The sequence below is a fragment of the Panulirus ornatus genome, chromosome 16, assembly GCF_036320965.1.
Source record: "Panulirus ornatus isolate Po-2019 chromosome 16, ASM3632096v1, whole genome shotgun sequence".
Lineage (NCBI taxonomy): Eukaryota > Metazoa > Arthropoda > Malacostraca > Decapoda > Palinuridae > Panulirus > Panulirus ornatus.
Window position 1 is genome coordinate 1,963,720 of NC_092239.1, and position 272,100 is coordinate 2,235,819.

Below are 272,100 nucleotides of genomic sequence, written 5' to 3' on the forward strand. Positions count from 1 at the left end.
TCTTGATGCCAAAGGCTGTCATTCATTTGATTGTGACCTTATCAAGGCAGGAAGAGCAGTTGTGCATAAAACAAGATCATAAACTGTTCCAATTTGCATAGTTAGCACAAGCCAGGAACAGACATGCTGCCCTACCAATTTTTTAAATTCTGTATATAATGTATGCTTAATTCTAAATAAATCATGTTATGAATATCTGAAAGTGGCTATTTTGTATGGTGATATACAATACTGTTATTTTCTAGTAACTTTTGTTTATCCAGGGAAAGATGTTCATGTTTTACATGTGTAAACATGACATTCATACAGCCTTTTTGTTAAAATGCTAATAATATAAGTTTTCCTTTCATACTTGTTTGCTGTTTCTGTTTCCTGTATTAGGGTGGTAGCACCAGGAAGAGGTAAAGAAAAGACTTCATTTATTCATATCCATTCTGCAGCCTGCCATGAGTAATGCACCAAAACCACAACTCCCTGTCCACAACCAGGGCCAACAGATCTTTCTGTGGTTTCCCCCAGCTGCACCATATTTCTTAGTCCAGTCCAGTCCATCGACATCTGGTCGCCCTTTGCATACCACATCACTCCAGTTCATTCTGTCCTGTGAATGCCTTTCACCCTCCTGCACGTTCAGGCCTGATCACTTTTAATCTTATTTTGCTCCATCTTTCCATCTCTGATTTGGTCTCTCCCTTCTCCTTTTTCATTAGTTTTCATGAACAAAATAAGACTGTAACATGAGGTTCCATTCACATTAAATTCACAAAAAAAGTCTCGTATTATAACATTTCATAAGTCAAAGATTATTTGTACTATTCCCGGAGAAAGGGGTTAAAAACTACTGTCACCATATTTCCTGCAGGTTGTAGGAGGCGACTTAAGAGGGTCAGGAGCAGGGGTACTGGAAATCAAACCTTTTTCTATCTCCGAATTTTTGAACGGAGCATGGCTAGTTCTTATGTCCCCGACACGAACTCGCAAGGGAAATAGCGAACATGTATGAAAAACTAACGAATCATGGCTTTCATAATATACAGTAATGGCTACATATGCTTAACTCAAAGTTTCAGTAGCTGTAGAGGATATTTGTATATCACAGATAGTACCTTTCACTGTGATTAATCGTAATTCTAGTTATTTCTTATTCATACAGATTATAGAAATACTGTAACCTGAAAGAAAATGAAAGTTCAGTACAGTGCTCAGTTTCTCTAATCTTACCCCATTTCCAAATTTGGTGGGTGTAAAATGTTCGTATAATCTACAACACATAATCTATACGAAAGAAAAAATTAACAGAATTCTATCATATATTATCCTATAAACGGAGAATATAGAGACAAATGTTTGTTTTGTAGTTTAATAATTTTTGGTAAATGAACTAAGCTATCAATAATCAAGAAATTCGATGTTAGCTCTAAATTCGATTGGGCGAGGGGGGGGGGGGCATTTGACTGGAAAATCAAATGACAGAGTCCTGCTATTTATGGAAACGGCCGAAAGGGTATCTGCAATCGATTGCCTAGACAGGGGATGCAACGAGCAGTAGAGTGGGAAACACATCTGCTTCAAGGTTAGAGATGTTGCTAAGTCTGAGTGAGCTGTTGACTTTACTGGCAGCAAATTCGTTAGATATCCAGTAATAAAATTCACACTGATAAAGACCCGGTAACATGCACTCTACACTCCTATTTTTTATTGCAAATATTTCCTAACTTTTTCAGTATTGATATATATATATATATATATATATATATATATATATATATATATATATATATATATATATATATATATATATGGATGTTATTGCAGTGGAATTAATTAAAAAAGAGGGTGACTTAATGTTGACTGGTTGGTGAGGATATTCAATGTATGTATGGTTCATGGTGAAGTGCCTCAGGATTGGCGGAATGCATGTATAGTGCCATTGTACAAAGGCAAAGGGGATAAAGGTGAGTGTTCAAATTACAGAGGTATAAGTCTGTTGAGTATTCCTGGGAAATTATATGGTAGGGCATTGATTGAGAGGGTGAATGTATGTACAGAGCATCAGATTGGGAAGAGCAATGTGGTTGTGATAGAGGGTGTGTGGGGTCAGGTGTTTGCTTTGAAGAATGTATTTGAGAAATACTTAGAAAAACAAATGGGTTTGTATGTAGCATTTATGGATCTGGAGAAGGCATATGATAAGAGTTGATAGAGATACTATGTGGAAGGTATTAAGAGTATATGGTGTGGGAGGCAAGTTGCTGGAAGCAGTGAAAGTTTTTATCGATGATGTAAGGCATGTGTACGAGTAGGAATAGAGGAAAGTGATTGGTTTTCAGTGAATGTAGGTTTACGGCAGGGGTGCGTGGTCAATATGGTTGTTTAATTTGTTTATGGATGGGGTTGTTAGGGAGGTGAATGCAAGAGTTTTGGAAAGAGGGGCAAGTATGCAGTCTGTTGTGAGTGAGAGAGCTTGGGAAGTGTCAGTTGTTGTTCGCTGATGATACAGTGGTGGCTGATTCGTGTGAGAAACTGCAGAAGCTGGTGACTGAGTTTGGTAAAGTGTGTGAAAGAAGAAAGCTGAGAGTAAATGTGAATAAGAGCAAGGTTATTAGGTACAGCAGGGTTGAGGGTCAAGTCAATTGGGAGGTAAGTTTGAATGGAGAAAAACTGGAGGAAGTGAAGTGTTTTAGATATCTGTGAGTGGATTTGGCAGCTGATGGAACCATGGAAGCGGAAGTGAATCATAGGGTGGGGAGGGGGCGAAAGTTCTGGGAGCGTTGAAGAATGTGTGGAAGTCGAGAACATTATCCCGGAAACCAAAAATGGGTATGTTTGAAGGAATAGTGGTTCCAACAACGTCATATGGTTGCGAGGCGTGGGCTATGGATAGCGTTGTGCAGAGGAGGGTGGATGTGCTGGAAATGAGATGTTTGAGGACGATATGTGGTGAGGTGGTTTGATCGAATAAGTAATAATAGGGTAAGAGAGATATGTGGTAATTAAAAGAGTGTGGTTGAGAGAGCAGAAGAGGGTGTTTTGAAATGGTTTGGTCACATGGAGAGAATGAGTGAGGAAAGATTGACAAAGAGGATGTATGTGTCAGAGGTGGAGGGAACGAGAAGTGGGAGACCAAATTGGAGGTGGAAAAATGGAGTGAAAAAGATTTTGAGTGATTGGGGCCTGAACATGCAGGAGGGTGAAAGGTGTGCAAGGAATAGAGTGAACTGGAACGATGTGGTATACCGGGGTCGACGTGCTGTCAGTGGATTGAACCAGGGCACGTGAAGCGTCTGGGGTAAACCATGGAAAGTAAACCCCCCATCCCCCTCCCCCCGCACATATGAGGGGGGAGGGGGATGGTGTTCCATGTGTGGCGAGGTGGCGATGGGAATGAATAAAGGCAGACAGTGTGAATTGTGTGCATGGGTATATATGTATGTGTCTGTGTGTGTATATATATGTGTACATTGAGATGTATAGGTATGTATATTTGCGTGTGTGGACGTGTGTGTGTATATACATGTGTGTGGGGGTGGGTTGGGCCATTTCTTTCGTCTGTTTCCTTGCGCTACCTCGCAAACGCGGGAGACAGCGACAAAGCAATATAAAAAGAATAATATATATATATATATATATATATATATATATATATATATATATTTTTTTTTTTTTTTTTTTTTTTTTTTTCCAAAAGAGGGAACAGAGAAGGGGGCCAGGTGAGGGTATTCCCTCAGGGGCCCAGTCCTCTGTTCTTAACGCTACCTCGCTATCGCGGGAAATGGCGAATAGTATAAAAAAAAAAAAAAAAAAAAAAATATATATATATATATATATATATATATATATATATATATATATATATATATATATATGGGGTTGTGTGTGTGTGTGTAAGATTTATCATAAACTAACTTTCCTCCTGACTTTTCACTTACTATTTTCAAATATTTGATATTTGCGAGTTACCAATAAAGGTATTTCCCTGAGCATCACTAAATATTGCCTTCTTTCCTTGCTACATCCACACAAAGAAGATCAAACACCCTCACTCAAATGAACATTCTAGCTGGTACCCCAGCCGACACACGCATTCAGTCCACCTGACACTGAGATGAATCATCGCACTACCATAAAGGACTAGCCGACCACTCCCACCAAGGTTATCCGCCGTGTCGGCAGCAACAAAAAACAATGAACCATCTTCCAGGTATTTACAGATGCCTTAGATACCTGCTGGCGTTTCGTAACACATATCTGCTGTGTTACGAGATGACACGATATCCACTCTCTTGTAGTATGATATTTAAGAGTTCATGTAATACAATTTTGAGGTATCTTTGCTATGAAAATATGTAACAGGATATCTTCCAGAACTCTTAACATGACCCTGCCATATATCTGGACGGTGGTAAAAGATGCAGACTTTTTAAATATCCACGATATCATGAACACTTACAATACTTGGACAGACGCTGCATGTCTCTTGCATTAAGCTAAAAACTAAATTTCATTTTAGTACATCTAAGGCAGTGGTTATTGTTCCGTGAGTTTTACACGGCACCAACCGGTAAGGGCGATGGGGATATCTTCTGCAACCTGTAACCTCTCAAAAGCTAAACAATCTTAGTTTTATAGAAGAAAATCCTAATCACGTAATTCAGAAAAACAGCAATTTCGAATCGTGCTTGGCATTTTTTCACTGTTCTCAGATATTATTGTTGAGGAAACTGTTTGGAGATAAATTTTCGTTGTTATCATCGTGGATCACCTATTCAGTTAGTTGAGAAGGCGTAGTTTTGGTTCGAAATGAGCATTATGGTTGTGTAACATTATAGAAAAAGCTTCAAAGCTGAAATTAGTCCCAGAGGAAATTTGAAATAGTATTTCCTTATGCAATAAGCTTTCCGGCCTTGTTTACGTAAATCCTCTCAATCTTCAGATATATTTCGGAGAGGCGCTTTCAATATTTCACGAAACAGCTTTCAAATTTTGAATGATGTAAAAAATTGAGCTTTTTGTAGGATTAACCATGCACTGGTTGTTTTGCTGCAGAAAATACGCATAATTAATGGCGATTTATGCCTGACGCATTCTACCAGAAAAACCCTACAGCAGGCCTACAAGCGTATCCAACATGGGAGCAAACATATTTGCACAGGGTGTGTACATGACAAACCAAGTACGGTTGAAAAAGGTGGAGCACTAAGAAATCTCATGGATTTTTAAATCAGGAAATGCAAGCTGTCCTATTCTCTTTAGGATAGCCATCACGTCGCACTTTTTGTCTCGGATTAGGGGAGATGGGGAAGAAAAGGCTAGTATAAGAAAATAATGCGGCGGAATAGGAAATAGTTGTAAGGTGAAAGTATACTGTAAACGAAGATTGAAGAATGTGAGTCCCATCGTTAAAGCTGTCCTACATCCTGCTGGCCTACGTTTTTTTTTTTTTTTCTGTCCGCGTGACACTTGTCGCGTGCATCCACCGCCTTGCAATGGAGGTTATTAATTGCACTTTGTCATCGACAGAGTTTAGTACGTTATGAAAACATATTTGCTATAGTGTACTAAACTCTTTTTCCTAGTACATCCAAATCATCATTGTCGTTGCTCTACAGTTGGCAGTAGACTGTTATTGGAAGCCGCCTACGAAATTAAATTAATTTTGTCATTAGTTTGGAGTGGTTAGCATGTTCCTCCTCAAGTAACTAACTGTACGGTGGTCACGTATAATCGCCCTGCTTCTCAAAGCTATATGAGATACTCCAGTGCTGGAGAACATTTGGAATATTTTTTTCTTGTCTTACTGGTGATTCTCCATTGATTATACTTCTTGTTTGATATTACCACCCTACTTTTTTTTTTTTTATCTTTCAGTAACCGATAGGTGGAGGGCGTAACTAAGGGGTAGTAAGAGTACCAGCCCACCTAATTCAACATATGACGAAATTTTGCCATTACGAAAAGATAAAACGTAGCGCTCTGTGCATGAAGGAGAAGGATGAATCAGTGGGCGGTAGGGAGGATGCAGGAGGGCGCTGGGGAGTCACCGAGGGCCGGGGAAGGGTCGGAGACGAGTTACTGGACGTGGAGGCAGCGTGCTGGGGGCGGTGGCCAGGCCCAAGGTCGGCACATACCAGTCACTAGCTGACAGCACAGTTAGATTAGACTAATGATAAAGAATCAGCCGATAAATACATGTTACAAGGTAACCAGATGGTCTGTTAACAGACAAGTAGGGCGGGGGAGGGAGGAATAACTAACTTAACAGTGTGGGTGAAGCAAGCGGGGGACAAGTAGCAGTTTGTGTGGGTGAGGTGCCGGTGCCCGTGGGGGTGGCCAGGGATGTGCAGCAGCGAACACCCGCAAACTCGGCCTGTTCGCCCTCCATCCGTTTTCATTTACTTCAGCTATTACAGATTAGTGTTTTACAAGGATTTTTGTTTTTATCGACATATAAAGACTTAAATGCTTGAAGTGGACACATTTTAATGGTTTAATTATTCACATGTTCCCTGATTTCATATTCCTTCCTCGACCTTAAGAGTTCTTCCCCTAGCTGCTTTAATACGTGAAACTTTGAAATTAGTACTGCATTTAATGAAAACATATGCAGTCTTAGATCAACGAACAGTACACCAAGGCTCTTGTCCCAGCATTTCTGTGATCATCTGCCAGTTGTATCAAATGATAGTGTTTATTTGTTCCATAGATTTTCAACTCGCATCTCTCCAACCTTTCCATCACTTGTCTATAATTTCTAACTTCCGAATTTTCATGTGCTCTTTCTAACTCGTTTATCCCACTGCACAAAGGCTTGCTAATTAAATTCTGCTACTCATCTGTCTAATCAGCATTGCTCATCCATCTTAATTTTCTAACTAACGACCGCTAATCTTAGCTTTCTGAAGACCCATATATATATATATATATATATATATATATATATATATATATATATATATATATATATAATCCCTAGGGATAGGGGATTAAGAATACTTCCCACGTATTCCCTGCGTGTCGTAGAAGGCGACTAAAAGGGGAGGGAGCGGGGGCTGGAAATCCTCCCCTCTCTCTTTTTTTTTTTTTTTAATTTTCCAAAAGAAGGAACAGAGGGGGCCAGGTGAGGATATTCCAAAAAAGGCCCAGTCCTCTGTTCTTAACGCTTCCTCGCTAACGCTGGATGTGCTGGAAATGAGATGTTTGAGGACAATGTGTGGTGTGAGGTGGTTTGATCGAGTGAGTAACGTAAGGGTAAGAGAGATGTGTGGAAATAAAAAGAGCGTGGTTGAGAGAGCAGAAGAGGGTGTTTTGAAATGGTTTGGTCACATGGAGAGAATGAGTGAGGAAAGATTGACCAAGAGGATATATGTGTCGGAGGTGGAGGGAACGAGGAGAAGAGGGAGACCAAATTGGAGATGGAAAGATGGAGTGAAAAAGATTTTGTGTGATCGGGGCCTGAACATGCAGGAGGGTGAAAGGAGGGCAAGGAATAGAGTGAATTGGAGCGATGTGGTATACCGGGGTTGACGTGCTGTCAGTGGATTGAATCAAGGCATGTGAAGCGTCTGGGGTAAACCATGGAAAGCTGTGTAGGTATGTATATTTGCGTGTGTGGACGTATGTATATACATGTGTATGGGGGTGGGTTGGGCCATTTCTTTCGTCTGTTTCCTTGCGCTACCTCGCAAACGCGGGAGACAGCGACAAAGCAAAAAAAAAAAAAAAATATATATATATATATATATATATATATATATATATATATATATATATATTTTCTTTCTTTCAAACTATTCGCCATTTCCCGCATTAGCGAGGTAGCGTTAAGAACAGAGGACTGGGCCTTTGAGGGAATACCCTCACCTGGCCCAATTCTCTGTTCCTTCTTTTGGAAAATTGGATAGGAAAGAATACTTCCCACATATTCCCTGCGTGTCGTCAAAGGCGACTAAAAGGGAAGGAAGCTGGGGGCTGGAAATCTTCCCCTCTCATTTTGTTTATCTAATTTTCCAAAGGAAGGAACAGAGAAGGGGGCCGGGTGAGGATGTTTCCTCAGAGGCCCAGTCCTCTGTTCTTAACGCTACCTCGCTGAGGCGGGAAATGGCGAATAGTATGAAGGAATGAATATATATATATATATATATATATATATATATATATATATATATATATATATATATATATATATATATACATATATATATATATATATATATATATATATATATATATATATATATATATATATATATATACATATATATATATATATATATATATATATATATATATATATATATATATATATATATATATATATATATATGTAAGATTTCTAACGCTCAGCTTCATAACCTTGGTGGTTCGGTCACTGTGGTCAGTGTTTGCACCCATCACCAACATGACTGGTTTCTCACTTTACCTGATCTTTGTGAGCTGCAGTTTATGCATGACCATTTGTCGAGATCGTGATCGGAGGAGCATACCTTTTCTACATACCACACCGGAAAATTTAAAGATGACCAAAAGTTCTCTGATGAAGGATATACTTAGTTTACCGAGTAAAAAAATTGAAGGTGGCATGATTAGGTTGTGATTAATGACATACAAGTGCTTGTAAAATGGAACGAAAGATAAATAGTACGATCAGTAACACACTCAAGTTCATGTTTGTAAACGAAAATAATGGGATTTTTTTTTTTTACAGTAATCAGAATTAGAGGGTATGGTAACTTTCCTGAAATCAGTGTTCGATATCAAAATCATTCGCTTCATCACTTGTGTTTATTGTTGAAATTGAGATAGTTACCCTCCTTAACAAGTAACTTATCAACTTACTATAAGAATGTGTATTGTTTTTCCGTATAAAGATATATATGTTTGCCTGTCTACATGAAGTCAGCTGGTCTTCTTGTGTTGGTGGCACAGGATGCTCCGTGGGCGTAAAGAATCAACACACCGGAAATCCTGGACTATTATCAGGGACGATGACGTCAGAGTTTGAAGCGTAGCTCTCGCTATCTCTCCGTCCTGGTGCATCCTGCTAGTCTCCTACCCTATCTATCTCCCTTACTCGATATGCAACCTATCCACGCATTACAATCCTATCCCTCACTAGTACAGCTTCAAGATCTTTTCTCATTCCTGATACGTTATGGTCATTATCTGTCAGTTTGGTTAAAAAAAAACAACTTTGACTTGTAATTGTGACCATCGATACGTATAACGGCTGCTTTTTACCATCTCTAGTGAATGTCTGCATTTTGGCGCTGTCCTTCATCTAGGTTGCCTTAATATCCTTGACATTCGATGCATACAGTTACGAAAAAGACAAGAAACGAAAAGGAAGTAATTATGTGGCGTTATATATTCTGCTGAATTTAAGATTAGACAAATCATTCTCCTTAAAGTCATGTCAGCACATTTTAAGGCAAGCTGTCACGTTTGTTTTATACGTTTTTAAGTTAAGCCTTTATATCCTGAAGCAAGCCATCTCATTTTAGTCAGTCTAGTAAAATCAGGTTATCGGGCGAAACCATCATCAGGAAGATAAACTGGTGAGATATCAATACAGTGTAATTTTGCCCAGCTGTAAGTTCGGAGGTAATCTACGACACATGTATCATTTCCCTTCAGTCATTTACCTGTGTTACTCGCTCCACATCCAAAAAATTGTAGCATTTTCTCTTGGATATGAATCTGTCCTTCCAGCCTGAACTCTCAGTCGTGTGTGTCAGAAATTAACTCTGTGGAATTTGAGCTTGGTCCCCGGGTTGGACTGATTTCTCGAAAGCGAACCTTGTCACTCGTTCTGAAACCTGAATTTCTCCTCTCTCTCTCTCTCTCTCTCTCTCTCTCTCTCTCTCTCTCTCTCTCTCTCTCTCTCTCTCTCTCTCTCTCTCTCTCTCTCTCTCTCTCTCTCTCGGCTTTAAAGTATCACCCTCTTGACCCAAGCTGGCTTTCGGTCCTCAAACACACACAATCTCCTTTTCGCGCATGGCATTTGACAACACGTAACTTGCACAATTCATTCGTAACTCCAAATTTTTCTGCGGTGAGCGATACACAGTTGTCTTGCCTTTTGGTAAAATGTAATTACTCGTAAGTACTCCCTTTCAAGCAACGGCCCTTAAAGCAATATTACAAGAAACCCGTCTGTCTGCCAGAATGATTTGTGAAAGTTGAGGAACTGAGTTGGTATTGGAACCACAAACAACGCTCTTGAGATATAGTTACGATGCGGAGGGAGGAAAGAAGTGAACAAAAGGGTTGCACTGGAGGGTGATGTGTTGCACTAAAGGGTGAAGTGTTACATGAAGGGTGAGGTGTTCCAGTGAAGGGTGAGGTATTGCATCGGAGGGTGAGGTGTTCCACTGGACGGTGATGTGTTGCATGAAGGGTAAGGTGTTGCACTGGAGGGTGAGGTTTTGCATGAAAGTGAGTTGTTGCACAGAAGGATGGTGTTACACTGAAGGGTGGGTGTTGCACTGAAGGGTGAGATGTTGCACTAAAGTGTGGTGTTACATAAAGGGATGAGGTGTTGCACAGAAGAATGGTGTTGCACTGAAGGGTGAATGTTACACTGAAGGGTGAGGTGTTGCACTGGAGAGTGAGGTGTTGCATGAAGGGTGAGGTGTTGCACTGAAATTTCGATGAGGATGTTGCACTGAAGGGTGAGGTGTTGTACTGAAGGATGAGGTGTTACAGTGAAGAGTTAGGTGTTGGGCAGAGGTGAACGATGTGTCCGAGCACAATGATGGATGTAGAGGGGGTCGGGGGTGAGATATTTGAATGATGAAGTTGAGAACTATGAGGAATGATGTTAGAGAAGTGATAAGGAAAAGGCAGTGAAAGGACAGAGTAGGCAATACATACATGCATACATACATACATACATATATATATATTTCATACTATTCGCCATTTCCCGCGATAGCGAGGTAGCGTTAAGAACAGAGGACTGGGCCTTTGAGGGAATACCCTCACCTGGCCCCCATCTCTGTTCCTTCTTTTGGAAAATAAAAAAAAAAAAAAAAAAAACGAGCGAGAGGGGAGGATTTCCAGCCCCCCGCTCCCTCCCCTTTTAGTCGCCTTCTACGACACGCAGGGAATACGTGGGAAGTATTCTTACTCCCCTATCCCCAGGGATAGTATATATATATATATATATATATATATATATATATATATATATATATATATATATATATATATATATATATATATATATTCACTGAGAACCAATCACTTTCCTCTCTTCCTACACGTACACATGCCTTACATCCTCGATAAAAACTTTTCACTGCTTCTAACAACTTTCCTCCCACACCATATATTCTTAATACCTTCCACAGAGCATCTCTATCAACTCTATCATATGCCTTCTCCAGATCCATAAATGCTACATACAAATCCATTTGCTTTTCTAAGTATTTCTCACATACATTCTTCAAAGCAAACACCTGATCCACACATCCTCTACCACTTCTGAAACCACACTGCTCTTCCCCAATCTGATGCTCTGTACATGCCTTCCACCCTCTCAATCAATAGCCTCCCATATAATTTACCAGGAATACTCAACAAACTTATACCTCTGTAATTTGAGCACTCACTCTTATCCCCTTTGCCTTTGTACAATGGCACTATGCACGCATTCCGCCAATCCTCAGGCACCTCACCATGAGTCATACATACATTAAATAACCTTACAAGTCAACAATACAGTCACCCCCTTTTTTAATAAATTCCACTGCAATACCATCCAAACCTGCTGCCTTGCCGGCTTTCATCTTCCGCAAAGCTTTCACTACCTCTTCTCTGTTTACCAAATCATTTCCCCTAACCCTCTCACTTTGCACACCACCTCGACCAAAACACCCTATATCTGCCACTCTATCATCAAACACATTCAACAAACCTTCAAAATACTCACTCCATCTCCTTCTCACATCACCACTACTTGTTATCACCTCCCCATTTGCGCCCTTCACTGAAGTTCCCATTTGCTCCCTTGTCTTACGCACTTTATTTACCTCCTTCCAGAACATCTTTTTATTCTCCCTAAAATTTAATGATACTCTCTCACCCCAACTCTCATTTGCCCTTTTTTTTTCACCTCTTGCACCTTTCTCTTGACCTCCTGTCTCTTTCTTTTATACATCTCCCACTCAATTGCATTTTTTCCCTGCAAAAATCGTCCAAATGCCTCTCTCTTCTCTTTCACTAATACTCTTACTTCTTCATCCCACCACTCACTACCCTTTCTAATCAACCCACCTTCCACTCTTCTCATGCCACAAGCATCTTTTGCGCAATCCATCACTGATTCCCTAAATACATCCCATTCCTCCCCCACTCCCCTTACTTCCATTGTTCTCACCTTTTTCCATTCTGTACTGTCTCTCCTGGTACTTCCTCACACAGGTCTCCTTCCCAAGCTCACTTACTCTCACCACCCTCTTCACCCCAACATTCACTCTTCTTTTCTGAAAACCCATACAAATCTTCACCTTAGCCTCCACAAGATAATGATCAGACATCCCTCCAGTTGCACCTCTCAGCACATTAACATCCAAAAGTCTCTCTTTCGCACGCCTGTCAATTAACACGTAATCCAATAACGCTCTCTGGCCATCTCTCCTACTTACATAAGTATACTTATGTATATCTCGCTTTTTAAACCAGGTATTCCCAATCATCAGTCCTTTTTCAGCACATAAATCTACAAGCTCTTCACCATTTCCATTTACAACACTGAACACCCCATGTATACCAATTATTCCCTCAACTGCCACATTACTCACCTTTGCATTCAAATCACCCATCACTATAACCCGGTCTCGTGCATCAAAACCACTAACACACTCATTCAGCTGCTCCCAAAACACTTGCCTCTCATGATCTTTCTTCTCATGCCCGGGTGCATATGCACCAATAATCACCCACCTCTCTCCATCAACTTTCAGTTTTACCCATATTAATCGAGAATTTACTTTCTTACATTCTATCACATACTCCCACAACTCCTGTTTCAGGAGTATTGCTACTCCTTCCCTTGCTCTTGTCCTCTCACTAACCCCTGACTTTACTCCCCAGACATTCCCAAACCACTCTTCCCCTTTACCCTTGAGCTTCGTTTCACTCAGAGCCAAAACATCCAGGTTCCTTTCCTCAAACATACTACCTATCTCTCCTTTTTTCACATCTTGGTTACATCCACACACATTTAGGCACCCCACTCTGAGCCTTCGAGGAGGATGAGCACTCCCCGCGTGACTCCTTCTTCTGTTTCCCATTTTAGAAAGTTAATACAAGGAGGGGAGGATTTCTGGCCCCCCGCTCCCGTCCCCTCTAGTCGCTTTCTACGACACGCGAGGAATACGTGGGAAGTATTCTTTCACCCCTATCCCCAGGGATAATATACATATATATATACATATACACATACACACACATACACATACATACGCACATATACACACACACACACACATACATATATATACATATGAAAAATGTAAGAAACAATTCAGAAAACTGAAACTTCTAGCTTGAAATGACTGAAAAAATGAATGTCACATAATGGTTCAACCTCTGGCTATGGAAAAAGGAAATGTATAATTTATTTACACAAACGTCAATAGCAGTTCTCATCAATTTAACCACTGTATCAATAAGCTTCAATGTCTAAGCTACATTTTTCTCCAATTTCACTATTTTCTTGTCAAAACACCATGTATGAAAACTATCACTCCAGTAACACAACTATAAACATTTACTTCCCCTTTAAAAAAAGTTCTGGGGAAGTCTGTCTCGATACACTGCGGGAAACTCTACCACCTGGCGAGGTTTGTGTTGCAATGGTTCCCGATTCACAAACGTAGTAGCATCACTGGTGGGCCAAGGTAGTTCCGTTTGCGAAGAGGCGCTTTATATGATGTCTTGACACACGATGATCTTAACGAGGTGATGATAGAAGTCCAGTGGAAGTGTTGTTCAGCGATGGGCAATTTCCTTGCCATGCTGTTTGAAGCCTCTGTATATAAGCTGGATCTCCTTCCTGAGGTGGAGAGTCAGGCGGAGGAGAGAGCGATGGTGAGGAAGGCCAGATATGGACTCCTGTGGGCTGAGGACGTGGCTGACTCCCGCGTTTGCGAGGTAGCGCAAGGAAACAGACGAAAGAAATGGCCCAACCCACCCCCATACACATGTATATACATACGTCCACACACGCAAATACACATACCTACACAGCTTTCCATGGTTTACCCCAGACGCTTCACATGCCTTGATTCCATCCACCGACAGCACGTCAACCCCGGTGTACCACATCGCTCCAGTTCACTCTATTCCTTGCCCTCCTTTCACCCTCCTGCATGTTCAGGCCCCGATCACACAAAATCTTTTTCACTCCATCTTTCCACCTCCAATGTGGTCTCCCTCTTCTCCTCGTTCCCTCCACCTCCGACACATATATCCTCTTGGTCAATCTTTCCTCACTCAATTCTCTCCATGTGCCCAAACTATTTCAAAACACCCTCTTCTGCTCTCTCAAACACGCTCTTTTTATTTCCACACATCTCTCTTACCCTTACGTTACTTACTCGATCAAACCACCTCACACCAAATATTGTCCTCAAACATCTCATTTCCAGCACATCCATCCTCCTGCGCACAACTCTATCCATAGCCCACGCCTCGCAACCATACAACATTGTTGAAACCGCTATTCCTTCAAACATACCCATTTTTGCTTTCCGAGATAATGTTCTCGACTTCCACACATTCTTCAAGGCTCCCAGAATTTTCGCCCCCTCCCCCACCCTATGATTCACTTCCGCTTCCATGGTTCCATCCGCTGCCAGATCCACTCCTAGATATCTAAAACACTTCACTTCCTCCAGTTTTTCTCCATTCAAACTCACCTCCCAATTAACTTGACCCTCAACCCTACTGTACCTAATAACCTTGCTCTTATTCACATTTACTCTTAACTTTCTTCTTTCACACACTTTACCAAACTCAGTCACCAGCTTCTGCAGTTTCTCACATGAATCAGCCACCAGCGCTGTATCATCAGCGAACAACAACTGACTCACTTCCCAAGCTCTCTCATCCACAACAGACTTCATTCTTGCCCCTCTTTCCAAAACTCTTGCATTCACCTCCCTAACAACCCCATCCATAAACAAATTAAACAACCATGGAGAAATCACACACCCCTGCCGCAAACCTACATTTACTGAGAACCAATCCCTTTCCTCTCTTCCTACACGTACACATGCCTTACATCCTCGATAAAAACTTTTCACTGCTTCTAACAACTTGCCACCCACACCATATATTCTTAATACCTTCCACAGAGCATCTCTATCAACTCTATCATATGCCTTCTCCAGATCCATAAATGCTACATACAAATCCATTTGCTTTTCTAAGTATTTCTCACATACATTTTTCAAAGCAAACACCTGATCGACACATCCTCTACCACTTCCGAACCACACTGCTCTTCCCCAATCTGATGCTCTGTACATGCCTTCACCCTTTTGATCAATACCCTCCCATATAATTTACCAGGAATACTCAACAAACTTATACCTCTGTAATTTGAGCACTCACTCTTATCCCCTTTGCCTTTGTACAATGGCACTATGCACGCATTCCGCCAATCCTCAGGCACCTCACCATGAGTCACATACATTAAATAACCTTACCAACCAGTCAACAATACAGTCACCCCCTTTTTTAATAAATTCCACTGCAATACCATCCAAACCTGCTGCCTTGCCGGCTTTCATCTTCCGCAAAGCTTTTACTACCTCTTCTCTGTTTACCAAATCATTTTCCCCAACCCTCTCACTTTGCACACCACCTCGACCAAAACACCCTATATCTGCCACTCTATCATCAAACACATTCAACAAACCTTCAAAATACTCACTCCATCTCCTCACATCACCACTACTTGTTATCACCTCCCCATTTGCGCCCTTCACTGAAGTTCCCATTTGCTCCCTTGTCTTACGTACTTTATTTACCTCCTTCCAGAACATCTTTTTATTCTCCCTAAAATTTAATGATACTCTCTCACCCCAACTCTCATTTGCCCTTTTTTTTCACCTCTTGCACCTTTCTCTTGACCTCCTGTCTCTTTCTTTTATACATCTCCCACTCACTTGCATTTTTTCACTGCAAAAATCGTCCAAATGCCTCTCTCTTCTCTTTCACTAATAATCTTACTTCTTCATCCCACCACTCACTACCCTTTCTAATCAACCCACCTCCCACTCTTCTCATGCCACAAGCATCTTTTGCGCAATCCATCACTGATTCCCTAAATACATCCCATTCCTCCCTTACTTCCATTGTTCTCACCTTTTTCCATTCTGTGTGTATATATATATATATATATATATATATATATATATATATATGTATCTATATCTTTCTTTTCTTTCAAACTATTCGCCATTTCCCGCATTAGCGAGGTAGCGTTAAGAACAGAGGACTGGGCCTTTGAGGGAATACCCTCACCTGGCCCAATTCTCTGTTCCTTCTTTTGGAAAATTGAAAAAAAAAAAAAAAACCGAGAGGGGAGGATTTCCAGCCCCCCGCTCCCTCCCCTTTTAGTCGCCTTCTACGACACGCAGGGAATACGTGGGAAGTATTCTTAATCCCCTATCCCCAGGGATAATATATATATATATATATATATATATATATATATATATATATATATATATATATAACGCCAGGAGAAGGATAATGTAAATTTAAGAAGAGTTCATGTAGCTTGGGGGAAAGACATACCCTGCGGTAACCAAGTGTGGGTAGTGAGAGAGGGAGCAGGACGAAAAGTAGTCATCAAACTACAGTAGGAAAATGCGAAGGTAGAGAGGCATAGCCAGATGTGATACAGCAACGGAATCAGAGATGTTCACAGCGACTGAGTACCCATTCTTTGTAAACAAAGAAGATGGATTTCTCACTGACGGGGAAACATGAGGGAAGATTATCCAGTGCGGAAGCCATAACCAGCCAGTCGTGACTGACGAGCAATATAGGTCATGGTTGCTGAGGTTCGTGTGACAATATCTGTGTACACATGGATATACCCGGGGGAGGGGTTCTGTGTTTCCCCCAAATAACAGTTAATTTCCCTTGCTTAAGGTGAAAAATCTTTGTATAAATTATCTTATATATGCTGTAAAATTCACGATGAATAAGTGCATGGATTACGTACTTTTAAGTATCTATTCGTACGGTAACTGTATACCTCCCCGTTAATTGTTGCAATGCCCTTCCTTTGCTAGAGGAATATTTCTAGTTTTTGCTCTGTACGTTACATAAGGAAAATTATGTTACGAATCAAAATCTAGGGTATAAGTTTCAAAGATACGTTTTCTAATCCTTGTCGAACACAGAAATTTATTAATGTCAAAATGTGTTTGTGGAGAGAGTCAGAAGATTCTTGATAGTTGTGAATCTACTTCGATGACCTTTGGAGTAAAAAATTTGGATTTCGGAATTGAAAATGGTAGCTCTAGAGACAAATTTAGCTGCGTTACTAAATGAAGTCAAGCAAGTGTTGGGAAGGTACTATTAGTCTTGAGGACTGAGAGTAGCTGCGACTTGCCTCGTGACTAGGCCAGACACGCTGGTTATCATTGACGGAGGGAAGGACCATTCATATGGTCCACATGCATAGGTAGCAAAGTGGAGATGTATGGCACGAAACCGGTCACCTAACTGGACTCTCCACGTGGTTTACGTTGGGTTAGAGAATATCCCTGGAAGATACAGCTGGACGACGCCATGACCCCACGACAAAATACTGGTCTTACAAAAGTGGAAACTGCTTACAAAGATAATACTGTTGGCAGGAGAATTTATTTACTTCTTTGATGGGGTTAAATCAGTGGGCTTGAATATGATAATTCTAGTAAACTGTGGTTTGAAGATAATACTTTCTTTTTTGGCTAAATTTTTGCGTCCGCAGGTCAATCATATTGGTACGAAGCAGAGAAAATGGCGGGTTATTAAGAAAGATTATAGACCCTAGAGCTGAAAAGCCTTTGTAGTGAAGTTACTCCGAAATATATTAGTGTGAGTGAAGGGGATAAATAGCCAACGTTTCTGATGATTTTTCCTAAGATGTAGGAGAAATAGGAGGGAAAATGTGTGGGTTCGGCAGGAAAATTGCAACAAAAGAATTCATGTAGAAAATATATGACTTTGGCCAACTGTATGTATTTGCCCGGGAACCAGTGACCTTGTTAACAATAAATGTAATATTTCGCTACTCTAAGAAGCTCAGATAATCTTCAATTTTTTTTTTTTTAATGTTTGTTAAACTTATTTCGTGAGTCTACCCTCCCAACACCCTTTCAGTCCCTCAAACTGTACACAACCAACTCCAACACTCCATCAACCACTCCTAAACCCTCCCATCTGGCCAGTACCCTGCCGGCCCCAACAACGTCGTTATCTAGAACAGAAGAAATGCCGGGGTCAAGCAACCCACATTGTTTTCTTTTTGTATGGTTACGATGTCGTGCTCACCAGAAGGGGGTCTTTGCACCTGTAGTGCTTCATTTCTTAAGCCTCCTCTCCCATTATATCCGACAACCTTTTAACACTGTCAACCCAGTGTTCCCCGGAGATCTTATTCCAATTCCTCCACCTCTCTCTAAGTATACTAGGACTTTTCTGCATTATTTCGAACCTTTTTATTACATCAGTGTTCGCGAGGAGGACGTTAAAAAGTAATGGAATTTGCAAATCAGTGCCAGTCAACCATTGTCACTTGTCAAGTAGCTTCTTAAATGTCTGTGAAACTTGTTTCATGTAGCGATAAGTTATAGTGAAATATATCAAATATGAAGAAAATGGAAAGAGTATCATTCGAAATTAGGCAACAGGTAAAATGATGTGGAAATCCTTGAGGTTATAATATATGAAATTTAGGAAAAGGATATTGCGGATGTTTAGTAAAAATACCGAAATAAAGTTAATTGAAGTGGAAATTCTATATGACTGAAGAAAAAGTTCATAATTGAAATAAGTTCAAACGCTCACCATAAAGACAAGAGACGATGAGAAGTTAGATAAAGAATGCCATGAACTAACTATCCGCCATCACGTAATAAAAATGAACCTTATTATGAAAAGGTTGGCTAATGAGGTAGGGTAGAATATTAGCGGAAATACAACGGATCATTTGAGTTTACAGTATAACCCGTTAAGTGCGTGTTTATCTTTTAATGTTGTACCTAATATCTTCACAGAAACTCCTGCTGTCCAACTAACATTGATATATATTTAGGCTGATATGAATGTCTGTGAAATGGTGAAATCGAAAATCTAGTTCGTCAATGCATTATAAAGCAACCTCATCTTGAAAACAGGCAACACAAAGAGGAATCAGACCACAATGGTTACGGCCGGTGTTCACGTGTCATGGTATGAAAACGGCTCAAATTAGTTTCCGGTCCCTCGCCCGCGCCGCGCCAACTGGGAATTAAGGCCACCGGCACCGTTATGGTGGTCATGGGACCAGTGACAGCTGACTTCCCACGCCCCGACCCCTGACCTCGGGGCAGGTCACACTGGTAAATCACAGAGAGAACCATCTGTTCTTAATTCTTTATTTTTAAGGTTTGTTCTTGAGCAGTTAAGGCGGATCATTACTGTTATCATGATTATCATTATTAATGTTATCATTATTATCAAGTCACACTGAATGCTTTAAGTTTGATTTAAGTTTTCTTATCAGTTGATTGAATATGTTTTATCTATATACAGATTTACAGTATAGTTATCTTTTCATATGACGTGTAATCGCTAGTGACATTCCTCTTGGCTACGGTGACTCTCAGCACAGACATAAATATATATGACAGCAAATGATGTATACAAAGAAAAGTTTTACAGGTCACGTTCAAAGTGTACGGCAGTATAGAATCCCGTGTGTGTGTGTGTGTGTGTGTGTGTGTGTGTGTGTCAGAAAATTAATTATTAATGAAACAGGACGTGCGGTAAACGTTACGCGTTATCCCTGCTTTTGGCAAGACCTTGTCGATTTCTCCATCATGTGTATACCACTACTCTGAAATGTCGATCTATTTGTCTGTGTTTGTATGTTCAAGTATCATTGGAATAAATGAATGAAGTATACGTGTAGTACAAAATTGTGTAGAATGCGTGAGTGGAATATGAGTGTAAGAAGAAAAATATATTGTACGTAAACATTAAGTGTGGACAACATCGCTCTGTTGAAAGCACGTACGTTAGGGAACAAAATGTGCATATTAACGTTTATACTTTGAAACAGTCGTCCTGTACTATAGTTATTCTCTTTCAGCTGTGTGTATAATCTTATGAAAAAATTTTTGGTGTCAAACACTTGTTATAAAGTTTTACGCGTATAACTGACATTAGCCCGTGTTAACTTCATCATTCAGAGTCGTGCAATGTGATCTACAGATAAAAATCCAACTCAAGTTATCATATATGAAGATAAATGTATGTAATCCGGACTGTGAAATGAAGGAACCCGTAGAGTAGAAAGCCGCCTCGGGGGAGGGGGGACACCGGGCAAGCGTGTTCTTATATTTAAAAGAAAACTGAGTCTTATGATAGAGTGTGGTAGGAGCGAGGTTGGTGTGCGAGACGCCCCATCACCTTGCTCTTTGCTCGACCCAAAACATTCAGACAAGGGTTGCCAACCTCTTCGAATATTAATCATTTCATTCATAATGGGAGAGTCAAACATAAATATATTATCCTCTAATTAGACTTATTTCTTGAACAGCAAATGTAAAAGCTCAGCACACAAGTAAATCCTGCTCATATCATCCATGTTATCAATCTCTGGTTTAACAGGAAACTGCGGTTCTCGTCGCAGTCCAACGCAGTATGTATCGCGGCTTCAGTGTGTGTGCGTTTCTTTCATCGGAGACCGACTAATTAAGTCATATTTCACTCAGCCTGAAAGTGAAGTGTTATTTCTGACACTATTCGGAAGAGTTCATTCATAACTCTGGTGTGGGTGTCACCACGGCACGGTTGGCGAGCCTGGCCATCGCTAGTGCTATCAAGATGGCTACTAGTGGAAAGACTCGGAACGGACAGCCAAAAAATATTTCATCTCTTATCTCACGGTTGCACGGTGCCTTCACAGATGCCATGGCTCCACCGAAATTAGTAATAGACAGACGAACTTTAGAAAAGACGTGGAAACTAATGGACAAAGTGGTGAAGCAGTGTCAGCAATCCAAAATGAACTTGAAAAACTCCCCTCCATTCATTCTCGACATTTTACCGGACACTTACCAACATCTTAGACTTATCTACACAAAATATGAGAATAACCTTGCCGCTCTTAATATAATTGAGTATTTCAAGGTAAGACAGAGTTCAGTGACGTAAGGTTTGGCCAGTGAAGCAGCGGCCTGGTAGAGCCTTGGGAAGGTGCGTCTGCTCCAATGTTATGGTCTGTTGCAATGATCTGACCTGGTCACAGTGCCTCTGACCTAGTGGCAGTGACCTGACCTGTTCGTAGTTCCTCCGACCATTTGCTTCTGGCATCACGGGCTCAGTGCTGTCCTTATGGTGGTCATAAAGACGTAAGGAGTGCCTCGTGGTGATGTTTAGGTCAGGTTTAATGTTTTCAATTGATGTTAGTCCTGTTATGTCTCTTACCTGGAAGGGAAGATACAAATAAATGCCTGTCAGTTAAATTTTTTTGAGGTGAGTGTCTTTTCTTCACAGTATCAACTGGTTACCATTGCAGTTGAAAATGAAATGGCTTTATTGAGAACTGATGGTGAGATATTGATAATTATATGGATTGATTGATATAGATGTGTAGGTGTTTTAATGTTTACCAGTTCCATAACACAAGTGTAACTTACCTTTATTCAAAAGCAGTCACCTTCGTATATTTATATTTTGTTGGATGTTGTGATTATCGTGTTGGTAAAGCTGCTGCTGAAGATAGCCTGTAGCTACAGCCATAGACTTATAATGTTTGAGAAATTACTTTTAACAGTAGCAGGCCTAGATTAAAGTCTTTTGATTATAATAGTTTTCACTATTATGATTTGATATCAGTGTGTTAACCTTACATTGAAATGTACATTGGTAATTGTCCTAGTGCAGCCTTTCACTGCATTACTACATATGGTTTGAGTATTTTTACCTGTTTTGTCAGTGCAGCATGCAAGTAGTTCAAAATATTCACCTCCCTTACTAAACCTAATGATCTAATTTCACTTGGGCTATCCTGATGATTTAACCTACGATATCATGGTGGATTTTGATGATATGACTGTTGTGTATCATTACTAGCAATTGTTAGTGACATAAATGAAGCTCAGGGAAAATATGGAGCTAATTAATGTACAAATTTGAGATTTTTTAAAAAAATCAACAAGTGAAATTCATTTGTGGTAGTATTTGGTGTGTGCCACTATATGGTTAAGAATGTGTGCTGGAATACATTTGTTCCGTGGGCATATTTATATTCACAGACATACTGCACAAACTTTCCAGCAACTTCTTGTAAACTTGAGACATAACAATTACATGATTTAGAATATCCAAAACAAGTGGATAGTGAGTAATGTTCCCATGTGCTCCGTTGATTTGAAGGAGTGTTTCATCTTCTTTTATAGTAATTAGCATCACATTTTCTTCAGACTGAACTGCAACTGTCAGTTGCCTATCTATATGTGGAGGGCATGTAGATAGCTGTTGACATGTATGAATCATATGACAAGTGTTGCATATAAATCTGCAACTATCCACAACATTTTAAAAAGAATTGTTTTAGTATATTATAAGGTACATCTGTATTTATGGCTAAACTTCATTCCCATGTGATTTGAAATCTTTTTCAACAAATTTCTCTGGTGATCAGAGAAATTGTGTACTGTATTCCTAAAGGGAATGAGTTGCTTTATACTGTATTCCTAAAGGGAACAAGTTGCTTTATACTGTATTCCTAAACTGTATGAGATGTAGTATATGTCTAAATTGTATGGTTCAGGTTGCTGGATATGAGAAAAGCTAGAAATTTGGAGATGATTGTATTTCAAAAAGATATTTAAGAGAAACTTGGGGAAAATTGTATTTTTTTTTAGATTGATCTAGAGAAGTTCAAAGTTGGGCTATCCATGTTTCCTGGAAGAATTGCATAGGGCATTGATGTTTACTAGGAAAATAGCGAGGGCCAACTGGGTTAATATAAGTTTTTGATAGGGCTGCAAAGGCTTTGTAGAAATATATGCATATAGTATTGTTGCAGGAAAAGGTATTGGAATACATAAAAGAATTACATCAGACTTATACACATTACATGCTCTTGTTTGATCAAAGTATTTTTCCCTAATACTTGTGATTATTACTTACAGTCCCTCTTATTCACTTAGGAGGAAAATACTCATTTTCCTCCTTTTGGGTCGCTGTTGATACAAATTTGGGTCACATATTGGATACGAAGTGAATACCTCTGGCTTAGGGAGTATTGTGAGATTGTATTAGTGCTTGTGGGAGTGATTATTGCTGGTGATTTTGAAACAAAAGGTGTTTATTCAGGGGTTTTCAATATGGTAGTGCTGAATCTATTTCATGTATTCCATAATACCCAAGATATTTAGTGCATGGAGCTCACCACAGAAAAATCTAATGTTTTGAAGAATGAGTTGTGTGAGTTAAGTGTTGTCATGTGTTATGTATGACAGGGAGAGATTGTAAATTTGTGGACAATGCCAGTAGTCCACATGTGGGTGAGGCAGAAATATATAAAACAGCTAAATGGGTCAGAGGAGTGCAACTTAACCATCACTGAAATGCTGGCTTACTGTACACGCGTCATTAACCCTCCCGATACCCAAGCAGGTTGTACCGATAATATATCTCCCTGATTGTTGGCTGCCAACTAACTGCTACAGACCAGTTTTATTTTAATAAACCTATAAGGATGTATAATGTCCTGTCATATGTATTGTGTATGTTGTACACTGTCTCAACGACAGTTTCAGTTAGAGTTAGGGAAAGTGAAATGTTCCACTTCAGAACTGTAAATCGAAGCAATCATCTAAGGATGTGACAGGCCTTCCTGACATGTTAATAAAAGTGACTTTAGATCAACTTTTTAAGTGGCTAATCAAATTGTAGCCTCTTCATCAAATGCTAAAGGTGTGAACAAGTGGCTACAATGGACAGGTTGGATTTACGGTGGAACACTCATTGTTTGCAAACTTAGGCCTCAGATTGAGGTGAATCACCTGTGTAGTAAACGTGACCATTGTTTTTACTGAAGTGCATGGCTTTATGTAGAGGTGATGAACTTTTATAACCTATGTAACTGTTAACACAGAACTGGTGGCTGTTACTTCATTTCCTTGATTTTGATAATAGCACAGCCTTAGAACTGCAGGAGCCCCATGAAAAGGGTTTTGGGTTTACTGTATATATAATATTAAACCTGTAAACTAGGATATATCCATCCCTACACAAGCTGATCCAACTTGTGATTTGGGCTCATTTAAAGTTGGTTGGACCAATTAGAGTTGGTAGAGCCCTGCCTTGAGATGGTTTTAAATTGCCAATTGTATCACAGCATATATCCTTCTTTGGATTTAGAGGGATGTCTGTCTCCAGTGCATGCCTAGATCACAATGCAGTATTGCTAATTTGATCAGTCTGGTTGTCTGAAGCTGTGGTTAATTGATCTATATATCCTTCACGCTAATGCTGGACAGGCATTTCTGGTGAAAGAAGGGAGTTGGTTCTTCAGTGGTGTGAGGGAAAATGAAGGTACAACAGTGAGTGTGGTATTTATCCTGGTATTCTACACACTCATCATAGTATACTTGATGTTTTTTATTTTTCTTAGGTGAAGGGTAGTATAAGTAAGAGTTAAATAAAATTAGTGGAGTGGACAGGGAGTTTGAGGTATTTGGGGAAGCATTGCTTACATATGCAATTGAAGTTTAAGGTGGGTAACAGGTGTGTGAGAAAGGGTGGTGAGTGGTGAGGAAGTTGAGTTGATTGTGAAAGAGATGAGAGGACTCTGGGTGCAGCCTACAGGGGGGGGGTGTCAGTAATTTGGAGATGCACTTAAGAAAAGTGGCAGGAAATCAGGAGAAAGGTGCAGGGGCTGCAAAAGGTGATAGGGTATTTACATACTTCAGGGAAGATAAGAAAATGTTATAGAAATAGGTGAATATTATGAGGAGAACAAGAGAACAAATTCTTCAACTGGGCATTCCAAAGAGCTTTGTTAAATTTTAGGGAGAATAAAATGATGTTTTGGAAGGAGCTAAATAAATGCGTAAGACAAGAGAACAAATGGGAACATCGGTGAAGGGGTCTAATAGGGAGGTGATAACAAGTAGTGGTGATGTAAGAAGGTGATGGAGTGAGTATTTTGAAGGTTTGTTGAATGTGTTAGGTGATAGAGTGGCAGATATAGGGTGTTTTGGTCGGGGTGGTGTCCGAAGTGAGAGGGTCAGGGAGAATGGTTTGGTAAAGAGAGAAGAGGTAGTGAAAGCTTTGCGGAAGATGAAAGCCAGCAAGGTGGCGGGTTTGGATGGTATTGCAGTGGAATTTATTAAAAAAGAGGTGACTGTATTGTTGAGTGGTTGGTGAGGATATTCAAAATATATATGGCTCATGGTGAAGTGCCTGAGGGTTGACAGAATCCATGCATAGTGCCATTGTACAAAGGCAAAGGTGATAAAGGTAGTGCTCAAATTACAGAGGTATAAGTTTGTTGAGTATTCCTGGGAAATTATATATGAGGTTATTGATTGAGAGAGTAAAGGCATCTACAGAACATCAGACTGGGGAAGAGCAGTGTGGTTTCAGAAGTGGTAGAGGATGTGTGGATCAGGTGTTTGCTTTGAAGAATGTATGTGAGAAATACTTAGAAAAGCAAATGGATTTGTATGTAGCATTTATGGATCTGGAGAAGGCATATGATAAGAGTTGATAGATATACTCTGTGGAAGGTACTAAGAATATATGGTGTGGGAGGCAAGTTGTTAGAAGCAGTGAAAAGTTTTTATCGAGGATGTAAGGCACGTGTACATGCAGGAAGAGAGGAAAGTGATTGGTTCTCAGTGAATGTAGGTTTGCGGCAGGGGTGTGTGATGTCTCCATGGTTGTTTAATTTGTTTATGGATGGGGCTGTTAGGGAGGTAATGCAAGAGTTTTGGAAAGAGGGGCAAGTATGCAGTCTGTTGGGGACGAGAGAGCTTGGGAAGTGAGTCAGTTGTTGTTCGCTGATGATACAGCGCTGGTGGCTGATTCATGTGAGAAACTGCAGAAGCTGATGACTGAGTTTGGTAAAGTGTGTGAAAGAAGAAAGTTAAGAGTAAATGTGAATAAGAGCAAGGTTATTAGGTACAGTAGGGTTAAGGGTCAAGTCAATTGGGAGGTAAGTTTGAATGGAGAAAAACTGGAGGAAGTAAAGTGCTTTAGATATCTGGGAGTGGATCTGGCAGCGGATGGAAGCGGAAAATCCTGGGAGCCTTGAAGAATGTGTGGAAGTTGAGAACATTATCTCGGAAAGCAAAAATGGGTATGTTTGAAGGAATAGTGGTTCCAACAATGTTGTATGGTTGCGAGGCGTTTGCTATGGATAGAGTTGTGCGCAGGAGGGTGGATGTGCTGGAAATGAGATGTTTGAGGATAATGTGTGGTGTGAGGTGGTTTGATCGAGTAAGTAATGTAAGGGTAAGAGAGATGTGTGGAAATAAAAAGAGCGTGGTTGAGAGAGCAGAAGAGGATGTTTTGAAATGGTTTAGGCACATGGAGAGAATGAGTGAGGAAAGATTGACCAAGAGGATATATGTTTTGGAGGCGGAGGGAATGAGGAGAAGTGGGAGACCAAATTGGAGGTGGAAAGATGGAGTGAAAAAGATTTTAAGTGATCGGGGCCTGAACATGCAGGAGTGTGAAAGGCGGGCAAGGAATAGAGTGAATTGGATCGATGTGGTATACCGGGGTTGACGTGCTGTCAACGGATTTAATCAGGGCATGTGAAGCGTCTGGGGTAAACCATAGAAAGTTGTGTGGGGCCTGGATGTGGAAAGGGAGCTGTGGTTTCAGGCATTATTGCATTACAGCTGGAGACTGAGTGTGAGCGAATGGGGCCTTTGTTGTCTTTTCCTAGCGCTACCTCGCGCACATGAGGGGGGAGGGGATGTTATTCCGTGTGTGGCGAGGTGGCGAGGTGGCGATGGGGGTGAGTAGGGGCAGACAGTGTGAATTGTGTGTATATGTGTGTGTGTCCGTGTGTGTATATATGTGTGTACGTCGGGATGTATAGGTATGTATATTTGCGTGTGTGGACGTGTGTGTATATACATGTGTATGGGGGTGGGTTGGGCCATTTCTTTTGTCTGTTTCCTTGCGCTACCTCGCAAATGCGGGAGACAGCGACAAATAAAATAAATAAATATAATAACGTTGGGATGTGTGCATGTGTATGTTTGCGTGTGTGGATGTGTGTGTGTATGCATTTGTATGGGGGTGGGTTGGGCCATTTCTTTCGTCTGTTTCCTTGCGCTACCTTGCAGGCGCGGGAGACAGAGACAAAGCAAAATAGAAATAAATAGATATGTAAGTATATGTTGTGTATATGGGTGTTTATTTATATATGCATGTATGTGAATGGATGGGCCATTCTTCATCTGTTTCCTGGCAGTACCTCGCTGTAGCTGGAAACTGATTATTTATGGTAATAATGATAATAATGAAAATGATAATACAAGGTAGCGCAAGGAAACAGATGAAAGAAATGGCCCAACCCACCCCCATACACATGTATATACATACACGTCCACATATGCAAATATACATACCCATACATCTCAATGTACACATATATATGTGTACATATATATAGTTTTAAGGTTAGTCCTTATGGATGAAGAGCTTTTCATGCACCCGTCTATGAAGTTCTGGCTAGACCAAGGGCTTGCCTAAAGAAGGCCAGCACTAGTGAAAACATTGGGATGTGTCTCTGGTTTTCACCAAGCCAATCAACCATGTTCACTTGAATATTACTAGCCCACTGCCTGCTGGGATATGTAAGCTACAGTTAATACAGTTGTCTCATCACCATTGTTAACTGAATGTATTGCATAAGAACTTTGTGTAGGTTATTGGTCTAGCCAATTCTAGTTGATTATGTTGTGTGTATTTTGTCATTGTTGGATTGAGCTCTGCAGGCTGTCATTGTTTTCAGGCACTGTGTGAGCCACTGGTGATGCTTAGCATTGTCTGAATCATGGATGATATGACTGTTTTATGGGATACTTAATGATGCTGTGATTACGGTATGAATCACTGAAGGTGTTGAAATATTTGTGTTTTGAGAGGACAGCGTTGATATCTGATGGATTGTGAACTCCAAACAAGTGTTGCAAGCATTACCTGAGCCACTGGAAGTAGGAGTAATGTGTGGTCCACTTATGGATTTGTAATTCCTGTTAGTATTTGGTAGTGTTGTGAACCAAGTGTGAATCACCAGTAGCACTTTAAAGTCTCTCTGAACCTTTGGTAATATCGGAATTGTGCAAGCCTGTGTATAATATTTGGATATATTTTGAGTGCTGATCCACTGGAATGCTTTGATTATAGTGTGTGTCATCTGAGGTTTTGTAAGAGGTCATGCACAGATTGTGTTCTCAGAGTGGGGGAATGGAAGGGTTGCTAGCAAGTGAAATGCTTGGGAACCAGGGACGAGGGATCAAGTTCCATGAGAATGTTCCCAGGGTAGAGCAGAAAGCTGGCAACTCTTTTTTATTTTTACAGACATATTTGCTGTGTGTGAAGATATGTAGATGTTGATTTATTGGTATTCAAATATTTTGTTTTTCCTCATTTTATTTTTCTTTTGTTGACAGTAAATATCAAGAAAACAGGAATGAAAGAGTGTAAAACATTGATGGTTTTCAACACATTATTATCAGTCTTGAGCTCTGTTTAGATTTTTTATAACAAGTGATTAACTTTGAGATGTTACCAAAACTTCATTACAGTTAGTTGACAAGCATTCATGTTAGAACATGGTTGTATTTTTTTTTTAGCTTTATTGTAGTTGATGGTGAATAGTACTTATGATGTGACAAATTTTATTTTAATGTGAATATACATAGGGTGGGAGATGAAGTAATTACTGCCATTATCTATCTAAGGTTGTTTCAGTACTTTCTTGAGCCTGTTTTATCAAGTTTCTGTTTTAAAGGTATCAGTGCAAATGAAGTTTGTATCTCTGGGTAGAACATTGAAAAATTCTTTCAGATTTCTTGCAGGGCTTTGATATTATTTTGGTTATTGTCTTTTCAGGGTGATTGAGAGTGCACAAAATGCAAATATGAAAAACTGGAAAAGATTGAGAAATGTGGTTAAAGTACAGCCTCAGAGCAGGGTTTAAGTGGGTGACAATTTGATAAAACAGTGTGATAACTAACAAAATAGTGAGAATTATACAAGTGATTGATGATGGAAACAGTGTTTGCCATTAGATGTATTGAACACTTTTCTATCTGCAAGTAATATGAGTAATGTGGGAGCCACTCTTTTTGAGAGCAATGCATTCAGCACTAGAGATGGATTTGTTCCTAGACAAACTACTAGTGGTGTTTTGAGCATAGTCTGCCATCTTTGGTGTGAGCTTTGTTAGTCATTTATAGTGGTCTTAGTACCGTGTGAAGCATAGATTATGTTCTGAGCATTATGTGAGCCATAGATAGTCACATGAGCAAACTGGACTGTGCTGTTTCAAGCACTTTGGTAATGTTTGTATTGGGAGGATTGTGTTTCCATTGTCTGTGTTATTACTTCGCTAGTGAAAGTCCAGTTATCTAATCACATTAGGACTGCAGCAAATTAAAAGAATTTGAGGTTGGGAATCTGGGTTTTTTATTTTATTTTATAAAGGAGAACTTTATTAAAGAATTTAAAAACAAAATTAAGTTAATACAGTATGTAGTACTGTTTAGTTTAGGTAATTGCAAATGAAAATGCGTAAGTCCTTTTTATGGTCATGCCACAGGTGTAGGTGATGTGGAGCTTCCACTAAAGTTGTCTGAAGTTGTTTGATACTCTTGCAATGTTTTAACTGTGGTAATGACATGTTGGCATACTCTTTTTGTAAAGTCCAATACTGACAAGTGCAGCCAGGGACAAAAATGGTGTAAACAAATGAACCATAAATGCGTGAAGGGTAGTTTGTAGTGGTCAGTGTATGAAAGACTTAAAATTCTGTTAGGGGTTTATAAGTCAGGTAACTGGATTATTGATGGATAATTGGTAGATATCAGGAGGATATGAACCCCGAAGGATATCTGGTGAATATCTAGTGAAGTCTTCAGGGGTCTTCTACCCTCACATCCTGGGCTAGGCTCGGGCTGACTGGTTAAGTTGTGAGTTGCCCAAGTTGTTGGAAGCCGTATCCTGCAGGCCCACATAGCCCCCAAAACCTAGGTGGTCTGGTACTCTTTTTGGGTACTTTCCCAGGTCACTCTTAGACTTCTTTTCTGTGCATCCCATGATGTTTCCAATGATAGTAGGCAAGGTGGTGAAGACTCTTAGGCCCTAAATGTCTAAGGTGTTTTCTCTTTTTGTGGTTATCTCACCTTTGGATTCCAAAGGTGGCATTTTACAAAGCCTTCCATGCCTGTTGTGCCGGTAGGAAGTTATTGCTGAGTGTCATTTGGGAACCATCCTTGTAGCATTTTCTAGATGTAGAGGATGATATTCTCCTTGCATCGGCTGCATTCCAGGGAGTATAGCCTCAGAGATTTCACCCATTCCCAGTAATATTTAGTTCCTTTGATAATATGGGCTGTATAAGATCTCTGAAAACAGGGTATGTGGAACATTCATTTGTCTAGAAGTCAGATACACTAATTGGACTTTTACTGCATGTCTACCACTAGTGATGGTTTAAGTATTTTTAAGCCACTGGTATTATAGGAAGTGTCTTAGTCATTCATGGTTTTGTAAATACTGTGTTCACCACTGTTGGTGTTGTGAGCATGGTTTAAACTGTGAGTAGTGTTTTGAATATTGTGAGATGTCCTGATGGCTATATAATATGTATGTAATGTGGAAGCAATTGACAGCATTGTGAACACTTTATAAATCAGTACTTCTATTATAAGCTGTGTAATTAGCTATCTGTGCAGAACAGGGAGACAATCCTAATCCTGTAGGAACCCTTGTTATGTTGAGTGCTGAATGAGGGGCAGATGGTGATTTCAGCATGAAGAAAACTACTGCTAATGTTAAGAGCTCTCTGTGAGCCTCTAATGGTGATATCATGATGAATGGTGGTTTCAGGCACTTCGGCAGCCACTTATGATATGAGTTTGTCTCTCTATGGTTATATATTGTGGTGTTATGAGCATTATATTTGCTTTTTAGAATGTTGTATATGCTTTATGAGCCATTGATTGTGTGGTGAGATCTCTGTGAGCCATAGGAGGGGTTTTAGTCATTATGAGATCTGTCTTGACTACAACTCACATTGTGCTCATGTGTATGAGTAATGAAAACATCCTCCAAGTATTTATAAATGAATTGGTAGCTGGACCTTTAATATGGTCCTCTTATCTTTTATTTTACATTACTAAGATGAAAAACAGCATTTTTGTCATCTCTGCATTGCTGTAGAATGTCTGACACTTGAAATGCTGTTTCAGAATTATTATTGAGTATTTTGAAAAATTAAAGAAATTTATGTTTTTTTTTTCCCGCTGTCTCCTGCGTTTGCAAGGTAGCGCAAGGAAACAGACGAAAGAAATGGCCCAACCCACCCCCATACACATGTATATACATACATCCACACATGCAAATATACATACCTACACAGCTTTCCATGGTTTACCCCAGATGCTTCACATGCCCTGATTCAATCCACTGACAGCACGTCAACCCCGGTATACCACATCGATCCAATTCACTCTATTCCTTGCCCTCCTTTCACCCTCCTGCATGTTCAGGCCCCAATCACACAAAATCTTTTTCACTCCATCTTTCCACCTCCAATTTGGTCTCCCACTTCTCCTCGTTCCCTCCACCTCCAACACATATATCCTCTTGGTCAATGTTTCCTCACTCATTCTCTCCATGTGCCCAAACCATTTCAAAACACCCTCTTCTGCTCTCTCAACCACGCTCTTTTTATTTCCACACATCTCTCTTACCCTTACGTTACTTACTCGATCAAACCACCTCACACCACACATTGTCCTCAAACATCTCATTTCCAGCACATCCATCCTCCTGCGCACAACTCTATCCATAGCCCACACCTCTCAACCATACAACATTGTTGGAACCACTATTCCTTCAAACATACCCATTTTTGCTTTCCGAGATAATGTTCTCGACTTCCACACATTCTTCAAGGCTCCCAGGATTTTCACCCCCTCTCCCACCCTATGATCCACTTCCGCTTCCATGGTTCCATCCGCTGCCAGATCCACTCCCAGATATCTAAAACACTTTACTTCCTCCAGTTTTGCTCCATTCAAACTTACCTCCCAATTGACTTGACCCGCAACCCTACTGTACCTAATAACCTTGCTCTTATTCACATTTTCTCTTAACTTTCTTCTTCCACACACTACCAAACTCAGTCACCAGCTTCTGCAGTTTCTCACATGAATCAGCCACCAGCGCTGTATCATCAGCGAACAACAACTGACTCACTTCCCAAGCTCTCTCATCCCCAACAGACTTCATACTTGCCCCTCTTTCCAAAACTCTTGCATTCACCTCCTTAACAACCCCATCCATAAACAAATTAAACAACCATGGAGACATCACACACCCCTGCCGCAAACCCACATTCACTGAGAACCAATCACTTTCCTCTCTTCCTACACGTACACATGCCTTACATCCTCGATAAAAACTTTTCACTGCTTCTAACAACTTGCCTCCCACACCATATATTCTTAATACCTTCCACAGAGCATCTCTATCAACTCTATCATATGCCTTCTCCAGATCCATAAATGCTACATACAAATCCATTTGCTTTTCTAAGTATTTCTCACATACAATCTTCAAAGCAAACACCTGATCCACACATCCTCTACCACTTCTGAAACCACACTGCTCTTCCCCAATCTGATGCTCTGTACATGCCTTCACCCTTTTGATCAATACCCTCCCATATAATTTACCAGGAATACTCAACAAACTTATACCTCTGTAATTTGAGCACTCACTCTTATCCCCTTTGCCTTTGTACAATGGCACTATGCACGCATTCCGCCAATCCTCAGGCACCTCACCATGAGTCATACAAACATTAAATAACCTTACCAACCAGTCAATAATACAGTCACCCCCTATTTTAATAAATTCCACTGCAATACCATCCAAACCTGCTGCCTTGCCGGCTTTCATCTTTCGCAAAGCTTTTACTACCTCTTCTCTGTTTACCAAATCATTTTCCCTAACCCTCTCACTTTGCACACCACCTCGACCAAAACACCCTATATCTGCCACTCTATCATCAAACACATTTAACAAACCTTCAAAATACTCACTCCATCTCCTTCTCACATCACCACTACTTGTTATCACCTCCCCATTTGCGCCATTCACTGAAGTTCCCATTTGCTCCCTTGTCTTACGCACTTTATTTACCTCCTTCCAGAACATCTTTTTATTCTCCCTAAAATTTAATGATACTCTCTCACCCCAACTCTCATTTGCCCTCTTTTTCACCTCTTGCACCTTTCTCTTGACCTCCTGTCTCTTTCTTTTATACATCTCCCACTCAATTGCATTTTTTCCCTGCAAAAATCGTCCAAATGCCTCTCTCTTCTCTTTCACTAATAATCTTACTTCTTCATCCCACCACTCACTGCCCTTTCTAATCAACCCACCTCTCACTCTTCTCATGCCACAAGCATCTCTTGCGCAATCCATCACTGATTCCCTAAATACAGTGCTTTCTTGGCATTGCATTAAAGTATATTGCAGTCAATATTATATTTACTGTTTGCTTGCATTTTGGAAAAAAAGTGAATAGGTTGATAGGCAGCCAACAACCAGAGGTATATTATCAGTACTACCCGCCTAGGTATCAGGAGGGTTAGTGACATCTGCTTCGTGAGCCAGCACTTTAGTGGTTGTCAAGTTGCACTCCTCTGACCCAGGTAGCTGTCATTTCTTTATGCCTCACTAGTATGTGGACTACTGGCATTCAGTCCACAAACATACAATCTCTTCTTATCATTGTAGCACTTGACAACACTTAAATCACGTAGCTCATTCTTCATAACTCTTGATTTTCCTGCGATGAACACCATGCGCTAACCCTGTCTTTTGGCAAAATGGTAGGAGCAGTAGATAGAAGTACTAGTTTGGAGCATTTAGGCTGGAGCATTAGTTAGAAACATTATGTAGAAGTAGTAGGTATGAGCATTAGATAGAGGTAGTCATCAGGAACATTAGGTTGAAGCCTCTGCAAACACTGCACTAGACATGCCCTCTACCAGTGGCCCGTTAAGGGCATTAAGGGCTAGGAAGTGGCATGAGTTCTTTAGTTATGAGGACTCTGTTGTCATGGCCATCCCTTTGAGGGAGTTCTTATTGGAACAAGTGTCAGAGATATAGATAAATAGGAAGATAGTGAATATTTTTGAAGATTAACCCATCGACTACATCTGTTTTAAATATTGTGTGCCAGTGCTGTGGCTTTTGTAATAAATTTTTTTTTGTGTGTATTTATAGTATTTAGCCTAGTATATTGCTCAGGGTAGTTCCAGTCAATCACTTAATAGTCCAAAAATGATTGCTTTATTTTGGGAAAACTTCTGGGAGCTACAGTGGTCAGTTTTAGTTACATTTTGTAAACTTGAGCCATAAAGAAGAGCATTCATTCCTATAAAGTTATGACATCCTTTTCCCCCCTTAAATTTGAGACTAATGATATAAAATGTGTTTACTGTCATTTGTACCTTATTTAATATCAAGAAAATTACTAACTCATCGCTGAATTACAGAAATAGAATAATTTTAATAGTACAAACAAGATACAAATTTTTGAAATTATACATTAGTACAGTAAAATAACTTGTTCTGTTGCATTTTCATTGTATTACATACAGTATTTTACTCCTTGATATTACTGTCATATTTTACAAATCGAATCTCAGGTATATTTATGACTTCCTGACCTTGTTTCAATTTTCATTGGGTTTCCTGAAGGAACCATACAGGTTGAACTTGCTTCAGGTCTCTACCTGCATATGTCAGACTCACTTTGGCTTAGAAAACTGAAGTTACCCCTCTCTTTGATCTTCAAGTGTTCTATCAGGTTCCCAAATTTCAACTTGCCTAGAAAACTCATGTGTCCTGTAGCCTGCTGTGTGTCACTCATGTAATTCCCAACCCACTCCTCTTTGATTACTTCCCTCAGAGCTCCCTGCTTTGTCAACTTTACACTTCTAAATCTCATTTGATTAACTTGTCTCCTGACAACTGTTATCACCCAGTTCTGTCTTATATGGGAGGTGTCCAGTTACCTTTGTTACAACTCCTGGTACCCAACGAGCTCCCCTAGCACTATGATTCTTCACAAACATTTCTTTATTTACCCTAAATTCTCTCGAGGGTCTGCCCTTATCACGATATTATTTTTGTTCTTGTTTCCTTTTCATCCCTTTTTTTTTTAAGTTTGGTCTTGGTAGGTCAAGCAATCTCTAGATTTCTGCCGTTTAGCAACTCTCCCAGTTACAGACTGTGGTGAACGTCTATATCTGAATAAGAACCCAGACAACTCTACTTTGATTCCTGCTTTTCTCATTTTCTTTAACCCATTTTTGAATGTATGAACAGCTTTTTCAGCAATTTTGTTTGAGTTAGGGTGAAAAGGAGCACAGGTAATATGGTCAGTCCCATTTTTTTCTGCAAAAATTGGCCAAATTCATAACTAGTGAACTGGCCTCCATTACCACTAACTAATATTGAGGGCAGCCCATGAGTAGTGAAAATAACCCTTGACTCAGCAATGGTTGTGAGTGCTAATGCATTATTCATAATTCTTACCTCTGACCATTTTGAATAGGTATCAATGAGGACCACATACATATGCCCCATAAATGGTCCTGTGAAATATACAAGGACTCTCCCATGGCTTATTGGGGTATGGCCACCCATGAAGAGGTGCAACACATGGTTTATTTCTTTTTATTTGACAAATCTCAAGTTTCTACCATTTGTTCACTATCGCTATCTAAATTAGGCCACCAAACATATGATCTAGCAATCCCCTTCATTGTGGAGATATGTGGATGAGCCTCGTGCAGTTCTCATAATACACTTTGCTGCTCTGTTGGAAGAACCAATGCCCTTTTCCCCTGCATTATGCAACTGTCATTTGTACTAAGTTCATCTCTGTGCACATAAAACGACTTTAAATTCTAGAACCATTCATGGTAGAAGACAAAACTTTAGCATATACAGGGTCATGCACTGTCAATCTCCTGATGTGTTTAGCTGCAACTGGTGAATCTTCAGTGTTCTCTAACAACCATATGGTATCTGTGGGGAATGGTACTGATACTGGTTTCTCTGCCAATGGAAACCTACTCAATAGGTCTACAAATGCATTGTCATGACCATTTTTTAATTTCAACTGATAATCATAAGCAGCAAGTGAGATGGCCTAAGGTTGCATTCTTGCACTAGCCATACTGGGCAATGCCTTGTGTTTCTTGTAAAAATTAAATTATGGGCTTGTGGTCTGTGACTAATGTGAATGATCTTCGATACACATAGTTATGAAAATGGCGCACCCAAACACACTTGCCAAACTGCCTGTCAATTTTTGCAAAGTTTTTCTCAGCCTTAAGCAGTGTGTGTGAAGCAAAAGCTATATGTTGTTCTGATGTTTCTTCATTTTGGTGTGCTAGCACTGCCCCTACACCATACTGTGATGCATCGCATGACAAAACAAAATGCCTTTCTGACTCATGATGTCCCAAAACCTCTCTAGAGAATAACATCTGCTCTGCTTTTCTAAATGCAGCTGCTTGTAGGTGCCATCAACCCCCTTCCTTAACAACATATACAATGGCACAAGCACTAAGAGAGGTTCCTGAGAAATTTGTCTCATAAATTTATACCTTTTAAGAATGATAGCAATGTTTGCATATTTATTGGCCTAGTTGCAATCCACAATTGCTTTTACTTAACTCTCTAGTACATGAATGCCCTGTGCATCAATTTTGTGTCCCAAATAACTCATAATATTTTGGAAAAACTCACATGTCAATATGCTGCTTTAGACCTTTTCATTTAATCTCTCAGTCACCTTGATCAGGTTTGCTCTGTGTTCACTTTACTGTTTCCAGTGATATGAATATCTGAATATACAGCAGTTTGGGGATTTCTCTCAGTGATTGTATATTTCTCTGGAAAATTTCTGGTGCTCTAATAGTCCCTTAGGGTGATCTGTTATACCTGAGCAACCCCGTGTGTGTGTTTATCCCAAAACTTCTCTAACTTTTCATCCAGTAACATCTGGTGATAAGTGTGACTGAAGTCCAGTTTTGAGAATGGCTTACCTCCTACCAAACTAGTCAATATGTCATTTATTTTTTGGAACTGGGAAATTGTCCTTCCCAGCCACTGGGTTTACCATCACTTTAGTCTCCACAAAATCTATTTTCTGAGGATGGCTTGGACACAATCACTATCATTGTGACCCATTCTGAGATATCCACTGGTGTGAGTGTTCCATTTGCCACCAGCCTGTCCAATTCTATGTTTGTGGCCTCTCTCAAAGAGAAAGGCAGTGGGCGAGCTTTCAAAAATTTTGGCTTTACATTTGCACCCACATAAATTTTGGCCTTCCCTCCAGTGTATGTGCCCAAATGTTCCTCAAATACACCAGCATACTTCATTTATAAATCCTTTACAAACCTTTCATTGCTATCTAACTGTTTCTGTACACTAACACTGAATTCTTCCAGTCAATCTAGTGTTTGTAACCAGTTCCTATTGGACTGTTTTGTCCATCACCCTCTACTACTACGAACAGCATTTCTATACAAGATCACGGTGTGTGACATAAGCTTTCATAACACCTTTAACTCTCAGTCTTTCTCCTGTATATTACTTCAATATCACATTATCATCATCCATTAGTTTTGTAATATGGGTACCTTGTCACATAAACGTTGATTGATTATGTTAAACTTGCATCGGTGTCCATCTCCAAATCTTCCTCTTTCCCTTCGGTATTTAGTCTACACATAAATGGTTGAATGCTTCCTAGTTTTACCTCACTCTTGTTTCCACTACTATAATATAGTCAAAATAGTCCTCTTTACCTTTCTCAGCACCATTATTATTTTCTAATCCATCTTCCTGGTTCTCTATGTTTTCCACATGATACATTTTACCTCCTGTTGGTGGTCTGCTTCTCCCTCTTAGTGGTCGTCCTCCCCCTCTTGGCACTGTCTTCTTTCCTCTCAGTGAAGGCACATTCTTGATTTTGTTATTTGGAGAAGGCTTGAAACCGCTACTACTTGGGAATGCCCAAGCATCCCTTTTTTCTTTCGGTCCAGTCCTTTTGCTGAGGTTGCTGACATTTACAGAAATGACCTACTTGTCGGCAGTTGTAGCACCTCTTAGTCTCTGGCCCAGCAACTGTCTGAATGATGAACCTAACTGCATCTCCAACAGGGTGTGCCTTGTGTCACTACATGCAGGGATTTAGGCCGTATCATGTCTGACACATCCTTCTGTGTTGCTTTTATTGCCACCGCCAAATTGTAGATTTTCTTGCACAACAAAATCTCATCAGTCTATGGCTCCAGTGTCAGTAGTTTTGCTTGAATCTGCTCATCATTGATACGTACAGTCAACTGGTTGTGCAACATTTGATCTTGCAGGTCTGTCGTCAAAGAGCTGAAATTGTAGTGCTCTGCTAGATCTTTTAAGGCAGTCATACACTGAGCAACACTGTCTGTTACTGGTCACCTGGGTCTTTCATGCAATTTTAATCTTGCTGCTGTGTAAGACAGCTTTGGCTTGTGATGTTAAGATAACTCTTCACAGAGTTCTTCAAATGTCAGTTCTTCAAGAATTTTTCAGTAACTTGTATGCCTTAGATCCTACAATTGTTATCAACACATTTTATTTCTTGACTGCATCATCTATATCATTCACTAATAAATGATGCTTCTTGTACTTAGTTTAGGGTTCATTGTCTTGATCATGTTCACTTATGTGCCCAATTAGAGACATTGTTACTGTTCATAGTAAACCAACTGTAGAAATTGCTTGAAAACTCCGACTAGTGATCTTTGTGGACACCCTTTTTTCCACTTTTAAATAACTTCCATGGGTTTTCTGCACTAATTTCAAAGTTTAATAGTCCAAAAATTATTGCTTTACTCTTCTGGGAAAACTTCTGGTAGTTACAGCAGTTGTTTATTAAGTTACATTTTGTAAGCAGAACCCAGTTGGGCCATAAAGAAAAGCATTCATTCCCTATATATGGATATCATGTTAGCCATATGTGCCACCATGGCATGTGATACCTAGACTGTAGGAGCAGTGCTTGGTGATAATGACAGTTCAAAGTAGATTCCATTAGATATGCATTTATTTTATAATATTTCTCTCTGTAGTACATATCTCACATATCTCACTAAATACATTGGGTTTATTTCCCCACTGCCAGAAAGAATTTTTTTTTGCTGTATCTGATTTGCATGGATTTAGTAATTGTAAGTGCCACATTCTTTAGTATGACTCTGGTAGAAGAGTTGTAATTCTGTACCTGTACCTGTGAATTGTGCATTACTATCCATTACCAGTTCTGCAATGTGAATGTAGCCACTATGAGTAGGAACATAGTTGATTATAATGAGATGAGTAGGCTGCTGAGTCTTTGGGAATTTTTTTTTCCAAACTCATTAAAGTATTAGAAGTCCCTGGACATGAATCTAAAACCAAAAGTTATGTGTACTTTTTCTGTAAGATTTAAATTACAGTATTTACCTACCAGACACATTTAGGAACTGGGAGATTCAGCAGGAATAGGCAATATATTTATAGTAATAATTGAAGTTGGTTTTCCCAACTAAGTGTGTCAGAGAAAAGGCAGCATGATACATTACAGCTTTTAAGAGAATTTGTATGGATTCAGAATTTGAAAAGTAGAAATAGTGAAGCATGGACAAGTAGAGGTAGTTAGATGTCTTAAGGTATATATGATGGAAAAATGGGAGATAGGAACCTTTGAAGGGTAATATTGTTTTCAGAATATGTTGTTCACTGTTAATTAGGGTTAATGTGAATGTGTTCATGGAAATACATCAAAAGTCTTTACCTTTTCATTTTCTTAACAACTCTATATTTTTTCCTAACAGGTATTTGTGGAGAACATGATGCGTAAATGTAAGCAAGCTCTACTGCTCTTTAAAGAAGGAAAGGAGCAGATGTTTGATGAAAGCTCCCACTACCGCCGTAACCTCACAAAACTCTCACTAGTGTTTTCACATATGCTGTCAGAGCTCAAAGCCACATTTCCTCAGGGTTCCTTTGCTGGGGACCAATTCCGGATAACGAAAGGAGATGCTGCTGACTTTTGGAAGAAATGTTTTGGTGAAAGGTAAGTTGAAACTAACATTCTAATATTCATTTATTTAGGGGATATAGCAACAATATTATACCTAAGTGTGCATCCACTTGTGATTGAATGCATTATCTAACATTTTCTTCCGCACAATTACAGCTTTAGATATAACCAGTCTTCATGAAACTTTGAAGTTGAATGTGTTTGGGTAGGAAAGATAACCTGTTGGTTTTGGATTCAGATGGTGAAAGATATGTAAGTTTGTGTTGAATTACAATTTTTGGAATTTCATAGATGGTTGTTTGTTGTTCTGGAGATTAAGGAGTCAGAGTTTGGGATTTTTTTCTAAACCTAGTAGCGGAAGTGAGTCACACGGTGAGGAAGGGGGCGAAGGTTCTGGGAGCATTGAAGCAGAATGTGTGGAAGGCATGGGCTATAGATAGGGTTGTGCAGAGGAGGGTGGATGTGTTGGAAATGAACTGTTTGAGGACAATATGTGGCGTGAGGTGGTTTAATCGAGTAAGTAATGAAAGGGTAAGAGGGATTTGTGGTAATAAAAAGAGTGTGGTGTGTGAAAGGGTAAGAGGGATTTGTGGTAATAAAAAGAGTGTGGTTGGGAGAGCAGAAGAGGGTGTGTTGAAATGGCTTGGACACTTGGAGAGAATGAGTGAGGAAAGATTGACAAAGAGGATATTTGTGTCAGAGGTAGAAGGAATGAGGAGAAGCAGGAGACCAACTTGGAGGTGGAAGGATGGAGTGAAAAAGATTTTGAGCGATTGGGGACTGAACATATAGGAGGGTGAAAGGCGTGCATGGAATAGAGTGAATTGGAACGATGTGGGATACCGGGATGGATGTGCTGTCAGTGGATTGAACCAGGGCATGTGAAGCATCTGGGGTAAATCATGGAAAGTTTTGTGGGGCCTGGATGTGGAAAGGGAGCTGTGGTTTTGGTGCATTACACATGACAGCTAGAGACTGAGTATGAATGAATGTGGCCTTTTTTGTCTTTTCCAAGTGCTACCTTGCCGGGGGTTGGGGGGGGGGTGCTAGGTTGCTATTTCACATGTGGTGGAGTGGTGACAGGAATGGAAGGCGGCAAGTATTAATATGTACATGTGTATATATGTATATGTTTGTGTATGTATATGTATGTGTACATTGAAATGTATAGGTATGTATATGTGTGTGTGTGTGGGCATTTATGTATATACATATGTATGTTGGTGGGTTTGGGCCATTCTTTCATCTGTTTCCTTGCACAACCTTGATAACGCAGGAGATGGCGATTAGGTATAATGAAAAAGGAAAAATAGTAGGGTACTAAAGTGAAGCTCAGATTAAACCTGCCTGGTTTTATTTGTTAGTGAGGTGTTTTATTTTCTGTAGATTAGGGAGTTAGAATGTTAGAAATCATGTTCATAGGATTACTTGTTGATAATAGGATGTTAATTCTTATACCATAATTCATGTTTGTTTGGATCAGTTTAGTGAAAGTTATGAATATTTCCCTTAAGTGGAGGAAATGCTAACTTTTGAGATTACAAGGTCTGTTTAGGGTTCACTGTAATGTTTTGATGTTTATTCTTTCAAAATTAATGATGGCTCTTTTTAGTCTTTTTTAGACCAAGCTATGGCTAGGATATTTGCAAAGATGCTGTTTGATGTATCTAGTTATGAAAATGTGCTCAGCTGGTACAAAATATCTAAAATTCAATGTCTGTTCAGTCTTATGATATTTGGTTGTATTGTGGTGTGTTTTGCTTTTGTGGAAATTTCTACATTTTGTTATTATTCACTTCAAGTGTAACATCACATTGACTTGCTGCTCGATGGGCTGAACTGCTCTTATTGAATCTTTTTTTTTTTTCGTATCTAAAGATGAATTTATGCACCTGGGTGGTAGAGCAGACTCATTTGCCTTAAATGGCACTTGTCATTGTTAAGTGACATACACTAATTTCTGTGGGTGCTAAAATCTACACACGCTGTCTTCTTTACGCTGTACTAGGCCATCCAAGCCATCATATTCTCGCTGATTTACATCTTGGTGTATCTTTAAACTTTTTGTGTCCTCTATCTTGCATAGGTACATGGACAATTTTGTTATTCATCATTGTGTGTTGCCGAGAAGCACACTTTAACGTTCTACTTAACGAAGGTTGTAACTTGAAAAGTTATAAAATTCAAATTAGAAAGTTATGAAACTTTATATGTTACAGTTTTTCCCAGCATTTAAAGAATTTACTGACATTAAACTTATTACTAGTTTAGTTTCTGCCTGAGTTAGGCCTGTAATGAGTTGGTGTAACCTACAATTTAACCAGACTGTTGTTAACATGAAGAAAATCCCACCTTTGGTCATTGAACTTAATACATATGTTTTTATTATTTTCCAACCATTCCTTCCTCACTGCTGTGTAGAACTGCAGGTGACACAAGTGTTCCATGGAACACCCATATCATTTAAGTGTTTTAACCTTGCTTGTCTTTGCTTTCAATATGTTCATCTTCTATTCAGTATTGCCAACCAAATGTTCAGTGTTGTTTCCATGTGATGCTCCCTTGATTATCAACACTTAGTATGTGCCATCTTAGAATTTTTTATAGACTTATTGTCCAAGCACTCTTCACATTTACATGAACTGGATTAGGCATAGAAAGCCCCCTTTTCATTTATGCATGTCCTTAACTCCAGTGTGTTGAAGTAATAAACATGGATGTCCATGATGATATAGTCACCTCTTATTTTAGATTTTTTACACTTATGTTGGTTTGTCAGCTGACACAAATGATGGCTCTGTTTTACCTTGAAAAAGACTATTACTTTGGTATATGCATGTGAAATTTAGCAAATTTAAGTCCACAAAGGAAAATTTCTCTTTTATCTAGAACTTTTCCTGTTTAGAAAGGATGGCTCAAATAAATACAGATGGATTTTTTGTCTTGGAATTAATTTTGCTGAATTGTGGTTCCCATACCATCCAGCAGACTGGTAAAGGTAAAGGGTGCTCACTTGCCTGTGGTAAAGTTACTACCTTTCCTAATGTTTAGTAATATGCAGTGGGTAGAAATGAAACAAAAAATATCTGATAAAGTGGGAGATCCTCTTAAGTGGCTAAACTGTAAAAGAATGTTTTGAAAGGGTTATGGGTAACCACAGTAGCACTTCAAAAATGCACCAGATATGATCTAGTATATGACATACAGATAGTCCTGACTCAGATTCAGGTAGTATTCTCTCAGTGGATGAAAGGAGCAAGTAGCAGACCTTAAAAGCTTCAGCTTATCTTAGAAAGGAGGACATGGGGATGGCTATGGAGAGGCCTGTTGGAAGGCTGTATAGAGGACTTGGGGGGAGGGATGTAAAAAGGACTTAGGGAGGGTTGTGTAGAGGACTGGGGGAGAGATATAAAGAGAACTGGAGGAGGGATGTAGGGAGAACTGGGAGATGGATGTAGAGGGGACTTGAGGATGGATGTAGATAGTAATGAGGGAGGGTTGTAAAGGGGAGTGAGGGTGGAATGTGGAGGTATTTAAGGATGTGATGTAGAGAGGACTGGAGGAGTTCTGTTGTGAGGACTGAGGGAAGGTTATAGAGAAGACTCAGGAAGGGCTGCAGGGGACAGAAAGAGGGTTTTAGAGAGGAGTCTGGGAAGGATATAGGGAAGACTAAAGGAGGGTTTTAGAGAGGATAGAAGGAGGGCTGTAAAATGGACATGAGGAGGGATGTGGAGAGGACTGAGGGATGGCTATAAAGAGAGCTGTGTGATGGCTCTGGAGAGAACTGAAGGATGGGTATAGAGAGAACGGGGGTGGGGATGTAGAGAAGACTATATGAAGGCTGTAGAGAGGACTAAGGGAGGGTTTTAGACATGAGTGGGGAGTGCAGTAGACAGGAGAGCAGATGGACGTGGGAAAAGATTGTAGTCATAACTGAGGCCTTTAGGCAGGAATGAGGAAGTGCTATAGATAGGGTTGGGGAGAATTGTAGACAGGACTAGGGATAGCATGTTTTCATTTGCTTTATACTCCACCTTGACTTTGTTAAAAAAGGCATTTTTCAAACTTTTAAGGGGAGCATTTTATAGAATAAAGATGGAAAATAACATTGTCAAGATTTTTGTGAGACTTATTTAGAAAGTGTGGTAGAAACGTGGTTGTAGAGCTTAAACATGCTCCATGGTCATATTAGTCATGTAAATGTGAAGGCCCCAAAATTCTTATGTATAAGAAAAATATTTTGCAGATGAGGTGATTGAGTTCCCTGTCTTATTAGGTCCATTAGGGTGAGCATTTTGAAATGTAATTTCCTCTATTCTTATTTTTTCAGCTATGTATTTCCCATGGATACCATAAATTAAATTTGTCATTATTCAATTTTATTGATAAACAGGAGCACGTACCTGATAAAACATATTTGTACATACATGCTCATATTATCAAATTTTTATATACTATCTAAGGTAATGGTGGTTTTTCAATAAAAAGTTCAGGTAATTCTATAATTTTCTCGTGGCACTTTGTTTTTGGATTGATTAACACAAGCCATAGATAAAGAAGTGGCAGTCATCAAAATTCTTACAGACATTTATTCTGTGCGAAAGAGAATTTTTTAGATATCTCATGCGACGGAAATCTGTTGGAAGTCTTTACGTCACAGAAAGATTATTTGTAATTTTCGTACAGAGGAACGTAGGGATCTGCATAAGTGTTACATCTTTTCTTCCGTAGGATAGGTTGAGTAATCCATAAAAGAAGTAACAAGAAGTGAGGAGGGCTGAGGGCATTGAAGTGCAAGGTAAGTGCTGGGATAAAACAGGGTTACAAGTCATCCATATCTAACTCTCACCTTGGATCTCTACCCTCTGGCATTTGCAGTCCTCACTGTAACCCAGAGATAGATGATATCTTAAAAATATTGTTTGAGATTGGACATTGGCTATAGGTTTCTTGAAAGATGTTGCTTGAGTCTGAGTATGCTTTAAAGGTGGTTTCTGTTAGTATGGTACAAATGCTATGCAATAAGTATTACACTTTGATATTGAAAAGATGTATGGATGTGATTAGATATAGTCACTCATCATTTGTTTCCTGGTGCTATCTTGCTCATGTGGGTGGCTGCGATCATGTTTGGGGGAGAAAGGAATGTATATATTATCATTTTTCATTGCCTTTATGCATTTGTGCTGTTTCTTTTGGTGGTGGTGGTGGGGGGCAGGAATGGACAAAGATAAGCAAGTACAAATATGTACATGTGTATATATGTGTATTTATGTGAATGTATACGCATGTAGCACCAGGAAAACAAACAAAAAAAAAGGCCACATTTGTTCACACTCAGTCTCTGGATGTCATGTGTAATGCACTGAAACCACAGCTCCCTATCCACATCCAGGCCCCAAAGACCTTTCCATGGTTTACCCCAGACATTTAACATGCCCTGGTTCCATCCATTTGACAGCACATTGACCTGGTATACCACATCATTCGAGTTCCATAAGAGGGTGTGTTGAAATGGTTTGGTCACATGGAGAGAATGCGTGAGGAAAGGTTGACAAAGAGGATGTATGTGTCAGAGGTGGAGGGAACGAGGAGAAGTGGGAGAGCAAATTGGAGGTGGAAGGATGGAGTGAAAAAGATTTTGAGCGATCAGAGCCAGAACATATAGGAGGGTGAAAAGCGTGTAAGGAATAGAGTGAATTGGAACGTTGTGGTATACCGGGGTGGATTTGCTGTCAGTGGATTGAACTAGGGCATGTGAAGTGTCTGGGGTATACCATGGAAAGTTTTATGGGGCCTGGATGTGGAAAGGGAGCTGTGGTTTCAGTGCATTACACATGACAGCTAGAGACTAAGTGTGAACGAATGTGGCCTTTGTTTTCTTTTCCTAGTGCTACCTTGCATGTACGTGGGGGGAGGGTTCCCATTTCATGTGTGGGGGTAGCGATGGGAATGGATGAAGGCAGCAAGTATGAATATGTACATGTGGATATATTTATTTATTTATTTTATTTATTATACTTTGTCGCTGTCTCCCGCGTTTGCGAGGTAGCGCAAGGAAACAGACGAAAGAAATGGCCCAACCCCCCCATACACATGTATATACATACGTCCACACACGCAAATATGCATACCTACACAGCTTTCCATGGCTTACCCCAGACGCTTCACATGCCTTGATTCAATCCACTGACAGCACGTCAACCCCGGTATACCACATCGCTCCAATTCACTCTATTCCTTGCCCTTCTTTCACCCTCCTGCATGTTCAGGCCCCGATCACACAAAATCTTTTTCACTCCATCTTTCCACCTCCAATTTGGTCTCCCTCTTCTCCTCGTTCCCTCCACCTCCGACACATATATCCTCTTGGTCAATGTTTCCTCACTCATTCTCTCCATGTGCCCAAACCACTTCAGAACACCCTCTTCTGCTTTCTCAACCACGCTCTTTTTATTTCCACACATCTCTCTTACCCTTACGTTACTCACTTGATCAAACCACCTCACACCACACATTGTCCTCAAACATCTCATTTCCAGCACATCCATCCTCCTGCGCACAACTCTATCCATAGCCCACGCCTCGCAACCATACAACATTGTTGGAACCACTATTCCTTCAAACATACCCAAACATATACATCTCAATGTATACATATATATACACACACAGACATATACATACATACACATGTACATAATTCATACTGTCTGCCTTTATTCATTCCCACTGCCACCCCGCCACGCATGAAATAACAACCCCCTCCCTCCTCATGTGTGTGAGGTAGCGCTAGGAAAAGACAACAAAGGCCCTATTCGTTAACACTCAGTCTCTAGCTGTCATGTAATAATGCACTGAAACCACAGTTCCCTTTCCACATCCAGGCCCCTCAGAACTTTCCATGGTTTACCTCAGACGCTTCACATGCCCTGGTTTAATCCATTGACAGCACGTCGACCCCGATATACCACATCGTTCCAATTCACTCTATTCCTTGCACGCCTTTCACCCTCCTGCATGTTCAGGCCCTGATCACTCAAAATCTTTTTCACTCCATTTTTCCACCTCCAATTTGGTCTCCCACTTCTCCTCATTCCCTCCACCTCTGAGACATGTATCCTCTTTTTCAATCTTTCCTCACTCATTCTCTCTATGTGACCAAACCATTTCAAACACCCTCTTCTGCTCTCTCAACCACGCTCTTTTTATTACCACACATCTCCCTTACCCTATTATTACTTACTCGATCAAGCCAACTCACACCACATATTGTCCTCAAACATCTCATTTCCAGCACATCCACCCTCCTCCGCACAACTCTATCCATAGCCCACACCTTGCATCCATACAACATTGTTGGAACCACTATTCCTTCAAACATACCCATTTTTGCTCTCTGAGATAATGTTCTCGACTTCCAAACATTCTTCAAGGCTCCCAGAACTTTCGCCCCCTCCCCCACCCTATGACTCACCTCCACTTCCATGGTTCCATCCGCTGCCAGATCCACTCCCAGATATCTAAAACACTTTACTTCCTCCAGTTTTTCTCCATTCAAACCCACCTCCCAATTGACTTGACCCTCAACCCTACTGTACCTAATAACCCCGCTCCCATTCACATCCACTCACAACTTTCCTCCCTCACACACTTAACCAAACTCAGTCACCAGCTTCTGCAGATTCTCACATGAATCAGCCACCAGCGCTGTATCATCAGCGAACAACAACTGACCCACTTCTCAAGCTCTCCCATCCACAACAGACTTCATACTTGCCCCTCTTTCCAAAACTCTTGCATTCACCTCCCTAACAACCCCATCCATAGACAAATTAAACAATCATGGAGACATCACACACCCCTGCCGTAAACTTACATTCACTGAGAACCAATCACTTTCCTCTAGTCCTACTCGTACACATGCCTTACATCCTTGATAAAAACTTTTCACTGCTTCTAACAACTTGCCTCCCACGCCATATATTCTTAATACCATCCACAGAGCATCTCTATCAACTCTATCATATGCCTTCTCCAGATCCATAAATGCTACATACAAATCCATTTGCTTTTCTATGTGGTAATCACACACATACACCAACATGTCACTGAGCTCACAAGGATGAGAGGGACTGATGCACCTTCATTGCTATATTTAATCTTCACACATAGTAGCATGATATTGAGAATTTTATACATACACCAGATGGAAAAATTGAATTACCACTGATTAACAATGACTAATTCTCTGGTAAATGAGGACATTAAAAAAGCAGAGGTTAAACAAGACATGAAGAAGTATTGTGATTGTGGAAACTACACAAACCTCTACAATTTCTCTGGTAACACAGATTGGGGAATGGAGTTTGTTATCTTGGAACCGGGGCTTTGTGGTGAGAGGTTCTGTGAAATTTGCAATGAAGGATTAGGAATGTTGGTATGTCTTGCCTCAGTGACAGAGGAAATGGAAAGAAAGAGGAAAGAATAGCTTGATAAAAGATGCCAAAAAGCAAAGAAGAGAGAGCTATATATTGGTAAGATGTAGACAGAATTCCAGTAAGTCAGCATTTACAAGGAATAAGAGAGCAGAGAACAAGTATTCCTGGATAAGAAAGGAGGAACAAAGAAACTTTGAAAAGAATTTAATGACAAGGCAAGTCCAAAACTTTTCAATGAATTTATCAGGATTCAGTTTACAGTCAAAGAGCAGCTAATAAGGTTAAAGGGATTCAGGGGGAAGCATTGTGGAGGATTATATGAAGATATTTAAGGAACCGAATGACAAGTTCAAAAGTGTTTTCACAGTGGAAGACACTGAACACCATTACCAGTGAGATAGGATGGGAGAAGATTTTGGAAAATATTGAGATATGTAAAAAAGAGATTGATAGAATACTAAAAGGTCTTGACTCTTATAAGGCTCATAGTCCAATGAAATTTTACCATATGATCTGAAGATATGTTCAGGCATGCTAGCTAAACATCTTGAAGTACTTTTCAAAATGTTAGTGGAGTAAGACAAATTGCTATGGAAATGGTAAGAGGGATAAATATCATACCTATCTATAGAAATGAGACTTAGAACATTTATTAAACTACAAACTGTTCTCACCGACAAGTATGGCAAGTAAGGTTTTGAAAAGAAAATTAGAATAAGTTGGATGACTTTCTGCTGAGGAAAAATTACTAAGTGGCTGAAAACTTTGCTTTAGGGAAAGGTCATGTGTAACAAGCCTCTTAGATTTCTACAAGAGAGTGAGCTTTGTCTTAAATAAAAGGGAAAGCTGGGTGGATTTTTTCTATCTTGACTCCCAGAAAGTATTTTACACTGTACTGCATGGGAGGCTGATAAAAAATCTGGATTACCTTCAATGTTCAATGGGTAGAAGAGTATCTCAGTGATTAGGAACAAAGAATGTGTCACAGGAGCCTTCTCCAAATGGGTCAAGGTGACTGGTGGAGTGCCGCAGTTCTTTTCTGGAACTATCACTCTTCTTGATACCTATAAATGACTTGCCTGAGATATGACCCCTTCCTGAATATATTTACATAAGATGTAAATGTCATAAGGGAAGGGAAAAGTGAGGAGCATTGCAATTGCATCAACTTACAAAACAGATTTCAAAGTTGGACTGATACATGGTTGATGAAGTTCGAATTGAGCAAATGTAAAGTATTGAGGTTGGGACAGAGTGAAAGAAGGCATCAATTTGATAGTTTCACAATTTGATAGTTTCTAGTGGGAAATAAGCTTAAGGGTTCAATGTGTAAGAGAAGGACTTGGGAGTTGACATCATCCTCAAGTTGTCACCAGAGTTCCTCTTTAGGAAAATAAGATAGTTAAGGAGACAAATTGTTTGTTTGCTAATATTAGAATTGCTCTAAAGTATGTGGTTAAGGAATTATTTAGTGAATTGTTCATATCCTAGGTAAGGCCAAAACAAGAGTAAACTTCTTAAGCTTGGTCACCATATCTAAAGAAGCTGAAAGAGCTAGGAGAGAAGGTCTAGAGGAGTGCAGCTGAGATATTACCAGAATTGAGAGCTGAGTTACAGGAAAGGGTTGGAGGCTTTACATTTGCTCATCTTGAGAGAAGAGTATGAGATGACCTAATCACAAGCTTTAAGTTGTTTAAACAGAGTGATGATGCAGAGAGAGAACAGTTCTTTGAGAGATATAGGGATACAGCAACCAAATGACATAACTGAATTACTACGTGAAACTTGTTTGTTGATAAAGATGTAAAAAAGTACTCGTACAGTATAAGAGTGGTGGAAGAATGGAATGGAGTGACTCATCATTTGATAGTGCTATCTTTGTAATATGTTATCTGAAATCTAGTTTCTCATTTTTTGCTCTCATATCTAGTTTTTCATTTTCTTGATAACAGCCAAATCTTTTACATTTGGCCCACTTTCTGTTACATTCCCTGTTGGACATTTATATGGCACTACAATGAATATTTCCTTGATTCATAACTTATTTGCTCAAATTTATCTTCATTGAGTTCATTAGGTTCACTTATGCCCATTTGTAAATTGTGTGAGAGTTAATGCATCCCAACTGGATCAGTTTCTGATCCAATCATTTTACCTACTTTGCTGTCTTCAGCAAGATCCTTACTATGTTTTCCTTTACTTTGCTGTTAATGTATGATATCAGTACTACAAAAATATAAGCCTAACACTGTGTTCCCTATGGTACACTAGTTAGGACATCTTCCTACAAGGACATAGTTCCATTTACTATCACTTTGAACTTTTTCCCATTGAACTTTTCCCCAGTTTGAAACTCTTTAATATATCTTTTTACGTTACTGTTGATGTTTTGTTTAGATACATTCTTCAGCAAATTCCTGTGGTCTGCTTTATCAAATGCTTTCTCAAAATCAAGAAAAACTGTATCTATTCTTTTTCCTTGGATTAAACTTTCATAATTGTCATTGTAATGAGCTGATAATTGGGTTTGCATGCTCTTTCGCAGCACAAATCCATGTTGGCCTTCATTTATGTAACTATTCTTGATTACATAGTTTAATATTTGTCTTTTTATCGCAAGCTAAGTAAGCTGTATTTCTTAAGTATTAGATATTCCTTTGTATAATGGTGTTACCTTTGCCAGTTTGAATGTCTGCAATTTTGCTCTCATTCAGACTTTGCCATAGTAATAACATCATTGGTTTTGCTAGTGCTGTTTTTGTCTTTGTGAGGAATGAAGTCTTGCAGCTAAATTTTCTCAGAGCAGATCATTTGCTTTACTTATAGCATCTTCCAGTATATCAATATCCCTGTGCCCATTATAAACCTATTGGTTAAACAGTTTATCTTCAAATTTCTCAGTACATTTTTAGCTGAATCATGATTTATAATGTTCACTCAATATCCTGCATATTTCCTTGGGAGTGATTTTTGTATCTTTCTCCTGCCTTAATTGGTTCAGTCTTTGTTTTCTTTTTTGCTTTGTTCATGAATGTAAATAGTGAATTTGGATTCCTTTCCATGTTGTATATAGATTTTTCTTTATTAATTTTTTTTTTTAGAGAGAGAGAGAGAGAGAGAGAGAGAGAGAGAGAGAGAGAGAGAGAGAGAGAGAGAGAGAGAGAGAGAGAGAGAGAGAGCTACTATACCTAAGCAGGATGCAGCTTATACAGGGGATTGTGGAACATTAATTACACTTGACACTCAGTTATATAAGCATGTAGTGATTCTTTGATTAGGGTTGTTTATTGTATTACTACCCTTCTGTTTTATCTTCTACCCTTCCATTTCCTACCCTTTTAGATTACCTCATACCTCCCTATTTTATCTTTTATCTCCCTGTTCAATCTTGAACCCATTTGTTCTATCTCCTTATTTCTGTTATGTGTACTGCCTTTCAGTTCCATCTTCTGCCTGTCTGTTCTACATCCTTCCATTTTGTTGTACTTCCTGCCCTTGTGCTCAATTTCCTACTACTCCTGCATTTCTCTCTCCAGCCCCTTTTGTGTCCTACCTTTCTGTTCTGTCTCCTGCCCTTCTTTTATTTTGTGTCCAACCCTTCTGTTTTATTTCCCACCATTCTGTTCTGTCTCCTAGCCTTTTACTTTTAACTTATTGAATCTTACTTCCTGGAAAGTGTGAATCTAGCCTGTGTCCAAACTGATTATATCTTGATCACATTTGTCCACGCTTATTACAGGGGTCACTCATACCTTTATCTGCTAACTCACTTGCTTCTCTTGCACTTTTGCCGGGCTTCAAGATCATATGGCCTGCTTTGTTTATGTTGGCACAAATATACCTTTCTCCTGTGAAGGCCCTGATGAAGTTCAGCTTTCAGAATTGTGCAGAAAATGACATGTTGAGTTGTTTGAGTGGGCCTCTTGGTTCTTAGCTATGTATCACTCATGTTCAAAGTAAATATTGCATTTACTGGATGTATTTTAAGCATCATGTTAAGTTCATTACTGCTGTTGTGACAAGTTGGTAAGGCATATCCACCCTGGCACTTGTCCAGGCTATAGTAAAGCCCTCTCAGAGCTAATTTTAACCACAGTAAAGCTCCTCTAGCATCTGGCACAGGTTTACCAGAAGTAGGAATACTACCTGATGATTCATAACTCACTTTTTACTCTGTCTCCAGTTGGAAGCTTACATAAGGACTGAGGTGGTTAAGTTGATTCATAACTCACTTTTTACTCTGTCTCCAGTTGGAAGCTTACATAAGGACTGAGGTGGTTAAGTTACAGGGATTGCAGTAGATAGGTTGATACCATACGTTGTTGTAGTTCAGTGACTGACAGTTGTGTTTTTTTATGTTTACAGTTTCTTTCTTATGCACATCTTTTATACCCGTGTGTTATCCTTTCATTTTTTCTTCTGCTGTTATCTTATTCCTTCTCTATTTTTTTTTTTTTCTTTTTTTTTTTCTTTGTCGCTGTCTCCCACGTTTGCGAGGTAGCGCAAGGAAACAGACGAAAGAAATGGCCCAACCCACCCCCATACACATGTATATACATACACGTCCACACACGCAAATATACATACCTACACAGCTTTCCATGGTTTACCCCAGATGCTTCACATGCCCTGATTCAATCCACTGACAGCACGTCAACCCCGGTATACCCCATCGATCCAATTCACTCTATTCCTTGCCCGCCTTTCACCCTCCTGCATGTTCAGGCCCCGATCACTCAAGATCTTTTTCACTCCATCTTTCCACCTCCAATTTGGTCTCCCACTTCTCCTCGTTCCCTCCACCTCCGACACATATATCCTCTTGGTCAATCTTTCCTCACTCACTCTCTCCATGTGCCCAAACCATTTCAAAACACCCTCTTCTGCTCTCTCAACCACGCTCTTTTTATTTCCACACATCTCTCTTACCCTTACATTGCTTACTTGATCAAACCACCTCACACCACACATTGTCCTCAAACATCTCATTTCCAGCACATCCACCCTCCTGCGAACAACTCTATCCATAGCCCACGCCTCGCTACCATACAGCATTGTGTATATATATATATATATATATATATATATATATATATATATATATATATATATATATATATATGTATATATATATATATATATATATATATATATATATATATTATTATTATTATTATGCTTTGTCGCTGTCTCCCGCGTTTGCGAGGTAGCGCAAGGAAACAGACGAAAGAAATGGCACAACCCACCCCCATACACAATGTACACACACACACACGCCCACACACGCAAATACACATACCTATGCATCTCAATGTACACATATATATACATACACAGACACATACATATATACCCATGCACACGATTCACACTGTCTGCCCCTATTCATTCCCATCGCCACCTCGCCAAACATGGAATACCATCCGCCTCCCCCCTCATGTGTGCGAGGTAGCACTAGGAAAAGACAACAAAGGCCCCATTCGTTCACACTCAGTCTCCAGCTGTCACGCAATAATGCCCGAAACCACAGCTCCATTTCCACATCCAGGCCCCACACAACTTTCCATGGTTTACCCCAGACGCTTCACATGCCCTGATTCAATCCACTGACATATATATATATATATATATATATATATATATATATATTCTTTGTATTTCTGTTATCCTTTGATTCTGATAATACTAAATTTTTGTAATCCATATGTTCCAGCTCCTAGTTTTGTGGATAGATATCTTTACATACCAAGGTGATGGATTCTAATAGAATTAAAGAACTATCTGATGCAGACACCATTCAAAAATTTTGAAAATTTTTCATTGATTGGCAGTGCTACAAAATATTTCTTATATACTTATAACCTTTATTCAAAACTCCAAATTTTTTAATTGTTACAAATATGATTTTAATATTTTTACCATTAATTCATTATAATCACACTTAGATAAATTAGCTAAATTACTAATTGATGAAGTATGATTTGATGGGGATAAAGCAGTCCTTGCTTTATGGAGGATCACTATACGTGTATGTGATTTTGTTATTATGCGAGGAACCTATTTCTGCCAGTCCCTCTTTTTATTTGGTCAAAATTTGCTGTATGTGGGTGTTTGTGGTAGAAAGTGCACCAGAACTTCAGTGAGGGTTGACAAGTGGAGTAAGCATGGGTCCTGGGTGAAGTGTGCCATGTTTCCTCCAGTGATTCAGTTTCACAGTTACTACCATTGTGTGCAGATCTGTACTATTTGGGCATACCTGCAAATATGGTTTTCCTACATCCCGCTCTTTGTTGATATGACATCCAAACATCCAGCTACCTCTTCTATCCCAGAACCAAGGGTTAAAGGGAAGAGGACCTCTCTGCTCTTAGAAACAAAACTAGAAATCTTACAATGCACTGAAGCTGGCGAGGGAGTGTCAGCATATTAGAAAGTGCGTCAAAATTCAATGGGGGTTGGTGAGTGGATTAAGCAGGGTTCCTGGATGGAGTGCTAGATGTTCCCACTGGCAAATCAGCCTCATAGTTACCAACATTGAGTGCAGATCTGTGGTACTTTTGTGATTTGAATATACCTGCAAATGTAATTTTTCTGCAGCCTACTATGTTTACGTTTGCTAATATGGCATTCAAATGTCCAGCAACATTTACCTTGGAACTGGGAATTAGACAGAAGAGAACCTCTGAACTTAGAAACAGTGCTAGAAATCTTACATGCTGATGCTGGTGAGGGAGTGTTAGCCTTTGGCAAAGCATAAAGAAGAAAGCAGAGAAAATTCAAAGTGCTGTGGTCAATTCTATTCCACTGTATGCCTCGGTAACCACAAGGTTTAGAAATCCTCTCAAGAAGATGGAGAAAATGCTGTCATTATTGTTAGAGTATGAGATGAAGAAGAAAAGCAGCCGTAGGTGTAAAGCTTTGAAGATTTGTGATTGTTTATGTAAAGAAGACGATGTAACTGAACCAGAGCCATTTCAAGCAAGTAAAGGATGGCTAGATAAGTATATTCAATGTTAGAAGCTACATAACATAAAAGTAATGGGAGACTCCTCCACTGCCATCCACAAAGCAGCTGCATACATCCCATTTTTATGGTATGTATATTGGTTTGCTATATGTGAAATCTCTTTTTGTGAGGTTTTCACAGAACATTGCCCTGTCCTTATACAGTGTTAAACATAATAACTTATATTTTATATACACTTACTCTCAATTTTCTCCTTTCACACAAACACTTGGACTCACCAATTTCAGCAGTTTTTCATTCGAATCTGCCACCAGTGCTGTGTCATTGGCAAACAGCAGCTGATTCACTTCCCAGACCCCCTCACCCCCTACAGACTGCATACTTCCCCCCCTCTCCAAGACTCTTGCCGCCCTCACCACCTCTTCCCTAAACAAATTGAACAGCCATGGTGATGTAACACACCTTGGCTCCAGACCAACCTTTGCCTGTAACCTTTCACTCTCTTCTCATCCTACTCCTACACATGTCTTACTTCCTTAATGAAAGCTTCTTACTGCTTGTAGGAGCTTTCCTCTCTCGCCATTGTCAGATCTGCAAGGCATCTCCATCAACCCAGTCATACGCTTTCTCCAGATCTGTAAATGCCACATATGGATCCATCTTTCTAAAACTTTAAGGATTTCTGATACAGATTCTTTAAAGCAAACACCTGATCCACACATCATCAGCTACTTTTGAAACCACATTGTTCAAATACCCAACATCTGCCATCCTATCATCAAATTCATTCAGCAGTCCTTCAAAATGAGCACTTCATCTCCTCACCTTTTCACTTTCTGTTACCACTTCCCTGTTTACCCTCTTTTCTGATGTTCTCTTTTGTTCCAGTGTTTGTCTCACAATACTGATCTTTTTCCAAAAAACATTCTCCTTTAAGATTACATTGATACTCTCTCACCCCATTTCTCATTTACCCTATTTTTGCAGCCTTTGCATCTACCTCCTGACCTCTTGCTGCTTTTTCTTACATAATTCCCAAGCATTTGCACACCTTCCCCATGAGCCATGCCGACACACCTCTCTTTTCTTTTTCACTACCAACTTTACTTTGTTATTACATCACTAACTACCCTTTAGCACTGGCCCACATCCCACCTTATGCATGCCACATGTGTCTGTTCATCAATTTATGTCAATTTGAAGCTGTAGGCCTTTAAGTTCATTTGTAGATTTATTTCCCAGCTTTGTATCATTAGCAAATTTTGATATCTTGCAGTGCATTCCATTATCAGTATCATTATTATATATGAGAAACAGAACTGGTCTTATGATTGATCCTTGTGGCACTCCACTCGTTACATTTAAGCATTTTGAGGCTTGACCATTAATCAATACTCTTTGTTTATGGCCAGTCATTACAAGTTGTTGTTTTTAAGATTGTTGGACCTGTTGGTTCATCATGGGCCTTTGCCTGTTGGTGGCCTGTTCCCTGGTTTCGAATCTTGATTTATTCTCACCTGGGAGGTGGGAATTCCCTTATGGTCTGTAGTAGGTGTTCCATATGGTTTCTTTGAATACTCTGTAGTAGTGAGACTGCTGGTAGTACGTGGTCTTCATTTGTTTGCTACATGTAGTAGGAATACAATAATATTCTTTCTTGTAGATGTTCTGTAACTTCTCTTTGTTATTTTTCAAATACTTAAGTGGCAGTAAGGTAAGCAGGCCAGAATCCTGGAATATGTACTGATTTCCCTGATATTATCTTTAATGCCGTAGCTTTGAATTTGATTTGCTTTGGAGAGTTTGCCATTTCTCTTACTCCTACAAGGCAATTTTTCATTGTTTTATGATGGGGACTGGACTTTCCAGTACTCGCCATTCATGTAGGATGAATTTCTTTTTTAGATTTTCAGTAAGTTTGGTACAATGCAAAGAAATTTGGTATTCTTTTGATTTGATTTGAGATGTGCCTTTGAAGTTTCATTCTTTCATTATTACAAAGTGAAACAACTTTCTACTGTAAAAGCCTGAGAAAACATCTGTTTACGAAATTATGTTGTGATGTGTGTGTTTGGAAATTGTGTGTCGTCCTACTTTCAGAGTTATTCCATTATTGACACCATGACCACTTTTTCTCAGGGCTCTTGCAGAGTTTCAGTGTATCAGATTAGCATTTTTCTTTTATTCTCAAATGCTTTTAGTTTCAAAGTTGTGATTGAGCAACTGAGAAAGATGGGGGTCTTTCCATTTCGAAGATGTGTTTTCATGGGTGTGTATATTGTTTGATTCTTTGAAGTCATGCTTTTACTTCTTAGAACCCTGGAACGAGTAATGATGAATTATGTTAAGTGTTATTGGTTCTTAATTTTTTTGGTACTACATTACTTTCTTCTTTAAGGAATTAGGCCTTGTGATTCAGTGTTTGACTTTATGAAAATGATGTTTAGTATCCTTGCGAATTGAATTTTGCCTTTCTTTTTAAAGACAGAATTCCAAGACTGTGGCTCCTGGGAGGATGCCTGTATATATGGTCTTTGATCATGTTGTAATTTTGATAGAGTGGTGGTGATACCACTTGTGTGCAATGAAGAGATAATTATTTAGGGATTCTTTAGGGTAATATTGAAGGAAGTTAGCTGAAGTTCTCATTCTTTTTTGACTTTCTCTTTAGAAATGACAGAGGCTAGAAAATGAAATCTGAACTTTAGAGCAAAAAGGGGTATGCATATGTAAACAAACTTCATTCATAAATTGATTACTGCTAGATATGGAGGTCTGTGACAGTTCATATCAGCATATTTGTTCTATAGAGTAATGCATGTGTGGAAGTGGGTTAATCTAATTTTTTGTTATATAGTGAAAAAAGGTGTTAGGGATGTGTTAGCTTCCAATGGCTTTACCTCACAAATTTCCATCCCTGTTTGTTCTTTCTTATTCTTCTTTTTGTCATTCTCTACTGAGTCATTTCCTATGTTGGGTAATTTCTCTTCTAATTTCTTGTTACCTTTTTAAGCACAGGCATCAGATATGTACATAGGTAGATCTCTTAAGTATATCAACTCTGTGATCGGTAGTTGGTCTGTCCTCATTTTTTTTTATATCACCATTTTTATACGTTTACTGGGGTAGGTTACTCTATAGTATCATATTTCATAGACTCCAGATTAGCTTCACCATATCTCTTATCTGTCACCTCCATTTTCATAAAATTTTACTGTCTCTGCTTTGATCTTTTACTCTGTGTATTTCATTGAAAAATATCATATATTTGTTGAGACTTCTATTTGATGTAGAAGTAACTTTTCAACTATGATTTATGGTCATTGTTTTTATAAACATCAGCATCTTAGGAATCTTTTATTTTTTCAGAACGGTAGTACCATGGAAATACTTTCGAGATAAGTTGAGTGAAGTACATCCAATTGGTTCAGGGTTAGAAGCCATGGCTCTAAAGTCCACCATAGACTTGACCTGCAATGATTACATTTCCAGTTTTGAGTTTGACGTTTTTACAAGGTATGTTGTTTGCTCAGTGTATGTTATATTGTGTAAGCTGACTGCTTAGAATTTTGTGCCTCGGGGGCAGTTCACCTTAAGCTGTCATTTTTTCTAAAGTAGCCTTTTCTGAATGTGACAGCCATATATGTTTTCTTATCTTACAGCTAAGAAAAAACTAAATAGTCTGAAATTTTCTCTGTTTAGAACAGGTAAAGTAGCTTATATAGCTTGTGTCATCTTCGTAAACCTTTGGTCTTAGAGCTCATACCAGTTTGTTCATGGTCATTAGCTTGAAGTTTGTTTTTATGCTATTGAGCATTCATTCACAATTGAGAACATTTTAATGGCATGCATATCACTGTCATCTTGCATAGCTGGCCAAAGAAGAGGCTAGATTACAGCTTGCATTATGTTTCAGAAAGTTGAATACCCTTTCTGATGATCTTTGAAATTCCTCAGATTATTTCAACCATGGCCTACGTTGTTGCGAAACTGGCAGATTCTTGCAGTCACGCACCCTGGTTATGTAGCCTTCCTCACATATGATGAAGTTAAAGCAAGATTACAAAAATATATCAACAAACCTGGAAGGTAAGATTGATTTATTGTACTCTGATATGGTATATGATAGCCTACTAAAAAAGAGAATTACAGAAATATGATTTGTTGTTTGAAGTATTGATCACTGCATAGAAATTATTTAGTATTGAGTCTTGCTCTAGAAAAGGTTTTAGTGTTTTGATATAAGTGGATTTTGATGATGTATAGTGATACATATTAACTTACTTCTGCCCTAAGAGTCATAAGTTTATGAGGTTCTTGTTATGCTTAGGAAACTTGTCATGTCCACCGGTCAGGTCCATAGGTGATAAAATATTATGATGTTTGTGTATATGTATATATTATTATTTTTTATTATACTTTGTCGCTGTCTCCTGCGTTAGCGAGGTAGCGCAAGGAAACAGACGAAAGAATGGCCCAACCCACCCACATACACATGTATGTACATACACATCCACACACGCACATATACATACCTATACACCTCAACGTATACATATATATACACACACAGACATATACATATATACACATGTACATGATTCATACTGTCTGCCCTTATTCATTCCTGTCGCCACCCCGCCACACATGAAGTAACAACCCCCTCCCCCGCATGTGTGCGAGGTATTGCAAGGAAAAGACAAGAAAGGCCACATTTGTTTACACTCGGTCTCTAGTTGTCATCTATAATGCGCCAAAACCACAGCTCCCTTTCCAAATCCAGGCCCCACAGAACTTTCCATGGTTTACCCCAGACATTTCACATGCCCTGGTTCAATCCATTGACAGCACGTCAACCCCAGTATACCACATCGTTCCAATTGACTCTATTTCTTGCACGCCTTTCACCCTCCTGCATGTTCAGACCCTGATCACTCAAAATCTTTTTCACTCCATTTTTCCACCTCCAATTTGGTCTCCCACTTCTCCTTGTTCCCTCCACCTCTGACACATATATCTTCTTTGTCAATCTTTCCTCACGCATTCTCTCCATGTGACCAAACCATTTCAAAACACCCTCTTCTGCTTTCTCAACCACACTCTTTTTATTGCCACTCATCTCTCTTACCCTATTATTACTTACTCGATCAAACCACCTCACACCACATATTGTCCTCAAACATCTCATTTCCAGCACATCCACCCTCCTCTGCACAACTCTATTTATAGCCCATGCCTTGCAACCATATAACATTGTCGGAACCACTATTCCTTCAAACATACCCATTTTTGCTTTCTGAGATAACGTTCTTGCCTTCCACACATTCTTCAACGCTCCCAGAACTTTCGCCCCCTCCCCCACCCTGTGACTCACTTCCACTTCCATGGTTCCATCCGCTGCCAAATCCACTCCCCAATATCTAAAACACTTCATTTCCTCCAGTTTTTCTCCATTCAAACTTACCTCCCAGTTGATTTGTCCCTCAACCCTACTGTACCTAATAACCTTGCTCTTATTCATATTTACCCTCAGCTTTCTTCTTTCACACACTTTACCAAACTCAGTCACCAGCTTCTGCAGTTCCTCACCTGAATCAGCCACCAGCGCTGTATCATCAGCGAACAACAACTGACTCACTTCCCAAGCTCTCTCATCCACAACAGACTGCATACTTGCCCCTCTCTCCAAAACTCTTGGACTCACCTCCCTAACAACCCCATCCATAAACAAATTAAACAACCATGGATACATCACGCACCCCTGCCGCAAACCAACATTCACTGAGAACCAATCACTTTCTTCTCTTCCTACTCGCACACGTGCCTTACATCCTTGATAAAAACTTTTCACTGCTTCTAACAACTTGCCTCCCACACCATATATTCTTGATACCTTCCACGGAGCATCTGTATCAACTCTATCATATGCCTTCTCCAGATCCATAAATGCTACATACAGATCCATTTGCTTTTCTAAGTATTTCTTGCATACATTCTTCAAAGCAAACACCTGATCCACACATCCTCTACCACTTCTGAAACCACACTGCTCTTCCTCAATCTGATGCTCTGTACATGCCTTTACCCTCTCTATCAATACCCTCCCATATAATTTCCTAGGAATACTCAACAAACTTATACCTCTGTAATTTGAGCACTCACCTTCATCCCCTTTGCTTTTGTGCAGTGGCGCTATGCAAGCTTTCCGCCAATCCTCAGGCACCTCACCATGAATCATACATACATTAAATAACCTTACCAACCAGTCAACAGTACAGTCACCCCTTTTTTCATGAATTCCACTGCAATACCCTCCAAACCCGTTGCCTTGCCGGCTTTCATCTTCCGCAAAGCTTTTACTACCTCTTCTCTGTTTACCAAGTCATTCTCCCGAACCCTCTCACTTTACACACCACCTCGACCAAAACACCTTATGTAAGACAAGGGAACAAATGGGAACATCAGTGAAGGGGGAGGTGATAACAAGTTTTTGAAGTGTTTGATGATATTTTTGAAGTGTTTGATGATATATATATATATATATATTTAGTTTATTCTATTATACTTTGTTGCTGTCTCCCACGTTAGCGAGGTAGAGCAAGGAAACAGACGAAAGAATGGCCCAACCTGCTTACATACACATGTATATTTATATTTATTATATTTTCTTTCTTTCTTTCATACTATTCGCCATTTCCCGCGTTAGCGAGGTAGCGTTAAGAACAAAGGACTGGGCCTTTGAGGGAAAATCCTCACCTGGCCCTCGTCTCTGTTCCTTCTTTTGGAAAATTAAAAAAAAAAAAGAGAGGGGAGGATTTCCAGCCACCCGCTCCCTCCCCTTTTAGTCGCCTTCTACGACACGCAGGGAATACGTGGGAAGTATTCTTTCTCCCCTATCCCCAGGGATAATTATATATATATATCTTTCTTTCTTTCTTTCAAACTATTCGCCATTTCCCGCATTAGCGAGGTAGCGTTAAGAACAGAGGACTGGGCCTTTGAGGGAATACCCTCACCTGGCCCAATTTTCTGTTCCTTCTTTTGGAAAATTATTTATTTATTTTGCTATGTTGCTGTCTCCCGTGTGAGCGAGGTAGCGCAAGGAAACAGACGAAAGAATGGCCCAAACCACCCATATACACATGTATATACATACACGTCCACACACGCAAATATACATACCTATACATTTCAACGTATACATATATATACACGCAGAGACATATACATATATATACACATGTACATAATTCATACTGTCTGCTTTTATTCATTCCCATCGCCACCCCACCACACATGAAAATTACAACCCCCTCCCCCCAAATGGAAGACAACAGCCTTGAAGAATGTTTGGAAGTCGAGAACAGTATCTCGGAAAGCAAAAATGGGTATTTTTGAAGGAATAGTGGTTCCAACAATGTTGTATGGTTGTGAGGCGTGGGCTATGGATAGAGTTGTGCGGAGGAGGGTGGATGTGCTGGAAATGAGATGTTTGAGGACAATATGTGGTGTGAGGTGGTTTGATCGAGTAAGTAATGTAAGGGTAAGAGAGATGTGTGGAAATAAAAAGAGCGTGGTTGAGAGAGCAGAAGAGGGTATTTGAAATGGTTTGGTCACATGAAGAGAATGAGTGAGGAAACATTGACCAACAGGATATATGTGTCAGAGGTGGAGGGAACGAGGAGAAGGGGGAGACCAAATTGGAGGTGGAAAGATGGAGTGAAAAAGATTTTGAGTGATCGGAGCCTGAACATGCAGGAGGGTGAAAGGCGTGCAAGGAATAGAGTGAATTGGATCGATGTGGTATACTGGGGTCGACATGCTATCAATGGATTGAATCAGGGCATGTGAAGCGTCTGGCGTAAACCATGGAAAGTCCTGTGGGGCCTGGATGTGGGAAGGGAGCTGTGGTTTTGGGCATTATTACATGACAGCTAGAGACTGAGTGTGAACGAATGGGGCCTTTGTTGTCTTTTCCTAGCGCTACCTCGCACACGTGAGAGGGGAGGGGGATGTTATTCCATGTGTGGCGAGGTGGCGATGGGAATGAATAAAGGCATACAGTGTGAATTGTGTTCATGTGTATATATGTATGTGTCTGTGTGTGTGTATATATATGTGTACATTGAGATGTATAGGTATGTATATTTGCGTGTGTGGACATGTATGTATATACATGTGTATGGGGGTGGGTTGGGCCATTTATTTAGTCTGTTTCCTTGCACTACCTCGCAAATGCGGGAGACAGCAACAAAGCAAAAAAAAAAAAAGAGAGAAAAAGAGTATATATGTATATGTCTGTGTAAGTATATATATGTGTACATTGAGATGTATAGGTATGTATATTTGCGTGTGTGGACGTGTATGTATATACATGTGTATGTGGGTTGGTTGGGCCATTCTTTCGTCTGTTTCCTTGCGCTACCTTGCTAACGCGGGAGACAGCGGCAAAGCAAAATAAATAAATAAATATATTTAGGGGCTGGAAGTCCCCCACCCCCCCCTCTCTTTTTCCCCAAGGGATGGAGGGGGAGGGGGGGGGCAGGTGAGGATGTTCCCTCAAAGGCCCAGTCCTCTGTTCTTAATGCTACCTTGCTAATGCGGGAAATGGCGAATAGTATGAAAGAAAGAATATATATATGGAGAGTGCTGGGCAATTGATTCCTAAGTGATTGGTGTCTTGATTATGGTAGTTACACCATAGGCATGAAAGGTCTTGTGATATATTGGAAAGTTGTTTGCAATGATATTGGGATGAGTGATGTCCAGAGCATTGATAAGAAAGTATGAAATGTTTTTCTGGGAAGTGTAGCTTCTGAAGGGTTCATTTATGGTGGGAAGGAGCTTAAGACTTACGTTGGGAGAGTGAATGTTTAGTGCTTATCAGGCTATTTCATTGTGTGTGTGTTTTGTTTGTGTTAAGTACTTTAGGAGTTAGGGGATCTGAATAGAGTTTGCTGAAATGTGAAGCAGGGGTAAGCTTTTTATTTCTCCTTCGCATATTCATTTACTTCCTATCCTAGGAGTCATATCTTTATAAGGTTCCTCCAGTGCTCAGGAACCATTGATGTTCACTGGCCAGGCCATGTCATGAAGTTTAGTGTTCTGTGTGTATGTATGTATGGAGAGTGCTGGACAGTTGATTCATAAGTGATTGGTGTCCTCATTACGATAGTTACATTGTTGGCATGGAGGGTCTTGGAATATGTTGAAAGATGTGTATAGTGTTAAAGGGATGGGTGATGTCTAGAGCACAGATAGAAAAGTGTGATGTGTGTGCCAGTGGCCTGTTAAATGTGATTCACAAAAGGCTAAGAAGTGGCACTGGATTTCACTAATTATGGAGACTCAATGCTGTGGCCACCCCCTTAAGGGAGTTCCAGTTGGGAACGTGTTAGAGATATGGATAGATAGATAGTTATTAGATTTACAGACAATGATTGAGTCAGATTACCCATAATGTGATTGAATTATGGAGTATTTATAATAGATAAGTGTTCAAGGACTTATATAGGACATTGTGGTCTGTGGCTGGCCTGTTCTACATGCTGATATTTGGGATACTTGGCAGAGGTTCTGTGTCATCAGGAAATTAAATTTGGGTCACATATGGGCACCATGACATGAGATTAGTTTAATCCCTTTGTCATTCTGATTGCTGTCATTGGTCATGAATATTTCTCACATCATCATGTACTTCTTACATCATCATTATTTACCTTATTAATATTTTCTTCATCTGTTCCTGATGCAACATTGTTAATGTAGGAAGTGGCAAAAGCATGACAAAAAAATGTTTTACTTCTTGGGGTATTTTACTGCTCTTATTTTTTCTTTGATGGTATAAATAGAAAATGGTTTCATACCATTCTCATACATATGAGAAGGAGCATTTATTCAGTTATGTTGGTCTTTTATATATAGTAAATTTCATGTCTTTTCTTACACCAAGGACAGTAGGACACCTCCAATCCTTCCTTGTGGTTACTGTTCTCCCAGCTTGTGCTTTTCCATGACTATCTCTTTGCACATTGCTTCTCATATCTTCAGATATGTTATGCACCTCAAGCCATCTCTCCCAGACTTGAGCCATACTCTTTTGAAACAATTACTTAGCAACAGGCATACAAAATTTTTGCTGAAGATTGTTTTACTTCTTTGTATTTTATTTTGACACAAAATTTGATTGAGGAATCTAGCTAATTTTGAAGGTTGCGCTTTAGATTTTTTTAATAAGATGATAAACATCTGTAACTGAAGCAGTCCAGTTCTTGAGAATATTGATTATTTAGGACTTGGGTAGTTATTCAAAATGGGAAAGACTCAGTCACTCATAATCTTGTATATATATACTATACACGAACACAGATATGTGTATTCTTTGTTTTAGCTGTGATTTATGTGATTTCTGTTTGTAGGTGAGTGGATACTGGCTTAGATATTTTTACTCATGTCAGAAGTTGCTAACATTGCATTTTTCCTTAACAGCTATGTTTTTCGACTATCATGTACACGGCTTGGTCAGTGGGCGATCGGTTATGTGACCAGTGATGGCAGCATCTTACAAACCATTCCTCAAAATAAATCACTTTGTCAAGCCCTCTTGGATGGACACAGAGAAGGATTGTAAGTATTTTTGAGAATTGGAAGGGAGGATTTATATAATTGATTTTAACCCAATATAAACCTTGAACATCTCAGTTAGGTGTCCTTTCCAACCTAATGAATCTTAGGTTTTCGATTTGTATAGAAAAGGTATTTAACCTCACAGTTTCAGATACATTCCTGTGACAGTGAGAAAGATAAACTTCAAAATAATGATTTGTCCACCTCTGATCACTGATAATGTGTAGTAGTTTTGTACATTTGTCAACACAGCATAATTAAAAGTGCAGTATTAAGGCTTGAGTGTCAGTTGCGTTGCCATTTATTTTACCTGCACTGAAAAATTGAGTACTGATTACTATGATATTATACAATAGATCTTGTTATAATCATTGTGGTAGATTGAAATTTTTTTCACACCAGCAAAATTTCTAGCAACACCAGTCATATGGTGTTTTGTTAAAGTCAGGCAGGTGCGGGCAACATTACCTCCATTTGAGCCATCTTGGTCAACTTTTTCTGCTGGAAGAATTCCACTTAATCCAAAGACTGATAATTTTTGTCAGGGCTTTATCGTTGAGAGTAGTGTCTCATCGAAGAACTTTTCATTTTAGAGGACTCCAGTTTCCTTGCTACTGGAAGTAGCACAGCCTTAGGCTACAGAAACTTTGGAACGAGTTCCTGGATAAAACTAGGACTCTTTCTTGGAAAAATGTCCTAGGATGAATATCAGTGATTAAATGAAAACAGTATTCTTTGTGAGATAAGTGCCAGGTATATCCTTTTTTACAGTTATTTGTATCCTGATGGGCGGAATCTCAATCCAGACTTATCCTGGGTTGTACAAGCCACTCCTGAGGACCATATTAAGGTAAATGTGAAATGTTATTAGATTTGAAATGACTGGGAATAATTCGTATGTTTATATTACTGAATGAAGGGAATGGTGCTTGGGACATGGGAAACCCATATCCTTAGGAAGGGTTTATGGTGTGAAAATGGGAATGATGAATGCACATTGTGGGAGTGCATGGAAGGAGGAGTGGTATGTATGGGAGTGAATGAAAATTATCAGGGAAGGGGGAAAGAAGAATGTTCAACTGTGCTGTCACTGAGAGTATGAAATGATGTTACAGAACATGGATGGAATGAATAGTGTGGGAGAAAGCAAAGATTGGAATTATGAAGTATGTATGGGTATGTGTATATACCCCCATGAATATGAAGGCTATGTGAAGTAAGGACGAAATGAAGCATTTCTGGAGAAATGTGGTCTTGAGGAGAGAAAGGTGGTTGTAATGGGTTACATGAATATGAAGGTGGGTGTTATGAAATTGGCGAGGTAGTTGGTAAATGAGGAGTGCATGAAGTAATTGAGAATGGAAATTATATTGTGGATGTTTGTGCTGATAAGGGTACACATGGGTTTACATGGATGATATATGATGGAACAGAACAAAAGGGTTTAATTGACTATGTAGCAGTGGATGGAAGGTTGATAAAGGCTGTGCTGGATGCTGTAGTTGTGAGAGAATTCTCTGGAGACTGACTGTTCTGTAGTTCTTGTTGGGGTAAGGATCAGGGAGAAGTGGAGGTATGGTGTAAGGAAGATTGGAGAAGTAAAAGTGTTGGCATGCATGAAAATGAATCAGAAAGAATTCAAGGAGTATGAAAAAAGGATGACTGAATATTTAAATGGAAGTGCAGTAAATGTAGGAATGCAGTCATGTAAATGAGTGTTAAAAATGTTAAGAGAAAGACTGTTAAAGGTTGTAGAATTAGTAAATGGATACAAGGCCATAAGGTATTAGAATAAAAAGGAAATATATGGGGGATGAAAGAGATTAGACATGCTGTTGTAGAGAAGAAAAAGGTATATGGTAGATTTCTTGATTGCTAGATTGACTGAAAAGTAATTTTGCTTTTTTTTAAGCTAGTTTAGTAACTGGCATTTTTTTGTATATTGATAATAGAGAATAGATACCCCAGAGTGAGAGGCTGGAAATCCCCCCCCCCCTCCAGTTTTTACTTTTCCAAAAGAAGGAACAGAAAAGGGGGCCAAGTGAGGATTTTCCCTCTAAGGCTCAGTCCTTTGTTCTTGGCACTAGAGTGATGTGGGAAATGGCAGATATGTATAAAAGAAAAAAGATACCCCAGAATTACTTATGATCCCCTAGAGATTAAAAAAGATTGATGTGCTCATTGAAGACCTTTTATTTTTATTTCTTATTTTTTAGTGAATTCTTTTATCTTATGGAGTAGTTCCTATGCCTAAGGAACCCCTTAAATGTTCACAAAAATATCACTGCAGAGATGAATTTGTATATCATGCTAAGGGACTGTGGTCCCTTGGTAATCTCTCCCGTATTCACTCAGGGATCACTTCTCATTAGGTAGAAGTAGTAGGTAGGACCATTCAGGTGGGAGCATTAGGTAGAAGTAGTAGGTAGGGCCTCTGGAAACATTATGGTAGATTTGCCCAATGGCATGTTAATGTTGTGGCACTAAAGTCCTAAAAAGCAGTACTGGACTTCACAAGTTATGGAAACTCTTTTGTAAGTTCCCAAGGGGAATGGATAGATAGATAGATAGCTGAAAAGGAGAGGGAAGGATATAAGATGTGTAAGAGGAATGTTTAAGAAAATGATAGAGGAGAGCAAAGAAAGAGCAGGTGCAGATCGTGGAAGAAAGTTAAGTGAAAAGTTTAGGGAAAATATGAAAGTGTATTGGAAGAACTAAAAAATGTAAGAAAGTGGATGTGAGAGTTGAAATGTTAATGTGAAAATTAAGGAAGGGGAGTTGCTAAATCAAAAGAAGGAAGTGAAAGAAAGATGGAAACAGTGTTTTGAAGAACTGATGTATGTGGAAGAAGGTGCAGCAGTAATTGTTATATGCATGGATATAACAACTATATAATTTTTTATCATATTTTTTTGTTTTGTATTGCAAGAAGTCTGATTATTCTACTGAACATATGCCAAGTTGAGATTTGAAATCAAGAGATTACTCCCTCAATGGTTAAGGATTTACCCAGGAAAAATGTTTTCTTGATCTTTTCTCTAATTTTCATTGTAGTACATCACTCATATATTGTGCAGGCTTGACATACTTGCTTGACAAGAGTTGAGCCTAAGTCAGTCTGGTCTCAAAATCTGGTCCACTTGCTCTTTGCTACAGTGTTGGTTCTCTGTCATCTTTCTAACAATCTTACTTTGGTTTCTGCTCCTGATAAGTGGCTATTTGTGTTCCTGCACCATCAGCTAGACCATGTGATTCATGGTAGAATCTGCATCACAAGATTACTGTATGGCTGTCAGCAACTCATGCATGGGCTGTTTTGATGCTTGATTCTTTCCCTGCATCACAAAGCTTTGTTGTTCTTTGCCCTAATGGTGACAACACGACTTTTTTGTAAAGGCAGGCTTCCCCCTCATTGTTTTTTCTTCTCATACTTTTCAATTACTTTTGATTCTTTTTACGTTTCATTGAAGACTTGACTTTGATGAACACTTCTTTCCTTGATGGTAGCCTTAAGTATAAAAGAAAATAGTTCAGTTTAAGCAAATTAGGTGTTAGTTCTCTGGCTTAGATTTACTTCCTTTTTGTCAGTAATTCCAAAAGAATGGGGCTGCTTAGTGAAGTAGACACTGTGTACAGTTGACAGAATTATGTAAAGAAATTCAACAGAACAGTTCAACAGAAGAGTTGCTAACAAGTATTAAAGAAATGTGACATTCTTGAAAATTCGTATGTAAAGGAAAAAAGTGGTGTGTCTTAGAGGAGTGAAATGATATATATTGGGCTGTAAAATTTAAAGAATATTTATTAATCTTTGCTTAGACTTGTAAGTGATCTTTAAAGAAGATAACTTTTAGTTTAGTGTATTCTTCTTGACATTATTTTTTGTTTTCCCTCAGGTAACCCAAGAACAGTATGAACTTTACTGTGAAATGGGCTCCACATTCCAGTTGTGCAAAATATGTGCAGAAAATGATAAGGACATTAGAATAGAACCCTGCGGCCATCTCCTCTGTACTCCGTGTTTGACTCTATGGCAGGTCAGTTTGATATGACTCAGTAGGTCAGTCTTACTTTGATTTTTAGATCAGTCTTCATGTGACTTAAGTCATTCCTAACTTAACTCATAGGTCATATATGATTTGAATCATCGTACATTGTTTACCTAACTTATCAAGTAGGAAGTAATTCCTACTTGTCTCAGTAAGTCATTCATTACCTGATTTAGTCAGTTCTCCCAAACGTTTGCTGAGTAGATCTGTCCACATTTGATACAGCAGGTCAGTCCTCAATTGACTCATCATGTCACCCCATACTTTACTGAGATTATTTCCCACTTCATTCATAAGGTCAGTCCTTACTTGACTTTTCATGTCAGTCCATGCTTAATTTTGCATGTCACTTTTGAAATGACTTATCAGGTGAATTATACATTTCCCTGTGAAGTCATTTCACCTTCTTTAGCAGGTCAAGAAACTTCATTTGGAAGATAATTGCTTTTTAAGCCAACAGGACAGTCTCCACTATACTCATACACAGGTACTTTTTTTTATGCTCAATTGCTTTTTGTTCCTTAGTGAGGTAGCATTAGGAACAAGCAAACAATGGAATCATTTACACACATGCACTCTAAAGCTGTTGTGTATGATGTACTGAAACCTGAGCCTACCATCCACAGCCAAGCTTCACAGACTATTCCATGGTGTATCTTCCACTCTAGTATCCTTGCCACACTTCCTCTAATACAGGGCATTCACCACCTCCTATCTCTTCGCCAGACTACTTGCAATGACTCTCTCACTTCACGTGCCTCAACCTCCAAAACATTCCATGCCTGCCACTTTTATCATGAAACACATTCAACAGTCCTTCAAAAAATTCACAGTCCCATTTTCCCTGCTTTGTCAATTATCACTTTTTGATGTGCCTCATTCACTAATGCTTATTTGTTCTCTTGTTCTCCTCACACTATTTATCTTCAAAACATTTTCTTATTCTCCCTGCAGTGTACAGATACCCTCATACTTCACTATTCATTTGCCCTTTTTTTCAGCCACTGCACTCTCCTCATGTACATCTCTCAATTACATGCACTCCTTCCCTGCAGGTAATGCCCATTCACCTCTCTTATATTTCACTGACAACCTTAATTCTCTCACTGACAACTTAATTCTTTCATCCCACCACTCGCTTCCCTTTTCACATGCCAAACACTTCCTTTGCACATATAAGTACTGTATTACACTTGATTGATGTTTCTTGTGTCAGCGAGGTAGTGCCATTTAACAGAGGAAGAAAGACCCATCCACTCATAAATACACATATGTAAGTATAAACATAGATGCATACACATGTACATATTCATACATTTAGATTTACATATCATCATATACACACGCACATATACATAAATACACATGTACATTTTCATGCTTGCTTTTATCTATTCCTGGCACCATGCTGCCCCACAGGAAACAGCATCACCACCCCCTGCGTCAGCGAGGTAGCACCAGGAAACGGACGAAAAAAGACCACTGTTTCCCTAAATATTACCCATTCCTCACCCATTCTCCCAGTTTTGCCTACTGTCACCTCTTGCAATTCTTCATGTAATCTCACCTTGTTTCTCTTCACAGTCCTCTTTTTAAGCTCATTCTCTTTCACAACACTGGACACTGTACTATACACCCTTTTCAGTTCCTCTTTTACTGTTTCTAAAGCCTCTACAAACTTTATCTTTCCTCTCCACCAAGAAGTGATTAGATATCCCACCTGCTGCCCCTTTTCACCACATTAATATCCATAAGTCTAGCACACCTGCCAGTTAGGATGTAATCCAATAATCCCTGCTTACCATTATCCTCACTTACCCTTATATACCAGTGTATATAAACCAGGTATTCCCAGTTGCCAGTCTTTTTTCAGCATTTTCATTAACAGTGTTTACCCCATGCCCCCCATTTATACCCTTAACAGCGACATCACTCACTCGTTATTCAAATCACCGATTATTGTTACTGAATCACTTGCATCAGAATTACTGACACACTCACTTATCTCCCAAAACACTTGCTTTTCATCCCACTCCTTTCACTTCTAGGTGCATTAGCACTAAACATCCTCCACCTTTATTTATTAACCACTTTCATTTTTATGGAAATCAGTTTGGGGCTCAATTCCATACACTTTTCTACACATTCCCACAACTCCTCCTTCAGCATCAGTGCCACCCCCTCCTTTGCTCCCACCCTCACACTAATCCCATATGTTTTATTTATCCTACCGCCAGGAACAAACGCTATGTATATATATATGTATCCCCGGGAATGGGGGAGAAAGAATACTTCCTTTGTATTCCCTGCGTGTCGTAAAAGGCGACTAAAAGGGGAGGGAGTCGGAGGCTGGAAATCCTCCCGTCTGGTTTTTAGTTTTCCAAAAAAGGAACAGAGAAGGGGGCCAAGTGAGGATTTTCCCTCTTCGGCTCAGTCCTCTATTCTAAACGCTACCTTGCTGATGTGGGAGATGGCAAATGTGTGTGGGAAAAAAAATATATACATATATATATCTCATTTCCAGCACATCCATCCTCCTGCGCACAACTCTATCCATAGCCCACGCCTCGCAACCATACAACATTGTTGGAACCACTATTCCTTCAAACATACCATTTTTGCTTTCTGAGATAATGTTCTCGACTTCTACACATTCTTCAAGGCTCCCAGGATTTTCGCCCCCTCCCCCACCCTATGATCCACTTCCGCTTCCATGGTTCCATCCGCTGCCAGATCCACTCCCAGATATCTAAAACACTTTACTTCCTCCAGGAGGATGGATGTGCTGGAAATGAGATGTTTGAGGACAATGTGTGGTGTGAGGTGGTTTGATCGAGTAAGTAACGTAAGGGTAAGAGAGATGTGTGGAAATAAAAAGAGCGTGGTTGAGAGAGCAGAAGAGGGTGTTTTGAAATGGTTTAGGCACATGGAGAGAATGAGTGTGGAAAGATTGACCAAGAGGATATATGTGTTGGAGGTGGAGGGAACGAGAAGTGGGAGACCAAATTTGAGGTGGAAAGATGGAGTGAAAAAGATTTTGTGTGATTGGGGCCTGAACATGCAGGAGGGTGAAAGGAGGGCAAGGAATAGAGAATTGGATCGATGTGGTATACCGGGGTTGACGTGCTGTCAGTGGATTGAATCAGGGCATGTGAAGCGTCTGGGGTAAACCATGGAAAGCTGTGTAGGTATGTATATTTGAGTGTGTGGACGTATGTATATACATGTGTATGGGGGTGGGTTGGGCCATTTCTTTCGTCTGTTTCCTTGCGCTACCTCGCAAACGCGAGAGACAGCGACAAAGCAAAAAAAAGAAAAAAAAATATATATATATGTTTATGTGGCTTAGATGTGGATAGGAATCTGTGGATTTGGTGCATGACACATGACAGCTCAAGTATGGATGTGAGCAGATGTGTTCTTTCTTTGTCTGTTTCTCGGTGCTGCCTCACATGCAGGGAGCGGCTATCAGGTGTGGGGGAGAAGTAAAAAATATGTGTTATCACTTTTTCTTTTATGCATTTATGCTAGTTTCATGTAGGGTAGGGTGGTGTTAGGAATGGATGACAGCAAACAAGCATGAATATGTATTTGTGTATATATATGTGTGTCTTTATATATATTTTTTCTTTTTTTCATACATATTCGCCTTATCCCGTATGAGCGAGGTATTGTTAAGAACAGAGGAGTGAGCCTTACAGGGTATATCCTCACTTGGCCCACCTCTCTGTTCCTTCTTTTGGAAAATTATAAACGGGAGGGGAGGATTTTCAGCCCCCCGTTCCCTCCCCTTTTAGTCACCTTCTATGAAATGTAGGGAAAAAGTGGGAAGTGGGGAGGGGGCGAAAGTTCTGAGTGCATTGAAAAATGTGGGAAAGCGAGAACATTACCTCGGAAAGCAAAAATGGGTATGTTGGAAGGAATAGTGGTTCCAACAATGTTATATTGTTGCGATGCGTGGGCTATAGAGTTGTGCGTAGGAGGATGGATGTGTTGGAAATGAGATGTTTGAGGACACTATGTGGTGTGAGGTGGTTTGATTGAGTAAGTAATGAAAGGGTAAGAGAGATGTGTGGTAATATAAAGAGTGTGGTAGAGAGAGCAGAAGAGGGTGTTTTGAAATGGTTTGGTCACATGGAGAGAATGAGTGAGGAAAGATTGACTAAGAGGATATATGTGTCAGTGGTGGAGAGAACTAGAAGTGGGAGACCAAATTTTAGGTGGAAAGATTGAGTGAAAAAGATTTTGAGTGATCGGGGCCTGAACATGCAAGAGGGTGAAAGGTGTGCAAGGAATAGAGTGAATTGGAACGATGTGGTATACCGCGGTTGATGTGCTGTCAATGGGTTGAACCACGGCATGTGAGGTGTCTGGGGTAAACCATGGAAAGTTCTGTGGGGCCTGGATTTGGAAAGGGAGCTGTGGTTTTGGTGCATTATACATGACAGCTAGAGACTGAGTTTGAACGAATGTGGCCTTTGTTGTCTTTCCTAGCGCTACCTTGTGCTCATGGGGGGGGAGGGGGTTGCCATTTCATGTTTGGCGGGGTGGCAACGGGAATGAATAAAGGCAGCAAGTATGAATTATGTACATGTGTATACATGTGTGGAAGTCGAGAACATTATCTCGGAAAGCAAAAATGGGTATGTTTGAAGGAATAGTGGTTCCAGCAATGTTGTATGGTTGCGAGGCGTGGGCTATGGATAGAGTTGTGCGCAGGAGGGTGGATGTGCTGGAAATGGGATGTTTGGGGACAATGTGTGGTGTGAGGTGGTTTGATCGAGTAAGTAATGTAAGGGTAAGAGAGATGTGTGGAAATAAAAAGAGCGTGGTTGAGAGAGCAGAAGAGGGTGTTTTGAAATGGTTTGGGCACATGGAGAGAATGAGTGAGGAAAGATTGACCAAGAGGATATATGTGTCGGAGGTGGAGGGAACGAGGAGAAGTGGGAGACCAAATTGGAGGTGGAAAGATGGAGTGAAAAAGATTTTGAGTGATCGGGGCCTGAACATGCAGGAGGGTGAAAGGAGGGCAAGAAATAGAATGAATTGGATCGATGTGGTATACCGGGGTTGACGTGCTGTCAGTGGATTGAATCAGGGCATGTGAAGCGTCTGGGGTAAACCATGGAAAGTTGTGTGGGGCCTGGATGTGGAAAGGGAGCGGTGGTTTTGGGCATTATTGCGTGGCAGCTAGAGAGTGAGTGTGAACGAATGGGGCCTTTGTTGTCTTTTCCTAGTGTTACCTCGCACACATGAGGGGGGAGGGGGAAGGTATTCCATGTGTGGCGAGGTGGCGATGGGAGTGAATGGGGGCAGACAGTGTGAATTGTGTGCATGGGTATATATGTATGTGTCTGTGTGTGTATATATATGTGTACATTGAGATGTATAGGTATGTATATTTGCGTGTGTGGACGTGTGTGTGTATACATTGTGTATGGGGGTGGGTTGGGCCATTTCTTTCGTCTGTTTCCTTGCGCTACATAGCAAGCGGGGGAGACGGCACCAAAGCAAAATAAATAAATAAATAAATAAATGTATATATATTTTTTTTTTTTTTTTTTTTTTTTTGCTCTCTCCCGTGTTTGTGAGGTAGCGCAAGGAAACAGACGAAAGAAATGGCCCAACCCACCCCCATACACATGCCTTGATTCAATCCACTGACAGCACGTCAACCCCGGTATACCACATCGCTCCAATTCACTCTATTCTTTGCCCTCCTTTCACCCTCCTGCATGTTCAGGCCCCAATCACACAAAATCTTTTTCACTCCATCTTTCCACCTCCAATTTGGTCTCCCTCTTCTCCTCGTTCCCTCCACCTCCGACACATATATCCTCTTGGTCAATCTTTCCTCACTCATTCTCTCCATGTGACCAAACCATTTCAAAACACCCTCTTCTGCTCTCTCAACCACGCTCTTTTTATTTCCACACATCTCTCTTACCCTTACGTTACTCACTCGATCAAACCACCTCACACCACACATTGTCCTCAAACATCTCATTTCCAGCACATCCATCCTCCTGCGCACAACTCTATCCATAGCCCACGCCTCGCAACCATACAACATTGTTGGAACCACTATTCCTTCAAACATAGCCATTTTTGCTTTCCGAGATAATGTTCTCGACTTCCACACATTCTTCAAGGCCCCCAGAATTTTCGCCCCCTCCCCCACCCTATGATCCACTTCCGCTTCCATGGTTCCATCCGCTGCCAGATCCACTCCCAGATATCTAAAACACTTCACTTCCTTCAGTTTTTCTCCATTCAAACTCACCTCCCAATTGACTTGACCCTAAACCCTACTGTACCTAATAACCTTGCTCTTATTCACATTTACTCTTAACTTTCTTCTTCCACACACTTTACCAAACTCAGTCACCAGCTTCTGCAGTTTCACACATGAATCAGCCACCAGCGCTGTGTCATCAGCGGACAACAACTGACTCACTTCCCAAGCTCTCTCATCCCCAACAGACTTCATATATATATATATATATATATATATATATATATATATATTTATTTATTTTATTTATTATACTTTGTCGCTGTCTCCCGCGTTTGCGAGGTAGCGCAAGGAAACAGACGAAAGAAATGGCCCAACCCCCCCCATACACGTGTATATACATACGTCCACACACGCGAATATACATCCCTACACAGCTTTCCATGGTTTACCCCAGACGCTTCACATGCCTTGATTCAATCCACTGACAGCATGTCAACCCCGGTATATCACATCGCTCCAATTCACTCTATTCCTTGCCCTCCTTTCACCCTCCTGCATGTTCAGGCCCCGATCATACAAAATCTTTTTCACTCCATCTTTCCACCTCCAATTTGGTCTCCCACTTCTCCTCGTTCCCTCCACCTTGGTCAGTCTTTCCTCACTCATTCTCTCCATGTGCCCAAACCATTTCAAAACACCCTCTTCTGCTCTCCCAACCACGCTCTTTTTATTTCCACACATCTCTCTTACCCTTACGTTACTTACTCGATCAAACCACCTCACACCACACATTGTCCTCAAACATCTCATTTCCAGCACATCCACCCTCTTGCGCACAACTATATCCATAGCCCACGCCTTGCAGCCATACAACATTGTTGGAACCACTATTCCTTCAAACATAGCCATTTTTGCTTTCCGAGATAATGTTCTCGACTTCCACACATTCTTCAAGGCTCCCAGGATTTTCGCCCCCTCCCCCACCCTATGATTCACTTCCGCTTCCATGGTTCCATCCGCTGCCAGATCCACTCCCAGATATATATATATATTTTTTTTTTTTTTTGCTCTCTCCGTGTTTGTGAGGTAGCGCAAGGAAACAGACGAAAGAAATGGCCCAACCCACCCCCATACACATGCCTTGATTCAATCCACTGACAGCATGTCAACCCCGGTATACCACATCGCTCCAATTCACTCTATTCTTTGCCCTCCTTTCACCCTCCTGCATGTTCAGGCCCCAATCACACAAAATCTTTTTCACTCCATCTTTCCACCTCCAATTTGGTCTCCCTCTTCTCCTTGTTCCCTCCACCTCCGACACATATATCCTCTTGGTCAATCTTTCCTCACTCATTCTCTCCATGTGCCCAAACCATTTCAAAACACCCTCTTCTTCTCTCTCAACCACGCTCTTTTTATTTCCACACATCTCTCTTACCCTTACGTTACTTACTCGATCAAACCACCTCACACCACACATTGTCCTCAAACATCTCATTTCCAGCACATCCATCCTCCTGCGCACAACTCTATCCATAGTCCACGCCTTGCAACCATACAACATTGTTGGAACCACTATTCCTTCAAACATACCATTTTTGCTTTCCGAGATAATGTTCTCGACTTCTACACATTCTTCAAGGCTCCCAGGATTTTCGCCCCCTCCCCCACCCTATGATTCACTTCCGCTTCCATGGTTCCATCCGCTGCCAGATCCACTCCAGATATCTAAAACACTTTACTTCCTCCAGGAGGATGGATGTGCTGGAAATGAGATGTTTGAGGACACTATGTGGTGTGAGGTGGTTTGATCGAGTAAGTAATGTAAGGGTAAGAGAGATGTGTGGAAATAAAAAAAGTGTGGTTGAGAGAGCAGAAGAGGGTGTTTTGAAATGGTTTGGGCACATGGAGAGAATGAGTGAGGAAAGATTGACCAAGAGGATATATGTGTCGGAGGTGGAGGGAACGAGGAGAAGTGGGAGACCAAATTGGAGGTGGAAAGATGGAGTGAAAAAGATTTTGAGTGGTCGGGGCCTGAACATGCAGGAGGGTGAAAGGCGTGCAAGGAATAGAGTGAATTGGATCGATGTGGTATACCGGGGTTGACGTGCTGTCAGTGGATTGAATCAGGGCATGTGAAGCGTCTGGGGTAAACCATGGAAAGTTGTGTGGGGCCTGGATGTGGAAAGGGAGCTGTGGTTTCGGGCATTATAGCATGACAGCTGGAGACTGAGTGTGAACGAATGGGGCCTTTTTTGTCTTTTCCTAGCGCTACCTCACACACATGAGGGGGAGGGGGATGGTATTCCATGTGTGGCGAGGTGGCGATGGGAATGAATAAAGGCCGACAGTGTGAATTGTGTGCATGGGTATATATGTATGTGTCTGTGTATGTATATATATGTGTACATTGAGATGTATAGGTATGTATATTTGCGTGTGTGGACGTGTATGTATATACATGTGTATGGGGGTGGGTTGGGCCATTTCTTTTGTCTGTTTCCTTGCGCTACCTCGCAAACGCGGGAGACAGCAACAAAGCAAAAAAAAAAAAAAAAAAAAAAAAAAAACATATATATATATATATATATATATATATATATATATATATATATACTCCTGGGTCCATGGGGGAATGAAACATGATAAGTTCCCAAGTGCACTTTCGTGTAATAATCACATCATCAGGGGGAGACAGGAAATCTAACAGTCAGTTGATGTACCATGAAGAGACATAGCTAGGACGCCATTTGGTAAAAATGTAGTACCCGCCCCACAAGAAATAGAATTGCTACCCTCTGCTTCAGCAAGGTAGTGCTGGGAAAACAGAAAAGAATGGCCACATTTGTTCATACTCAATCTCTATCTGTCATGTGGAATGCATTGAAACCACAACTCTATCCACATCGAGGCCCCACAGACTTTTCCATGGTTCACCCCAGATGTTTCACATGCCCTGGTTCAGTCCATATATTTAGTGAAAGATGTTATGAGGGGTCAGGACCTGAACATTATGACATATTCCCTGTGTTGTTGGAGTCACCTAAAAGGGATGGGAGCAGGGGCTGGAAATCCTCCCCTCCAGTTTGTACTTTTCCAGATTGAACAGAGAAGGGGGCTAGGTGAGAATTTTGTTTCTGTGAGGCTCATTCATCTGTTCTTAATGCTACCTTGCTAATCTGGGAATTGGCGAATATGTATGTATGAATTTTTTTTTATATAATTGCTCTCCATTTCCTGCTTGAGCAAGGTAGTGTCAAGAACAGATGACAGAGCCTTTCAGGGAAAACTCTCTTAGTTCCTCTCTTTGTTCTTTATTTTGGAAAGTAATACAGGAAGGAAGGATTTCCAACCATCCACTCCCAACCCCCATTAGTTGCCTGTTACTGCACGCAGGGAATATGTACGTGTATATATACTTTTTATTTTCTCATACTGTTCCTCATGTCCTGCAATAGTGCCAGGAACAGGTGAAGATGGTCTTCATTTACCCTGGTTCAACCCAATGACAGCACATTGACCCTTGTATGCCAGACTGCTCTACTATGCTATATCCCTTTCATGTCTCATAATGTCATAATGTTCAGGTCCTGACCTCTCATAACATCTTTCACAGATGACAGAGCCTTTCAGGGAAAACTCTCTTAGTTCCTCTCTTTGTTCTTTATTTTGGAAAGTAATACAGGAAGGAAGGATTTCCAACCACCCACTCCCAACCCCCATTAGTTGCCTATTACTGCATGCAGGGAATATGTGCGTGTATATATACTTTTTATTTTCTCATACTGTTCCTCATGTCCTGCAATAGTGCCAGGAACAGGTGAAGATGGTCTTCATTTACCCTGGTTCAACCCAATGACAGCACATTGACCCTTGTATGCCAGACTGCTCTACTATGCTATATCCCTTTCATGTCTCATAATGTCATAATGTTCAGGTCCTGACCTCTCATAACATCTTTCACTAACCTTCCCCTTCCTCCTTGTTTCAGCCTTTTCCTAGTGCCTCCACTTCCAACATGTATACCCTCTTCTTCATCCTATCCGTATATTCAAATTATTTCAGCTCACTTCCTCTCTCATGGATCCATTTGCTTCCATGTCCATTCTGAAGTATGCTAAATTCCCTACCTTCTCCCAATTCTCCCCACTCAAACTCACTCTTAACTGACCTAGTTGTCTCTGCTGGTAAACTCAATAACCTTACTTTTATTCAAATTGACTATGAACTTTATCCTTTCCCACACAACCTTAAACTTAGAAACCAGCTTCTAAAGGTTCTCCTATGAATATGCTACCAATGCTGTGTCAGTAGCAATCAGTAACCGATTCACCTCTCACATATGTATGTGTATGTACAGTGTTCATGCTTGCACGCGATCATACATTCCCCAAGCCACCCTGCTTCCCAGGAAACAACACAAATGCATGAAAAAAAAAATGATACCATATATATTCTCTCCTTCTCCCCCACATCTGATCACTGCCCCCTGCATCAGCAAGGCAGCACCAGGAAACAGACAAAGAAGGGTCACCTCCGCTCACATTCATAACCGAGCTATCATGTGTAATGTTTTTTAGTTATTCTGTCTTTTAATATATATTGCCCTCAGATATTAAAATGCAACATATCCATCTCCACTGTCTGGACTAATATACCTTGAGTCATACCATACCCATTTTTGCCTTAACAGACACTGGTCTCTCCTTCCACACTAGATAACAAGTAAATATACATACTCATGCATGCATACCTGCACACAAAGTCCCCTGAGTTCCTGAGAAAGGATGAACTTTTGGTACTTCATGTTTATGATTTTTCAGCATGTGATTCATATACATCGATTGGTTGTGCAGGTAAGGGGATTGGTTGTGCAGGTAAGGGGAAGGGAGATGGTACATTTGATAACAGTGGAAGTATATATTTCTGGATAGAGACCACTGATGAGATATTTGATAAGATGAATTGATTGTTGGAAAGTATCCATTTTTCGTATTCGTATAGCAGCTGATGCAGCATGGGAAAAAGCATGCTCCAATCATGTGTGTCACATGAAAGGTAAGATTATAGGTATGAGGAAAGAGAATACCTGAAAAATCAATTTGGGCTCCTAAGATGTTCTTAGACCTGATTTTTAAACATGGAAATTTTTATAAGAAGAGGGAAAGAAAGACAAGGGAATTCCACAGCTTTGCTGTATGGAGACAGGAGATATTACAGTGATGATTTCTCTTGTGGCTGGTCCCATACAGAAGCTATGAGAAGTAGCACCCAGACATGTGCTGCAGGTCCAGGTCATAGAAGCTGGGGCACTAGAACATTGGCTTAAATAAAACCTGTAGGACAGGGAAAGGAAGCAGCATAATGATGGATGGCAAAGGATAAGTGATAGCAGAGGTGTTGATAATGTGGAAGGGTTTTAATTCCCCTTTGGTTTATTGAAAAGGGGAAGAAGATTCTCTTGAGATGTATGAGGAGTGCACTCCTTCATACTGGGATGAATAAGGCTTCTGCAGTTGTGGAAAAGCTACTCATAAGAAAGATATTTGCAGCATCTATACAGCTTCCTCAGGTTTTGCAAGCAGATTATGTGATGTTCTTTATGTGGGTTTCAAAGATAAGGCTGAGGATGTGGTTATGCCCAATGTGTTTGTATTACTGCAGAGTTGAATTGTGGTGTTTTGAAATTGAACTATAGGAAGTGAGTGATACATAGAAAGACATATAGGTCGAAAATGCATTTTTGCACTGTTAAATTTAACCAGGTTACTGCTTCACCATTCCGTGATGTTACACCACAGTGATCCCCAAGGCAAATAATCTAACCAAGTCCCCCTTAACTATAGACCAAGTAATTTACTCAAGTTTATCGGGAAAACCTTTGAAGCAGTCATAAACAACAGACTCAGACTACACCTGATGAATAACAACCTCCTCTTACATAAACAGTTCGGCTTTTGACACCATCACTCCACCTAAGATGAAACTAACAGTCTCCACCACCTATATGAATAACCACAACTGCACGTACAAAATGACCACCCTTATTGAAAAAAGATGTAGAAAAGGCCTTTGTCACCGTCTGGCACGAAGGCTTGAGGTACAAATTAAGTACTCAGTTGGAGCTTCCATGACCCATTATAGAATTTATCCAGTTACCTAAGTAACCAAAAGATGCAAATCAAATACAAGAATTCCTACTCTGATTACTTCCCCCTTATTGCTGGTGTACCTCAAGGCTCCGTACTGGTCCCCACTCTTTATATAATCTATCCAAATGATCTATCTGAACTTGTATACGCTGACTCTGACTCTACAATATGCAGATGATGTAATTTAGCTCATAAGATTTATGACCTACATTACTAGAAAAGCTCAGAAAGAAATTGACCTCATTTTATCATGGGATTCAAGATGGAGAATGAAATTAAACCCTCCAAAATCCAACATATCTTACTTCAACTTACTATAGATATACAACCTAGCCAATGTCTACCTACACTCCCATATACACCATATGTCACCCATACCAACACTGTGCTAGGCCTAAAATATGACATTCACCTAAGAATAAGCAAACATATTCAAACAAGGGCAGCTATTGCAAGAGCGGAGCTTGTGGAATTGTACAAATTCAGAGATGCCAATTTTAAAACCAAACTTTATCTCTACAAAGTCCTGATTCGACCACTTATTACCAATGCTCCATCAGCACTAGAGCATGCAGCCAAAACAAACATCCGCTCCCTCCAAGTAATCCAAAATTAAGAATTAAGGTGAATTTACAATACAGAAGGCATGAATTCTGGAGAATACAGAACTTCATGAGAGAGCAAAATTGCCAACCTTAAACATCTACAGGAGACAACTTTGCTATAGGCAGATGGAACGTTTTGATCTTCACCTTGACTCATGGTTACTATTTCTCGGACATAGATGGCCCTAATAATCTGTTCAACACACCCCCTGGAAACTAACCTAATCCCATATATTAAAACAAGAAAATGAAACTCCAAAAGACCTAAAACCACCAAATCCATGCAAGTACTGTGACAGCATGCCCAGTGTCTAGTGTCAAAAGCACAACCTTGTCCTCATATATCTTACCCCTCCTTCCATTGAAAAAAAATATATTGCCCTTCCATAGTTCCCATAAAAAGATCCCCCACCTGCCCTTGCTCTATTGCTCAGTCCTGTTTTATGCAAACCTCATCCATTCAGTGCATGCTAGGTTAAGCCCCCAGCTCTTTTCCTTCTAAATCTCACTTCCTCAAAACTAATTCTTCAACTTTCCCCTCTTTGCTCCCTCTTCTCTGAAGGGTCATACCTATCATCATTCATTCATTCTTTCTTAAGGTGAATTGGGGTGGAGATAGAAGAAAGTTGGTTTGCAATAGGACATGCTGAAGGGTTGGTAGGGTAAGAGGGAGATATTCTCCATTGGCAGCTACCACACTGGAGCTGACTGAAAAGAAACTTTGCATTAGAGAACAGAGAGAAGTGTACAAGCCAGAGGAAGGAAGTTTAATTGGTAAAGATTTGTGCCCCTTTTTATAAACCTTTTTAGAGATTTCATGAATTATGAGAAAAGATTTATCAAAATGCTGAAGAGGGGAGGGCCAGAGGGGAGTTATAGAGGACTTTAGATTATGAAAACCTTGATAGTGATATAAAAGGAAGGGAATGGGATCCTAAATGTTTAAGAATGTGTGAGTTCAGAAAGGTTTTGAAGACTTTGAAGACAGAAGTGAAAGCAATGGAGTAATAGTTAAAAGGGTTAGAATGGTTGGAACTACTATTCCTTCAAACATACCCATTTTTGCTCTCTATGATAACACTCTCTCTTTCCACACATTCTTCATCACTCTCAAAACCTTTGCCCCCTCCCCCAACCCTGTGACTCACTTTTGCTTCCATGGTTCTGTTCACTGCCAAGTCCACTCCCAGATATCTAAAACACTTCTCTTCCTCCAATTTTTCTCTATTCAAACTTACATCCCAGTTTACTTGTCCCTCAACCCTGCAGAACCTTATAACCTTGTTCTTATTCACATTAACTCTCAGCTGTCTCCTTTCACACACTCTTCCAAACTCAGTCACCAGCTTCTGCAGTTTCTCACTAGAATCATCCACCAGTGGTGTATCCTCAGCAGAGGACAACTAACTCACTTCCCAGGCCCTCTCATCCTCCACAGACTGCATACTCGCCCTGCTCTCCAAGACTTGCATTTACCTCCCTCATCACCCTATCCATAAACAAATTACACAACCAATGTGACAGCACACAATCCTGCTGCAGACCAACCTTCTAACTCTCGTCCTACTTTTAGACATGCTATGCATCCTTGATGAAACTTCTCAATCGTTTCTTGCAGTTTAGCTCCTTCACCAGATATTCTTTAGACTTTCCACAGTGCATCTCTATTAGCCCTTAAATATGTCTTTTCCAGACCCATAAATGCCATATACAAATCCATTTGTTTTACTAAGTATATCTCACACATTCTTTAAAGCAATTCCTGATCCCCACATCCTCTAACACTTCTGAAACTACGCTGTTCCTTCCTAGTCTGATGCTCTGTATATGCTTTCACCCTCAATCAGTACCCTTCCATACAACTTAACAGATATATTCAACAGATTTATACATCTCTAGTGTGAACACTCATCTTAATCCCCTTCGCTTTTATATGGTACTGTACATGCATTCGTCCAATCCTCAGGCACATTACTATGATCTATATATGCATTGAATATTCTTACCAACCAATTAACAGCACAGTCATCTCCTTGCTTGATGAATTCAGGTGCAATACCATCCACTCCATCTGCCTTGCTGCATTCCATCCTACAAAAGTGACCATAAAGGGAGCTCAGTACAAATGATAATGTTATGGTATTCAGGATATAGTTGATATATATATATATATATATATTTAACTCGTTACAAAACTAGTTTTATAGTAAATTGCACTTAGTGGCTCATGTAGACAAGATGAATATGAACAACAAAATGGCTGAAGTAGTCTTTTTTTTAAAATGGAAATATTGCTGTTATTAATGAGTCTGTACATGAAACAAGTTAGTGAATAAAGTAAAGAAAATTATCTTGAGGGCTTCCAGAGGAAAAGATCCTAAAATATAGATGATCAAATAAGGAAAGGTGACATTGCAGAGTTTGAATTTTATATTGTGGTTAATGATAAAGTAACTTAGGGAACCACATCCCAGGATAAGGAATGAGAGCTGTATCTATACAGAATAAAGCATATCTGTAGACACATAAAATGGGAATTGTAGTTCATCATTTAGCAATATAGAGGAGTGTTACAGAAGGCTATGGGAACTGTAGTTCATCATTTAGCAATATAGAGGAGTGTTACAGAAGGCTATGTGAAATCTGTAAGGAGGGAGTTAGTTGAATTGTGTCTGCAAGAAAATGAGAGGAGGTCAAAGTAAGGGTAATTCTTTAGCAGATATTAGACGGTTAGAGACAATAGACATATTTATTTTATGAGGCTTCCATAATGCTCTGGAACCGAGCCATATTCGCCAGGCAGACTATTGATCATAAAGTGTAATGTGTGTGTCAGTGTGAGGAGTGTGAAGGGCAGTTGAGCTGTACTTGTTAGATGTCTTCACTTTGGAAGTTGCTTCTTTAGCATGTTGGGAGATGTTTAAATGATGTTTGTAGTGTTGTAGGGATGGATGATGTCCAGTGCATAGTTTGGATAATGACACTCATGTTTGGGGAGCATTGCTTCTGATGAGTGTACATCTGGTGGGATGGTGTTTAAGATTGAATCGGGAGGATGGTTGTGTAGTGCTTGTTGGGTTATTTCAATGTCTGTGTTTTATGTTAGTGTTACAAGTGATTGATGTAAAGAACCTCTGAGTAGAGGTTGCTGAAGTATGAGGCATAGGTTAGCTTTTTATTACTACTTGGAGGTTCATGGTTAGTTATGAAGTGGTCTTGGTGGTGGGATTGTATCAGGAGGACCTTCGGTTCATTGAGTAGGTGTTATGTTTGTTGTTACACAGCCAGTGATTGTTATGAGTGCTCTATTTTGTGTAGCTTGCATCTTTGCTTTATTTGTTTTGAGAGGGTGGAGGACCAGGCCAGTGAGGGTTAGTTTCAAGTGGAGTAGATAAGTTGTTTGTTGAGGATGATATGGGATTCAGTTTCTTATTAAAATCTAGTGCTAGTTAGTTTTGTAAGGGCATTTAGTTTGTGCGTTGCTTTTGTCATGTTGGTTTTGGTGTGAGGAGAGAATGTTGTGTGTGTTACATTTGAAAGGTATGATAGAATGAAGGTGCGCAGTAAAATAGTGGTTAAGGACACAGAAGTTTTCGAGAGATAGAAAACATAAAATGATAATCTTCAACTGTACCATGAATTAACTAGGAGCATACTGTTAATAGAGAACTACTCTCTATCAGACTGAAGTAAAGAACTACTCTCTATCAGACTGAAGGACTTAGAGAAAGAGTCTAAAGTTCCTCTTTGTATTCAAAGTGGAGGACAAATTACCCCACCTATTGAAATTGAATGGGAAGAGATCATGGCAAATATTGAATTTTTTTATTGACAGAAGGCCTCTAAAAGATGACAATCAACATAAAGTACATGGAATTAATGAAATCTTGCTTGAAATGTTTAGAAAAATTATTGGATGCAGGATAACTGCCAAGAGAGTAGAATAGAGTAAATTCTTTTTGTATTTTTAAGCAAAGAAACAGGAAAAAATCCATTGTACTGAAGGTCTTTATCACTGATGAGCATGGTATGGAAAACACTGGAAAAGATATCAAAAAACAAATAGATAGATAATTGCCAAAGAAGAAATTACATAAGTTATAGGCAGCATTGATTAATTGGAAAGAGGTCTTGCTGAAAGAATCTTTTTGACTGTGACAATGTGATCATTAGCTTTAAAAGGAAAGAAAATGAATTGCTGACTTGCATGCTTTTAGTACTTAGAGAGGACATTTGATACTGTGCCTCTGAAGAGGTTATTTTGAAGGAGGTGGCATTATTATGAAATCTGAAATAAACCATAATGTAGTTCCTTTGAAGATTGCAGTACAAGTGAGAGATTAAGCATTAAGAGATTGAGCATTGAGAATAAATATGAAATCTGAAGTTACTTTGTGTTCCTTTCATCTTCCTTAAGGAGAACTTATGCAAACTTGAAGATCTAATGAATGAATTACCATGTCGTTTTCTTCTGCTTGTATTTTACAAGACCCTCTATAGATCAGAGAATGTAATAGCAAGATGTAAGGGAGATTATAAAAGGACTTATCAAACTTTGAAATTGGTATTTTTAATTATGGTAGTTCTGTTTATCATAATGCACTGACTGTAAAATTCCGAGTGACTTTTAAGTTTGATTCAGTCATTTTTTCTATATCTTAATGGGTCTTTTGTTCACAATCTTCATTGTAATGATCACTTTTCAACCCTGCTGATTAGGGAAGAAACTTCTTCAACAAATGGCCCTCCTAGATGGAAGCTAGTGATGTCTAATTGGGATATATATAAAGCTAGGGCTTTAATCACTTGAAGATTGTACAAATACTATGATGTTGAAGAAGCATTATGTAATTATGTTATTATGTGAGCATAATTATAGTATTATGTAATCATGATTATATTATGTAAACTTGATTTTAGAATTTGTTAGAATCATTTTCTTAAAACCAAGAAAAGAAAGCTGTAACCATCAGTTCCATGGTGGATCCAGTCTTTTGATATATATAACAGGATTGTAAGATCTGATTACTGAGGAATGATGGATAATAATTTTTAAGTTGGAAATTAAATGTTTCAGGACAATATGTAGCATGAAGAGGGTGGATTGAGAAAAAGTGATGTACCGATAGTACAAAAGATAGGTTTGGTAGCAAGTGATGTACCTCTAAGTACTTATGATGAGATTTAGCCGTGATAGCAGGGCGAGTGTAAATAGCTGAAGAGGGTTTGCTGAAATAGTTTTGAACATAAAGAGAGGATGAGTAAGGAAAGGATGACTAAGGGGGCGAAGGTTCTGAGAGCGATGAAGAATGTGTGGAAGGAGAGAATGTTATGTCAGAGAGCAAAAATTGGTATGTTTGAAGGAATAGTAGTTCTAACAATATTATATGGTTGTGAGGCATGAGCTATAGGTAGGGTTGTACAGAGGAGGGTGGATGTGTTGGAAATGAAATGTTTGAAGACAATATGTGGTGAGAGGTGGTATGATCGAGTAAGTAATGAAAGGGTAAGAGAGATTTGTGGAAATAAAAAGTGTATGATTGAGAGAGCAGAAGAGGGTGTATTGAAATAGTTTGGACATATGGAGAGAGTGAGTTAGGAAAGATTGACAAAGAGGATATATGTGTCAGAGGTGGAGGGAACAAGAAGTGGGAGACCAAATTGGAGGTGGAAGGATGGAAAGAAAGAGATTTTGAGCAATTGGGGCTTGAACATACAGGAGGGTGAGAGGTGTGCAAGGAATAGAGTGAATTAGAACGATGCGGTATACTGGAGTCGACTTACTGTCAATGGACTGAACCAGGGCATGTGAAATGTTTGGGGTAAACCGTGGAAAGGTCTGTGGAGCCTGTGTGGATAGGGAGCTGTGGTTTTGATGCATTACACATGACAGCTTGAGACTGAGTGTGAATGAATGTAGCCTTTTTGTCTGTTTTCCTAGCGCTCGTCGCTGAAGCAGGGGATAGTGATGCTGTTTCCTGTGGGGCAGGTATCGCTGGGGAATGGATGAAGGCAGGCATGTATGAATATGTACATGTGTATGTATATGTATGTCTTTGTATGTATATGTATGTATATGTTGATATGTATATGTCAGAAATGGAAGGAACAAGGTAAAGGGGGAAACCAGAGAGGAGGTGGAAGGATGGAGAGAAAGATACTTTGAATGCTCAGGGTCTGAACATGCAGGTGGGTGTGAAGCATGCAAGAAATAAAACAAATTGCAGTGATGTGGTTTACAGGGGACGACATGCTATTACTGGGCATATGAAGATAGGAAAACAATGCTGTCACATGATTCATTATGTAGATTGATACTGGACTATGTTGCCAGATACATTCATCAGCTATTGATGACATCCAGATAATAGTTGATATTGTCCATAACTTTGTGGTAGAATATGCACAGGAGCATTCAGATCCTCTAAAGTTGAAAGCTTTTTGTAAAGTCTGGTGAGCTCCCTGTGAATGTATGATGTGAAGATCTTGGCTTTAAATATCTCTCTAGCTTAAACACATAACAGTTAACCCTACATATGAGTATGTTTTTCTGCTGAGAGGACTAAGGTACTTGTTCAACATCCAGAGTTCTATAAACCTTATAATAAAAGAATGAAAAGTGCCATTGATGAGAGTAGCTTGGACATATACTCAATTAAAGAAGTAGATTTTGCTTTGTTCCCTCCCTGGAATGTTCCTGAGATCAATTTTTGCAGGGACTGGATAAAAAAAAGCCAACAGCAACAATGCTTCTGTTATGATTAAGAGTAAATTTATTGACTTGATACTAATCATGGAAACAATATATTTGCTTACTGCTGTTTCATAATGTGATGAAGGTTAAGGCTTTACTATAATTATTGAGGGAGATTGTATGTAACAAAACTTCAAAGAGAATCTTCCATGTTCACTGCTGGTTGCACTGAAATTAACTGAGTAGTATCCAAAAGTGAAATATATTATATACTTGTACTGTACTATGATTCCCAAAGTGCACTCCAAGCCATATTAATCAGTGTTCCAGTGCATCCCATACCCCAACAGGTCCAAATTTGGATATTAAGAATCCACTCAAAGCATGTGAAAGTAGAATTTTGCTGGTGTCTTAGACATACTGGCATCAGTAATAATGAAATAACAGATGTTGAGGCTAAACTGGCTATATCAAGCAATCTATATATGAAAGTTATACCTCTTGATAATTTCATAAGCAAAATAAATGATTATTTTTGACTTAATGGTAAGCTAGATAGGACTTGGAAGCTCAAAAGACCAACAAACTACAGAGGATAAAGAAAGGTGTTGAAGAAGACATTCACCCTTCACCAGGAAATGACTTTTGAGACAATTCTTTTTCTATTGAGGATAGGTCATACAGTACTGTGTTGACCCATGGACACATAACTGAGAGGAATCCTGCCCCAGTATGTGACAACTGCAAGTGCAGTGTTCCCTTGGAACATACACTTATGGAATGTCAACAATATAAGCATCTGAGATTCAAATATGAATTATGGAAGAACAGTTAGAGGATAAAAAAATACTGAAAAAAAGTTTAGACAATAATGTTAATGTAGACTGATGAATTATTTAAAGGAAGACAAAATATTGATTTGATATAAGTATATATGGTGTGGGAGGAAAGTTGTTAGAAGCAGTGAAAAGTTTTTATCGAGGATGTAAGGCATGTGTACGTGTAGGAAGAGAGGAAAGTGATTGGTTCTCAGTGAATGTAGGTTTGCGGCAGGGGTGTGTGATGTCTCCATGGTTGTTTAATTTGTTTATGGATGGGGTTGTTAGGGAGATAAATGCAAGAGTTTTGGAAAGAGGGGCAAGTATGAAGTCTGTTGGGGATGAGAGAGCTTGGGAAGTGAGTCAGTTGTTGTTCGCTGATGATACAGCGCTGGTGGCTGATTCATGTGAGAAACTGCAGAAGCTGGTGACTGAGTTTGGTAAAGTGTGTGGAAGAAGAAAGTTAAGAGTAAATGTGAATAAGAGCAAGGTTATTAGGTACAGTAGGGTTGAGGGTCAAGTCAATTGGGAGGTGAGTTTGAATGGAGAAAAACTGGAGGAAGTGAAGTGTTTTAGATATCTGGGAGTGGATCTGGCAGCGGATGGAACCATGGAAGCGGAAGTGGATCATAGGGTGGGGGAGGGGGCGAAAATTCTGGGGGCCATGAAGAATGTGTGGAAGTCAAGAACATTATCTCGGAAAGCAAAAATGGGTATGTTTGAAGGAATAGTGGTTCCAACAATGTTGTATGGTTGCGAGGCGTGGGCTATGGATAGAGTTGTGCGCAGGAGGATGGATGTGCTGGAAATGAGATGTTTGAGGACAATGTGTGGTGTGAGGTGGTTTGATCGAGTGAGTAACGTAAGGGTAAGAGAGATGTGTGGAAATAAAAAGAGCGTGGTTGAGAGAGCAGAAGAGGGTGTTTTGAAGTGGTTTGGTCACATGGAGAGGATGAGTGAGGAAAGATTGACCAAGAGGATATATGTGTCGGAGGTGGAGGGAGCAAGGAGAAGAGGGAGACCAAATTGGAGGTGGAAAGATGGAGTGAAAAAGATTTTGTGTGATCGGGGCCTGAACATGCAGGAGGGTGAAAGGAGGGCAAGGAATAGAGTGAATTGGAGCGATGTGGTATACCGGGGTTGACGTGCTGTCAGTGGATTGAATCAAGGCATGTGAAGCGTCTGGGGTAAACCATGGAAAGCTGTGTAGGTATGTATATTTGCGTGTGTGGACGTATGTATATACATGTGTATGGGGGGGGGGGTTGGGCCATTTCTTTCGTCTGTTTCCTTGTGCTACCTCGCAAACGCGGGAGACAGCGACAAAGTATAAAAAAAAAAAAAAAAAAAAAATAAGTAGTTTTAAGTCTCGGACCTTGTTTTACAAGAGGCCAAAATATAAAACCCTCTCTAAACAAATTTAAGTTTTTGGCCGTCTTTTTCATGTATGAAATTCTGAGTAACCCTTAGGTTTTGACACAACAAATTCCACAGAATCCAACCAGTTAAGGAAAACTGGTTTTTCGTTATTGTAAGATGTAAACCCCTGTGGGTAATCTAAAACTACCCATGCACTTGGGGAAAAGAAAAAAAACATTTTATCAGTCTTGATTTAGAGTTACCATTGATGTCTTACAGTGCTTGGTATTTTGGGTTATGTTTTTTTTGATGTATGTAGATTACTTACAAGAAGGACATCAGTCATACCTGATTATTGTTTACAGGTGATGCAAAAGTTATGAGAGAAGTTGGAAGTTTACAGGATTGTGAGAAGAGAGAGATCTTCCTGAGCTTCAGCTTCATGTTAAATAGATAATTAAGTTCAACTGGGCCAAATACAAAGTTATCAAGTTAAGAAATAGTAAAAGGAGACAGCTATGTCCATCATCTGTAGATGATTTTGGTTTGGGCATAGTACCCAGTCCATCAGCAGAATATTGGATTAAGAAATTTTTTTTGGAGGGAAATTATTTATTGCTCAATGTAAGATTGCCTTCAAGTACATGGATGGGAAAAATTTCAAAAAGTATTTACAGCATATATCACACTCAGAGTATACAGTGCCAGTTTGGTTCCCCTATGAAATAAGATTTGCTGGAAAAGGTCTAGTGTAGTCAGCAAAGACTGTACCTGAAGAGAGTTATAGCTATGGGGAAAATATGATATCCATAGAGTAACCCAGTCAGGGGATCAACAGGTTAGAGGAGCATTTTAATAACCAAGTTTCCAAATCCATTTTGACAGCATTACTACTGAAAAATATTTAAAGTAGATAGAATTACCTGTGGTTACTAGGTGGTGTGTTCTAGTGCCCAGTCTTAGGACTGCTGCTGCTTTTTATCTATGGAAATGACTGGCCAGAAGGTCCTGGACTCATACCTGAATATGTTTGTGGATGATGCTGAGATTATGAGAGAAATAAGTAGTGCATCATTGTGCAAAGGGACTTTGAAAATCTCTACAGTTGTTCTGCTACATACTTGATAAAGTACAATCCAAGTAATTGCAAAGTAACGAAGACTGGACAGATTGAGTGTATGTCTCATAGTGAATTTCATCTATTAGGCCTTAAGAAGCTACTTGAATCACTAGGTGCAAGGGATTTCAGGGTCAGCATTGTATACAGCCAGTTACCACACCAACTTGTTTAACAAATTTTGAGGCAAACTGTCCTGGTAGAATCCTAAAATTGCATTTAAGTACATGGATTAGGTGTTCAGTAAGCCATTTACAATTTATACTAGATCTAGATTTGAATATGCACCTTAAACCTCTCTGATAGAAATATAAAGAAATACTAGAGATGGTCCAAAGATGGATAACAAAGATGGTATTTGCAATAAGAGAACTGAGTACAGTAAAAGGTTGGAGGCAAAAAATATGCCCACCATGTAAATGGTAAGAATAAGGGTGGACTTTATAAAAACTTTCAAATTTCTAAACCGTTTAGACAATGTTGACAGTGAACAGTTTTTTGAAAGATGCAAAACAGAAGCAACCTAAGGTTATAACAAGAAAGTAAGCAAGAAACTTGCAAGAAAATATGTGTAGAAATACTTTGATAGTACACAGGTATGGATGAATGGAATGAACCAGGTGATGAAAATGTGAATGCTAACAGTACACCAAAGTTTAAAATGTTGTATGATGGAAGAGAACGTTCAAGAGATGGGGCCCGTGAATTTAGAACTCTGTCTGTGTACAATATGAATAGGCAATTACTTATGGTGTAATGCATTGTTTTGTATTAGGTCAAGTCAGGTCAGATCAGATCATACTAGTAGGTCAGGATCCCTTTACTTAGAGATTTTGGCAAAATTATGCACTGTAGTTTCTCTTAGGTTTAGGTAGATCAGCTTAAACATGCTTCTTGCTGAAACAAGTTGCAAAAGTTTTATCAACGGAAGTTTGAGCAAAGATGAAAAAAAAAAAGAGGAGGAACAGAGAAGGGGGCCAATTGAGGATATTCCCTCAAAGGCTTAGTCCTCTGGTCTTAATGCTACCTTGCTAATGCGGGAAATGGCGAATAGTATGAAAAAAAAAAAAAAAAAAAATATATATATATATATATATATATATATATATATATATATATATATATATATATATATATATATATATCTGGCAGCGAATGGAACCATGGAAGCGGAAGTGGATCATAGGGTGGGGGAGGGGGCGAAAATTCTGGGAGCCTTGAAGAATGTGTGGAAGTCGAGAACATTATCTCGGAAAGCAAAAATGGGTATGTTTGAAGGAATAGTGGTTCCAACAATGTTGTATGGTTGCGAGGCGTGGACTATGGATAGAGTTGTGCGCAGGAGGATGGATGTGCTGGAAATGAGATGTTTGAGGACAATGTGTGGTGTGAGGTGGTTTGATCGAGTAAGTAACGTAAGGGTAAGAGAGATGTGTGGAAATAAAAAGAGCGTGGTTGAGAGAGCAGAAGAGGGTGTTTTGAAATGGTTTGGTCACATGGAGAGAATGAGTGAGGAAAGATTGACCAAGAGGATATATGTGTCGGAGGTGGAGGGAACGAGGAGAAGAGGGAGACCAAATTGGAGGTGGAAAGATGGAGTGAAAAAGATTTTGTGTGATCGGGGCCTGAACATGCAGGAGGGTGAAAGGAGGGCAAAGAATAATGTGAATTGGAGCGATGTGGTATACCGGGGTTGACGTGCTGTCAGTGGATTGAATCAAGGCATGTGTATGGGGGTGGGTTGGGCCATTTCTTTCGTCTGTTTCCTTGCGCTACCTCGCAAACGCGGGAGACCGACAAAGCAAAAAAAAATATATATATATATATATATATATATATATATATATATATATATATATATATATATATATATTTTTTTTTTTTTTTTTTTTTTTTTTTTTTCATATTTGTTCAAATTTATGATTTGTTGAAATTCATAAGTTGAAAATTGATGTGCTGAATGCAAATGCTGATGTGGAAAACCTGGATATGATTGTGACATCAGAGTCATGAAAAATGAAAGGTGGAAATATAAATCCTAGGGTATGCGGAACAAGAACAAGATACACAAGAAGGGAAATGTTCTCAAGTATACAAGAAGAGACCTTAACATAGTTAAAATTAACAGTGCAGAAATGAAGCCTATGATTCCTTTTTATCAGGATTATCAGTAAATAATGAAGAAGAATTACTTTTGATTGGGGTGCAGACCTCATCTCTTGAACTTTTTTACTATCATGCAAATTTTTAATGTATTCTGTTTGTGTTCAAACTTTTATCACATAGCTCATTTCAGCCATCCACAACTCTAATACCATAAAAGCACTTTTTTTCTAAAAAGTCTCTTACTTAGACTTCCTTTTGCTCCAAGTTTACATTTATCAAAGAACTGTTCACCTTTGACACTGTCAATTTCATTAAGCAACTTCAAGGTTGTAATCAAATCTCCTCTTATTCTTCTGTCTTCCATGGTGGGCAAATTTATAGCCTCTAAGCTCTCCCTGTAACTCAACTCTCTTATTTCAGGTACCATCTTTGTTGCCTTCCTCTGGACCTTCTCTATTACAGGTGAGGTGATCAAACTTGAAATGCAAATTCTAGTTTAGGTGTAATATAAGCTGTAAATAGTTTCTTGAACATTCTCATATCCCTGTACTTAAATGCAATTTTGATATTAACTAGTAAACAATTTGCCTCAACAGTTCTTCCAACATGACTTCCTGGTGTTAGGTTGGGCACTGTGTGACCCTCTAAGTCCCTTTCACAAACATACTTAGTAGTTTGTTTCCTGCCAGATCACAGTCATATCTAGGCCTTCTTTCACCTAGACTCACTTTCATAACTCTGCATTTGCTTTGGTTAAACTTCAACCATATATCTAACCACCTCTGGAGCTTGTCTAAAGGCTCTTTTAAGTAGATGCAATACACATCCTTCCTTGTTTCTCTCATGACTCTTACTACATCTACACAAACATCGTATTCAAGTATGATTCCAGTCCTGGTAAGTTATTAACATAGGTCAAGAATAACAGTGGTACTAAGACTGAGCCCTACAGCAGACCATGAGTTACCCCAATTTACTTAGAAATGACACCACTGATATGTACTATTTTCTCTCGGACTGAGATAATTTTCAGTTAACTGGAGGAATCTCCTCCATATACCTGCCTGGAAATCTAGCTTTACTAACCTTTTGTGTGAGACAGTGTCAGAAGCCTTCAGATAGCCTAAGAACACACATTTTGTTTATTATTCCAAGATAGCTCACCTTGTCATAGAAATCTAATCATTGGGCTTGTCAAGTGTCTGCACACTTTTTGAGTATATATAGAGAGACTTTATCAGCTTCATGTACTTTATAAGGCTCAGGACCCTTCAGTAGCTACTTCTTCCATATTTGATAATTTCAGTGCATTTCATGTCCTTCTACCCTTCAGATCTCACAGTTGTTGGTATTATAGTGTCCACTATGAATACACTTTGGAACTTGCCATTTAATTCCTTGCATATTTTCATATCTTCCTCAACAACCCTTTCCTCCAAGTCCCTCACTCGTATATGATGCACTTTAACTGACTATATTCACTTGATAAATTTTTAGACCAGTTTTGGATATCCACTTCCCTTGTCACAAGTAGTAGTTATAGGTTGGTAGGCAGCCAATGACCAGGAAGGTATACTACCAGTACCACCTGCCTGGGTATAGGAAGAGTTAGTGACAGCTGTATACTGAGCCAGCACTTCAGTGGTTGTCAAGTTGCACTCCTCTGACCTGGGTACTTGTCCCTTCTTTCTGCGTCACCCACACATGGACTACTAGCATTCTGTCCACAAGCATAGAATCTCTCCTTTTCACACATAACTCATAATAGCACTTAACTCACACAGTTCATTCTTTGATAACTAGATTTTCCTGTGGTGAGCATTATGTGCTAGCCCTGCCTTTTGGCAAAATGATAGGTGCAGTAGGTAGAAGTAGTAGGTAGAGACATTTAGGTAAGAGCATGAGGTAGAAAGATTAGGTAGAAGTAGTGGGTAGGAACATTAGGCAGGAGCATTAGGTAGTAGGAGCCTCCACAAACACTGTGCTAGACTTTCCCTCTGCCAGTGGCTTGTTAAGGGTGAGGCACTAAAGGCTATGAAGCAGGCACTAGTTCACTAGTTTTGGAGACTGATTGCCATGGCTACCCCTTTGAGGGAGTTCTAGAAAGGAACAGGCATCAGAGATATAGATAGGTAGATAGAGTTGTCCACTATATATTTTTCAAAGTTCCTCCATTGCTCCACCCTGATCTTACTGTGCTCGTTTCTTGTTTCCTTATATCTTTCAGTTGTTAGTTGGCTGTTGTACAGCCTATATCTTTCCCACTTTACATTCCATGACTTTTTTTCCTATAATTATCTCCCTTCTAATCCTCTTTTTTTTTTTTCACTGCCAGTGACACCCAAGTAATTAACTCCAGCATTATAGATTTCAAAGGGCAGTATGGAACAATGCTCTTTATTGTGGTTTTGGAATACCATTTCTCAGTTTATTGTCCCATAACATCATTTAGTACTAAATTTGTGTAGTACCACCGTTGCATCTCCTATTTGATTTTTTCTTTGATCTTCATTTTATATGCTCACAAAACATGTAATGAAATTTAAGCACAGCATGATCTTTCTTTCTTAGATGGGTATCATATTTGATATTTTTTATTTCCATGTTGGTATTAGTAAAGATAAGATCTAGTATTGATGGTGTATCAGTCCAGCCTTACTCTAGAGAATTCAGTGACATTTATGCATAAAATTTTCCTGTACACATTCCAAGAATTCGCATCTCCAAGACCATCTGTGTGTATATCTCGAGTAACCCTAATCAATATCTTGGTAGTAAAGATGCTTGTTAGTAGGACTCTGCCATATCTAGGAAGAATTTTTATTTGCTCCCTCCTGCACCATCTTTATTTTGTCATTATTTTTATTATATAACTGGTCTGGCTCATTAAAACTTTTTTAGATATTGTAAATTGTGACTTCTATTATGCAAGATTTTATTGTTGCTTTTCTTTTGAAGTAGTGTTTAGATGGACCATCCACGAGTATTTCCTAAGACTTTAAGATTATTCTTTCCTTCTTTGCTGTCGTGTATCCATGAGGAAAGATTTTATTTTATATCATCTCTTTAGTGAGTTCAGTCTCAACAACGTGTGGTTTCATTTCCCCAGTTCAGTTCTAGAGTCACTTTTTTCATTTTCATGTACCACTACTTCATTGGCATTTGTGTGCATTACTTTCAGCCTTGCTTTACTACTATTTAGTACACTTTCCTGTCTGTGCCTGTGGTGCAGTTGGTCTTCCATTTCTGACAGGTATCCAATATTTTGCTTCTTAGATGTTTACTTTTTACTTGTTCTCCATATGATACGTTTCCTTAAATGAAACATCCTTTGATTTCCTCACATTAGGCAAATTTCTTTGCTTTCTTCGGTACTATCTAGCTAATACACTTCATCTTGAATGTAATCTTCACATTTTTTTTTCTTATTCTATGATTTCCTATTCTTTTCATTTCTCTAATCTTTGAAACTGTAGTCACCAGTTTCACTGTTTTAAAGTAATGAGGTAATCTAAAGTGGAGATGCAGGTCCAAAATTAAATTTGTAAAATGAAATTATGAAATGAGTAATCCCAGAGGCATGTACAAACATGTAAGAAGCAAAATAAGACCACTCGTGCATAATAATGGGCCCTTCATTTTGGGAAAAATAGTATTGGCTTCATTGCTAAATAAAGTCATCCATAGCATATTTCAGATATGTATAACTTTTCATTTGACAAATTGGCAGTATAGTATTAAAGGAAGTGAAGATGAATGAGATTACACTTTAAAGATTAAATACAAACAAATCAAGAGGCTTACATCACTTGTTTCCTCAAATTTTGAAAGTCATTAATATTATTATTATTATTATTATTATTATTATTATTATTATGTATTTATTTGTTTATCTATGTATTTATTCATTTATGTATTTGTATATTTGTGTGTGTGTTTCAGAATTGTTAGGTAAATTATATTTATAAAAGCTGTGTGAAGGCTGGATGTTTTAGAATGATTTTAATGTCCATTAAACTACCCTGCTGTTACCTTCACCTCAGTACTCTTGAAAATGATGGTAACTATTATTAGAGAGAGGCTTTGAGTCTTCTTTGAAGAAAATGAGTTGATAATGAATAGTCAGCTTGAATCCCATTAGATCCTGTCGTAACAATTTGCTAAAAAAAATGTTGAAAAATTTAACAACTAGGCTACAAAAATAGCACCTAATGGTTTTGCAGTCAACACCATATATTGAGAGGGAATGAGATGGGAAGCTAAGAACAACTTTGTAGACCAAGAAAACACTTTTATCTCATCTTAAAATAGGTGTGCAGGATATTTCTTTCAAGGGGTTCCACGAACTTTTGGGGAGTCAGTGTTTTGTTGCTAGGAGTAGGTATTTTGTGGGAGAATAGGTTATAGTTTTGAAGCAGTTTTTATCAGGCTCCTCAGTCAGAAGAAGCCACTTCAAAACAAAGTAACATGAAGAGAACTGAGGGTCATCTTAGAGAAATTGTAAAGTTTTGGAAGATCAGCTTTTAGGCAGTTCAGATTCCAAAAGGGCCTTGATTTGATTGTGGTAAAGCTGTTCATCTCAGTTAGAAAATAGAGCAGTCAGAATCCAACCAAGTTGTAGAAAATTGTTTTGTAGAAATGGTGATTAGAAAAAGATAGAAGTAAACAGAAAACTAGCTTTTTTTTCTTCAGCATGAAAGAGTCAAGAAATGTAAAGAATGATTCTTGACTTTTGCTTTATAAGCAAGTAGATAAAGGTGAAAGTTTAAAGTGACCCTAGTGGAAAGTGTCCAGAAACACTTTCGAAAGCTCTGATTTGAAGCATTCTTTCTGACATTGAAATTTGTTCCTGGATGAGAAAGGTCTTGGCTTTCCAGATAGGCAAGGAAAGTCAGGAGTTCAGGGTATTGTTATTCAGATAATGTAATACCACAGATTTTTGAGTATTGTTATTCAGACAGCGTAATACCAAAGATTTTTGTCAGGTTGATTTTAACCCTCAAATCAAGACTAACATCATTAAAAGCAGCAGTGGTGGTTTGTTTTGATGCCTCTGATTATAGTATGATTATAGTAGAATTGAAGCATGAGTTAGGGAATATTGCTTGATTAGATATGTTTTTCAAGAAGTAGGTTTCACCAGAAATCTGGAAAAGTTTTGGCTTGCTCCAGAACAGTTTACATGGCTTGGGATCAGTGGTGTTGCCTCCAAACAAGTTTGCTTGGCTTACCAGCAGACAAGGCTCTGCCTTGAGCAGAAGCATCTGTAGTCCTTTCATATCTAAGAATGGCATTTTGTCACCAATTAGAGTATTTCTGGGGAAATTCGGTTTTACAAGAGTGTTAAAGATTTAGTGAAGTTGCAAGCCAAAACGTTGGCATTATGGATCAACAAGTTCTTTCAAGGCAGAAATGTTATAAGAGGTAAACCTCAACTTTTCAGTAAACTTTTGAAATGGTGAACCAGCAATGAAAATCACAGAATCTCATGGTATTTAGAGCTGTTGTGCACCTACTGAACATCTGAACAAATGCTTCAGACTCTAGAATGTTCAACTGTTTATTTGAGGGTTACACTGAAATAGGATTATGAACAGTGCCCTGGAAATTACTGTGCAGTCAGCTTAGTGTCGGCAGTTGGAAAACTTGTGGAAACCATCATTCATGATAAGATTTTAAGCCATTTAGAGAACCACCTTTTAATATATGACTCAGCATGGTTTTTGACGAAATCGATCATGTTTTACAAGTCTGCTCGATTTTTTAAATGATGTATAATCAACATGTGTGATAAAAGTAAAGCAGTTAATATCATCTATATAGATTTTCAAAAAGCATTTGATAAAGTTCCACATTAGAGGTTACTAACTAAAAACACATGGCATAGATGGGGCTTGTACTGAGTGGTTAGGAAATTGGTTAACTTGCTGTAAACAAAGAATTGTGATTAATGGTCAAGCCTCAGAATGATTAAATGTAACAAGTGTACCACAAGGATCTGTTTTGGGACCAGTTTTCTTTCTCATATATATTAATTATGTTTTTAATGGGCTGCATTGTAAGATATCAAAATTTGTAGAAGACAGTAGGTAGGGAAAAAAGATGCACAACAGAAATAGAGCATCTTTAGCTTCGAATGGACATAGGCACACTGATGGACTGAGCTCACAGGCAGCAGATAAATTTTAATATCAGTAAGTGCAAAGTTTTATATGTCAAGTAGTGAAAATGTGTAGGCAAGTAAGAGTATATGAATTATTTTGAACTGCAAAAGGTAAATGAGGAAAAAGACCTGAGTGTAATAATCTCTGGTGATTTAAAGCCAAGTAAATAGCACACAGCAGCAGTTAAAAGAGTGGACAAAACTCTTGGATTTATAGGTAGGGCTATTGAATTTAAGTCCAGGAATATTATTCTTACTCTACAAGTCATTCATGTGTCCCCATCTTCAATAATGTGTTCAGGGTTGCTCACCCACCTTGAGGAAAGACAGACATAATGGAGAGTACAGAGAAAATATACCAAGATGATTCCTGGACTGGAAACAAATCCTGTGAAAGGCGACTAATTGAGCTGAATCTGTTTAGTTTAGAAAAGAGATCTGATACAGGCATTCAAAATTATCAACGGCTTCAGTAATCCTGATCTAACAACTTAGGGATATATTCATCTGATTTCACCGGTAGTAATGGTTACAAACTCGAGGGGAAATGTTTTACCCTAAAGGAGGCGAAATACTTTCTCTTTAACAGGGTTGCTAACATATGATTTACCAATTAGAGTGGTTGAAGATAGCACCATAGATATCTTTTAAGAATAGACTTTGTAGATATTTCACTTCAGATCCATGACTGACATCACTTGTGCCTGTTTAGCCACTTTGAAAAGTTTTAATATCTTTTATCTTCAATATGTACATGTGTTTATTGTTACTACACTGATTTATGATTCTTTTATCTCCTCTTCTATCACAAACAGCCTCAAAGGGACCTCATGGGCCAGATGCTGTTTAAATTCCCTTGTATTCCTCTGTGTAACAGAGGTTCTGAGTTATTGGTCTATCAGCAGGAAAGGATTGATGATTCTCTTTCTGAATGATTGATATTGGGTTGGAAAGCCCATTTTATCGTGGATAACACCATAGCTGCTCACTTACTAATGTAGAGAAGTTCATATGATTTTCTTCCACTTGTAGAGAAGATAAGTCTCACTCTTACCTTACCAGCCTTGAAGAATAGTTTATTCATCAAGTATTCCTATGGAGAGTTTGTTGCTTTGAGAAAATGTCTCGTCTAAGTCACAAGCTGTGGTACAGAAAGGAAAGTGGACAGCATTACGAACTATGATGCAGAAAGGATAGTGGAGAGCATTAACTTTCAATAGATTGTTCTCATTAGGGATGAACTCTCCTGTAAATCTCTCTGCCATGAATGTTAATACCCTTTTCCTGAAGTATATTTTTCCAGTTTTTGTGAAATCGGTAAAGGTAATCAGTGACATGACTGTTGAGTGGAAGATTTAGACAAAGAATTATTTTTTTTTTCCTCTGTTGAAGATCTTAGAGAAAATCAATCTTAGACTGGTTTCTAGGTTTTAGTGACTGTCACCATTAAGTTGGTAAAATATCCCAGGTATGAGATACCAGTGCAGAAATGCTATTTGCTAAATGAAATGTTTGGTCCCTTTTGGTCCCTTGAGAGAGTTACCAGGAGCACATGAGAATCAAAACTTCTTGTTTTGAATCTACACGTTTGGGTTTTCTCACTAGATGTATAATAGAAATATATGGAGAATGACTTAACAAGTGATCTCATTCATAATGTTTGCCCTTCCTCTCCGGAGACAGAATTAGTCAGTTTGGAGATCTTCAAAATACTTTTGAGAGAATCAGAAGAGTCATTAGTATCTGAATTAGAGAGCTCTGGATTTTTCTCTGGCCTTTTTTAAGGCAAGAATAAAGCTGGGAACACTAAAGTGCATTATGTACATACGTGACATTATTGTGTCTAGTCTTACACAGAGCAATGCTGGAAATCTATTTTCCAAGGAGTCCAGTATCATTTTTATCTTAACTTGTTTAAAAGCTTTGAATTTCTTTGATCTTTACAGTCTCTTTGTATCTTGTTGAATATGGTTTTGTGACATAAAAACTGGTCCATTAAAATTTGGATCAGAAGGAAGAGTTAAAGGAATATATGCTATTTATAGACACAGAAATCCAATAATATTTCAAGATCAGCTTTTTTGGGTAAAGATTAATTGTTGGGAGTATACTCTTCGGAAAGAACTTCTCACTCAAAAGGAGTCCATCATTTCAGTGCTTCTGGAAGTAGCACAGCTTTGGAGCTCTAGAAACTCCTGGAAAGAGTTCCATGGTAACATACTGACTGTTTCTTAGAAAGAGGTGCTGGGGTAGTTATTAATAAAAATGAACTAGAATAAGTTTTTCTTGTGATTTGTTTCTCTTTACACCTAGACATGTTACATATTTTATAGTTTTCTTCCCATCAGTGATTTTACACATACCATATGTTTTTTATCATTCATGTGTGCCATTTATTGTATTAATGATGTAGCACCAGAAGCAGATGAAGAAGTGGCCTCATTTGATTACATCTACTCTAGCTGTTATGTATAATGCTCCAAAACCGAAGTCCCTTATCCATCACCAGGTCCTACAGCCTTTCTACAGTTTCCCTGATTGCTTCATATGCCCTGATTCAGGCCATTGACAGCATGTTTTCTCCTGTATATTGCAATGCTCCAAGTTGCTGTATGTTTTGCATCCTCCTACATGTTCAAGTCCTGAACCTTTAAAAGCATCTTTCACTCCATTCTCATCCACCTCCTTGGTTTCCTCCTTTTCTTTGTTCCCTCCACTTCTGGCATATATACCTTCTTAGTGATCCTTCACTCTCATCCCCTCCATAAGTCCAAGTCCAGACCATCTTGGCACACCCAGTTTAGCTCTGTCATACATACTCTTATTATCACACCTCTCTCATGCTCTATCATTTCTTATTCAATCAGTTTTCCTCACACCATATATTGTCCTTGAACATTTCATTTCCATCATATCCACCCCTCTTTATATTTTTGTTGAAGACCCACATCGTATGTATCATTTATATATTTTTTGCAAATGCATATTTTTCATGCTCGGCCTGCCATTTCCTGCATTAGCAAGGTAGCATCAGGAACAGAGGAAGAAAGGCTGCATCCACTTGCTACCTATTATGTGGAATGCACCTAAAGGCCACATCTATTCTCATCCATTCTTTAGCTTGTATGTTTAATGCACCTAAAGGCCGCATCCATTCTCATCCATTCTTTAGCTCTTGTGTAATGCACCTGAAGGTTGCATCCACTCTCATCCATTCTCTCGCTGTTATGTGTAATGCACTTAACCCACAACTCTGTATTTACAACTAGGCCCTGTAGACCTTTTCATGGTTTACCTCAGACACTTCAAACGCCCTGGTTCAGCCTACTGACAGCATCATGTCGACCTCTGTATATCACATCATTCCAATTTACTCTGGATTTGTGGACACCTTTTCATCCTCGTACATGTTCAGGCCCCAATTGCTCAAAATCTTTTTCTCTATTTCTAAATTGGTCTCCCCATTCTTGTTGTCTCCACTTTTGACACATGTATCCTTTTGTCAACCTTTCCTCAATCATTCTCGCCATATGTCTAAACTTTTTCAGCACACCCTCTTCAGCTTTTTCAGCCACACTCTTTTATTACCACACCTCACTTTTTTTCTTTCATTACTTAATTGATCAAACCACCTCACACCACATATTGACCTCATACATTTCATTTCCAACTCATTCATGCTCCTCCACACAGCCTTATCGATAATTCATGCATTGTATCCGTATGATGTTGTTAGGACTACTGTACCTTCAAACATACCCATTTTTGCCTTCCCAGATGATAATCTCTTTTTTCTTACATTTTTCAGCACCCCCAGAACCTTTGCCATTTCCCCCACCCAGTGAATCATGTCTGCTTCCATGATTCTTTTCACTACCATATCCACTCCCAGATATCTAAAATGCTTCACTTCCTTCAATTTTTCTCCATTCAGACTCACATCCAAACAAACCTGTCCTACAACCCTGCTAAATCTAATAACCTTGCTTTTATCCACATATTCTCTCAACTTCCCCCTTTCACTCACTCTCCCATACTCGGTCACCAACTTCTGCAATTTCTCTCTCAAATCTGCCACTGTGCTGTATCATCAGCAAACAACAACTGACTCACTTCCCAGGCCCTCTCATCCCCCACAGACTGCATGCTCGCCCTTCTTTCCAAGACTCACATTTACTTCTCTCACCACCTCATCTATAAACAAATTAAACAACCATGGTGACATCAGACACCCTTGCTGCAGACCAGCATTGAGACATTGCCACCAAAGTCTTTGGCAGCCTCCTGGCATATTGCAGCTGTCATAGCAGACTGTTATAATGGCAAGTTGCAACCCAGAGGTTGAATTAGTAATGGAAATATGATACGTGATAAATATTAAGATTAAACTTTTTATTGTTTACGTCAGAGCACAAAATTCCTAATTCATTTAATGTTCAAACAGAATGTGCTGATGCATCACTTGTTATGTTGAAGGCTCATCTTTCTAATATGGAAGTTAGATTGGCATATCTGTATTGTTCTAGAAGTGTAGACATTATAACGTATATCATTTACTGTGGAGGAGTTTCCAAGTTTCTCTGTTCATTTACTTTGTTAAGGATTGCTTAGTATTATCATTGGAAGCTTTTTCTGTTTTTTAACTGAGAGACATTTTCACCAAGATTTTTATGCATACAGTAAATGTTGAATATTAAGTAAGGGATTGTGATAGAAACAATTTAAGTGCCAACTGCATGTACCAATACTCCCAATTTTTGGGGGACCATGGACTTCCCTTTTTTTATCATGATCATATACTTTTAGTAGTACAGAAAATCATCTGGAAGCCAGAACATAATCACTCGACTACACATGACATCCAACCTAGTAGATAGACAACCTTATTAGCCTAGGAAGAGGATGAAGCAATGGGTTTTGCCCTACATATAGAGTGATTTAGAGACATTTTCACCAAGATTTTTATGCATACAGTAAATGTTGAATAAAAAGTAAGGGATTGCGATAGAAACAATTTAAGTGCCAACTGCATGCACCAATACTCCCAATTTTGGGGGACCATGGAGTTCCCTTTTTTTTTTATCATGATCATATACTTTTAGTAATACAGAAAATCATCTGGAAGCCTGAACATAATCACTCTACTACACATGACATCCAACCTAGTAGATTGACAATCCTATTAGCCTAGGAAGAGAATGAAGCAATGGGTTTTGCCCTACATATAGAGTGATTTACTATTTTTTTTTTCTTTGTAGTTTATCATTTGGAATCAGAAAACAGATAGTGAGTCTAAGGTACTTAATTTGTTGAGTTTTAATGGAGTGAGCAAGGGGACATTTACTGTCCCAGCAACACTTAGCTCACTTCACATGGACAATTGTCCTTTGCTTGTTGGCCAAGAGGGCCTGAATTGGAGTGCTGTGATCAGTTGGAGGACCAGCATAACAGAATTTTGATATAATCTTTTAATACCTATTTAGGTACCCCCCAGTTGTATGAATAGGGCACTGCACATAAAGGTCATGGGCTCTTGATGTACGTCCAGAGTAAAACCTAGATAAGGCTTCAAAAGTGTGTAAATTCAGATTGCTTTTTTCTGATATGGGAGAATCTCTTAGATTCAGAAACCATTATTTTATACTTAGACTGTAGATAGCTGTAGAAGTAGTCATTGCATCTACTCCCTGCATACATTGAGTGTGTCTTCATACTGGGACATTCATTTACCTTAGCTTGATAAGATAGAGCTAGGGATAAGATGGTGGATTAGGTAGAATTTTTGTGCCTCTAATTTGCCTGCTTTGTTTATAGTAGTTGTGAATGGTTTAGCTTAGGCAGCTTGATTTCCCTGTTAGCTGAATTTGGGATCATCTCTTGTATAGAAAGGCTGACCATTTTATTTAGTGTGGTATCAAAATGGTATTTTTTGCTTTAAATAATGAAAGTGGTTTTAACAAATGTCTTTGTTGTCGTTTCCCTTTAAGTACGGAAAAAGTCTCTTAATTTAAAGAAAAGAAATCTGATTAGCATCCTTAAGACCTGACTTTTTATTACTGAGATTAGCATGATTAGACAAAGTTGTTAATCTTTTGTTAGTAGTGTGTTGCGTGTTTTCTTCTTAGAATATTATCTTATCATATAATGATAGCATCAGTATGCCTACACTTTAAGGGTATAGTAACAATTTTACTAAAAGGACAGAGTTTCAGCCTTAAGGATGCCAAGCTCAGCCTTAGCAGTATTTTGTATCCTGAGAAAACCATTGGAGTAGCTGTATAGCAAGTCTTTTCAAGGAAATTGTGCATCTCTTTCCTTTGTTAGCCGGTAGAGTTGGGGATTGCTAGGACCTAAGTTCTGCATAATCTATTATTGCATTGCATGCATGTATTCACTTGAGCCAGCCCATATGAATAGGAATGGAACAATTGATGATAGAAAAGTAATGTTTTTCAAATGTTGATAATTGTGGCAGTATTGATAATGATAAATGATGATTATTATTAAATATGAATATCATTTTGATTATGGTGATACTAATGAAAAGGTGATGATGATTTTGACAACAGCAACAACAACAGATGCAGGATTTTGAGGTTGGAAGATTACTCATAGTTTCCTTGCACAGTTGCAGAACTGTTTTCACTAATAGCAAAATAAATATTGTATTGGCCTCAAATATTGTAATGGCCTCAAAATATTCTTGATGTCAATATCATGTACTGCATGCAACCATTGTTTATAAAATGGCTAATTTTATGTGTAGTTATGGTACAGGTTCATAATGTACGTACACACATCATACATAAAACAAAAGCATCTTTCCCTTTAGCGCATGTCAAGTAACAGATATATAACATTTAGTGGAACAAGTATAACTGATCGCATAATATCATCCTCAATAATTACATTTAACTTTGGTCTTTAAGATAATATGATACCAGAACATTATTTCAGGTGATGTGGCCGGGGCCCGTAGGATTGATGATGGGAGTGTGAGTAGATACATGATATTCATAACCAGCCTTTCCTCAGGGAAAATCTGCTTCAACATAATGTTTGTAACTACTGTATGAAGTATGTAAAATTCTTATAATCCAAGATTAGATAATATGGTAGACAGTAGTTCATATAAGATTGAAATTCGTTAATTAGATATTAGGAAATTCATATACACCACAGATAAATGAACTGTGCTTACTGCTTGTCTCCTGCCTCTTGGGGCATATTGATCTTAGGAAACATGGGCTTGAATGGGTAATATTAATGCACAAAGACTGAACAAATTTTGTTGTGCAGGGTTATCAATGATTGTTACTTCCTTAATCTGTAAGCAGTGCCTTGATGCACTTGTTATTTATATGCATGTGCATTAAAGATAAGCCAGGTTATTGAATTGCTCTTCACAGTTCAAGCAGGCATGCCTTAAACTTGATATACAATGCTTATGCAGTACTTCATTGTGCTGGTGCTCAAGCACCTTTTTTTTGTTTCTTTTTCTTTTTTTAGAGTGGGTTTATATATAGCTAGTCACTCAAAGTAAAGCTGGGGCAATTGGACAATTCGTTTTCCAGTTGGAGCATTGTGGAAAATTTATCTTGTGGATTAAACTAGGCTCTCAAAGTAACTTTGAATTTTGTTTTGACTGCTTATTTTCTTTGAATCAATTTAGTGTATATTTGTATGCATTTTTACTCACAGAATTTCAGTGTTAATTCAGATTGTATAGGTCTTGGATCCAAGTACTGTTCAGTTGACTGTTGTCTCCAGATATTTTGTTTTTATCAACATTCCTATACCTAATTATTTAACTGTGATATCCCATATTTATTATACAGTATTAGAAAACATTTAGAGTTCTACTGATATGGCTACACATACTTGTAATGAGTTGATTGTATATGATTATACATTGCTTACCAGTCATTCTTATTAGCCAGTAGGATTAGGCTAACAGCTTGATTTTTAATGTACTGATCATAATATATTCAATGTTTTTATACTACCAGCTCATTCTGAACTTGTGTATATTTCTGTAATCCTTTATTGATTACTTGCCTTTTCATTTTATTTAATCTTATTGGGGCTCATAATAATGCCTTTTTAGGAATATTAAATCTCTTGTGTTTTTACATTCTTGATTAAAACATGAATTTTGTGGCACTTAGTGCAGGTTTAGTTAATGTTATGTATCTTTATTTGTAATTACCTTAGAACCTATTTCTGTGAAAGAATCCTGTTGCTACTCAGGACTTTTTTGAAAGTCTCCTGCAGCCTAAGGCTGCACTACCTCAAGTAACTGGGAAATGAAAACTATGTAGTGAGAAATTCTTTGACAAGACTGTACTTCCAATGATACAGCCTTGCCAAAGTTGACTTTTCACTCATGGTGTAACCTTGAGCAGGTGGAGTCCACTGGCACACTCGCAGGTGCACACCTCACTAATGTGGGAAATGGCAACCAAGTTTAGAAATGTGTATATGTATTTATTATTTTTTATATATGATTACCCAAGGCCCAGTTTCTATGAAAGTCTTGGTGTTCCTTAGGACCTTTTCCAGAGGTTTCTGCACCATAAAGCTGTGCTACTAACAGTAGCAGGGAGATGTAGACTCGTTAATAACAAGTCTTGCAAACAGATTTTTCGAGTGAAACAGCCTTATAAGTGATTTACTCCATGGTGTAACCGTGACATTTATTCAGTAACCACACTGACACATACCAACACAACAATATATACACTACTATATAGATAGCACAAAAATACTTAATATTCTGTGTCGTAGAATGCGATAAAAGGAAGGAGCGGGGGCTAAATCTCCCTTCTTTTTTTTTTTTTTTTTTTTTTTTTTTAAAAAGAAGGACAGAGATCGGGCCAGTTGCGTATCCCTCAAGGCCAGACACGACTAAAGTACAGCTCCCTACCCCCAAATACGAATGTAAAAAAAACAAATATAATATAAATACTATATCATATATCCATAGTTATATACCTAGAACTATAATCCTATTATTATTCACTAATATTGCTTAGTCCCTGTCCCAGTTGATCAATGTAGTCATTACAGCAAATGGCCCAACCCACCCCATACACTGTATTACAACACATCCACACAAATATTTCACCATACTTTCCACTCACAATTTACATTCATATCCCTCACCCACACCATAACACATATACATCTTGTCCATCTCCACGAACTTTCCATGTTGCCCAACCTTTCAAAATACCCTGTTCATCTCTACAACCACGCTCTTTTTTCCCAACACATCTTCCTTCACCCTATTACCTTCGTCAACACCCACACCACACATTTCAAGAGCCCCAGCATCCATCCCTCCACAATCCTATTTCACTCCACTCTCCACCACCAATTTGGACCCCATTCCTCACATACCCATCCTTTCTTCCAATATATCCTCTCTGAATTTGCAAAGTCAAATTAAAGTGCAAAATTGCAATGACCGTCCTACAGGGTCATTGGAGCTATACAAGTGTTGCATCGCTAGAAGGACATCGATACATAATAACGTTTGTTCTGTTTTTCGACATAAGTGCGCAATTGTGTTTATCGTCAGCGGTGCTAACTGTACTAATACTTGGAATATTTGTAAACAATTACATCAGAGTTCTTACAAGCTTTCACAAATAAAGCTGAGGCGGGTTTTATTACATGAATTATCAAAAGGGATCACTGGACTGCTGCACTTCAAGCTCATTCACCCAAAGTATGTATCTCTTGGGTCCATTTGGCGGAATCTTGCATAGTCCTTACAAACCAAAAAAAGGTAAGTAACAACATGTAGCAGAGGTCACAATCTTGCGAATACCTCGGAATTATGGAGCATCATTGATTCTGATGCATGTACAGACACATTGCCTAAGCCGGTGGTAAAAATTTATGATATGTGCTCCAAGCTTTTTTTAAAATTATTGCAGAAAACTTAGAATCAACTGGGTATATGTTGTCCAATCATAAATGCTACATAAAAGCATATGTAGTTGACAGAGATTCTCCTGAAGTATTAAACAATACTATGTTGAGCAAGTTGTTAAAGCATTGAAACTTTTTCGGTTCAAGCTTGTACGTAGAAGCGTAGAAGTGCTTCTCATGAATGCAGTGCCCAGTGCTGAATGTCTCCAGGTAGCTTAAAGTTTATGGATGCTTAAGTTTGACACAAAGTTTTGAAAAGGGCAGTATTGCATTGTGTATAAAGCTAGAGTGAGTCCGCCAAGTCTTCGCACGATCAATGGTCATGACTAATTTACGTTACAACCATCAACTGATACAGTTGTAACATGTGTGAATACTGAAATAAGAGTATCAATGGAATAACAAGTTCATTAGCACAGTGGCTTCGGGACATTCATTCGGAAGTAGCTTAATACACAACTCTGTTTGAATAAGTTTTTCCTAACTCTGAGTTGCATTGCACGCAGAAACCAGATGTATCTGCACTCTGGTGGAGGACACGGTTAAAAACTCTAATAGCTATTATCTCCTTCTCACATCACCGCTACTTGTTATCACCTCCCCATTTACGCCCTTCACTGAAGTTCCCATTTGCTCCCTTGTCTTACGCACCCTATTTACCTCCTTCCAGAACATCTTTTTATTCTCCCTAAAATTTACTGATAGTCTCTCACCCCAACTCTCATTTGCCCTTTTTTTCACCTCTTGCACCTATATATATATATATTATTATATATATATATATATTATTATTATTATTATTATTATTATTTTGCTTTGTCGCTGTCTCCCACGTTAGCGAGGTAGTGCAAGGAAACAGACGAAAGAATGGCCCAACCCACCCACATACACATGTATATACATACACATCCACACATGCAAATATACATACCTATACATCTCAACGTATACATATATATACACACACAGACATATACATATATACACATGTACATCCAGGCCCCACAGAACTTTCCATGGTTTACCCTAGACGCTTCACATGCCCTGGTTCAATCCATTGACAGCACGTCGACCCCGGTATACCACATCGTTCCAATTCACTCTATTCCTTGCACGCCTTTCACCCTCCTGCATGTTCAGGCCCCGATCACTCAAAATCTTTTTTCACTCCATCTTTCCACCTCCAATTTGGTCTCCCACTTCTCCTCATTCCTTCCACCTCTGACACATATATCCTCCTTGTCAATGTTTTGGAAGGAGGTAAATAAAGTGCAAAAGGCAAGGGAACAAATGGGAACGTCAGTAAAGGGGGCTAATTGGGAGATGATAACAAGTAGTGGTGATGTGAGAAGGAGATGGAGTGAGTATTTTGAAGGTTTGTTGAATGTGTTTGACGATAGAGTGGCAGATATAGGGTGTTTTGGTCGAGGTGGTGTGCAAAGTGAGAGGGTTAGGGAGAATGATTTGGTAAACAGAGAAGAGGTAGTAAAGGCTTTGCAGAAGATGAAAGCCGGCAGGGCAGTGGGTTTGGATGGTATTGCAGTGGAATTTATTAAAGAAGGGGATGACTGTGTTGTTGACTGGTTAGTAAGGATATTTGATGTATGTATGACTCATGGTGAGGTGCCTGAGGATTGGCGGAATGCTTGCATAGTGCCATTGTACAAAGGCAAAGGGGATAAAGGTGAGTGCTCAAATTACAGAGGTATAAGTTTGTTGAGTATTCCTGGGAAATTATATGGGAGGGTATTGATTGAGAGGGTGAAGGCATGTACAGAGCATCAGATTGGGGAAGAGCAGTGTGGTTTCAGAAGTGGTAGAGGATGTGTGGATCAGGTGTTTGCTTTGAAGAATGTATGTGAGAAATACTTAGAAAAGCAAATGGGTTTGTATGTAGCATATATGGATCTGGAGAAGGCATATGATAGAGTTGACAGAGATGCTCTGTGGAAGGTATTAAGAATATATGGTGTGGGAGGCAAGTTGTTAGAAGCAGTGAAAAGTTTTTATCGAGGGTGTAAGGCTTGTGTACGAGTAGGAAGGGAGGAAAGGGATTGGTTCTCAGTGAATGCAGGTTTGCGGCAGGGGTGCGTGATGTCTCCATGGTTGTTTAATATGTTTATGGATGGGGTTATTAGTGAGGTGAATGCAAGAGTTTTGGAAAGAGGGGCAAGTATGCAGTCTGTTGTGGATGAGAGCTTAGGAAGTGAGTCAGTTGTTGTTCGCTGATGATACAGCGCTGGTGGCTGATTTGGGTGAGAAACTGCAGAAGCTGGTGACTGAGTTTGGTAAAGTGTGTGAAAGAAGAAAGTTAAGAGTAAATGTGAATAAGAGCAAGGTTATTAGGCACAGTAGGGTTGAGGGACAAGTCAATTGGGAGGTAAGCTTGAATGGAGAAAAACTGTAGGAAGTGAAGTGTTTTAGATATCTGGGAGTGGATTTGGCAGTGGATGGAACCATGGAAGTGGATGTGAGTCATAGGGTGGGGGAGGGGGTGAAAGTTCTGATAGCGTCTAAAAAATGTGTGGAAGGCGAGAACGTTATCTCGGAAAGCGAAAATGGGTATGTTTGAAGGAATAGTGGTTCCAACAATGCTATATGGTTGCAAGGCGTGGGCTATAGATAGAGTTGTTGGAGGAGGGTGGATGTGCTGGAAATGAGATGTTTGAGGACAATATGTGGTGTGAGGTGGTTTGAACGGGTAAGTAATGAAAGGGTAAGAGAGATGTGAGGTAATAAAAAGAGTGTGGTTGAGAGAGCAGAAGAGGGTGTTTTGAAATGGTTTGGTCACATGGAGAGAATGAGTGAGGAAAAATTGACCAAGAGGATATATGTGTCAGAGGTGGAGGGAACGAGGAGAAGTGGGAGACCAAATTGGAGGTAGAAAGATGGAGTGAAAAAGATTTTGAGTGATCGGGGCCTGAACATGCAGGAGGGTGAAAGGCGTGCAAGGAATAGAGTGATTGGAACGATGTGGTATACTGGGGTCTACGTGCTGTCAATGGATTGAACCAGGGCATGTGAAACGTCTGGGGTAAACCATGGAAAGTTATGTGGGGCCTGGATGTGGAAAGGGAGCTGTGGTTTCGGTGCATTATTACATGACAGCTGGAGACTGAGTGTGAACGAATGTGGCCTTTGTTGTCTCTTCCTAGCGCTACCTTGCACACATGAGGGGGGAGGGGGTTGTTATTTCATGTTTGGGGGGGTGGCAATGGGAATGGATAAAGGCAGCAAGTATGTATTATGTACATGTGTATATATGTATATGTCTGTGTGTGTATATATATGTATACGTATGTATATTTGCGTGTGTGGACATGTATGTATATACATGTGTATGTGGGTGGGTTGGGCCATTCTTTCGTCTGTTTCCTTGCACTACCTTGCTAACGCAGGAGACAGCGACAAAGCAAAATAAATAAAATGATAAATATATATGTTTTTTTATATATTTTTTTTTATTATACTTTGTCGCTGTCTCCCGCGTTTGCGAGGTAGCGCAAGGAAACAGACGAAAGAAATGGCCCAACCCCCCCCCATACACATGTATATACATACGTCCACACACGCAAATGTACATACCTACACAGCTTTCCATGGTTTACCCCAGACGCTTCACATGCCTTGATTCAATCCACTGACAGCACGTCAACCCCGGTATACCACATCGCTCCAATTCACTCTATTCCTTGCCCTCCTTTCACCCTCCTGCATGTTCAGGCCCCGATCACACAAAATCTTTTTCACTCCATCTTTCCACCTCCAATTTGGTCTCCCTCTTCTCCTCGTTCCCTCCACCTCCGACACATATATCCTCTTGGTCAATCTTTCCTCACTCATTCTCTCCATGTGCCCAAACCACTTCAAAACACCCTCTTCTGCTCTCTCAACCACGCTCTTTTTATTTCCACACATCTCTCTTACCCTTACGTTACTCACTCGATCAAACCACCTCACACCACACATTTATATATATATATAAATTTGGTGTCCCACTTCTCCTCGTTCCCTCCACCTCCGACACATATATCCTCTTGGTCAATCTTTCCTCACTCTTTCTCTCCATTTGCCCAAACCATTTCAAAACACCCTCTTCTGCTCTCTCAACCACGCTCTTTTTATTTCCACACATCTCTCTTACCCTTACATTACTTACTCGATCAAACCACCTCACACCACACTCTGTCCTCAAATATCTCATTTCCAGCACATCCACCCTCCTGCGCACAACTCTATCCATAGCCCACGTCTCGCAACCATACAACATTGTTGGAACCACTATTCCTTCAAACATAGCCATTTTTGCTTTCCGAGATAATGTTCTCGACTTCCACACATTCTTCAAGGCTCCCAGGATTTTCGCCCCCTCCCCCACCCCATGATTCACTTCCGCTTCCATGGTTCCATCCGCTGCCAGATCCACTCCCAGATATCTAAAACACTTTACTTCCTCCAGTTTTTCTCCATTCAAACTTCCCTCCCAATTGACTTGACCCTCAACCCTACTGTACCTAATAACCTTGCTCTTATTCACATTTACTCTTAACTTTCTTCTTTCACACACTTTACCAAACTCAGTCACCAACTTCTGCAGTTTCTCACATGAATCAGCCACCAGCGCTGTATCATCAGCGAACAACAACTGACTCACTTCCCAAGCTCTCTCATCCACAACAGACTTCATACTTGCCCCTCTTTCCAAAACTCTTGCATTCACCTCCCTAACAACCCCATTCATAAACAAATTAAACAACCATGGAGACATCACGCACCCCTGCCGCAAACCTACATTCACTGAGAACCAATCACTTTCCTCTCTTCCTACACGTACACATGCCTTACATCCTCGATAAAAACTTTTCACTGCTTCTAACAACTTGCCTCCCACACCATATATTCTTAATACCTTCCACAGAGCATCTCTATCAACTCTATCATACGCCTTCTCCAGATCCATAAATGCTACATACAAATCCATTTGCTTTTCTAAGTATTTCTCACATACATTCTTCAAAGCAAACACCTGATCCACACATCCTTTACCACTTCTGAAACCACACTGCTCTTCCCCAATCTGATGCTCTGTACATGCCTTCACCCTCTCAATCAATACCCTCCCATATAATTTCCCAGGAATACTCAACAAACTTATACCTCTGTATTTTGAGCACTCACTCTTATACCCTTTGCCTTTGTACAATGGCACTATGCTCGCATTCCGCCAATCCTCAGGCACCTCACCATGAGTCATACATACATTAAATAACCTTACCAACCAGTCAACAATACAGTCACCCCCTTTTTTAATAAATTCCACTGCAATACCATCCATATACCATCAATATATATATTTACTTATTTATATTTATTTTGCTTTGTCACTGTCTCCCATGTTTGCGAGGTAGCGCAAGGAAACAGATGAAAGAAATGGCACAACCCACCCCCATACACAATGTACACACACACACACCCACACATGCAAATATACATACCTATACATCTCAATGTACACATATATATACACACACAGACACAGACATATATACTCATGCACACAATTCACACTGCCTGCCCCTATTCATTCCCATCGCCACCTCACCACACATGGAATACCATCCCCCTCCCCCCTCATGTGTGCGAGGTAGCACTAGGAAAAGACAACAAAGGCCCCATTCGTTCACACTCAGTCTCCAGCTGTCATGCAATAATGCCTGAAACCACAGCTCCCTTTCCACATCCAGGCCCCACACAACTTTCCATGGTTTACCCCAGACGCTTCACATGCCCTGATTCAATCCACTGACAGCACGTCAACCCCGGTATACCACATCGATCCAATTCACTCTATTCCTTGCCCGCCTTTCACCCTCCTGCATGTTCAGGCCCCGATCACTCAAAATCTTTTTCACTCCATCTTTCCACCTCCAATTTGATCTCCCACTTCTCCTTGTTCCCTCCACCTCCGACACATATATCCTCTTGGTCAATCTTTCCTCACTCATTCTCTCCATGTGCCCAAATCATTTCTAAACACCCTCTTCTGCTCTCTCAACCATGCTCTTTTTTTTTCCACACATCTCTCTTACCCTTACATTACTTACTCGATCAAACCACCTCACACCACACATTGTCCTCAAACATCTCATTTCCAGCACATCCACCCTCCTGTGCACAACTCTATCCATAGCCCACGTCTCGCAACCATACAACATTGTTGGAACCACTATTCCTTCAAACATACCCATTTTTGCTTTCCGAGATAATGTTCTCGACTTCCACACATTCTTCAAGGTTCCCAGGATTTTTGCCCCCTCCCCCACCCTATGATTCACTTCCGCTTCCATGGTTCCATCCACTGCCAGATCCACACACACAGACATATACATATATACACATGTGCGTAATTCATACAGTCTGCCCTTATTCATTCGTGTTGCCACCCGACAGTGTCAAAGTACCTTCTCCCATGGGATTCCAATTTCTGAGATATGAATAGTCATGCAGGTGAGAAATGGCATGACTTTTTACATGCAGGAGAGGAACCTTTCACACGTGTTCATGTCGTCAAAAGTCCATGTCTTGGAGGATACTCTAGTGGGTCACATGACCATTCATAGAGAAGAGAAGCTAACTGAATGTTCTTAGGGGATAAAGACTTTCTCCAGAAGTGTGATCTTCTATGGCAAATAAGTAGTCATACAAGAGAGAAGCCATTTGAATGACTCATATGCTGAAAGTCATCCCAGAAGATTCATTTCATGAGGCACATGAATACTCATGCTGGAGAGAAGCCATATGAATGTTTCCAGTGCCAAAAGACAATTTTCCTGAAGATTTTTAATGCAGCAGGAAAGATACCACATTAATGTTCACATTGTTAGATGGTCTTCTCCCAGAGAAGTACCTTGGTGAAGCACATGGCCATTCACATAGGAAAGTAACATATGAATGTTCACAGTCCTAAAGGCTTTTTCTCTCAGAGGGTTTACATAGTGTAGCACATCTGTGTTTACACAGAAGAGCCATATAAATGCTTACAATGCCAAAAGACCTCCCAAAAGAGTACAACATGATTATCTGTTTATAAGAGAAGCCATTTCTGTGTTCAAATTGCAAAGGACCTTCCAATGAAGTACTTTTGTAGGCGTGATCATACTGGAAAGATACCATATTCTTGTTCTTTCTCAGTGAGTGTTGAAAGACATTCTCTTATTTGAGTAAATCATTTCACATGACTGCTCCTACAGGTGAGAAGCCATGAGAATGTGCCCAGCACGTAATGACCTTTGACTGAAGGAGGTATGTCGTGAAGCACATAACTATTTAGACAGAATTCAAAAGTCAATCACATGACCTTTAGTCACTCAGGTGAAGGCTTTTACTATAAAGCTGGTAAGGTGTGGTATAGTCCAACCTGGGTGAAAATCAGCATGACAAAATGGTGCCTTACTAACAGACACCTAAGGGCCTTTTGATGTTTTGCTGATGGAGAAGTCTGATAGTCTTGTGACACTGAAACTGTTATATGTGGTAATGGTGCAGTATCCATTATCTACAAGAATTACCTTTTTCAAGAACTAGCCAGAATTTTCCCACAACCACATCTTCAGGTTCATATGGATAACATGACAATGTTATGTTTATGAAGCTCATCTCTGCTAAGATTAAAAAAGAAATCCTACCTTTTAAGTCATTTTATGATTTATCATACAGTGAATCAACAACTTATACAACAGCCAGTGAACTTGACCATGGATCTCATAAGTAGATACGATAAATGTGGTGTGTTCAGGGAGAACACTTTGGCATCATAATTTTCCTGTTTAAAGTGGTGAAAAGTTTATTTTCATGCAGTGACTGAGAAAAAGTTACTACATCTAGAGTGACTCTGATGGCAAGTATATGTAATTCTTTTACTACAGTTTTTAATTATATGAAGGAATCAATGAACAGTATACAAGTATACAGATGCATTGATATAAAATCAAAGTGTATATAGTCAGGATAGGTCAGAAATGAGAGCAATAGTGATGATAGCTTGTTTTGTAGAGTTAGAATTAGTAGGATAGATGGAATCAAAATGCAAGAAGGTTGTATGGTTTGGAAAACCATTAGAAAGATGCAGGGATGAAAGTCTCAGGACGTTATAGTCCTGTAGGACATGTGGTTGATGATGGTTTGATCAAGAAGATATATAGTAGTACTGTAGAAGGTACAAGGAGGGGAAGAAGACTGCTGAAGAGATGGGTAGATGGAGTGAGAGAATTGATTATGGTAGTTATATTTCTGGTGAATATGCTAGAGGGTGAATTGGGGTTGGATGCAACAAAAGCATTTTGAGTATGGAGGTGATGTGAATGGAGAAGTTTGCTCCACTTTATGAGTTGACTTTATGTGTAAAGTAGAAAAGTAAGATCTTTAAGCTTGGAAGTTCATGTTTCATGTATGAAAGGATTCTAGCGATGCAGAAAAACTTGAGTTAATTGGCATAACCAAGGCTACCCTGTTATGGAAGACCTCCAAAGAAGATGGACCAAATCCTGAGACCACCCATTGGTATAGATCGCCCACTGACTACTATCATCATTAGTTCCTTGGGTTGTTAGTCCTTCACCTGGAAAGGATCAGCTCTGGGCTTGCTTCAGTGATAGCACTTTCTTCCTGGCAAATCACATACATAGTATCACCTCTACTTGGATCAATGAGTGGAGAAGAAGTAGGTATACTGGATGAGCCTTATGATATATATATATATTAAGGTGACATTGACCTAAGGATATTAGTGTACCTGCTGAAAATGCTACACAAGCGGAAGAATCAGGTTGGACTAACAGAGAAAACCAAGAATGTGAAGGTGGTAGCTTCATTCATCAGTAAAATGCCTGTCTTGTTTAGCAAGGATAGCATCCAAGTGAAGTTATTTTGCAAGATACCAGCGATGTCTTTAATGACAACTTATGTTGTGCCCTTTGGTACCTCAAGACATGATTGCATTCAGCAGTGAGAAAACATGTTTAATAATGTCGCTCTAGCACATAAACACAAACATCGGCTGATCAAGACGAACTGCAGTCCATGGCTGATGTACTGAGTTAAAGTAATGAGGATTGATTGGTTTACTTTGAGAAGCTATGTGTAGATCAACAAGCCGACAGCACATCACACTGGACCACCATCAGATAATGCTATTTAGCCCATATGATATGTGCTCCACAATAAAGGCAGAATTCTGTAGGGCTTTGAAACTGTTGAACTTGCCATGTGCATTTATTTGAATAAACAAAGGCAACTGTTTAATTTGATGTACAGTTGTTGTAATACATAAATATTTTGTGGAGTTGATAATTTCAATTTATATTAAATCTGATGAGCTTCACCCTAAAATGATTCCTGATACTGTGATCTTCATACATCTTGAATAGAAGAGAGATGGTTGCTGGAATTCTTTTCTGTCAATTGGCATCAGTGTAGGACCATCCTAAAATCTGTCCTGTGTGAAAAGTGTCTATGTATACTCCAAAAGGAAGGGGTTTGCAAGAAAAAAGAAAGGCACTAATTCCATGGAATAAGAAAAAAAGAGGATAGCTCGTTCACTGCCTAGTTAGTCTAACCAAATGACTGGATCCCTTCTGAATGGAAAATGTTGCACAACCATTAGTGAAATATGTGGCATGTGGAAAGTCAGTGAGTTGTGGGATGAGGAAGCTAAGTTGTTTGCAAATGAGAGCAGAGGTGTATGAATGGTATCTGCAGAGGAGTGTGAATGATTGGGAAGTGCACGAGAAAATGGCAAAAGGTAAAGTGAAAGGCACTGGTGCTAAAAGGAGAGGGCAAATGATAGCAGGGGTGAGATATTATTGAAAAACTTTAGGAAGAATAAGAAAAAATTTAGGTTAACCCCATAACGTCTCTCTACGGATACTTACATGAGCTGAATGTTGCCTTTACATGGAGATTTACGCATCAGGTTTTGCACCTCAGTTTCAAGGTGGTGGTGGCATTACTTGATAGTTTCTCCCTACCTTTGGTTATCCTCCAGACATGCCAATACAAACCCATTTTCATGAGTTTTCTTGGAAGGAAATTGAATGGCTTTTAACTACATTTAGATTTAGATTACAAGGAGAGTGTCTGTGTGGACATTGGCTCTTCTAGCATTGAATGTGTGTACATTGGCTCTTCCATCATTGAATGTGTGTACATTGGCTCTTCCAGCATTGAAAGTTTACTGAGATTTGGCTGAAGGTGTTTTTAGCAAAAATGGAGTCTGTAATGTCAACATTTGCCTGATCATGAGAATTCTGCATCTGACTGATGTGGCTGGTAATTTTGCAAACTTTTGTAGATATGCTACCATGAAAAAATTATCAATGAATATCATTGATTATAAGAAAAAATTATTGTGTAAGATACAATATAATTATATTGTATAAGATAAACTATAATAATAGTATTAAATCATAAAACATGCTAAACAGTAGCTAACTTGACATGCAAGCCTTGTTCCTGCAATTTTTAGCAGGTTTTTGCTAACACAGCTTTAAAACTTCTATGCATTATCAGAGTGAAAGTAGTGAAGGAAATATACTTCTGTAGGAACTTTTTTTTTTTTTTTTACATTACTTTATGAATATCTTTGAAATGGGAGAGAAAGAATACTTCCCATTTATTCCCTGTGTGTTTTAGAAGGTGACCAAAGCGGGTGGGAGCAGGGAGCTGGAAACCCTCCCTTTCTTGTATTTCAGTTTCTAAAAGAGGAAGCAGAAGGAGTCAAGCGGGGAGTGCTCATCCTCTTTGAAAGCTCAGATTGGGGTGTCTGAATGTGTGTGGATGTAACCATGATGAGAAGAAAGGAGAGACAGGTGGTATGTTTGAGGAAAGAAACCTAGGCATTCTGGCTCTGAGTGAAACGAAGCTGGAGGATACAGGGGAAGAATGGTGTAGAAAAGTCTTGGGAGTAAAGTCAGGGGTTGGTGAGAGGACATGGGCTAAGGAAGGAGTAGCACTAATCCTGAAGTAGGAGTTGTGGGAGTATGTGATAGAGTGTAAGAAAGCAAATTATAGATTGATGTGGGTAAAACTGAGAGTGGATGGAGACAGATGGGTGATTATTGGTGCTTATGCACTTGGTCATGAGAAGAATGATCTTTAGAGGCCAGTGTTTTGGGAGCAGCTGAGTGAGTCAGCAGTTTTGGTGCACGAGGCCAGGTATTAGTGATGGGTGACTTAAATGTGAAGGTGATTAATGTACAAGGTGTACATGGGGTATTCAGTGCTGTGAATGGAAATGGTGAAGAGCTTGTGGATTTGTGTGCTAAAAAGACTAGAGACTGGGAATATCTGGTTAAAGAGGAGAGATATACACAAGTATATGTATGTCAGTAGGAGATATGGGTAAAGGGCATTATTAAAGTACATGTCAATTGATAGACATGTAAAAGAGAGACTTTTGGATGTTAATGTACTGAGAGGAGCAGCTGGTAGGATGTCTGATTACTATTTTGTGGAGGCAAAGGTGAAGATTTGAAGAGGTTTTCAAAAAATAAGAATGTCAGGGAGAAGAGAGTAATGAGAGCAAGTGAGCTTGGAAAGGAGACTTGTGTGAGGAAGTACAAGGAGAGATTGAGTGTAGAACGGCAAAAGGTGAGAGCAAATGATGTGAGGGGAGTGTGTGAGAATGGAATGTGTTTAGGGAAACAGTGGTGGTATATGCAAAAGATGCATGTGGCATGAGAAAGGTGGTAAGTTGGCAGATTAGAAAGGGTAGTGAGCAGTGCAATGAAGTGAAGTTGTTAGTGAAAGATTCCTCTTTCACTAACATTTCTCGCAAGGAAGGAGTGCAAATGACTGGGAGGTGTATAAGAGAAAGCTGCAGGAGGTCAAGAGGAAGGTGCAAGGGTTGATAAAGAGGACAAATGAGAGTTGGAGTAAGAGAGTATCATTAAACTAGGAAGAATAATAAGGTTTGGAAGGAGGTAAATAATGTGCAGAAGACAGGAGAACGAATGGGAATATCGGTGAAGGAGGCAAGTTGGGAAGTGATAACAGGTAGTGATGGAGTGAGTATTTTGATGGTTTGTTGAATGTGTCTGATGACAGAGTGGCAGATATAGGGTGTGTTGGTCAGGTTGGTGTGCAAAGTGAGAGAGTCAGGGAGAGCGGTTTGGTGAAGAGAGAAGAGGTGGTGAAAGCCTTGCAGAAGATGAAATCCGGCAAGACAGCAGGTTTGGAGGGTATTGCAGTTAAATTTATTAAGAAGAGGTGACTGTGTTGTTGATTGGTTGCTAAGGATATTCAATGTATGTATGGATCATGGTGAAGTGCCTGAGGATTGGTAGAATGCATGTATTGTGCCATTGTACAAAGGTAATGGGGATAAAGGTAAGTGTTCAAAATACAGAGGTATAAGTTTGTTGAGTATTCCGGGAATGCTGTATGGGAGGGTATTGATTGAGAGGGTGAAGGGATGTACAGAGCATCAAACTAGGGAAGAGCAGTGTGGTTTCAGAAGTGGTAAAGGATGTGTGGATCAGATGTTTGCTTTGAAGAATGTCTGTGAAAAATACTTAGAAAATTAGATGTATTTGTATGTAGCAATTATGGATCTGAGGAAGGCATATGATAAGGTTGAAGAGATGCTTTGTAGAGAGTCTTAAGAGTATATGGTGTGGAAGGTAAGTTGCTACAAGTAGCGAGAAGTTTTTTATTAAGGGTGTAAGGCATGTGTTCAAGTAGTAAGAGAGGAGAGTGATTGGTTCCCAGTGAAGATTGGTCTGTAGCATGGGTTTGTGATGTCCCCATGGTTGTTTAATTTGTTTATGGATGGGATGGTTAGGGAGGTAAATGCAAGAGTTTTGGAGAGATGGGCAAGTGTGCTGTCTGTTGTGGAGAGGGCCTGGGAAGCGAGTCAGTTGTTGTTTGCCGATGATACAGCTCTGGTGGCTGATTCAAGTGAGAAACTGCAGAAGTTGTGGACTTGAGTTTGGAAAGGTGTGTGAAAGGAGAAAGTTGAATGTAAATAAGAATAAGAGCAAGGTTATTAGGTTCAGCAGGGTTGAGGGACAAGTTTGTTGGGATGTGATTTTGAATGGAGAAAGATTAGAGGAAGTGATGTGTTTTAGATATTATCAAGGGAGTGGACTTGGCAGTGAATGGAACAATGGAAGAGGGAGTGAGTCATAGGGTGGAGGAGGGGAAGGTTCTGGGAGTGATGGAGAATGTGTGGAAAGAGAGAATGTTATCTTGAAGAGCAAAGATGGGTATGTTTGAAGTAATAGCGGTTCCAACAATATTATATGGTTGTAAGGCATGGTCCATAGATAGAGTTGTAAGCTGGAGGGTGGATATGTTGGAAATGAAAAGTTTGAGGACAATATGTGGTGTGAGATGGTTTGATCGGGTAAGTAATGTAAGGGTAAGAGATATTTATTTATTTATTTATTTATTTATATTTTGCTTTGTCGCTGTCTCCCGCGTTAGTGAGGTATCACAAGGAAATGGACGAAAGAAATGGCCCAACCCACCCCCATACACATGTATATACATACACGTCCACACACGCAAATATACATACCTATACATCTCAATGTACACATATATATACACACACAGACATATACATATATACACATGTACATAATTCATACTGTCTGCCTTTATTTATTCCCATTGCCACCTCGCCACACATGGAATAACATCCCCCTCCCCCTCATGTGTGTGAGGTAGCGCTAGGAAAAGACAACAGAGGCCCCATTTGTTCACACTCAGTCTCTAGCTGTCATGTAATAATGCCCGAAACCACAGCTCCCTTTCCACATCCAGGCCCCACAGAACTCTCCATGGTTTACCCCAGACGCTTCACATGCCCTGATTCAATCCATTGACAGCACGTCGACCCCAATATACCACATCGATCCAATTCACTCTGTTCCTTGCCCACCTTTCACCCTCCTGCATGTTCAGGCCCCAATCACTCAAAATCTTTTTCACTCCATCTTTCTACCTCCAATTTGGTCTCTCACTTCTCCTCGTTCCCTCCACCTCTGACACATATATCCTCTTGGTCAATCTTTCCTCACTCATTCTGTCCATGTGACCAAACCATTTCAAAACACTGTTTTGCTCTCTCAACCACACTCTTTCTATTACCACACATTTCTCTTACCCTATTATTACTTACTCGATCAAAGCACCTCACACCACATATTGTCCTCAAACATCTCATTTCCAGCACATCCACCCTCCTCCACACAACTCTGTCCATAGCCCATGCCTCGCAACCATATAACATTGTTGGAACCACTATTCCTTCAAACATAGCCATTTTTGCTTTCTGAGATAATGTTCTCGACTTCCACACATTCTTCAATGCTCCCAGAATTTTCGCCCCCTCCCCCACCCTATGATTCACTTCCGCTTCCATGGTTCCATCTGCTGCCAAATCCATTCCCAGATATCTAAAACACTTCACTTCCTCCAGTTTTTCTCCATTCAAACTTACTTCCCAGTTGACTTGTCCCTCAACCCTACAGTACCTAATAACCTTGCTCTTATTCACATTTACTCTCAGCTTTCTTCCTTCACACACTTTACCAAACTCAGTCACCAGCTTCTGCAGTTTCTCACCCAAATCAGCCACCAGCGCTGTATCACCAGCGCACCACAACTGACTCATTTCCCAAGCTCTTTCATCCTCAACAGACTGCATACTTGCTCCTCTTTCCAAAACTCTTGCATTCACCTCCCTAACAACCCCATCCATAAACAAATTAAACAACCATGGAGACATCACACACCCCTGCCGCAAACCTACATTCACTGAGAACCACTTTCCTCTCTTCCTACATGTACACATGCCTTACATCCTCGATAAAAACTTTTCACTGCTTCTAACAACTTGCCTCCCACACCATATGTTCTTAATACCTTCCACAGAGCATCTCCATCAACTCTATCATACGCCTTCTCCAGATCCATAAATGCTGCATACAAATCCATTTGCTTTTCTAAGTAGTTCTCATATACATTCTTCAAAGCAAACACCTGATCCCCACATCCTCTACCACTTCTGAAACCACACTGCTCCTCCCCAATCTGATGCTCTGTACATGCCTTCACCCTCTCAATCAATACCCTCCCATATGATTTCCCTGGAATACTCAACAAACTTATACCTCTGTAATTTGAGGACTCACTTTTATCTCCTTTGCCTTTGTACAATGGCACTATGCAAGCATTTCGCCAATCCTCAAGCACCTCACCATGAGTCATATTTACTTAAATAAACTTACCAACCAGTCAACAATACAGTCACCCCCTTTTTTAATAAATTCCACTGCATTACCATCCAAACCCGCTGCCTTGCCGGCTTTCATCTTCTGCAAAGCTTTTACTACCTCTTCTCTGTTTACCAAATCATTTTCCCTAACCCTCTCACTTTGCACGCCACCTCGACCAAAACAGCCTATATCTGCCACTCTATCATCACACACATTCAAGAAACCTTCAAAATACTCACTCCATCTCCTTCTCACATCACCACTACTTGTTATCACCTCCCCATTAGCCCCTTCAGTGATGTTCCCATTTGTTCCCTTGTTTTATGCACTTTATTTACCTCCTTCCAAAGCATCTTTTTATTCTCCCTAAAATTTAATGATACTCTCTCACCCCAACTCTCATTTGCCCTCTTTTTCACCTCTTGCACCTTACTCTTGACCTCCTGCCTCTTTCTTTTATACATCTCCCATTCATTTGCATTATTTCCCTGCAAAAATTGTCCAAATGCTTCTCTCTTCTCTTTCACTAATAATCTTACTTCTTCATCCCACCACTCACTACCCTTTCTAATCTGCCCACCTCCCACGCTTCTCATGCCACAAGCATCTTTTGCGCATGCCATCACTGCTTCCCTAAATACATCCCATTCCTCCCCCACTCCCCTTACCTCCTTTGTTCTCACCTTTTTCCATTCTGTACTCAGTCTCTCCTGGTACTTCCTCAAACAAGTCTCCTTCCCAAGCTCACGAACTCTTACCACTCTCTTCACCCTAACATTCTCTCTCCTTCTCTGAAAACCTCTACAAATCTTCACCTTCGCCTCCACAAGATAATGATCAGACATCCCTCCAATTGCACCCCTCAGCACATTAACATCCAAAAGTCTGTCTTTCGCGTGCCTATCAATTAACACGTAATCCAGTAATGCTTTCTGGCCATCTCTCCTACGTACATATGTATATTTATGTATATCTCTCTTTTTAAACCAGGTATTCCCAATCACCAGTCCTTTTTCAGCACATAAATCTACAAGCTCTTCACTATTTCCATTTACAACACTGAACACTCCATGTACACCAATTATTCCCTCAAATGCCACATTACTCACCTTTGCATTCAAATCACCCATCACTATAACCCGGTCTCGTGCATCAAAACTACTAACACACTCACTCAGCTGCTCCCAAAACACTTGCCTCTCATGATCTTTCTTCTCATGCCCAGGTGCATATGCATCAATAATCACCCATCTCTCTCCATCCACTTTCAGTTTTACCCATATCAATCTAGAGTTTACTTTCTTACACTCTATCACATACTCCCACCACTCCTGTTTCAGGAGTAGTGCTACTCCTTCCCTTGCTCTTGTCCTCTCACTAACCCCTGACTTTACTCCCAAGACATTCCCAAACCACTCTTCCCCTTTACCCTTGAGCTTCGTTTCACTCAGAGCCAAAACATCCAGTTTTCTTTCCTCACACATACTACCTTTTTTTTTTTTTTTTTTTTTTTTTTTTTTTATACTTTGTCGCTGTCTCCCGCGTTTGCGAGGTAGCGCAAGGAAACAGACGAAAGAAATGGCCCAACCCCCCCCCCCCATACACATGTACATACACACGTCCACACACGCAAATATACATACCTACACAGCTTTCCATGGTTTACCCCAGACGCTTCACATGCCTTGATTCAATCCACTGACAGCACGTCAACCCCTGTATACCACATCGCTCCAATTCACTCTATTCCTTGCCCTCCTTTCACCCTCCTGCATGTTCAGGCCCCGATCACACAAAATCTTTTTCACTCCATCTTTCCACCTCCAATTTGGTCTCCCTCTTCTCCTCGTTCCCTCCACCTCCGACACATATATCCTCTTGGTCAATCTTTCCTCACTCATTCTCTCCATGTGCCCAAACCATTTCAAAACACCCTCTTCTGCTCTCTCAACCACGCTCTTTTTATTTCCACACATCTCTCTTACCCTTACGTTACTTACTCGATCAAACCACCTCACACCACACATTGTCCTCAAACATCTCATTTCCAGCACATCCATCCTCCTGCGCACAACTCTATCCATAGCCCACGCCTCGCAACCATACAACATTGTTGGAACCACTATTCCTTCAAACATACCCATTTTTGCTTTCCGAGATAATGTTCTCGACTTCCACACATTTTTCAAGGCTCCCAAAATTTTCGCCCCCTCCCCCACCCTATGATCCACTTCCGCTTCCATGGTTCCATCCGCTGACAGATCCACTCCCAGATATCTAAAACACTTCACTTCCTCCAGTTTTTCTCCATTCAAACTCACCTCCCAATTGACTTGACCCTCAACCCTACTGTACCTAATAACCTTGCTCTTATTCACATTTACTCTTAACTTTCTTCTTCCACACACTTTACCAAACTCAGTCTCCAGCTTCTGCAGTTTCTCACATGAATCAGCCACCAGCGCTGTATCATCAGCGAACAACAACTGACTCACTTCCCAAGCTCTCTCATCCCCAACAGACTTCATACTTGCCCCTCTTTCCAAAACTCTTGCATACTACCTATCTCTATTTTTTTCTCATGTTGGTTATATCCACATGTATTTAGACACCCCAATCTGAGCCTTTGAGGAGGATGAGCACTCCCCACGTGACTCCTTCTTATGTTTCCCCTTTTAGAAAGTTAAAATACAAGGAAGGGAGGGTTTCCAGCCCCCCGCTCCCGTCCCCTTTAGTCGCCTTCTATGACACATGAGGAATGCGTGAGAAGTATTCTTTCTCCCCTGTCCCTGGGGATAGGGGAAGTCCCTGAGGATAGGGGAAGTCCCTGGGGATAGGGGAAGGGGGCATGCTTCACATGCCCTGGTTCAATCCATTGACAGCACGTCGATCCTGGTATACCAAATTGTTCCAATTTACTCTATTCCTTGCACACCTTTCACCCTCTTGCATGTTCAGGCCCCGATCGCTCAAAATCTTTTTCACTCCATCCTTCCACCTCCAATTTGGTACCAACTCCCACTTCTCGTTCCCTCCACCTCTTGATACATCTATCCTCTTTGTCAATCTTTCCTCTCATTCTCTCCATGTGACCATACCATTTCAATACACCCTCTTCTGCTCTCTCAACCACACTCTTTTTATTACCACACATCTCTCTTACCCTTTCATTACTTACTCGATCAAACCACCTCACACCACATATTGTCCTTAAATATCTCATTTCCAACACATCCACCCTCCTCCACACAACCCTCTCTATAGCCTATGCCTCGCAACCATATAACATTGCTGGAACCAATATCCCTTCAAACATACCCATTTTTGCTTTCCAAAAAACAAATGGATTTGTATGTAGCATTTATGGATCTGGAGAAGGCATATGATACAGTTGATAAAGATGCTCTGTGGAAGATATTACGAGTATATGGTGTGGGAGGCAAGTTGCTAGAAGCAGTGAAAAGTTTTAGTTGAGGATGTAAGGCATGTGTACGAGAAGGAAGAGAGGAAAGCTGTTTGGTTCTCAATGAATGTCGGTTTGCAGCAGGGGTGCGTGATGTCTCCATGGTTGTTTAATTTGTGTATGGCTAGGGTTGTTAGGGAGGTGAATGCAAGAGTTTTGGAGAGAGGGGCAAATATGCAGTCTGTTTTGGATGAGAGGGCTTAGGAAGTGAGTCAGTTGTTGTTTGCTGATGATACAGTGCTGGTGGCTGATTCGGGTGAGAAATTGCAGAAGCTGGTGACTGTGTTTGATAAAGTGTGTGAAAGAAGAAAGCTGAGAGTAAATGTGAATAAGTGCAAGGTTATTAGGTACAGTAGGGTTGAGGGACAAGTCAGTTGGGAGATAAGTTTGAATGGAGAAAAACTGGAGGAAATGAAGTGTTTTAGATATCTGGGAGTGGATATGGCAGCAGATGGAACCATGGAAGCGGAAGTGAGTCACAGGGTGGGGGAGGGGGCGAAAGTTCTGGGAGCGTTGAAAAATGTGTGGAAGTCGAGAACATTATCTCGGATATATATATATATATATATATTTTTTTTCCGCTGTCTCCCGCGTTTGCGAGGTAGCGCAAGGAAACGGATGAAAGAAATGGCCCAACCCACCCCCATACACATGTATATACATACGTCCACACACGCAAATATACATACCTACACAGCTTTCCATGGTTTACCCCAGACACTTCACATGCCTTGATTCAATCCACTGACAGCACGTCAACCCCAGTATACCACATCGATCCAATTCACTCTATTCCTTGCCCTCCTTTCACCCTCCTGCATGTTCAGGCCCCGATCACACAAAATCTTTTTCACTCCATCTTTCCACCTCCAATTTGGTCTCCCACTTCTCCTCGTTCCCTCCACCTCCGACACATATATCCTCTTGGTCAATCTTTCCTCACTCATTCTCTCCATGTGCCCAAACCATTTCAAAACACCCTCTTCTGCTCTCTCAACCACGCTCTTTTTATTTCCACACATCTCTCTTACACTTACGTTACTTACTCGATCAAACCACCTCACACCACTCATTGTCCTCAAACATCTCATTTCCAGCACATCCCTCCTCCTGCGCACAACTCTATCCATAGCCCACGCCTCACAACCATACAACATTGTTGGAACCACTATTCCTTCAAACATACCCATTTTTGCTTTCCAAGATAATGTTCTCGACTTCCACACATTCTTCAAGGCTTTCAGGATTTTCGCCCCCACCCTATGATCCACTTCCGCTTCCATGGTTCCATCCGCTGCCAGATCCACTCCCAGATATCTAAAACACTTTACTTCCTCCAGTTTTGCTCCATTCAAACTTACCTCCCAATTGACTTAACCCTCAAACCTACTGTACCTAATAACCTTGCTCTTATTCACATTTATCTTAACTTTCTTCTTTCACACACTTTACCAAACTCAGTCAAACTTTCTTCTTTCACACACTTTACCAAACTCAGTCACCAGCTTCTGCAGTTTCTCACATGAATCAGCCACCAGTGCTGTATCATCAGCAAACAACAACTGACTCCTTTCCCAAGCTCTCTCATCCCCAACAGACTTCATACTTGCCCCTCTTTCCAAAACTCTTGCATTCACCTCCCTAACAACCCCATCCATAAACAAATTAAACAACCATGGAGACATCACACACCCCTGCCGCAAACCTACATTCACTGAGAACCAATCACTTTCCTCTCTTCCTACACGTACACATGCCTTACATCCTCGATAAAAACTTTTCACTGCTTCTAACAACTTGCCTCCCACACCATATATTCTTAATACTTTTCACAGAGCATCTCTATCAACTCTATCATATGCCTGTCTCCAGATCCATAAATACTACATACAAACCCATTTGCTTTTCTAAGTATTTCTCACATACATTCTTCAAAGCAAACACCTGATCTACACATCCTCTACCACTTCTGAAACCACACTGCTCTTCCCCAATCTGATGCTCTGTACATGCCTTCACCCTCTCAATCAATACCCTCCCATATAATTTACCGGGGATACTCAACAAACTTATACCTCTGTAATTTGAGCACTCACTCTTATCCCCTTTGCCTTTGTACAATGGCACTATGCACGCATTCCGCCAATCTCAGGCACCTCACCATGAGTCATACATACATTAAATAACCTTACCAACCAGTCAATAATACAGTCACCCCCTTTTTTTAATAAATTCCACTGCAATACCATCCAAACCTGCTGCCCTGCCAGGCTTTCATCTTCTGCAAAGCCTTTACTACCTCTTCTCTGTTTACCAAATCATTCTCCCTAACCCTCTCACTTTGCACACCACCTCGACCAAAACACCCTATATCTGCCACTCTATCATCGAACACATTCAGCAAACCTTCAAAATACTCACTCCATCTCCTCACATCACCACTACTTGTTATCACCTCCCCATTTGCGCCCTTCACTGAAGTTCCCATTTGCTCCCTTGTCTTACGCTTTTTATATACCTCCTTCCAGAACATCTTTTTATTCTCCCTAAAATTTAATGATACTCTCTCAGCCCAACTCTCATTTGCCCTCTTTTTCACCTCTTGCACCTTTCTCTTGACCTCCTGTCTCTTTCTTTTATACATCTCCCACTCAATTGCATTTTTTCCCTGCAAAAATCGTCCAAATGCCTCTCTCTTCTCTTTCACTAATAATCTTACTTCTTCATCCCACCACTCACTACCCTTTCTAATCAACCCACCTCCCACTCTTCTCATGCCACAAGCATCTTTTGCGCAATCCATCACTGATTCCCTAAATACATCCCATTCCTCCCCCACTCCCCTTACCTCCTTTGTTCTCACCTTTTTCCATTCTGTACTCAGTCTCTCCTGGTACTTCCTCACACAAGTCTCCTTCCCAAGCTCACTTACTCTCACCACCCTCTTCACCCCAACATTCACTCTTCTTCTTTCGTGTCGTAGAAGGCGACTAGAGGGGACGGGAGCGGGGGGCCAGAAATCCTCCCCTCCTTGTATTTTTTAACTTTCTAAAATGGGAAACAGAAGAAGGAGTCACGCAGGGAGTGCTCATCCTCCTCGAAGGCTCAGACTGGGGTGTCTAAATGTGTATGGATGTAACCAAGATGTGAAAAAAGGAGAGATAGGTAGTATGTTTGAGGAAAGGAACCTGGATGTTTTGGCTCTTAGTGAAACGAAGCTCAAGGGTAAAGGGGAAGAGTGGTTTGGGAATGTCTGGGGAGTAAAGTCAGGGGTTAGTGAGAGGACAAGAGCAAGGGAAGGAGTAGCAGTACTCCTGAAACAGGAGTTGTGGGAGTATGTGATAGAATGTAAGAAAGTAAATTCTCGATTAATATAGGTAAGACTGAAAGTTGATGGAGAGAGATGGATGATTATTGGTGCATATGCACCTGGGCATGAGAAGAAAGATCAAGAGAGGCAAGTGTTTTGGGAGCAGCTGAATGAGTGTGTTAGTGGTTTTGATGCACGAGACCGGGTTATAGTGATGGGTGATTTGAATGCAAAGGTGAGTAATGTGGCAGTTGAGGGAATAATTGGTATACATGGGGTGTTCAGTGTTGTAAATGGAAATGGTGAAGAGCTTGTAGATTTATGTGCTGAAAAAGGACTGGTGATTGGGAATACCTGGTTTAAAAAGCGAGATATACATAAGTATACGTATGTAAGTAGGAGAGATGGCCAGAGAGCGTTATTGGAGTACGTGTTAATTGACAGGCGCGCGAAAGAGAGACTTTTGGATGTTAATGTGCTGAGAGGTGCAACTGGAGGGATGTCTGATCATTATCTTGTGGAGGCTAAGGTGAAGATTTATATATATATATATATATATATATATATATATATATATATATATATATATATATATTTTTTTTTTTTTTTTTTTTTTTTGCTTTGTTGCTGTCTCCTGCGTTTGCGATGTAGCGCAAGGAAACAGACGAAAGAAATGGCCCAACCCACCCCATACACATGTATATATATCTGGAGTGGATCTGGCAGCGGATGGAACCATGGAAGCGAAGTGGATCATAGGGTGGGGGAGGGGGCGAAAATTCTGGGAGCCTTGAAGAATGTGTGGAAGTCGAGAACATTATCTCGGAAAGCAAAAATGGGTATGTTTGAAGGAATAGTGGTTCCAACAATGTTGTATGGTTGCGAGGCGTGGGCTATGGATAGAGTTGTGCGCAGGAGGATGGATGTGCTGGAAATGAGATGTTTAAGGACAATGTGTGGTGTGAGGTGGTTTGATCGAGTAAGTAACGTAAGGGTAAGAGAGATGTGTGGAAATAAAAAGAGCATGGTTGAGAGAGCAGAAGAGGGTATTTTGAAATGGTTTGGGCACATGGAGAGAATGAGTGAGGAAAGATTGACCAAGAGGATATATGTGTCGGAGGTGGAGGGAACGAGGAGAAGAGGGAGACCAAATTGGAGGTGGAAAGATGGAGTGAAAAAAATTTTGTGTGATCGGGGCCTGAACATGCAGGAGGGTGAAAGGAGGGCAAGGAATAGAGTGAATTGGAGCGATGTGGTATACCGGGGTTGACGTGCTGTCAGTGGATTGAATCGGGGCATGTGAAGCGTCTGGGGTAAACCATGGAAAGCTGACTAGGTATGTATATTTGCGTGTGTGGACGTATGTATATACATGTGTATGGGGGTGGGTTGGGCCATTTCTTTCGTCTGTTTCCTTGCGCTACCTCGCAAACGCGGGAGACAGCGACAAAAAAAAAAAATATATATATATACATATATATATATAGTAAGTAATGTAAGGGTAAGAGAGATGTGTGGAAATATAAAGAGTGTGGTTGAGAGAGCAGAAGAGGGTGTTTTGAAATGGTTTGGGCACATGGAGAGAATGAGTGAGGAAAGATTGACCAAGAGGATATATGTGTCGGAGGTGGAGGGAACGAGGAGAAGTGGGAGACCAAATTGGAGGTGGAAAGATGGAGTGAAAAAGATTTTGTGTGATCGGGGCCTTAACATGCAGGAGGGTGAAAGGAGGGCAAGGAATAGAGTGAATTGGATCAATGTGGTATACCGGGGTTGACGTGCTGTCAGTGGATTGAATCAGGGCATGTGAAGCGTCTGGGGTAAGCCATGGAAAGTTGTGTGTGGCCTGGATGTGGAAAGGGAACTGTGGTTTCGGGCATTATTGCGTGACAGCTGGAGACTGGGTGTGAACGAATGGGGCCTTTGTTGTGTTTTCCTAGTGCTACCTTGCACACATGAGGGGGAAGGGGGATGGTATTCCATGTGTGGCGAGGTGGCGATGGGAATGAATAAAGGCAGACAGTGTGAATTGTGTGCATGGGTATATATGTGTGTGTCTGTGTGTGTATATATGTGTGTACTTTGGGATGTATAGGTGTGTATATTTGTGTGTGTGGACGTGTATACATTGTGTATGGGGGTGGGTTGGGCCATTTCTTTCGTCTGTTTCCTTGCGCTACCTCGCAAACGCGGGAGACAGCGACAAAGCAAAATAAATAAATATATATATCTTTGAAATTATAAGGTTAATACATCTTTCAACCAAACAACATGAAAAACAGGAAGTTAAGGTCAGAAAGGAAAACTTGGCGAGACGTTTGAGGGTTAATAGAGAGAGAAGGAAAAAAGAAATTGCAATGACAGTAATGGGAAACAGATAGAGAACTGGTAACAAGTGTAAAGGAGGTAAAGAGAAGATGGGATGTGTATTCTGAGGGACTGTTGAATGTTGGAAGTGTTAAGTGGCAGATGTGTTGTGTTTAGGATATAGAAGTACATGGAGTAAGTCTCAGTGAATAGTTTGGTGAAAAGAGAAGAGGTAGTAAAAGCCTTGCATAAGATGAACTGTGGCAAAGCTGTTGGAGTGGATGAGATTACACTTGAATTCTTCAATAAAGAGGATGACAGTGTTGGTGATTTAATCATTATTTTCAAAGTATCTATGGCTTAAGGTGAGGTGCCCAAGGGCATATGGAATATTGTATAATGCCATTCCACAAATGAATGGGGGACAAAACTGAATAATCAAAATACAGAGACAAGTCTGTTTAGCATACTTGGTAAGTTGTTTGGGAGAGCAATGATTGAGGTGATAGTATGCACAGAGCATTTGACTGGGGAGGAGCAATGTTGCTCTAGGGGTAGTAGAGGATGCAGTTAGTGGCTGGCTGGTGGTCCACATCAGTACCGAGGCTGGCAAAACATTCGTACTGGTATTAACAGAAAACAAAAGTATTTCAAGCTATGCTTAATTTTCTTACATCGAAATCTTTTGTTTGTTTGTTTGTTCACTAGATTTAACTTGGCAACACTTAAGTCACCTAACAACACTCCGCTGTTAAAATGCTGACACTTTTTACAAAATACAAGTAAAACTTACGAGAAGCTACAGAAAGCAGCAGCTATACATCACCTCACACACCTCCATCTGATGAACTGAATCCACCAAACTTCTGAGGGGATGAAGCTTCACTGGACTCACCAGCAACACCACCATCATCATCACCATCAGCAACAGCAGGACCAGCTCACCTGGAGCTACCTGCAGTAAGAAGAGACACACATTTAGTCAAATGTATTCATTCATTTTTTTTTTTTTTATCAGACACTGCTTACATCTTGTTATTTTACATACTTCAAAACTGCAGCATCTACACCAGTGCCTAACACACCTTCACCTTCAGAGCTGAATGCACCAAACTTTAGAGATGCAGCTTCACTGGACTCAGCAGCCCCAGCATCAGCAGCCAACGCTGTGGTAATTGCAATATAGAAAAACAAATTTAATCAAAGGTTTTCATATTTTTTTCAATTGCTTGAATAGACACATATGTACATAATATATTGAGACACTAATCCAGTCAACTTTTTATTTATTTTTTTTATCAGATACATCTTACATCTCTAAATTCTATTTCGAAATTGTATAAAAAACTTACCAACCTTTGCCAAAGTGCAGGTATGAGGTGATCATCCTTCGCTTCTATGGTGTTCCAAATCCTTTTCTTGGAGTCTGGTGTAAGTGCTGCTGCACTGGTGATGTTGTCCAGATGTTGTCCATCTCTTCCATTGCTCGTTTAATATCAAGATCCTCCTCCTTGGCAAGATTTTTTGCTTTATTTGTGTGAAACATGAACAACTGAAGGTCACTGATTAGACAGTCGCTCTTCTGCTTTGTTGGTGGGTCATCCTCAGCTGCTGCCTCCTCCTCCTACTCATGCTTCTTTGCATTTTCTGCCAATACCATAAATGAGGATGCTGTGAGAGTCCTCTCAGGGCAGGAGCAGGAACTTGCTGCTAAGCATACTGACTTAGAGATTCATACACTATCCACGACCAGTTGGCTATGAATTATTAAAATTTCATTATGAAATTTCAAAAAAAGAGGTATAAATAGAGGTACTTGCAAATTTGTAAATGTGAATTTGAATTTTACAAATTATCACAACTCCAGTGCACACTGTCCATAAAAAATCTCATCCACCTCCCCATAAATTTTCACAGGTGATGTCACACTTACATTTTGGTACTTTGTCATCTCACCTTTAGCTTTGATACCATACACAGACATCTGGGCATGGAATTGACAAGGTTCCTGAAGTATTCTAGATACATGTTCTGGTTCCAAGGGGTCTTAATCTCTTGAATGAGGCTAGGCACCAATGAGGTGTTGTAGGAAGCAGCTGCCTGACTGCATTCTCAGTGCCCAGAGCACCAAAAAATTCTCACATTTTCATGTTTTCAGGCAAGAATATAGGCCTTCTTCTCCTTAGAAGGGTTTAAGTCAACCATCTTGATGGGCAGCTGGAAAAAATACAGCATCCTAAAGTGAAATTCCCCCCAAAATGGCAGCCAGGAGGGATGAAGAATAAATATTATTCCCTCAAGATAGCCTGAGGCAGGTTGCTGCTGCTCATATCGTTAGAACACTAATCTCAGCAACCAGATGTAATATGATTTTACCCTTAGAGTGTCATATGCTTGTTCTCACAATAACCTGTATTGCCTTTGAAAATATATGAGAGGGGGGATTTTTTTTTTCTGACGCTGTATGTACCTTTAAAATAACTTTTTACTTCCTCCCTCAGTAGTCCTTTCTGTTTTTATTAGGCTTTTGTAGTGCTCAAGAAGCTGACCATGTTCATCAGTCAGGACCATAGGTCATCAAGTGTAGTAGCATATGTGCTTGTGTGTGCAGACAGTGCAGGACAAATGAGTAGTAAGGGCTTGATGTCTTCTTTATGGTCACTGCATCTTGGGCATGAAAGGTCTTTGGATATGTTGAAATGGTGTTTGCAGTGTTGCAGTGTAGTGATGAGTGTGATCAGAGCATAGTTGGGAGAGTGTGACTCGTGTTTGGGGAATGTGGTTTCTTATGTGTGTATGTTTGTTGGGCTAGAGTTTAAGACTGAGATGTGATTTCAGTTACATAGTGCCTGTTTGGTTATTTCTGTATGTATTTTATTGATATTATACTTTTTGAAGGTGGGGGAAATCTGTGAGTAGAGGTCACTGAAGTAAGAGAAGGGATAGGCCTTTTATTACTACTTGGGGGCTAGTGATTAGTTGTAGAGTGGTTTGGATGGAACTGTACTGGGAGGATCTCTGCTTTGTTGAGAATGTGTTGAGAGTCTGTGGTTGTTAGGCAGCCAATGTTTGTTCTAAGTGCACTATTTTGTGTCATTTGTATCTCTTGTCATATTCGCTTTTGAAAAGGAAGACCAGGCAAATGAGATAGTTTTAAAGTGATGTATATAAATTGTTTAAACGTATAGGATGTTAAGGGATTCTTTCTCTTGTCCAAATATGATGCTCTAAGGGCATTTGGTTTGTATGTTGCTTTGGTGTTATTGTTGTGGAGAGTGCATGTTGTGTGTTTGTTTATGTAATGTATAGAATGGTTGGTGTTCTGCTGAGTGGGAGAGACTTTCCATTCAAGGTGACTGGAGGATGTGAGCTGGATTCATCCCTATTTGAGTTTAGGTACTGATTGAACACTTCTGTGGAGATTCTTTCTGTTCTGGCTGAGCCACTGTTGTGTGTGTGTAATGTAGTGCTGCATTTTTGATGCTGCTACTGTGGCATCAGGTTGTTGTGGTGTGATTCTGAAATCATCTGCATATTTTATGACTTCATTTTGGTTTGCTTGGGGTCATGGGAAGTTTTATAGGAAGAGATTGAAGAGGGATGGAGAAAGAACTGCTTCTTGGGGAAATCCATTGCAGAGTTAAAGTGTTTTAGAGGTTAACCAATGTGTGTGACTATGAAATTGGCCAAACACTTTTTGTCTTTGTTTTGGAGGGTGGTGTCTGGTACTTTTTGTATAAGGATGTGTTGGAGAACAGTGTCAGATGCTTTGCTGAAGTCTGTTGCCAAAGGTTCTGTGTCAGAGGTGGAAAGATTGTGGTTGGTTAAATCAATCTAGAATATATTGTGTGAGGTTTGTATGTAGTGTCGTGGATTTTTTTTCATGAATGCTGATTGTGTTTTATGGGGAGAGTTTTACTTTTGTGTAACCCTTCTTCAAAACATAGTATATATATATGTTTGTCTTTACTCCTATGGACGTATGTACACACACACATACCTAGCTTATGAGAGGTACCCAGTGTCTGTGTTTGTGACTGTGTAAGGAAATAAGTCCAAAACTGATGCAGGTACAAAATCAAGTGGATCATGAGAGGCAGGTGAGTATTAGTGCTTGTGCAATTGGAGGCAAGAGGATTGGTAAGAGAGAAAAGTGTTTAAGTCAAGGGGTTAAAAGTGAAGTTTCAAATTATAAAGGCATCAGTTTTTCAGTGTACCTGGGAAAGTGTGTGGGAGAGGGTGATTTAGACAGTTTTGGAATGAACTGAGCTTGAGACCGAGTAGGAACAATGTGGCTTCGGGGATGGTAGAGGATGTGTGGATTAGATGTAGGAACACTATGGCTTCAAGGATGGTAGAAGATGTGTGGACTAGGTGTATAACTTGAAGATTGTGTGTGAGAAATACTAAGAGAAACTGAGAGATTTTTATGTGGCATTTGGTATTTATAGATCTTGAGGAACATGTGACTGTGTTGAAAAAAAATGTTCTGTGGGAAAGGTTACACATATGTGGTTTGGAAGGAAACCTACTGGAAGCAGTGAGTTTTTTTTTTTTCAAGAGAGTAAGGGATGTGTACAAGAGAGGAGGAGGAGTGGTTCCTGTTGAAGGTAGGTTTGTGGCTGTGATGTGTTTTTTCCCCATGAGTGTTTAATCTATTTATGGATAGGGTGGTGAGGGGGGGTTAGTGCATGGGTCTTGAACAGTGGAGTAGGTTTGTAGACTATCAGAAGTAAGGTTCTTGGGAGGAGGCAGATTTGAGTGAGGAAACTGTTGAAGGCAGTTTCTAAGTTTGAGAGATTGTGAAAGGGGAAAATTGAGATCATATGTGAGTGAGTCATAACTATGACCTGACATATTTCAAAAGACAGGTTTTCACTTCCTCCAAGATTTGTAAATACTTTCCTTTGTCTTTTCCTTTTCAGTTTCATAGTTTTCTCTGTATTCCAATTAAGGCCTGGCCTTGAAGTGGACTTTTGTCTATGACTGGTCTTAAAAAAAAGATAGCAATGAAGAGATACTGGCTAGCTGGGCTGAGTGTGAACAAAGAAAACTGAGAAAGAGAGGCGTCTTAGATACTTGGAAATTGACATGGCAGGAAATGGAACCATAAATGCTGAAGTGTGTCATAGGGTGGCTAGGCGAGATGGTCCCAGAAAGAATGTGTGAAAAGAGAGGTCTCTATCTTAGAAGGTGAATTTGGGCATGTTTGAAGGTAAAGTAGTCCTGGTGGTGTTTTATGTATGCAAGGTATTGGCTGTAAATGAGAATGTATGGAAAAAGATGAATGTCTTAGACTTTAAAATTTTGAGGACAGTGTGTTGTGTGATGAGAGTTGATTGAGTAAGAAAGGGTAGGGTAAAAAAGAAGTTTGTTTACAAGTGGATTATGGTTGAGAGAGCTGATGAGGATATACTGAAATGATTTAGTTATAAGGAGAGAATGAGTGACGAGAGGTCAATAATGGGGGTATGTGTATTAGAACTGTTGGGGACAAGAAGGGTGAGATGGAAATGGGAATGAAAAATGTTTTGATGACTTGGGGCCTGAACATGCAGGAGGATACCAGACAAACAGTGGATAAAGCACATTAGAGCAATGTGTCATAGAGGGGGTGATGTGCTGTCATTGGACTGAACCATAGCATATGGTGAAAATGGTCGGCAGAAACCATGTAAAGGTTTGTGAGGCCTGGTTGTGGATAGGGGTTTATGGCTTCAGTGCATTTATGTATAACATCAAGCAATTGAAAATGAGCCAATGAGGTCATGTCTTTGCCTGCTCTTAATGCTACCTAGAATGATGAACATGTATGAAAATAAATGTATATGCATAGGGGAGAAAGAATTCTTCTTCCATATTCTTTGCATGTTGTAGAAGGAGACTGGAGACTAAATTGGGTGGATGTGGGGGATTGAACCCCTCTCTCCCTTTCTGTATCACAATTTCTAAAAGATGGAATGGATCCAAATGAGAAGTGCTGTTCCTCCAGAAAGGCTCAGTCTAGGGTGTCTAAATATGTGTGGATGTAACCAAGAGAAGAGAGATGGATATTATGTTTTAGGAAAGAAACCTGAATTTTCTGGTTAACAGCTTGTGGAGTTGTCTGCTGAAAAAAAGACTGTTATCTGGGAATACTTTGTTTAAAAAGGTCATACAAAAGTATACTTATGTGGGTAGGAGAGATGCTCAGCGGGCATTACTGAATTACATATTAATTGAAGGGAATGTACAAGAAAGACTTTGAGATTTACATATACCGAGATGGGCAGCTGGTGGGATGTCTGATCTCTGTCTTGTGGAGGCAAGGGTGAAGATTTGTGGAGGTTTTCAAAAAAGAGGAAACAATGTCGGTGAAAAGAGAGTGGAAAGTAAGTGAGCTTGAAAAAGAGACTAGAGTGAAGAAATACCAGAAGAGATTGAGTGTAGAATGGCAAAAGGTGAGAGTAGATTAAGCAAGGGGAGTGGATGAGGAATGGGAGGTATTTTGGGAAGCAATGCTGGCATGTACAAGAAATGCATGTGGCATGTGAAAAGGAGGGAGATGGGTAGAGTAGAAAGGGTACTGAGTGGTGAGATGAAATAAAGTTGTGGGTGAAAGAAAAAAAGAGAGGCATTTGGGTGGTAATCACAGGGAAGGAGTGCAAATGATCAGGGGATGTGTGAGAGAAAACAACTAGAGGTCAACAGAAAGGCGCAGAGGACTGAAAAAGAGGGCAAATGAGAGTTGGGGTAGGTGACTATAAGTAAACTCTAGGAAGAATAAGATGTTTTGGAAGGAAGTGAATAATGTTCAAACGACAAGAGAACAAATAGGAACATCGATGAAGGGGCAAAGAGGGAAGTGATAACAAGTAGCGATGAAATGAGGAGATAGAGGGAATATTTTGAAGGACTGTTAAATGTGTTTGATGATCGAGTGGCAGATGTAGGATGTTTGAATCAGGATAGTATGCAAAGCGAGTCATAGAGTGTGGTATGTTAAAGAGAGAGAAGTTGTGAAAGCCTTGCATAGATTAAATGTGGCAAGGGAGCTGGGGTAGATAGTATTGCTGTTGAATCGATTAAGAAAGGGATGACTGTATTGTTGATTGGTTGGTAAGTATTGTCAGCGTATGCATGCATGGTGAAGTACATGAGGACTTGCAGAGTGCATGTGTAGTGCCATTGTAAAAGGGCAAGGGGGATGAAGGTGAGTGTTCAAACTACAGAGGTATAGGTCTGTTGAGTACCTGGCAAGTTGTATGAGAGGATATTGAGAGGGTGAAAGTGTGCCCAGAGCATCAGATTGGGTAGGAGCAGTGTGGTTTCAAAAGTAGTAGAGGATGTGTAGATCAAGTGTTTGCTTTAAAGAATGTATGAGAAATTCTTAGAAAACAATGTATTTTACGAGACATTTCTGGATCTGGAGAAGGCTCATGATAGAGCTGATAGAGATGCTTTATGGAAAGTCTTTAAGAATATATGTTGTGGGAGGAAAGTTGCTAGAAGCAGAAAAGTTTTTATCAAGGATGTGAGGCTTGTGTATGAATAGGAAGAGAGGAGAGTGAATGGTTCCATGTGAAGGTTGCTCTGCAGAAGGGATGTGTAATGTCACCATAGTTTTTCAGTTTGTTATTGGATGGGGTGGTTATGGAGGTAAATGTAAAAGTCTTGGAGAGGGGCTAGTGTGCAGACTGAAGAATGAGAGGGCCTAGGAAGTTTGGCATTTGTTGTTTGCTGATGATTCAGCACTGGTGATAGATTCGAGTGAAAAACTGCAGTAGTTGGAGAATGAGTTTGGAAAAGTGTGTGAAAATGGAATGTTAGGAGTGAGTATAAATAAAAGCAAGGTTATTAGGTTTAGCACAGTTGAGCGACAGGTTAGTTGGGATGGAGTTTGAATGGAGAAAATTTGGAGGAAGTTGAGTGTTATAGACATCTGGGAGTGGACTGGGCAGCAAACGGAACCATGGGAGTGGAAGAGAGTCATAGGGTGGGGGAGGAGAGAAGGTCCTAGGAGTGCTAAGGAATGTGTGGAAATAGAGAGTTATCTGGGAGAGCAAAAATGGATATGTTCGAAGGAAAAGTAGCCCCTGCAATATTATATGGAGGTGAATCATGGGCTATAGATAAGGTTATACAGAGGAGGATGGATGTATTGGAAATGAAATGGTTGAGGACAATCTGTGGTGTGAGATAGTTTGATCAAGTAAATAATGTGTGGTAATAAAAACTGGATGAGACAGCTGCTGAGGGTGTGTTGAAATGGTTCCGACATATGAAGGGAATAAGTGAGAAAAGGTTGACAAAGAGGAAGTATGTGTCAGAAGTGGAGGGGACAAGGAGAGTGGAGAGACCAACTTGGAGATAAGAGAATGAAGTGAAAAAGATATTGAGTGATTTTTTTTTTTTTTTTTTCATACTATTCGCCATTTCCCGCATTAGCGAGGTAGCGTTAAGAACAGAGGACTGGGCCTTTGAGTGATATGGGCCTGAATATGCAGAAGGGGGAAGGCATACACAGGAAGGAGTGAATTGGAACAACGTAATACATTGGGGTCAATGTACTGTCAGTGGACTGAACCAGAGCATGTGAGGTGTCTGGGGTAAACCACTGAAAAGTTTTGTGGGGCCTGGTTGTGCATAAGGAGCTGCAGTTTTTGGTGCATTACACATGATAACTAGGTAGTGATGAAGTGAGGAGATGAAGTGGGTATTTTGAAGGTTTGTTGAAAGTGTTTGATGATAGAGTGGCAGATGTAGGGTGTTTAGGTTGGGGTGGTGTGCGAAGTGAGAGGGTCAGGGAGAATTGTTTGGTTAAGAGAGAAGACGTAGTGAAAGCTTTGCGGAAGATGAAATCTGGCAAGGCAGCGGGTTTAAATGGTATTGCAGTGGAATTTATTAAAAAAAGGGGGGTGACAGTGTTTTTGATTGGTTGGTAAGGATATTCAATGTATGTTTGGCGGAATGCATGCATAGTGCCATTGTACAAAGGCAAAAGGGATAAAGTTATGTGTTCAAATTACAGAGGCATAAGTTTGTTGAGTATTCCTGGGAAATTATATGGGAGGATATTGAATGAGAGGGTAAAGACATGTACAGAGCAGTGTGGTTTCAGAAGTGATAGAGGATGTGTGGATCAGGTGTTTGCTTTGAAGAATGTGTGAGAAATACTTAGAAAAACAGATGGATTTGTTTGTAGCATTTATGGATCTGGAGAAGGCATATGATAGGGTTGATAGAGATGCTTTGTGTATATGGTGTGGGAGGTAAGTTGCTAGAAGCAGTGAAAAGTTTTTACCAGGGATGTAGGGCATGTGTACGACTAGGAAGAAAAGAAAGTGATTGGTTCCCAGTTAATGTCAGTTTGTGGCAAGGGTGCGTGATGTTTCCATGGTTGTTTGATTTGTTTATGGCTGGGGTGGTTAGGGAGGTGAATGCAAGGGTTTTGGAGAGAGGGGCAAGAATGCAGTCTGTTGTAGATGAGAGGGCTTGGGAAGTGAGTCAGTTGTTGTTTGCTGATGATGAAGTGCTGGTGGCTGATTCGGGTGAGAAACTGCAGAAGCTGGTGACTTAGTTTGGTGAAGTGAGTGAAAGAAGAAACCTGAGAGTAAATGAGAATAAGAGCAAGGTTATTAGGTTCAGTAGGGTTGAGGGACAAGTAAATTGGGAAGTAAGTTTGAATGGAGAAAAACTGAAGGAAGTGAAGTGTTTTAGATATCTGGGATTGGACTTAGCAGCAGATGGAACCATGGAAGTGGGAGTGAGTCACAGGGTGGGGGAGGGGGTGAAGGTTCTGGGAGTGTTGAAGAATTGTGTGGAGGGCAAGAACATTATCTTGGAGAGCAAAAATGGGTATGTTTGAAGAAATAGTGGTCCCAACAATGTTATATGGTTGTGAGGCATGGGCTATAGATAGGGTTGTGCGGAGGAGGGTGGATGTGTTGGAAATGAAATGTTTGAGGACAATATGTGGGGTGAGGTGGTTTGATTAAGTAATGAAAGGGTAAAAGAGATGTGTTGTAATAAATAGAGTGTGGCTGAAAGAGCAGAAGAGGGTGTGTTGAAATGGTTTGGACACATGGAGAGAATGAGTGAGGAAAGGTTGACAGAGAGGATATATGTGTCAGAGGTGGAGGGAAGAAGGTGAAGCAGGAGACCAAATTGCAAGTGGAAAGATGGAGTGAAAAAGATTTTGAGCGATTGGGACCTGAACATACAGGAAAGTGAAAGGCATGCAAGGAATAGATTGAATTGGAACAATGTGGTATACCGGGTTCGATGTGTTGTCAATGGATTGAACCAGGGCATGTGAAGTGTTTGGGGTAAACCATGGAAAGTTTTGTGGGGCCTGGATGTGGAAAGGGAGCTGTGGTTTCGGTGCATTACACATGACAGCTAGTGACTGAGTGTGAACGAATGTGGCCTTTATTGTCTTTTCCTAGCGCTACCTTGCATGCACATGGGGAGGGAGGTACCATTTCATGTGTGGCAGGGTGTCAACGGGAATGGACGAAGGCAGCAAGTATGAATATGTACATCTGTATATATGTATATGTTTGTGTATGTATGTATGTGTATGTATACCTTGAAATGTATAGGTATGCATATGTGCGCATTTATGTATATACATGTGTATGTGGGTGGGTTGGGCCATTCTTTTGTATGTTTCCTTGCGCTATCTCGCTAATGTGGAGACAGCGACTAAGTATAACAGAATAAATAAATAGGTCAAGAGAAAGGTGCAAGAGGTGAAAAAGAGGGCAAATGAGAGTTGGGATGAGAGAGTATCATTAAACTTTAGGGAGAATCAAAAGATGTTGTGGAAGGAGGTAAATAAAAGTGCATAAGACAAGAGAACAAATGGGAACATTGGTGAAGGGGGCTAATGGGGAGGTAATAACAAGTAGTGGTGAAGTGAGAAGATGGAGTGAGTATTTTGAAGGAATGTTGAATGTGTTTAATGACAGAGTGGCAGATATAGAGTGTTTTGGTCGAGGTGGTTTGGTAAAAAGAGAAGAGGTAGTGAAAGCTTTGCGGAAGATGAAAGCAGGCAAGGCAGCAGGTTTGGATGGTATTGCAGTGGAATTTATTAAAAAAGGGGTTACTGTGTTGTTGATTGGTTGGTAAGGATATTCAATATATGTATGGTTCATGGTGAAGTGCCTGAGGATTGGTGGAATGCATGCATAGTGCCATTGTACAAAGGCAAAGGGGATAAAGGTGAATGTTCAAATTACAGAGGTAGAGTTTGTTGAGTATTCCTAGGAAATTTATGGGAGGGTATTGATTGAGAGGGTAAAGGCATGTACAGAGCATCAGATTGGGGAAGAGCAGTTTGGTTTTAGAAGTGGTAGAGGATCAGGTGTTTGCTTTGAAGAATGTATGTGAGAAATACTTAGAAAAACAGATGGATTTGTATGTAGCATTTATGGATCTGGAGGAAGGCATATGACAGAGTTGATAGAGATGGTATATGGAAGGTATTAAGAGTATATGGTGTGGGAGGTAAGTTGTTAGAAGCAGTGAAAAGTTTTAATCAAGTATGTAAGGCATGTGTACGTGTAGGAAGAGAGGAAAGTGATTGTTTCCCAGTGAATTTTGGTTTACGGCAGGGATGCATGATGTCTCCATGGTTTTTTAATTTGTTTATGGATGGGATTGTTAGGGAGGTGAATGCAAGAGTTTTGGAAAGAGGGGCAATCATGCAGTCTGTTGTGGATGAGAGGGCTTGGGAAGTGAGTCAGTTGTTCTCTGCTGATGATACATCCCATGTTCTCACCATGGATCTTTGTAGTAAGTCCTGCTACTTTTGAAATTTCGGTGAATTTTTCACTTTTATTAAATTATTTTAACACTTTCATCAAAGGTAATTGATATTTTGCTTTTGTTTCCACCTGTATCATTTGCACACTCCCTTCTGATTATTGGTATTTACTGTATGTGTATAACACTGAAAAGCTTGTAAACCTTCCCAAATATAAGCATCACAGAATGATAAGCAAATATACTGTTGAAATGCAACAAATAAGAATGTGTATTTTTCAACTATATTTCACCAAAAGTTCTTCCAAGTAAATGACCAGCCACCCTTCCATAACACAGATTCCTTGTGCATCACTTTGTTTGAATTTTTTTTTCTGATTGATTAGTAATGTACTACAGTTACTGAGTAGCAAAGAGCAGTTCAGCAACAATGCTAATTTGTTATTTAATACCAGAAAGTCGTCTTAATGGTAATGTGTGAAAAGTGGGAAGAGGATTGTTTGTATGGAAGGAAGGAGGTGCACTGACAAATACTTGCTCACATTTTTCTTTCCTTCACTTTCTCTAGCTTGCTGTATGATACATTTAAAAAGATTATTATTAATATACTTCAATTTCTGTATAGCTAAAAACCATACAGTAGCAGTGCCTAACAGTCGTTTAATTACACTAGAAAGTCATATAGTGACAGCATGTATATGAGGTGTGGGCTACGGTGTGTGTGTATATTGCTAGACTTTACTATACATTTCTTCACTCTCCAGTGATAAGCTCATCAAGTTTTAATGAAAAAATAGATAGTGTACATACACATGTTTTGCCCAAAGGGATACATGACTGTAAGGAAGGGTAAGAGAAGGCAAAGGAGAGGAATGATTGGCTAGAGACTGAGTGTGAATGAATGGGGCCTTTGTTGTCTTTTCCTAGCGCTACCTTGCGCACATGCGGGGGGAGGGGGTTGTCATTTCATGTGTGGTGGGGTGGTGATGGGAACGAATAAGGGCAGACTATGAATTATGTACATGTGCATATATATATATGTATATGTCTGTGTGTGTATATATATGTATACGTTGAGATGTATCGGTATTTATATGTGCATGTGTGGATATGTATGTGTATACATGTGGGTGGGTTGGGCATTCTTTCATCTGTTACCTTGCTAACGCGGGAGACAGCGACAAAGTGTAATGAAAATAAAATATGTGGTGAATGAGGACATCAAAAGAGCAGAAGTGAAATAAAACAAAGAGATTTAATTGTGGAAACTGCACAAAACAAAATATTTTATGGGAATGGAGATTAGGAAATGGAATACTGTATGCAGCCAGGAATCAGGGCTTTATAGTGATGTGTTTGTGAAAATTCCAATGAAGGAGTAAAGATATGGGTACCATAAGCCTCAAATACAGAGGGAATGTTAAAAAAGAAGAAAGAGTGGTTTGATAAGAAATGTTAAAAAGCAGAAGAGGTTTGAGATGTGCAATGGTGAAGACTTGGAAAACACTCCATCCATCCAGCTTTTGCAAGGTATGAGAGATCAAGGAATGAGTATAGCAGAAAGAGAAAGAAACAAATAACTTTGAAAAGAATATTGTGGACTAAGCAGAATACCAAAACTTCCTCGGAAATTCATCAGGAGTCAGTTGGTAGTTAAGGAGTAGCTAATGCGGCCAAGAGATTCAGAGGAAAAAACCGTAGATGATGTAAGGATATGTGAAGAACTGAATAACAAGTTCACAAGTGTTTTTACAGTGGAAGACACTGTAATCCAACACCAGGAAGATGGAATGAGGTGGAAGTTTTGGAAATCACTGAAATATCTTAAAAAGATATATAGAGAATGCAAAAAGGACTAGTCATACAGGCTCACGGTTCTGATATTTCACCATATATGCTGATGATGTGTACAGATATGCGAGATAAACTACTTGAAATACTATTTAGAATTTCACCGGAGAGTGGCATAGTTCCAAGGGAATAGAAAAGGGCTAACATGCCTATCTATAAAAATTAAATCAGAAACATTTGTCAAGCCACAGACTGGTCTCACAAACAAGTGTGGTGTACAGTATAAGGTTGTAGAGAAGATTAATAGAAAGCATGTGAATGACTTTCGACAGAGGAGAAATTACCTAAGTGGGAAACAGTATGTATTTATGGAAAGGAGGTCATGTGTAAGAAGCCTCTTATATTTTTACTAGAGATAAGCTCAGTCACAGACAAAAGGGAAGGCTAGGTAGATTCTTTGTACTTGAACAGCCGGGAAGCATTTGAGTATGGCATGGAAAGCTGATTAAGAAGCAGGAGCAGCAAGCAGGAATGAGGCAGAAACTCCTGTAGATTGATTATCTCAGAGTAAGGGAACAAAGAATGCATGGCAAAAAAGCCTTCCCTAAATGGGTTGAAGTGACCAGCAGAGTGCTACAGAGTTCTCTTCTGGGATTATTACTCTTCATGATATGTAAATGACTTCCATGAAGAAGATGCAAAGGTTGTGATGGAAGTGAAAGTGAGAAGGACTGCATCAGCTAATAACAAGGGGACCTAAACAGTCTCCAAAGTAGGTGTTATCTGATGGGAGATAGCACATTTGGAGATATACAAGATAAAGCGCAAGAGGTCAAGAGGAAAGTGCTTGAGCTGAAAAAAAGGATAGATGAGATTTGGGGTGAGAGAGTATCAGCACTCTTTAGGAGCTTAGGAAAATGTTTTTTAGAGGTTAATATTTTGAGAATAACAAGAGAGCAAATGGGAACATTAGTGAATGGAGCAGAAAGATGGTGAAGAGATGTCTTGGACATGGATGTATGCAAAATGACAGAGTCATTGCAAGTGGTTTGTTGGAAAGGGAAGTGGTGAAAGCCTTGCATATGATGAAATGCAACAAAGTGGCTGAGATTACGGTTGAATTTTTAAAGAAATGGAATGATTTGTATTGTTGAACCATTTGTTAGGATTTTCATTGTATGTATTGGTCATGGTATGGAGTCTGAGGAGTAGCAGAATGTCTATATAGTGCCACTGTATAAATGCAAGGGGGGCAAAATTGATTATTCAATTTGCGTGTAAAGTGTAAGTTGTATGGGAGAGCAGTGACTGAGACAGTCATGGCATGCACAGAGCTTTAGATTAGGGAGGAACAAGGTGGCTTCAGGAGTGGTAGAGGATGAATAGATCATGTACTTGGTGTTAAGACCATGTGGATCTGGTGCTTGCTTTGAAGAATATGTGAGGGAAATACTTAGAGAAACAGAAGGACCTGTATGTAATATTTATGGATCTGGAGAAAGCATATGATAGGGATGATAATGATGTTTAGTGAAAGATTTTACAAATATTTAGTGTGGGAGGGAAGCTCCTAAAAGCTGTGAAGACTCTTCATTAAATAAGTAAGGCATTTATGCAAGTAGATAAAGAAGAGGGTGAGTGGTAACAGGTAAAGGTGGGTCTTTGATAGGAGTGCATCATGTCACTCTGGTTGTTTGTTCATGGATGGTTTGGTGAGGGAGACGAAGGCAAGAGTTTTGGAAAGTGGAGCAGATGTGAAGTCTGTTGGGGTGCAGGGGCCCTAGAAGGTGGGTCTGTTTTCATTTGCTTATGACATGGAAATAATGGCAGAAACATGTGAGAAGCTGGTGTCTGAGTTTGGGAAACTGTGTGAAAGGAAAAAGTTGAGAGTAAACATTAATGTAGCACAGTTTTTATCTTTGGCATTGAAGAGAGACAGATTATTAAGAGTGTAAGATCAAATGTAGATAACTTGGAGGGAATGGAGTGTTTTAGATACCTGGGAGGGGATATGGTAGTGAATGGAATCATGGGAGCTGAAGCAAGCCATAGGGTGGGTGAGGAGGCAAAGGTCCTGGGTACATTGAAGAATGTTTGGAAAAAGAGGTCACTATCATTGAGGGCAAAAACAGTTATGTTTGATGTATAGTAGTCCTATCAGTGTTATATGGCTGCAAGGTATGGGCTTTCAGTAAATATGTAAGAGAAAGGGTGGATGTGTTGAAACTTAAACATTTTGAGGACAATATGCAATGTGAGAAGGGCTGATTGAATAAGAAATGGTAAGGTAAGAAGAGTATGTATTAAAGATCTGAAGAGGCAATATTCTTTCCTATCTTACTAATGTCCAATCATCATCCCTGAAATATTTTTTGAGGAATCCTACGAAATTGCCCTCAAAGCTTTTGATAGGGTGTGGCATCAGGGTCTCATCTTCAAGCTCCCCCTTTTGGCTTTCCTCTAGTTTGCTCCCTCATATCTAGCTTCCTCTCTAGCTGGTTCATCTCTGTGGTTGTTGAAAGATCAGCTGCTCTGCCTTTCTCTCTCAACAGTGGTCCCCACAAGGCTCTGTCATGTCTCCAAAACTTTTTCTCCTTTTATCAGCAATGTCTTTTCTTCCACAAATAATCAAGTGCATTCATATGCAGGCAGCTCAACTGCCTGCATTCCTCCACATCCTTCAATTCTGCTCCTTCTTCTTTCACTTGATCTGTACTCACCTCAATGCAACTTCCTCAAAAACTCGGGCCTGGACAGGATATCTCAGTGGGGTAAAAGAAATCTGGTTAAGTTCAATGACTCCAAGACCCAATTTCTACCCATCTGTCGAAAATTACTCATAACTTTTCTTTCTCCTCTGAGAGCTCAGTGATTCTAGCTCCTGACTTGATGAACATACTTGGTGTTAATGTAACAACCCTTGTGTCTCAGAAGCCCCACATATTGGAAAGTAGCTAATTCTGCTTCTAAGAAACTCTTTTAGAAACACCACATTACAGAAATACCTAAGTTTTCCTCTTAAGAAACTGGGAATCCTGTTCAAATGTCAAAATTTCTTTCCTTCCAAACACTTGCTCCTATTATACAAAGGATTGACCCATTCTTGTATGGAGTACTTCTCTCACATCTGGGGTGATTCTAGCTGACTGCCAGCTGTACACCCTATTGTTGGTTCATTTTCCCTTTACTATAGGTTTTTGCTCCTAGAAACTGGCTGCTTGTGTGACCCCACCACTAGGTAGACCATGAAGTACTTGGCAAGTGGCTGTATCAGGTTATTACTTTGTAGCTGTTGGCAACTCAAGAGTTGCCCCTCTGATAACTGTTTCTTTCCCTACACCTTGAAGCTTTGGAACACTTGATCCTCTCCTGTCTATCTCAACATCTATGCTTGGGCACATTTTAAGATAAGTTTTTCACCTCCTCCAATATTCGTAAATACTTTCCCTCATCTCTTCTTTTTCCCTCTCATTAACCTTTTTATTTCAATTAAAGCCCAGCCTTGGTGTGGACTTCTGTGTGTTGGTGACTGACTTTGGTAAGGTGTGTGAAAGAAGAAAGCTGAGAGTAAATGTGAATTAAGACCAAGGTTGTTAGGTTCAGTAGTTAGGTTCAGTAGGGTTGAGGGACAAACTAATTGGGAAGTAAGTTTTAATGGAGAGAACTGGAGGAAGTGAAGTGTTCTAGATACCTAGGAGTGGATTTAGCAGTGAATGGAACCATGGAAGCGGAAGTGAGTCACAGGGTGGGGGAGGGGGCAAAGGTTCCGGGAGTGTTGAAGAATGTGTGAAGGTGAGAACGTTATCTCGGAGCAAAAATGGGTATGTTTGAAGGAATAGTGGTTCCAACAATGTTATATGGTTGCGAGACTTGTGTGGAGGAGGGTAATGTTTTGAAGATGAAATGTTTAAGGACAATGTATATTACATGGTGTGAGATGGCTTGATAGAGTAAGTAATGAAAGGGTGAGAGAGATGTGTGGTAATAAAAAGTGTGTGGTTGAGAGAGCAGAAGAGGGTGTTGAAATGGTTTGGTCACATGGAGAGAATGAGTGAAGAAAGATTGACAAAGAGGATATATGTGTCAGAGGTAGAGGGAACGAGAAGTGAGACCAAATTGGAGGTGGAGGGATGGAATGAAAAAGATTTTGAGTGATCGGGGCCTGAACATACAGGAGGCTGAAAGGCAGGCAAGGAATAAAGTATATTGGAATGATATGGTATACCAGGGTCGATGTGCTGTCAGTGGATTGAACCAGGGCATGTGAAGCATCTGGGGTAAACCATGGAAAGTTTTGTTAGGCCTGAATGTGGAAAGGGAGTTGTGGTTTTGGTGCATTACAGATGTCAGCTAGAGACTGAGTGTGAATGAAAGTGATCTTTGTTGTCTTTTCCTAGCACTACTTTGCATGCATGGGGAGGAGGGGGTTGCTGTTTCATGCGTGGCAGCAAGTATGAATATGTTCATGTGTGTATATGTATATGTCTGTGTGTGTGTATATATATATATATATGTATACGTTGAGATTTATAGGTATGTATATTAGGTACAGTAGGGTTGAGGGTCAAGTCAATTGGGAGGTAAGTTTGAATGGAGAAAAACTGGAGGAAGTAAAGTGTTTTAGATATCTGGGAGTGGATCCGGCAGCGAATGGAACTATGGAAGCGGAAGTGAATCATAGGGTGGGGGAGGGGGCGAAAATCCTGGGAGCCTTGAAGAATGTGTGGAAGTCGAGAACATTATCTTGGAAAGCAAAAATGAGTATATTTGAAGGAATAGGGGTTCCAACAATGTTGTATGGTTGCGAGGCGTGGGCTATGGATAGAGTTGTGCGCAGGAGGATGGATGTGCTGGAAATGAGATGTTTGAGGGCAATGTGTGGTGTGAGGTGGTTTGATCGAGTTAGTAACGTAAGGGTAAGAGAGATGTGTGGAAATAAAAAGAGTGTGGTTGAGAGAGCAGAAGAGGGTGTTTTGAAATGGTTTGGGCACATGAGAGAATGAGTGAGGAAAGATTGACCAAGAGGATATATGTGTCAGGAGGTGGAGGGAACAAGGAGAAGTGGGAGACCAAATTGGAGGTGGAAAGATGGAGTGAAAAAGATTTTGTGTGATCGGGGCCTGAACATGCAGGAGGGTGAAAGGAGGGCAAGGAATAGAGTGAATTGGATCGATGTGGTATACCGGGGTTGACGTGCTGTCAGTGGATTGAATCAGGGCATGTGAAGCGTCTGGGGTAAACCATGGAAAGCTGTGTAGGTATGTATATTTGCGTGTGTGGACGTATGTATATTCATGTGTATGGGGGTGGGTTGGGCCATTTCTTTCGTCTGTTTCCTTGCGCTACCTCGCAAACGCGGGAGACAGCGACAAAGCAAAAAAAAATATATATATATATATATATATATATATATATATATATATATATATATATATATATATATATATATTTATTTTATATTTATATTTTTTATATTTATTATACTTTGTCGCTGTCTCCCGCGTTTGCGAGGTAGCGCAAGGAAACAGACGAAAGAAATGGCCCAACCCCCCCCATACACATGTATATACATACGTCCACACACACAAATATACATACCTACACAGCTTTCCATGCCTTGATTCAATCCACTGACAGCACGTCAACCCCGGTATACCACATCGCTCCAATTCACTCTATTCCTTGCCCTCCTTTCACCCTCCTGCATGTTCAGGCCCCGATCACACAAAATCTTTTTCACTCCATCTTTCCACCTCCAATTTGGTCTCCCTCTTCTCCTTGTTCCCTCCACCTCCGACACATATATCCTCTTGGTCAATCTTTCCTCACTCATCCTCTCCATGTGCCCAAACCACTTCAAAACACCCTCTTCTGCTCTCTCAACCACGCTCTTTTTATTTCCACACATCTCTCTTACCCTTACGTTATGGATGGGGTTGTTAGGGAGGTAAATGCAAGAGTTTTGGAAAGAGGGGCAAGTATGAAGTCTGTTGGGGATGAGAGAGCTTGGGAAGTGAGTCAGTTGTTGTTCACTGATGATACAGCGCTGGTGGCTGATTCATGTGAGAAACTGCAGAAGCTGGTGACTGAGTTTGGTAAAGTATGTGAAAGAAGAAAGTTAAGAGTAAATGTGAATGAGAGCAAGGTTATTAGGTACAGTAGGGGTGAGGGACAAGTCAATTGGGAGGTAAGTTTGAATGGAGAAAAACTGGAGGAAGTGAAGTGTTTTAGATATCTGGGAGTGGATTTGGCAGCAGATGGAACCATGGAAGTGGAAGTGTGTCACAGTTTGGGGGAGGGCGCAAACGTTCTGGGAGCGTTGAAAAATATGTTGAAGGCGAGAACATTATCTCGGAAAGCAAAAATAGTTATGTTTGGAGGAATAGTGGTTCCAACAATGTTATCTGGTTGTGAGGCGTAGGCTATGGATAGATTTGGGCAGAGGAGGGTGGATGTGCTGGAATGAGATGTTTGAGGACAATATGTAGTGTGAGGTGGTTTGATGAAGTAAGTAATGAAAGGGTTAGAGAGAGGTGTGGTAATAAAAAGAGTGTGGTTGAGAGAGCAGAAGAGGGTGTTTTGAAGTGGTTTGGGCACATGGAGAGGATGAGTGAGGAAAGATTGACCAAGAGGATATATGTGTCGGAGGTGGAGGGAGCAAGGAGAAGAGGGAGACCAAATTGGAGGTGGAAAGATGAAGTGAAAAAGATTTTGTGTGATCGGGGCCTGAACATGCTGGAGGGTGAAAGGAGGGCAAGGAATAGAGTGAATTGGAGCGATGTGGTATACTGGGGTCGACGTGCTGACAGTGGATTGAACCAGGGCATGTGAAGTATCTGGGGTAAACCATGGAAAATTTTGTGGGGCCTGGATGTGGAAAGGGAGCTGTGGTTTTGGTGCATTATACATGACAGCTAGAGACTGAGTGTGAACAAATGTGGCCTTTGTTGTCTTTTCCTAGCACCACTTTGCGCACATGCAGGGGGAGGTGGTTATCATTTCATGTATGGTGGGGTTGTGAGGGGAATAAAGAAGGGCAGACAGCATGAATTATGTACACGTGTATATGTGTATATGTCTGTGTGTGTATATATATGTATACGTTGAGATGTATAGGTATGTATATGTGTGTGTGTTTACATGTATGTATGTACATGTGCATGTGGGTGAGTTGGGCCATTCTTTCATCTGTTCCCTTGCGCTACCTCACTGACGCGGGAGACATTACAAAGTATAATAAATAAAAAGAATAATGTTCCATCTCTGTCTTTTAGCTTTTTAAAGAAATACATTATTATTGAGCATTTACAACTCATAAACAAAGTTCATTTTTTTTATTGGAGTGACAACACTAAACCATTATCAAACAGGGAGTTAGAAAACTTAGGAATTCAAAAATACTGTTTATTCTTAAAAGGGGGTATTGTCGTACAAAAATCCAGACTTCATGCGTCTTCATGTTCATGTCATGTCTACATTGGTACATGAATTTCAAGCCCAACTCACTACTCCATCAGTCCATACAACACATAACTGTGGCAAAATTCTTTCTTTCTTTTGTAGTCTTCTTTCCACCTTAAACCAGTCACATATTCCAGTGTCATTAAACAGGTGCTTAATTATCTCTGTGGAAGTACTTAACTACATCTTTTACCTTTCCTTCCACTCATATTCTTAACGTGTTCCACAATTCCTCCCCGTTAATTTCTGGATCAGAAAATGCAGCAGACACACTTCCGTGTTTTCAGAAAATGAAGCAGACACACTTTCCTGTTTCCAAAATTTGCTCTGCTAAGTTTTCATGGTGAAGGTATAATTTATGCAGCCATATATGTTATTGAATTTCTGCTTACTGTTTCACTTTAGTTGTTTTATTGCCACCCTTACATGTACACTGCATTCTCTTCTAAAGAAGGTAATACATCAACTACTACAGTAATTTCATTGTATCTCTTTCTATAGTGGTAGAATTACTGCATCCATTCAGACATTTTGGCATGTTACTCTTCTTTCTTTAGTCTAACATTTTTTGAATATCACCTCACCATATTTATTCTTTTTCCTGTTACTTATTCATTTTCAGAGCTCTTCAGATATTTTGACTACAATGTTTGATAGGATTCTGCATTATTGCTGTAATAGGTTTGACCATGTGAAAATTTGTGGTGATTTTTGGCCACTGTAGCACTGTTTTTTTTTTTACCCTTTCAGTGTGCGGCTGATTTTACCAGCCTCTCCCCTTTGTATGCAGAAAGAAAGGGGGGGGGAGGGACTCTATAAAGTATTTTTTCCATATATGTAAAGGTGCACTAAAGATAAAATATCTTTCTCTTCAAGAGTAAGACTTAAGTTTTCTTAGTTTAATGAAAAACTGGATCGGCCAATCCTGTGTACACAACTTACTCAATCTATATTTTGTAACATTATTAAGCATGATTAGGTGCAGAAAAGCTATTGAAATCATTGTTTTTTCTTGTGAATTAAGAGTTTAACATTTGCAGTTAAGGAAATACTTTAACCAGATTGAGCAATCCTAAATGAGGGCAACAAGGGTGTAGCACTGGGCACTGTGAGTGGCAGTGACACTACAATTGCCTCGAGTCAGTAGAAAAGAAGCAAACATGACCACTGTGATCACTAGAAGGTTACTAAGGCCTTCAGGCAGCTTCAGTGACTCATCATTTTGTTTGGGTTGTCATCTGTGGTGGGAAAGCATGTGCCACAATTAGGGACAATAGCACCTTACAATGCTTGCCTCGATTGAGGACAATAGCAATGAAAAGGTTAAAGCAGATAACTCATGTGACCATCATTAAACATCACTCTTATGTGCTATCACTTTCTTTGAATAAGCATTTATACACTACAGTACAGACAGTTAAGTAAAGTTGTTGAACCATTATGCTTATCTAATGAGTGAATGTATTGTTTATGAATGAAATGATTTATTACACAGTTGTATTTTTTCAGTACTTGTAATAATGTTTGACATTGCTTACAGGACTCAGAAGGTCAGGGATGTCCGTTTTGTCGTGCAGAGATCAAAGGGACAGAAACTATCGTCGTGGACCCTTTTGACCCTCATAAGCACCGTACGCAGTCTCTACCTAGTGGCCAACTGATTGATATGGAGGAGGAGGATGAGGTATTGATGGAGTGACCAGTTGTAGCCTGCCATGCCTTCTGCCTGCCTCCCATTGGTCGTTGTCAGTGTGCAAGTGACCAATAGGAAACTGTGCCTCCTGCCTGTGTCCCCATTGGTCAACGTCATTGTAATAGTGACCAATAGGAACTTGCATCTCCTGCCTGCATCCTTATTGGTTTCTAAGTTTGTTTGCAGGCCAATAGGAACAGCTCACAACTTGCCTCCCTATTGGCTATTGCTGATTAACGACCGCAGTGGACAACTACTCTGTGATGCCCTTGCCGCTTTCCTGTTGGCTGATAATGCTGACCCAGATGACTGATTGCTGTTGCCATGTCTGCACTATGAGGATCAGTGCAACTCGGCAAAAATGCAAATGAACTCAGTATGTGTAGCATGCCGTAGCAGTGAATGTTTGATGTCATTTCTCGGTGTTCTGCCCAACCCCCCCCCCTCCCCCTACCCATCATATGTGTGTATACCAACTAGCACATGCAAAACCTAATGATGCATATCTCATGTACCTTACTACTGTTCCTGAGTCGTAGTATTTTAAGTAGATTTTTCTTCCATTTTTAGCATATTTGCCATTCTGGAATGATTTATGTATTATTTTTGTAAATATTAGGATACTTATGATTACATTTCAATATTATTTTTTCCACAAAGGACATTGTTATCGAGTCATTTAGAGACTCACTGTTGTTGTAATGGCTGCAGATATTAAACAATAAAACTGCTGTGAAATATTCAATTACTCACTCTAGAGCCCCTCAGTGTTGCTTTTAAATTTTGATTTGTTAATTAGTTTGCAGCATACTGATAAGTAGTATATTTGTAACCCATTAGTAGGTAGAGTTTTTGGCCACTGTTTGAATACCATAGTTGACCTCAACAACTTAACTCAGAATTGCTATACATACAGTGGGCTTCATGATTTGCGTAAAAGTTTCACAAATTCCGCTTAGCTTGCAAACAATGCTGGTTGGCAAAATCTCTTTTTCAAAGAATAAGGTTGCAATATGAATTTAGCACTTGCTTAATGGAAGCTGGACATACCATCAGTTTATTGTTTTTGTATGAAATGATCCTAAAGTAAAAGAGGTATAGTCTCGTGATAAAGAAAATATTACAAACTATTTGTTTTCTATAACTAATGGGTAAAATAGAGAGAGCGAAAAAGAGAGTTGCTTTTTTGCCATCGAATAACACTAGTAGAAGGTTATGAAGCAGAAAATGATAAGAAGCAAAAAGGTAGAGTAAGATTATATTTAGCTTATGGGAATTTGGTTTATGACACTAATGTTTCAGTATTTTATTCTATTTTGCAATTTCTGATAACATAATACCTATCTTGCAGCATGTTTATACCAAACTCCAGTATTCAGTTTTATTTTCAATTCCTGTATATTCATCAGTGCACAGGACCTTGTCATTGCTCAAATCACAATACCCCCATTATTCTATTTCAATCTTTCTTACTTTCATACCTGTTTGCCAATTCCCTGCTTTCATATTATGGGGTTCAGGAACAGATGACTGAGCCTCAGAGAAACATTTACTAAGAAGAATAATTTTCTAGATCACTTTGATGGATGTCGTAAAATTCCTTAAAAGACAAAACTTATTCACCTGCAGTGCCTCATTCCCAAGTACACAATAGGGTTTGTTCTAAACAGTATCATTTTGAGTACTTATTCTGACTTTGTAAATAATTTCAATTAACTGCCATTATTAAAGGCTATACTTCTATTACTTCATTAAGCTTAACTTTTCAGCTGGTATACTGTACGATGCATTTAGATTTTAAATATGAAGGCAGAGTATAGATATTAACCTTCTTGCACAAGATGGTGAACTCTTCTATTACTGCCAAGATGAACGATGCATGTACAGCTAGCACAGTCAGCTTCATATAAATGTTTATGATTATAAGTTTGTGTTGCTATTTTTTTGTCATATTGTTACTTTTTATATACATTTGTCTGTAAAGGATTTCTCAGCAATGATCAATATATATCAAAGAGTTACTCTAATGAATGCTTCACCACTGAAGTATGTTTTCTGAAATCTGTGTTACTACTAGCACAAAAATGCCGTTTCTGGTCATACAATTTTTTTTACATGTTTTTATCTAAATGTTGCTCTGGAATATTATACACACAAAAGAGTAAACCTTATACCAACATCCTGTTTGTGTATAGGTAGCTTTGGTTCTGGTGCATTACATATGACAGCTAGAGAACATGTGTAAGCTAATGAGGCCTTTTCTTGTCTGTTCTTGATGATACCTTATTACTGTGGGGAACAGTAAATTAGTATGAAAGAAAAGAAAAGAATACAATCATCAATATGAAGGAAGTTTTTTTTGTTTGCCACATTCAGAGCACTGATAAATAAATTCACATTATTATGGTGATGTTGGTAGAAGGTTAATTATTCTGTCCATCTCTCTATATCTCTGACACTTCTTCCAACTGGAACTCCCTCAAAGGGGGGACCATAGCAACAGAGTCTCCATAAATAAAGAACTCCAGTGCCTTTAATGCCTCACCTTAACAGTCCACTGGCAGAGGGCAAGTCTAGTGCAGTGCTTGCAGAGGCTCCTTCCTGTTGTTCCTAATGACTATTCCTACTTACTACTTCAACCAAGTTTTATACCTAATAATCTTTGCTTAAATGTTCCAACCTACTACTACCTATTGCTCCTACCATTTTGCCAAAGGACAGGGCTAGCACATAATGCTCACCGCAGGAAAATCTAAAGGTATGAAGAATGAGCAGCATGAGTTAAGTGTTGTCAGGTGCTACATATGACAAGGAGAGACTGTATGTTTGTGGACAGAATGCCAGTAGTCCACGTGTTAGTGAGGCAGAATGAAAAGACAGCTACCTGGGTCAGAGGAGTGTACTGACAACAACTAAAGTGTTAGTTCACTAAGCAGATGTCACTAACCCTCTTGATATCCAGGTGGCTAGTAATTATCAAGTGTATCATTTAAAATACAGCATTCATTTACAAACAAATGCATGTAAAAATTATGCAAGACCAAAAGCAGCATCATAAATTTAGAATCATCATGAACATTTAATTGTAGCTGACTGCTATATCATACTTTCTGGTACTACAAAATATTTCTCCACCCCCACTTCTTAATCTTTTCATCACCATACTGAATAGATAATAAATCCAAATACACATTCAGTGTGGGGGTCATAAGATCTTTACTACTGTTTGTGAGAGCATAAAACTTAGTAGAAGGTGTCAGGAGGGAGCTCCATTGAACTCAAGGGATGTGGTATGACCAGATAATGCACTGGTGTGGTTGGTGCATACTTTCACCCGTAACACACATCTTTAGACCCAGAAATATATATGAAGATGTCTACAGACCTAAGTGAATACATAAATCTTTTCTTGATAAATGAATCCAGACATGGCACCTGGATTCCCCAAGGGAGGCCAACTACCTTACTGGTGAATCCCACTTACTTGGATGATAATGGAAGCAAGACATAACCCAGAATCCTGGCAGAAGTTCATCATCCAGGTAGTTGGTACCTCTTACCTGGGTGATGATGGAAACTGCAGATGTCAACTCAGGATCCCAGTGGGAGTTCATCACCCTGGGTAGTGGGTGCCATTTACCAAGGTAATGATGGAAGCTGTACATGTCCAGCTGGGAGTCCTGAAGTGGGGGACAGCAACTAATTTATGCCAGCATAAATTATTTAGGACAAAGCATGTTAGAGTTATCTGTGTGCCAGAGTGTCAAGATGCTCAGAAGCAATACATATGATCTTATATGTAGATGCAGAGTAATCCTTACCTCTTCATGTTTCTAATTTACGAGAAAAATAAGTGGCAACCATTAACAATTTCATGATTTATTTTGTGCTTCTAGCATTACTTCTGCATTTGTTTGACCTAAGAACATGGAGATAGTTAGCAATCTTTGGTGTTCCACAGTGTGACTGTTAGCGATCCTGACCATGACACCTTTACAGGCTGTCGAGGGTTGAGCACAGATTTGAATCTTGGTTGGGGCAGTGACTCCACAGTCAACCCAGCTGTTCATCTACCCTTAGGGGGTTGTTTGATAAAATGGGTGCCTAGCTCAGGCTAGGGTATACAAGTATGATAAATAAATATATATATATTTATTTATTTTGCTTTGTCGCTGTCTCCCGCGTTTGCGAGGTAGCGCAAGGAAACAGACAAAAGAAATGGCACAACCCACCCTCATACACAATGTACACACACACACGCCCACACACGCAAATATACATACCTACACATCTCAATGTACACATATATATACACACACAGACACATACATATATACCCATGCACACAATTCACACTGTCTGCCCCTATTCATTCCCATCGCCACCTCGCCACACATGGAATACCATCCCCCTCCCCCCTCATGTGTGCGAGTGTAGCGCTAGGAAAAGACAACAAAGGCCCCATTCGTTCACACTCAGTCTCTAGCTGTCATGCAATAATGCCCGAAACCACAGCTCCCTTTCCACATCCAGGCCCCACATACATATTCGCCTTTTCCTGCATCAGCAAGGTAGGGTTAAGAACAGAGGACTGAGCCTTAGAGGGAATATCCTCACATGGCCCCTTCTCTGTTCCTTCTTTTAGAAAATTAAAAAAGTGGGAGGGAAGGGTTTTCAGGCCCCCGCTCCATCCCCTTTTAGTTGCCTTCTACAACACGCAGGTAATAGATGGGAAGTATTCTTTCTCCCCTAACCCCAGAGACAGCGCCAGGAATGGATGAAGGCAGTTATGAATATGTACATGCGTATATATGTATATGTCTGTGAATGTTTATGATATGTTGATATGTATATGTATGTATATGTGCGTGTATGGGCGTTTATGTATATATATATATGTGTATATGAGTGGATGGGCCATTCTTCGTCTGTTTCCTGGCACTACCTCGCTGACATGGGAAACAGCAATTAAGTATAATGATGATATATATATATATATTCTTTTCTTTTCTTTCAAACTATTCGCCATTTCCCGCATTAGCGAGGTAGCGTTAAGAACAGAGGACTGGGCCTTTGAGGGAATACCCTCACCTGGCGCAATTCTCTGTTCCCTCTTTTGGAAAATTAAAAAAAAAACGAGAGGGGAGGATTTCCAGCTCCCCGCTCCCTCCCCTTTTAGTTGCCTTCTACGACACGCAGGGAATACGTGGGAAGTATTCTTTCTCCCCTATCCCCAGGGAAAATATATATATATATATATATATATATATATATTTTTTTTTTGCTTTGTCGCTGTCTTCCGCGTTTGCGAGGTAGCGCAAGGAAACAGACGAAAGAAATGGCCCAACCCACCCCCATACACATGTATATACATACGTCCACACATGCAAATATACATACCTACACAGCTTTCCATGGTTTACCCCAGACGCTTCACATGCCCTGATTCAATCCACTGACAGCACGTCAACCCCGGTATACCACATCAATCCAATTCACTCTATTCCTTGCCCTCCTTTCACCCTCCTACATGTTCAGGCCCCGATCACACAAAATCTTTTTCACTCCATCTTTCCACCTCCAATTTGGTCTCCCACTTCTCCTTGTTCCCTCCACCTCCGACACATATATCCTCTTGGTCAATCTTTCCTCACTCATTCTCTCCATATGCCCAAACCATTTCAAAACACCCTCTTCTGCTCTCTCAACCACGCTCTTTTTATTTCCACACATCTCTCTTACCCTTACGTTACTTACTCGATCAAACCACCTCACACCACACATTGTCCTCAAACATCTCATTTCCAGCAAATCCATCCTCCTGCGCACAACTCTATCCATAGCCCACGCCTCGCAACCATACAACATTGTTGGAACCACTATTCCTTCAAACATACCCATTTTTGCTTTCCGAGATAATGTTCTCGACTTCCACACATTCTTCAAGGCTCCCAGGATTTTCGCCCCCTCACCCACCCTATGATCCACTTCCGCTTTCATGGTTCCATCAGCTGCCAGATCCACTCCCAGATATCTAAAACACTTTACTTCCTCCAGTTTTTCTCCATTCAAACTTACCTCCCAATTGACTTGACCCTCAACCCTACTGTACCTAATAACCTTGCTCTTATTCACATTTACTCTTAACTTTCTTCTTCCACACACTTTACCAAACTCAGTCACCAGCTTCTGCAGTTTCTCACATGAATCAGCCACCAGCGCTGTATCATCAGCGAACAACAACTGACTCACTTCCCAAGCTCTCTCATCCCCAACAGACTGAGTTTGGTAAAGTGTGTGAAAGAAGAAAGTTAAGAGTAAATGTGAATAAGAGCAAGGTTATTAGGTACAGTAGGGTTGAGGGTCAATTCAATTGGGAGGTGAGTTTGAATGGAGAAAAACTGGAGGAAGTGAAGTGTTTTAGATATCTGGGAGTGGATCTGGCAGCAGATGGAACCATGGAAGCGGAAGTGGATCATAGGGTGGGGGAGGGGGCGAAAATTCAGGGAGCCTTGAAGAATGTGTGGAAGTCGAGAACATTATCTCAGAAAGCAAAAATGGGTATGTTTGAAGGAATAGTGGTTCCAACAATGTTGTATGGTTGCGAGGCGTGGACTATGGATAGAGTTGTGCGCAGGAGGATGGATGTGCTGGAAATGAGATGTTTGAGGACAATGTGTGGTGTGAGGTGGTTTGATCTAGTAAGTAACGTAAGGGTAAGAGAGATGTGTGGAAATAAAAAGAGCGTGGTTGAGAGAGCAGAAGAGGGTGTTTTGAAATGGTTTGGTCACATGGAGAGACTGAGTGAGGAAAGATTGACCAAGAGGATATATGTGTCGGAGGTGGAGGGAACGAGGAGAAGAGGGAGACCAAATTGGAGGTGGAAAGATGGAGTGAAAAAGATTTTGTGTGATCGGGGCCTGAACATGCAGGAGGGTGAAAGGAGGGCAAAGAATAGAGTGAATTGGAGCGATGTGGTATACCGGGGTTGACGTGCTGTCAGTGGATTGAATCAAGGCATGTGTATGGGGGAGGGTTGGGCCATTTCTTTCGTCTGTTTCCTTGCGCTACCTCGCAAACGTGGGAGACAGCGACAAAGCCAAAAAAAAAATATATATATATATATATATATATATATATATATATATATATATATATATATATATATATATATATATGGAAGGTATTAAGAATATATGGTGTGGGAGGCAAGTTGTTAGAAGCAGTGAAAAGTTTTTATCGAGGATGTAAGGCATGTGTACGTGTAGGAAGAGGAAGGTGATTGGTTCTCAGTGAATGTAGGTTTGCGGTAGGGGTGTGTGATGTCTCCATGGTTGTTTAATTTGTTTATGGATGGGGTTGTTAGGGAGGTGAATGCAAGAGTTTTGGAAAGAGGGGCAAGTATGAAGTCTGTTGGGGATGAGAGAGATTGGGAAGTGAGTCAGTTGTTGTTCGCTGATGATACAGCGCTGGTGGCTGATTCATGTGAGAAACTGCAGAAGCTGGTGCTTGAGTTTGGTAAAGTGTGTGAAAGAAGAAAGTTAAGAGTAAATGTGAATAAGAGCAAGGTTATTAGGTACAGTAGGGTTGAGGGTCAAGTCAATTGGGAGGTAAGTTTGAATGGAGAAAAACTGGAGGAAGTAAAGTGTTTTAGATATCTGGGAGTGGATCTGGTAGCGGATGGAACCATGGAAGCGGAAGTGAATCATAGGATGGGGGAGGGGGCGAAAATCCTGGGAGCCTTGAAGAATGTGTGGAAGTCAAGAACATTATCTCGGAAAGCAAAAATGGCTATATTTGAAGGAATAGTGGTTCCATCAATGTTGTATGGTTGCGAGGCGTGGGCTATGGATAGAGTTGTGCGCAGGAGGATGGATGTGCTGGAAATGAGATATTTGAGGACAATATGTGGTGTGAGGTGGTTTGATCGAGTAAGTAATGTAAGGGTAAGAGAGATGTGTGGAAATAAAATGAGCGTGGTTGAGAGAGCAGAAGAGGGTGTTTTGAAATGGTTCGGGCACATGGAGAGAATGAGTGAGGAAAGATTGACCAAGAGGATATATGTGTTGGAGGTGGAGGGAATGAGGAGAAGTGGGAGACCAAATTGGAGGTGGAAAGATGGAGTGAAAAAGATTTTGAGTGATCGGGGCCTGAACATTCAGGAGGGTGAAAGGTGGGCAAGGAATAGAGTGAATTGGATCGATGTGGTATACCGGGGTTGACGTGCTGTCAGTGGATTGAATCAGGGCATGTGAAGCGTCTAGGGTAAACCATGGAAAGTTGTGTGGGGCCTGGATGTGCAAAGGGAGCTGTGGTTTCGGGCATTATTGCATGACAGCTGGAGACTGAGTGTGAACGAATGGGGCCTTTGTTGTCTTTTCCTAGCGCTACCTCGCACACATGAGGGGGGAGGGGGATGTTATTCCATGCGTGGCGAGGTGGCGATGGGAATGAACAAAGGCAGACAGTGTGAATTGTGCGCATGTGTGTATATGTATGTGTCTGTGTGTGTATATATATGTGTACATTGAGAGGTATGGGTATGTATATTTGCGTGTTTGGACGTGTATGTATATACATGTGTATGGGGGTGGGTTGGGCCATTTCTTTCGTCTGTTTCCTTGTGCTACCTCGCAAACGCGGGAGATAGCGACAAAGCAAAATAAAAAATGAAAAAAATATCTATATATATATATATATATATATATATATATATATATATATATATATATATATATATATATATATATATTTATTTTTTATTTTGCTTTGTCGCTGTCTCCTGTGTTTGCGAGGTAGCGCAAGGAAACAGACGAAAGAAATGGCCCAACCCACCCCCATACACAATGTATATACATACACGTCCACACACGCAAATATACATACCTATACATCTCAATGTACACATATATATACACACACAGACACAAACATATATACCCATGCACACAATTCACACTGTCTGCCTTTATTCATTCCCATCGCCACCTCGCCACACAAGGAATACCATCCCCCTCCCCCCTCATGTGTGCGAGGTAGCACTAGGAAAAGACAACAAAGGCCCCATTCGTTCACACTCAGTCTCTAGCTGTCATGCAATAATGCCCGAAACCACAGCTCCCTTTCCACATCCAGGCCCCACACAACGTTCCATAGTTTACCCCAGACGCTTCACATGCCCTGATTCAATCCATTGACAGCACGTCAACCCCGGTATACCACATTGATCCAATTCACTCTATTCCTTGCCCTCCTTTCACCCTCCTGCATGTTCAGGCCCCGATCACACAAAATCTTTTTCACTCCATCTTTCCACCTCCAATTTGGTCTCCCACTTCTCCTCGTTCCCTCCACCTCCGACACATATATCCTCTTGGTCAATCTTTCCTCACTCATTCTCTCCATGTGCCCAAACCATTTCAAAACACCTTCTTCTGCTCTCTCAACCACGCTCTTTTTATTTCCACACATCTCTCTTACCCTTACATTACTTACTCGATCAAACCACCTCACACCACACATTGTCCTCAAACATCTCATTTCCAGCACATCCACCCTCCTGCACACAACTCTATTCATAGCCCACGCCTCGCAACCATACAACATTGTTGGAACCACTATTCCTTCAAACATACCCATTTTTGCTTTCCGAGATAATGTTCTCGACTTCCACACATTCTTCAAGGCTCCCAGGATTTTCACCCCCCTCCCCCACCCTATGATTCACTTCCGCTTCCATGGTTCCATCCACTGCCAGATCCACTCCCAGATATCTAAAACACTTTACTTCCTCCAGTTTTTCTCCATTCAAACTCACCTCCCAATTGACTTGACCCTCAACCCTACTGTACCTAATAACCTTGCTCTTATTCACATTTACTCTTAACTTTCTTCTTTCACACACTTTACCAAACTCAGTCACCAGCTTCTGCAGTTTCTCACATGAATCAGCCACCAGTGCTGTATCATCAGCGAACAACAACTGACTCACTTCCCAAGCTCTCTCATCCACAACAGACTTCATACTTGCCCCTCTTTCCAAAACTCTTGCATTCACCTCCCTAACAACCCCATCCATAAACAAATTAAACAACCATGGAGACATCACACACCCCTGCCGCAAACCTACATTCACTGAGAACCAATCACTTTCCTCTCTTCCTACACGTACACATGTATATATATATATATATATATATTTTTTTTTTCTTTTTTTTTGCTTTGTCGCTCTCTCCTGCGTTTGCGAGGTAGCGCAAGGAAACAGACGAAAGAAATGGCCCAACCCACCGCCAAACACATGTATATACATACGTCCACACACGCAAATATACATACCTACACAGCTTTCCATGGTTTACCCCGGACGCTTCACATGCCTTGATTCAATCCACTGACAGCAAGTCAGCCCCGGTATACCACATCGCTCCAATTCACTCTATTCCTTGCCCTCCTTTCACCCTCCTGCATGTTCAGGCCCCGATCACACAAAATCTTTTTCACTCCATCTTTCCACCTCCAATTTGGTCTCCCTCTTCTCCTCGTTCCCTCCACCTCCGACACATATATCCTCTTGGTCAATCTTTCCTCACTCATTCTCTCCATGTGCCCAAACCATTTCAAAACACCCTCTTCTGCTCTCTCAACCATGCTCTTTTTATTTCCACACATCTCTCTTACCCTTACGTTACTTACTCGATCAAACCACCTCACACCACACATTGTCCTCAAACATCTCATTTATATATATATATATATATATATATTTCCACACATCTCTCTTACCCTTACGTTACTTACTCGATCAAACCACCTAACACCACACATTGTCCTCAAACATCTCATTTCCAGCACATCCATCCTCCTGCGCACAACTCTATCCATAGCCCACGCCTCGCAACCATACAACATTGTTGGAACTACTATTCCTTCAAACATACCCATTTTTGCTTTCCGGGATAATGTTCTCGATGTGTGGAAATAAAAAGAGCGTGGTTGAGAGAGCAGAAGAGGGTGTTTTGAAATGGTTTGGGCACATGGAGAGAATGAGTGAGGAAAGATTGACCAAGAGGATATATGTGTCGGAGGTGGAGGGAACGAGGAGAAGAGGGAGACCAAATTGGAGGTGGAAAGATGGAGTGAAAAGGATTTTGTGTGATCGGGGCCTGAACATGCAGGAGGGTGAAAGGAGGGCAAGGAATAGAATGAATTGGAGCGATGTGGTATACAGGGGTTGACGTGCTGTCAGTGGATTGAATCAAGGCATGTGAAGCGTCCGGGGTAAACCATGGAAAGCTGTGTAGGTATGTATATTTGCGTGTGTGGACGTGTGTATGTACATGTGTATGGGGAGGGTTGGGCCATTTCTTTCGTCTGTTTCCTTGCGCTACCTCGCAAACGCGGGAGACAGCGACAAAGTATAAAAAAAAAAAAAAAAAAAATATATATATATATATATATATATATATATATATATATATATATATATATATATATATATATACACACACACACATACAAGTGAATCTAACGAATTTTTGTGCTGGATTAATCCATTTTTGTATTAAACCCCAAAGATGACGACAAGCAAGAGGAAAAACCCATCACATGTTGATAGATCTGGCAAGAAGCTGTGGAAGATGCTCAATTTGGAATTGAAAATGAAGGTAATCACCCAATATGAAGGAGGAAAAAAGCTAATGTGATTGCATGTGGTCTATAGTTGACCCATTTGATAGTCTCCACAATTTTAAAGGATAAAGAAAAAATATATGAAGCAGTGAAAGGTTCAGGCAAGTATGAAGCTACAATAATAACAAAGCAACGACAAGGGCCGCCCATTCACGAAATGGAAAAGTTGTTGATGCTGCAGATAGAAGATCAAATTCAAAAATGTACCACTAAGCTTACCAAGTATTCTGGAGAAGGCTAAAAGTCTCTTTGAGACTTCAAAGGAGTAAGCAGGAGAGGATTACATCGAGAACTTCACAGCAAGTCATAGTTGGTTAAATAGATTTAAAAGAAGATATAAGTTGCACAACATTTGAGTCACACGGTGAAGCAGCAGTGCTGACAAGGAGCTGCTGAAAAGTTCATTGAGAGGTTGAATGAATCAATTCATGAACTAAATAATCTCAAATAAAAGGTAAGAAGAAACTACAGAATCCTACAATAAAGCTGGTTAATAAGAAACAAGATAATCATAGTAGAAATTGAGTAGGATAAAAGAATGCTGTACAAGTATATGAAATCTACATGCCATACTGACATACATCCGACATAAGTCCATTTCGAGAAACGACTGGTCGGTCTGAATGGAACTTGGACATATGTCAGGAGCATCTGTATTGCAGTAGTTTCCAGGGCACATGAGGTGTCCAAGGTAAACCATGGAAAGGTCTTTGGGGCCTGGTTGGGGAGCGTGAGCTGTGGTTTCTGTTAGAGAATTGATGTGAGTGGATGTGACCTCTTTGTCTCTTCCTGGCAATATCTGGCTAATGTGGGAAAAGCGATCAAGTACTTCAATTCGGGAAATTTGCTTCTGCACACTGTATCTCTTCCACCTGTGTTTCAAAATGGTTGGCTCTTACCTTTCTAGAGAGGATTTGTTAGAAATGAAATGTCTGAGGACAATATGTGGTGTGAGGTGGTTTGATCAAGAAGTATTAAAAGAGAAAGAGAGATGTATGTTGATAAAAAGTGTGTGGTTGAGATAGCAGAAGAGAGTGTATTGAAATGGTTTGGTCACATGGAAAGAATGAGTAAGGAAAGATTGACAAAGAGGATATATATGCCAGAGGTGGAGGGAACAAGGATAAGCAGGAGACCAAATTGGAGGAGGAAGGATGGAATGAAAAATATTTTGAGCGATCGGGGCCTGAACATACAGGAAGGTGAAAGGCATGCAAGGAATAGAGTGAATTGAACGATGTGGTATATCGGGATCGACGTGCTGTCAATGGATTGTACCTGGGCATGTGAAGCGTCTGGGGTAAACCATGGTAAGGACTGTGGGGCCTGGATGTGGTTTCAGTGCATTACAAATGACAGCTAAAGACTGAGTGTGAACAAATGTGGCCTTTTTTTGTCTGTTTCCTGGCACTACCTCGCTGAATGGGGGGGGGATGCTATTTCATATTTGGCGGGGTGACGACAGGAATGGATGAAGGCAGCAAGTGTGAATATGTACATGTGTATATATGTATATGTCTGTGAGTGTATATGTATGTATACGCTGAAATGTATATTTAAGTATATGTGCGTGTGTGGGCATTTATGTATATACATGTGTATGTGGGTGGGTTGGGCCATTCCTCATCTGTTTCTTTGCGCTACCTTGCTAACACGGGAGACAACGATTAAGTATGAATAAAAGTCTGCCAGTAAGTTTTTAAGTTGTCCTCTATTACGTGCAGGGAATACGTGGGAAGTATTCTTTCTCTCCTATATATACAAGCTCTCCCTAATTTACAACTTATGCGACTTACGACCATCCAGACATATGACCGGAAAAAGAATATAAATTTGTAGATAAAAATGATGAAATATGAGCAAAAGAATCTTAAATAAATGGTAAAAAGAAACTACATAATCATATAATGTAATGAAGCTGGTTAGTAAAAACTGAGATAATCATGATGGAAATTGAGTAGGATAAAAGAATGCTTTACCGATATATGAATTCTACATGCCATACTAACGTACATCTGGCTTACATCCATTTCGAGATTCAACTAGTCAGTCAGAATGGTACTCGAATGTATATTGGGGAGGGAGTATGGAAAGAAAGAGTGAGGAAAGGTTGACAAAGAGGATATCTGTGTCAGAAGTGGGAGACCATATTAGAGGTAGAAAGATGGTGTGAAAAAGATTATGTAACATTAATTATAGTGAAGGTCTATACAAATTGGATAGCTCTATCGTAGGCAAATTGTAAACAGTTCCTTTTCTTGTACGCATGATAAGATTTTATGACAGGCATGATGCCAAACCTGAACATATCATTGTTTACCAATGGTGTCTTAACTACTTTTTTCCTTGCATATGAACTGACTGTTCTACATCTATCTCATTCTTGTATCTCCCTTGATATTATTATTATATGAAAGTGCATTTAGGAACTTACTTTGTTTCATTTTCACATTTATTTTTGCATATACTAGATAACATGCACCACTGTGAAAGGAGAAAGTTGAGAGAAAATGTGAATAAGAGCAAGGTTATTAGTATTAGGTTCAGCAGGGTTGAGGGACAAGTTTGTTGGGATGTGGGTTTGAATGGAGAAAAACTGGAGGAAGTGAAGTGCTTTAGATATCTGGGAGTGGATTTAGCAGTGAATGGAACCATGGAAGTGGAAGTGGTCAGTGTTCAAACTACAGAGGTATAGGATTGTTGAATATACATATAAGTTGTATGGGAGGGTAGTGATTGAGAGGGTGAAGGCATGTACAAAGTATCAGCTTGGAGAGGAGCAGTGTGCTTTCAGAAATGGGAAAGGATGTGTGGATCAGGTGTTTGCTTTAAAGAATGTGTGAGAAATACTTAGAAATACAGGTGGATTTGTATGTGGCACTTATAGATCTGGAGAAGGCATATGATAGGGTTGATAAGAGATGTTTTGTGGAAGGCCATTAGAATATTTGGTGTGGGAAGAAATCTGCTAGAAGCAATGAGATTTTTTTAAAGGGTTAAGGCTTGTGCATGAGTACAAAGAGAGGAGAGTGATTGGTTCCAAGTGGGAGTTGGTTGGCACCATGGAGTGTGTGATGTCACCATGGTTGTTCAATTTCTTTATGAATGGAGTGGAGAGGGAAGTCAAAGCAGAAGTCTTGGAGAGAGGGGCAAATATGCAGTCTGAGGGATGAGAGGGCCTGGGAAGTGGGTCAGTTGATACCGCACTTGGTGGCTGATTCGAGTAAGAAACTGCAGAAGTTAGTGACTGGGTTTGGAAGAATGTATGAAAGGAGAAAACTGAGAATGAATGTCAATAAAAGCAATATTATTAGGTATAGCAGGCCTGAGGGAAAGGTTAGTTGGGGTGTGAGTTTGTATTGAAAAAACTGGAGGAAGTTAAGTGTTTTAGATATCTGGGAGTGTTCGTGGCAGCAAATGGAACCATGGAAGCAGAAGTGAGTTATGGGGTGAGGGAGGGGGTGAAGATTCTAGGAGCACTGAAGAATGCATGAATAAAGAGAATATTATCTGGGAGGGCAAAAATGGATATGTATGAATAAATGGTAATCCCAACAGTATCACATGGATGCAAGGGATGGGCAATAGATTGGGCCATTTGGAGGAGGCTGGATGTATTGGAAATGAAGTGTTTGAGGACAATAATGAATGGTAATAAAAAAGTGTAGCTGAGAGAGCAGAAGGTGTGCTGAAATGGTTTGGACATATGGAAGGAATAAGTGAGGAAATGTTGAGAAGGAGGATATGTGTTAGAAATGGGGGAAACAAGCAGAACAGGGAAACCAAATTGGAGGTGGAAGGATGGAGTGAAAAAGATTTTGAGCAATTAGGTCCTGAACATGCAGGAGGGTGAAAGTCATGCACAGGAGAGAGACTGGCTCAATGCCAATAAGATTATATTGTGTTAAAGGAATGTTCAAAAGTCACTAAATCTGTGAAGCTGTAAGGGGAGTAATGAACAAATAGGTTACAAGTTAAGGTTCATTAGAAGAGTTTTCACTCTGCTGTATGCTAGTTAAACATAAGTCTTTAGGAACATAGTTGTCATCCTTAGAATTTAAGCAGTTGAGATGGATTGTCAGAAAGATGGAGGTGAATGACAGAGGGCAGGTAGGTAGAGTGAGGACTGAGGAATTCGAAGAGGCATCATAATATAGAGGTAATGGATGATAGTTGAAAGATGAAGTGGTGACATGTTGTTAGCAAGGGTAAAATGGATGTGAAAGGAATACTTGTGATTATCTGAATTAGGTGAGTAAGAAAATGTACAGAGGAGGACAGAGTTAAGGAGTGCATGTGTTTTGATGGAAGAATGTCTAAAATATGTTGTGTATTAAAGGTTCTTCTTGAACTTCCCTACGGTAAAGTGTGAGATTGGTTAAAGAATATGAAATGAATTACATGGTATGTTCTGTAGCTGATGTGCTACAGTCACTAGATGGTTTGTGAAAAATATACAAGAAAATGTAGTACTGACTGAATGCCAATAATATCTTAAAATATGAAGCATGGAGAAAAGAAACTACTTTTTGAGTAATCAGTAGTAGTTTTGTTATTTGAACATATAAAATGCTCTAGAGGATGAAGATAAAAGTTAGTTAATGTTTCAACTGATTATTTTAGTGTAAGACATACATTACTTTTTTCAAATTTGTTGTAGGTGTCTTTTATGAAGTTTCAAGGAAAGATATAAAGTGCTATGATTTATGAATTAATGTTGCTTGTATTGACTGACTCAAGTTTGGCATGGTCAGTTATGCTTTGTATGCTTACTGACCAATGACAAGCATGGACTTACTGTTGTTGATTGTCTAATATGCCAGTCTTTTAACACACACACACACACACACACAGATGTGCATGGTCTAATGTTTCTAATACTTTTACTGACCAATAAGATATTTGTCTTTTGTGATATGGTCTACTGATACAAACTTATGACCTGAAATGAACATGATCTTGTATTTGTGTACTTTACATTCCTGCTGCAGAGACGTTTGCTGTAGTCATCTGTCGTACTCGAGTGTATTAGACCAACATTGTCTGGAAAACAACTGCCTAATGAAAGTGACTAATTGTTCCTCAAGTGGTTAATTACTGAATTCAACTCAACCAATGAGAAATGAAACTAATGAAGCTGAGCCAGTATCAATTATGTTTAAAGTTAGCTAATCTGGATTGAGCTGTGCTGCACACAGATATTTAATCCCCATCCCAATTACTTTAGAGTCTATCTCAGAAACCAGTTAAATCTGACAAGAATATCTGATCTTCCCATAATTATACAAATTATACAACCCTAAGTAAAGAGATTAAGAGAAGACTTTGAAGGACTGTTGAATGTGTTTGATGATAGGATGGCAGTGGTATGTTTGGCTCAAGGAATAATGTCAAGTGAGATTAAACAAAGCATTTGATTCCTATTCTGTTCTTATACATATCTATGTTGCTTAAGTCTAGCATAAAGATCCTTTCCAGTCTGCCCAACATAAAACTTATTACAGTACAAGAATCAGATGCTTTGTTTAATCATGTTAAGAATTATGACCATTATACGTATTGACTGGAGTAATGCCAATTCAGTTACTGACTGCAACTCCTTTACCATAAGAAATATCATGAGAAATATTGTTGAATCTTCTATTATTAAATACACAAAGAATTGTAACATTAATGTAAGTGAAGGTTTATACAAACTGGATAGCTATCTTAGGCAAAATTTAAAAACAGTTCCCTTTCTTGTCCACATAATAAAAATTTTATGACAGGCTCTCTGCCAGACCTGAACAACAGCAACATGAACTTGTACTTGTTCATACTTGCTTACCTTCATCCATTCCTGATGCCACACTGCACCACAAGAAACAGCACTGCTACCCCCCACTTCAGCAAGGTAGTGCCAGGAAAACAGAAAAAAGGCCACAGTTGTTCACACTCAGTCTCCAGCTGTCATGTGCAATGCACCAAAACAACAGCTCATCTAGGCCTCACAGACCTTTCCGTGCTTTACCCTGGATGTTTCACATGCCCTGGTTCAGTCCATTGATAGCACATTGACCCAGGTATACCACATCATTCCAATTCACTCTATTCCTTGAATGCCTCTCACCCTCTTGTATGTTCAGGCCCTGATCGCTCAAAATCTTTTTCACTCCATCCTACCACCTCCAATTTGGTCTCCTCCTTCTTGCTCCCTCCACCTCTGACACATATATCCTCTTTGTCAGCCTTTCCTCACTCATTCTTTCCATATGTCCAAACCATTTCATTCCACCCTCTTCTGCTCTCGACCACACTCTTTTTATTACCACCCATCTCTTTTGTCCTTTCATTACTTACTCGATCAAACCACCTCACACCACATATTGTTCTCAAACATTTAATTTCCAACAAATCCGCCTTTCCTTCGCACAACCCTATCTATGCCTCATGCCTCGCAACCACATAATATTGTTGGAACTACTTTTCCTTCAAGCATACTCATTTTTGGTCTCCAAGATATCATTCTCTCTTTCCACACATCCTTCATCCCTCCCAGAACCTTCACCCCCTCCCCTACTCTGTGACTTACTTCTACTCTCATGGTTCCATTCGCTGCTAAATCCACTCCCATATATCTAAAAACACTTCACTTCCTCCAATTTTTCGCCATTCAAACTTACATCCCAATTAACTTGTCCCTCAACCCTACTGAACCAAATAACCTTGCTCTTATCCACATTTACTCTCAACTTTCTCCTTTCACACACTTCAAACTCAGTCACCAACTTGTGCAGTTTCTCTCTTGAATCAACCACCGGTGCTGTATCACCGGCGAACAAGAGTTGACTCACTTCCCAGGCCCTCTCATCCTGAACAGACTGTATACTCTGCCCTCTCTCCAAAACTTGTATTTACCTCTCTCACCACACCATCCATAAACAAATAAACAACCATGGGGGCATCGCACAGCCCTGCTGCAGACCAACTGACTCATACACATACCTTACATCTTTGATAAAAACTTTTCACTGCCTCTAACGGCTTACCTTCCTTACCATATACTCATATACTCTGAAGACCTTCCACAAAGCATCTCTATGTGCCTTCTCCAGATACATAAGTGCTACATACAAATCCATCTTTTTATAAGTATCTCTCACACACATTCTTCAAAGCAAACACCTGATCCACACATCCTCTACCACTTCTGAAACCACACTGCTCCTCCTCAGTATGATACTCTGAACACACCTTCACCCTCTCAATCAATAACCTCCAATACAATATTCCAAGAATACTCAACAAACCTATCCCTCTGTTGTTTGAACACTCACTTTTATACCCTTTGCCTTTGTGCAGTGGCACTGTACATGCATTCTGCTAATCTTCAGGCACCTCACCATGATCCATACATACTTTGAATATCCTTACCAACCAATCAATGACAGTCACCACACTCTTCTCCCCAACAATTTCTCTTCTTTTTTGAAAACCTCTACAAATCTTCACCTTCGCCTCCACAAGATAGTGATCAGACATCCCACCAGCTGCCCCTCTCAGCACATTAAAATCCAAAAGTCTCTCTTTAACACCTATCAATGAAAGCATAATTTGATAATGCCCTTTGACTATCTCTCCTACTCACATACTTATGTATATCTCTTTTTTTTAAACCAGGTATTCCCAATCACCAGTCTTTTTTCAGCACATAGATCCACAAGCTCTTCACAGTTTTCATTCACAACACTGAATACCCCATGTACACCAATTATACCCTCAACAGCCACATTACTCACTTTTGCATTTAGATTACCCATCACTAAGAAAACTATATATTTGTTTTTTATTATACTTCGTTACTGTCTCCCGCGTTAGAGAGGTAGTGTATGGAAACAGCCGAAAGAATGGCCCAACCCCCCCACTTTTATATACATAAACGCCCACACACGCACATATATATACTATACACTTCACCATATACATACACAGACATATACATATATATACATGTACATATCCAGACTTGCTGCCTTCATCCATTCCTGTTACCACCCCGCCACACATGAAGTGGCACGTGCGAAGTATCACTAGGAAAAGACAACTAAGGTCTCTAGCTGTCATGTGTAATGTGTAATTATATATATATATATATATATATATCGCTACCTCGCAAACGCGGGAGACAGCGACAAAGAAAAAAAAAAAAAAAAATATATATATATATATATATATATATATATATATATATATATATATATATATATATATATATATATATATATATATATAACGTAAGGGTAAGAGAGATGTGTGGAAATAAAAAGAGCGTGGCTGAGAGAGCAGAAGAGGGTGTTTTGAAATGGTTTGGGCACATGGAGAGAATGAGTGAGGAAAGATTGACCAAGAGGATATATGTGTCGGAGGTGGAGGGAACGAGGAGAAGTGAGAGACCAAATTGGTGGTGGAAAGATGGAGTGAAAAAGATTTTGAGTGATCGGGGCCTGAACATGCAGGAGGGTGAAAGGAGGGCAAGGAATGGAGTGAATGTGGTATACCGGGGTTGACGTGCTGTCAGTGGATTGAATCAGGGCATGTGAAGTGTCTGGGGTAAACCATGGAAAGCTGTGTTGGTATGTATATTTGCGTGTGTGGACGTGTGTATATACATGTGTATGGGGGTGGGTTGGGCCATTTCTTTCGTCTGTTTCCTTGCGCTACCTCGCAAACGCGGGAGACAGCGACAAAGCAAAAAAAAAAAGAAAATATATATATATATATATATATATATATATATATATATATATATATATATATATATATTATCCCTGGGGATAGGGGAGAAAGAATACTTCCCACGTATTCCCTACGTGTCGTAGAAGGCGACTAAAAGGGGAGGGAGCGGGGGCTGGAAATCCTCCCCTCTCGTTTTTTTTTTGATTTTCCAAAAGAAGGAACAGAGAACGAGGCCAGGTGAGGATATTCCCTCAGAGGCCCAGTCCTCTGTTCTTAACGCTACCTTGCTAACGCGGGAAATGGCGAATAGTATGAAAGAAAGAAAAGATATATATATATATATATATATATATATAGGTATGTATATTTGCGTGTGTGGACGTATGTATATACATGTGTATGGGGGTGGTCTGTTTCCTTGCGCTACCTCGCAAACGCGGGAGACAGCAAAAAAAAAAAAAAAAAAAAAAAATATATATATATATATATATATATATATATATATATATATATATATATCCTGGGGATATATATATATATATATATATATATATATATATATATATATATATATATATATATATATATATATATATATATATATCCCTGGGGATAGGGGATTAAGAATACTTCCCACGTATTCCCTGCGTGTCGTAGAAGGCGACTAAAAGGGGAGGGAGCGGGGGGCTGGAAATCCTCCCCTCTCGTTTTTTTTTTTCCAAAAGAAGGAACAGAGGGGGCCAGGTGAGGATATTCCAAAAAAGGCCCAGTCCTCTGTTCTTAACGCTACCTCGCTAATACGGGAAATGGCGAATAGTTTGAAAGAAAAGAAAGAAATATATATATATATATATATATATATATATATATATATATATATATATATATATATATATATATATATATATATATATTATTACATGTGAGAAACTGCAGAAGCTGGTGACTGAGTTTGGTAAAGTGTGTGAAAGAAGAAAGTTGAGAGTAAATGTGAATAAGAGCAAGGTTATTAGGTACAGTAGGGTTGAGGGTCAAGTCAATTGGGAGGTAAGTTTGAATGGAGAAAAACTGGAGGAAGTGAAGTGTTTTAGATATCTGGGAGTGGATTTGGCAGTGGATGGAACCATGGAAGCAGAAGTGAATCATAAGGTGGGGGAGGGGGTGAAAATTCTGGGAGCCATGAAGAATGTGTGGAAGTCGAGAACATTATCTCCGAAAGCAAAAATGGGTATGTTTGAAGGAATAGTGGTTCCAACAATGTTGTATGGTTGCGAGGCGTGGGCTATGGATAGAGTTGTGCGTAGGAGGGTAGATGTGCTGGAAATGAGATGTTTGAGGACAATATGTGGTGTGAGGTGGTTTGATCGAGTAAGTAATGTAAGGGTAAGAGAGATATGTGGTAATAAAAAGAGTGTGGTTGAGAGAGCAGAAGAGGGTGTTTTGAAATGGTTTGGTCACATGGAGAGAATGAGTGAGGAAAGATTGACCAAGAGGATATATGTGTCAGGTGGAGGGAACGAGGAGAAGTGGGAGACCAAATTGGAGGTGGAAAGATGGAGTGAAAAAGATTTTTTGTGATCGGGGCCTGAACATGCAGGAGGGTGAAAGGCGTGCAAGGAATAGAGTGAATTGGAATGATGTGGTATACCGGGGTCGATGTACTGTCAATGGATTGAACCAGGGCATGTGAAGCATCTGGGGTAAACCATGGAAAGTTCTGTGGGGCCTGGATGTGGAAAGGGAACTGTGGTTTCAGAGCATTATTACACGACAGCTAGAGACTGAGTGTGAACAAATCGGGCCTTTGTTGTCTTTTGCTAGCGCTACCTCGCACACATGAGGGGGGAGGGGGTTGTTATTTCATGTGTGGTGAGGTGGCGATAGGAATGAATAAAGGCAGACAGTATGAATTATGTACATGTGTATATATGTATTTGTCTGTGTGTGTATATATATGTATACGTTGAGATGTATAGGTATGTATATTTGCGTGTGTGGACATGTATGTATATACATGTGTATGTGGGTTGGTTGGGCCATTCTTTCGTCTGTTTCCTTGTGCTACCTCGCTGACGCGGTAGACGGCGACAAAGCAAATGAAAAATGATAATAAAATATATATATCCCTGGGGATACGGGAGAAAGAATACTTCCCAAATATTCCCTGCGTGTTGTAGAAGGTGACTAAAAGGGAAGGGAGCGGGAGGGCTGGAAATCCTCCCCTAAGCACTTACTACACAGTTGCTATACACTCTCTGCATATAGATGCATGCACACCATCACATTTAATGACCTGTGGTCCTGACATGGCCAGCTTCCCGAGTGCTGCAGCAGCCTCTTAAGAATAGATGAGTAGGAATTTTTTTTTTTTTTTTTTTTTTTTTTTTTATACTTTGTCGCTGTCTCCCGCGTTTGCGAGGTAGCGCAAGGAAACAGACGAAAGAAATGGCCCAACCCCCCCCCATACACATGTATATACATACGTCCACAATACCTACACAGCTTTCCATGGTTTACTCCAGACGCTTCACATGCCTTGCTTCAATCCACTGACAGCACGTCAACCCCGGTATACCACATCGCTCCAATTCACTCTATTCCTTGCCCTCCTTTCACCCTCCTGCATGTTCAGGCCCCGATCACACAAAATCTTTTTCACTCCATCTTTCCACCTCCAATTTGGTCTCCCTCTTCTCCTTGTTCCCTCCACCTCCGACACATATATCCTCTTGGTCAATCTTTCCTCACTCATCCTCTCCATGTGCCCAAACCACTTCAAAACACCCTCTTCTGCTCTCTCAACCACGCTCTTTATTTCCACACATCTCTCTTACCCTTACGTTACTCACTCGATCAAACCACCTCACACCACACATTGTCCTCAAACATCTCATTTCCAGCACATCCATCCTCCTGCACACAACTCTATCCATAGCCCACGCCTCACAACCATACAACATTGTTGGAACCACTATTCCTTCAAACATACCCATTTTTGCTTTCCGAGATAATGTTCTCGACTTCCACACATTCTTCAAGGCCCCCAGGATTTTCGCCCCCTCCCCCACCCTATGATCCACTTCCGCTTCCATGGTTCCATCCGCTACCAGATCCACTCCCAGATATCTAAAACACTTCACTTCCTCCAGTTTTTCTCCATTCAAACTCACCTCCCAATTGACTTGACCCTCAACCCTACTGTACCTAATAACCTTGCTCTTATTCACATTTACTCTTAACTTTCTTCTTCCACACACTTTTCCAAACTCAGTCACCAGCTTCTGCAGTTTCTCACATGAATCAGCCACCAGCGCTGTATCATCAGCGAACAACAACTGACTCACTTCCCAAGCTCTCTCATCCCCAACAGACTTCATACTTGCCCCTCTTTCCAAAACTCTTGCATTTACCTCCCTAACAACCCCATCCATAAACAAATTAAACAAACATGGAGACATCACACACCCCTGCCGCAAACCTACATTCACTGAGAACCAATCACTTTCCTCTCTTCCTACACGTACACATGCCTTACATCCTCGATAAAAACTTTTCACTGCTTCTAACAACTTTCCTCCCACACCATATATTCTTTATACCTTCCACAGAGCATCTCTATCAACTCTATCATATGCCTTCTCCAGATCCATAAATGCTACATACAAATCCATTTGCTTTTCTAAGTATTTCTCACATACATTCTTCAAAGCAAACACCTGATCCACACATCCTATACCACTTCTGAAACCACACTGCTCTTCCCCAATCTGATGCTCTGTACATGCCTTCACCCTCTCAATCAATACCCTCCCATATAATTTACCAGGAATACTCAACAAACTTATACCTCTGTAATTTGAGCACTCACTCTTATCCCCTTTGCCTTTGTACAATGGCACTATGCACGCATTCCGCCAATCCTCAGGCACCTCACCATGAGTCATACATACATTAAATAACCTTACCAACCAGTCAACAATACAGTCACCCCCTTTTTTAATAAATTCCACTGCAATACCATCCAAACCTGCTGCCTTGCCGGCTTTCATCTTCCGCAAAGCTTTCACTACCTCTTCTCTGTTTACCAAATCAAATGAGTAGGAAATACACAAGTAATTATATTGTGTAACTTTTGGCAAGGCTACATCATCAGGATCAGAATCTCATCAAAGTACTTTTCACTCTCTTTATCATATGCATTTTCTTTGGATGATTACAACCTTTGGATGCAGTCATTTTGATAAACTGTTCATCATTATTAGTATCTTTAGTATGTGCTCATCTTTCCTGGCTTGGTGGGGTAGCATCTGGAAGAGGACCCTAAAGAAAAAAATCATTTTTTAACTCCTTCTCTTCCTATCTTTAGAAAGTTGAATATACATGAGGGCAAGATTTCCAGCCTCCTGCTCCCTTCCCTAATAATCTATGCCATGCAGGAGGCATGTGGCTAGTATTCATTCTTCCCTATCCTTAATATTATTAAGTAGAGATAATAAGTTTACAGGGACATTTTTAGACTCAAAGCCTTTACTGTTAATCTTACGTATGAATTTTTCCTTTGTGAGACATCCTCAATATGGCTAACAAGTTGGCCTTCCTAAAGAATGGAGAACTTAAGTGAGAGTGATGGTGGTAACTGGTTGCTGTGTAACTTTTGGTCCTTTATGGCTACATTAGTTGCCAGCAGTTTGCAATTAGCTGGCCTTATCCAACTTTCTCACTGGTTGAATTCTATGGCAGATTAACTGAATAAGTTTTTTCTCATAAGAAGGTAGTGGGGTCTTAAACTGATGTTGGGTCAATGCTAAATAATGACTGACTGGCTATAGCAGTTTTCTCTGCAGCTGCATTCTGTCAAAATGCATAAATAAATCATGTACACACTAATGTCTCAAATCTGGCATTCTGAAATCTGGAAACAACCTAAATCCAGCACTTGTGAAGGGAAATATCATTCAGTGAAACCAAGAGCATTCAATTTCTGTATAATCAGATGTTGCTATCTTAGTCAACTTTGTGCAATAACTAATCAAAGAAAAACTATAAAAGATAATTGCATTATGCAAGTGACACCACTAGGACAGCCTAAGAAGTGATTAAAACCCTGAACATGCCCAGTTACAGAAACTCTAACTTCACCAAGCCCCTTTCTCGATGCTCACTAGAATAAGCTGTTTTGATAATCCTTCAAGCACATTTACACCTGCTTCTCTGATCGGTTAAATGCAAGACTTTCCTTCTGTTTCTCCAGAGGCAGAAACCTCATTGCAGCAAGATGACACCCATGTTTCCTAACCAACATCAAGTAGGTCTTATGCTACCCCAGCACTTCAACAAAGTAATCACCTTAGTCTACATATACATTTTTGGATTGGATACCATCAATTACATATCACAAATACAACAATTACAGTTGTAATATAACTATCATAAATTTGCATGAATTGGGAAAACTCCCCAAGTTGAGTGATTTATTCTCTCTGCTATCAGGTCCCCTTGTGATAATGGTGCACTAATTCCAGAAAAGTCAAATCTGGCATATATTTGCTCAAAGGTTGCTAGATTTGTGTCCCTAAATTGTACTCAAAATTGTTTCTCATACATTTACTGACTACTGTTGAGCATGGTTGTAAGATGTTGCTTGCATTAACCTAGCAGACATGGTCTATTTTCATACCTTCACTTACTAACTACAGGCAGACCTGGTCAGAATTACAAAAATATTAAGAAAGTATAGAAGCAGTGCCAATCTTCCTCCCAATATCTTATAGTGATAGATTTATTGTGACTTGTTATATGTTAAATTTCTCTCATTCCTGCTTGCAATCATTGTGTAAGATGTCATTAGGAACATCAAGTCTCTTAAATGTATGCCTTGTAATACTGGTATCTCTGATAATTTTCTTTAAGCATCACAGTACTTAATTCCAAAACAACAAGAGTTTGGCCAGAGGTACATGATAATTATTTTTTCCCCTTTTGCCTTAGATGTGGGAGCCCAGAGTATGGTTGTACTACCTAGAGGTTAACCAGCTTCTGAGGGCTGCAGCTGAAAATGCAAGCATTCTAGGCATAAAGATGTTATGATCAAGTAGTTATTTTTTCGTGGAAATTTAGTGATGTTGAAAATTTGGCAACCAGTATAATTCTGCATTTGTTTTTTATTTCTTTTCATTCTTTTAGAAATTTGTGAAGTTAGTAAGGTGTATACCTAATTTGAAGTTATTTGCCATGCTTGGTCTCAGGTAGCCTTTTATTAGTCTTGATGTTGGAAATGAAAGAATAAGATTGTAAAACAGTAACACCTCTAGGCTTTAGTATTTGTGCAACAGACATCTGAAGGCTGAAAGAAAATACAGCTCACTGCATACTTGCATTAAACATTGGATCTGTTTCAGCATATTTGTTTGAGAACTTTAACGTTGTTCCTTGAGTAAATTGTCTCTTCTACTGCTCAGGCTATGTTATGTGATGGTGATTTATTCAATGAGAGTTTATAGTTTAATAACCAATGCTTTCTTTCTGCACCTGACCATGTTTGAAAGAAATGAACTGCGCAGTTCTGTTTGTTCAAAGTAGTTTAACCTTGATATAAAAAACTCGACCCTTATGAAGTATTTAGAGCTCTTAGCAACTGCCCATAGGCCAACTACTTAAAGTTTCTAAAACTGAAGGAAATAATGAATTATTAGACTTTTTCCCTACTCAAGTCAGATGGAAAACTTCTTAAAAGCCAGGGAAACTCTCTGCATAGGTCATTCTGTATCAAGTGATTGAATTTTTTTTACAACAGTATAGTTAATAGGGTCACTGCACTGCAAACTGTAGAGTAAGTGTACAGAAAGTTGATTCTCATAGGGTTTTCAAGGATCATCATGTGTTTAGTGAACTGCCATGACAATTTACTCTCAAAGGAAAAGATTTAAAACACAGACATGTTCAAAGTGTGTGGATAGGAAGTTCAAAAGTGAGAGTGTTGGTGAAGCGAACAAGCTTCCACAGTAATGCCCGCAGTCTCATATTACTGTTCCTCACACATTATTTCACTAGTCAGATCACTTAACTCAGCAGCAGTATTCGGCTAGTATGACTTGTATATGAGGAAATTATCACCTGCTTAGCATCAACATGTTTCTCAAGCTCAAAAACTAGCTGATCAATTTGAGTCTTTAATGGAAAATCCAGATTAACCAGTATTAGGCATATTATAGACATCATGAAGGATATTGTGCCCAAAGGATAAATGTAAGTGGTCTATGCTAATAAAGTAAAGCTTGTAAACCACTACCATATGGATTTAATGAGAATGAACTCAGAAGGGAAACACTGTCCTATGTATGCTGTTAAGTGACTGGGCTATTTAGGTGAATGCAGACTTAAACAGTTGATTGGTAAAGTACAGTGAGGTGTGTGCTTAACAAAAACTCTGAGGAGAGTCTATCAACTTGTAACATTTATTAATGTAACAGTCCTGTTGCACCTCTTTTTATGCTGCTGAAAGTGTACCTGTTATAGATTACAGTATTATTACCGTCATTTCACGAACTAAATGTATGGTAGATTTTAAGGATGAATTACTTATGATAGATGTGATTTAGATAATAAATTAAGTCTTTTATGGTAAGTAATCAGCTTGTGAGGTTTGAGCTTGACAGTAATTACCAACAAGTGCTAAATAATGACATCAAATACTAGACATGGAACCAACATAGTTATGTGGCAAAATATTATTACTAATTATTTGTGCTACTGAGTATAGCTGGAGATAAAGACGCAAAGCATACAAACATATGACAGTGTCCATAAATCCATAAACAGCTATGCAAAACTACTTTTGCTGGATAAAAAGTGTTATTATATTTCATATCTTTTGACGTAATTTGTCTTAATTTTCTTTGAAACATTCTTAGTAACAAAAATGAGTAGCAGTTAAGTTGGAAATACTCTTAAATGACAGAAATGAGTAGCAGTACTTAGCTATTTTCAGTGTTCCTATTGCAGAGTTCACAGTCTTGATGCTGTAGATTCAGTTCCTTTCAGCTGAAACTCATACATATAATAGTGACCACATGCCAGAGGATATTATGATAATCATTTATGAAAACTTCAAGATTCTTTACTTCTTCCTGTAAATTTTCTAATAATTCACACTTGCTGGACTCTTGGAGGATCAATTTTCTTAAATTAGTGCAATTTGTTACTGACAGTTCCTATCAAAAGTTTGTATTAAGCAAAAGACATTGGTTATGTAAAGGTTTGTTACTGTAAACTGGAGGCTTTGTCAGATTCATTTTTCATAGAGACCTACTTTGTTACTGTGGGTCAGTTAAACTTGAGAAACAGTACATTACACCTTTATGAAGTCTCATGGGCTGGTGCATCATTTCCATAGTGTAGCATTTAGCATTCGTAACCAGGAAATGTTCACAGGCCGCCCAGGGTGAAGTGCACAGGTTCAAATCCTATTTGCGGCAGTCAGTCCACAGTCAATCCAGCTGTTCAACCCATAGGGGTTGCTTAATAAAATGGGTACCTGGCTCATGCTAGGGTATATCATATGTATAGCATTAATGAGATGGCCTTGATCAGGGCCTCAGTTGCCAGCACTATATATATATATATATATATATATATATATATATATATATATATATATATATATATATATATATTTTTTTTGCTTTGTCGCTGTCTCCCGCGTTTGCGAGGTAGCGCAAGGAAACAGACGAAAGAAATAGCCCAACCCACCCCCATACACATGTATATACATACGTCCACACACGCAAATATACATACCTACACAGCTTTCCATGGTTTACCCCAGACGCTTCACATGCCCTGATTCAATCCACTGACAGCACGTCAACCCCGGTATACCACATCAATCCAATTCACTCTATTCCTTGCCCTCCTTTCACCCTCCTGCATGTTCAGGCTCCAATCACACAAAATCTTTTTCACTCCATCTTTCCACCTCCAATTTGGTCTTCCACTTCTCCTCGTTCCCTCCACCTCCAACACATATATCCTCTTGGTCATTCTTTCCTCACTCATTCTCTCCATGTGCCCAAACCATTTCAAAACACCCTCTTCTGCTCTCTCAACCACGCTCTTTTTATTACCACACATCTCTCTTACCCTTTCATTACTTACTTGATGAAACCACCTCACACCACATATTGTCCTTAAACATCTTATATCCAACACTTCCACCCTCCTCCGCATAACTCTATCTATAGTCCACACCTCGCAACCATATAACATTGTTGGAACCACTATTCCTTCAAACATACCCATTTTTGCTTTCTGAGATAAGGTTCTCACCTTCCACACATTTTTCAACGCTCCCAGAACTTTCGCCCCCTCCCCCACCCTGTGACTCACTTCCGCTTCCATATACACACATACATATATATATATATATATATTATATATTATATATTATACTTTGTCGCTGTCTCCCGCGTTAGCGAGGTAGCGCAAGGAAACAGATCCCAACCCACCCACATACACATGTATATACATACACGTCCACACCTGCAAATATACATACCTATACATCTCAACGTATACATATATATACACACACAGACATATAAATATATACACATGTACATAATTCATACTGTCTGCCCTTATTCATTCCCGTCACTACCCTGCCACACATGAAATAACAACCCCCTCCCCCACTTGTGTGCAAGGTAGCGCTAGGAAAAGACAACAAAGGCCACATTCATTCACTCTCAGTCTCTAGCTGTCATGTAAAATGCACCAAAACCACAGCTCCCTTTCCATATCCAAGCCCCACAGAATTTCCATGGTTTACCCCAGACGCTTCACATGCCCTGGTTCAATCCATGGACAGCACGTCGACACCGGTATACCACATCATTCTAATTCACTCTATTCCTTGTTCGCCTTTCACCCTCTTGCATGTTCAGGCCCCGATCACTCAAAATCTTTTTCACTCCACCTTTCCACCTCCAATTTGGTCTCCCACTTCTCCTCGTTCCCTCCACCTCTGTCTGACACATATATCCTCTTTGTCAATCTTTCCCCACTCATTCTCTCCATGTGACCAAACCATTTCAAAACATCTTCTGCTCTCAACCACACACTTCTTATTACCACACATCTCTCTTACCCTTTCATTACTTACTCGATCAAACCACCTCACACCACATATTTCCTCAAAAATCTCATTTCCAGCACATCCACCCTCCTGCGCACAACTCTATCTATAGCCCATGCCTCGCAATTATATATCATTGTTGGAACCACTATTCCTTCAAACATACTCATTTTTACTTTCCAAGATAACGTTCTCGACTTCCACACATTTTTCAAAGCTCCCAGAACTTTCGCCCCCTCCCCCATCCTATGATTCACTTTCACTCCCATGGTTCCATCCACTGCCAAATCCACTTCCAGATATCTAAAACACTTCGCTTCCTCCAGTTTTTCTCCATTCAAACTTACCTCCCAATTGACTTGTCCCTCAACCCTACTGTACCTAATAACCTTGCTCTTATTCACATTTACTCTCAGCCTTCTTCTTTCACACACTTTACCAAACTCAGTCACCAGCTTCTGCAGTTTCTCACCCAAATCAGCCACCCGCGCTGTATCATCAGTGAACAACAACTGACTCACTTCCCAAGCTTTCTCATCCACAACAGACTGCATACTTGCCCCTCTTTCCAAAACTCTTGCATTCACCTCCCTAACAACCCCATCCATAAACAAATTAAACAACCATGGAAACATCATGCACCCCTGCCGCAAGCCAATATTCACATATCAATTTAGTTATTATACTTGAATGCTGGCTCCTGCATCAGAGATAGTGCCAGGGAAGAAATGAAGAATGGCCCATCCACTCACACACACGTATATATACATACACAACACCCATACATGCACATATACATTCATCTCAGTTATTAACTCTAACTCCAGTACCACGAGAAATATCAGTGACTCTTCTATTATTAAATACACAAAGAAATATAACCTTAGTATTAGTGAAGATCTATACAAATTGGATGATTTTATTGTTGATAAAATTTGTAAACAATTTACCTTCTTCGTCCATATAATAAGTTTATGATACGCTTGTGGTCTGTCTTGGACAATCACATGTTTACCAAATGGCGTCCTAGCTACATCTCTTCGTTGTATATCAACTGACTGTTATATTTCTCTCTTGTGTCTCCCCTGATGATGTGATTATTACACGAAAGTGCACTTGGGAACTTAATCGTGTTTCATTTTCCCTGTCGGACTCATAGGAATACATATATATACATATCATCATATACATACACATACCCCAACATATACACATATGTACATATTCATACTTGCTTGCCTTCATCCATTCCTGGTGCTACCCCACCTGACAGGAACACAGCATTGCTACCACCTACTTCAGCAAGGAAGCTTAAAGGGGGGGGAAAAAAAAAAGGCCACATTTGTTCACACTCAGTCTCTAGCTGTCATGTGTAATGCACTGAAACCACAGCTCCCTATCCACATCCAGGCCCCCCCAGACCTTTCCATGGTTTACCCAAGACGTTTCACATGCCCTGGTTCAGTCCAATGACAGCACGTCGACTCTTAGTATACCACATTGTTCCAATTCACTCTGTTCTTGCACGCCTCTCACCCTCCTTTATGTTCAGTCCCTGATTGCTCAAAATCTTTTTCACTCCATCCTTCCACCTCCAATTTTGTTTCCTGCTTCTCCTTGTTCCCTCCACCTCTGACACATATATCCTCTTTGTCAATCTTTCCTCACTGATATTCTCTATATGTCCAAACCACTTCAACACACCCTCTTCTGCTCTCTCAACCACGCTCTTTTTATTTCCACACATCTCTCTTACCCTTACATTACTTACTCAATCAAACCACCTCACACCACTTATTGTCCTCAAACATCTCATTTCCAGCACATCCACCCTCCTGCACACAACTCTATCCATAGCCCACGCCTCGCGACCATACAACATTGTTGGAACCACTATTCCCTCAATTATACCCATTTTTGCTTTCGGAGATAATGTTCTTGACTTCCACACATTCTTCAAGGCTCCCAGGATTTTTGCCCCCTCCCCCACCCTATGATTTACTTCCACTTCCATGGTTCCATCCGCTGCCAGATCCACTGACAGATATCTAAAACACTTTACTTCCTCCAGTACTTCCTCCTTCTTCTGTTTCCCATTTTAAAAAGTTGAAATACAAGGAGGGGAGGATTTCTGGCCCCCCGCTCCCATCCCCTCTAGTCGCCTTTTATGACACGTGAAGAATGCGTGGGAAGTATTCTTTCTCCCCTATATATAGGGTAGAGGATGTGTGGATCAGGTGTTTGCTTTGAAGAATGTATGTGAGAAATACTTAGAAAAGCAAATGGATTTGTATGTAGCATTTATGGATCTGGAGAAGGCATATGATAGAGTTGATAGAGATGCTCCGTGGAAGGTACTAAGAATATATGGTGTGGGAGGCAAGTTGTTAGAAGCAGTGAAAAGTTTTTATCGAGGATGTAAGGCATGTGTATGTGTAGGAAGAGAGGAAAGTGGTTGGTTCTCAGTGAATGTAGGTTTGCGGCAGGGGTGTGTGATGTCTCCATGGTTGTTTAATTTGTTTATGGATGGGGTTGTTAGGGATGTGAATGCAAGAGATTTGGAAAGAGGGGCAAGTATGCAGTCTGTTGTGGATGAGAGAGCTTGGGAAGTGTGTCAGTTGTTGTTCGCTGATGATACAGCGCTGGTGGCTGATTCATGTAAGAAACTGCAGAAGCTGGTGACTGAGTTTGGTAAAGTGTGTGAAAGAAGAAAGTTAAGAGTAAATGTGAATATGAGCAAGGTTATTAGGTACAGTAGGGTTGAGGGTCAAGTCAATTGGGAGGTAAGTTTGAATGGAGAAAAACTGGAGGAAGTAAAGTGTTTTAGATATCTGGGAGTGGATCTAGCAGCGGATGGAACCATGGAAGCGGAAGTGGATCATAGGGTGGGGGAGGGGGCGAAAATCCTGGGAGCCTTGAAGAATGTGTGGAAGTCGAGAACATTATCCCGGAAAGCAAAAATGGGTATGTTTGAAGGAATAGTAGTTCCAACAATGTTGTATGGTTGCGAGGCGTGGGCTATGGATAGAGTTGTGCGCAGGAGGATGGATGTGCTGGAAATGAGATGTTTGAGGACAATGTGTGGTGTGAGGTGGTTTGATCGAGTAAGTAACGTAAGGGTAAGAGAGATGTGTGGAAATAAAAAGAGCGTGGTTGAGAGAGCAGAAGAGGGTGTTTTGAAATGGTTTGGGCACATGGAGAGAATGAGTGAGGAAAGATTGACCAAGAGGATATATGTGTCGGAGGTGGAGGGAACGAGGAGAAGAGGGAGACCAAATTGGAGGTGGAAAGATGGAGTGAAAAAGATTTTGTGTGATCGGGGCCTGAACATGCAGGAGGGTGAAAGGAGGGCAAGGAATAGAGTGAATTGGAGCGATGTGGTATACAGGGGTTGACGTGCTGTCAGTGGATTGAATCAAGGCATGTGAAGCGTCCGGGGTAAACCATGGAAAGCTGTGTAGGTATGTATATTTGCGTGTGTGGACGTGTGTATGTACATGTGTATGGGGAGGGTTGGGCCATTTCTTTCGTCTGTTTCCTTGCGCTACCTCGCAAACGCGGGAGACAGCGACAAAGTATAAAAAAAAAAAAAAAAATATATATATATATATATATATATATATATATATATATATATATATATATATATATGTATATATATATCTGTTTCCCCTTTTAGAAAGTTGAAATACAAGGAGGGGAGGGTTTCCAGCCTCCCGCTCCTGTCCCCTTTAGTCGCCTTCTACGACACATGAGGAATGCGTTGGGAAGTATTCTTTCTCCCCTATCCCCCTATCTTTACATGGCAATACAGAATTAATCAGAGAAACAAGTTATATGTGTACAGATTCTTTATTATTCAGTCATATAGTTTTCTAATTGTAAAATTCAATAGAAATTAGAAAACTACCAGTAATTAAGAGAGATTACATACAGTAATTCCAATTGAATAACATCATCTCATAATTAAGGTTTTTTTCATTCACGCTTGAACTCAAACTAAATTATTTTTATTAGATTGTTGAGAAAGATGCATTTTACTGGATGGGTGACATGAATTTGTTTCTGCATTATTTGTCTCACAATTATGACAAGAATTTGAATTTAGTTGTCAAGAATTTGACTGACCTTGTCAAAACTAATCATAGGCATCATCAGTAATACGTAGTGGTGACAGAGTGTGAAGATTATACTGTCTTCAATATGTTCCATAGGGCCTTGTGATGCTTCTGGTATAAAAGGCATATTCAGACTAATTACCTATTAAGAGTAAACCGTAACCACAATAGTACAAATGAGTCATTTTACCAGATCATCACATTTTTGAGTAATAGTTTTCATGCTAGTATTGCCTGCTTGCTAGCAGATTTTGTGCAATAAAATATCTATTGTTAATGATGTTTGATTTGTTGAACCATCCTAATTTTATTTTTCACTAATTTTTCACTAATTACATTGTTTATCTTTTTATAGTCCGGTATTACATTTATTTATTTACCTTATAGTGTATTTTGATATTTTAAGTTCTCTTAAGATACTTTATGGAAAATATTGGCCTTTTATTATATAGTATGAGTACTGAAACCTACTGAATAATATGTGATAAGCACAAGCGTAATTATAGTATATAATAGTGTTTATTAAGCTAGAAAAATATATCTATCTTGTCATATAATGGTATATACTGCATTGAGAAGAATGCATAAATGTAATTTTTGTAAATTAATTTTGCTGCAATTTGCATTTGAAAGTATAGCAGCATGGACATATTACAGTAAGGGTCAGCAATGCCTTGGTGTATGGGTGCCATTACTTTTTAGGCCCTTAGAATGTGCCACCATTACTTCATTTCCAAATGTAGCACACAATATCATAATTCTAAAGTATATTTAGTATGGTTCTTATACTCTATACTGTATCAATACATAAATTTGATGAATTAACAATGATAAAAGCAGTAATTGTAAATAAAACAAGGCTATCATTTTTAAATCTTGATCATTAACATTTACCTTAGCCACAAAATTTCTCGCATTCCACAAGAAATTTCTTTGCCTGCCACCTTTGGCACACATGCTCAGGGTTGCTGACCCTTATATTAAAGGTCTGATTGATTTGCAGTCTCAAGGTTTTGTTCTACCTATTCTAATCCACATTAACATTACTGGATCACTGTTCAATTCATCCTTTATCTCCTTAATCATTATTCTTAACATTTTCCCTCCTATATTTGTTTGATTTAACAAAGGAATACATTTAAGAAATTAAGTGTTTCCTATTCCCAACAGAAGAACATTGAGTAATACTGTGAAACCTATTGAGGAGGAAACTGGATTTGTAAATTTGAATTGTAGGCACTGCATAAATGGTCAATGGCTAACAACATGGAATGTTTTATACTCACTTTATAAATGCACATAGGTTATTTTAGATAACCTATGTACATTTAAGGTGTATGGGGATTCTATCTTTTGGACAATATGAAAGCCTCACTGCTATGGGGAAACACTGCTCTGTAGTTGCCCTCTGCCAGTGTTCTGTCAAGGGTGGTGTACTAAAGGCTAGGAAACAGCATTGGAGTCAACCAGTTATGCCAAGGAGTGAAAGGGACAGCAACTAAAGGTGATGGCTCAAAATGTTAATGGAATGACTGGTATGAGTAAAAGGAGGAAACTTATGGAGAAATTTGAGTTATAATTTGGATGTGCAAGGGATTAGGGAATCTCGTATTACTGGAGAGGGTGTATGGAATAAAATTAGAAATGATGAATGCACACTGTGGAAGGGCATGGATGGAGTAATGGTATGGATAGGAATGAATTATTATAATCTGGAAAGGAGGATGTGCAATTGTGCTATCACCAAGAGCATGGGAGGGAGTTACAGAGCATGGATTGAATGGATCAAGAATAGTGTGGGTGAAAGAAAAAACTGAAATTGTGAAATATACATGAGTATGTGTATATACAACTGTGAATATGAAGACTGTGCAAGATAAGAATAACATGAAGTGTTTCTGGAGAGATTTGAATGACTATAAATAGGCTTGAGAAGGAGAGGAAGGTGGTTGTAATGGGTGATATGAATTAGGTGGGATGTGGTGAAACTGGCGAGGTAGTTGGTAAATGGGGAGTGCTTGGAGCAAATGAAAATGATTGTTATCCTGTGGATTTCTGTAATGAGAGTGGTTTAATTCTTGCAAACACCTTTTTTCAGCATGAGATGATCCACAGATATACATGGATGAGAAATGATGGAAGAGAAGAACAAGAAGGGTTCGACTGACTATGTGGCAGTGGATGAAAGTTTAGAAAGGTTGTCCTGGATGCTAGAGTTGTGAGAGGATTCTTTGGAGATTTTGACTATTCTGCAGTTCTTGTGGAGGCAAGGATCAGGGAGAAGTGGAGGTATAGTGTATGAAAGATTACAGAGGTAAAAGTACTGGCAATCAAGGAGGTGTATCAGAAAAAATAAAAGAAAGAGTATGAAACACGGTTGACTGAAAGTTTAGATGAATGCAGTAAATGTACAGATGCAGTTGTGTGTGAATAAGGCATTTTCAAATATTTAGAGAGACTGTTAAAGGTTGTAGAATTAGTAGTGGGAAACAAGTTTGTGAGATATCAGGTGAAAGGGGAAATGTGGATGGATGGGATCAGAAATGCTATGGAAGAGAAGAAATAGGCATATGATAGTGCCCGAAAGGACTGTACCAGTGCAAGTTCAACTACGAAGGAGGTAAGAATAATGATGCATAAGCAAAATGTTAAGAAGCTAATAGAAGAAAGCAAAGAAAGAGTACAAAAAGACTTTGGGAAAAAAATGAGTAAAAAGTTTAGGGAAAATAAGAAACTTTACCAAAATGTGAAATGTGAAAAAAGGTGGAAGTGAGAGAGGATATGTAAATGTTAGAAGTAAGGAAGAGGAGTTGTTAATTCAAAAGGAGGAAGTGAAAGGAAGATAGAAAGAGTATTTTGAAAAACTTATGAAGGTAGTCTTGGAAGATAGATGGAAAAGGATGCAAGTGGAGGGGACTATAGCAAGGAGAGAGGTAAAATTGGCAATAATGAGGCTGAAGGTAGGAAAGGCACCTGGTTGGAATGAGATTATGGCTGAAATGAAGTATGGAGGAGAAAGTGTGATACAGTGGATGCATTTGATATGTAATTTAGCATGGAAGCAGAAGGTTGTGCCTGAAGATTGGGTGAAAGCTATGACTTCCTTTGTTCAAAGGAAAAGGTGCTCTGAGTGTATGAAGCAATTACGGGGAATAAGTCTCTATGCATGAGTGTTAATTGACAGAGTGATAGAGGTAACTGAACGCAGAATAAGGGAGGAGCAGGAGGTTCTAGGAAAGGTAAGGGGTGTGTGGATCAGATTTTTGTTGTGAAAATGACTAAGGAAAAGTATCTAGCAAAAGTTGAAAGGCTGTATGGAGCCTTGGATCTGGAGATGGCATATGACAGAGTTGAGTGGAATGTTTTATGGGATGTGGTTAGGATATGTGGGGTAGGAGGGTAACTGCTGGATGGTGTGAAAGCCTTCTACAGAGGAGCAAATGTGTGTGTAAGAGTGGATGGAGAGTTGAGCGAGTTTTGATATACATGTGGATTTGAAGCAGAGCTATGTGATGTTGCTGTGGCTTTTTAACATACATATGGATGAGTGATAAGAGAGATGAAAACAAAATTAGGGAAATGGAGTGCTGAGATGGAGTGTGGTGGTGAAGTATAGCAGCTAGTGACAAGCCTTTTTGCAGATGATACTGTGTTGTAGAAGGCTTTAAGTGTGTTTTATGAGGAGTGTAAGCAAAGGTGATTGAAAGTAAATGCAAGCAAAAATAAAGGAATAGCATTTGAAAAGAAAGAGAAATTATATATTTTGCAAAGCCCTACAGAGTAAGAGAAGAAAGTGTACTAAAGTGTGTTACAGATATGGGGCGAAAAAACAGAAAGAACTTGTGTTTACGAGCTATCTTGGGATAATTGAGTGATAAAGAAGGAGAGAGATGGGAGAAAGCAGTACAGGGTAGAAAGTTACTGGGTCCCTTAACAGAACATTGAAGGGTAGAGGTGTAAGTATGGAAGTGTAGAAAGGATTAAAGGGAAAATATAGTCCTCCCAACCCTGATGTATATATGCAGCTGAAACATGGAGATGGAATGACTCATAAAGGTCAAGAATCCAGGCTGTGGAAATGCGCTATTTGGGAGGAGCATGTGTTGTGACTAGATGGGATAAAGAAGGAAAGAGGTGTTTAAAGAAATTTAGTATAGCAAGGAATGCCTAATGAATGAATTGTGGAGTGGTAGATAGGGTGAAACATAATACTCTGAGGTGGTTTGGGCATGTTTGGTTTGGACCACTGTGGTGTGGCAGTTAATGTTCCTGACCATGACCCATTCACAGGCCACCTAGGATTGAGTACATAGGTTCGAATCTTGGTTGCAGCATTCAGTCCGCAGTCAACCCAGCTGTTCATCCATCCTTAGGGGTTGGTCAATAAGATGTATACCTGGCTCAGGCTAGGGTATATATATATATATATATATATATATATATATATATATATATATATATATATATATATATATATATTTTTTTTTTTGCTTTGTCGCTGTCTCCCGCGTTTGCGAGGTAGCGCAAGGAAACAGACGAAAGAAATGGCCCAAACCCACCCCCATACACATGTATATACATACGTCCACACACGCAAATATACATACCTACACAGCTTTCCATGGTTTACCCCAGACGCTTCACATGCCCTGATTCAATCCACTGACAGCACGTCAACCCCGGTATACCACATCGCTCCAATTCACTCTATTCCTTGCCCTCCTTTCACCCTCCTGCATGTTCAGGCCCCGATCACACAAAATCTTTTTCACTCCATCTTTCCACCTCCAATTTGGTCTCCCTCTTCTCCTCGTTCCCTCCACCTCCGACACATATATCCTCTTGGTCAATCTTTCCTCACTCATTCTCTCCATGTGCCCAAACCATTTCAAAACACCCTCTTCTGCTCTCTCAACCACGCTCTTTTTATTTCCACACATCTCTCTTACCGTTACGTTACTTACTCGATCAAACCACCTCACACCACACATTGTCCTCAAACATCTCATTTCCAGCACATCCATCCTCCTGTGCACCACTCTATATATATATATATATATATATATATATATATATATATATATATATATATATATATATATATATATATTTTATTTATTATTTATTATGCTTTGTTGCTGTCTCCTGCGTTAGTGAGGTAGCGCAAGGAAACAGATGAAAGAATGGCCCAACCTGCCCACATACACATGTATATACATACACGTCCACACACGCAAATATACATACCTATACATCTCAATGTACACATATATATACACACACAGACATATTCATATATACACATGTACATAATTCATACTGTCTGCCTCCATTTGTTCCCATCGCCACCTCGCCACACATGGAATAACATCCCCTCCCCCCTCATGTGTGCGAGGTAGCGCTAGGAAAAGACACCAAAGGCCCCATTCGTTCACACTCAGTCTCTAGCTGTCATGCAACAATGCACCGAATTGGTGAGAGTAAGTGAGCTTGGGAAGGAGACTTGTGTGAGGAAGTACCAGGAGAGACTGAGTACAGAATGGAAAAAGGTGAGAACAATGGAAGTAAGGGGAGTGGGGGAGGAATGGGATGTATTTAGGGAATCAGTGATGGATTGCGCAAAAGATGCTTGTGGCATGAGAAGAGTGGGAGGTGGGTTGATTAGAAAGGGTAGTGAGTGGTGGGATGAAGAAGTAAGAGTATTAGTGAAAGAGAAGAGAGAGGCATTTGGATGATTTTTGCAGGGAAAAAATGCAATTGAGTGGGAGATGTATAAAAGAAAGAGACAGGAGGTCAAGAGAAAGGTGCAAGAGGTGAAAAAAAGGGCAAATGAGAGTTGGGGTGAGAGAGTATCATTAAATTTTAGGGAGAATAAAAAGATGTTCTGGAAGGAGGTAAATAAAGTGCGTAAGACAAGGGAGCAAATGGGAACTTCAGTGAAGGGTGCAAATGGGGAGGTGATAACAAGTAGTGGTGATGTGAGAAGGAGATGGAGTGAGTATTTTGAAGGTTTGTTGAATGTGTTTGATGATAGAGTGGCAGATATAGGGTGTTTTGGTCGAGGTGGTGTGCAAAGTGAGAGGGTTAGGGAAAATGATTTGGTAAACAGAGAAGAGGTAGTAAAAGCTTTGCGGAAGATGAAAGCCGGCAAGGCAGCAGGTTTGGATGGTATTGCAGTGGAATTTATTAAAAAAGGGGGTGACTGTATTGTTGACTGGTTGGTAAGGTTATTTAATGTATGTATGACTCATGGTGAGGTGCCTCAGGATTGGCGGAATGCGTGCATAGTGCCATTGTACAAAGGCAAAGGGGATAAGAGTGAGTGCTCAAATTACAGAGGTATAAGTTTGTTGAGTATTCCTGGTAAATTATATGGGAGGGTATTGATTGAGAGGGTGAAGGCATGTACAGAGCATCAGATTGGGGAAGAGCAGTGTGGTTTCAGAAGTGGTAGAGGATGTGTGGATCAGGTGTTTGCTTTGAAGAATGTATGTGAGAAATACTTAGAAAAGCAAATGGATTTGTATGTAGCATTTATGGATCTGGAGAAGGCATATGATAGAGTTGATAGAGATGCTCTGTGGAAGGTATTAAGAATATATGGTGTGGGAGGCAATTTGTTAGAAGCAGTGAAAAGTTTTTATCGAGGATGTAAGGCATGTGTACGTGTAGGAAGAGAGGAAAGTGATTGGTTCTCAGTGAATGTAGGTTTGCGGCAGGGGTGTGTGATATCTCCATGGTTGTTTAATTTGTTTATGGATGGGGTTGTTAGGGAGGTGAATGCAAGAGTTTTGGAAAGAGGGGCAAGTATGAAGTCTGTTGGGGATGAGAGAGCTTGGGAAGTGAGTCAGTTGTTGTTCGCTGATGATACAGCGCTGGTGGCTGATTCATGTGAGAAACTGCAGAAGCTGGTGACTGAGTTTGGTAAAGTGTGTGAAAGAAGAAAGTTGAGAGTAAATGTGAATAAGAGCAAGGTTATTAGGTACAGTGGGGTTGAGGGTCAAGTCAGTTGGGAGGTGAGTTTGAATGGAGAAAAACTGGAGGAAGTAAAGTGTTTTAGATATCTGGGAGTGGATCTGGCAGCGGATGGAACCATGGAAGCGGAAGTGGATCATAGGGTGGGGGAGGGGGCGAAAATTCTGGGAGCCTTGAAGAATGTGTGGAAGTCGAGAACATTATCTCGGAAAGCAAAAATGGGTATGTTTGAAGGAATAGTGGTTCCAACAATGTTGTATGGTTGCGAGGCATGGGCTATGGATAGAGTTGTGCGCAGGAGGATGGATGTGCTGGAAATGAGATGTTTGAGGACAATGTGTGGTGTGAGGTGGTTTGATCGAATAAGTAACGTGAGGGTGAGAGAGATGTGTGGAAATAAAAAGAGCATGGTTGAGAGAGCAGAAGAGGGTGTTTTGAAATGGTTTGGGCACATGGAGAGAATGAGTGAGGAAAGATTGACCAAGAGGATATATGTGTTGGAGGTGGAGGGAACGAGGAGAAGAGGGAGACCAAATTGGAGGTGGAAAGATGGAGTGAAAAAGATTTTGTGTGATCGGGGCCTGAACATGCAGGAGGGTGAAAGGAGGGCAAGGAATAGAGTGAATTGGAGCGATGTGGTATACCGGGGTTGACGTGCTGTCAGTGGATTGAATCAAGGCATGTGAAGCGTCTGGGGTAAACCATGGAAAGCTGTGTAGGTATGTATATTTGCATGTGTGGACGTATGTATATACATGTGTATGGGGGTGGGTTGGGCCATTTCTTTCGTCTGTTTCCTTGCGCTACCTCGCAAATGCGGGAGACAGCGGCAAAGCAAAAAAAAAAAATATATATATATATATATGGTTTCAGAAGTGGTAGAGGATGTGTGGATCAGGTGTTTGCTTTGAAGAATGTATGTGAGAAATACTTAGAAAAGCAAATGGATTTGTATGTAGCATTTATGGATCTGGAGAAGGCATATGATAGAGTTGGTAGAGATGCTCTGTGGAAGGTATTAAGAATATATGGTGTGGGTGGCAAGTTGTTGGAAGCAGTGAAAAGTTTTTATCGAGGATGTAAGGCATGTGTACATGTAGGAAGAGAGGAAAGTGATTGGTTCTCAGTGAATGTAGGTTTGCGGCAGGAGTGTGTGATGTCTCCATGGTTGTTTAAGTTGTTTATGGATGGGGTTGTTAGGGAGGTGAATGCAAGAGTTTTGGAAAGAGGGGCAAGAATGAAGTCTGTTGTGGATGAGAGAGCTTGGGAAGTGAGTCAGTTGTTGTTCGCTGATGATACAGCACTGGTGGCTGATTCATGTGAAAAACTGCAGAAGCTGGTGACTGAGTTTGGTAAAGTGTGTGAAAGAAGAAAGTTAAGAGTAAATGTGAATAAGAGCAAGGTTATTAGGTACAGTAGGGTTGAGGGTCAAGTCAGGAGGTAAGTTTGAATGGAGAAAAACTGGAGGAAGTAAAGTGTTTTAGATATCTGGGAGTGGATCTGGCAGCGGATGGAACCATGGAAGCGGAAGTGAATCATAGGGTGGGGGAGGGGGCGTAAATCCTGGGAGCCTTGAAGAATGTGTGGAAGTCGAGAAAATTATCTCGGAAAGCAAAAATGGGTTTATTTGAAGGAATAGTGGTTCCAAAAATGTTGTATGGTTGCGAGGCATGGGCTATGGATAGAGTTGTGCGCAGGAGGGTGGATGTGCTGGAAATGAGATGTTTGAGGACAATGTGTGGTGTTAGGTGGTTTGATCGAGTAAGTAATATAAGGATAAGAGAGATGTGTGGAAATAAAAAGAGCGTGGTTGAGAGAGCAGAAGAGGGTGTTTTGAAATGGTTTGGGCACATGGAGAGAATGAGTGAGGAAAGATTGACCAAGAGGATATATGTGTCGGAGGTGGAGGGAACGAGGAGAAGTGGGAGACCAAATTGGAGGTGGAAAGATGGAGTGAAAAAGATTTTGAGTGATCAGGGGCCTGAACATGCAGGAGGGTGAAAGGCGGGCAAGGAATAGAGTGAATTGGATCGATGTGGTATACCGGGGTTGACGTGCTGTCAGTGGATTGAATCAGGGCATGTGAAGCGTCTGGGGTAAACCATGGAAAGCTGTGTAGGTATGTATGTTTGCGTGTGTGGATGTGTATGTATATACATGTGTATGGGGGTGGGTTGGGCCATTTCTTTCGTCTGTTTCCTTGCGCTACCTTGCAAACGCGGGAGACAGCAGCAAAAAAAAAAATATGTATATATATATATATATATATTTATTTATTTATTTACTTTGCTTTGTTGCTGTCTCCCGCGTTTGCGAGGTAGCGCAAGGAAACAGACGAAAGAAATGGCCCAACCCACCCCCATACACATGTATATACATACACGTCCACACACACACAAATATACATACCTATACATCTCAATGTACACATATATATACACACACAGACACATACATATATACCCATGCACACAATTCACACTGTCTGCCTTTATTCATTCCCACCGCCACCTCGCCACACATGGAATACCATCCCCCTCCCCCCTCATGTGTGCGAGTGTAGCGCTAGGAAAAGACAACAAAGGCCCCATTCATTCACACTCAGTCTCTAGCTGTCATGCAATAATGCCCGAAACCACAGCTCCCTTTCCACATCCAGGCCCCACACAACTTTCCATGGTTTGAAGATTCAATCCACTGACAGCACATCAACCCCGGTATACCACATCGATCCAATTCACTCTATTCCTTGCCCGCCTTTCACCCTCCTGCATGTTCAGGCCCCGATCACAAAAAATCTTTTTCACTCCATCCTTCCACCTCCAATTTGGTCTCCCACTTCTCCTCGTTCCCTCCACCTCTGATACATATATCCTCTTGGTCAATCTTTCCTCACTCATTCTCTCCATGTGACCAAACCATTTCAAAACACCCTCTTCTGCTCTCTCAACCACACTCTTTTTATTACCACATATCTCTCTTACCCTTTCATTACTTACTCGATCAAACCACCTCACACCACATATTGTCCTCAAACATCTCATTTCCAGCACATCCACCCTCCTCCGCACAACTCTATCCATAGCCCACACCTTGTTGGAACCACTATTCCCTCAATTATACCCATTTTTGCTTTCCAAGATAATGTTCTCGACTTCTACACATTCTTCAACGCTCCCAGAACTTCCTCTTCCATGGTTCCATCCACTGCCAAATCCACTTCCAGATATCTAAAACGCTTCACTTCCTCCAGTTTTTCTCCTTTCAAACTTACCTCCCAATTGACTTGTCCCTCAACCCTACTGTACCTAATAACTTTGCTCTTATTCACATTTACTCTCAGTTTTCTTTTTTCACACACTTTACCAAACTCAGATACCAGCTTGTGCAGTTTCTCACCCGAATCAGCCACCAGCGCTGTATCATTAGTGAACAACAACTGACTCGCTTCGCAAGCTCTCTGTTCCACAACAGACTGCATACTTGCCCCTCATTCCAAAACTCTTGCATTCACCTCCCTTACAACCCCATCCATAAACAAATTAAACAACCATGGAGACATCACACACCCTTGCTGCAAACCAACATTCACTGAGAACCAATCACTTTCCTCTCTTCCTACACGTACACATGCCTTACATCCTCGATAAAAACTTTTAACTGTTTCTAACAACTTGCCTCCCACACCATATATTCTTAATACCTTCCACAGAGCATCTCTATCAACTCTTATCATATGCCTTCTCCAGATCCATAAATGCTATGTACAAATCCATTTGCTTTTCTAAGTATTTTTCACATATATTCTTCAAAGCAAACACCTGATCCACACATCCTCTACCACTTCTGAAACCACACTGCTCTTCCCCAATCTGATGCTCTGTACATGCCTTCACCCTTTTGATCAATACCCTCCCATATAATTTACCAGGAATACTCAACAAACTTATACCTCTGTAATTTGAGCACTCACTTTTATCCCCTTTGCCTTTTCACAATGGCACTATGCAAGCATTTTTCCAATCCTGAGGCACCTCACCATGAGTCACACATAAATCAAATAATTTTACCAACCAGTCAACAATACAGTCACCCCCTTTTTAAATAGATTCCTCTGCAATACCATCCAAACCCGCTGTATATACATACATACTTGCTTGTCTTCATTCATGGTGTTTATGTGAAGATTATCATAAGATTTATCTTGAGTAGGGTTTGATATGGAGAAATTTCTCCTAAAACATGGGAACTGATTAATTAGCATAAGATAAAAATAGGAGTTTTTGGTTACTCTTGCCATATAAGACATAAAATGACAAAGAGGTGAAAAGAGAACAATATCTAACTTTTTGTATTACAGTATAACAATAACTGAAGTATTCTGATAGGGAAAAAGACATCACAATGATTGAAAAACAAGAATATATTGAAATGGGAAGGGTAGTGAAAGTATGAATTCTTCACTTTTAGGATATGAAGCAATGTAATATCTGAAAATGCAGATACCCCACTAGTATGCGAACTATGAATAGTTTTTCTTTTTCTTTTATAGAACCAAAGATACTGAAAGCCTAAGTGGCCACAACAATATTTTTCAATGTGTTATATTTTTCAGTGTGGTCTGATGTTTGTGTATCATTTTTCATATCTTGCTTCCATTTTTAATCAAGATCTGATAAGATTTTCAACCCTTTTTCCAAAGTATGTTCATGTGAGTTAGGTTAACAATGTAGTTATGCTTGTCAGTATGTTAATGCTTTGAATATTGATAGATTTTTGTAATTTTTTTATAAGCATGTCTCTTAAACTGAGGAAATCTTAAGAATATGTACACCAGGTATTTTTGGTCAGTGAGAATTGTCTGTAGCTCATGCAACTCTTTGCCAGGCTTAGTAGCACCAGTGATTTACAAGTTCTCTTCAATCCCAATTATACTTTTATTTGATCATGAACAAATATAATTTCCAGAGTATTTTTATGAGAATGGCATTGAGAGTTTTCTCCTTTTATAAAAGAATTTTTCTTCACATTTTGAAAATTTGTGTTGTCAAGAGTGATTAAATCTTTAGAATACTTAATGGCATAGCCACAGATTTTGGCTTAGAATGCCATTGGTGCCTCCATTGGAAATGCTACCTTTAGTTTGCCTAACTGTAAATAGTTATGTGGTTGATTTACTTAAGAGTCAAAGGCGGCCTTAGGGTATGTTGCTGTCATGCTTTAACCACTTTTCAGTGTCAAACTGTTTGTATAAGTGAAAAAATTCACCAAGCAAGTTTCATTTTAATTTTGATGGCACTCAGATTTAGAGCACAGTGGATTATAATTATTATTCATATTTGTTTGCTATTTCCCACATAGTTAGGTAATGCCAGGAACATATGAAGAATGGCCTTATTTGTTCACATCCACAGTGTAGCCATCATATATAATGCAGCAAAACCAGAGTTGTCATTCTACAGCAAAACTTCACACACCTTTCCATGGTTTTCCCATCTGCTTCATATACCCTAGATCAGCCTACTGAAAGTATACTATCTCTTGTATACCATATTGTTCCAGTTCACTTTATCCTGTGGATGCCTCCCACCCTTTTGATGTTTAGACCCAAGTCACTCAAAACATCTTTCACTCCATCCTTCCATATCCAATTCAGTCTACTCCCTTTTTCTTGTTCCTTTCATTGCTGAGATACATACCCTCTTAGTCATCCTCTTTTTACTCATCCTCTCCATATGTCCAAAGCATTTCAGCACATCCTCTTTAGCTCTCTCAGCTATGCACTTCTTTTTCCCAAACTTATCTTTTATCTTAACCCTTCTCATAACATGTACTGTCTTTAAGGATTTCACTTCCAAGATATCCACTTTCTTCCCATATATTTGTAACACCTTCCACAGAGCATTTCTAACAAAGCCATCATACACTTTCTCCAGATCCATATATGCCACATATAAATCCTTCTTTTTCTCCTGGTATTTCTCACACAGATTCTCTAAAGCAAGCACCTGATCCACTCTTCCTTTACCATTCCTGAAGCCATATTGTTCTTCCCGTCTGATGCTCTATGCATGACACCACCCTCTCAATCATCACTCACCCATACACATACAACGTATCAGGAATGCTGAACAAAATTATACTTCCGTAATTCAAAGTTGCAATTTAGTTCCCCTTCCTTTAAACAATGGTGATACAAAGTTGCAATTTTGTTCCTCTTCCTTTAAACAGCAGCTATACAAAGTTGCAATTTTGTTCCCCTTCCTTTAAACAATGGCTATACAAAGTTGCAAGTTTGTTCCCCTTCCTTTAATCAACGACTACACAGGCATTCTGCCAATCTTCAGGCACTTTGTCTTGAACCATACACATGAAGAAAATCCTAATTAACCAATTAATAACATTGTCACCCTTTTTTTTGACAAATTTATGACATTACCATTCACTCCGGCAACTCTGCCACAATCCATCTTACAAATTGCCATCACCATTTCTTCTCTTTTCATGAAACCACTTGTCAAATTCTCTTTTATCACATACCTACTCATCCCAAACACCCCACTTCTGCCTCCCTATCATCTGATTCATCCAACAGTCCTTCACAGTACTTACTCCATTTTCTCTTTACATCCTCTTTGCCAGTTACCAATTCCTCATTTGGTCCCTTCTTTAGCTCCCACTGGTTCCCTCATTCTCCCCAAAATATTCATCTCCTGAAATATCTAATTTTCTCACATTACCAAGGACTGGCAAAATTCTAGTTTAGCTTCACAAATCAGTCCTTAGAATATCAATGATTCTGTTTTGAAATGATAATGCACAGTGTGGATACATAAAAAAGAGCAGTGTGATTTTGATTTATTTTGTGTTGATAGATATGGCAACATTAGGGATGGCTATGAAGTTCAGGAAAAATTTGAAGTTTAGTAATGTAAAGTAGGTATTGGGAGGGTTAGTGATGGCTATGTAGTGAGCCAGTTCTTAACTGGATGTCAAATTACATTCCTCTGACCAAGGTAGCTGTCTTTTCTTTCTGCCTCACCTACATATGGCTTACTAGCATTCTGTCCACAATCATACAATCTCTCCTTGTCCTACATAACACTTGACAACACATAAATCACACAGCTCATTCTTCATAACTCTAGATTTTCCAATGGTGAGCACTATATGCTAACCCTACCTTTTGGCAAAGTGGTAGGAACAACAGATAGAAGTAGTAAGTAGGAATATTTAGGCAGGAATATAAAGTAAAACATTTAGTGGAAGTAGTAGGTAGGAATATTAGGCAGGAACATTAAGTAGATGTAGTTGGTAGGAATATTAGGTAGGAGCCTATGCAAACACTGCATCCGAGTTGCCTTCTGCCAGTGAGGCACTAAAGGATAAGAAGCAGCAATGAAGTTCACTAGTTGTGGAGACTCAATTACCACGGCCACCCCCTTAAAGGAGTTTCAGGTTGGAAGAGACCTCAAAGATTTAGATAGATTTTTTTTTTTTTTTTTTTTTTGCTTTGTCGCTGTCTCCCGCGTTTGCGAGGTAGCGCAAGGAAACAGACGAAAGAAATGGCCCAACCCACCCCCATACACATGTATATACATACGTCCACACACGCAAATATACATACCTACACAGCTTTCCATGGTTTACCCCAGACGCTTCACATGCCCTTGATTCAATCCACTGACAGCACGTCAACCCCGGTATACCACATCGTTCCAATTCACTCTATTCCTTGCCCTCCTTTCACCCTCCTGCATGTTCAGGCCCCGATCACACAAAATTTTTTTCACTCCATCTTTCCACCTCCAATTTGGTCTCCCTCTTCTCCTCGTTCCCTCCACCTACGACACATATATCCTCTTGATCAATCTTTCCTCACTCATTCTCTCCATGTGCCCAAACCATATCAAAACACCCTCTTCTGCTCTCTCAACCACGCTCTTTTTATTTCCACACATCTCTCTTACCCTTACGTTACTTACTCGATCAAACCACCTCACACCACACATTGTCCTCAAACATCTCATTTCCAGCACATCCATCCTCCTGCGCACAACTCTATCCATAGCCCATGCCTCGCAACCATACAACATTGTTGGAACCACTATTCCTTCAAACATACCCATTTTTGCTTTCCGAGATAATGTTCTCGACTTCCACACATTCTTCAAGGCTCCCAGAATTTTTCGCCCCCTCCCCCACCCTATGATCCACTTCCGCTTCCATGGTTCCATCCGCTGCCAGATCCACTCCCAGATATCTAAAACACTTCACTTCCTCCAGTTTTTCTCCATTCAAACTCACCTCCCAATTGACTTGACCCTCAACCCTACTGTACCTAATAACCTTGCTCTTATTCACATTTACTCTTAACTTTCTTCTTTCACACACTTTACCAAACTCAGTCACCAGCTTCTGCAGTTTCTCACATGAATCAGCCACCAGCGCTGTATCATCAGCGAACAACAACTGACTCACTTCCCAAGCTCTCTCATCCCCAACAGACTTCATACTTGCCCCTCTTTCCAAAACTCTTGCATTCACCTCCCTAACAACCCCATCCATAAACAAATTAAACAACCATGGAGACATCACACACCCCTGCCGCAAACCTACATTCACTGAGAACCAATCACTTTCCTCTCTTCCTACACGTACACATGCCTTACATCCTCGATAAAAACTTTTCACTGCTCCTAACAACTTGCCTCCCACACCATATATTCTTAATACCTTCCACAGAGCATCTCTATCAACTCTATCATATGCCTTCTCCAGATCCATAAATGCACAATCAAGAGAACCTACAAAAAACCTGACCTAACTTCTAGTGACTAGCGCTTCAAAATTTTCAGTATTATGGTTGGTTGATTGCAGGGAGGGGGGAACAACTTCATCTGCAGGCTACCACAGTGTGATCAAAACACTCAGTAACCTGTATTTACATTGTCAATAACCATCTTGTGCATTTACTACATGCAGATGCAAAAAAAGGGACAGTGACAATGTAAATAATGTTCCATAAGTTATGTATCTCTTTAGATAACAGAGAAAAAGGTAAATATTGGCTGCTAGGGAAAGTTAGGTAAGAGTTTCTTAGGTTCCATTCATTTTGGCAAGTATTTCACCCATACTTAAATCATTTAACCATTTTTTTCCCTGAACTTGAAAAGCCCTTTCCACTGCATCCTTTTGATCAGTGTAGAATGAAATGAAATGTCAAATCCTACTCCACTGTCCTTTTAATATTCTCCATGCAGTATACCATTATAGTAAAACAAAATCGATGGTATTCTGAGGTTATGTTCATTATGAAATTTTACTTGATTACATATAAGTGTATGTATGTATGTATTTATCACATTGCAGGATTAGTGTTACATGGCAACTTTATATTTACATCATCTAAAAAGGAATAGATTATCGTACGTTTGATATTTTCTGTCTGCATAAGAGAAACTTAACAATGTGGATACGTTTCTCAAGTCTTAACATGTGTGCAGTACTTTGTTTTTGCAGTGGTACAATGCAGAATGCATACAAATTTTGCATGAATATGTTCAATATTGTCGAGACTACAGTAAGAGCATAAAATGTTAAGAGCAACCTTTCCAAGTTTACAACAATTAGTTTTCAGTTGAATGACTAGATTACTAAAGTTTTTATCTCCTGCACATTTATGCTGTTAAGCAATAAAGGCTTCAATTTCAGTGGATCTCTTCAATTTCTACATGTTAAAATATTTTTGTTCAAGGTTAGTCTTCTGAATTTCAGCATCAGAATGTGCAAATTATGGCCTTCTAAGATGATTTTAAAGACAAACAGTGTAGACTTTCATGCTATTTGGTTGTACCTCAAATTTTATATGGATACATTGCATTACATGTGGAAGTCCTTAAGTTTTCTCGATACATTTTCTAATGGAACTGTTTGTGTATAGTATTCATGCCTTACATGAAATTGAAGATTGCTAACATAATGCTTCTTAAATTCTTTTTTTTTAGTGTTAGATAATGCTGATCATCTATAAAAATGATGAACTGGTAAACTTATGATTCAGTTTCCCTCAGTTAAACTTCTTTTTGCATCATTTCTGTTCCGTACAATTTGGCTCTTGAGCTTTGTTGGTGCTGTTGCTTGCTACACTGCCTTTGTTTACATTGGTATTTTTAGAAATAATTCATCTTCAATTTTACTTGAATATGTATAGTTCTCTAGAATTAATACAGTAATATTGTACAGCATCAAATTTTGCTCTATTGTAATTGTCCAACAATGTCATCACGAATGTTTTCTGAACCTGATTCTTGAGGGAAATCTCATGGAAACTACACCGTACATTGATAGTTGTCTTATAACGTTTTTCTTCAGTTTTGATATTTTCCAACACAAGGAAATAAAATGGCATAAGGCAACATAACATAAAATGTTGACCAAAATTTTATCATTAAACCACAAAATTGGTAGAACATCAAAAATCCTTGTTTCTAAAACCCATAAACTCCTGAAATCCATAGTCCAAAACATTTAAGAGTACCACCAACTTGGAGGCTGAATTTTTGATGAATACTTTAAGTAAATTTTATTCTTTCACATTTGTTTGTTGTTTTCTATGTTAGCAAGGTAGCACAAGGAATAGACAGGCAAAAGGCCTCATTCGTCCACATCTCATTCTCTAGATGTCATGTGTAATGCAATATAACAACAGACCAGTATCCACAACCATGCCTCATGGACCTTCTGTAGTTTCTCTTCTATGCTTCATATGCCCTGATTCAGGTAACTGACAACAAGTAGTACTCTGTACACCACATCACTTCAATTCACTCAATCCCATGCATGCTTTTCACCCTAGCATTCAAAATGTTATTTAATTCCGACCTTCTATCTTCACTTTCAGATTTCCCCCTTTTCCTTGTCCCTTCCATTTTTGACTCATATATTCTCTGTCAATCTTTCCCCACTCCATATGTCTAAACCATTTCAGCACACCTTATCAGCAGTCTCAGTCATGGTCTTTTTAATATGACACCTCTCTCTCTTACACTATCATTCTTTACTTAATTGACCCTTTTCATGTACATGTGTATATATGTATAAGCCTGTGTATGTATATATATGTATACTTTGAAATGTATAGGTATGTATATGTGTATGTGTGGATGTGCATGTATATACATGTGTATGTGGGTGGGTTGGGCCATTCTTTTGTCTGTTTCCTTGCACTACCTCCCCCGCATGCATGCGAGGTAGCACTAGCAAAAGACAACAAAGGCCACATTCGTTCACACTCAGTCTCTAGCTGTCATGTATAATGCAACGAAAACCACAGCTCCCTTTCCACATCCAGTCCCCACAAAACTTTCCATGGTTTACCCCAAATGCTTCAAATGCCCTGGTTCAATCCGCTGACAGCATGGCGATGCCGGTATACCACATCTTTCCAATTCACCTTATTCCTTGCACGCCTTTCACCCTCATGCATGTTCAGGCCCCGATTGCTCAAACTCTTTTTCACTCCATCTTTCCACCTCCAATTTGGTCTCCCACTTCTCCTCGTTCCCTCCATCTCTGATACATACATCCTCTTTGTCAATCTTTCCTCACTCATTCTCGCCATGTGACCAAACCATTTCAAAACACCCTCTTCTGCTCTCTCAACCACACTCTTTTTATTACCATACATCTCTCTTACCCTTTCATCACTTACTCGATCAAACCACCTCACACCACATATTGTCCACACACGCAAATATACATACCTACACAGCTTTCCATGGTTTACCCCAGATGCTTCACATGCCCTGATTCAATCCACTGACAGCACGTCAACCCCGGTATACCACATCGATCCAATTCACTCTATTCCTTGCCCTCCTTTCACCCTCCTGCATGTTCAGGCCCCGATCACACAAAATCTTTTTCACTCCATCTTTCCACCTCCAACTTGGTCTCCCACTTCTCCTCGTTCCCTCCACCTCCGACACATATATCCTCTTGGTCAATCTTTCCTCACTCATTCTCTCCATGTGCCCAAACCATTTCAAAACACCCTCTTCTGCTCTCTCAACCACGCTCTTTTTATTTCCACACATCTCTCTTACCCTTACGTTACTTACTCGATCAAACCACCTCACACCACTCATTGTCCTCAAACATCTCATTTCCAGCACATCCATCCTCCTGCGCACAACTCTATCCATAGCCCACGCCTCGCAACCATACAACATTGTTGGAACCACTGTTCCTTCAAACATGCCCATTTTTGCTTTCCGAGATAATGTTCTCGACTTCCACATATTCTTCAAGGCTCCTAGGATTTTCGCCCCCTCCCCCACCCTGTGATCCACTTCCGCTTCCATCCGCTGCCAGATCCACTCCCAGATATCTAAAACACTTTACTTCCTCCAGTTTTTCTCCATTCAAACTTACCTCCCAATTGACTTGACCCTCGACCCTACTGTACCTAATAACCTTGCTCTTATTCACATTTACTCTTAACTTTCTTCTTTCACACACTTTACCAAACTCAGTCACCAGCTTCTGCAGTTTCTCACATGAATCAGCCACCAGCGCTGTATCATCAGCAAACAACAACTGACTCACTTCCCAAGCTCTCTCATCCCCAACAGACTTCATACTTGCCCCTCTTTCCAAAACTCTTGCATTTACCTCCCTAACAACCCCATCCATAAACAAATTAAACAACCATGGAGACATCGCACACCCCTGCCGCAAACCTACATTCACTGAGAACCAATCACTTTCCTCTCTTCCTACACGTACACATGCCTTACATCCTCGATAAAAACTTTTCACTGCTTCTAACAACTTGCCACCCACACCATATATTCTTAATACCTTCCACAGAGCATCTCCATCAACTCTATCATATGCCTTCTCCAGATCCATAAATGCTACATACAGATCCATTTGCTTTTCTAAGTATTTCTCACATACATTCTTCAAAGCAAACACCTGATCCACACATCCTCTACCACTTCTGAAACCACACTGCTCTTCCCCAATCTGATGCTCTGTACATGCCTTCACCCTCTCAATCAATACCCTCCCATATAATTTACCAGGAATACTCTACAAACTTATACCTCTGTAATTTGAGCACTCACTCTTATCCCCTTTGCCCCTTTGGGTTGGGCCATTTCTTTCGTCTGTTTCCTTGCGCTACCTCGCAAACGCGGGAGACAGCGACAAAGCAAAAAAAAGAAAAAAAAAAAAAAAAAATATATATATATATATATATATATATATATATATATATATATATATATATATATATATATATATATATATATATATATTTATATTTATTTTTATTATACTTTGTCGCTGTCTCCCGCGTTTGCGAGGTAGCGCAGGGAAACAGACGAAAGAAATGGCCCAACCCCCCCCATACACATGTATATACATACGTCCACACACGCAAATATACATACCTACACAGCTTTCCATGGTTTACCCCAGATGCTTCACATGCCTTGATTCAATCCACTGACATATATATATATATATATGACAAACAAATAATATTTAGAATTTGGATTTGGTACACAAAACACTGTATTACAATATATTAAGACCATAGTGTTTGGTCCAAATATATTACAGCATAGTTGTGAATCTGTAGAAATCCAAAACATGTACATTATTCAGTCATAAGGATTATGGGTTTTCGATATTCCACTCGTATTTTGTTTATAATTCTCACCAGATGATGCTGTAAAGTTATGAGGCTTTAATTCAAATAGATATTAGAATACATGAGCCTTGAATGCCAATTTATGGTGGAAGCATTCCTTGTCATTCATCTGTAATAAACACATAATTATTTCATATACATATATGGTAATAAGACTGCAATATCAATGCTTTTATTGCATATTAACTGGATCAGAATTAGTCGCGTGTTTATGAAGAGTATTTCATTCTTGTTTTATTTTGTCTGCATTTTACAAAAGATGAAGAGCAAAGTTTCATACTGTTTTATTATGCATGCTTATAATAGTATTGCATCTGGTTAAATTTTTCTGGTTCAATTTTTTTCTATCAGTATAAGCTTACAGCATGACAAAATTTTGATGTGACTTTTTGAATTACTAATTTTTCATTTTGAATGAGCAATACCATGATCTTGCATACTTTGTCAAATAATGGCACTTTACTTAAAACACTGGATTAGCCATTAATGACACATCAAACAGTGTTATGCTAAGGGTGCACACCTTAGAAATATATGATATTGCTGGCTATGGCATATGATTTTGGGATTTAAGTGCTTCTAGATTCTGAAGTGTAATATGAGTCACTAATGAATCCAGAGTTAAGAAGATTCAAGGTCTGTAGTGTGGTTTTGATAACTGCAAATTATGAGTGGTGGTAAATACTGTAAGGGTATGTTTGCTGTTACCATGGTAGTAGAAATGAGGATATTTCTATTGTGGATATCACAGGGTGTTTTCCATAGTAGTATTTAGGTTTTTTCTGGCAAAATATACTCCATATCAAGCACTGTATTTACGCACTGTATGAAGAATGAGACATAATGATCTTAGCTCATGCTATTGTATCAACATGTTTTAGCAGTGTTTATGCAGATATATTTCTGTCTGTATTGTATAAGCATGGTTAACATTTAGTTTCAAAAGAAGGAGGGCTGAAATCCATGTTGTAATCATCCTGTATATCATTGGAAATGTTGCCATAACATTTTTCTCACATACACATTAATGGATTCTAATTCAGTTCAATATGAAACTTCAGTTTCTTATCCTGCTACCATTGGTGCTTCTATTTCTTGATTAAATCACGAATTCTGTATTTACATACTTTTTTCTTTTGATATTATTCTCATGGAGTATAATGCTACTTGCGATGATAATTAATTTTGTTTTAATAAAACAGAAGTTATCATATTGCTTAGATCTTCACACTTTACTTTATTATTATAACTAAAATACTAACATCATCTTGTCAACATAAAATCTTAGAAATCGTTGGAGTACAAAATAGTAGTTGAACTTTTCTTTTCTTTTAAACTATTCACCATTTCCCGCGTTAGCGAGGTAGCGTTAAGAACAGAGGACTGGGCCTTTTTTGGAATATCCTCTCCTGGCTCCCTCTGTTCCTTCTTTTGGAAAATTAAAAAAAAAAAACGAGAGGGGAGGATTTCCAGCCCCCCGCTCCCTCCCCTTTTAGTCACCTTCTACGACACACAGGGAATACGTGGGAAGTATTCTTAATCCCCTATCCCCAGGGATAAGTAGTTGAACTGTAAATCATAATTTTTTAATGGCTAAGATCCTTTGTTTAAGACAGGGACAAAAATTTTTGTATTACAATTGGAGAAAATTTTATTACAGAATTATTTATTCAAAATTGATCGTGGCTATGATGATGAACAAGATGTTTAAAATGTGGAGCTTTGGTGTGAAATGCACATAACAGAGTCTTAAAAGTATTGCCATAAGATGGAAAAGAATGCACATAATCTTGTTCCTGAATTAGCAAATCCTCATTCATAGTTTTCCTCATGGCCATATGACCAGACTTTATCAAAGGATGATGCACAAAGAAGATACCTTTATATGGTATCTGAGTCCTAAGTTCCACCAATTTGGAATCATATCATCTCTAAAGTAACAGAAATTATTTAACATGAGCTGTGGTTATGGCAGTTTTAGTAATTCTAAAATCCACACTGTTTCATACTAAGGAAGCACATGCCTTGAATGCCTGTACAGTGCAAACAGATGAAATGGATGAAAAAATGAATCTTGAAACAGGGGAGTGGATTAAATGAGAAATGAAGAATTCAAAGGGAGATGAAATATTTTTAAGGAATGGTTATCAGATGAGGTATTTAAGCTGTGTGGACATATAGACAGAGAATGAAGAAAGAATGACTAAATGAGTTTAACTGAGTGCAATGAGTGGAAATAGATACAAAATGTAGACTGAAGATGATATGTATGTACAAAGACAGAGGGTAAATGTGTGAAAGGACGTATTTGATGGAGGAATCAGCAGATATGCCTCAAGATAATCTATTATGGAGTGGGGGTTCAGCAAAATCCGCCTGCATTCTTGTAGATCATTGCATGTATGATACAGACAGTTATATATAAAGCACGCACTACCTGCATACCAACTGGTTTCAAATTCCTGACACTTTCAAATACTTGGAGAGTTCCATCCAATTCGAATCATTCTGAAGTCTTAACAGGTTGTTAATTATTGGTTAAATAGTTAGTTTGCTTTTGATTGAATGTGCATGAATACAAATTCAACACCTGAAATATCAGTACTTACTGTACTTTAAACTTTGTCATTCTGTTGACCAGGAACAATAATAAATGTCAATAGTTTAATTTGTTATGCTAAAAATAATGGTTCCTCCTTTCTTTGTTTTCTGGCACTACCTCGCTAACATAAGTGGCGATCAAATATAATAAGAAAAAAATATTGATAATGAAGTATTATACATTTTCATAGTGTTTTCATGCAAGCAAAAGTGTAACGTATAACTATTTCTGTCAGACTGATTAGTGACACCATTTATTCACTTAGCATAAAGCTTTTCCTTTATGCTAAGTTTTTTAATGCACTATAAATCTTCATACATTTATGAAATCAATATTACCCAAATGGATGAAAGATCTCTTTTCAGTTCGGCAATTCTCAATGTAAATGTCAGGAAAAGAATAAAATTCAACTCTGTTTCAAATTCCATGTACAACATATAATTATGAATAGCTATAATGATTTAAAAATTCAAAGAGTATAATCTATATTTACTTAAGGTGCTCCCTGCTCCAGGGAGGCCCTTCTATCTTCAATGGGGCTCTCAGAGTGCTCAGGAAGCTAGCCACATCCATTGAGCAGGGCCATAGGTCATGAAGAATAATGATGTTTTGTGTGTGTGTCTAGGAAGGGAGAATAAAGGGCAACTGAGCAGTAAGTTGTCATCACTTCAATGTAGGCATGAAGGTCTCAAGATGTGTTGAAACTATGTTTGTGGCACTGTAGGTATAAAGCATAGATGGGAAAGTGTTACTCTTCTACGTCTGGAGAGTATGGATTCAGACGAGTACATGTCTGGAGGGGTGGTGTTTATGACTAGAGTTTGGAGGGCAGTTGTTTAGTGACCGTTGGGCCATATCAGTCATATCATTGCATGTGTGTTCTGTCAGTGTTATGCTTTAGGGGACTTGTGAGCACAGGCTGCTAAAGTGTGAGATAAAGTTAATCTTTTTGTTTCTGTTTGCAGGTTAGTGGTTAGTTTTGGGGTGGTTTGGATGTTGCAAATAAATGAGTGCTGAGGATTTTTAGTTGGGATTGTATTGAGAGTATAGGATGCTGAAGTGTTAGACAAGAGTGAGCTTTTTATATCTGTTTGGAGGTTAGTGGTTTGGATGTAAGGGGTCTAGTGTTGTTGCAAAGAAATGAGTGCTAAGCAAGTTTAGGTGGGATTGTATCAGGAGCAACTTTGTTTAACAGTGTAGGTAATGAGTGCTTGTGGTAGCTAAGCAACAAATGATTATTCACAGTGCTCCACTGCATGTGGTTTGCAGCTTTTGTGTTGATGTTTTTGGAGTGGGGAGTGAATGTCAGGCACATGTACATGATGTCGAGTAATAATTGGTGTTCTGTTGAGTGGGCCTAATGTAATCAGAGTTTTATTCAAGATTATAAAAGATTCATCCATCTTTTTATATGTGCATTCTCATGAATATATATCATATTATGTTTTGCATTATGAAACCAAGATTGGTCTTGCAGGAACCCCTCTTAAAATTTCTGAAAACACTTGAAGAGAGCAATGGTAGATTATGCTGACAATGGTGCTCAAGACTTTTATAAGCAATAGAAATGTTTTAATAGTCAAAATGCCTGAAATACTGGCAGTTTATCTTGAATATTCTTTTCATATTACTTACACTTGTAAATCTCAGTAATTACAACTTCCAAATTATTTTGCCTGCAGAAAGTATTGTAGTTTAATGATATTTATTCAGTCACCCAATAAATGTTCCATGTGTCACTGAAATTTGCCTCAAAACATTGTAATTCTTGGCTATTACAGTATGAGCATGAATACTTTTAATAGTTTATACTGTTGACTTTCTAAAATACATAAGATTTCTCTCATATGTATTTATTAACAAATTAAGTAATAAAAAGTTAGTTGTAAAAGGTGCATATTTTGATGAATAAGAGCTTTCTTACTGCAGTGGAAAACACTAATATAAGGCAGAATTCAGTGAATGGGTGAAAGAATTTGCTATAGCCAGCAGTGTCATGCCATAAGATACATTAATAGTGCATGATAGGATGTGTTAAGCATGGGTGCATGTGCATGATTACAGACCTCCAGGAAAGATAAGAATCACCCTCCAAAGGATCCAGTGGCCCAGGAACCTGAGAATGTAAGGAGTAGGCAGAGCTCGGGGAAGGATCAGATTGTACGTGTAGCAAGAAAGTCCCGGTGTCCCACTCCACCAGAAGATTATGAAGGGAATCATAAAGCTACTGATTTCTGTGATGTTCCAAGTATGAATACAGCATTAGATGCAAGCAGTACAGTATCTTCTTTCAGTGGGCTGAGTTTGTCTTACAGACCACAATCAAATAGTTTAAATTTGACTGAAGTAACAAATACACCTAACACATCAACATTTACAGACAGCAGTTTTGACATGATCAAAGCACCTCCAGTTCCTAGACGACCAAACACTGGTCTTTATATAAACTTAATTCCTAGGCAAGATACTGAAGTACTTATGACTGATGGATGTAACTTGACTGATGCCCCAGATGTACCAAGAAGACCATTTAAAACTTGTGAGCCTGACTTTATTGATGTAAGCCAAATGTCTAACAAAGGCCATGTGACAAAGAAAATGGATATACTTGAAGTCCCCTCCTTACCAAGGAGAGTTCCTGTGCTCAGAGGACTTGACACAGAACTTCCACACACTTACCCCAATAGTCCCTATTTGGACAAGAGACCGAATGCTTGTGGTGAGCCACCCATGACTAAAAGACCCTTTCTGAACATGGAACACGATTCTAGTAAGCCACCAGTGCCTAAAAGACCATTCTGGACCTCCAGTTCTGACACCATTGGTGGGCACACTAACAAACCCATCTTACCCATAAGAGTACCTGTTAAATGTCAGGGGTTAAAAAAGAGACACTCCTGGGAAGTAATGTCAAATGTGAAAGTAAAGCATAAACTGGAACCAAGTTTATCTCTGCAACAGAGTACTATAAGCCTGTGTAATTCCTCTCCTGCTGTAAAAGATTCCACTGGCAAACTCACTGATGCAAAGTATCAACTTCAACAATGTAAATCTTTTGGTGGAGAGAACATGTGGGTGCACACTACTACCTGTGATGATTCAGGGCCTCCAGTGGTTCCATCACCTCCTCACAACCTTCATAAGAATAAAAGTAATCAAAATTCTACAATTCCAAGACTAACTTCTCCATCTCTTTTGGATCAAGACAAATGTAAGAGTATGCAAGGCCCATACAACAACAGTTCCACACGAGACTATTCTCTCTTAACTGAAGTTGAAGGCTTCAGTGACATGTACTTAATTACTGGGACAAAAGAAATATTTTTCAAGGAAAAGGCAGATGAGAAAGGGGCTCCTTTTGGACCAGGATGTAAATGTGGCAGTGACCAGGGATGCACATCACTGACTGAGATATGTAAAAAGAATGAGAAAGATATTGAGGTGGTAACTTCCAAGGGATGGTTAAGGTCCGGTACAAAAAATCACATGACTGATTCCTTGGATGAAAATTCTGATGAAGGACAAATTTTGCGTGGACTCAACTCAGATTACGTGATGGAGTTCCCTGATGGTCCTCCACCTCAACTACCAGAAAGAAAGGATAGTTCGAGCCTTTGCTCTGACCAGGAGATGAAATCTGTATCCTCATGCTGTGATTCAATTGCTGCTAATTCATTACTGTCTTCAGAAAATCAGTTATACAATGATTATCATGGTGCCAGGCCTAAGCTTTCCAGTATCAAGCCCACTGTGGCTCCTCGTAGCATTTACATAGATTCTTCTCTGAAACTCATGAGAGATTCTCAGACTTTTAGAGATGCTAAGCTTGAGAGGTTACAGAACCAGGATATGATTGCTGACAGGGTACAGGTGAAAGATATATATTCTTACACATCACAGAGCCAGTGTGTGCCTACTGACAAACCACAGAATGAAGAAATATTTTCTGACTGGTTACAGAATAATGATGCAGCCACTGGTAGGTCACAGAATGATGCAATAAGTAAAGCAGTGTCTGATGACAAGCTGCAGGGAACAAATATATCTTCTAATAGGTCACAGCTCCCAGATTTATCTGCTAGCAGATTCCATAGCATGTCTGATGACAGGTCAGAGAATCATTGTATGTCTGCTGACAGTTCATACAACCCGAGTGAATTTGAGTCTGCTGACTGGCCAGAGAACCAGGGTATACATGAAGAGAAGACAGAGAACCCTCATACGTCTGATGAGAGGCATGAAAACCATGATTCCTCTACTGTTTGCAGTGACAACAGGAAAACATCACCAGAATCACCTGATCAGGTAAAGTCTGTACATTTTTGTTTGTGTAGTTGCCAAACGTGACAGAGAAAGGATGACAATCACAGAGATGTCAAATGGCATGGATGGAGTGGCAGATGTCATATCTGGCTATTGGTGGATTAAGAGTACAACCAGAGGTTCTACATCTGCCATCCTTTGGTTTCCCTTGTCAAGGTTACCTCAGTAAGTTACCTGAACTTTTTAAAGCAAGGCTCATGACGTTTTATCTATCTATCTTGCTTTCATCCTTCAACACACCCTATTCCTGTTTTTCCCTCTACATCATAGTAAAAGGACCTCTCGATGTACACAACAGTTACATTGTTAAAAATGGTAGTGTAAAACATATAATGTAAGTAATGGTGATTAGGAGTTTTCACTATCAATAAAACAGTAATGAGTGTTATACTTGTGAAAAACTACAGTAGACAAGTACCCAGAGGTATAAAATACTACAATATACATTCGCTCCATTCTCTCCATTATTGAACTTTGGGAATATGAGGTCAGGGGCATATCTAGGGGAAATAGTGCCTATGGCAAGCACAGAAATTGCACCACTGGCTTGATTACAAATGTACATACAGTGGATGTAAATGAAAATATATACAGTGTAATTATAAACTGTTGAAGAGTTGGGCCAAACTTGGATTTATATAAACTCTTAAAGACTTAAAGTTAAAGTCTTATTTGATCAAAATTGTAACGTAGAAGTGATAATGCAACTGATAGTAGCAAAATATTACTATAGTTGAAAAGTAGGTGAGTTTCTTTTTATCTCAAAAACCAAACTGCTAAAAATGTCAATTGGGTATCATATGTCAAAAAACAAACCTGTTGAGTGGCACCCCCCCCTTTGAGTAGCGCCCAGGGCACCTGCCCTACCTTAGATACTCCACTGTAACTAGTACCTTCAACTTTTGGTATTTTTCTCAGAAAGTAAGATTTCCTTTAAAAACTCATTATAAGAAGTATTTTTCATGCTGACTACAAATCTGGTGTTAAAATAACGTTTAGTCCTCTTTATGACACCTAATTAAGCTGTTAAATGAAGTCAATCTTAAAATATTTCTGTTCCTTTGCATCTTATTTACTGAGTATGTATGGGTAACTAAGAGCATTATGACATATTTTTCATGATTATTTCAAGTATAGAAGTGTTTGAAGATCTTATCTTTCAATTTAGAAACAAAAAGCTTTTTGAGCTAAAAATATCCTGAATTTTTGGCATTTTTCTCAGAAAAATAGATTTCATTGAAAAGTCATTATAAGAAGTGTTTTTCATGCTGAATACAAAACTGGTGTTAAAATATCGTTTAGTTGTTGTTATGACATTCAATTAAGCTGTTAAATGATGTCAATCTTAAAATATTTTCTGATCCTTTGCATCATGATATGTGTTCCATAATCATTTCAAGTACAGAGATGTCTGAATATCTTGTCTTTAAATTTTGAAGCAAAAAGTTTTTTTGAGCTAAAAAATCTTCAATTTTTGGTATTTTTCATAGAAAATTCAGAAAAATTGATTTCCTTTAAAAACTCATTATAGGAAGTATTTTTCATGCTGAATGCAAATCTGGTGTTAAAATATCATTTAGTCATCTTCATGACATTTAATTAAGCTGTTAAATGAAGTCAATTTATAGATATTCTTTATTCCCTTGCATTGTATTTACTGAGTATGTATCAGCATTATGATATATTTTCCACTATTCTTTAAGTGTAGAAGTGTTTGAATACCTTATCTTTCAATTTTGAAACAAAAAGTTTTTTCAGCTAAAAAATGCCCTGGTATTTTTCTCAGAAAAAAGATTTCCTTTAAAAACTTATCATAAGAAATATTTTTCATGTTGAATACAAATATGGTGTTAAAATACCGTTTAGTCATCTTAGTGACACTCAATGAAGGTGTTAAATATAATTGATTTTAAAATATCTTTTGATCCTTTTGGATCTTATTTACTAGGTATGTATCGGTAACTGAGAGCATTATGATATGTTAACCATGATTATTTCAAGTATAGAGGTGTTTGAATATCTTATCTTTCAATTCTGAAACAAAAAGTTTTTGGAGCTAAAAAAAATACCCTGAACCTTCAATTTTTGGTATTTTTCTCAGAAAAGAAAAGGTTTCCTTTAAAAACTCATTATAAGAAGTATTTTCCATGCTGAATACATATATAGTATTAAAATAATGTTTAGTCCTCTTAATGACACCTAATTAAGCTGTTAAGTGAAGTCAATTTTGAAATATTTCTGCTCCATTGCATTGTATTCAATGAGTATCAGTAAATAAGAGAGTTATGATATATTTTCCATGATTTTTTTCAAGTATAGAAGTGATTGAATATCTTATCTTTCAGTTTTGAAACAAAAAGTATTTTGAGCTAAAAAATACCCCTAACTATTCAGAGGCGTATCTAGGGAAAATAGCGCCTATGGCAAGCACTGAAATTGCACCCCTGGCTTGATCAAAAATGCACATACAGTGGATGTGTATAAAAATATATACAGTGTAATTTTAAACTGTTAAAGAGTTAGGCCAAACTTGAATTCATATAAACTCTTAAAGATTTAAAGTAAAAGACTTATTTGATCAAAATTGTAACATAGAAGCAGTAACACAACTGATACTAGCAAAATATTACTATAGTTGAAATGTAAATGAGTTTCTTTTTCATCTCAAAACCAAACCGTTAAAAATGTCAATTGGGTAGCATATGTCAAAAAAACAAACCAGTTGAGTGGCACCCCTCTTCAAGTGTTGCTCAGGGCACCTACCCCACCTGCCATACCCTAGATAAGCCACTGTATGAGGTCTTAGATGCACTGACTGATGTTCCATTATTGTCACCCCTTAATCTCTGCATTATCATGAATTGTCTATAAAGTAGATTCACTACGTTCAAAGGCAAACTTAATGTCAGTTGTTCATTTAACTCTTTCAAAACATTTGAGCACATTCATTTTAATGTTAGTGGTGATGGCCTTATGCCTCTTAGCACCAGGAGGACTTTTGAGATGCTTTGGAGGCATAATGTATGGGACAAAACAGGTGCAATATACAGTATAGTACAGCATAAAATAATGCAGCACCCCATGACTATAGACTGTACCCACGCTATGTGTATGCATGCTTTCTGCATGGCATTAGCAGTGCCAGCCCAATGATGATTATGTTATTCCAAACATAAGCCCGTGTAAATAAAAAAAATCTAATGGATCAAATGTGTAATAATCAAAATGGTGTAAATCAGATACATATAAATCGAGAGGTCCCTATGATGTATCTCACCCGCATAAAATGCTAACCATTATCCTCCCTACACCATGCACAGCTTTTATCTGCTGTACTATACCATGTCTCTCCTTCCTGATGTAACTCACTGTGTCTCTCCTTTCTAATGAACATCACTGCATCCCCAAAGTACTGATAGCAATAATTTCCTTCATGAAAAGTTTCTTGAATTTTATACTTTCATGCCTATTGTAGACTTTTTCCTGTCTCCTATACTCCAATCCTTCATCTACATAACAGTATGTGCCAGTTCCTTCACTTTTCTCTTTCCCTGTCTCACTTACCCTCTCCATATATCATGTTATCTGTTCACTCTTATAGCAATTCTTCTTTCCATCACTTTTTTCTTTCTTTTCTAAATCTGTATTGTGTAAACTCAAATGGAACTAAAGTATATAAACTCATGTCCAGTAAAGTTAGGATGAATTAAAAGTTATAAATTTTGTTAAACAAATCTAATGAACGTAGAAAAAAGTAAACTATAATTTTCTTAAACTTTTATCTTGTGAACTTAATGTGAGCTAAACAATAAATTTTCTTGAAATTATGTATTGTGAACTCGGTATGAACTAAGCCTTACAAACTTTTTTGTACTAAATTTGTATGATAACTCTTGAGTTGTTCACTTTGCTTGTGTGCACTTTGACTCTGCACTGTGTAGTTTGTTTTGTGTAAGTTTTGGTTTATCTGTGTGTTCACTAACTTCCATATCGTGGACTTATGGGAATCACCTCTTGACACATAAACTCTGTAAGAAACACTCATAAGCTTTACTCAGCAGTGACTCATAAGTCTGTTTGCATGGAATGAAGTGCCATAAGCTATATATGCATGAAACTAAGTGCAAAAGCTTTTTCATCAACAAAACCAGTATCATAGCTTTTTGTGCATTTTACCCATATTCCTCAAGCTTTGTTTGCATAAATATCTGCACTAAAAGCTTGACATAAACTAAGCTATATGCTGTAAAATTGTAAATGCTGCAGCACTTTCCTTAAGCTTTTATGTTCAGAAAACCACCTTCCAAAAACTTAGTATGCATTCTTCAGCCATGTTACTTTCAACCACATACAGACTGATTTCCACTCCCAAAGCTTTATAAATCTAATCAGTGATTCTTTTCAAGGTTGTTCTGAAGTACTTCAATTGTCCAAGAGAATATAGTGTGTGTTATATTCTTAATTCTGGGGACTTCATAAGCCAATTGACAGTAGTTTACCAGAAGATGGGGACATGAAAGGGGTTCCTCCTCCTAAGCTGTATTACATCTGCCTCTAGAGACTAAAGGGGTGTGACAGGATGGGTACCAAGAGAAGGGGGTCATCTCGTATCTTGTGTCCTGTTAGGCAAGTGAAATCAGAATAACATCTCAAATGTGGCCAATAGTGACTTCATAAGGGACAAAAGCAATGATACCCTTTTGAGGTGAGGAGATGAGAGAATGATAAAGGTGAAACTTAATCTAATGATACTGAATTAGAGTATGAGGAAATATAACACACCAAACAAAGAAAAAGGTGTAAAAAATGCATTCATACTTTTTTCACACATTACAATATAATGTGTGGAGAGAGGGCATGAGGGTAGCTAACCGTGGAACTGGGTGTGTACAAAGAGATAACAGTTCTGGAAGGGAAGAAGACGAGGGAAAGGAGCTAGTGCAGCAGCAGCAGTAGTTTGATGTGTGGGAGGAAGTCATGCCAGGGATTCATAGGAGATAAAGGAACCACAGCATGTGCTGGGCAGCAGTTTTTCAAAGGAAATGTGATTGTGTGTAATTTATAGCTTCTACTACTGATGAAGATAATATAGGTGTACTAACCTACATATTTACAGTAAATATGTAGGAGGATGACTGGTAGCATTAAGTAGTAGTTGTCTGGGCAGGGTTTATGAGGAATCAGGTAAGGAATTACCAACAAAAATCATGCTTCCAGTGCAGTGTCAAGTATGCAATGATGGGCCAGTGAGGGGGGAATAAACACCAGGGTGTGAACACCCAAGGATGAGAAGGAGGGTGCAAGTTTTGATGAAAATGGAATTAAGTGTGGTGACAGAAAAGTAAGTTTGGGAACATTGGAGACAATGTTGCAGGTGAAGCAGAAGGCTGAAGAGGTGAACATGAGAACAAACAAGATGACGCTATGGATGGAAAACAAATCACGAATCAGTTTTGGGAAGATTCCCAAGTGGGTTGGTGAAGGTAAAGGAGTTGCATGATATGTGGATACAAGTGCAGAACCTTCACTTCTTCACCATGAAGAGGTTATGCACAATCACCACTGAAGAGAGGAAATAAGAAACAGTAAGAGCTACTGGAAGGTAATCCTTACCATTCTTGATTGATGGACACTAAGTGTGAGCAAGATCATTATACAGTTGGATTTGGACCTCCTGATGAGGGGGTAATGGGCTGAGTCTTGGATCTTCAACTGAGTGAATCCTGAACTACTGGTTTGGTAATAAAATTAGGGAAAAGGGTTATGCAGAGACTGAATAGCAAAAATAAAACCAAACCATAAGTGTGTTGGGTTGACAGAAGAATAGGGGAGTGAGTGAGGAAGGCTCGATGAGTGAGGACTCTTGAGAGGCTGTGAATGATGAGGATGGTGGGAAGAAATACTGCTCAAGCCAACTTGGCACAGAGGGAAAGATCCTTAACTAAAATTCTGTACAAGAAGGAAAGAGCCACAGTCTGATTAAGCTGCATGGATTTGTTAAGTGGACAAAGCCATTCATCATTAGGAGACCTTACTACCAGCAGTGTCAAGCCTACACTCATCAGCCATCTTGGTAGCTTGGCCACAATACCCCCTGCAGCAGACTGGGACCAACACACCCTCACCTCCCACCCAATGGGAAGTATGAGAGAGAGAGAGAGAGAGAGAGAGAGAGAGAGAGAGAGAGAGAGAGAGAGAGAGAGAGAGAGAATATTAAGAAAAGTGTACCAAGAAGGAAGAAAGCCTATCAAGAAGAAGACAAGATACTAGAAAGGAGGGATATTATTAGAAAGACATGGTACAAGAATTAAGACAGGGTGCTACGAGGGAGAAATAATAATAGGAAGATCGTATTATGAAGAAAGTGGTGCTAAAAGAAGGATAAAGTGCTAGAAGGAAGACAGGGTACTAGAAGGAAGAACAGATACTAGATGCATGACAGGTTACTAGGTTACCAGGAAATCATACTGGAGGTAATATGCTATTCATCTAAATGACAGATACATTATGATAAAGAATAATGGTTCTCAGCGTGACTCAGCTATGCTGATATCATTGAATGGAAACCAGGTGGTTTTATCATCTTAAGTCTACAAGGAAACCCCAATCGCCCAATGCTCTGAAGGGACACATTATGGTAACTACCATTCAGCCAATTAAGAACTTATGATTATGTATAGGAGCAACCATAATAATTTTCAGGATATCTAGCAAATAACTGGTAGCTATCATACGGAAATTCGTGGTCCCAGGCTTGTATATATCTACCAAATGGAGGTTTGTGGTTTCATGCCCATGTCTGAAACAGCAACCATATGAAGGTTCGTGGTCCTAGAGCCGTGTCTGATAGCTGCTATATGGAGGTTCGTGGTCCCAGACTCGTATCTGGTAGCTACCATACGGAGGTTCATGGTCTCAGGCCCGTGTCTGGAACTTACCATACGGAGGTTCGCCATCCTAGACCCGTGCCTGGTCGCTATCATATGGAGATTCATGGTCCAGTGCCGTGTCTGGTAGTTACCAAACGGAGGTTCGTGGTCCTAATCCCGTGCCTGGTAGGTACAATATGGCTGTGTGGTCCCACGCCCGTGTGATTACAAACATACGGGGATTCGTGGGCCCAGGGCCTTGGCTGGCAGCTACCATAAGGAGATTCGTGGGCCCAGGACCGTGGATGGTAGCTTCCATACCAAGGTTCATGGTCCTAGAACCGTGGCTGGTAGCTACTAAACAGAGGTTAGTGGTCCTAGACTTGTGTCAGTTTGCTACCATGAATAGTTTCGTGGTCCCAGACCAGTGTCTGGTAGCAACCATGCGAGTGTTCTTGAGGTACACTTCATGAGTCATTATGCCGTACGGTCATATATCAACATCCACAGGCCTCACAGCTGTACTTATAATCAAGATTGAAAAGTTTTTGTGAAGTTTATTTAGAGAACTTACTTTTGTAAGTTGTCAGTAGATTAATCTAAAAAAGCCCCTAGGTTCTCGGGCTACCTCTAAACCCTCTGTACTAACTAGTTTATCAAAGGTGTCGGCTGAGGCTCAGGAATACCTATTGCTAGGAAAACTGTTCATTCATGTATTTGTAATTTTCAAAACATAAACCTTATTTATCCACATTCTCATCTTTTTGTATATTCATTTAATTACCAATTTATAATTATTTCATTGGTGGCTATGTTTCTCCACGAATTTGAGTGTACACATTGGGCTTAAACCGCTTTCTTCACATCATGTGGGTCATGATTGGTAAATCGCAGTTCATATGTAAAGCTTTTAGTAAAATTAGTTATATATTATCATTGTTGTTGATGTGAAATATTTTGTATCTAAATGAAGCATGTGATGACCATTTAAGGACTGTAGTGCTCTTCTAATGACTCAGGCTGTATGTTATACTTTTCACTAACCACCTACTGTCATTTCGTGCGATTGTCAATACTTTTAAACATAAACTAGCACATAGGGAACTCCAATACTGTTGTGAATATTATCATTACTAATATTTACTGATGTATTTTACTGCTAAGCATGTCAAACGAATCTTCTACTGTAGCAGCTAAAGGGCCACTGCAAAGAGCAAAGTTTGTGTGAATTAAGAAGTTTCTCCGTTTGAGAATCAAACAAGAAATAAATAAGATGTAGAGAGTTGCGCTGATTACGTAGAAAAAAGTGGTGTATCAATACATGAAAAGCAAACAAACGCAAAGTGTGCAGTGAACCAACGAACTAAAGCCTGGATTTAGGAGAACAAGAAGACAATTAGGACAATTTGGCTTGAAAATATCATGAAGACATACCCAACAGTTGAGTGTGAAAAAGAACAGAACATAAAGTGTGCAGACAATTAAAAAGGGAAAACATTAATTTGTCCAATGCTTGCATAGTGCCATTGTACAAAGGCAAAGGGGATAAAAGTGAGTGCTCAAACTACAGAGGTATAAGTTTGTTGAGTATTCCTGGGAAATTTTATGGGGGGGTATTGATTGAGAGGGTGAAGGCATGTACAGAGCATCAGATTGGTGAAGAGCTGTTGTGGTTTCAGAAGTGGTAGAGGATGCGTGGATCAGGTGTTTGCTTTGAAGAATGTATGTGAGAAATACTTAGAAAAACAAATGGATTTGTACGAAGCATTTATGGATCTGGAGAAGGCATATGATAAGAGTTGATAGAGATGCTCTGTGGAAGGTATTAAGAATATATGGTGTGGTATGCAAGTTGTTAGAGCAGTGAAAAGTTTTTATCGAGAATGTAAGGCATGTGTACGAGTAGGAAGAGAGGAAAGTGATTGGTTCTCAGTGAATGTTGGTTTGCGGCAGGGGTGCGTGATGTCACCATGGTTGTTTAATTTGTTTATGGATGGGGTTGTCAGGGAGGTGAATGCAAAAGTTTTGGAAAGAGGGGCAAGTATGCAGTCTGTTGTGGATGAGAGAGCTTGGGAAGTGAGTCAGTTGTTCGCTGATTATACAGCGCTGGTGCCTGATTCGAGTGAGAAACTGCAGAAGCTGGTGACTGAGTTTAGTAAAGTGTGTGAAAGAAGAAAGCTGAGAGTAAACGTGAATAAAAGCAAGGTTATTAGGTACAGTAGGGTTGAGGGACAAGTTAACTGGGAGGTAAGTTTGAATGGAGAAAAACTGGAAGTGAAGTGTTTTAGATATCTGGGGGTGGATTTGGCAGTGGATGGAACCATGGAAGCGGAAGTGAGTCATAGGATGGGGGAGGGGGCGAAAGTTCTGGGAGCTTTGAAAAATGTGTGGAAATCGAGAACGTTATCTTGGAAAGCAAAAATGGGTATGTTTAAAGAAACAGTGGTTCCAACAATGTTATATGGTTGCGAGGCGTGGGCTATAGATAGAGTTGTGCGGAGGAGGGTGGATCCACGTGCTGGAAATGAGATGTTTGAGGACAGTATGTGGTGTGAGGTGGTTTGATCGAGTAAGTAATGAAAGGGTAAGAGAGATGTGTGGTAATGAAAAGAGTGTGGTTGAGAGAGCAGAAGAGTGTGTTTTGAAATGGTTTAGACACATGGAGAGAATGAGTGAGGAAAGATTGAGAAAGAGGATATGTGCCAGAGGTGGAGGGAACGAGAAGTGGGAGACCAAATTGGAGGTGGAAAGATGGAGTGAAAAAGATCTTGAGTGATCGGGGCCTGAACATGCAGGAGGGTGAAAGGCGTGCAAGGAATAGTGAATTGGAACGATGTGGTGCACCGGGGTCGATGTGCTGTCAATGGATTGAACCAGGGCATGTGAAACGTCTGGGGTAAACCATGGAAAGTTTTGAGGGGCCTGGATGTGGAAAGGGTGCTGTGGTTTCGGTGCATTATACATGACAGCTAAAGACTGTGAACGAACGTGGCCTTTGTTGTCTCTTCCTAGCGCTACCTCACGCACATGCGGGGGGAGGGGGTTGTCATTTCAAGTGTGGCGGGGTAGCGACGGGAATAAGGGCAGACAGTATGAATTATGTACATGTATATATATGTATATGTCTGTGTGTATATATATGTATACGTTGAGATGTATAGGTATGTATATGTGCGTGTGTGGACGTGTTTGTATATACATGTGTATGTGGGTGGGTTGAGCCATTCTTTCGTCTGTTTCCTTGCGCTACCTCGCTAACGCGGGAGACAGCGACAAAGTATAATATATATATATATATATATATATATATATATATATATATATATATATATATATATATATATACATATATATATATATATATATATATATATATATATATATATATATATATATATATATATATATATATATATATATATAAAGAGAGAGAGAGAGAGAGAGAGAGAGAGAGAGAGAGAGAGAGAGAGAGAGAGAGAGAGAGAGAGAGAGGATTCTTGATAGCCGTTTCCCGCGTTTGCGAGCTAGCGCCAGGAGCAGAAGAAAGACCACATCCGCTCACATCTTTTCTCTAGCTATCGCGTGTAATGCACCGAAACCAAAGCTCCCTATACACAACCATTCCCCGTAGACCTTTCCATGGTTTAACCCGGACGCTTCACATGTTCTGGTTCAGTCCATCGTTCCAATTCACTCTTTCCTGTGCACGCCTTTCACCATCCTGCATGTTCAGATCGCCATCCCTCATAATCTTTTTCACTCAATCCTTCAGTCTCCAATTTGGTCTCCCCGTTATCCATGTTCCCTCCACTTTCGAAACATACATCCTCTTCTCATGACCAGGTGCATTAGCACTTTTTTTTTTTAATCACCCATCCCTCGCCACCCACTTGCAATTTTACCCACATCAATCTACAATTTACTAACTTATACTCTATCACACACTCCCACAACTCCTGCTTCAGGAGTAGTGCTACTCCTTCCTTCACTCTTGTCTTCTCACCAACCCTTGACTTTACTTGTATGACATTTCCATACCATTTTTTCCCTTTATCCGTGAGCTATGTGCACTCAGAGCCAGAACATCCAGGATTCTTTCTTCAAACATACCACCTATCTCCCCCTCTCTTCTCATCTTGGTTACACCCATACACATTCAGTCATCACAGCCAAAGCTCGCGAGTAGGAAGAACACTCCCTGCGTAGGTCTTTCTTCCGTTCCCTTTTTTAGAAGTTGAAATACAAGGAAGGAATGGGAGGGGGTTCCAGCTCTTCGCTCCCTCCCCTTTTTAGTCGCTTTCTACGAAACAGAGGGAATACGGAGGTAAAATTCACCTAAAGTAAGAGGACACCTTTTATAGGCAGAGAAACATGGCTAAGAAATATGGCTAAGGAAATTTGTGTAATGATTTGATTAGGAGTGAAACTCATCTTCCATATAAATCTAGATATTATCGATAAAAATACAAGCACTCCAAAATGAGTTGCACAGATTGTGTGATATGAATGTATGGTATGGCCCAGTCTCTCAGTAGTTGGATCTGACAGAGGACCACGTTGTGTCTGGCTTTGTGATGCGGTAGCGAAATAATAAATGAATCAGAAAAAAATTTAACAATAAAAGTAAGAAGTGACGAAGATGGCGAATATGATGTATAGTGAATATAGTGAATGTGAAGAAATGCAGGAAAAAAACAAGTAATCTGCTCAAACGCAAGAAGTGCTATTAACGATGAAAGGAAAAAAAGTAAAATGTAAAACTTAGGCCAAACAAGGTAAGAAACGAAAGGATAATACAGAGAACTGTAAAGACGAGGATGAAGAAACAAAGTCAGCTAGACCATAAGAAATATAAAATTACCCCCAAATAAATATGAATATGAGAGGAAAGATTTAAATTAACGTGCAGATGTGATCATCTTGATGTATGCAACGAAATATACTAGAATGGAAGCCAACATGAAAAAAGACTGTGATAAAAGCAAAAGAAAAGTGTGATTTCAGACAACCAGAGGTATGTCATTATTTTCATGAACACTGTGAATGTAAGCTGGGCGATGTGTGTGTACATATTTATATGCTCCAGGATTCCGAGGATTTGATGTGAAATTGAAGGTCAAGAAACAGTGGGTGTCAACGAGTGGAGGAAACCTAACATGTACGAGCGAAATGTGAAACAAAATGGAAACAGGTGGAACAAAAGGTTATTGGAAGAATACACACAGAACGTGGATATTAACAGAAGACGATTGGAGGGCCAACAAGCAACACAGGAGATAAAGAAATATGGAAACAAATGAGAAGATAATGGGAGAAACGATGACATTATTCAAAGATCCTTTTGGTCGGTCTATAAAAACAATATTACAGTAAATCACCCACCAGAAAATTTAGCAACAATGCTGATGGTAATGACAAGTCATTACTCTGACGGTGTAATTAATTGGGACCAAAAATATCAAATAGTAATACCGTAATGAAAATCCTAAAAGATACTGTATGTGATTGCGTCAAGGTATAACAACATAATTTCAGAGTGAAAGTTAAAGGATATAATGTATACAGAAAGTATAAAAACATCATCAATACTTTGACAGACACTGGGACTGTTTAGACAAAATAAACAGCAGTACGAAATTTTCCCAGAGGTCTTGGGAAATAAGGTGGAATGGCTGTTATGTGGTGCAAATTGAAAAGAAAGCAATGAAGACAAGTGACAGGAACTGTGAAGTGATTTTGTGGCAAACATTGCAGTGATGAGGACGTAACACACACACACACACACACACACACACACACACACACACCATAACTAAGAGGAATACTTACGGAAATTCTAAATGAAGTACAAAGCAAAATATATGCTTAAATCGATGGTAATATGTAATATGATTTGGAGATACTGACTTTCATATTACAGATTGAGAAGAGAAAAATAATAAGTTGATTAGAATATTAAGAAAAAGTAAAGGATTAGTAGATGTAAGAAAGCAAGAGTGAAGGAAAATGAATGTATGCGAGACTGACCCTATAACAGGCAAAACAAATACTAACAAGAGAATATAAACATTACAGACCTTACAGACAGCGGAATGGAAAAAAAAAAGAAACAAAAAGAATAATAAGTAAGGAAAAGATGAAAGAGCTTGAAGAAAAAAGTTGACAAAAGATAATAGAATCTCGTAGAGCAGAACATGAGAGTTATCCCTGGCATGGAACAAAATCCAGTAATATTTCTTACGTTAACAAAGAACGAAGGTATCTGAGATTGGGCATTCGAAGATAAGAGAAAGGTTTGAATATAATCATAAGAAATTATGTAAGATGCTTATCAAGTAACATAATCATAAATGAAAGGTGGATGACGTGATATTTAATCAAGTTTGACGAGAATCTCATCACAAATATAGATATATCACGGAATAACATTATTATAACAACTAAATATCACGGAATAACATCATTATAATAACTAAACAACTAAGAGGACCACAAGGAATTCCAGTTATTCTTCATAAATAAGACAAAGATAGTATTAAGAAAACCAATAATAGTAATGCTGAAACGAAACCTAAATGAAAGAATTGTAATGAACATCCACAAAATGGGCTATATCATTTACGACGTTATGAGCGACGTAATGGTGAGGACTTTTAATTCATGAACAGAAATGTGATAATGAATATGTTCCGAGTATATAAAACGTAAAACTGAATACTGGTGGTGCGTTGTATGGTCATCAGGTAAAGCAAGTTACCGTTTAATGAGCCGGAGAGAATAGAGAAACAATTCACAAGTACGATTTAGGGAGTGCAACATACAAACTATCATGAAAGATTGAAAGAATTTGAACCACACATTCTAGAAAAAAGGTAAAGTTATTTCGTATGTTAAGCATAACAAAAGAAAGAAGGAACGAAGGAGGAAAAAAAAAAATGACAGGCTGAACATTACATAAGCTGGAGGAAACAGGGTAATCAAACCACGAAGAAATCTCCTCGGAGACCCCCAAGCCTAGCATGATAGATGCTCAGTCTTCCGCCCAGCGGGATCTCGAACTGGAATGAAGACACCGCTGGAAACCTCGAAAAGAACCTAATGGCGCAACACCATTCCAGGAGCACTATAATATACACATCTGCGCAATATGTATATGATAGAGGAACACCACAATATAGCGAAACAAGCAAGTTAGGCGGTGAACACTACGCAGCAGCCCTGCCTAAGGCTAAATTAAATGATCTCGTCGTAGGTCATGTAGGAACTCTCTCTCTCTCTCTCTCTCTCTCTCTCTCTCTCTCTCTCTCTATCAGAGTACTAGTGTAAGACTGTAGTACCGAGAGGTGTCACTAGAGGCGTGTAACGTGCTGCCTGTGTCCTCCAGGGATCCCGGAGTCCGCTTATGTCACCGGGAGCCTCGCCTCGGGTATGCCGCAGAGATGACGTCATCCCTCCACCCCCAGTCCCACCCAGAAAGGCTAGCCCCGCCCCCAGCCCGCCCTCAACGCCGGCCACCACCCACAGGTACGTGTAGTCCTACCTTAAACGCCGGACACCACCTACAGGTACACAGCCCCGCCCTCAACGCTGGACACTACCCAAAGGTACACAACCCGCCCCCAGCCTGTCTTCAACGCCGGATACCACCCACAGGTACGTAGCCCCGCCCCTACCTCGCCCTGAACGCTGGACACCACCCACAGGTACGTAGCCCCGCCTCTACCTCTCCCTGAACGCTGGACACCACCCACAGGTACGTAGCCCCGCCCCCAGTCCGCCCTGAACGCTGGACACCACCCATAGGTACATATCCCCGCTCTCAGCCCGCCCTGAACGCCGAATACCACTCACAGGTACGTAGCCTCACCCCCAACTCGCCCTCAACGCTAGACACCACTCACAGCTACGTAGCCACGCCTCCAGCCTGCTCTCAACGCTGGACACCACCTACAGGTACGTAGCCTCCTCACCCCCATCTCGCCCTCAATCCAGGACACCACCCACAGGTACGTAGCCCCGCCCCCAGCCCGCCCTCAACGCTGGACACCACCCACTGGTACGTAGCCCCGCCCTCATCTCGCCCTCAACCCTGGGCACCACCCACAGGTACGTAGCTCCGTCCCCAGCCAGCCCTCAACGCTGGACACCACCCACAGGTACGTAGCCCCGCCTCCAGCCCGCCCTCAACGCTGTACACCACCCACAGGTACGTATCCCGGCGCTCAGCCCGCCCTGAACACCGGCTACCACCTACAGGCACGTAGCCCCAGCACGTCCATTACCATGTACCATGAGTCCCAATCATTAGGCCGAGCCACTGACGCCACCTGCACTCCCAGTTCCCTCCCATGCGTGACCTAGCACACTCAAGCCGAGCCCAACTTAGATTGTCACACTAGGAGATTCCAACTTAGCAGGAACCTATATATGCCATCATTTACCAGTTACTTGTACCTCGAGACATCATATATCGAGACATCATACATAGCATCGGCATCATGCGTTCGCCAAGTTTGTTTGTGGCGAATTTTATTTTTTTTCATTCTTCCAATGTTTTCCTGAGGGCCGGCCTTGTGGATAGACTTTCACTCCTCTTATGACCATCCCCAACGGAGGCCGCTGGGGACACGCTCCCTGGACTCTCTCAGTCAGTAAGTCAAAAAGTCATTCAGTCAATGAGAAAGTCAGCCAACAAGTCAGTGTGAAGTGAATGAGTAAGCCAATCACTCAATGAGTCAGTCAACAAGACAGTCAATGAGAAGCCTGGTGAGTCAGATGAGTTAGTCAGTCAGTGAACAACTCAGCCAAAAAGTCAGTTATTAAGTCTTTCCGTTAAGATGTGTCATTTGATGTCAGTCAAAGAGTCAGTCAGCCAACCCTCAGTAATTCTACCAATAAGTCAGTCGATGAATCGGCTATTCAGTCTATAAGTAAACATCAATAAGTCACTTCATCATTAAGTCACTGGGTTATTCAATGTCAGGCAGCCATTAATATGTTAGTAATGAAGTCATTATGTCAGGTGATCAGTACACTATTCAGTCAATAAGTCGATCAATCAATCCAAGTATGTCTAAGATAATCTCTCAATATGTCAGTCAGTTAGCAAGTCAGTAAGTCTGTCAATCAATAAATCAGTCAGAGTGTCAATAATACGCCAGTCACTCAATACGTGTCTTGGTCAAAAAGTCAGCGAGTCATTCAGTCAGTCAGTCTTAGTAACAAACACATCCTGCAGGAGGTCCCTGGTCCTGCAGGAGGTCCCTGGTCCTGCAGGAGGTCCCTGGTCCTGTAGGAGGTACGTGGTCCTGAAGCCAGAGGCACTACGTGGTACCACAAGTATCAACACTGTACTTGTTCATGAACATAAATATTTATTTTTCTATACAGTTCTATTTTACGTTTCGTTAAACCATGTGTGGTTCTTGGGTCAATTGTCTGCCATTAAACCTCGCAATGTCTGATTAATTTCGGTCTGATCGTCTATCCATGTATGGCCGATAGTGACACATCTGGGCCAAACATAAATTGGAAAGATCTTTTAAAGGAATGTTTTCCTGTAGCGTACGTACGGCAACGGTGGGTCACATGTTCTCCACATTCAGTTAAACAGATGGGCCACATGGGCCGTGTCCTGCCTGGCCGGGCCGGTCAGATGGTCCATGTGGGCCGTGTCCTGCCTGGCCGGGCCGGTCAGATGGGCCACATGGGCCGTGTCCTGCCTGGCCGGGCCGGTCAGATGGGCCATGTTGGCCGTGTCCTGCCTGGCCGGGCCGGTCACAACGTGAACAGGTCTGGCCACCTCCTCAGGCCACGTGACAGGGCCAAGCAGCAGCAGCATCAGTCCCTCATTAACCTCAGCTCCTGCCTGGGACCACTCAACACAGTACGTGTTGGGAGAGGAGTCATTGATGGCAGGCCAAACCAGTACATACATGATGCATACATGGAAGAATAAGAGACCCTCAATACGTGTAAAACACACACACACACACACACACACACACACACACGCGCGCGCGCACACACACACACACACACACACACAATCACACAGACACACACACACACACACACACACACACACACACACACACACACACACACACAGGAGTTCAGTTACTGATGGTAAGGAAATTATACTTAATGATTTACGGTCCGGAAAAATATGATAAAGATTTCATTTCTTGGAGAGAAGCTGTCTCAAGTCATGGCGTAATGAGAATCAGAATCTATTTTCGTTAATGACAAATTCTTACTTTACTACTCTTGAGAGTCTTCGTTAAGACGTGTGAAACCTGTTTTGGTAACGCGTGACCTTTACGATAGTGGAGAATCTTGCACAGACTGACATCGTACACGTTGTCTCGTCACACAGAACTGTTCCTCATTAGTCAAAGGCAATGTTAGTCTGACAAACACTTCAATCTTTCTGTGTCGCATGTGACCCGCGCCTCTTACTTTGAGAGGAATGTTAGATCTCTCTAATTGGTCTGTAGGATCTCTGTCACATGTTCCTTTGTCACAGTCAACACGCTGTGTCAATTTAAGAACCTCACGACTCAAGGAGTTAACCTCGCCTGTTCCATGACTCCTACATCTACTGGCTATAATAAGCTGACCAGGTGTATACACTGCGCATCACCAGGTGTATACACTGCGCATCACGAGACATGATGACACCATAACTGACTGACGCATGTGTTCGAGATGTGTCAAAAGAAAGGAATGAAATGAAGGTTTTGATTATCGGTATTTTGAGGATTTGAAAAAATATATTTTATCATCATTGTTCTAAAATGTTATGTTGAGAAAGAAAGCTTTTTTCTTGTTATGTTAAAGTTTAAGACTGTAATCAGAGATTAAGATAATATGTAAGTGTTTATATATATATATATATATATATATATATATATATATATATATATATATATATATATATATATATAATAAATTAATGTGAAAAATAGGTGATGAGAAATGTTAATATCAGTAGCACAAAAAAGTTAGGATAATCTACTTTGCACTGTTTACTGAGTATGTATGTGTATGTATGTATGTGACGGAGGTATGTTGCGCAGGTCCAGCGTCCTGGAGACAGATGATGACGAGGATATGCCTTTAGCCCCGCCCAGGACCCTCTCCTCCGCCTCCCTGACCACGCCCACCGTCGTCACCACGCCCACCACACCCACCTCCCCGCCCAGAACCATCACCATCGTCACTCTCGATCCTAACAACGTGGCCGTCGAGACCACGACCACAGGTGAGGAAGGGTCGTCCTGGGAGAGCACGACCACAGGTGAGGAAGGGTCGTCCTGGGAGACCACGACCACAGGTGAGGAAGGGTCGTCCTGGGGTGCCACACCTTCCTGACGGCTCGTGAGTGGAGGTGTCTTCACCTTGTATTTATTGTGGAGTTTCCTGACCTGTACAACGTAACGCACACGTCACAAAACTACATACATTAGGATATATATATATATATAAGAGCAAGGTTATTAGGTACAGTAGGGTTGAGGGTCAAGTCAATTGGGAGGTGAGTTTGAATGGAGAAAAACTGGAGGAAGTGAAGTGTTTTAGATATCTGGGAGTGGATCTGGCAGCGGATGGAACCATGGAAGCGGAAGTGGATCATAGGGTGGGGGAGGGGGCGAAAATTTTGGGAGCCTTGAAAAATGTGTGGAAGTCGAGAACATTATCTCGGAAAGCAAAAATGGGTATGTTTGAAGGAATAGTGGTTCCAACAATGTTGTATGGTTGCGAGGCGTGGGCTATGGATAGAGTTGTGCGCAGGAGGATGGATGTGCTGGAAATGAGATGTTTGAGGACAATGTGTGGTGTGAGGTGGTTTGATCGAGTAAGTAACGTAAGGGTAAGAGAGATGTGTGGAAATAAAAAGAGCGTGGTTGAGAGAGCAGAAGAGGGTGTTTTGAAATGGTTTGGGCACATGGAGAGAATGAGTGAGGAAAGATTGACCAAGAGGATATATGTGTCGGAGGTGGAGGGAACGAGGAGAAGAGGGAGACCAAATTGGAGGTGGAAAGATGGAGTGAAAAAGATTTTGTGTGATCTGGGCCTGAACATGCAGGAGGGTGAAAGGAGGGCAAGGAATAGAGTGAATTGGAGCGATGTGGTATACAGGGGTTGACGTGCTGTCAGTGGATTGAATCAAGGCATGTGAAGCGTCTGGGGTAAACCATGGAAAGCTGTGTAGGTATGTATATTTGCGTGTGTGGACGTGTGTATGTACATGTGTATGGGGGGGGGGGGGTTGGGCCATTTCTTTCGTCTGTTTCCTTGCGCTACCTCGCAAACGCGGGAGACAGCGACAAAGTATAAAAAAAAAAAAAAAAAAAAAAAAAAAAAAATATATATATATATATATATATATATATATATATATATATATATATATATCCTAATGTATGTAGTTTTGTGACGTGTGCGGTGGCAGGAATGACATGGTTGAAGCGCAGTGTTAAGGCTGATTTTCGCTGCTACACTGGTGGTCTGGGCTTAATCATGAGGAGGTAGAGGTGTTGAGACAATGATGAGGTTAATCAAGAGGCAGTTATGAGGTTTTAATGAGGTAGAGATAGTGATGTGGTGATGAAGTGCTCGAGAGAGAGAGAGAGAGAGAGAGAGAGAGAGATGGGAAACAGAACACGTGATGGTCTATGAATAACAGAATGATATAGGTCAGCACTGTATTTTATCCAACTGTGGCTTAAGTTTATAAAATCAACTGTCAAAAATAGGGATAGATAAATGAAATACTGATGAGATAGATAACAGGTCGTGATGAAGTAAATATGAGGTAGTCGTACGTCTGAAGTGGTGAGTCATTAAGTGGTGGGTTGCAGGTCCGAGCAAGGATGGTGGTGTGAGGAAGACGGGCACGACGACGCCTTCCCCGCTCCGCCACCGGCCGCTCTCCGTACCACACATCGTGCCCAGGACCAGCAAGCTCATGAGACCCTCAGGCTCCAACCCTTCCCTCTCCTCCTCCTCTTCCTCGCCTACCTCCACGCCCGCCACCACACCCACGCCCGCACCTACCTCCACGCCCACCACCATGCCTACACCCTTACCCTCAGCGCCGCCCTTTCCCGCCCATTTCCCCGCCAGTTCGGCGTCCCAGCCTTCTTTCGTGCCAGTGACTCTGCCTAGCGGTGCTACCCCCAGCACAGCCACGCAGCAGACACAGCAGCAGCTGCAGTACCAAAGACAACAGCAGCAGCAGCAGCAGCAGCAGCCTACGTCCCCTCTGGGCGGGCCACCCACCACCACAGCGCCGCCCCCGCCCGTGTCCGTGTCTTCGCCCGTCACGGTCATCACGTACACGCCCGTCATGACCTGTGATGAACCCAGTAGCAGCCCGGAGCCCGTCACCACCACCACCACCTCGACCATCACTCCGCGCCCTCGCACCATCTTACCCTCCCAGTCCTCCCTCATGCCCCCCACGCCCGCCACCACACCCTCCCCTTCCTCACCTTCCTCCATCACCTCCTCCACCTCCTCCTGCTCCACGGGTTCGGCCTCCTCCAGCAGTAGCAGCAGCAGTAGCAGCGGAGGGACGGAGGTCGACAGGAGACCTAGCGCCACCAGCCACGCCGGGGAGCTGGAGGACATCCACGAGGAGCCGCCCTACGAGAACACCACACTACCGCCCCCAGGTGACCTGACCTTCCATGACATGACCTCCCATGACCTGGCTTGTACAACATAACTCACCTGACCTGACCACTCCTGGTGACCCAAACATTCTTGACCTTTATTTACCTTACTTGACCTCTTATATTTTATTCCCCCTCGACCCCCAAGACAACGGCTGGCGTGCTCTCTGTCGACCAATCTTACCACATCTTTAACCCGAGTGGCTCAAACCTGGATGACCTTCCTCCACCTGAGTTATATCGACCTGATCCACGATACAGGCTAGTGACCACCTGGTCTACGCCATTGTAACCCCTGCTGACCTGACCTCTGGTCACTGACCAACGTTCAGCTAATCACTGGTTATCCGACCGTCTTCATTTTGAGAGCATTAGTCATTACAGCTGTCATTAACTGTTGGTCAAGACACGGATGAAAGTAGGACAATTATCCTAGGATGATTATGAATATTTCTTGTACTGGGTCACCTCTCACTGGGAACACGAGGTCTATAACTACCAACAGCTGATCCTTAACAACCCACTGGATGACACCTTACAACCAACTACCTGTCATCCATCAACACACTACCGGAGACTTAACAACCTAATACATGACAACTACAACCTAATACCTGACACCTAACTCCCTACTAGCTGACACCCAGCTCCCTACTAGCTGACACCCAGCTCCCTACTAGATGACACCCAGCTCCCTACTACATGACACCCAGCTCCCTACTAGCTGACACCCAGCTCCCTACTAGCTGACACCCAGCTCCCTACTAGATGACACCCAGCTCCCTACTAGCTGACACCCAGCTCCCTACTAGATGACACCCAGCTCCCTACTAGCTGACACCCAGCTCCCCAATACCTGACACCTAACTCCCTACTAGCTGACACCCAGCTCCCTACTAGCTGACAGCTACCTCCCTCACAAGCAGACATCTAACTCGCCACTCGCTGACAACTAAATCCCTACTAACTCCTCAACAGCCGAGAACTAACTCCCCACTATCTGACACCTAACTCCCTAACAACCAGTTCCCTCTTCGCTGACACTCAATTTCTCACTAGCTGACGAGTAACTCCCCACTAGCTGACACTCAACTCCTCCCTGGCAGACAATTAACTCCTCTCTGATTAAAAAAGTAGTTCCATTAGCTGACACCTGACATTGCAGAACCCACTAACTGACACTTAATCACCCACTGTCAGCTGTCGTGTAGATGACACTATAGTTCATAATGAATATCTAACTATGCAATCATCTGACACTCAACATGGGCTGACGCACGCCTACATCCTCAACATCTGATATTCTCTTCCAGTGTGCCCGGCGTCAGCGAGGAAATCAGCCACAGATTCTGACCTGCCTAACTTCCCTGCGCCGTCAGCTCCGTCCTTACCGACAATAACTAAATCTCTGTCAGCTGACAGAAGGTGAGAGAGACGGAGAAAGTTCCTGACACTTCTTCCCTGTCAATAATTACTTGTTGAAGTAAGGCAAACCCTCAACACTATCACTGTCCACTTGATGTATACACTTGTATGTATGTTTGTCCATGACCAAGAATCAAGTCAGAAATCTTCACTACACTGACAGCCACCATCAGTCATCATCACCATAATCTCTCATGCAACTTAGATTTCGTTCACTATTCTCAGTTGTTCAAATTATCTCAGATTATATATATATATATATATATATATATATATATATATATATATATATATATATATATATATATATATATAATTTTTACTGTGTTCTCATGATGATGTCATTTCGGTTCATAATCATCAACTGCCAGTTCGTTGATTACCAGCATGCCGATGGGTCATTAGGAGAGGAAGTAGTAACATAAAGAACAGTATCAATTATCTTTTCCAAGACTCTTAATTACATTTCTTTTTTTTTTCTCTGCAACTCACTGATGACCATGATGTCAACCTCTAATGTCAAAGGGTATGATGCCTCCTACTCCATGGCATGACGTCATCATAGGATATTTCAGCGTAGGAGGACACCACTGCTGTACGTAGGATTCACGTTTTGTTTCTCTTCCCTTGGTGTGGTGTGGTGTGGTGGTGCAGCATGAACGCGGGGGACACGCTGGAAGGCGAGGACGCCCACACCGCCTACGAGAATCTGCACATGGATTACTTGGCGACGTTGACGCAGGAGGGCTTCGCGCAGGACGCCGTCATCCGCGCCCTCGTCATCACCAGAAACGACATAGCCATGGCCAGGGACATCCTCAGGGAGTTCGCCTCGAAGAGGAGCTAAAGTGACTCCTCGAGTCAGCCCTCCTAGAAGGAGAGGCCCAGTGGAAACATAATCAACGCCTCTCTCCCCAGACTCGCTGTGTTTATATCAGGACGCAAGGAAGTCTGGGAAGGGAGGTGGAGCCGGGGTGGTGTGCGGCGCAGGCGGGGTGTGCAGAGGGACTGTGGGAATCACCATCGTGTGTTCTTATTTGTATATTTGGTAAGGTCTCTCTCTAGCTCACTTGGTGTCATCGCTCTTGGAATGATATATATATATATATATATATATATATATATATGTAATATCCAGACCTCGACTATGGTGCTCCTCTGAAGGCCAGTGCTAGTGGTCTATTTATGACAAACTCACGACTTACCGATGTACGCCCCAGGGGACACCACCAGCACCGCTGCTGCCATACGTGAACATGGTGGTAGGGCTGTCCCTGCTGCCGGTAGCATCACCGTGGACGGTCTGCTATGAACCCAGCATCACTGTACAGTATTTATATTCTGTTCTGATGATTCAAAGACGTACAATGTAATTAATCTTGGAGGAGGGCGCGTCCCTGCCATGGCTATGGGCTCACACACCCTCTTGACTGTCCTCAACCAGAGCTGGATGCTGTGGAGTGGGCCAAAACGAAAGCAGCCATGAAAGGATGGGCAAGTCTTCAGTGCCAACATTCCCTCGCAGTGGCCAGTGGGAAGGAACTCTCTACAGCCCCTGAAGGGGTTGAAGTGTGTCAGTGGTGAGGCGTGTGCGTGGACAGTGTCTATAGGATGTGCAATAATTTCACGTCCTCGCCGTCTGCCTGTTGCACCAGTGTTCCCTTGTGACCAAATCACTGGTCAGAACTCCACAGTCAACACACTGTGCTTTCTTGGTAAAGGATAAGACATTGTGACCTTGAAGTGAAGTGCAGTAAGTGGCGAGGGGTCTGATACCACACCGCCGGGACCTGATGGTGACAGTCAGACCTGAGGTCGTGCCTGTGTGGCCTGGTCACACGGGGAGACCTGGGTCCCACGCCTGCTTGTCGACAATGTTAAGAGATGCAATCACATAAAACGATATTATGAGGTGGCGCCACTACGAGTTGATATGTACATAGATTTTATATATATATATATATATATATATATATATATATATATATATATATATATATATATATATATATATATAGTGGTATATATGTATATCAGATGGGATTATTAGCATCAATTTTGCTGTATTTTCGCTCTGAGTGCCACCACATTGTTGGTACTACATGCTCCCGGTACCTGGTCACTGGTACTCTTAGTACATATTTCTTGGAACTCTGCATCATTTCTCATACACTGGACATGCAAGACCTCAAACATTTCATGATCTGTATTATATGTGTGTTTTGCTAACCCGGCTCCCTGTATATATATACATATACAAGGATTTGAAAGCATTTGATTCATGTTGCATAATTGCCTCCATGTGATTTAAATGGGTGTAAGTTAGCCCACTGACCATATTCTGTAAAAGACGCCACCCAAGTTAAGTTTTCTTTGACCGATTGTCATGTGTGTATTGGTTGTCAGGCCTCACAGTACCTGAGTAATAATTAATTGCCAGCGATATTGTCGTAAGCAATCATTCATTCGAGTGTATGACGAGGTAAGAAACTAGTCATGATGAACCAGAGACCAGAGAGTCAGTCGGCAGGTTCCAGCCCATTCCAGCGTTGTTTGGTTAACCCTGCTCGTTCGTAACTCTTGTGAACATATACAACTATTCCCTGACGACACAATATTCTGGGGAGACTTCACTGTTATATCCTGCTGGGACGATAACTTGTTTTGCCCTCCACTTCTTCCTGATTTCGACTCGTAATGTCATCGTAATTATTAAGGTTTACTCAGGATTAGAATTACGTATAATTAAGGATAAGTACACTGAAACTTGTTTGTTATATTTCCTTTATATTGTAAATCTTAAAAGACTTTCTCGGCTAAGGTATTCCTTTCATTTTGTAATAATTCTTGACGGTGCAAAATACTCGATAAAGCTCAGTTTTGTAATCTAATATATATATATATATATATATATATATATATATATATATATATATATATATATATATATATATATATATATATATATATAAAGAGCTGTGTTAAGTCATTTTGGATTCTGTGCACAAATGACCCTGCATTATCATCCGATCTCCAGTGTATATTATTTCCAAACAATTTCAGTCATAGAATGACACATTATTATATTGAAAATATATTTCATGCTTTTCCTGATGCTGTTACGTTCTGTCATATTACATATGATCAATACTTGTCAGAGACCTTGACTCAGTAGTAGCCATCTTTGTTTTTCTTTTCATTTTATAAGCGTGAAAGATGACATGGGTCATGACGTAAGGTGCGTCACGTTACTACTCTTGGGGTCATGGCTAATAGAACGTCGGGTTATCTCTGGGGTCACGACCTTCAGGGGGTCATCTGCAAAGAGTTTACAGTGATCAAGAATGGAAATGGGACTCTCTTTTCATTGCTGGAGAGTATGTTTCCACTAATGGCACACGCCCAAAGCGAGGAAATCATGATTTTAACGAATGTACGTATTGAAAATGTTCTTTGATAACCACTGGGGAGGGATAGGAACTTAACGAATAAATTCACATAAATCTGGAAAAAAATCGACCCTTGAAAAATAATTTGGATATATGGGTATATAATTACGCTCGATAACTTGCTAAGAAATATGTATACTTTTATCATGTATACACATCATCGATAACTTGCTAAGAAATATGTATACTGTTATCATATATACACATCATCGATAACTTGCTAAGAAATATGTATACTGTTATCATATATACACATCATCGATAACTTGCTAAGAAATATGTATACTGTTATCATGTATACACATCATCGATAACTTGCTAAGAAATATGTATACTGTTATCATGTATACACATCATCGATAATGAAACGCACATGAAAACTAATTAGTTATAGGAAGTAATGATACAAGTAATTATCGGGAGGGAATAACCTATTTTAGGGAACAGTCTGGCAACCCAAACACTCACGATGATGGTGGAGTCTACAGGCAGGAGGTGCAGAGTTTATTTGTAACTAAATGACAATCATTCGTCTGTGAAGAGCACGGTTAGTTTCTATATAGATCTGCAGTGGTTCGTAATACTCCCACATCGTATTAGGCATCTGCAGCCAAAATGAATACATCAATAAACAAAGTGCTGGGTCATAATATTGTAGTACTATACTAAAGAAGAAAAACTTAAATACATAACCTGGGGACTATATAAAAGAGAACATTAATTCATTATACCTCAACAAAGCTATGTTGTGTTTTAACCCAACACTGAAAAAAAAATTGACCATTTCATCTTGGTGAGACAATTGACTTCCACATATGACGGCCATATAGCCATTATAGTCTGTAGTTGCAAATAAATTGATCAACCTGGCCTGATGACTTGTGAGGGCGGGACATCCCATTTGGGACGTTGCAAGTCTTTGTTTTTGTTTGTATAAAGTCACCACAAAATGTTATTACATACAGGTACTACATTATGTAAGCTGATTTACAATGCAATCTATTCATATTTCACATGATTTCTTTTTTTCATAATTTATAACAAATATTTTCACTATTTTGTACAAAAAAAATATTGTATGTACACCTTTTCTATGTCTGTCGTAAATTCCTCAGAGGTGAGGAGCAGATTATCTTTTCATTAATTACATAAGAAAATGTAATCTCGTCAGGTAAGATTTCGCTTGCAAGATACACGTATGGAAAGCTGGAGTCTGGGTAAAATGAAGGACATTGGATGACGAGGCCTGGATAAGTTCACGTTTTCTATTGATGAATTCAACACGTTCTCAAACTAAAATTTTGACATCAAAATTTTAAACTTTCCACCATGTTACATTTGCTATGCAGACGCTGCAAATTATATATAACTGGCTGACGTCCAACTTTCAGTGGTTTTAATTTTGAATGGTTGCAATGTGACTGTATGGAAAGGTTTATCGAGTTTCTTAATCAGGCTAACGTAATCTAATGTCTCACTGATTAATATCCAACTGATTAAAAACTCTATGATGCCCTAGACTTCCCTTCCCATTCAGGTTAACGGACCAGTTCATTTCACCTCAATGATGAACATATTCAATAAAATCTGTCCGGGTCTTGTGTAAAGTGCTAGGCCAGTGTTGTGCCACGAGCTGAATCTTGCATGAAGAGATACACATGGTGTAGAGACATGCTAAATGTTTCCCCTGAAGTCAATATTTTCTAAATTCTTTACAACAATAATGTAGAGGGCATTTAAAACCTGACATTAAGAACCATTCACCAGTGCAAGAAAGGTAAGACGCATTCTAAAAAAGTTTGCAAATTGCTACCCAAAGATGATGGTGTTTTAAAATCAAATTCCTCCCATTGTAATTAGATCAGGGTGATCAAGATAATCATTAGCTCAGAACGTGCATGTAAAAACCAGATCAGTACTTGTGGCCTTATTAGTCATTCTCATTGTTTAGGAATCCAAGGTGGAGTATTATACCCTGGTGGAACATATACACTGACCAAGTGTTGGGGGTCAAGGGTTAAACCACCAGACGAATCACGTGATGGGAGGGAAGGAGGGAGCAGCACTGGGAGGAAGAGGGATCTAAGGATTAACTCGCACTGTGAAACTACCAATCTAGTCCTGTGCTGTGATCTCCACGGAACAGATATGTTCTATCATGAGGTCAGAACACAGGAGAAGTTGGACCATACTTGCTTATCTTCAGTTCTCCCAATCTGGCCCAAGACTGACGGAAGACCCTCTTGCACTCACATAGTTTTGTTTGGTTTACGTTTAGGGCGTTCTTGTGACGGCAATTTATATGAACTAAAAAAAAAATATCACAGAGAATATCAAATGACTGCATTGTGAATATGAAAATATGATATGTGATAATTGTTACGCTTACGAATGATTACAAAGTAGATTTAGAGGTGTATGGTCGCAGTGTAAATCTTTTTTGAATTATATGTTGACAGCAGATGAGGCGGTTATTTAATGACGTGAGTCTTGTGTAGCGATGCAGGTCCTGTGTAGCGGTACTGGTCCGTATGTCAGCAGAGTTGGCTTACATTTCTAGTGCTGACTAATATTTAGTCATACTGACTACTGTGGAACAGCATTAGCTCATTTAGCGGTACAAGCTCATATTTAGCGGTGGTACTCATGCGTAAAAGTGTTGGCTCATATCTAGCAATGTTCGCTCGTGTGTAGCGAAGCTGGATCTCAATGCGCCAATACTGCCTCTTCAGTTTCATAGTTGGCTTTTGGTACTGCCATGAGTAATGACCTTTCGTGTACGTCTTATATGGGTCATGAGATGAAAACAAAAACATATGAATATATAAATGCCTATATATGCCCAACACATTATCCAAAAATCTGCATCAACCAATATTTTAGGCCAAATTTGGTTCGCGAGTTTATATCACCCAAAGTAGAGATTAAAAAATCTTCCTGACACACATCCCTACACAAGGCTCACTCCCGCCTGCCTGCCGTCAAAAATTTGGATTTTTGAGAGTACTATGCACACATTTCTCTCTCGACCGTTACACTGGAGATCAGAGAGATCCTCGGATGCCCGTTTTCTTTGAGGTGGTGGAGGGCCGTGGAGGTGGACATGACACAGTTTTTATATTAGTCTGTAAGTTGCATTTCATGACATTCTTTGTCGTTTCATCAATTTACAGATAATTAATTGTTTCTCATAGCCAGGGATTCACTCATTTCGGGCGTGGCCAGGGATGGGGAGGATAGGTTAATCAAGCAGGAGCTGCCGTGTGGGACGCTTAATTTCGCTACCGAATACCAGTTCAAGATTTCCTTCTTCACCCAAGCTCCCCAAGTGAATCAAAAACAGGGTCAGGCCTGAGGTGAACAATATGTGTTTTATCAATATTTTCACAGTTCCTGACAATAAATCAACTGGTGATAAACACTTACGTTAGGGAACATCTTAGAAAAGATTTGATTTTCACATAAAATGTAACTTTTAACAAGTTTAATGTTTCTCGAACCACAATATTAGTGATGTATTAAGATGTCTGGCTAATCTTGGAGGAGATGGATGATCTGGGAGTCTAGGCAGCATCCCTATGATAACCTGGACATGTACCTCCTCAGGGGTATATCATTATTAATATCATTAATATTATCATTATTATCATTAATATAATTATTGTTATCATTATTATTATTATCATTATCATTATCATTATTATCATTATTATCATCATTATTTCAAATAGTAATAATCAACGCGTCTTGCGCACATTATATATATATATATATATATATATATATATATATATATATATATATATATATATATATATATATATATACATATATAATGTAATATCTGCCGTCAATGTGTGTATTTATGAGTCGTCTCGAAAGAATTCTGTGCAGGATTTTTGCTTCGGGAAACCCGAGTCGTCAAGCCACGTCAAAATGCGTCGAATATGACATTTTTGTGTAAAGATTCTGACTCTCTCGTGTTAGCCTAAGTAGGAGGAATCCAACCCCGGAATCTGTATTATGAATCTGAGAACACTTTATCAGCGAGAGAAACAAGAAGTTTTCCCAATTAATCATAAATCAATCGTGATTATTACTCTTGTAACTTTCGATTATTATTATTATTGTGAATCATTCTAACACTACAGTAGCTTATGTCAAATTATGATAATGGATCACAATGTAATTAGGGATTACAATTAAAATAGGAACAGTAGGACGAAAGATGAATCAGTACTAAATAATGGTACAATTAACAGATAATAATAACAACAATAATAATAATAATAATAATGATAATGATAATGATAATAATAATAATAATAATAATAATAATAATAATGATAATAATAATAATAATAATGATAATGATTATAATTTTAGACAGCAATAATCAACCAACACATTGATCGTTCTGTCTCTAATTTCATCTGTTGCAAGTGTTCAGTAATAGTGAACAGATTCAATGTGTCTAACGCGTCAAATTCAAACATAGTCATATTGACCCTTATAGTTACGGGGGGTAGGGGGGCCTGGCGCCCAAACTAAGAAATCAAAACGGTGTTTAATCAATGGCCACAGATACAATTAGAGAGTGTATGGTCTGGTAATATTCTTGAACACGTGAATAAGGTGCTCAAGATGATTCGATTGACTGGGGGGGGGTCGATTGATGGGGGTGGGTGGGGGGGGGTAGGAGTTTATACCTTCACGGCTGACGTCGTGAATGACCGTGGCAGCAGGTAAGACCCAAATAATAATAATGACAACAATCAACCACGCATAGTTCAAGCTCACAGCTGTTACCACCATTATCATCATACGTCATGATCAGCCGTCATCATCATCATCATCATCATCATACCTATCTCCACCACCACCATCATCATCATCATCACGTGCCATGCCCCACACGCCCCTCCACCGCCTCTCAAGCATCCGCTCCGTTTCCAAGCCCTTAAAGAAGTCATTAAACCCACATATATTTGGGAACCTTTTCCAAGAGTCAACATTTATGTAGTATTGTCATACCAGACATCAGATGTAATATTCACCTCATTAGGTCTACTGATTACAACAAAAATAATAATAATGATAATATTATTAACAATACTAATAATTAATAATAATAATAATAATAATAATAATAATGATAATAATAATAATAATAATAATAATGCATTGTCCATTCAATTGCCCTTGTCTTACTGTCAAGATGGCCTTAATGGCTATCTTCTATATATAATTATATCAAATGGATTATAATTATATATATATGAGATTATATTTATTGTTTGATTTGTTGACCTAACACTCCACCTCAGTGACCTGAGGGCCGGTCATGACTCCTCGAGCAGCAGAGAACGACCCATGAACACTGTGGCACCTACCAGGAGGAAGACAGTGCCATCCCTGAGCGGGGAAGGTACGGATGGTTCGTGGGTGGGGTCTGATGGCCTGGGGCTTCGACCTTATCTTTAAGCCTTGGTCTGGTCAAAAGCCAGGCCATCATCATAGCCAGAGGTCCCAGCCTCTTAACCCTCTATGTACGTACCGTGTCTTTACTCCTATGTACGTCTCCTTACATACCCTCCAGCCACAGTTACTGACCAGCCCGAGGGAAGGAGGAACACGTGAGCTGGGTGTGGCCCGACTGCCCCGCCTAGGATTCGAACCCATAAGCGTCCGTGCAAACTCACTGATAGCCATTTATAAATCAACGTTGAATGAACTTACTGAACTTATTCCCCCATCGATTAATTTGAAATCCTTCCCTCAAGACTTGTAGGATCCTATACCTGTTTCTTTTCTTAAACGAAGGTTTTTTTTTTTCACCATATAGTAAGGGCTTCCAGGATCTTCAATCCGTTATATTCTCTCCAGGAATAATCTGACATCCTTCACTGAAGACGTCTAAGATCCTTTTCCCGTTTTCTTTCCCCAGGCGCGATCTTCACCATTTATTGAGGACTTCGGAGATCTTGTGGACACCACGGCTTTACTCTCTCTTCAGTTTGCGACTTGTTCCTCCGATTTTGTCTTCTTTCTTCTTCTTTTTTCCTCGACATTGTCTTCGTACAGCGTTCATCAGTCTGTCTTTCTTTTCTGATATCTTTATTTTGCTTCGTCTTAGTCCAATTCTGATGTATTCTTCCATGAGTGGGGGTATGACCCCGATAGTACCACGGGGGTGTATAACATGACTCTCCAGATATATCCCAGGGTATATCTTACCCCTGAAGTGATAACCCTATCCCCGTAGGTATAACCTAACCGCATGAGCATACCTTGCGTATATATATATATATATATATATATATATATATATATATATATATATATATATATATATATATATATATATATATATATCCTAAGGGTATAACTTGATCCCGTTGATATTAATAAACGAGTCAATAAGCCAGCAGAAAGTTACTCCCGTGATAATAACTTCTCCGTGTGACATGACCGCTCAAGTGTGTGTTTGGTACGTGGGTAACTGTGGTGGTGAGCACGACGACGTGGATGGGAGACTGTGATCCTTGGCTTCCACCAACAGACATGACGGCAGAGAATATCATACACATCCTTGTGTATCGAGTCTAGCGCGCTGTGCAACCTTTACAAGAGTCGGTAGGATTGGACGAAAATGCCTGAAGTTGTGGTGCGGTTCTCGGCTTAACCGTTCTTGAGGTTGTCCTTAAGCTGCTGACCGCCTGGCGGAATATCGTCTATATATCTTCAAAGTTAATCGTTCCATATTTGCCTTCGCTTTGACCCGTGAATGTACGTACACGTGCGTGTTGAAGATGGGGTGTCGTTATAGCGAGGTGCCCTTCTAGCGAGGTGCCGTTATACAAGGTAGTGGTCCCCTGTGGGCGACAGTTTGCATGAGGAAAACCTCCGACGAAAACGAATGACTCGAACTGCTGCAAAAACGACCTCGACAACCGACGTCGAGTTGCCAGAGTCGACATCTGCAGGAATGCGATCGCTCGGTCGAGTGTGGTGGAGTCGACACAAGGCATCGGTTTGGGAAGGTTAGCGGGGGTGGCGGCGGTTACCCCGCTGGTATGCATGACGTCTAACCGACCACACACACACACACACACACACACGCACGCACACACGCACGCAAGAACACCACCCGCATGCACGCACAGCGGCCGGACTGTAGGAACTTCAGTGTTGACCAGCGAGGCCGTGCGAGCGAGCGAGCGAGCGCGGGACGACAATGACTGTGACCTTGACTCGGTCTGTGGGAGGACCCCTGGGGGTTGGGGGGAGAGGCAGGACCGGCCATTCACAGCCCGTGTCAAGACCCGGTGAGGGCGACCATTGGCTGTGTCAGGGTTGCTGCTGCTGTAGGTCCCACTTGCCCCCTTCATCCTGCAGGACCACGCCTCCCTCCTTCACTGGCTCCGTCAGGGGGAGGTGTTGCCCCTGCAGGCCCCCGCAGGGCCGCGCCTCCATCCCTGACCTTATCTAGTACGTCCTGAATGAGGGAATTTTCCCTTCTGGTTGGCGGGAAGCGATTGTGATTCCTTCGTCCAAACTGATCCAAGACGCTTATCTCCCAGGCGCTGCCTGAGGGGGCTGCTCATCTGCTGAGGTATGTCAGGTAAGGCGAGAGAGCAACGTGAGACATATTAGGTAAGGGGATAAGGGTGTATTATGAAGACTAAGACAAGGATAGACAAAGGCGAGACATGATGATGACTAGGTTAGAAGATAAAGTACGTATACTCGATAGTTTAGAAATATTCAACTTTCGTGAGGACTCCCTGGCTTTTCCACACATTAATCCTATACTTTCTCCAGTGCTATGCATGTCCCATAGACACTCCTTAGGTCTCCTAGGTTTCCTATGAGCTTCATTAGGTCCACATGGACTGCTCGATGGACTGCTCGGGTTCACAACCTAATTTCTTAAGACCTTCTATAAGATCCTCATCCACAGTCTTCAGAGGACCCGACAGACCCCCTAGGCCCGTATCGGTTGCCCTACATCACTCTCATTGTTTCTTTTTTGTCCTTACAGGATCTTGAGGTTGCTTACAGTTACTCTAAGATCTGCAGAAGATCCTTAAAGCCTCGCATCATAATGGGGCCCTGAAAAGCGTGTCCCTCAGAGGGTCATCGCTGTTTTTGCGACCCACAGAACCACTCGGCCGCACAACACCCCGAAATGTCGTTGAAGCCCAGCGAACGTCTTGCTGCCTCTACCGGACAATCTTCCGTGTCCGTCTGACCGTTTGTGGCCCGAGGCAGCGTGACTGTTAGCCAAGAATGCCGTGGGACCGGTTGCGTAATGTACCCTGCACCGGAAATGGCTGACAACTACTCTCCCCTCCGTGGTAATAACAAGAAGACTCTCCCTCAAGGACCAGCGATGTGTCGAACCCCGTGATGTATGGCGGAACACTTCCGCCCGCGGGCATCTGGCGAAGGTGGCTCCCACACGAACCTGGAATCTCCTATAATTTTCTGAGGATGACTTGCTGCTGGAAGAGGAGGGAGGTTTCCCCCCCCCCCCCATGCGTCCTCACGGGCGGTGCATGGCTCGCTGCTTCTGAGGTGGACCCCGGGGCGGCGGCGGTGGTCATGCGGCGGTCTAGTGCATGATCCACCAACATTCGCAGGACGACATGCAAGAATGCTCCTCAACTCCTCCTATTGTTTTACTCAAAATCCTGATGTGCTGCGCGTCCACTCTGGGTGTGAGGGCTCCGGGGCTCTCCTCTCATGCATGACGAGCCCTTAGGCTGGGGACAATGAATCCACTCCCTCCATGCGGGAGATATCGATCATGTATCTTTTTTTTTATATACAACGATTCAAATACCAGAAGAGGGTTACCTCACCCGTGCTGCTTCCCCCCCCTACCCTACCCCCCACTCCCTCTCTCCCTCGTAGAAGTTCAAGGTCAGAACCTACCAGCCTGCATGGTACGTACACCCCGGGCACCTGCTATGGTCATGGCTGAGGCTTCCAGCCTCATCACCTGATGAACAACCAGCATCATCATCATCATCATCTCAGAGAGAGAGAGAGAGAGAGAGAGAGAGAGAGAGAGAGAGAGAGAGAGAGAGAGAGAGAGAGAGAGACTGAATGGAACGAAGTGAAACAACCACCAGGGAAATGGGAAAAAAAAATCAATTCAAACATGGGAGTAACAGAAAAATGAGTTCAGAGTTATATAATCTTCCTTCAAACATTGTATCGGCAATACATGTAATCTTGCCTCCAGCCCAGCGGTGTAACACGCGCAAAATTTGAATTTCGGTTTGAATATCCCCGCTGAACACAAGCTGAAGGAGAGGGCAAAAACTGGTGCTGGCGCAGCGGCCGGAGTGCAGTTGCTGGGTCAGGTGTGTGTGTGTGTGTGTGTGTGTGTGTGTGTAATTACCTACTTCTAACTTCTATCACACACGTCTTCTCATGTTAGTGTTCACAAGTCTTGGAGACACAAGAGTTCTCTTGCCCTACCTCTCCTAATCCTTATTTTGTTCATGTTTCTTCCTGTGTCCTTCTGGCTGGACGTTTCTTATCAGATAGAACTGCTCTATATCATCATCGGCTCTACTGAGGAGTAATGGTGGTATCTGTTGTGTGTGTATGGAGGGTAGAGCTACGGTGTGTGGAGGGTAGAGCTACTGTGTGTGGGGCTAGAGCTACTGTGTGTGGGGGGAGAGCTACTGTGTGTGGGGCTAGAGCTACTGTGTGTGGGGGGAGAGCTACTGTGTGTGGGGCTAGAGCTACGGTGTGTGACGGAACGAGATGGTAGACCAAGCCTATCGTAAGTTCATGGTACAACGTATCCACGGTACACTCATGCTACAGTGTAAGGACGTCATATCAATCTCTAGGTATGACGTACAGAAAGCGACCAACTGCTGGAATGAACTGATGAAGCAGATCTCTTGGAAAAAAAAAAATAATGATGATACGACACGGAGAAGAATTTATCACTTCACACTGTACTTCATGATTCTCTCTCTCTCTCTCTCTCTCTCTCTCTCTCTCTCTCTCTCTCTCTCTCTCTCTCTCTCTCTGTATATATATATATATATATATATATATATATATATATATATATATATACATATATATATATATATATATATATATATATATATATATATATATATATATATATATATATATATATATATTTCTAAAGGAATGATGAAATATTCATACAGACCACAAAGCACTGGCTGGCACAAGACATGATCGGCTTGTGTAAGCTTCAGTCACTTCTATGAAACTCATCAAGATGTTATGATAATTTACATCATGCTTGAGGGGACCCACTGGTAAACACCACTGTGATGATCAAAGACACTGATTACAGGGTCATCTATTAACGTTTATCTTACTACAACCCCCTGGCCTTACCTACAACCACAATTATCCACGTAATTGTTACTGATACAAAAATGGATAATCTTTATTTGGATGGGAGGGTTAATGTGATGTGTTGCCGCGTAGGACGAAGGATCTGGTAAGGTTGGGTGGACGCTGATCCTACACTGTTTTTATGACAAAACGAAGGACTGGAAAGGCGAGTCAAGATAGGGTTATACTCACATATCGAGGTAGACAATAAGTATATTCAAGAATAAAGATCGGAAAATGACAAAGAAATATATTCATAATTCTCTTTTCATTCAATGAGTATCTTTACATATCTATCAATTTCTAGGCCTTAAAGACTTCTACGATATATATATATATATATATATATATATATATATATATATATATATATATATATATATATATATATATATATACTGCGGCATTTACTTGTTACGCCAATATGGGTTATTCTATTGTCACAATACATCATCTGTGTCATACACGAGCGTTGTGCTATACACCAAACCTATATGAAGGAGTCCTACTCTGAGTGTTCAGGTACACCAGTAAATATATCATGTAAAGAAACAACACAACTTTTCTACATTCAACTCACGGCATTCAGTAGTGACTCGGTCCTGATCTTATCCACGTGGTACCAGGAATGACGGCTTCGAACCTCGCTGAGGGAACCTGTGATGAGAAAAACGTCAGGGGTTCAGCGAGAGGACATTATGCATTACGAATTCTCCATACTTCTATATTGAAGTGTGTACTAGTCCACAAGAAGAAGAAGAAGAAGAAGAAGAAGAAGAAGAAGAAGAAGAAGAAGAAGAAGAGGTGGGTGTGTGGTCTGTATATTGGTGTACAGCTACAAATAAGAAATAAGACACATTGATACTGTCCTGTCCTCATTAGGCTACACAACTGCTGAATCTTCAGAGAGGCACATGAGGATAGCGACATCGGGGGATCGAAAACTATTCAAGCGGAGGAGAACAAAGAATACGTGGCGGATGTGTCTTTTTTAAACTGGATCAGCGTAATTCATGGCGTCCCCCGGGGCTCGGTCCTGGGGCTACAGACATTCTTGATCCAGGTAAATGACTTGCAAGAAGGTCTTGGATCATACCTGAGTATGTCTGCAGCAGACGCGAAACTTTCGTGAAGAATCAAGTATCCCAAAATGGTTAGACACATGATATTCAACCCGGCGAGATGTGGAAAGTAAAGCAAGGAGGACACTGTGACGTGAGGCCAGGTTGTGATTACAATATTTTTTTTTTCTAAGGGAGCAAATTACAGGAAGATACGAGTGAAAGAACTTGGAGGCTAACACAGTCTGCAGCCTGTCATGAGAACACCATACTGGTCATACCATAAAGGTGGTAGCCTGGGGAGTGCTTAGTGATCAGTGTTTACCCTCGAATGTCTGGTCAAGGAAATCTGCGGCAACATACTAACGCACACACTAGATCGGTCATACATTTCATCTGTCAGGTGACACGAACCGAGATGACGAAGATCTGAACAAGTTGTGACGGAGGGCAAGCAGGAATGTACGAGGAGTGGGTGGGCTGAGCTTGAGAGAGGATGGCAGCCAGGGACACACCCACGGTGGAAACGAGGAGGAAAATGGGAGACATGATCCCACTAGTCCAGTTCCTAGATTCATTTAACAATGTTGATAATTAAGAAAGAGCAGAGACAGAGTATGAAAAAACAACTTCTTCAATGATGGATAGATATAAAGAATATAACATAGTATAGAAATGATAAAAGATGGAAGTCTCGAGAAAGTAGAATTCACACCTCAATGTACCAGTAACACACACACACACACACACACACACACACACACACACACACAGACAAAAGGAAATTCCAGAGATTCATCGTTCATTTCCCCTTCAGCTTTCCCCATGCCCTCCCCTGCAACAGACGACCTACCCCTCCCTCCCCTCAAGGTCCCCCTCCTAACCTGGTCCAGGTACAGTGTTACAGTCGAAGGACTCAACACGCGTGGTCAACATGTGTATACAATGTAAACATGTCTATAGTCGACGTACACATACACAGTGAGATCACCAATGATGACACGTGTGTAACAAGTATTTGGTACAATGTATGATCAATAACTGATTTAAGTACACTGAACTAGCATACAGTAGAAACCAGTATTAATGCACGCATACACCAATCATGTATGTCATGAACACACGTACAGACATGCATACACGACATACAAAATCCATGGTACAAACCTCTCCTGTTCCATCATGAACGCTCCTCCCTCCATCACTCAAACTGACTCTCTGAATGCAACTCTTCCTGTGCCTCGCCCGTCAGAACTACCACAATCTCTCCGGGAGATGATCACCCCATGCCACCATGATCCTCGACACCCACCTACCTCCCCTCCTCCCCTAAAGCTTAAATGGGAAATTTTTACGTTTGACTGATAAGCTTAAGCTTCACAAGTGCCACAGACGCACCAGAGGTGGTCGACCACCGCCAACCACCTCACCATCAACCTCACGCAGACCGCAGTTGCGTACGTCAGTCTCCTCGTCCTACCCAACCTTGTGTGCCGTCCGTCTCGCATTAGACCCTCCCCCCCCCCAGCCTCCTCCAGAATGTTCAGGCCACCAAGGTCCTCAGTGTGTTGTACTCTGGACCATCTATACAACTCTCAATCATCCCAAACACACCTAGGTCTCCCCTCTCTGCTCCTTCTCCCTGTCCACCACACAACGTAAGTTCATCCTCAGCTCCTCTCGCAGGAGACTGTAAACATACTGGTCTTCCCGGACCATTCCAACCATCACCTGGACCTCACTTTGACAGATCGTGAAGAAGCTACTACATCATACCCGCCACCGTCGTCTCCTCTCAATTGGGATCCCTCGTCACAGAGTTGCAGTTCGACGCCTCAACCACACACAGCAAGACCTAAACGATCTCATACAAACCGCTGCATGAGCAGCCCTACCCTAGCCACTACACAATCAACCTAACCTTTCCTGATACCCTCATACTGCATGCATTTCCCAAAGGATTTAGCCTATGGCTGCGATGAATGAAAACAATCGTCAATTACCTTTATTACAACCATTTCTATTATTATCATGATCATTATTATTATCATCATCATCATCATCATTATTATTATCATTATTATCATCATTATTATTATACAAATATCGAGTGCAAATTAAAATGCATACATTAAAAACATTCCTGTCCCTCCGTGGTACAGCGTCCCTGACCGTGCCAGAATTCTGATAACACAGTTGAAGTAATAGGTTAAAGAGGCCATAAATGTGCCGTTCATGTAATAAAAAGAATAATAAGAAAAAAAGGTAAGGGAATACAGCCTTCACGTTTCACAGTCAGTCTGATGATGACAGCAGCCAACAGGTCTTCAAACAGAGGCCACAACAAGACAGAACAAACAGAGGTTTTAACAAGACAGAAGAAGAGAGGTTATAACAACAGAGTTTATAACAACAAATTAATCAAGACACTTGTTAGAAAAACCTTAATGAAGTTCGTACATAGCAAGTATATGAATGATGGATGAATAGAATGAGCAGAGAAGAAACAGTGAACGATGAGCAAGTTCAAGAGATGGGACCCCACGAGTGGACAACTCCTCCCCTCACCACACAGAACACACTGGGAGCACGAACTTACACACACACACACACACACACACACACACACACACACACACACACGACCTCTGGTACACATGGGGCGTCACACAAAGGTTGGGTGGGAAGTGTTGGGCAAGCATCCACGATGGGCAGGTGAGATGGCGTAACTTGGCCGACCTCGTTTGACCCACTCGAACAAAAGTTCACCTTGAGGAAGATCAAACTCATAAACACCTGAAGAGAGAAAGCTTTACTGACGTTATATACGATCCACACAGAAAGTAAAGTCTCACTGACGTTTGCAAGGGTCATCTTGCAGCAGGAGGGGTTGTGACTACACTACACCATCCAAAAAACATCAACTGAATCAGCGCTTCCAATGGAATCTTTTTCTCTGGAGAAAACAGTTTTAACCTTGCCCCATTCCCCCCACCCCCTCTCTCTCTCTCTCTCTCTCTCTCTCTCTCTCTCTCTCTCTCTCTCTCTCTCTCTCTCTCTCTCTCTCCTGTCACCGTTCCAAGAATCACTGTTCGTCTCCCATGTGTTTATGGTTCCTGATAAGCCAGTTTAAGTCATGGATCTGTTATGAACGTCTCCACAGTCATCATCTGCTGCTGCTCCTCCTGCTGCTGCTGGAATGAAGCCAAGCTATGTTTGGTTTACCAGCATCGGTCGAGGCAGTTCTCTTCGTCTTGCAGTGAACCTCGACAACATGTGACATCGTAAAAACTTTGATCAAATTTAAAGCAATTTTCTTTGGCAGGTTAGGTTAGGTTAGGTTAGGATCGCAAAAAAATCCTAATCTAAGAGTTTCTTATTTGCGTCTTATGGATATGATAGTGATAGTTTTCCAAAATCTATTTTCTTCGTAATATTTCCTTTTCACCATAATACACACACACACACACACACACACACACACACACACACACACAAATGCATGATGTGATAAGCTAATTTCTTCGTAATATTTCCTTTTCACCATAATACACACACACACACACACACACACACACACACACACACACACAAATGCATGATGTGATAAGCTAATTTCTTGCGTTCATTCTAAATATTTTCGTTCTTGAGTTTTTGCTACCTCTGATATCTACAGAACATTTGTTTTTTAACCAGTATAAATAAAGCATTGTCTGGATCAATGTTCTTTAACTTACATTGACTTTCAAATAAGATCATCCTTGCAAATTGTTGCCTTGTGAAAGGATCTTGTGTTGGCGGAATTATTTTTGGCTGATTTGTTAAAAAAAAAAGAAGAAAAAAACATGCTTGGCACGTGCCTTTCATATAAATTTGACTTTTCTTTTATATTTTTGGTAAGAATTTGCAAGATATGAGGTTAAAAATTTCGGCGGAACAGCCATTCATCATCTTTTAATTTTGACAAAAAAGTGTTTAGTCCGGAAAATAGTCTGGACGAATAACTTTTTTGTATGTGTGAATTATAGGTTTGCTTTTAAAAGCTCTCGATGCTCTTTATCATGCTGGAAAAGGATCAAGGATCAGAGTAATACTTTTCAGCTAATTAACTGGTTAACAAAGCTAATTACTTAGTTACCAAGGGTTCTGACAATTACTTGTTCACTGATATATCTTGTATTTTTGGTACGAGTTAGGTTAGAATGTTTGCTGAAATAAAAATCAGTTCATTGCAATATTTTTCAATTATTACGTAACTTCCTTAAAGCATGATAAATACCCTGAACTAATTAGTTAATCATTTTTAGCTTTTTTAACTTAAGCTTTTGTTAAAAATCTCATCCCATGTGCCTGCCATTCATCAGCTGAAAAAATCAAAGTGATGTCAAAATTATATTTCTTAAGTAATCCTTATGACATTAAGGTTTTCAAAAACTAATTTTTATAAATTTCAATTTTTTCTTGACATCTTTGGTAGACTAAAACACTGTATAGGACGACAGCTAATATCACTATGTTGAAAAAATATCTGAAATCGAAATGATTTTTGACGATATATTATCATCTACGATTTCGATTAGATTTTATACTCTGCTCGTTTTTGTTTTCATTTCAATTTTTTTTTTGAGATACGTCTGATAACTGATCAAACTTTAGTTTCTTCTGTTTAGTTTTGGTTGTGGTGGTAGTGGCGGTGGTAGTGGTGGTGGCAGTGGTGGTGGTAGTGGTAGGTGGCGGTGGTAGTGGGTGGTAGTGGTGGCGGTGGTAGTGGTGGTGGTAGTGGCGGGCGGGGGTGGAGACAGTGCAGACCTTGAGATCCGTTAGGCTGGAGGAGCCAACAAGCCAACTGGCTCCTGCCTTACCTCTCTACATCATCCATATCTCTGTTATCCTCCTCTCCCTCTCCTTACGTCAGTTCCCGCTCTTCCTCTTCCTCGTACTTCCGCCTCACATCTTACCGTCCTGTACAGTTAACTTCACGACTCTCAACACACTGTATGTCATACAGAGTTGCTTCATTCTTCCTCAAAAACGGTTTTTCTTCGATATTTTCATCCCCTCCTCGTCCTTATATCTTACATTTCCTTTCCATTATTCTCTCCTCTCCACTCTCTCGTGACTGCCATCCTCGCTCTATCTTAATCCACTTTTCGCACACTCCATTTCCTCTTGTAATTCTTTACTGCTTCTCGTATCTTTCCCACTGTCACTTTTCACATCTATATCAGTAACACACTTCTCGGTTCTTCCATATTTCTATCTTTATCATCCATTTAATCACGTATCTTTCATCGCTATTTTGTTTCACTAAAGTTATCTTGCCTTACATTGGAAATTTATTGGTTCTCTCATGTATTCTTGTTTCTTCTTCATAATCAGATTAACTACAGACAATAATAAACACAACAACAGAAGTTAATAGAAAAAGCAAAAGATGGTTACGGTTGAGAAGAGACGACAAGCACTCAAAAAACAAAGAAGAAAATGTCAGAAAATATTGAGACTAATAATCATTTTTACGTCCATATGGAACAGAGACGAGGCTGTACCCTGGCGGCGAGGTCCGGTATCTTACTCTGGCACTGTCTGCCACAGCAAGGTCGATGACAGTCATTACGGTTGAAAACCTTTAACATTAATACGGGAATTGAAATATTAGGTGTGGGATGCCCCAGCCAGACGCTGATTGGGTGGAGGCCCCTGGCTGTGTGACGTTAGAGGCTGCCGCTGATTGGTTGGTAATCAGTGACTGGTCGTAAGTGTCTGGGCGTGGAGGGAGAGAGGCCGTCTCTCAGTGGCTCACGGTCAGTTCATGATGTCAGGAACGGGTGATAACTGGCTGGCTGGTGGTCGTTCGGACTGGTCGTCACGTACCTGACTAGTGGTCGCGCTTAACTGGTCGTCACATACCTAGCTGGACACCAGTCATCTGTCCTTCACACGACAAGTTCATAGAGCCTCCCCCCCTCCCCCTCCCTCGACCTGCCCTGACCTGAGTCGAGACTTAGCATAAGTAAGGACCTGACCTGACTCTATTCCACTTCCCATACAACTTAACCCTACGTGTTCATCCTTCTCTTTACCTTTTCTTTATCTTGCCTCAAAGACCATTACTCCTTAAGGCAGCTGCTGCCTGCCTCTGCTTGCTATGACTGCACATGAAGGATGTATGTCTGTCTGAGGTGCTGGCCCCACGTCTCGCTCTGACCCGGGATGATAGGGACTCCCTGATCCATCCCTGGACGCCCAGGTCTTCTCCCTAACATTTTTTCTTTTTTACAGTTCCTTCTGGAAGATCTTTTCCTTGTAACACATACATCCCCCTCCTGTATGTTCACATTGATCCATTTTCTTTAGTGTTGACATCAATCCTTCATGTTTCCCATCTACATGTATGTTATCCTCTTCTTATGTCTCGTGTTTGGTCCATTTCTTCCACGTCCTCTCTCTCACTTGTGGTTCTCTATGATAAGGAAGACAGTACTGGCAGGCAGAGTACAAGACCTTAAAGCAGCATTGCCTCACGATCCACAAACATCTTTACGGAGGAATCTTTCTTCAGAAAACTTCCTTTATCCTGTCCTCCAGCCACACACTCCTCGTTTACATATGACCCTCCAGTCCCTACCACACCACCAATGTACAGTTCAGTAGAGTTCAATTTACAGTTCCAACGCTTTGATTTACGTACCAGTGGCGAACCACACCCGATCCCTCACACGGGGGAGTCTTATTCGTCCCCACTCAAGCACCAGTATTCAAGTCCCCACTCAAGGTCTAGTATGCAAGTCCCCACTCAAGCTCCACTATCCAGATCTTGTACTATGTCTTCTACCACATCCCATTCCCGTCCAGTAAATCATGCTAAATTATATCTTGGTTTTTAACTCCTGAACTGTGAGCTGGGAACATACGAGAACACAAAACTTCATTTGTTTGACTCACATTCTACCCCATAAGAAGCCAGACCCAGCCAGACTGTGGACAAGTCTGTAACAGTTACATTTTGTTTTCTACAAGGACTCACGTACAGCAACATTCTCTATGGATTTCTTCCTTCCTCCTTACTCAGGCATACGGTATCAATCATAGCCCTCACGACTCCATTATTCTTTCGTTTATCATTGACTCACTTTCTGCTGGAGTTACCCTACTTATGTACGCTCACAGACCCCAAGTGGTCAAGACCAATACGACAGATCCAGCTTGGATACGAAAGCCATAGACACAGATCAGATATCTGGCTCACAGAAACAATCCCAGCCCACAGACCTACACCAGAGACGCATCACACACACACACACACACACACACACACACACACACACACAGTTCACAGACCCAGGTCACAAAGCCAGCCCCTCACACTGAGGTTACAAAGCCAGGCCAGCCTAGGGAGAGCTGCTCACTTTTTAAGTCAACTCACCGCCAGGGTCACAACACAGTTCCAAGTCACTGTGTCGGTGGGAGGAGGGAGGGCAAGTAGCCCCCAGGAGCTCGGCCAAGACCACCAACGTCCCCCACAGGAGAGCCAGGACCTGCCCCACACACACACACACACACACACATACACACACCAGGCTCTCCCCTGACTACAGGAATTTCGTCAGGATGAGAAAGTAAGCTGCAAGGTCAATACCTGTCCTACATCTTCTACCACACGACACTCTACTTCACAATCACCAGTAAAAACAATAACAATGTTTACCCAGCTAGTGTTCTCACACTAGCCACCCGACTTGACTGCTACACAGTCAGGCTTTCCAGCCCAGAAATGAGAGTTATTATATTTCCCGCTCAAACGGACGTCGCAAACGTCGCTTATCCGGACTCCACATTTGTTGGACATAAAGGTCACCATGAATAAAAGATATAATCATTGTTCAGAATGTCAGTGTGTGTAATATATTGCTTCTGGAGGATGAGTTTATTGCTGGGCAATGTAATCATAGACAGGTGTGTGGCCACCTGACTGACCGGTGGGTGGCCACGTCACTGGCTGATGTGTGGCCACCTGACTGGCCGGCGTGTGGCCACTTTACTGGCCGGAGTGTGGCCACCTTACTGAGTGGAGAAGGCCAGCATCTGGCGGCCTCACATCCCTGCAGGGAAGGTAGGTTACCATTGACCATACGTCAGGATCATCGTATAACGTATCTCATCAACCTCTGTGGTAGGCTAATGGTGGCATTATGACGTTCCATATGTACTCACTTAAACAGCCGCATGTGTATGTGCGTGTTTCTATATCGTCTATTTACCACTGTTTATGATATATGTGAAATGCTGTTATGTGGGAGAGAGCATCATGGTGAGTGGCGAAGCTGCTGCTGGGCAGGGAACTGGACGAGGGGTAGCTGGAGGAAAAGTAAGAAGGGATAGGACCAAAGAGGGATAAGAGGAAGGTGGGAAGGTAAAGAGTCAGGAGGAGGAGGAGGAGGAGGAGGAGGAGGAGAAAGAGGAGCAGGAGGAGGAGGAGGAGGAGGAAGATACAACACTACAGTACCAGGACTTGATCAGACTGTACCACATAACCTGTTGTGAAGGTTGGCGTCGCTAGTGCTAGTGCCCCTCCCTCGTCTACCCGCTTGTACCTCAGCATGTCACTTCCCCCTCCCTTGATCCCCTTCCAGGAGATATACTGCTTACCAGGTCCCTCCACACGTATGTTACACTCAGTAATTACATCCCTCCCTCCCTCCTCGGCACCGAGATGGTTCACACAGCAGTAGGGACTCTATTGTACTGTCATGCAGCGCTACGTCCTCCAGCAGTGATATCACTGCCCTCAGCACTGACGTCTCTGACGCCAGGTGACAGGAACGGATGGAAGGAACGGGTGGGAGAGGTAGGTGGTGGGAGAGGCACCAGCTGGCCGGGTGAAGGCTCCGGGAATGACCAGCATTTTCCCGTGCCATGTATAGCACCAGACACGTCGCCAACATCATCTACACTGACGAGGAAAATATGGTAGAGCATGACTGCCTACCTCTACCTACCACTCCTACCTACCTACTTACCAGCACCTACCTAGCTGTACCTACGGCAAGATTTTGCCAAAAAGGTCAGAGCACTACGTAGCGCTCACCACATGCCTTACTTGATCATTGTAACTGTTTCTCTCTGCTGCTATGCTCGTAAGTGTCAATGCCAGGTCCATCAGATCCCGACGTCAATCATATCGCAAGTTATCTTTCATTTGTTTCTGTAACTATTCCCTGAACGCTTCTTGCCTCCTGGTACAACACTGAATGGTCTTCCTATGATATTCTAGGATGTGTTTTATGCTCATACTTTCAGAGATCATGGTATGTCTAGTTTGCCGGCCGACGGTAAGCAACACCTCAAATCCTCCTCCCTGTCTGTACTGGTGTTATATACAACACACCATTCGTGTTATCATCGTGTTCTCGTCAAGACATACCGTATTTAACAAGATAATTGCCTTTCGCTTTTGCTATTTGTAATCTTTAAGAGGATGGCTGGAATTTCCATTCGGTTCCACAGCTGAATATTTTCTAGGCTCATAAACTACTGAGCTATATATATATATATATATATATATATATATATATATATATATATATATATATATACATATATTATGCTATCTTATTCTCTATAAGAACATTATGATTACACATGTTGTACAGTCGTATCATCTACATTCTCGCTGTAGTTTAAGCTGAATACTGATTTCTTCAGCACAGTTAACATCCTGTATGTTCCCTTGCCCGTAAATTTCGAAATTTTTTCTAACTTCAGAGTGTCCGATCTCTGTTATCTTTCCTTCTCTTGCATGTTCATGTACGTGAATAGTATCCCTGACTACCTGCTCATAGTTTGTATAACTTCATTCGTCTTCCATGGGATTTGATTATTCTACTGGCGTTCTTCATGTCACATATATTCTTCCCTCAACCCATGAACTATGTTCCTCTTCTATTCATCCACCGTTTTCAGTCTGTTCGTACAAGTCGTTTTTCATGAATCTTCGTTCGCCAAACGCTGATTACCTGGCATACAATCTCACAGTATATCTTCATGTTTGTTTATATATTTGGAAAATAAAGCCTAGGATGAGGGATCCCAGCCTCATGATGGCGGGAGTCAAGGGTGGAGGAGTTCGGGCGGCAGTGGGCGAGGTCCTGACTCAGGACCCGCCTCGCCTGCTGTGGTACCGTAGGATACCGTAGCTCCTTCAGTGTTGCTAGGGAACCTCAGCACCTGCCACAATGGCCAGCTGTCATACTTCCCGGTGGCAGATAGGACTGTGGTGGCGACAGCTGGTGTGGTGTTGCCCCCAGTTGACATTACGGCGGTGACATACAAGTGGTAGCAGATGGTGGTAGCTGAAGCTGCGGGGGTTGAGCCAGGTGGTGCTATGGTGGTGGTGACAGGGGGTGGTGTCAGGATCACGTGTGATACCCGTGGTTGGTGGTAGAGTGAGCACCCGCCCCAGCAACCCCGCCAAGACCACCAACGTCTACCCCTTCAACTCATCCACTCCACCCACCCTCACCCTCTCACACGGGGGCTGGGTCTTGACACTGATCCTCCACTACCGTCACACGTCATCTGTAACGAGGTAACAACAGCTCGGGTCTCCACCTCACAATGCCTGGCCCCGAGCGGCAAGCTCACTCCTCCTCATTATGCAACACTCGTCAACACTCCCCTTTTCCCTTCATCAAAAAGTCCCGTATGACAATACAAGGATAAACATGTCCCGTATAACAACACAAGCAACTCCCGTATGATAACACAAGCAACTCCCGTATGATAACACAAGCAACTCCCGTATGATAACACAAGTAACTCCCGTTAACAACACTAGTAACTACCGTTATAACAACACAAGGGTAAGTAAGACTCTGTTAAGGTGTTAACGCCAGTAGAATCTTAACGACCATTTAGGCTGGGGATGTGCTGGTTCATTTATCTCTGTAACACGAGAGGCGCTGGTGGTGGTGGAGGTGGTGGTGGGTGTTGGAGGTGGGGTGAGGTGGTGGGGTGGGGTTTGGTTGTGAGGGGGAGAAGGTGGTACTGACCACACCCAGACCCTCCGTTACCTCCCCAGCTGATGGCACACACACACACACACACACACACACACACACACACACACACACACACACACACATCACAGTTATTTACAAACGACTTAGATATATACGAGCAAGTCAATCTCTCTCTCTCTCTCTCTCTCTCTCTCTCTCTCTCTCTCTCTCTCTCTCTCTCTCTCTCTCTCTCTCTCTCACCCTGAGTGACCTTTATGGCTACCTGTCTGTGGGTCTGCCTGATGCTAAGCAAGTCCACTCCCAGAGGCGACCCACGTCGTTCGTCGCTCCCTCCTCACACAAGGCCCTCAGAACCCCTGGTACTCAAGAGGTTCGCGGGGCACTTACTGACACGCTTGACGTTATCTCTCATACTCACGGAAGACAGCAAGACTCACTAGGGTGACCACACTTGCTCTGCTGGATGTAATGAGTAGCGTCTAGGCACCACTCAACACGGGGTCGTCGCTACCTTCCCGACACTACGGTCAGATACGGCGAGCTGCTCCGACACATACACGAGACAATCAAACCTACTATGTTGCATTAACCATTATTTTGATTACTAGACTCACTTGACAGAACACTAAACCCCACTATTATATATAGGTCACACTAGACATTGCTGTTCATACTGAAACAGTACTAAGCGTGCCTAGCGCAATACCAAACGTCCCTATAGCTTATGGGGAACTACTAAAGGCAAATAGACATTCTAAGTATTACTAGAAACTCCACACACATAAGCGCACTCTGAGTGTTTCTATGAACACAGCAAGTTTATATAGCCGGACCAGACGTGACGGGGTAACACGGCAGAACAGATGACAGACTAGAGTGTGAATCAATACAAGACACACTAGAGCAATGACACATGTTACCTGACATTCCTATATCAATGCCAGACACACACTGGCAAAATAAAAGCGTTGCTTGTTAGCCAAACACTCGAAACATTTCAACCATTCCAGAGACATTCTCCTTCGACGTTTGTGATAATGTGATTCCACAAGCGGATCATGGGGACTCACGAACTCACTGAGGCCGATATGTCTCAAGGAAACAGAGATTTTATTCTTTTGTTTCCTCATCTGTTGCAGTAGAAGTGTTGAGTTCCCAGGAGGGAACGAGGAGAACTACGCAGAGACGTGGAGGATTTACTCTTGTGGTCTTAATTAGTCGTGTTCGTTAGTATGTCCGGAAGGTCTCAGTCATGTGTCTCAGTCACCTGTCTTGCTCCAACAGAAATCACAAGACGACTAGATTGATACACATTCACTATTTCTTAAACTCCTGCACGCGACGGCATCCTTCAACATGAGGGCGCGACCCTCGGGGACGATGGCCTGATCTTTGACCTGACCTTTAAGCTTGGAAACCTTCCTCCTCCAGGCTGGCGCCTTGATATTCACGATAGAATATTCACGCGTTTATCAATGTAAACAATGATAACTTTGTTCTGTTGGTGGGTTGGCTGTCTCCTCCAGACTGGCCTCACAGGTGTTGCCGGTCGGCCCCCTGACCCAACGCAAGGCTTGAGGTCCTCTGATGCCCATCCAGGGACCCTAATGGAAACCAGTGTGTGTGAAATAGCCCTCAGTGCGATGGGCAGTCGTGCATCATCTGCTAGAGACTGCATCTCCTGCCTTAAACCTGTGAACATCCTTTTAGGATTTTTAGAAAAAAAAAAAAAGATTTTATAAGCTGTAAAAAAAAATGTTTCCACAGAGAACGAAAGGATTTTGTGTATCATAAATTCACATTATCATCTGGAAATTCTGAGATATTGTCTGTCCACTCACACTTCTGGCATATAGTGGAGAGTTAGGTGTAAAAGGTGTCTCTGGCAACTGCCCTCACGGGGGTAACTTTAATATTCGTAAAAGATAATGCATTTCTGTCGCACCCACACACTACATGGACGTGTAAGTAGTTATATGTGTCCAGGGATCTGCATACAGCCTGAAGTGCTACGAAGTGACCTCTAGTACATATGTACAGCTTCTTCCGTCCCTGGTTCAGTACATGATGTACAACATATCTCCCATCCCTCGCCCGGTAAATGATGCAGTACAACCTCTCATGACCTCCTGTGCGTGTGGGACGTACAAAATGTGACTTCTCATCCATGCGCATGATGTACATTCTTAACCCTTCATCCAGTACAAAATGCACAATCTCTTGCTGCCCCTCGTCTATACACTTGGACCTCCCACCTCCCACACCACCTTCCCCATCAGTCATCCTCACGAGTCACGTCATCACAACATGATGACACGTTCATCAGTTTTTTCCCCAGTGGTCGTCATGCCAGCGACACAGATCTACAGGTGTATGCGAAGGGGATCCCAGTGGCTGGGGGGGGGGGGGGGTTGGTACACCCTTCCCTCACTTGATTTGTCATACTTGCAGCCACACTGATCTGGCCTGGATGAGCATAGGTGCTGTACTCGACATCCTGGCCAGGGTAAACCTATCTTTTTTTCTTTACTGGTCTTATGGTCCAACATCAACATAACAACAGAGCACTGTATCGTACAGGTGAGATGCCACACACTCCTGCTCTATGATGTGGAGATGTGTTGATGGCGTTGTGTGACAGTGAAAATGCGGAGCGACGTGTCTTGAGCAACAGTGTAGTGAAACTTAGCAATGCAGAGCAGGCACGTGTCTGAGGCAAAAGAGGTTTTGGATCTTGTGTGGTGAAATCTTCCCCAAGGTCTGTGAAACTATAAGGGAACACATTTTTTCTTTTAGATTACATAACCAAACCTCTTACATCCTTACCCTTTATACAGACAGCACATGAGGAATCACATCCTGTATTGTGTGGAATCAGGTATGTAAAGCGTCTATGAATTATTAAGAGGCTTGAAGCTGAAATGACCTTCACGAAAGTCC

The 272,100-nt window shown here is 40.3% G+C and overlaps 2 protein-coding genes across 9 annotated transcripts; both read left to right on the forward strand.

Moving 5' to 3' along the window:
* Positions 1 to 20,924: 20,924 nt before the first annotated feature.
* Cbl (E3 ubiquitin-protein ligase CBL) lies at positions 20,925 to 159,718 on the forward strand. Of its 8 annotated transcripts, none has more exons than XR_011713805.1 (10): positions 20,925 to 21,408; positions 40,434 to 40,675; positions 59,420 to 59,566; positions 60,008 to 60,139; positions 66,539 to 66,676; positions 67,448 to 67,526; positions 70,573 to 70,713; positions 96,238 to 96,279; positions 108,938 to 109,057; positions 158,821 to 158,960. XR_011713805.1 is itself a non-coding variant. In XM_071670995.1 (10 exons), the coding sequence occupies exons 1-10, from the start codon at positions 21,103 to 21,105 to the stop codon at positions 158,939 to 158,941; spliced, it is 1,386 nt and encodes a 461-aa protein (XP_071527096.1). In that variant the 5' UTR covers positions 20,925 to 21,102; the 3' UTR covers positions 158,942 to 159,718. The 8 variants fall into 8 exon arrangements, 4 of the variants coding, with proteins under 4 accessions (XP_071527096.1, XP_071527095.1, XP_071527098.1 ...); XR_011713806.1 differs by having other exon boundaries at positions 108,938 to 109,037; positions 158,821 to 158,958; XM_071670995.1 differs by having other exon boundaries at positions 108,938 to 108,975; positions 158,821 to 159,718.
* Positions 159,719 to 218,740: 59,022 nt separating this feature from the next.
* LOC139754021 (uncharacterized) lies at positions 218,741 to 251,963 on the forward strand. Its single transcript, XM_071670992.1, has 6 exons — positions 218,741 to 221,231; positions 235,503 to 235,642; positions 239,200 to 239,384; positions 240,985 to 241,800; positions 243,114 to 243,225; positions 243,880 to 251,963. The coding sequence occupies exons 1-6, from the start codon at positions 219,177 to 219,179 to the stop codon at positions 244,070 to 244,072; spliced, it is 3,501 nt and encodes a 1,166-aa protein (XP_071527093.1). The 5' UTR covers positions 218,741 to 219,176; the 3' UTR covers positions 244,073 to 251,963.
* Positions 251,964 to 272,100: the final 20,137 nt, after the last annotated feature.

What these genes read in the sequence shown, in the direction of transcription:
- LOC139754021 (XM_071670992.1), top strand. Translation starts at nt 219,177, where the DNA reads ATGAATACAGCATTAGATGCAAGCAGTACAGTATCTTCTTTCAGTGGG. An exon ending in CACCAGAATCACCTGATCAG is followed by an intron (nt 221,232 to 235,502) that starts GTAAAGTCTGTA and finishes TGTGTCCTCCAG; the next exon opens with GGATCCCGGAGTCCGCTTAT. An exon ending in CACCACACTACCGCCCCCAG is followed by an intron (nt 241,801 to 243,113) that starts GTGACCTGACCT and finishes ATTCTCTTCCAG; the next exon opens with TGTGCCCGGCGTCAGCGAGG.
- Cbl (XM_071670995.1), top strand. Translation starts at nt 21,103, where the DNA reads ATGGCTACTAGTGGAAAGACTCGGAACGGACAGCCAAAAAATATTTCA. An exon ending in GAGTTTGACGTTTTTACAAG is followed by an intron (nt 59,567 to 60,007) that starts GTATGTTGTTTG and finishes GAAATTCCTCAG; the next exon opens with ATTATTTCAACCATGGCCTA. An exon ending in CGTGTTTGACTCTATGGCAG is followed by an intron (nt 70,714 to 96,237) that starts GTCAGTTTGATA and finishes CTCTTATTTCAG; the next exon opens with GTACCATCTTTGTTGCCTTC.